General features: G+C 46.3%; 5 protein-coding genes and 1 long non-coding RNA gene across 11 annotated transcripts in view; 3 read left to right on the top strand and 3 right to left on the bottom strand.

Moving 5' to 3' along the window:
* Positions 1-1,343: 1,343 nt before the first annotated feature.
* Schip1 (Schwannomin interacting protein 1) lies at positions 1,344-133,107 on the top strand. 3 transcript variants are annotated; one of them, XM_050189126.3, is made up of 11 exons: positions 1,344-2,113; positions 11,793-11,944; positions 81,334-81,398; positions 82,261-82,344; positions 83,678-84,727; positions 87,380-87,767; positions 117,335-117,649; positions 119,054-119,359; positions 121,359-121,470; positions 126,086-126,185; positions 128,326-133,107. In XM_050189126.3, the coding sequence occupies exons 1-11, from the start codon at positions 1,969-1,971 to the stop codon at positions 128,405-128,407; spliced, it is 2,799 nt and encodes a 932-aa protein (XP_050045083.1). In that variant the 5' UTR covers positions 1,344-1,968; the 3' UTR covers positions 128,408-133,107. The 3 variants fall into 3 exon arrangements, with proteins under 3 accessions (XP_050045083.1, XP_050045085.1, XP_050045084.1); XM_050189128.3 differs by lacking the exons at positions 1,344-2,113; positions 11,793-11,944 and adding an exon at positions 33,363-33,623; XM_050189127.3 differs by lacking the exons at positions 1,344-2,113; positions 11,793-11,944 and adding an exon at positions 65,755-67,454.
* LOC129387624 (uncharacterized) lies at positions 101,526-103,118 on the bottom strand. The gene is made up of 2 exons (XR_008614800.2): positions 102,661-103,118; positions 101,526-101,765 (listed from the first exon to the last, which is right to left on the bottom strand). It is a non-coding gene; the product is annotated as an uncharacterized lncRNA (long non-coding RNA).
* A 5,008-nt stretch (positions 133,108-138,115) lies between the features above and the next one.
* On the bottom strand, positions 138,116-164,609 carry LOC129380067 (uncharacterized). The gene is made up of 5 exons (XM_050189136.3): positions 164,336-164,609; positions 161,488-161,547; positions 148,488-148,562; positions 140,008-140,064; positions 138,116-138,283 (listed from the first exon to the last, which is right to left on the bottom strand). Exons 1-5 carry the CDS (start codon positions 164,375-164,377, stop codon positions 138,197-138,199), a joined length of 321 nt encoding a protein of 106 aa, XP_050045093.1. The 5' UTR covers positions 164,378-164,609; the 3' UTR covers positions 138,116-138,196.
* A 22,942-nt stretch (positions 164,610-187,551) lies between these two features.
* On the bottom strand, positions 187,552-202,784 carry LOC126542186 (uncharacterized). 3 transcript variants are annotated; one of them, XM_055077349.1, is made up of 7 exons: positions 202,606-202,784; positions 200,973-201,079; positions 198,887-198,946; positions 196,002-196,076; positions 192,713-192,778; positions 189,386-189,442; positions 187,552-187,727 (listed from the first exon to the last, which is right to left on the bottom strand). In XM_055077349.1, exons 1-7 carry the CDS (start codon positions 202,721-202,723, stop codon positions 187,641-187,643), a joined length of 570 nt encoding a protein of 189 aa, XP_054933324.1. In that variant the 5' UTR covers positions 202,724-202,784; the 3' UTR covers positions 187,552-187,640. The 3 variants fall into 3 exon arrangements, with proteins under 3 accessions (XP_054933324.1, XP_054933325.1, XP_050045090.1); XM_055077350.1 differs by lacking the exon at positions 198,887-198,946; XM_050189133.2 differs by lacking the exon at positions 192,713-192,778.
* A 26,358-nt stretch (positions 202,785-229,142) lies between these two features.
* LOC126542188 (uncharacterized) lies at positions 229,143-239,916 on the top strand. 2 transcript variants are annotated; one of them, XM_055077061.2, is made up of 6 exons: positions 229,143-229,297; positions 231,728-231,834; positions 236,260-236,322; positions 237,722-237,796; positions 238,150-238,206; positions 238,945-239,916. In XM_055077061.2, exons 1-6 carry the CDS (start codon positions 229,204-229,206, stop codon positions 239,029-239,031), a joined length of 483 nt encoding a protein of 160 aa, XP_054933036.1. In that variant the 5' UTR covers positions 229,143-229,203; the 3' UTR covers positions 239,032-239,916. The 2 variants fall into 2 exon arrangements, with proteins under 2 accessions (XP_054933036.1, XP_054933035.1); XM_055077060.2 differs by lacking the exon at positions 229,143-229,297 and having other exon boundaries at positions 229,635-231,834.
* Positions 239,917-261,696: 21,780 nt separating this feature from the next.
* The window catches only part of Vdup1 (arrestin family protein Vdup1), a 32,225-nt gene continuing 5,563 nt past the window's right edge, over positions 261,697-288,358 (top strand). Inside the window, exons 1-4 of the mRNA XM_050189132.3 lie at positions 261,697-262,744; positions 284,825-284,950; positions 286,173-286,396; positions 287,290-287,472. Coding sequence (XP_050045089.1) covers positions 262,624-262,744; positions 284,825-284,950; positions 286,173-286,396; positions 287,290-287,472 — 654 coding nt within the window. The 5' untranslated portion in view covers positions 261,697-262,623. The remainder of the gene's footprint in view (positions 262,745-284,824; positions 284,951-286,172; positions 286,397-287,289; positions 287,473-288,358) is intronic.

The following is a 288,358-nucleotide window of genomic DNA, read 5'->3' on the forward strand; positions in this document are numbered from 1 at the left end:
ATGTTTTTGTATATCAACTGTTATCCCCCTCCCCTCCCCTCCCCCTCCCCGCCTATGTAATGCCCAAACTGGCCTTTAGGGTAAATAAGTTTAAAAAAGGCACCGGGGAAATAACTGAGCCTTGCGGTACTAGGGCCCTATAACGTAAAACTATTCCAATCTGTTTTTATTCCAATCTCCTGATGTCAAATTTTCGTAACCACCGACGCATGCATGGACTCTGCTAAGGATGATTTGCGAGCACATCGATTGGTTGAATGGACTCGCATCGTGCGTGATCGGTAATTGATGTGCGGTGTTGCATGCCACACAGACTCCAAGAGCGGTGACGTCTGTATATGTATTTCGGAGGCCACACAAGGAAGTGTATGTGGAGATGAGTACGTCGCTGTAGGCTTCGCAAATGAGAATTTATTTGCGAGAAGATGGTGGTGTCTGCTTCGAGTGTCTGCTTCTTTAGCGGCCACCGATGAGCTCAAGGTCGATGGAACCGGCAAAATCTGGCTAATTTTTATTTTTAACGTGAGTGATATTCTTAGGATACTTCACATACTTTCCAATGTTTATCTGCATCTGTGTCTATCGGACTGTGTCTGTAACCACTTTCCTACCAGCTTGGTTAAATGGGTAGTCTGTAGTCTAATGAGCAGAGCATTGGGCTGCTGTGCTGAGGGAACAGGGTTCGAAATGCACACACACGTCATATGTGTACGCACCTGAACCAAGTTCGAAATGCTACATACAGGCGTCATACGTGACACGTTTCTACGGCGGCAGTATGGTGCCTCACTGCGTTGCTTCTATGCCAATAGCTTAAACGTCGGCATTCACCATGAGATGGGTTCCACCGGAGTTTTTACTTCCTTTTTTGTATATTTTTGTGCGGCCGCATAAATATTTTACGCTCTCTTGTGTGTGTCACCTGTGGTATATCTCGTCCGTTCGTTTTTGGCATAGTTACTGGCATCGTTTTATCATGCGCGTTCTTCCGCCACCCGCTTTTCGTATTTTTCTCCCCTCATTACGCACCGGTTCCTCATGTTTTCCCCACCTTGATAATTCGTTAGTCTTTATACACCCAAATCATATACCTTGCGTGCGGTCTCACGCTTGTCGAGAGGAAAATTCAAATTCCGAAAGAGCTGATAATCCCTTTTGGCTATTTCGAGAAGAGCAGATCACAACATGTCAAGAAAGTTGAACGCGCACGAGGGAAACATATTCGTTTCACGTTCGTTAAAAGGCCAGCATAGTGTATCCGGACACCATACCAAAGTAACCGAGTGCCACAATTTGGCAAAGTGTTGCCGCCAAACAAAGGGTCTATTTCTTTTTTCTTGTTCTTTTTTCCTTCTGTATTTTATTGTTCTGACATTTTGAACTGTTGTAGTACGCTTACAAAACACGCGCCGCTCGGCGCTTTCAAAAAAAAAAAAAAAAAAAACAATGAAAAAGGGCGTTTCGTTCGACCGCCGGTCCCTGGCTCTGACTCACTCTGCTTCGCTCGCGTTTATTACGGGCACGATCGAAAGAAGCAGCGTAGCGGTATACGTACGGGGCCGCGCACGAGACAACGTTTCGGTGCCAGGTCTGGCGCAGTCCAGCCCAGTCTGGCAACCGGCCATTTCGTCGCTCGGTGTTCTGTGGCGCTGCCCGTGGATACACTTCAAAAACGAACCGCAGCGCACGCGATGGGGACTTCTGTAGCGCAACGGCAAGCGGTGCCGCCCTAGCTTTTCCAGTACTACTTGAGTCGGGTGACGTCAGAGCACCGAGTTGAAGGAGGGCACCGCCTAGTTTGTAGTAGCAGTGCCACGGGCCAGCGCGCTGCGGAAATGCGTGGATCTCGTAGCGAAATTCAGGACGGCCGCTTCCGCATTGTCGTTTGTTCGTTTGGATTCTACGTCGCGTGAGAGAGGCGTCCGCCTGAGCGGCTCGGGGCTCGGAATTGATTTCGATGACGACGAAATGCGCCGCGGTTGGCAACAGCGGTGCTGGTCGCCGGACACGCGGCCGCCTTTGTGGACGAAGCAGCGGATAACTGCGTCTCCGCGTCACTTCTTTGAGGGCGGCGATTTCGAAACGCTGGATTACACCCGTGCTCGTCAGCAAGGTGAGAGGAGAATGCTCTTCCATCTCCCCTATTGTTGTCTGTTAGTTCGCCGCGCGCTGTTCTTCGGGTCCTCACAGTTCTCTCCCCCCCCCATCCCTTATCATCTATGTTCCCTACTACTACACCCCTCCCCCCCCCCCCGCATGGTCTATACTTACAAGGTGTAGCCCTTTTGGTCAGACGATAATTAAATGGGCCAGCAGGGAGGCTGTCAGCTGGTTCCATTGTGTCGGACGATTCAATTGAAGCGCGCGGGCGTTAGTAGATTCCCGGAGAAAGCTCGTTTATCATAAATATATTGTAAGTTACCGTCCCGCCCATAGTTACGAAACTTGGTTAACAAGACAGCGACGAGGATTTCTCCACCCTATTGTCGGTGTATTGTAGTTGGCGTGCGGCGTTTACGTCTTTGTAGAGGGTTTGGTGAAGTTTGCCTTTTATGAAGTTCGCTCTCCTATTCCGGACTAATAACAAAGGTGTTTCGAACACGTTTTATTGAAATAATGTTAATGAAAGTACCAAGACGAAAACTATGATTTTTAATATACTACAACACAGTTTTGAAGCTGTAAGCGGGGAATATTATTTTTCAAAATTCGTCACGATACTGCCAAAGTCTGACGATCTCGAATTTGACCATGCAGTGCTCACACATAAGTGCTGGAGCGCTTCGATGAAGTCGGCTTTTTTTATTCATGAAGCGGTTGAGTTGCTTTATACTCGGTGTTTCAGTGAACACTTTAAATTTTTATTAGATTGCTTGTTGCAAACAGTGCAATTCTAGTCTATGAGCTGGTCTACTTAAAGAGGGGGCATTAATTTGACAAATATTGAAATGCATAATCAACTAATTAACATAAACTCACGAATTAGGTTTTTACCTAATTACCTTATGGCACATATTGCAATCTACAAATTCTAACCAGGGAATTCGCAAGGGGAATTAACTTGGAACAAATTGTCAGGATGGCACCAGTTTCGATATATTAATTTCCGAACTTTGCAGAGAAATGCATTGGCGTTCCAGTTATTTTTGTGCTTGAGTGCATAAAAACGTTTTGTTAAGAAAGTAAGTGGAACGGCAGTGCATTTTTACCACAAGTTTGACGGCGCATATTTCGTAAATCGTGTCATCCACACAATTCTTTTCAAGCGGATGTGCCTTGCAGTCTCACCCTCTAGAATTTGAAAATTACAGTATGTGCCATAATGTAATTAGTTATAAATTTTATTAGTGAATTATTGTTAATTAGTCGATTACACATTTCAGTTTGTTGTGCAAGTGATGTCTGCCCTTTCGAGTAGACCAACCCATTAACTAGAGTCGTTCTATCTGCCACAGGCAATTTTCAAAGATTTTTGAAAGTCTTTGCTGAAACACCCTCTATATATCTGTCTGCAGGCATTCCTGTTAGAAAGTGCATGCTGCCGTTTTTGTGCCCAAGTATCTTGCTGCTGCATCGATTAGCCCACGGCTTTTCGGCACGTGGTCTGTGACTGGCGTGCGATCCGTGAAAACCCTTGTACGAGACCCGCAAAGGCCGCCTAAGCGTTCGCCCTAAGATGTCTCAAGCTCATACCACTAATAAAACTCACGTCGTCCAACTTTTTGACATATCCCTGCACAACCCACCGGAAAACAGCGCGGTACGCATGTATTGCACCATTCCTGGCAAGAAGGAGAGATAGGGGTATTCGTGGAGGAAAAAGTAGAGAGGCTGCCCTGAAGCAGGTGTCTCGACTGCGAAACACGCGCCGCTCGACAGCAGGCAACATCTGGTGGAGGAGTAGAGAGAAAAACAACTTGAATTACCAGCAGGCGTGAGCGAAAAAAAATGTTTTTATTCACATTTTGAGCAGCGTGTTTCCACCAAACTGTTAAGCAATATTTTTATAGCAATATTAAGATAACTAATTCGCACCCGAATGTTTTCTGGCCCTTTGCTCGTTTTGCCTCCGGCCTCCCTTCTCTCCATTTCCGATCCCTTCGACTTCCTACATTTCTTGTCGCGCAAGTATAACCTCTGATGAAACTGAAATTGCACTAAAACCAACCATTGGCCCTCGGACGTACGGCATGCCAGCTCAATAACGTCATCCTTTGCCACGTAATAGCGATGCTTGACTAGCTCAACACAATCGCGTCTTCAGCGATCAATAACACTGTGGCGCTGGTACGACGGTGTAGCCGCCGCGTCGGAGCAGCAGGCGGGCGTGTTATGTTTCAGCTAGTTTCGCGAGCTTCGTCTAGACACCGCCATCGTCTTCGTCAACGGTGGTGCCGAAGATGGTGAAATGGTCGCGAGATAGGTGAATTAGGAGCTCGTAACTTATCTGCATGTTCCTGGTTCAGGCTTACCTTGTGCTACGTAGATATCAGGGGCACAATTCCCAAAGCCTTTCGTTCAAAAGTGTTGTTCTCCATTGGACGACCCTCTAAGCTAATAATGTCCAACATCCCGAGTGTCCCGCATCTGCTTTAAGAACAGTTGTAGCTTAAGTACGTTTTGTGAATGCGGTCTCAGATCGATTGTTTCGAAGTTTCATAAATTTTCCACTTCCCGTGACCATTGCAGTGCAGCGTCGCCCAACACCAATGCAATGCGGCGAAGCACGCTGCATTGTCGCGCGGAACGTGGATATGCTATGTGGCTGCATTATACAGGAAGCAAGAAACTCTCAGGCTCCAAATCCTAGCTCTTGCACATCGTGATGTGAGAAAGGCAGCGCTAATAAATTTCAACCTTCAAACACCGGTTTACGTGAACACCGGGATAAGCTAACCTTTGGAGAAGATCGTGATTTAACGCGCATTTTAAGCCGAGTTTCAAGCAATGATTGTTCATTGCAGTGTATGTGCGTGTTTTGTGACTGTATGTTCTCTCTACGTGTTTATGTGATCACTGTGTATATCATAATTATCACCCAGCATCTGGAGTAGCACGTCAGGCGGTCAGTCATCCCCCGTCAGGCGGTGTGCCATCCCCGGAATATCAATAAAGTTTGTTTTTCTCTCATCGCAGTTTTAATTCTTGATCGAGGGAAGTCGCGAAACGCCAAAGCTCATGCTTTTCGCATAAAATAACATGATGGCCATATCATGACACTGTAACCGGCTTTAACTGAAAACAAGTGACCCTGTTTTGATGTGGACTTCAAATATTGAGCATTGAGGGGCCAACGAGCGCGTGGTGTTGATATCGGTGATCTTGCGATGTTATGTGGTAATAAGCACCCGCTGTTAGTCGAGAAACTGTCCTGTATAATTCTTGAACATGAGCAAGCGCATTTTCAAATTGTCTAAGTTAAATAAACGTGTATTATTGGGCCCAGATTTTATCTTTGTTCCTGTATTTTGAATTCCACGAGTCGCCAATGCTTCTTGTACATTCGAACTAAGAGAACAAGAACATGTATTTATTCCAATTACACGAGGCATTTTGTAACTTGTAGTACACTGGCGCTAACAATTACCTTTCCTGTCATATTCCTTGTTTTCGGTCATTTTTTCGTTTTCGCAAAAGCTACTTCTATTATTAAGCGTTGGAATGCGCTGATTTTGTCTTCGATGACATAGTGGCGTAATGTTTATTTTTGATTGTCACTTGCCGGAACAATAAAGACGCTTTTACTACTACTGGGGGAGTAGCTAGACTGCGCAATATTATCACCAGCATAAATACTGGGTTTGATCTACTCTCTTATCGCCTGAAAGACTTCTAACTGCAAAGTGCACACTCTTTACAGACATTATGCTACGACCAGGCAGTATGCCGACTACTCACCGAGTGTTCTGCTGAAGGGAAGCAGAGCGTAGCTACAGTACAATACCTCTCTCTAACTTTGATGCTAGCTGATTTTTCGTTATCTCCAATCGGGGGAGTAGTGGATACTAAGACGGGCTCACACGTACCGCTAACTCGTCCACTTTATACCCAGAATAGGAGAGAACTATGCGTCAAGGCTACTGGGAAATCATACGCTGTGTGCCAACTACGACCCTTTGCTTTAATGCTGCTGCATTAAAACGGGTGAATTTCAATGTGGGCCTTCCAACCTAAAAAATGACACGCGCTTTGCGTTTCGAATGGCGCCAAGATCGGTGTCCAATCGCGTTTGGTATACGCTAGGTGTGGTGAAATGCGGGTTACCTTATTCTCATGTAATCATGGTAGCTAATTCCTCAGAAATGTTACCTAGTTCCTAAGAACCTACGTTTTTAGGAATATTGAGTGACCCTCAGGTCATTACGATTTGAAACTTGGTTCGCATGTGACGTGGACAAAAATGTATTCCTTTTGACGAATTGTTGGTCTTATTAATAGATCCCAACGCGGTGAGCGCCTGTGACCAATAGCTTCCGAGTGTCTTAATATCGTCTGTCAGGCGGTTTTAACATGAACAAATATAGAAAGGAAACCGAGGAGAGAACGATAACGCAGAGAAAACAATTATTGATGTATTTTTTAACGCTTTTTCGTTCTTTCTATTTCTCCTTGTATCGCTTGGTGAACAATGTTTCCCGAGAAAAATTATCTTACGACGCCTTGTTTGAGCATAATTTCTGTTGTTGGGCACCCTAAACGAGTTACAAGCCTCGGTACAAAGCGGAAGAACAAGATGAAGCAGAAACGCGTCGCCCAAGTTCATTTCCGAGGGCTAACGATGATTAATCGGCGACCCGCACCTTTCCTGCAGAACGGTCGCGGAGGCACTTCAGGGCGGCCTAGGCGAGACTCGCCGCTGCGAGACCGGAGGAGCAGTTCCGAAGAAAGGGCAAATTTAAACTAAAGCCTCGTTCCACTGCACTCGGATCTCCGATGAAGCAAGGGTTTCTAGCCGCTTCCGTCCTTATTTGCACGGCTCTGGCACACTATAGACCAGGATAATTCGCTGCATAAATAAGACAGCAGTGGTGCGTTGCCTGCTATTTGAGCGAATGAAAAGAGAGATACGATTAATTAGTTCTTGCTGCACCCCATAATCCTTCAGTGCAGCTTTGATGGGCGAGTTACAACCACAACGGTAAAAAAGAAATGTTAGAAATGTAATAACCAGCCATGAGAATATCCTTGAGCAGGATTCTTCCCCCCTCTCACAATGGCACAGACTGTACTTGACTGAAGGGAACTGAAGAAGGAAGTACGAAAAAAAAGAAGGAATGAAATTAAAGAAGATTTCAGAACGCTTCGCAGTGCCCGTGGGCTTTCCTGCGCGTTAAACGGCGCCGTGTTCGCTAACCAGTAACTTCGGCATGCACTTGACTTAGCTCGACTTGACTTGGAAAAACAAACAACCAGATCCTGGCTCATTAACGAGCGCCCGCACTAAAGCACCTCTGATTTCCCCTTGGGCAAAATTTTAGACAAGCGGCTAGAATAAAGAACAAAAGTAAAAACGCTTGTGAAGGTATGGGATGAACGCTCCAGATTGCTGCTCTCTGGTGCTTCTTGTAATTATGCTCCTCTGTGCCCAATTTATTGGCTGCGTCAGCCTAAAAGCGAGGAAATTGCTTTTGCAAACCCAACTTGCCAGAGGACGATCAGCTGAAGTTTCGTGCAGCACCTGTGGGTCACCCTTAGAGCTCTTTCTGGGCTCTCCAGCAAAGCTCAGTATACCGCGGGGACGCAGTGTCGAGGCGCTGTACACATATATGGAAAGCGATAAAGAAGTTGTCGGTTCACGCTCTCCTTGGAAAATGGGCCTTGGTACGGCACTGCAGTCATAGAAACGTTTGCCTAGCCATTTATAATTACCTCTGTGAAACAAAAGGAATGCCATGTGAATGTTTCCCAGTTTTATGAGCACTGCGTTTCCAAAAATTTCTTCCTCTTTTCTAAAATTCCAAATTTGAAATTTTATACGCATTAAGTCAATATTTACAACCAAATTGGTGAAGTCACCTATCTCACCATTACCTGCTTGCTTTCACTTCTCCTTATTAGGCTGATCGCTGGTATTCCAAATTCATTTATTTCACTTGTATTTTCATTTCTCGTTTTGTTTTTATTGACCTATCCTGCACAGAGAACTTGTGCCGATTGTGAAGGGCATCCTCATGATCATCATGATCATCATCATGATCATACTGCATGAAGCACAGGGCCGCCTTCAACCAATGGCTGCGAGATGGCGCAACATGCCTCCCTATGATAAACTTAATTTATCCAGCTTTCAGTGACATCGTCCAAGATGCCTACTTGGAGTCCGTGAACGTGTGCTGAATGGCTTGGAGAAATAAATAAAGGAGTCTGCTCTTTGTTCCGAGTTCAAAATTATTCTAACCTTGATTACTTTAACGTAAGCTAAACTCGATCCTCAATTTCGTTGCAGTGTGTAAAAACAGACATTTTTCTGGCTAACATCTCTCCTTCTCTCTTTCTTTTTATTTTTCTCTTTTTAAGTGTGGTGTGTGTGCTTTATAATAAGCACCTTCTGCATTCTCTTCTTGTTATCTTTCCTTTTTCATGTCTATCTTTCTGTTTCTCCTTTTCCCGAGTGTGTGGTAGGCAACCACGTATGCCTTTACTTAACCTTCCTGCTTTTTCTCCTACGTATCTCTTTTTCTCTGCGTCCGTTCCGCCATTGATAAAGATTTCTCACTATACGTTTAGCCGCCTTCCAAATATTTTTATGCAGACGAACTCGGTTAACTGTGCACTTAGCAGACAGCAAACCATTTAATTTGATTTCGTGCAATTTTCCTTCGTACTGTTATAGTAGCCCTTTGACACGTTTGCATGGCGTATACGTTCAAGCATAATCAGCGCGTGTTATTCACTTAATAGCATTAGGTACCTTTAGATATTGCGTCTCCAAGGGGACCTTTGCCACGCCCTGCTTGCGTTCTTTTGTACCTCTTTATTGTCGTGTACAGCTTCTTCCATCCTTTAGTCCACATGGCGGTTTGCGTCCGCTAACTTAGGGTGCGCAAAATCTAAAGCTCCCTTTTATTAGCGCTCTAGAAGCACAACCTCGCTGTCTGGCTAAAATACGAGCGCGTGGAATGCGTGCACTTAAAGGTCCACCATCGCACTTCAAACACTTCATATTAATGTTTACGGCGCATGAAAAATAGTAAAAATAAAAGTTTTTTTTTTTAAATTTCTGGGTGCAATCTTGGATTGCTCCTCTGGGGGCAAAAAGCAGGCAACGGAAGAAACAGGCGACGCCTGCTTTCTTGCTTCAATAAAAATATAATAATAAAACAAGTGCATGCATGTCACGACAGAACGACTTGCACCCTTTCTTTTTATCACCACGGCGCGATGCGTGGTCATAGCAGCAAACTGAGCTTCAGCATTTTTTTGAAGACCGCTTAATTTGAGAGATAGTGGGTAGAAACGACGCATTAATGAAGTTAATTAGGATCGTTGCACAAGTTGAGTAAAAATGAGAAAACACAAGAAACCAACAAAACTATAACTTGGCGGACTTTTTTTTATTGTGCTTGTTGTTCATCCACACCGAACTCAAGCGAATCATTTTTTGTTCGAAAAAAAAAAAAAGAACAGGCGCCGTATCCATGTTTGTGTCTCTCTCTCTCTCTCTCTCTCTTTCATATTCCGGTCGTGGAGCCCTTCTTACTCGCTTTCGTATTCCGTCGCTTGTAAGGCACGAACAAGAACTAAATCTTAGGCAGTCCCTATTCTTTTTTTATTTCTAAGGACGCAAGGCTTTGCGCTCTTGCAGTCATGTAACTATATTAGGCTTTATTCGGAAAGCAGTATTGAATTTCGCCGCCGCCTTTCCCTTATGCTGCCCATAAAATAATCTATTCTTGTTCCGAGTGTTCTTTAATTCAAAGATTCTCGGACGTCAAGTCTTGCGGCCTCTCTGCCTCCACTCGCTATGTATATCTTGATATTCAAAGGTTCGAACGAGAACAAGACTATATCTGCATATACGACCGGCGAAACACGAGCGTTTACGTCATCGGTCAATTTCATTATTTATTTGCGCATGACCTTACATATACGTACGAATTATGTGCTTGCTTATAATTTGAAAAAAAAAGGAACGCCTTCACTCCCGCACCAAGAACTTTTATCTTCTCTCCGTAGTCGTGTTGCAAACCCTGTTAAACTTGCACTACAATGTAATTCTGGGCCCCTTATTTCGAACATCTCGAACAAGCAAGAAATGAAAGTTCTCCTTGCCAAGCTGTGTACGATAAGACATAACAGAAAGAAGAAACAGAGAGAGAGAGAAGCATGTAATGCGCCCAAGTGAGGTCGTCTAGCGTGAATTTTACAGAGCCAATGAAGGACGGAGAATTTTTCACCGAGAAAGAGCATAATTTATGCCAACGTTGGGAGCCGAGGCAAAAGTGAAGTATGCAAAGAAAAAGTCCGAAAGTGATAATCAAACACTGGCTTCCAGTGGTTGGCAAATCTCGGCACAGCCTGTTTCTGTTACTGCTGCATGAAAGTTCTTGCGCAACGGCAAATGGAAGCTGTCTAACTCTGTAACGTGAACGTTAAGTGAAAAAAGTATTAGAAGAAAAGGCACTGGCGGGCAGTTCTCTTAACGGTCGTCTGGACATTGCCGACGGGTTCTTACGTTATGTCGGTACTAAATGAGAAGCTGCGTGTTTATACGACTGCGACGCAATAATTTGTTTTTTCGGGCGTGCAACTTAAGACCGGTAATGAGCGGCACTAAGGGAATGCAGACTTCGCAGGCAGCTGTGGTGCGATTACAGAAATTTATCTTCACCAGGACTCGAACTACATCGACTTGGTCTTGAACATTAACGGCATGTCTGAGTCAGCCGTTTATGGCATAGAGTGTGTGGTTTTGGCATACAAAAAATAAATTGAGTCGTCGTTTTTTGCAAAGCTTTCCCGTAGGACAATTTTAGTGGCCTTGAAGTATGATTGCGCAAATTATAAATGCTCTAAAGAGGAGGCGCTGCGTCTGCGATAACAAAACAGAGCTGCAGAAAATAAAAGACCCCGTAACCACTTTTCTATCATCAGGATACTACAAATTTGTTAAGTTCCTTCAGTCGCTTACCGTCTATTTCTGTGCGAACAATGACGTGAGTGGAAAATGTGAAGAAATAAACAGGTCAATAATTGCTAAGCATCGAAGAGGGTTTGTGCTGATATTTCCTTATAATCTTTAAATTATTAATTTGGTATTCGTTCACTCAGGGTAGTTTTCACGAAATAGGCGGTAATATTGTAGTGTTAAAACTTATATGATAGAACCAAGCCACAGTTCCTTCTTCTTTTTCGTCTTTGAAAGTACCATGTCGCAGCATAATTTGCATGTGTTGCATTGCTGCATACAGCATTCATTGGCAGTGAGACGTAGCAGCAAGAGGGAAGCGCTTCCGTATTCTCTATTCCTTAGAACAGTCAACGCCAGGTGCCTCGATCATGACTCAGCTTTATCAAAGTAGCCTAGTGATGCAGAAATGTTAATCACGACATCCTCAGGTGCATATGGGGCTGGGTTGCTAAGCCCGAGGTAGCGAGATGGAATCACGGCCACGGCGTCCGCATTTTGATAGGGGCGAAGTGCGAAAACTCCATCTACTTAGATTTAGGTGCACGTTAAAGAACTCCAGGTGGTCCACATCTTCGGAGACCTCCACTACGGCGTGCCTTATAATCAGGTCGTGGTTTGGCACGTAAAAACCCATAATTAATTTTTTTAACGACGTGCACAGGAGAACATCAGCAATGGCCCTGGTGGGAGAAGGAGTGGTCAAGATATCCGCCGCCGAGAGCCCGACGGCGCAGAGACGTCTCCCACCCGGAAGTGATGACGGACCCGTTAGGAGCGCTCTGGGAGTCCGCTGGCTACCCCAGCTGTGAAGAGGTGGGTCGCTGAGATTTTACAGCGAGTGACTGTTAATTTCTCGTTGCGCAATTTTCGGATCTCTGCGATCGCGTGACTCAAGCCTCCTCGTCTAGAAATGGCACCGTGCTCTACTCACGGGAGTACGCGGGATATGAAGAGGCTGCGCTACGGGCTCGTTAAACCCGTGGAAGTCATTTCCATATTTCTTCTGGTGTAAGCGAGAGCCAAAGATGACTTGGATTAGAGTCGTCATTCAATAATTTAATTGTTCTTCTAATAAGCATTCAAAAAAGGTGCCTTCAAGATCCTGCAGGATGGCAAAGTGACGAAGGTAGTTTTACATTATAGCACAATGAAGCACTGCCCTTTACGCTAGCGGAACATGACAACGCTTAACTGACGACTTGCAGAAAAAGTGCGCCGCCGCGGCCAAACTGCAATCTTTCTTTCCTGCTGTCTGTCTTTGTCGTCTTGCGCTGCCCCTTCAAGATGTCCAATCAGCACCAACTTGCCCAAATGTCGATTATTCTACAGTGATATATCTCTTTAGAAAACAAGGCATATCCCCACTATCGTTATTGGGGGTATTTGACCGTGGGCGGTATAGCCGCTCTTCACTGTGCATACACAAACACGTGCACAACAGAACCACGTCTATTTTTTTACCCGCGAAGTGCGACAAAAGAGAGTCTGCGGCTTTCCCGCTTGTTTCTGGAGCAAGTACTTTCTAAAAGCTTCCCGTTCAATAATTAAACGAACTTTTCGAAGGAGAAATAAAAAAAAAAATAGTTTCCATGGATCGCAGTAAAATATCTAGATGGGCTGGGCGGCTCCTGTTTATGCTCACAGCGCAAACGAGACGTTACACGGTAAGATACGCTTGTTTTCTCTGTTTTCTTGGCCAAGTCTTTCCGTATAACTCATCGTTTGAGCTGTGAACATGGTTAGTAAAAAAAAAAAAATCCGCGCTGACGTGCAAACAGATTCAAATTTATAACTGCATCGGTATTCAAACTGTTTACCTTTCAAGATATCGCCACAATTCTTAGGTTTACAATGTAAGTCGTACGCTTGACCAGTTTAGGAAATAGGCCTAACCGCCGTGGTTGCTTAGTGGCTATGGTGTCGGGCTGTTAAGCACAATGTCGCGGGATCGAATCCCGGCCACGGCCGCCGCATTTCGATGGGAGCGAAATGCGAAGACACCAGTGTACTTAGATTTAGGTGCACGCTAAAGAACTCCAAGTGGTCAAAATTTACGGAGTCCTCCACTAAGGCGTGCCTCATAATCAGAAAGTGCTTTTGGCATGTAAAAACCTAGAAAATACGCTGGCCACTTGTCATAGAAATCTAATATCATCGAAAAAGACAATCGAATGGCAAATGTAGTCCTGAACGAGCGAAAATGTTTGTGAATTCGGCCGCATGTCTTCTTTTTTCCTTTGACTGCTAGAAAGGGAAGAAAATCATAGTTTAAGGTTGCACCTATGCACAAGTTCAAATGCTAATTTATACACGGAAGCCCGTTAGGCCTGTCTTCAGCACACTTTCGTAATTTTACTGTTCGGACAGTTACAGCCTTTTTCTTATCCGTACCAAAAAAAAAAAAAATAACAGCGAAGTTACTTACACGTTTGCAATTCCCTGACCGCGCACTTGCCGTCGTAAATCTGCCAAAGTTGTTGAGCCTCGAGAACTTTCGAACAAGCTTCGACGCAAAAATTTTCAGGAAGTGAATCTTTCACTTGATCTTCGCTCCAGGTGCCTAATGCATTTTGCTGGTAAGACACGGCGGAGGAGAGATAAGTGCACCTATAAAAAAAAAAGATCAGAAAGAAAGGAGCGGGCCAAGGCAAATCTCTGTGGCGTGTTGATGCGAACATAATGCAGCGAACATCTCGAAATGAAGCGCATAAAAAAGACGGTCGACGAATATCGAGCAAGCGGCACCATCGGAACGGCCTGATACGAGGCTGTCGAAAAACGCACGCGCACGTTCGCCGCCTCGGGCGAGCCTAAAATAAACAGAGATTTCGCTGCTGCATAATGTGCTCGACGCTGTACCGTCATCGTGAATTTATTCGAGCGAATGTATCGGCGACACGAGGCTGCGCTATCTCACTTACGGTCCCTGTTTTCCGCCTGTTTAGAATTTTTTCTTTAGTTTTGCTTTGTTTCCTTGGCTTATGTGGCTCCTGAGTTCCTCAGCTTTCCCTTCTTGAGGTGAAAATGCGAACACTTCGCTAGCGTTGTTTGCACGAACAGCGGCGGTAACCAAGGAGAGAGAATACAAGTAACCAGGAGAGACAAAGAATGATACAGAGATGGTGCGACGCTTGTTCGCCTGATTTAATGGCTTGTGGAAAGAATATTTAAGTGGTTGATATTGTTTTGTTCAGCCGTTCATGCTGAAGCGAACGCCAGTGGTGACGCCTTCTCCTGACGTACGCTTTGACACACGTTCGGCCTACACGCGCCCACCGAAAATATGGCTGAACGCAGCGACGTTTTTAATATCAGTAGAAAGCGTTGACGGTTTTCGGGGAGCAAACGCATCTGCCTAATCAATATGACAGAAAAAAAAGAAAACAAGCTGGGGTGTCAAAACAAACTTGCTTGGATGTCAGACTTGATTTGGTTGAAAATATTAAACGTGTAAAAAGAGATAAAGAATAAAAAAAGAATAGGTTGCTCGCGTCACGTCGGTGTCCTAGCTTCTTAACGTCTCGTCCTATAAATTTGCGCTGCCAGGTCAGTCATATGTTGTGTTGTTAAAGGTTCCACTAGAAAAAAAAAGATGAAAGAAAGAAAACTGACTGCAATGATTTATGATTTGCTGTTGCGGCATCTTGTGATGGCAGTTTAGGCATCACAATTCCTCTTTACGCAAGATAATTGAGGACTTCCTTACGCGCGTTCTACAGCTAAAATTTATATGCCATGCATCGACCATAAGCCGGACTTGTTCGTTCTTATGTTTGAACTGACTGAAGATTTTCGAGTACCCTTGCAACGTCGACAGTGTAACGGTAGGCTAGACGATGTTTCACGGGTCCCTGAACGTTTATGCTAAGTTAATCTCTCACTGATGCAACGCCCTGCTGCCCTACATAAAATCGATCTCAGCTAAGAGCAACTGTATAACTACGCCCGTGCGGCATTCTGCAAACTTCTTAGCATGCTTTACAAAACGCATGTCAAGCTTTTTTACTTGTCAGCACGGCGGCGCATATATTTCTTAACTTATTATCAGCCGTAAAGACAGCCTTGACCCCGTTTAACCATTGCAGCAAGGCGGTTGCACCACAACTCCTCTGATAGGAGTCACAATAGATTACTTAAAATAATCACGTAGGTTCACCCAGGTACAGTGATCAATTGTATGTACTCATCGTACCCTTGCTTTTCTAATAAATAAGATTTGAGCGCTGCAGCTGCATGATGCTGTAGCTGGCATGAATTCTACGTGAAAAGCAATATCTGCCTCGTCTTTCATAAATTTGTTCCTTTAGATATTTTTTCTTTCGCACTAATTACAACTGAATTAAGAGATGTCTCTCTCTGCCGAGTGAATGCGGTGTAGGTGAAGAATATGAGTAATTAATGTCGCGCATTTACGTCAAGCACTTGGATTCTCGTAAGTTCCTCGTGCAGGCGACGCATGCTTTGTTTTGGGCAACAATTCACAGGGACACCTAAAAGAAAAATAAGTTTATTTGTATTAGTAAATCACCCTTATACCATAAAAAAAAAAAAAACAGGGGGGTTGGGGCAATGTTACCGTAAGGAGATGGCTTATAAACAAGAAAGTAAAGCAAATCACGAAACACACGTAGGGACTCTGCCTTGAAGTTCTCGCACCAGCTCACAGCGGCGTCGTGAATTTGGACAGTGACTGTATATGCCTAGCTATTTCTTGGAACGACTACATTGTAGTATAAAGAAGCCAACGGCTGAATTTAGCATGCATCGAGAAATATAACTGCGCCACAAAAGCTAAAAGGCGAGAAACCTTTCGCGAGACCTCCGCCCCGAAATTAATGAAAAAATAAATAGAAATTTGCCTTCATTTTATTTTCTAGTAATCAACGTTTTACCACGAGAAGAACGAAATAAAGTTCTGTAATACGCAATCTGGCCTGCTTTCGGTATCCTGTAGAGCGTGCACCGCCGCAAGCATGACGTTACTGTGGAGAAGCATTCATTTGTAAAACGGGCCTGTGGCATTCTTGCAAGAAGAAACAAAGAAAGAAAAACAAACACTCGGAAAAAAAAATGCATCATGATTTGCATAAAGCACTACCTGGGTCTTCTTGTGTGTGCGAGTCTGTGTGTGGACCGTGGGGCACAAGGCGACGCAACCTAGGCCACTTAGGTCCGCGCAACTCTTTACGATTTCCCGTCCAGTTGCATGGACGCTTTTTGATCTACTATGTAGACTTGAAGGTGAATTTATTTTCCTATTCAATCCATATATATATATATATATATATATATATATGGATTGTACCTAGCTTCAAGACTTCTGCCCAACAAAGCTCTCCAAGGGGTCTCAGATAACCCCTATCCATGCGTCAACGGAACTCGTCCGATGCCTATAAATATCACAATGTTGTTGCTCCGCTCAAGCTTTACCGCCTTGGATTCTGTTGACTCGCCCATTCTGTTTCTTCTCAACATTCTCTCAGTCATCCTTTTTATAGTCATCCTATTTCTTAATATCACTCGCTTTGTCTCGTCGTACCAATTTTTCGATGGGACGGAAAGCAAAAGCTCATGTGCACCATGCTTTAATTTTGGTCTCAAGACATCCCAAGTGGTCAAAATTAAGTCGGAGTCCCCCACAAGGGTGTTCCTAATAATCAGATCCTTGCTTTTTGCATGTAAAACCCTAGAATGTTTTTCCCCGCTGCGATGTCACTAATAGATCGCTCGGCTTACTTGGACTATTATACTAACGCATTTTCGTGTAAGCATTAGTTTTTTATGTGCAATGCAATGTTTTTACTGCAGTGAGCTCGAACCTGGGCCCACAAAAGAGATAATGAAAGAATGAAGGAGCATATCAATCAAGAAGTTACAATCCGCTCTGCTCGATCGGTATTGTGTTGATGGCGACAAATGACCACCTGTGAATGGGAAAATAAACAGGTAAATAATTTGCAACACTCAGTGTTATTCTCGCTATTTCAAAAGTTTTCTTCAAAGCTATAGCTTCCTCACTTCCGTGCGAGGCGTGCATCACCGAGTAAATGTGTAGAAACGGGTCATTCGCATAGGATGAATCTTTTAATTTCTGTGAAAAGATCGACGTTATAGTTAGCATAACCTTCGTGTTTTGCACAGTGCACTACACTTGATTGGAAGCGAAGTTGTCAAAAGTTAAAAAAATTAATATCCCACGCAGTTTTCACTTGCTTGCCTCAATCCGAGTGCGTAGCTTAGCTTTCAGCAGGAGATTCACTTAAGACGATGTCGCAGGAGCTTAATCTCAATATGGGTTGTCACGAAGTACAGCCAACCAAAGCAAAAGAAAACCACTGCGTTGAATTTGTTTATCAAAGTCGTTGAAATGTAAAAAAAAAACTAAATAAAAGTGAACTCCTCGTCATATGCAGGTGAAATGCACTTGGTGTAATGAAAACGTTAAAGTAATTACACGCCTCATGTGCGCGAGGACCGTCTACGTATTTATTTCTTCTTTTCGGGGCACGTCATACGTCGGGAAAAGATAAAGCAGTACTCTGCGCTGCGAAAATCCATCTTCAAAAAGCAAAACAAGACATTCCAGACGGATATCGTCTAGCTGAGAACAAAGAGCGCTGACACGACCATCGCTCCCGAGGGATTTAGACCGGAAAGGTCGCTTATTCCCAGAAGGAACTCATGCGGCGAACAGATTGTCAGTGACGTGATAAATTTCTCTCCGGACCCCGGTTGCTGAACCCTCCGCCTCGAGAGCTTTCAATCTTAGTCGCAACCATGCGTCACTTTTAAAGTTTCTCGTATTTTTTTTTCCATTACTACGACATACTTGAGAGTGTTTTAGAGTTGCACCAACGTCTCGAAACTCAGGTGCCATGTATCATCTCGCAAGAGTTTTCTCCGTTCTTTTCTTGGATTGCGTTAGCCAAGAATCAGTGAGATTGGAGTTAGTGCCCATGACGAAAGTTAGTGGCGCATCTGGACGGATGAGAGGGAGAGCTTAAAAGGATGCGTATGCGGATGCGTATAGAGGGATGCCTCGTTGCGTTTGTTAGGCACAACTTGACGTGGGCTGGCAGACGGAGGCTATGACAGCACAACCGTGGGCCTAACGACACTAAGCTTTCAGTCTGTATCTGTAGCGGAATGGCTCTTCAGATTGTCTTGATTGGTGAGAGCAATACACGTGGTAGAGCTCATAGCTCGAACCAGCTGTTATACCAGCTATAGCCAGATTTATTAGCCGTTTAACGTATCACTGAAGTTCGAAATAACGATGCAGGGTCGCTTTGTTTACCTGATCGAATCACGAAAACAGCAAAAAGAACAATGAAGTGGAATACGAGAATATAAAATAATTGACAGAACTTGCAAATGCTTTTGTATCTTGTGGCCCAACTCACTATCTTTTTATACCAATAGAATAAACGTCACGATTGCCATAAAAAATACCATGCGCGGCGTCACATTGTCGTCAACTACGAGCACACTACCATGTGGGCCTTTGACGGTCTTAGTGCTGTTTCCTAGCACCCTGTCTCAGCGAGCGAAACACACTGGTCTATATATATTAACCATGCACAAAATGCCTCAGATACGTCAAAGAACAATTAAAGTGAAGCTTTCTTTATTGACTTTCCAAAATTTTTGTGGCTGCATGGCGGGTAAGGTGCTGCTGGATTGGTCGCTCTCTCGGCGGACATAATCGCGATACATATATATATATATATATAAACGTTATATTTTCACCAATCAAATTCCCACCGAACGGTCTTATATAACCCCTGTGTGCTGACGAAGCATGCGAAACTATTTTCTGCGTAACAACAAAATAACTTCCTGCACAAAACTTGAACATAAATATAATGTCGGCGCGCAGAAACAGCTCTAAAGCACACCGATATGTTAATGGGATGGAGAATTATATTCAATTTTACATATGAGCAGTAAATTCATACATCAAATTTGTCTCCTTCAGTTGCTCTTATAGAGTAAATTTACAGAACTGCGATATTTGTTTTTGGTACTGAGTTACGTACTTGTAGACGTTGTGCTTCATATTTTTAGACCTACCAATTTTCTGGAATTTTCGTAATACTTTTCAGGTCCTGCATCAAAATTCTGCTCCTAGAGTCACTAGAATTTATTTTTCTTTCACAATCGCAACACATCTAATTCCAATCAATCCAGCGGTGGTCTCATAATAGAAATTCTACGTTTTACGTGTAATTGAATACGAAAATCGCAGTTGGCCTCAAGCTATAAACTTCAACTTTACTGTGTTTTGTATTGGTAGAAAAAATACACCGAGTTTCTGTATTTATAGCGTATGGTTTTTGACGAAAATGAAGAAGCTTGTGTTGGTAGCAAAGCATATTGTTGTTAGACTAGGACGCCTATAGTTCGAAATGCTGTTTACAATTTATAGTTATAATACGAAGCGCAGCATTGACCAATATTATTGACAGCTCACGTAAGAATCCACTTCAATTCGCCATCATGCTGGGGTTAGAAGTACAGCGCTCATAATTCAAAGCACTCACTTGCAATATAAAGCGTGAGAAATATGAAGGCAGCTACGTGATTAAATGTGTTATGTTAGAAAGTGCTCGAGTGACATTGTACTTCGTTATCTTAACTGACATTTTCTTTCTTTTTGGCCTTTAATCTTGCTACAGAAAAACAAACATATTTTCGACTTCGCTGTCGGCAAACATGTAATTGACTGCTGCTTCGTTCCTTGCATTTCGTGCTACAACATTTTCCCTTGTACTGCGTTCCTGTAAAGATATGAGCACATCATGGAAATACCTTTTTCATAAACTCTTGTTTTCACGGCCCAAGGAACTGATAACGCACTGCTGTTGAAGCATCACAATTACAGCGCTCTGGGCTTGCCCCTCTTCACACATGAAATGGAACATAGAAAAAAAAAATAAAAGAAATCCAACCGCCCCGAGTGATCACTGCTCTCCTGAGCCCGATGCGCCTCCTGCAGTTTGTTCGGAAGAGATTCCGATAACCGGTTGTTGCTGAACCTGTTTCGCATTAGGCTGCCTTGAGAGGGATCGACTTTAACGGCATCGTCGGCTGAGCTCAGGAAAGAGAGAATACAAACCAATGGGAGGGTGGAAAGGAAAAAAAAAAGCGCCGATCTAACTTTTACCCCTACATGTCGACGAGCAAAGAGAAACAGATCAATTTTTCGTCTTCGACCTTCTCCTATCTGCGCGATGCTTTCCGCTGGAAATTCTTGCACGAGTGCACCCACCTGCAGCGCAAGCGAAACGGTGATGTATACCATCATTTGTTCGAAAACTTCGAAAACAATGTATATATATATAGCGCGCCAGATGTGGGTGCAGCGTTGCATCAGAATACCGGCTGTGAAAGGCACGTGTTTCTTGAAACCGTGTCGTCAGCAGTATCAACGTTGTGCCTTAGAAGGAAGGCGACGAGCGAACTCGTCAGAAACAAACAAACAAACAAACAAACAAACAAACAAACAAACAAACAGGAACAAAGCTCGCTTAAGTTTTGTAGCTTTAAAAAGCTGTTTCCTTCCTTCTGGCCGCTGAGAACGTTCAGAATGTGAGATGTTGCTGCCGTTGAAACGCAGCAGTTCTTCTTAATGCTTTACGTCTCCTGTAATGCCCCTGGTATACAAAATAAGTAACAACGCCTAAATCGCTGCTTACACTGTTAAGCTTGTTGCGTTCAGATTACCTCGATCTTCCATGAAAATTATCATTAGGCATGTAGCTTCTGCGTTAAGCTAGTTCTATTCCCAGGTGAATTATGCTCACACTCTAGTTTTGATAGTTTCCCCCTTTCCTTTCTAACTGAACTTCCGATATTTGCATGACCATGGAGCGTAACGTTGAAATACAATCGGTGGAAATTGCTTTCACGGACGATAACTAGGACAAAGTAAGTGTTACCAGTAAAATCACCAATAGTGTCATTTAAGGACCCGCGAGAAAAAAAAACGCACTCAAACTTCCCTCTCTTTCTAGTTCGAAGGCTGTCCTTCATACTTAGATAATACTCTCTGTTAGGGCTGATAATGTCACTAAATTTTGCTGTCTCTGCTGCCGAGTCCAGCGTCAGACAATGTGACCTGCCTTTCATTGAGCAATTAAGCCTAACTGACATCAATTAACTCCGGAGTTTGGAGCCGGCGTGTGGGAAGGGCCGGAAGACCAGGGAGACAGAGGTGGTGCCAAGGCGCCTTCGGCAATCGATGCATCACTGGCAGCCGCGATAATAACAAGCTGAAAGCACTGTCTGTCTCGCTCTCCTGTGCTTCATTGAATACTTTCCAGCACCTAGCCCGTCAGCTTCTCTTTCGCTTCGACAGATTGACTTCTTTTTCTCACTTTGTTCAGTTTTTGCAATGCGGAACGTGACGTCCAAAATACGCACGATATCATTCGTCGCTCATTATATCCAGTGCTCGCTGTCTCGTATAGTTGCACAGGTCTTGCACAGTTGCACAGTGAGACGGGTATATATGTACTTTAACTACCCACGCTTTTAACGCTCCGAACTCAAATCAGTTAAACAAACAGTGCTTTTTGTGCGCATTACAGCTCGCGGTGAGCGTTCTCCACAACAATAAATAGTTGGGTTAGTTGGTATAGCAACATCGCCGTACAAAAGTACACAATTTAAGCAAAATACAAGCTCTGGTCCCTTTCTAATGCTCTGTCCAAATTTAGAGCTGTTTTGCAACGGCATTTCTCTTGTCTTCCGACAAGCGAAGACATCGCAGTGCGCCAGAACCTTGGCCTCTGACGTTAAGGCGTGCTAACCTTTAGCAACTGCTTAACGCTGTAGTCTCGGAGGTCCAATCAAAAGAGTTACGCATGCAACAGCTCATGCAAGATAGGGTCATTAAAGAAGTTGGGAAGCGCCTAATAAAAACAGAGCTTCCGGCTCCCTCTCGCGTTGAGAAACTATAACAAGGGAATTGAAAACAATGGAAAGCAACCATTTTCACTGTTTATTAGCCGCGACATTATCACAGCTTTGTCTACTGAAAACCTCACTATCCTAAAATTGTAGCGTAAAACAAATGTAAGAGTGGCCACGAACCATGCATTGACCTGCGTCTAGTAGTGCACCGGTCTGGCAGCGACACACAGGCGTTCTGTGTTTACGGAGGCGGCTTTGCGCGCAAGGTGCCGAACAGCGCTGACGACTGGATAAGGTAAATACAAACAGAGCTGGTGTCCTGCTCGTAATCTCTTGTCCCGTCGTCTGCACTGTTCGACATGCTCTACGACGACTAACTGACTCAACTGGGAAGCCATACGTGCAAGAAGGCGCCACCGAAGCTCCTGAGAAACCATCGGTACTATATTTAGAGACGCCATGCGTCGACACCACCTATCGTTCGTGACCGGTACAGCGCGAACGGAAGAGAGCACGAGAAATGACGCAAGTCGAGTGGTACTAAAACGCGGTTTTCGACGCCTGTTCAGACTGCGCCGTCCTTCACGAACACTTGCGTCGCCGACTGTCCCAGTTTGCTATCATGCTGCAACTGCATCGGTTGATTGAATCATGGGTTTGATAACGTCCCAAAGCAAAACGGGGGTATAAGAGACGCCATATTGGAGCGCTCTGATTAATATTGACCACTTGGAGTTCTTTAAATTGCACTAAGAGCAAGGTACAGGAACGTTTTAGCATTGCGCCCACACCTAAATGCGGCCGCAGCGACCGGGAGTCGAACCCATGACCTCGTGCTCAGCAGCAGAACACCGTAGCTACTGCACCAACGCGGCCGGTGCTGCAACTATATCTTTTGTTCGAAGCAACGGCCTGACGGCTGCCAGTCTTCTCCGCTAAAACTGATCTATGTTGCGCAGTTTTTTTCTGCGAAAGACGCTAGCTGGGAGGTCGGATCGGTGTCCTTAGACCCCCCCCCTGTCGTTTAACCCTTGACTTAGAGACGGCAGAAAGAAGCCATACAAATAATAACATAATCGTTATTGTTATTACAAACTTTATTGCAAGCCTTTTATTTTTGTTATAAAATCAATTCGTTTAGGTTTCGCTTGTAAAAAGACTCATCTTCTTCTTGCTTTCAAGCGCCTTCTATTTTCACCACTGCGGCGTCCCGAGCGCGCGACCCAACGCTGCTCTTGTCTCAATTGTAAAATTCTGATGCTCCTCCGAACCCAGCACCAACCAACGCAACGCGGCTTGAGGCCCCAAAGTCTTGGTGCTCCAACTCTAAAGCTCTCTGATAAGTATTGTGCGGGATGCCGTACGGCACGTTGAATATCAGATTTCTAGTTTTTTTTTTCTTAACTGTCATACCTAAAACGGCAAATCGTTGCTAATTTTAGATGCATATTAACGGTTGTGCGCAGCTACAATCTTCATTTTAATCAATAATCTCAGAATATAACATACTAAGAATGTTAAGCGACTACTTCCTCTTGCCGGCGACATAGAAAGAAAGAGGCAGGAGCGAAAATGGCGAAATGATTCAAGTGAGCCAGAGAGTGAGACCACGCGTATGGTAAGGCTACCGCGCGAATAAGTTGACTCGAACATTTTAAAGCAGCGAAATCTACGGAGCAGCGCAGTAACCTGAGCGGCTACCTCTTCCTTCCAAAGTGGTGCGAACGTGCCGCTAAGAGGGGTGCAGTTGTGGAATGAAACGCACTTGTTAACGAGCCCCATTACGAGCCCTTTGGCTTTATTCGAACAGAGAATATAGGAGATGCCCGAACAAGTATCACTATCTTTCTATATGCATGACGGGAAAGACAAAGATAGAGAAACTGTATGGCTAACTATAATTACTGAATTCAGCCGAGTCTCTGCAACGGGCTGCTTTGGATGATTAATATCAATGATTAGACGTATTAATAATTAAAAAGAAAAAAAATATATATACAGAATTATGGAGTAGAACTAGATACACTGAAATTGAAGGACATTAATTTACAGAAAGGAGAAAAAATTCGCAGTTCCGCCCAAAAGGCGAAGCACCGATTACGATAGCAAAGTAGTGGATAGCTGTGCGAAGTAAGGATAGTAGTTTTATCGGCCGTGTAAACTAGTAAACATTCGCTTACTAACTAGATAACGATAGAATATGTAAGCGTGACTCAACGAGGACGTAGGAACAAACAGCCACACTGAGGCAACGCTGTCTTTGTGTGTCTGCTTCATTCTACGCCCTTGTTCAGTCGCGCTTACACATTCTATCACGAATTCAAATCAACTAGCCCGTCAATGTGCTTTAACTAATTTAATCAGCACGGTGTCATGCGCGCACAGGTAAACATGAACACATCTCGCTCGATGAGCGCGCAAACTCGCTGTGAAAATTCTGGAGTGGGGAATCGCGGCAGCAGCAAGGGCGCATTGACCTTCATAAATATCTCGCTACAGTGCGAACGAAACGTCGAAAGCACAGCGCACACGAAGCTACCGGCACTACGCGCACTCTGCAAACATCGCAGATCGCTTCGAAGATGAGGCTCACGCGGGCGCGCACTTTAGACACGTCGCAGATCACATTCAAGACACACGAGTACCGGCAATGCGTCCCTACCAACGTTCTTAGATATACTTTGGTCCCTACGGCGTCCGCCAAAGAATCTACTATGGCGTCCGCGATTCGCGTTGCCAACGCCATAGTAGACGCCGCGGCTGTCTCTAATTTGTACGGAGCGGCGGGCGAGGAGGACAACGAGGCACCGTAGCAGCCGCCGGAGAAGAACGCCCCTCCTCCCTCGTCTCACCCCCTTGCCTAGCGCGCCACAGCAGAGGACATGCCACCCGCCGTGGTTGCTCAGTGGCTATGGTGTTGGGCTGCTGAGCACAAGGTCGCGGGATCGAATCCCGGCCATGGCGGCCGCATTTCGATGGGGGCGAAATGCGAAAACACCCGTGTGCTTAGATTTAGGTGCACGTTAAAGAACCCCAGGTGGTCAAAATTTCCGGAGTCCCCCACTACGGCGTGCCTCATAATCAGAAAGTGGTTTTGGCACGTAAAACCCCATGATTATTAGAGGACATGCATTCGGGCCACGTTCCTCGCTCGCGCACGCGAGATTGAACCGCGTGCGCCGGCTCATCTTCACACGGTTTCACTCATGCGGAACCTCATGGCGAAGGTGAAGACAGAAATGCGCCTGGAGTGTCCATACAATTGCTATCGCAATAAAGGAGAACGATGAAGGTGCTCTCCGACAAAATGAATACACGAATGCAGTAAATTCTACAGGACCTCATTCTGTGCGTAATATAGCAATAAAGAAAAATGCGCGCAGACATTTAAGACTGTCACCTCGTTCTTTTTTTCGCTTGAAGTATCACGGTAATGGTGGAAACTTGTTATATTGGGCCTCAAATGGCTTCCTTTAAACGCTGAGTGACATACAGTAGTCCCCAGTTCCGCTTACCAAAAGCGGATGTGAATTCATTCTTTCCTCCTGCCTTGATGCCTGTAGAGTTGTTCATTCGCGCGTTGCTGTTTTCTTTTCTTCTTTTATGGGGCTTGCTAGCCTTCGAAGTTTCTTTTTTCATGCAAGAAAGAAACAAAAAAATATTTCACGAATACATTCATGTACATGGTGTTTTCGCGTGGCCCTGGAAACAAAGTGAACATGCGCTGCCAAGAAGCTGCATTATTTATCTTTTTCGTTGTTGTAAACTTTTTCTAATGCTCCTTATTCCTTCTTTGACAACATGATTTTTATAAACTCGGGTTTTCTTGCGACCTGCTTTGACGTTCAGCAAATAATGCTGCTGCGAGCTGCCGTAGCAGATAAAGACCTTTAGTGCGCATATGTCAGCGCCAAGAAATCACGGCCAAATGCAGCGGAAAAGCGCGCAATGTTATTTACTAAAGTCGGCGCAGGTAAGAATGTAAAACATCAACGGACTTATATTTGCTCTATTTGTAGTTATCGTTAAAAAAAAAATTAAATTATGGGGTTTTACGTGCCAAAACCACTTTCTGATTATGAGGCACGCCGTAGTGGAGGACTCCGGAAATTTCGACCGCCTGGGGTTCTTTAACGTGCACCTAAATCTAAGTACACGGGTGTTTTCGCATTTCGCCCCCATCGAAATGCGGCCGCCGTGGCCGGGATTCGATCCCGCGACCTCGTGCTCAGCAGCCCAACACCATAGCCACTGAGCAACCACGGCGGGTGTAGTTATCGTGAGAACATATAAGAAACTTATCCACAAAAAAAAAAAAAATAAAAATAAAAACGATACACTACAGCCGTTATTCCTTGAATTATACTAGCCGAAGTACTGGCCGCCCCATATTTATGGTGACGTAAAAAGGTTCTCCAGTTATAGAAAGGCAAGATCGCACGATACCGATCGTAGTAAAAGTAGATTTGCGCCTGTTACGCGGGCTGCTGAAGTTCATAGAACACTGCCGTTGTTGTTGTTGCTGTTGATGATAATGATGATGATGGTGATGCTAGTGCTGATGCTGCTGCTGATGATGATGATTGGCACCCCCTTTCATATGGGCTGCGACACATAGTCACCTAGCCTGGTTGAGCTCACCATATTTTACTGCACCAATCGCAGTCTAGCATTTTGCCTTTCTTGATTTTATGTTTCTTCATTAAAACCTCTAACTCTATGCCGTACAATTATTTACGCTTGTAACGACTCCGGTTCTAATAATATCTTCCCTGCCTTTTTCCCACTAATATTCTAAACACATCTTACTTACCTCGACTGCTGACCACATTATGCTTCCATCCGTGTTGAATCCCACCGCTTCTGGAATCTGGACGTTTCCTGCGGGTCTTGCTGGGAAAATATCTTGACATTCTATTACGATGTGCTGAGTGGTTGCCGAACTTGCACGTGCCTGCTGCAGCAGGCACGTGCCTCATCCCATGGCGAATATTTGCCCCGGTATGCTTCTGTCTCTTTCTCGAAAATTACGCCGACGCGCGGAGGTAGCTTTCTTTTTCATGTGCTTACATTTTATTTGGTGCGTGCAGTATCTCGTCTTTGTTCTTAGGAATACGTTTACGTCGTTGGATTTAGGTGAGAGCATACCTGCGTAGGCCGTTCACAAGAGTGTGTTTGACTCATTATCAGGACGATCAATTTTTCCTACTTCTTCTGTGGGTCCTTTTTTTTCTGTGTGGTCGTGCATGCTGGAAACTTCTCTCCCGCTGCTCAGTTTTTGTCCCCTTTCCCTCTTCTCAAGAGCAAGGGACAGCCCACCGGGCTCAGCCTCCTCAATCTGCCTACTTTTCCTTTATCATTTGTTTTTACCCTTTTAAAGTCCGTTATTTTTGGCTAAGCCGCGTTCTTGCGCGCATGATATGCGGCCCACGGCCAACACACACTAGACAATGGCAATGCGAACTCCATGACTGGCCGCGTTACTGTAGCCATGGCGTGTGTTGCAGGTTGCGGAAGGGTCACGTCTGTTTCTGTAGGCTACAAGGAGCACAAGCGAGTAAACCAAGTCCACTGACGTTCCAGCCAAGTCACCGAGGCAGTGGAGAGAGCAGCGGCTACCGGTCATGATTGTCTTCCTTTTTTTTTTCCTTTGAAGAAACGCATCGTAACTTTCCAGTAACGGTTCAACCACCAGATGCTACGCTACGGAATCAGACGCGCCAGCAGGACACAAATGCTAGGAGTGCCAACACTCGTGAAGTAAGGCCTGCTCCTATATCGCGCCTCGAGTCACAGCTTCTACGCCATTATTTGACCATCGGAAGGCACTGCGTTATAAACGAGTTGCCAGCTGGGGAATTACGTATAAGACACGCCGAAAATCTCACGCGCGCACACAAAATCCATCGTCGAAGCCGCACCTGCGAGCAGCTTCTCTCCGCTACCGCGCATCTAGGCGCCTGCTCGCGTTTTGTTTGTGCCCATTTATATCCCGTCTATCGCAATATACGCGTCTCCGCCAGGGGCAGTTGCCTTACGTGGGCGAACCCAACATGGAAGTGTAGTACATTGCAAGCTGACAAAACATCAAGATAAAAAAAATAAACGGGGAGTTAGAGTCTGCGGAGGGATAAATCGCGATCAAATGCGTTCGGGGAGGCCTCCGTGCCGGCGGCTGCGACGTCTAATGCTCATAAAATATGGAACGTTGAGCCAGCCAGGCCCCGGGCTGCTACCGAGCCGCGGCTACGTACAACTCCCAGCTAAGGCGAGCCACGCTACAACTACCACACGCTAAGCTACGCTCCTGGCCTTCTTATAGAGAACGTACGCTCCGTGTAATCTCCGAGGAATTCCAATGAAAAAGCCGCAGATCGCCATATATACGTCGCAAGATCGAACGGATCTCGCGAGAAAGCGTGCTGCACTTTGCCGGGAAAGACTAACGTGTAGCACCGCCCGGCGTGGTACGAATAACGCCAGTCTTTTCGCGGCGCCGAAGAACGCTCCTTGCTCTTCTGTCTTGCACAAGCCACGGCGTTATCGTAATTCTTTTTGGCACGCGCTTGGCTTGAAAGCGCGTACCGCTGTTCGTGGGTATCTGCGCTGCACACTTCACTGAGAGAGAGGGGAACGTACGAACTACCGAGGATTCGGCAGAACGTGCCTTTCGATCAGGCAAAATGCCCGGACGTGAACGCGTTGGGGCAAGAAGGGTGTGATGGTACGGCAGATATTAATTTACGTTGCTCTGGTTCGCGCTCATGAACATGCTATGAACGATGGGATTGGAGAGCCCTTTCTTTGAGGCTTGGGCCCATATATGATTTGACCGTGAGAATGCTTGTGAAATTTTGAAATTCCGGTGTGAGGATAACGTGAGGCCTATTAATGAGGCAACCCAAATATAAATTTGATAACGGTCGAAGGAATGCACCGCAAATGTTTGTCTTCGTAGAGACCGGTGCGAGCATGCTCAATTCTATCCATATTATACTTCCTTATTTTGGCTATCTTACGCTTGTTGATTACCCTGGAAAGTTCTGCCAGTTCTATTCTAGCTGTAGGGTTAGAGGCTTTCATACATTGGCGTTTCTTGACCAGATCTTTCGTCTTCTGCGATAGCTTACTGGTATCCTGCCTAACGGAGTTACCACCGACTTCTATTGCACACTCTTTAATGATGCCCACAAGATCGTCGTTCATTGCTTCCACACTAAGGTCCTCTTCCTGAGTTAAAGCCGAATAGCTATTCTGCAGCTTGATCCTGAATTCCTCTATTTTCCTTCTTACCGCTAACTAATTGATCAGCTTCTTATGTACCAGTTTCTTCAGTTCCCTCCTCACGTCTAGGCTAATTCGAGATCTTACCACCCTATGGTCACTGCAGCGCACCTTGCCGAGCACGTCCACATATTGTAAGAAGCCAGGGTTAGCGCAGAGTATGAAGTCTATTTCATTTTTAGTCTCGCCATTCAGGCTCCTCCACGTCCACTTTCATTCATCCCGCTTGCGGAAGAAGGTATTAATTATCCGCAAATTATTCCGTTCTGCAAACTCTACTAATAACTCTCCCCTGCTATCCCTAGAACCTATGTCATATTCCCCCACTGACTTGTCTCCAGCCTGCTTCTTGCCTACCCTGGCATTTAAGTCGGCCATCAGTATAGTGTATTTTGTTTGGCTTTACCCGTCGCCGATTCCATGTCTTCATAGAAGCTTTCGACTTGCTGGTCATCATGACTGGATGTAGACGCCTTCAATTCGTACGACCTTCAATTTGTACGACCTTCAATTAGTACCTCTTATTAAGTTTCACAACAAGACCTGCCACCCTCTCGTTAAAGCTATAGAATCCCTGTATGTTACCAGCTATATCCTTATTAATCAGAAATCCGACTCCTGGGTCTCGTCTCTCCACTAAGCCCCGGTAGCACAGGATGTGCCCGCTTTTTAGAACTATATATGCTTCGTTTGTTCTCCTAACCTCACTGAACCCTATTATATCCCATTTAATGCCCGCTCATTCCTCGAATGGCACTGCTAGACTCGCCTCACTAGATAACGTTCTGCGTTAAACGTTGTCAGGTTCAGATTCCAATGGCGGCTTGTCCGGATCCAGAGATTCGAGAGATTTAAATATATATGGCTCGGCAAAACGTTCCTGTGGCTGTACGCCTTGCACCGATGGTCTAAGTGAGAGTACCACAGTACTGCTTAATGTAAGCCCAAGATCTACAAAGCGAACTTCCAAAAGTATATTTCGTTGAGCGGAAAAACTCCAGAACGATAGAAAAAATGATTGACAGTCGCTTTTGCATGCGCCAAGGAGGGTGAAGGCGAAAGCTTGCGTGCTCAAGAGACATCCATTAAATTACCTGACATTCTCACTCGAATGCGTTGTTACTTTTTATTACTTGTTTTCTCCCACCAAAGGTGGTGGGTTCGAGTGACTTAATTAAAGCTACCCTCATTAACTGTGCCACAATCAATTTCGTCCTAATTAACACCAAAGATCGTGGGTTCGACTCCCACCAAAGGTTGTGGATTCGTGTGCCTTAATGAACTCTAGAATAATTAAATGCGCTTTTTTGCATGATTAGCGGCATCGATGTGGCGAAGATGTGGAAGAAGACGACGACGAATGCACGAGCAGTGGCACGAGCAATCCGATTTTCTGTACCTCGCAATGCAACCTGGAAACATAGGAATCTAAGTTCCGACTTAAAGAAATTGATCGATTGACCCCGGCTCATTGCAGAGGTAGCATAAAGGCCACACCACCAGACTGTGCTAGTAAAAATTAAGCCGTGTAACATGGCAACGTTCCCTTGTCAATGAAACTTTGAATCGTTGGGTCGGACACCAGTTCCGGTTCCATGAATAACTTAGAAGCATAAATTCCGTGTGCTTTTGCTAGTGAAATGGTTTTTCTCTCTGCGGTCTAGGAAAACTGCCTACATTTTCCACAAAGGAACGCGACTCACACTTCTTGCTTCTCAAAAGATCGCTAACTCTCACGCGCGAATGTTGACTCCAAAAAACACCGCACGAAACAGTCTAAGGATTACAGAGTATTTTATTTTGCCAGCTGTCGCGTCGCTGCATCTCGTTGGGATTCGTTTACTAATTACGTTATTAAGTTACTCGCTTTGTTCAGATTGGTTGAAATGAGTGGTCGCATTATTGAGATGTCTACCTTAAAATATTCTCTCCTCAATTTTAACATTGAAAATTGGAAAAGAGACCAGTAGACGCCAAATTAAAAATTAACATGACTCCTTCATGAATAAACGCTTCGCAGTCTGCCTTCGCCTCATAGAATGTCCAAGGTGCCTATCGTTAAAAAAAAAGTGGATAAAATAACATATCTCGCGTTACTCTTATTGTTAGTGGTTATACAGTACCTGACTTTCTTTGCATCAGTTACGTAAGTTTCGCAAATTGAATCGTGCGCAATTCAAACGAGAGTTTAGTATGACACTTCAATCCTGTTCAAAGACTCCTTCAGGAACAGATTAGGAAATACCGTTATTTGCTTAGTGATTCTGATAGCCGGGTTGCGAATTACGATATCTACGTTATCTATCACAGTGCAGTGCTCTAGAGTGCCTGCGGGACAAAACTAAGCAAAACACCAAGGTATTTTGTGGCGCACTTTGGTAACTGATGCCTGTAAGCAAGTACTGACCTCACGGTGCCCAGTGAGTGACGCTATACAGGGCACAATGTCTTGGCCATATTATTTGTATTGCGTTTTAGGAGGTGCACTACCAGTTTTAATGAAAAGTTCGGTGCTTTGTTCCTTTCAATTAGTATTTATTTCTTGACCCTCATTATGAGACCATAAACACAATAATAACCAGCGCATCTACTTGTAACCAATATTTAAGTTTCTTTTTAATTATATGAGGCATCATATACAGGATGTCTACGCACGTGATCATTTAATTTTATTGTTAGACCAAATGGCATGATGTAGCTCAAATATTCATGCTACAGGCCCAAATTTTTATCAGTGATGCTTGCACCACGTTTCAAAAAGATATGTATGAATCCGAAAACTGCAAGGATGGTGAATTATATTTTTTGAATGAAGGAGTTATATCACACTTTCTGAAAGATCGACCCCACAATCTTTCTCTCTGGAAGTATGTAAATTATTGCTTGTGTTGAGCAATTGGAAGCATGCACCATACTTTTGCAACATTTACATGGGAGTAATTTCCTAGAATATTTAATGCCACTTAAAGTGTGCTGGCCTGTCTGTACGAATGTGTTAACGCAATTGTCCCAATTGTCCTCTATCTAGTAAAGGGAGTTGCAATGCGAAAGATTGTAACAATTCCTTTAACACAGTCTTGCACATGCCAGCATACTTTAAGTGTAATTGAAGGCTCTAGGAAATTGCTCGAGGTAGGTACTATATGGAAAATAACAATTTTGGCTAGTGATAACTCACGCCTCCCCACTACGATGAAATGGACCTCGCTATGAAAATTTGCTGTCGGTGCCTCTATTCCGCGGGTGGTACGCTTTCAAAATTTCAGCTTTCAAGCAATACTTCACCGGTAACTGATGTCGAGATTATTTTTTGTACTTTTACTTTGTCATCGCAACGTCAGGCATTGAAGCTTACTTTTCATTAGCCGTAAGACCGCGAACTCCAGAAAGATACAGGACTTTTTCAGAGCAACAAAGAACCCGAGAAGCTCAGTAAAGGAGAGAGAGAGAGAGAAAAAAAAGAGCAGCTCCGTCGACCTACTAAGCAAACGTTTCGTGCCATTTCGTTTCAGTGCTCCATCGGGTTTTTCGTAGCCGCGCCAGTTTTTTCCCTTCCCGCCCGTGCCCCATCGCTCTCCCACTGCGTTCCCCTCTTGTCATCCCTAAAGTGGGACGGCGCTTGCGCTTGCGCAAGAACGCGGAGCCCCCCCACGCATGCGCGAAGCTGACGCGTGACCACGCAAGCAAGTGACGTCATGCGCGCCGAGAGAGCGTAGCCTTGCAACACTACAGGGCTCGGGAGCTCTGCTCCAAAACCCAGTATTTTTTTTAATACCAAGACAGTGCGCCGCTAGCTGACCGCGTCGACACCCTCGGTGGGTTCCCAAAGCTTGCTCGCGCTCTTTTACTCTCCGAGAGCCCAGCTACAGTTGTTATTTCCACCTAGCGATGGCGCTTCGGTTCGTGCAACCCTGCTGGCGCGACCACTCTTGGTGCCAGTTTTTGGCGTCTAGCACAGGGTGAACCTTGCCACTTGGGACTTCAAACAGGGATGTTCGGGGCTGAGCCAGTACCGTTTCCCATTCGCTGCCGCCACTCTTCTGAGAATCCACAGGCCGCTCAGCATCATCCCCATCTCCATCGCTGCTCTCCAGCATCCTGTCCACGCACGCCTCGTTTCGGCTTCTCCGTCGAACAGCGCTGACTCACGGCAGAGCAGCCCGTTTGTGTTCTTGGGTGACTCCTTGTTTGTCGGTGATATCTTGTAGGCGACGGAACAGTTTGAATAGACCGTGGGTGGAGGCAACACGCCCATTCTTGAGCATCTCTGCATCATCGTTCTCCAAGACAGGTGAGCTCCTGCGTGAAGGTGGGCGAAAAAAAAAACTTGGAGGGAGAGAGGGGGTCTCGTGACGATGGCCACTCAGGAAAGGGCTATTCACCTCTAGTTCGTCGTCCCTGGAATTTATTGTTGTTACTAAGTATCAGGTACCCGTAAGTTGTCCTTCTCACTTCTGTAAGAACGGGGAGGGAAGCAGAATGGAACAATGCTAAGCAGTAACAAGAAATATAGTTGTGCGCATAGAAGTAATTCGAGCTTGGTAAGTTTTCTGTATGCTCGCATGTTTTTAATTTGCGTAGCAATGGGAAGGTACGCACGTAGCGATTTTTGGAAGGAAGACAAATAAGCAAATGAATCGGGAGCACCTGCGTCTGGGTGTCCACCCCGTGTTCGTGTAAACGCAATATGACTCGATCAAAAGAGTTAATAAGCAGAAGTGACCTCTACATCACACGTGTTGTCATTCACTGCACATGCTCTTTGCGTGCCATGCATGTTTTTCTTTTCTTTAGGGGTGCCAACGAGCCTTAAATTTGATGCCGTGGATTTCCTATTATCTGTGTCATGATAACGACCATTATAGATTTGAAACAAAAGGTATGTTCCATATTACAATATTAATCTACTGTATATGTAGGTACGTTGACAGTATGAAACACATATTTGCCGCAAAGAGGACAAGCACAAAACGTAGACACAATGACGACGCACAAGTGACGCGCTATTAATAAACGTGCATTCCTTTCTTGTGCATGCACTTTGCAGCAACTACGGCTTTCAGCGAATACTAAGTGGGCCAAGAATGAGTTACCTTGAGGGTGTGGAAGGGCCCTGCCAAACGACGCAGTGTTTACAAATTTAGGCCTCGAAAGAACTTCTAGAAATTATATCAACAACTATATTGCTACGGGGAGTAGGAAGAGATAACATATATTTACGTTCTATTTGCAATAATAATCTAGCGAACTGCTATGTAAAAGATGAGAAAAAGCAACTATGTTAGAATGAAAGGCGTTACCTTCGATTCTGTCGACCTAAACCAACACCGTACTCCCCACTTTGAACTGCTATTACGCTATTACCATTACGCTCCTATTTGTAATAAAAATTTGAACCGCTTTCAAGTGGCATTAGAAAAGGTATTTTCATGTGACCAAGTGTTGTGCTGACACCCTGGTATGAGACTTTAGAATACACAAATAAAATTACAGGCCAGAAATTCCTGAACTTCCCGCTTTTTCTACATTGACTCAATAATACAGAATTCTGTCAGAGTTAGACGCAATGAATAAATTTTTTTTGGGCTCAGTTTTCTCATAAAGTGGTTCGCCGAATGAAAACAGCTTTCCGTGCAAGGAGAAATATGCGTGGTCTCGGGATGCCTTCGGGGCTGCAGTGTCGTTCGTTGCGAAACATGTCATTTCTCAAGCGCACACAACGGTGTGGTTTGGATAATGCTGCGTAGCTGCTGTTTGCATTTCAGAAGTCAAGATGAAATATAATCATGAGAGCGTCAACGATGCGGACTGTGCTTTGGCAATGCATCGCCACTTCTTCAGGAAGGTGTCACCATTGCCACGTAACCATACTCAGAGGGATGTTTGACGCAACCCTGAGATAAATGTTCGCAAGCCGTTGCATTGTCGCGTGCAAAACACTAATGCGATTAAATGTAGTGTTATGCAGGTTTTGTGTTTCATTTGTGCTGTGTGGAATTTGTTGCGTAGCATACCTGGCTCTGAAAAAATTGCAGGCTACTCGTTCGAATTCACAAACATGAAGAGTAAAGTGAGCAAAGGCCTGTGAGTAATGTAAAACACGGGGATCCAAAGCATTGATAGAGTTAACGTGTTGCAGTAAAGCGGCAAGTTGGGCTACTTGATGGATGTTCATCTTGTAAAAAGGGGGCATTGCGCTAAAAACACACGGACAAGAGAAGCAGAAGTGGACAATGGACAGAAGTGGGCAGGAGTGGATAGAACAGGTCCTGTCCACCTCTACTTCTGCTGTCCGTGTATTGTTCGGGCAACACCCCCTTTCTACAATACGATAAAGTTTAGATTCAACAGATCAACGGACCTCTACTTTCACTCAGTTCGTACCTAGTGTTACTAGCGCGCATTCGCAGTGAGAAAAAAAGTGGGTACGGAAAATAGTATATGCCACAGTATTCGAAAGAAACTTTAATTATGACAGAATAGGCAAACCACACTGTTAAAATACCTCGTGCAGGCGTGCGCAAGACAGAAATGTCATGAATAAAACAGAAGCGAATGCTGCCTACTCGTCGACACGTTATATTGCTTTGAAAACACTGCTACATTTTTCTTTTATATGGGCGTCTATTTTATTAACTAGTAATCGCGTTCGGTACTAAGCATAAACTAAGTGAAGCAAATAAGTAAACATAGAAATGTACAAACTGAGCGTAAGAAGCTTACTTACGTATGCTGCCAAAATTACAAACAAACAAATAAAGTAAATAAAGGCTCGCCATCAGCTTTACTACCATTTGCGTGTTTCCTTAGTGAGTGTCTCATACTGTGCATATGGGTTCATGAACTTGTGCGTAAGAAGGAGGAGGTAGCTAACACAAGGGTACTGTCTACTGAACATTGAAGAATATTTAGGAAACATCATGTTGAGAGACAATCGATGAGGCTAGTGCACTTTATTAGCACAGTAAGATTTTGGGAGAAAACTCAAAGAGGGGGAGAGAAAGAAAGGGAAATACAGGGAGATTAGTCTTGCTGCTGCGTGTAGTCAATATAAGTACCGGCTGGCTACACTGAAAAAAAAAACTTCTTAGTTAAGGAAATATGCAGCTAAGAGTAAAAACGCAATAAAGTAAATCTCAAACGGCGCGCAGCGGGCAACTGGCTCTCATTTCGCTGCTTGCGTTTATATAAAAGCGCTATCTCAGGTTACAGCCCGCTCTAAAGATTCCGTCTGGTTAATCTGTAAGAGAAAGCAGGTACAGTCAGCGCTTGCGAAAAGGGCCCAGGGCGGCACATTTTCCACTGCGCATTCGTGACCTCTGACCCGTGTTGAACCGCACACAACGCGAACGATGCACTGAGGGCGCGAAAGAAGACCTGGGCGCAAAATTGAATCTTCCAGCCGGAAGGAAAGAAAAAGAAAAACTGAAGCGAGAAAGCAGACACGGCTATGCGAGCTATTTGATTTGCTCATCCCCGAAGCACTGTAGCCGGAGAGGTATAGCAGCAGCATAAAGCAAACATAAAGGATAGGAAGGCGACTAAGGGATTCGGGAATAAAGGCGCCGAAAGCGGAGGTGGAGGGCAGTAGCAAGTGAATCCCTCCATCCGGATGGAGCATGCGTTACCGGGGCAACCGCGGCGCGCAAACAGGACTGATGCAGACCCGCGTGGAAGCAACTACGCCGCCGAGGGCGCCAGGTTGATAGGCGACGGGTTGCGGTGCCCGTATGTATATACACCGACTCCCAAGCGCGTTGCGATGCCTCTTCGTCGCTTAAAGCAGGAGAAGCCCCTCGTGTGAAGTCGGTGAATCAGGTCGCAGTAGCGCTTCTGGAAATTAAAACATGCCCCGATGGCTACGGCGGGGTCTGCCTGCTTCTCTGGGCTTCTCATCTCAGGAGGCCGTTCAATTAAAAGGGGCTCTTGCTGGAACGACCTCTCTTAGGGCACTGAGAGCCCTTCTCAGAGCTGGCTGTTCGAGCGGCGTACGTGCGCATCCATGTGTCTTCGTTGGGGACGAAAGTCTCCGGAGAGATTGCAGCGAGCCGCTGAGGCTGCTGCTTGGAGTAATTTGTCTCGTCCTGATGCTGCGCTGCTTGGCGGTGCGGGTGGAAACTCCGCAGAGAAGCCCCGAGACTAGGGCCCTTCAGCCGATTCCTGACACTCCGCGAATGTGTCATTTCGGCAAGACATAGCTAGACCACTTTTTCTTTTTTTTTCCTTTTTGCGTCGAGATACTTCGCTCAAGCGCAGGTCCCGTTTTAAGATCTGAAATACTGGAGCCGAATATACCAAGCTTTTTATTCGTAAGAACTATCCATCACTGGCCAGTCGCTTTCGCAAACAAATGTATGCTACCAGAAACCTTCGTTCTGGGCTGTTCTATGGCTCGAACAAATTTGTGGAGACGTGCCCTGAGCTTCATTCTCAGATTTACGTTCTTAACAACTGTTCTTAAAATGACCGACGTTTGGCTATCCTCTTGCTGATTGTCCCGATTGGCTGCCACCCGTCTGTACCAACCGTACTTTCGCACGATGTGCTTTGTGAGCCGAAGTCCTGGTTCCGAAGTCTCGAGCTTGACGTTGAGTAGTCAGTGCTTTGTTTTCCAACAAATCGATGCAAAATACGAGATTTCCCACATGTTGACATTGAATTTCCTCGCACATCTCGCTGTCTTCGCATAGCCGCCGTGTTGTTCGACAATTGGGATTCGCTTCTCGCTGTACACACCGTGCACATCAGCGCTCAAATACTGTCCTGCTTATAATCACCATTTGTGTTCATGTGATATCAATCCTACATTACCTGTCAACGTTCCACCATTCGCAATAACGCGCCTCTGTAGCAACATGAACTAAAGACCACGATGTGAGATTTCTTTACATGCAATAGTTTACCGTGTGGCATCAAATGGAACGAGAAAGCCAAAGCTCAGGTTGAATCGCTCCGACCGAGCGGTAATGTTGTTCGTGAGCACTCGCTTGATAGCCAGATGACTGGCTCTGGTGAAGAGATACGCACAACGTCGACAAGGTGCTTGCAATCCAGAGAAAATCCAAAAGAGATTATGCAAGTACTCCTTTCCTGCCGGCGCTGGATAGAGCGAGCAGATGATGGGGGCTTAGGTAGAACCCCATTCGGCACAGACAGCCATCCTGTTTGTCCTCATGTTTTACATTAACACTTCAAAGAGAAACAGGGCGTAAATAAAAGTCGGCTGCTCTGGCAATGCAGCTTGAAACGCACAAAAAAAAAGTTGAAGAGAAAGCCCCGAACGCTCAAGCACGCAAATCCGTGACATATAAAGTATGGTATAGTAGTTGCGTATAAAAATGAGCAGAAAAGAAGAGTTAACTACATTAGCTTTATATGGCTCACTTGAAGCAACCTGAAGTTCCCTACAATACCAGAAACCCCAGAACATCGGCATATATCGCATTCTTCACGCACTAACTATGGAACGCAAATGATGCGCAGTAAGCAACGAAGGTTATTAAAGGATTTTATCGTTATTGAACTATGATATTCTGTCTTGTTCTCCTTCTGATATTCTCGCTTTTTTTCTCTCACCTGTGACTTGTATGCTATTATCTAAGATTGTGCAGTCGGTTGAATTGTTGTATTTTCCTCATCTTTTTTCTTTCTATTTTACATGTATCTTGTTTTCTTTTCTACATTTAACGTATATGGTATGTTTCAGTGGTGGAATCTTAAGCTGTTATGGAGACTGTATCCGCTCTGCTGCTCTTATTGTTTTACGCGTACTGGGGCTGGTGAGGCTGCCACGAGCAGCTGTTTTGCCATTTTCCCCCCGCATCACTGTATCTTGTTTTACGGAATTAGACCAGACCTTACCATACCATAAACGATATGACGCCAATTATTAAAGGCAACGAAAATGAAGCTAAGGAAAGCATATACGGAAAATAACTGTTTTTTAGTGTGGGGAATAATTACGAATGGGCTCAAATTTTTATAAGTTTCATCATCTTAATAGAGCCAAGGGTAAATCAGAGAGGTAGAAAAGACAACTTGCCACGGACGACAAGCTATCCTTTCAAGAGCACTGCAAGCGTCCGCCTTGGATGAGCTCCGTCGTAGTCGTTTGGTCCTTCTCACTGACCAAGAAGGCTAATGACGTTTCCATATGTCAACCAAAAAAAATAAGACACTTTCTACACTGTTCAATGATGCGCCTCGCACCTTTTAACCTAATGCAGCAGCGCTTGACACTTGAATAATTGAAGAATAGACACAATATAATCAAACGCGTAATATCTGCGACTATGTTACGACGAGAGCCCAGCAGCCGTGATGCGCGTCTTAAGTCCTGTGCGGCCAATTTCTTGCGCAGGCAAGGACGGCAAGAAGATAGCGTTATTTTGTGGGAGCCCGCTTGCATCACAAAGACCCGGTCGCGATGGTAGTTTTGAAGACACGTGAAGTGTAGGAGCCTGTCCAGCTAAATAATTGATGGTCTTGGAGTGTAGCTTTCGAGCGCGATGAGAAATTCCTGCAGAATGAAAGTAATCTAAAGCACTGTAGTGCCTACATTCCACGCCCTCCCCGCAACTCCCTATTCCATTTCTGTGGAAGTTTATAAAATGAGCTTTCGAGTTTCGTTACAATGAGAGAAATAGAGAAAATCAAGGATAAAATAGCACTTGACAGCATCAAATTGGCACGTCTTTGGATGAAAATGCTATAGCAGAAGCGGAAACAAATCATATAAAAGTAAATCGACGAACAACAAGGCAAACACAAGCAAATATTTGAAACAGTTACCATAAGCAAGCGAAAACAAGTAAATAAAGAAGTATAGCTAAAGCAAATTACAAGGGGTGTGAAAATATGCAAAATTTCGAATACGAATCGACTAACCCTCGCTCTTCGATTCATATTCAATTCGAGAATTCACTTTTCGAAGTTGTCAAATATTGGTTTCGTTCGAATACTACGTGACGGCACCTTTTGTACTATCCAAAGGAAAAGACGATGCAAGTCGAGACTTCCGCACGACTCTGCTACCAGAGAGCTCCATTTATTACGCAGACGAACCCATTCTTAGGCGAAGGTATGGAGGAAATATCTATGCGCAAGAGTTTCCAGTTGTTAAATAAGCATGTCTCGACTTAGGCTGCCAAGGACTATGTCTAGAAAACTTGAACGTGACCCCTTTGCATATCTGTCGTACTTCATCACTGTGCACAAGCGTAACTCAATGGGCAGCGTTTAAAAAAAAATGATATTTCAGAAGGCCGCCCTAATTTCAACAACCTTCAGTTAGGAACGTTGAGGGGGCAGGCAGTTTTATTAACATTTGCATTCAAGGCACTTAGTCGTAACATCCTTGCCGCGCTTCAGCAGAATTTTAGTAATGAGTTAAATACTACTATAAAGCAGGAAGAATGCTACGAATAAGTGCCGTAAATACGCATGTTATTAGAAGGGTGTACCCTCCCTACATTTCTAACTGAAATCTGTTGAATGTCAGGCACTCTATTGAAATATCGTTTTGAATAATGCTGTCCATTGAGTTGCGCTGAAGCATTGCGGTGAAGTTGGACAGATGTCCACAGGGGAAATATCCAAAATTCCTCTGTATGTTTGCTGTCTTGGTTTAGCAAGAGCAATTTATTATTTGGCCAATTCCAATGTCGATTGCTATTCAAACCACTCTACAAATTACGCATTCGAAAAGCACTCCCCTACGGTGACTAAAAACATACTTAATGGCAAAGTAGGAATAGTGCCGGCAATTAATTGCAGTGTTTTATTGTACGTAGAAAAAAAAATATGTATCTGAACGTGTTACTACGAGCAAAAAAGCACATTCGGTTCATAGTGAGCGTACTACTAGTACAGTAGAGGGAGAAAAGGATGCACAGAAAGGCAGGGAGGCTAACCAGAGGTAGTTGCGGTTGGCTACCCTGCACCAGGGGAAGGGTTAAGGGGGATAAAAAAAGAAAGAGAGTGGAAGGGGGAGATAGAGAGAAAGATAGCAACTGCTGATATGATTGCAGACGCAAAATCGGAAGACGGAGTTAATGTTGGCAGGTAAAGATTTAATGTGGTAATGCAACAAGAGGGATTGGAGGTTTTTCAGAGGCTGCAATGCCTGTGTTGATGAAAAACTGCGAACGCCATTATGGCAAGAAACAAATAGATTTTATTTGTACCAATTCAAATGAAGCTAACTTTTTAAGTGCTTTCTGGTTTTCGTCTTGTATATAATCAGACCAAGAAATATTTTCTCTGAAAATAACACCCAAATACTTATATTTCAACACTCGTCTTAGCTTAACGACATTCAAAAAGTAACAAGAAACCACTGAGTTCCGTTTGTTAGTAAATGATGTTACGACTGTCTTACTGCAACTAATATTCATTCGCAATTTTTTACACCACGTGCAGAAGGACACAATACATTGAACAAGACAATAATGGTCATGCATGGAATTAAGGATTTCATACAGGACGCAGTCATCAAAATAAAGCCGGATTTTAAGTGAGGTGTTACCAGGCAGATCACGGATATATATTGAAAATAGTAACGCAGCTAATACTGACCTCTGGGGACGCCGGAAGAAACGTTGACGCGATATGAATCAACAGAATTAAAAAAAAAGAAATTGTGAGAAAGAACACTGGTAATCCAAGAAACAAGATGGGGTTTATTTAATATGGCGTTCACTTTGACAAGCAAATTAGAACTAATGACAGAATCGAAAGCTTCAGAAAAGTCGATTATCATCAACTGCACGAGCTATCACTCCCACTACTTCACACTTCGGGCGAAACTGCGAAGTTTTGGTCACCGATGGCGAAAGCGGCACGAGTGGTTTGCACAGTCGTTTCGCCGCATTTTCGCACCAACTCCCACCAACTACCGCCTTTAGGCCAATTTAAATCCAACGGAAGCCTGGCGTGCAGCGTTGCGTGGGGGCCTCTCCCGCGTTAATCTCCCTCGCCTCTTCCCTTCTTGCACCCGCCTCCGTGCGCCATATTTCCCTGGGGCAATCAGTCTGGATCAGCGGGATGACTGCACTGAAGCGGCGCTGCGGGCACTGCCGTGACTCACGAGAGAGAGAGAGAGAGAGGCGCGGGAGCACGGAATGCCGCAGATTTTCGTGCCCGCACAGCGTCCCGGCGCGCCCCTGCGTCTACCCATCTCCCACTCCCCCCTCCCCCCATTTCCCACCTTTCCCACTGAACATCTTATCAGCTATAACGCACACCAAGCACTGCAGGGTCGTGCTTTTTGTGTCGTTTCGTTTCTCACGCATTGCTCCTTGTTTTCCGATGCCTGTGCAAGATTCGGGGATCAGGCGCTCATTTTCAACGCCGCTGGCCTCCGGGGCCCCCTGCAGCAGGGCAAACATTGACAAAACCCGACACGGCACGAATAATGAGGAGACGGCGGGAGGCGACATTTGAAGATTGTGCGGGATATAACGAGAACCGAGAAGCTGTGATAGGCGAAGCCAGTATCGACAGCTTTTCTAGGGGAAGGTCGAACACGGGAAATTTGCGCTGTGAATAATACGGGTAGGTGGGGAGGGAGGGTATACGCACTAGACAAGCAGAGAGAACAACTGCGTAGTAACAAATTTTAATTTTTAGACAGCCTTAGCTTTCGCTGTACCAAGATGGGAAGTTGGGCGAGTTGGTACGTTTTCGTGGTAATGGTCATTAGCGCTGCAGCAGGAGTGAGAAGGACGTCAGAAGGAGCGGGCACCACAGAGCGCTGGCTCGCAACGAAAGTTAGTTTGCAAATGCTCAATGAATATACACGGATGGAAGCAGAAGTAAGTACGAACAGCTGTCACGACATTACATCACACATATCAAGCGAGCGTTAACACAGCTCATGTCGGATCAGTAAAAACCCTCTGTGGTGTCCGCTCTTCGTTGTCGTGCTGTTCTTCTCACTGTAGCCATTACTATGAATGTTTAGGTTGTAGGTTTCCGAGCACAACAATATGCTAGCGTATTTGATGTTCTAGCACCCTACGGCTCCCCCTCCAACTCTCCACGCGCTTCGCTGACGTTTGCTTACTTGGGTGAAAGCAATGTGGCGTTTGATTTGCCCAAACTTCTCCCACGTGTATGAGTGTGTCTCTTCACTGAGCATTTTATCAAAACGAACCAAAATTTTAGTTATGCCGCTAATTCATGGCGCGGTCCAAGTGCGCAGGTGTACACTGAACACTTGTGATGTGCCCTCAGTGCAATAGGCAAGGTATTGATCGTAAAATTTTGTTGTCAAGCTCATTTTCCGCGGAAAATAACATTTTAGTAAGAAAGGGACTATATGCGGGCATCTGCCTGTACAGCTTGCACAGAACATGCAATCTTAGAACATACGTTTCCACAGTACACTGCGGTCATATCATGTTCAACAAGTTTATTTTGTCCGAATTGTATTGTTTTTTCGTTTTGACAAACGCTACAGTGTGTAGTCTGGATAGAGAGTATGCCATCTGTTTATCCATGCTGCCGATGCTGTGCGTGGGTTACATTTGCAACATGACTTTCTGTAAACGTCGATTTGCACCATTAGGCAAGCGGCCACGCAAGCAAAGACTGTAAAAGGAAAAAAGAAAGAAGTTTTCTAAAAGAAATAATTACGCCGCTATAATGCACAACGCTATGCATGGTTGATGTCTGAATTCTACAGTTTACAATAATCATTTTTAGAGCAGCGAATTCGTCCAGTTGATCACAAGCACAATCTTCGTGTTCTTTGGTTTGCACATGCAAACCAAACCTCAGATTTTCTTTTTTTTATCTCTTTGATTACCGCCTACAGGGTTATCCAGGTTTATTTACGTAAATAAACAATTTCTGGATTCGTATTTATTTTTATGTGAGGTGGTGAACTACGCGTAACTGACATATACTACATCTACAAGTCGGATCAGATCAACGTGGAGTCCAACATACATCTGTAGCTTCACCGCTGCGACACTAATATCGACTCTCGCATCATTCCCAGCTCAGGGACAACGATCCTGCTCGTACCACTAGCCAGCGCCGGTGACAAGCGACTCCAGCGAAAGACAGTCGTCCCGCTCCGTGTGAACGAATGGCGCGGGGCCAAGCTCCAGCGTTCCGTCATCATCCGGCGCGGCGACCGGAAAAAGAAGAGCTCGAAGCCTGCGCGGTCGGTTCGGGGAGGATGGGGACCGGGCTTTCCCCATACTTATTTTGTCGTTCCCCATTCCTTTCACCCTCCTGCGGGAACACGTGGCGTTGACATTAGTACGGGAACTGCGAGGGCATTGCACCCCGCTTTCCCCGCGTCTGAGTCACATGCCGAGCGTCCTCTTATACAGGACGCTGCTGCTTCTGCTGCCGCCCCGGTATTTGCCCCCTCTATACATACTATACAGTCTCGCATGCCGCCAATTTCCCTTTGCATCAATTGACGCACCGCTCGCGCTAGTGCGCCGGCATAGCGTCGCGCACAGAACGATGCCAGCGCCCCTTGTCAGAGCCAGGTTACCCCCCCCCCCCTCCCACCCCACCGCTCCCACGCGTTCTCCGTTCCCGCGGGAATTGTTCGAGTGCGGTTCGGAAACGTGGATGGTAAAAACGCCAATGGGCGGGACGGGTGCGTTTCCTCATCCCAAACGTTGCAGTCTCGCGGCCAGACGTTGTCTGTATTGGCGCGGCTGCTGTTTGTGCTTCCCTCCGCCGCCGACGTGACCGTAAACCTGCGGTTCGAAAACGTTTCGCTTCGGAGCACACACACGACGACGACGGCGCCCTAGCTCCTGCGTTTCTTCGGAGTCGTGCACCGTACCGCGGTGTCCTATACTTAACGCGTAGATGCGTCTACATGTGCTCGGAACGAGATAAGGGCAGCTATAGCAGCAGCACAAAAGACGAGTGCCATCTGAAGGGATCTACTTGCGGGAAGTGCATATTGAGCAAGACAGCAGTGTGCGTGTGGACTGTGGAGCGTCTGCCGTCTACACAGGCGCGCGCTGCCCGTTGCTAAACGTGCTCAATGGACCATTTTGAAAATGACTTTCAGGGAACGTTGGCATGCGCCATTAGCCAAGCGGCCATCTCGTCGTAGCATCGTTGTAGTGCGTCTACAACCCATGCTGCACTATTCAAGCGGCTTAACTTGTCTGACGACGCGAGCAGAGTAATACTATGAACTTGAAGTCCCAAAGACGATCTGTGACGCGAGTAGCCGTAGGATAACCGTGGCGACCAGTTATCGTAGGGATTTTTTTATATTAGTTTTGTCGGATCGATTACGTGGCAGTGTTTTAAACATTCTGCTATCGCTTATGCATGGCTTTAGGGCATATTGAATTATGTGTCAAACCAAAATTTCGTAACATAAGATAGACCTGAGGCCCTATAACTTAAACCTATTACAATCTGTTTTTATTCCAATCTCCTGACGTCAAATTTACGCAAGCGCTGACGCAAGCATCGGGCGGTGACACGAAGCGTTGTTTGAACGGCCCAATCAAACGCTGTCCTCGTTTTTAGGAGGCCACTTTTGTTTGCTTTCATAACAAATAGTATTGCCTGTCGTGAAAAATTTTTGAAAGGCTGACAGGAGGCAAGGAACACACACAAGTGGTGAGGGTTTCGTTAGCGCCAAACTTGCGCAGTGAGAGTAGATAACCGGACGAGGAAGGTGGTGTCAATGTCCGCGATTGGTTCGCTTCCACTTTCTTTTCTTACGGTGGCTGGTCGAAAATCGCGGCAGCATGCAACGAAAGGTTAAATATGCAACTAATACGCATCCTTAGCGAAGAAGAGTTGGCAGAGCGAAGTCATACACTTGCCAATAGGCCTCGACAACTTTATACTGCTTCGTACTTTTTTTATTATACGCAAGAGAGAGAGAGAGAGAGAAATATATAAATAAAAGGCAGGGAAATTAACCAGCGCTGAGCCTGGTTGGCTACCCTACACTGAGGGAAGGGTAAAGGAGAAGGAAATATTAAGATAAAAATACAAAGTCCACTGTAGATATCCCCACCGTACCAACAGTTTTCTGCTCTATATCACTAACGATCACTCAGTCCGGATCACCGACGGTCAACCAATGCGATAGTTTCAAAAAAATCGCAAAAACGCTTTTGTGGCCTTTGGTAACTGCGATATGCGAGGCAATGGTCTCAAGATCTTGTTCAAGATGAATGGCTTTCCATGCAACTGATTTAGAGCTGTGCGCAGGTCATGTCTTCCGTTTTCAAAAGTTATGACTATATAATACCTATATAACACCTAACACCGCTCTGACACGCCAGTGTTAGAGCGATTAGTGGGCAGAATTTCTCTATTCCGTTCGAAACGGGGAAGTCTGTAAATATCCCCAAAAATTCAGTTTTGTTCAGCATAATAATGCGTGTTTAATGCTTAAACGTCACATTGAAGTGGTGAGTTTTCACAATTTAGTGACGTCGCGTCAAAGAAACACGAAGTGGGCCCAGACCAAAAACTTTTGACCAGTAGCAGTGCGCTGATGTCGAAAAAGGTGTGGAATCGGAAATATTTATTTTTCATATATTCGGTCTAATCATACATAATCTGTGTACACACGTCATATCGTGAAGGGATGATTGCAGAAATGGAATAGCAACAGTTTGGTATAGCTTTACGTTATAGAGCCCCTGCAAATACCATGCAGAAGAGTGCACTCTTCTGTATTTTCACAAATCCAATGAACGATGCTCCTATTTGTGCGCCTTACCATCACTTTATTCAGTAACGACGAAGGTTCCTCATCACCGTCGTAAAAACGTGTTCCCACTGCTATGTGCCTCATTCAAAATATGTATTTTTCAGGCCATTTGGGCCTTACTGCGCTTCTTAAGGGCCATGGGTCTTGACTCGAGCCTGCAGGTGGGTCCGTTGTTTAGGCAGTTGTTTATTTTCAGGTCTTCACGTTCTTTCTGATAGATAGATCGTTCTTTCACTATCTATCTATCTATCTATCTATCTATCTATCTATCTATCTATCTATCTATCTATCTATCTATCTATCTATCTATCTATCTATCTATCTATCTATCTATCTATCTATCTATCTATCTATCTATCTATCTATCTATCTATCTATCTATCTATCTATCTATCTATCTATCTATCTATCTATCTATCTATCTATCTATCTATCTATCTATCTATCTATCTATCTATCTATCTATCTATCTATCTATCTATCTATCTATCTAATCATTTTCGTCCTCCAGTGCAGGTGTTAATATATTTATCTGTAGTGATGGCAGACACTATCAGATCATGAACGGCAGTTTACCAATATCCGTCGAAGAAAAAGTACACTGTATGAAGCATGCATATTCCAGCGCTTGTATCGATGGTAACAATGATGTGGGCCCGAACCTGAAGGATAACAAAGGTATTTGTGAAGGAGCTAAGGACAACGCAAGAGACGACGTAACGAACGATCACAGACGTGAAGTTGAGACATAGGAAAAGACGGCAGCATGGACTATAGGGCAAACGAGAGTAGCTGATACTCTATAGCAGAGATTAGGAACACGAATGGGATTGCAAAAAGTTGTTTAATCTGTAGAGAAGATAGGCGGTGGTCTGTTAGAGTAGTCGATTCGAAGGAAAATGCTGTCGAAGATGGCAGAGAAGATGGAGTGATGACATTACGAAACTTGTGACCATAGGATAGAATTGGCTGACGAGGAACAGGGGAACTGTGGCTCACTGGGAGTCGGAAAATTAATCCTTTCCTGCACAGTGTATCTAAATATCCTGATTACGATGAAGATGATAGTGGTGACTCTCTGGCCGTTCTCGCTGCCCTTCACTGTATGTAAACTTTATCCGCTCTTCATGGGCTTCTTGAACGTGTGCTCTGCCACGCAACCGCTAAGCTACCTCACTGTTGTTCGTTTTAATGCAGACCATGCTTCGCCATCTAACCGTGCATTGAATTTCACATATTTGTGTCGGTCTGAAAGGATGATTTTTCTGAGCAGTCAAGTTTGTCGTTTTCATGGACGTAGATCGAGAGGCCCGACGACGCTTACTTGATGCCCATACTTCGTTGTTGTTCTTTTCTTCCTTACATTCTGCGTTTCTCCGTGCCTACTCTAACGGCCTTCGGTCGCGCACGTCCTTGTTTTACTGGCGCCATGCAGCGTTTGCATAAGCCATCGCCCTCCAAAAGAGGCTGTCCAGCGCTCGTCGCACGGTAAAGTATGCACGAGGACACATTCAAATAATGGCATTCTCCTGTTGGCGCCTGCCCCGAACGCTGCCGTTGTGTTTCTTGCGTGTTTCAGGAACCGTTATTTCGCTTGTTGTCGTGCAGCCTTTTACTGCGCTTTGTGTCGTTGTTCTTGTTTGTACTTTTCTTTTTCTTCTGCAGCGGGATCGTGGCTTCGCGCTTGGTCTCCGTATTAATAAATTAGCACTAGCACTATTGTTGCATGAGCGCCCTGCACTTTGTTTTGGGGGAGTGCTAAGTTCTTCTTTGCGTGCATTGGCGCCAAGCGCAAACAGGGACACTTAAGCTGGAGGTGAAAAGAGAAGTGGAAAGGAGAGAGGCGTTACTCTTTTGCATAAGTAAAAGCGGCTGCGGGAAATTTCTATTACGCCTGGGAGCTGGAAGAACGAGGGAAAGCAGACCGTTAATGTTCTATTTCGAAAGTGATCTCCTTTTCTTCTTTTTCAAGACGTTAGCAGAGTCCAAAGCGCTGTGCGTGGAAAGATCACATTTAAAGTCGGGACTTCGTGAAAGTTTATTGAAACATTTTCGTTTAGATTTTTAAAGCACTCAGTGTTGGAGATGGTATTACTTGCCTGTGAACAAAAGCCTTTTTAAACATTTATATCGCTTGCACAGACTAATGTCTCTAACATGCGCCACCTAATCAGCGCGGCAGTGATGATTCGCGGCAAATAAAAAAAATAATAATAATTTATATCCTAACGTACGACAGCGTTATAAAATCATAGGTGTATCTGTTCGGCGAACAGCAAAAATGGCTTGTCACGTTTCTGCTATTATTTAGCAGCTAAATAAGTGACAGAGTGGGTGAAATGTGAAGTGCAATAATAGCGCGGTTTGTGAGGTACGCCTATAAGTAACGCCACGCGCACCTCGCCAGCATGTGGTATACTTGTCGCAACACGTAGAGTGGGCTTCTTTTCACAAACTTATCGCAGCTTAGTGCCAGATCCAGTCACCGTCCCCCATCGGTGTAGATAAGAAGGGCCCACTGTATACTTGAAAACAGGCGCCCTCGTTTTGTCTGCAGCACATCCTATGGCCAGGCATCTTGCTCAAGCTTGGTAGTTTGAGCAAGATGGCTCCTGCGTCTGTAGGCGCAGGTGCCGGAATCTGTACCTCCCTGAATGCATAAGCGTATCTTCAGAAGTGCCCCAGGGCAGCGTTCTGGGGCCACTGTTGTTCCTCATATTTATTAGCGACATTGTGGATGGCATACAGTTCACCTTGAAATTATTTGCAGACGACTGTGTTTTTTTTACTGCAGAGAATTAAATTCACCATTAGATATGTAACAATCTTGCAGAGGGACCTTGATAAAAAAGCAAATCAGTGTCTACCGTGAATGTTAATATTAATAAATGTAATCACGTACGTTTTTCCAATAAAAAATTCGAACCTCAGACACAGTACGAAGTTGAAAATACAACAATAAAAAGCCTCTCAGAGTGCAAGTACTTTAGTGGCTACTTCACGACGAAACTTAAATGGAACGTACACATCCAGCAGTCGGTACCTAAGGCAAGTAAAATGTTGCTTTCTTTATTCGTAGAAATTTCAAATCACCATCCAAAGATGTTAAAGAAACACTTTATTTTTCATGTCAGATATATCCTTGATTAGGCGTTTATGATTTGAACCTCATCAGGACTATTTGATACAAGTAATGAGAAAACTTCGAAATCAGGCTGCACGCTTCGTCTCCAATTATTACAACCCTTTAGAGAGTATCACTGAAGTAAAACGCCTGCTGGGCTGAGAAACGTTATTCACCAGAAGAAACATTTTAAGGCTGAAATTCTTCCGCCGTATCTTCTATAATCAAACAGGCATTGATAGCCGCAACTACCTGTTGGAGCCAGCTTATATCTCGTCTAGACTCGACCACTCAAAGAAGGAGCACGAATACAGCTGCAGTACGCACTGTTGTCCTAATTTTGTTTTAATTTTGTACTACGCTTGAAAATGTTAACTTACTGTATGTTCCCACCTTGATATCACTTTACTTTCTTTACTTATTCGTATACGCATTCTTTACTTATTTCTGTGAACAATTTAATACATCTTTAGCTAACTGTCTCCCCTGCGATAATGCCTTCGAGGTGACACAGGTATTCTGTAAATAAATAAATAAATAACTTCACGTGTGTTCAGTGTTCAGACACCTCTGCTGCAGGTGCCGTGTCGTTCGTTGTTTCGACAGACCTACCAGCAAATGCTGTGACTCATTTGCCTTAGTGGTAATAACATTCAACATACTCTGCAATTAGAATTCAGATCTGTCTTCCATCGCATCTAATACGCAGTTTTCATCTGCTTGTGGGGCTACGTTTGCGGCAGGATGAGGGGCTAGTACCGTATGCAAGCAACATCCTTGGTCTAATTCTTTCGTTTAATCTGGAATAATGCGGCCCTTGCATGCGTGCGATTGGCCAAGCAGCCATAGCCACTGCAGATGTTTCTGCGTTGAGCCTCTACTTTATAACCAGATAATTACGCCTGGATAGTAGTGCTTGCTGTTGGGCTAGTTGGTGCATTTAGAACAGAAAGATCTTTAGCGCTAAAAAATATGATCACAGAATAGGAAGGACGCAGAAACAGTATTAGCACTTGCTGTTTACTGTTCGTTTACCACCTGTATGGTATGTTTCTTGCATACACAAATCAGTACTCCTATATTTGCACTGAAATATCATTTTATTACCCGTTGAGTTCCGACTTACGGTGCAGTAATGGCTCCTACTCTCAAAGCAAGCACTGTACACAGACAATCGGTATCAAGAAAGTTAGTTCTTAGTGTCGACAGAAAACAAAAGGCAGATAAATTTGCTTATTAACTCAATGCATTTTATTTTTGACGTGGTGCCAACAACGTGAAATCGGTTGAACAGAAACAAGAGCAATCGCTCATCTTTGGTGCTCCTTGTTGTCTCGACCGTCCTTGCCCTCTGCATATTGCCGGCCATCGTTCCACGTTTCGGCTTCTAGCCTTCCTTCCCCGACAGCGGCCTAACAGCACCGCATACCGTGCCGCCTTTGGCCCTCAGAGCCACCGTTCGTCCTGCATTCGGTGCCACAAAGCAGAGGAGACGGCGGCGCTTAATCGACGCCGCGGATGACGCGGTTCCCACACAAAAGCGGCTGCGTCTTCCCGTTGCCTTTCTGATGAGCGCGAGCTGCGTCTAATTGGATCCGCGGCAGAACACACGAGTCACTCTCGGCGGAGCGGTCCCCTCCGAGAATGGCCTAATGCGAAGTTCCTGGATCGAGAGTAACGATCTGCCCCCCTCCTCCTCCCCAACCCGCTACAGGGGGGACCGCTACTGGCATCGTGCTTGCCCTTACGTCGCACGACGTAGCCGTCAGTCGCACGGTCGCGTGCGGCCATCGACCAGTTATGGAGGACAGAGCTTCCGCCGTCAATTGTGGGAGCTTGCGTTTCGCCCGCAGGCAAGAGGCGCGTCAGACCGGGTAGGTGGGCAACCGGAGTGGCTAATCTAATTCTCTTTAATTGGCACCAGGGTACAAGGCGCTTGCGATCGCCCGTTGCGGTTTGTGTAAGCAATGTGACTCGTGCCGCTGTTCAGCGTCACGCTGGGACTACGGCAATGCGCTGGGCGACGGAGCTGGGTTCAGCGTTGTGCACTTCGGTTGCGATACGCAAAAACGCACGACAAGGATCTTTTTTTCTTTCTTTGCCTACGAGCAGTCCGCATATACTTATCTGTGTGTGATCGACGTGCGCCCATGGCAACTCATTTAAAGCCCCCTTTCTCCTCTGTGCTTTTCCTCAAGTCATTCATGCGCTGCGCAAAACACTGCTATCAACTCATTACCAACTCGTCCAAGCTTTCCCCCTTGTACGCTTCACTTAAACCTCCCAAAATTCGCTGTCTGTCCATGCTTGTAGAGTCCATATGTTGTTGTTATTGTTCCTTTCTTTCTTTTTCTTTTATTTCTTGAAGAACAAGTAAACGTGCATCTCTCTAGAACTTCGTATTTAAAAGAAAACTGCACCTCAACACTAACGAAAGCTTGTGGATATAATATTAATCTCTTCACTGTTTTAACAGGCCTAAGATTCGTTCTTCCCATGCAGCGCAGCAATAGCCTGAAGATAAATTTAGGGACACAGGGGGCACAAGTTAAAAAAAAATATCATGCAGAACCCTAACACTGTTGGAATCGGTCTAAGTGAAGCTGCGGCGAGCCGGCAACACGAAACTGCGCATTTGGTCAAGAAAGGCGCAGCGGTTTCCGAAGCGACCAACGCACCCCGCAACCGTCAGTCAAGGAGGCAGAGAAACACGGTACACAGCTCCACACAACAGCACTTTAAAAAAAAAGAAGAAAAAAAGCTTCGGAAACCACAACGCTGTCGCGAACACTCGAGCCTCAGAGAGAGAGAGCGTAAACTTTTATTTCAAATCAACAAGATTTGAGTCCGGCGTCTTTTTAATGGGTCTGGGTACCCGCCGCGGACGCGGTTCCGAGACCTTGTCTCGAAGCGGCTTCCTCGGCTCGCTGGACGGCCCAGAGTTGTGCTGTCAGGTCAGAGCTGAGCAGTGCGGTCATCCAGCGTGACCGGAGGCTGGCGGTGGAAGAGACGGAGAGGTCGGCACTGCCCGACTTGTTTGTTAGGTCCCGACACTCCTACAACATGTGATTTAGTGTGGCAACCTCGCCACACGATGTGCATCTGTTAGTAGTGTACATGTCTGGATACATGGCGTGCATGAGTCTGGGGTTTCTGTAAGAGTCTGTTTGTAATTGTCTAAAGTGTACTGCTTGCGTCCTGTCTAACCTAGCGTGAGGGAATGGGTATATGCGTCTTTGTAATTGGTAGTGTGCCGTGATGTCGTGAAAACTGGTCATACGATCCTCCCATGCCCAGACGTTTGCAGTACCCCGCGGGGGCTCTTCCTCCGATGCTGCTCGGTGAGTCAGGCCTCGAGCAACGCCGTGAGCCGCTTCGTTGGGGGTGCTCATTCCAGTGTGTGCCTCAGAGAGCTTTTATGGTTTGTGCGATTGACCCCTCAATCGCATCGCCTACTCCTCGGACCACAAAAAACAGGTGAAATATAGCCAAAGGAAGCTGTTCAGAAAGGAACGACGTGCTTGAAGGCATATGCTCGCTGCAGTGGGGATATTTAGGTAGCGTTGGTTGTCTCGCATTCTTTGATGCCGTAGAGGAACAGAAACCACCACCGACGAATCTGTTAGGCGTAGTACATATGGCTATATACATACATATAAGTCGATTCGTTATGGGCAGCCTGTTCTGTGTGTAAGCTATTCGGTGGGACGTGAACAGCAGCACCCAGAAACAGCAGCAGCCCCGGCCAGCAAAGTCCGTGAGGCCGGTTTTCATAGAAAGCTTCGCTATATAAGGAATACGGGAATGGTGGTGGGATCGAACTTCTGTCTCTCAGGACAAGAGCCCGTCACGTAACACGCCTGCGAAAGTGCACGTGCGTACGCTAGTTTTCTTCATTTGGTCGCAGACGCTGGAATGAAACGGATGAATAATAGTTAATCTTACCACTCTTTTGCGTTTGCGCATTGCTTGCGAACGATGTACTCCATAAACATAAACGTGGCATTACTATAAAAAATGCGCATGTGTGGTGCATAAAGATAAACAATGCGTGAGATTACACGTTGCCCAGTATAACAATAAAGATAATTGTAGAGATCACGTTTAGTTTGATAGCATTTAATTAATCGCTTCACAAAAACGTCGCTTCACATAGATTCTGACGTGTGCGATGGATCTGCATATATAGAAGTTCTTTTTTTTTTTTTCCTGTGGTATTTTTGCTCATATCTGGGACTGTTCGTTTCGGACCACACCGCGGCCTCGTGTGCCTGTTCAACTCATTGAGGATCACTTTTCCTTCCTTTATATATATATATATATATATATATATACATATATATATATATATACTTACTTACTAATAATAATAATAATAATAATATAAAGACGTCAGGAGAGTACATCGTTCTGCTGCCAGATTGTTAGCTCACCCGACACTGACAGCTCAGGAAGTGTTCCTCTTTCACTATTACATAAGTGCCACTACTGGGTGCGCCACTTCTCCGGCGACACTGTGCGACCTTTCTGGCAAAAAGACTGAAAGACGTAAGACATCATCGGTACCGACGAACCCGAAAGCTGGCGTCGAAACCGTAAAACGTCGGCAGGCGCCGATAGCAAGACCCGCAAGCACCGCCACACTGGGCTCCCCCTCCACGACCCCCACCGCCGTAGCCGTCTGTACACGTAACATTTCGGCCTCGCACAAGGAGGGAGGCTTCGATGCAGCGTGTGCGTATCTAGAGACACGAAGGCCAGGCGTTCGTTTACAACGTCCTTCGTGGCGCCTCTTTATGGATGCCTCCCAAAAGACGAGGACGGCAGCGGCAATGACGACAGGCGCCGAGGACGCACTTCTAAATCTGCTTGATAGATGTCGCGGCCTGTCTCTAACGCGCCGCGCGCCCTGGCAACCAAGGGCTCGCCGGCCGGACCTCGATCGATCCGCTCTGGGAACTGCGTAGTTGCACTTCGCATCTGGAGGGAATTCTCTTTCCGCCGCTTTGCCCGGCACACAATCTTCTCTCCTGTATCTTCTATCTTGTTTTTACTTTCTTTATTTCATCCCTCGCTTTAAACCACGCGACATCGTTCTTCTGATGCGCTCTATGGCCGTTTTCACCCTCTGTCTCTTTTGTCCGTCTGGTAATTCCTGGTTTCGTCCTCCAGACAATTCTTCATTTCTTTTCTTTTTTTTTTTTTTGCTTCGTCTCATCGACGACGCGCACTTGCGCAATCGTATTTGCTCGTTTCCCGTTGGCCTTCCTCTGATGCGGTTCCTTCCCTTTACAACTATCGCGCATCTCTTCCGCATATTGACTATGGACCTTTTGTGCCAGCGCCAGGCCGAATGATCTACGGCATGCGCACGCGCGTCTGTGTTCGACAGCTTCGCCTGTTCCCTCTCCTTGTCCTCCCCCCCCTCTCCATCTACTTTCTGCTCTACTTTCTCTTTTTCGCCTCTCTGGCTCTCGCATCAAGTCTCTGCAACCATTCAACCGCATCAGATAGGGCCCGGCATCTTGAAACCAGTGCTTCCATTTGCGGCGCGAGCCGAACCGTCTTTGTTGACTATCTGGAACTTTTGAAGGGAAGCATAAAGCGGAAGGAACCGTTGAACTCGACCAGAGAAATCAGGTAAAAGGGAAACAGGGATAAGACTGGCGCCGCAGGATTCGCCTGCTCTTACGCATATTTCAAGACATGAACTTCGTTCTTTCCTAAAACGGTTCTGCGCAAGTTGCCTTCAAAGTCCTAAGGTGAAAGAACGAGGGATTGCAGTACATTTACTTCAAGTCATACATGTTGCGTGCATAGCTTGCTGGTACGAAATATTCGCTGCTCTGTTCGTTTTTTGAATGCGTCATTGTAAAAAAAAAAAATAACAAGAAAGAAGGAAAAAAGAAAAAAAAAGGTAATGCTCGCTTCTCGCCATTTCTTGTAAGGCTTAGCTGAGGCAGCTTTTGCACCAAGCAGAAAAAGAAAGAAAAGAAAACTGGATTGAGGAATCAGAAGTGGCAGCAAACATTGAATTCTATGCAAGGAATTGTATTTCGTGTTGCTCTTACGTAAAAAATAGCGCTCTTGAGATCGACCTATTTGATGTGGCCTCAGGGTTTGAATTCACCCTAATGCAATCACCTTCCCTCAAGAGCAATAAATTCTTACTTATGATGGATGTACTATTTCGTAAACACGAATTGTATGCATGCCGATATTTTGCCGCCCCCCCAAAAAAGTTAATGTTAAACATGACGCACATAGAAGAACTTGCTTCATTCATACTTTGTGATCAGAAGTAGGCATTTCTGCTCAACCAGTTCTTATCAATTACTCATAATATATGGGCGCTACCTTCACGAAATACGCGTAGGAAGCTAAATTAGAACAATGAAAGTTTAAAGGAACATGCCAAAGGGGCTGTGTGCGCGAAAATATGAGCGCGTCGTGTAATTAAAGGTGTTTTGGGAAATCACTAAAATCCTGTTAAACGCGCTTTAGAGCTTTGCCGATATTGAACAGTACATCGTTTCAACATTATCGGCTGTATCAAAACGAAATTTGATATTTACAGAGTGTGTCGTAGGAGAAACATGATGGATAGAGTTCAATGTTGCAGGTTAGAAGAAACATGATGAATAAACTTCAACCATGGATGGTTTCCTTTCTTTTTCTTTTTAAGGACGGCATAGGAAGGTTCCAAATCGGCGTTGAGCCTGTAATGCGAATGCAGCTCATTAAAAGTGAATTGTCGAAAGTGGCTTCTCCGCAGCAAGCACCTTTGTGGGGAAAAGCCAACTTATTTTACGGCAATAGTTTTATAGAAGTTTGCCGGCGTGCTGATGAAATTGTCATGTAGTGCGGTTACAAATGGGAAGCTTTTGTTTTAATCGGATCGCTCAGGTTTGGCAATGGCACATTTCTCCGCGTTAAATAAATGTACGTCTTCATGCTGATGGTGATTAATCTTGCCATCTTCTTCGACAAAGGATGGCGACAAATAATCACCTACCCTGCTTGAGCTAATCAGGTAATATATACATCTATTGCATTCTAGTATTTCGCCTATCTTGCCTTGATCTATTTTCTCTTTATTAAAACCTCCCTCTATATACTGACCCTTGCCTGCAACGACTCCGGCTTTATCAATCTCTTCCCGTTTTTTTTTTTTCATCAATAATACTTGAACTATGTCTTCAATGCATCGCCTTACGGCACCACGTGACATGGTTATACGGGCACCAGTGACTAAAAGTATGTGAACCAGGGGTTCTACAAGAAAACAAGATACGAATTCCTTGGCAACTCAGTACTGAAAACTTGGAACTGAAGAATGCACTGTGATGTTTCGATTGCCAAGAATGAACTAGTCTTCAATTTCAGGTTACATGACAAGGCGTCGCATATACAGTCGAACGCCTTTACAGCGAAGTATTTGGGCCCTACGAAGTCATTCGTTGTACCGGTGACTTCGTTGTAAAGGTCGCGCATCGCACAGCTAGAATCTAGACAAAATTATTCCTTCGTTGTAAAGATCAGTTCGTTGTAGAGGTGTTCGTTGTAGAGGCGCTCATCTGCATTCGTTTTTCCTTTATTATTTTTTTTTGTAAATGTTGGTCCACAACGTTTTGATCATGGGTGCACTTGTTAAAGAAAATTCCTTCATTGCAACAGAGTGCGTAGCGTTAGGCGAGTATGCCTTATGCCGTGTAGTGTAATTGAGCGCGTCTTTCAGTAGTGGATTATTGGCGTGAGAACGGGAGGTATCGATGATGCATTGCAGATGATGCTCACTCCTGTGAGGTAGTGTAGAAACGAATCTGAATGTTGTGGGGATTTTAAATGCAAATCTTAGTCATATCGAAAACAATCAGAAGGCTTGCGAAAGTAAGCCAAGAACTGTTAAATATGTGTCAGTGATGCCCAACTATTAAAAATTCGTTGGCTATCACCAGTGCATTAATTATATTGTGCGTGAGAGTGAAAAAAAAAAAATCAAAATACTCTTTTTCTTTCTTTTTTTTCAGATTTAGTAGGCGTTGGCTCCTTCACATAGTGGTTGTTACTTCTCGAGTCATAGAACAAAGAAAATAGTTGTAGATGCGGTGATATGGGGGATTGATTGATTGATTGATTGATTGATTGATTGATTGATTGATTGATTGATTGATTGATTGATTGATTGATTGATTGATTGATTGATTGATTGATTGATTGATTGATTGATTCTGCTGTCTTCGTGTGCTCCGTGCCGTCGTCATTGTTGAGTAACCATTATGATTAGATTTCGTAAGAACAGGCGTCTACGAACAATTCGTTGGTGAAACTATAATGTGAGCACGAGTCCGGCTCTACGTAGGTTCCCGCTGAAGGTCTCATTGAATATTCCCGTGGTGCCATTATCGCCTGTTTGTTGGTTTAAAAGCTGATTTTTGGATCACCGTAGGCAATCTGACTGAACATTTTGAGGTGCTAATGCAACCAGAGTCTGTCCCTAAAGATAAATACCTGACATTCAGAGATTAGTGTACTAAGCATAAAAATTGGTAAAGCTGGAGCCCAAGACACATATAGCCATTTCTGAAATAATTATGAGGCTGCTCTACAAAGTCGTTTCGGTCACTGAAAGACAGTGAAATGCACCACTATGTAATTAAATATGTTTTCGTTTGCTTGCCATGTTCAAAGTAAATTGGCACCTGCGGACTTTTGCATCGGGCGCCGACTTTAGAGCGGAAAGTATACGGCAATTGTTCCGTGGAAATTGTGCTTCCGAAAAGCTGCGGCGAGGCCTTGCTGATACAGCAACGTGAAAGTGAGAAAAACCAGTAATTGCCTAACGGCAGGCAGTTTCGCATCAACCGCGTGTTCCGCGCTTTTCAGCGTAATCTCGCGGATTCTCCAATTGCTCAAGTATTCCCTCTCCCTGCTTGCGCTACTGTTCGATACTTCTAAAGCGTCAAACTTATACAACTACCGCGAGGCGGAAACCTTTGAAAGGGAAAATAAATGTAACGAGAGGTGCTTCTCTTTCTCTCTCTGCCTCTCTCTCATTCTCTCACTTTATAGCAAATACAGCGAACAGTGGAAATCAATGGTTTAAAACTATCGTTCTCAGGCCAAAGCGGAGAGTTCTCCGGAGCGTAATGTGCTTTGAATGTGCTTTCTTTGTTTATGCGTTATTGTGCCTTTCTTTTTTGTCTGTAGGGAGGACTCGCGTACTCAAGTGCCGATTCTTTAAGTGGCACACGATCCTCGTATGTGGGCGTCAGCGCCCGCTTCGACCGCCTTGCTTGCGTCAACAGACACTGATGGTCGGTTGTACTTTTTTCTCTCACTATATATGTGTACCAGAATTTAAAAAGAAACTGAAAGTTCGGGGTAAAAGAAAGGTTCGAGAAAACGTGCATTCATCCATCCGGAAGCGAGAAAAAGAAAAAGAAACGAAAAGAGGCAAAGTTTTCGCCACCTCAAACACATGTAACTGTTTCGTGTTTCATCGCTTCGAACGCGCCATCGTTGGGCGTGAACTTGAGGAATGACTGCTGCTCCCACGAAAAAGAAAAAGAAAAGCAAATGTAACGCGCGTCCTCGTTTTCGCTTCTGCTCGCGAGTGCCTACATTTTTCATCTTGACTTTGTTTTATACAACAAGAGCCTTTGGTGTTCTTTCCTTTTCTCTCTTTCTGCGCCGGCGCCTGTACTTTCGGATAACCGAACGTCCCAGTACCGTTTCGGAATTTCATGTGAGATTGATTCGAGGTATTTTTGTTTGTCTTGTTTGCATGCGGTATTCAGATTGATTATTTATTCCAAACTGTTTCGTCAGAACAGCATCCCAAATGGCGGACAAAAAAACATTAATAAATGTTTGCATGTTTCGGCACGCGCGGACGTACGAAATGCGAGTCATGCTGGAAATCTGAGCAAGGCAGCAAGCGAAATACGACATAGCCTCGTGCTTGCAAATGCTGGTCCCCCACGTATTGCGTGCCGTTGATATATTTTTTGTTGCTGCATTTTATTTGCTTGTTTGTTTAGAATGAAGCAATTTACTTACCATGGAATCGGAAAGGGAGGGGAGTGGCTCTGATTGTTTGCGTGAGGTTTTTCTTTTTTCCTTTTTTTTTTTGCCTATCCTAGGTGCTTCGGTTAGAATAAGCATCATGCTGAAGAAAAGTTAAGTGAAACAAAAACAAAGATAGACCGTGATTGCTTGAAAAAAACTGCGGACATGCGCAATCCGAGAACTTATACGAACAATTCTAGCCAAACCGGATTCCTCGTGTACCGCATACAAAACCGAAACCTGCTTTCTTTTTTTCCCATCTTTTTGAGAAACCATCAGTGTCACTGCGGAGAAGTAAACGAACCAGTGCAATTCGAGCTAGTTCGTTGGGTGACGTATTTCACGCACGTATTTCATGGGCTTCGTGAACCGCAAGTAGTTATGGCGTGCCTATGTCTTTATTCAGCAGCGGTTTATGATACTGCTTTTCCGTCGTTCGTGTTGGCATCTCAAAACCGAGCCAACGTAATTTAACGCTTGCTTCTCGAAATAGAGGAGCAATCAGAAGATAATCAAGAGAAACATGGCTTTGTTCTTTCACAGATGGTCGCTCCGCAGTTGCGAGAGCAAGGTAGAGATCTAGTGGAAGTACTCTTACAAAGGATGGATTTATCTCAACACCGACGACTACAACTTTGTATTGAAAATACGCGTAGTATATCCGTGTTTTTTTCTGCTCTTTGCAATCTCTAGTCCATGCATTTGAGCCAGAAATGCGCTCAACTGTGTCACTCAGGTAAGCGGGAAGAGTAAGAAGCTGAGCTATAGCAGGAAGGACGTACAGTGTTGAATTTTTTTCTGGTGTAACAAGAATTGCATCTGAAGTTTCGCAACAATTGCTTCTGATGAAGCTCCAGGTACAAATACACCAGAAGCTTCAGCTGCAGCCTATCGCACAGTGTTTCTTGTCAACGACCTCCATCAGTATACACGAAACTGATGACTGAACAATGCAAAGCTCGTTCGATGCGAATGGCGTAGGCGCGAGTTGCTTCCGTGACTGCTTCGTGGAGTGAAATAGTATGACCAGGGCTGACAACAATCTGCATTCTCAGTCACGGTCTTCGTATTTCCTGTCGCACTGCTACCCGGGGCGGTGACTCCGTGACGAGGGCGTTGCTCTGCTGAGTGCAAGCTCGCGGGTTGTTTCGCAGCCGAGGCGACCGCGTCCGGATGGGGTGCATGTCAAACCCAAGAAGGCTCGTTAACTTAGGTTCTCGGTGTAGGTTAAAGATACCTACGCGGTCAGAACAATATGAAGCCATCCACAGAATTGTCTCTCAGAGCCAAACTGCGGACGTCAGAAGCCATTCGCCATTATCCTTAACACTACAGCTATGTACCGTGCACCAGTGCATGCGCACTTTCGCAGTCGTTGTGCTCCCCACTCTTCTCGTTCCGTCCCCACTTCCTCAGCCTTCCTCTGTATATTTCTTGGTGTCCTCGCCTGCGTTTTATTTTTTATTTCTCTATCTTCCCGTCTCGGGTCTCCTCCGTGCTATCTGTACTCTGGCGCTCGTTTCGCTTATCGTTTGTCGCGCGCATTTCGATTGCCCCTTTTGTGCTTTTGTTTTATTGTTTCTCTTTTCGCGTTTAGTTTTTTAGTATTCCCGCTGACTGTGAATTCGGCGCATGTGACTATACTCTCACCCGCGCACCTTTTGCGCACTGCCTGAGGAATTCCTTTCCGTTAGCGCTTCGCGCAGTGAGAATGGCGTTGGCTAGCTACGAGCGCGAAAGTAAGGAAGAAATACGAGCGACGACCCAGTTTCTGAAGTCGTTATTCCTCTTACTCGCGTGAGCACAACAAGCAGAAAATTGGGAAGCAGAGAGAAAAAAAAAAGGCGGTACGGGATATCTTGGCTTTTCCCAGCACAAACGAGAGCGGCGGTGCCATCGGCGAAAGACAGAAGTGGAGAAGGAAGGCGGTTTTTTGAGGGACCCGGAAGCGTCGCGTCCTTTCTCGTTCCCTTCCGGAAAGCGCGCGGGGTTGTCCGGAAGTTGAGAGTTCGACCGGGCCAGCAGTTCTTTCGCCGCGACGCCACTAGAGACCATCGGCGCACGTGGGGGTAACGACCGCGCGCCGGTGACCCGGACCCGGGCTCGGACTCGGCCACGCTTAAAAAAGGTGGAGTGGAAAGGAGTGCGTGTGGGGAGGGTAGATTAAGAGTGCGTGCCAGGCTAGAGACAAAGAGCGAGCTTGCGACGAGGCTGAAGAGAGCTTAGCGGCCGGTGCACGGAACTTGAGAAACAAAACGACATAACCCTTCAGCCAACCATTCATCGATATAGGGGCGGAAGAAAGGCACACGTTTTCATACCTTTGCCTCTCTATTTTGTCATCTGCACATCGCTAGGCCTGGCGAATCCCTTTTGTTTGCACTATCAACTATTACAGGAATTGAGATCGCAGTATCATTGAATAAATCCTTGAAAGTGTGTTTAAAGAGTGTTAAAACAGAGATATAAAGATTTTAAACAAAAGTAAGGGTGATCAGAAAAAGCTGCGACAACGCACCTTCTCCGTAAATACATATTTTCACGCGGTCATATATAAACACTTGGTGTACTTTTCAACTAATAGCCTTTGGTACGTGTAGGAACTTTAGAACAAATGTTTCAGTAATCATTTAAGCGTTCCCTACATCGAGTGAAAGCCACAGGAAAAAGTACACACCAAAGAAAAGGTCAATACAGAGAGACGTATAACGTATAAATACGTGTTTGTGGCGATGAAGTAAAGCGGGTCTTACTTGCTAGTCGTGTTGTGCATAGTCCTTCTTTTGTTATTGTGGTTGCTTGTCCTTTCATCTAGAGCTCGATCTTAAAACTTTCTCATTAGATTTTTTTTTTTTTTTTTTACCTTTCGGATTTGCACACAAGAGCATTCGACGTCATTCCACCGCGCATTTTTCAAGCCGAAGCTTTCTTTTCGAACCTCTCCCAGACCTTCCTGACCGTGGCTGCTGCGTGCTGCTGCTGTCTCGGCGAATAGTTCAGACTTAAAACAAAAAAAAAGAACTTGCGTTACGTGTTCCACGGTTGGATTGAACCCCGGTCCCTCAGCGCAGCAGCCGGATGCTCTAACCGTTACGTCTCATTTACACGTATGCATTTAAGTTCTTTAGTACTGACTAATCGCATGTGTACTTCTATCATTCTAACGGCAACTAATTCTTTGAGCTGATCGCTGACCACATGGCGTAGCGCGGCTGCGCGAGAGCCGATGCGTGCTGTCCAGCTTCCTTCAAGATTAAGACGCACAACGAAATGGGCAAATTTGGAGAAACTGATTAACTGATGAGAGGTACAGACATTTACAGCTCTCAGCGTCAGAATTTCTGCGCGTCAACTATGCTGCCCAACGCGGAACAACGTGGTCACGGGAGCAGTATTATTTGCGTGGCTGTGATTAATGCAAAGTGCTGTGCCGCAACATTTCGCAAAGCGCAGTCGCGTTAGCTCCCAAGGGCCTTCCGTGCTTCCATGTTCTGAGGTCAGAAAAGTCTGCTTTTAGCAAAGGACCGCGTATCATTTTGCTGCGGAGAGGGTGCGTCACAGCTCCCACGCGCTCAAGAATACCGGTTCTTTGCGTCTGTTGGCGCAAAAAAGCCGACAGTAACTCTGGAATCACCTATATCTCGCTCCAGATTTATCAGCACTGAAGCACCCAGCCGCCTCTTTAAGCGTAAAATACAGAACACAAAAGGGGCGCTCGTGGTTTACCAAGCCGCAACTGCTTTGCCAGAAGCCTGCGTAATACAAAGCTCGATATAGAAAACATCACGATAACGCTAGTCGCGTGTACGGTGCTCCCGAAAGTGCCGCACGCTCGGCCTTGTTTCTCTCAAGGGCGAGGGCGCCAGATGTTTCCACTCGGAGTAGTTCTTAAGATGGCGGCATAACGCTCAGGCATCTGAAGCAACTATGCGTGCAGCCCGCTGTCGCGGAGCATGCTTGGCGCCGAGATAGAGCTCCGGGACTGTTAAACAAACAGATAAAAAACAGTGTTTGCCACGCAACGTCCTTTCGCGGTTGACTGAAGAGCGCGACATTCGACTACGCGGGAAGTTTGAAAGAAGAAAATCGATAAGCATCTCAGCGAAGTAAGCACGGATCTATTAGAGGAGAGTCGCAGGGCGTCGGTGTGTGATTGGGATTCTCACTAGCGGTGCAATTACGCACTACACCCTGCGCTTCTCTAAATCAATCTGAATAGAAAGGCGTAAGAAAACAACACTAGAGTTCGATCTCGCATCTGACTTACCTTCTGTATACTACTTCTTTTATATTCTAATTAGAAAGTGCAGTTAAATATCTGCAGTTATTCTAACTACCCATTCACGCATTCGGCATCTTCAAGTAAATTATTTATTTGAACGAGATTTGAAATATTGGAAGCCATTATATCCATTATATCATCGGCTTCTCCGCAAACAATAAATTGTTCAATGATCAATGGATGATAACATGAGATATGAAAGCTCGGTTTACTTAGCTTTGCTCCAATTTTCTTCAGTGTTCTGAGGTGTAAATATTAATTGAATTCCAGTGCTACACATACTATCATTACTTAAATAATTAATTAATAGTTTGCCCCAATCTGCCATAGCAACACTCCTAATTCGGGAACGCACGGATGTGTGCGCCTTGTTCTTACCCGCGGAAGCCAGATTGCATACCCAATAGTTTTTCTCTTTGCAGAACGAGAGAGAAACGTAACGTGGGCCGCTGCCACGAATGACACAGCGCGGCACAGCCGAAGCAAACGACGCACAAAAGGCCGCCTGTCAACTGCTGCGGCACTAACCGCTCAAAGTGCAACCAAAGTGCAATCGCGCGACTTCTGTCAGGCGGCGCCAAAAGGGCAAGTTCAAAGAAACCAACGTGAGCCAGTTCCACCCCCCACCCCCCTCTTCTCACAGCGCCATCACCCTAGCCCCTTATGCCCCGTACCACCCAACTTATTTGTCAGCTCTAGTTTGTTCTTTCTTCGGTTCCACTTTGTCTCCATTCGCTTCGGGGTTAGTGAAAGAAGAGACTTTGAAGAAATACAACAAAAGGGATCATTAAACGATCGACATCTGGAGACTGCGCCACTTGCTATCGAAGCTTTGATCAAACGACGTGAGAGCACAGCGAAGGAGGCATTGTTAACACAAATTGGCTGGTTACTTGGTGCGTTTTTTTTTTCTCTCTTTTCAGAATGTGTCATAGTAAAATCGCAAATGCACAAGAGACTCAGCAAAGTCGACACAACAAGCACTGGATTCCAACTGAGAGATTGGTTTTCAGTTGAAGTCTAACGATTATTGTGTATACTCCGCTCAGCTTTTCGGGCCTTTAACTCAGTCCTTTGAGCCTTTAGCACAAATAACTGAACACAAACGTTTGCACAAAATCAACATGCCAACCTTTCATACAATCGATTCAACTTCAGGAATGTTTCCCGAAAAAAACAGGGGGGGGGGGGGGGGGGGGTTTGTCATCCCACAGATGACAAACACTTTAGTCTTCTATGTTTTTAATTGCAACAATAACACATTCTGAGAAAGGAAAGCAGGCGATCAGAGCGAGCAGTTACGATCAACGGATAACAAACAAAAAGAGTGAAAGACGTTAGATTATGTTGCGGAAAAAATAGAACCCTTTAAGAAACACTTGAACTGGCTTTCCAGCTATGCTTCAATTCCCTACGCATAGCGGCAACCACACTCTTAAGGTCTCGACTGTGCACGCAATTTGTGCGCATATTGACGTACCTGTCTCTGCAATACACTGAAACGTTTTCACAGACTCAGGGAAGCGTTCGAAACGCTTAAATCTCGCCCCTGCGATGAATATTACTGCCATGTTTGGAAAATGCGGCTGTGCTAGAGAACCTAATTGCGCAGTGCTTTAGAAATAAAGTCTTAGCTGGCGTCGTTTCGCCCAGAAAACAAATTGGGAACTAAACCTCCGAGGAAAGTACACGAAGAAGAGAGGCTGAAGAAAAAATATAAGTGGGTAACTATGGGTAGGGATGAAAGTAGGGTATACGTGATCTTACTTGAAAAGGAAGACAAAAAGCCCGCAAGTTGGCAGAAAAGTAGAAACATAGGTGAAATCATCAAGGGAGGCTGAACCACGATGACAAAAGAAAAAAAATGATATAAAAAGAAATAAAGTGAAGCTGAGGGACGAAGCAGCGAAGCGGAGCTGCGATGAAAAGACAGTGTCGCCTGGCGTAGTGGGCTTTCTTTAGAGAAAGCCAGAGCGGTGCTGTGAGCCAGGAAGGCCTCGCAGCCTTGCAGTGAAGTGGCTGGAGAGGCAGTGCCATCAAAATGGAGCGGACAGGGCCGACGCAGAGAGGAGGAAATAAATGAATTGGCTCAGGGGTATCGGCACGAACTGCGGAACTAATGAACGAGCAGAGGCGAAGACGAAGTAAAGAAATGGAGGATAAAAGAAACGAGAAGAACGTTGCGAAAGCTGGAAGAAAACGTCCCATTGAAGCCAGTGGGCTGCAAGAAGAAAAAGAAAGAAAAATACATAGAGAAGCACGGTCTGAGGAAAGTATGTGGCGAGATGAGCAGATCAATGAAAGAGGTCAGAGGAGATGCACTGAAAAGAATGCGTAGGTTTACAACAGTGCGAAAGAAGCGAATAAAAAAGAAAGGAAAGGTTAGTAAACAAAGCACATGCACGTAAAAGGCTCGCCATAACAGCAGCGGCACTATAGCGATATAGAGGGCAAATGAGCTGAGTACTCAAAACGGAAAAAGCAGAGGAAAAGCCCATAAAAGGAGGGACAACGGTAATGCAGGGCGCGGTGCTCGCCCGCAATACCCAAACAAAACGCGATGTAAAAAAATAAAAAGAGCCGAGGACGACGCCGGAAGGAGGAGCGAGAGACGAAAGGACGACGGCGCGAAGGAGAAAGACGAAAAAGATGAACCAGCATGGAAAGGAGGGAAAGAGAGAGCTGCACTCCCCCTTCTCCTCCAGTCTCCTCCGCTCGCCCTCTCCTCTGCACCCTCGCGGCGCGCGAGGGCTAGGCTCCCTGGCTTGGCGGCCATTGGAAACAGCCGGCGTTGCGCCGAGAAGCTGCTGCTGGCAACCGTCGTCGCCGCCATGTGAGCGAGCAGCAACTGCGCTTGGGGGCCTCCTCCGCTTGCTCGGGGTTTCAGGCAGCGGCATGGAAGCGGATTCAACGTCCAGAGGTAAGATCTTCGAGTCTGCAGCCTCCGGTAGTGGTTTAGACCGGGGCTGTTGGACAACTATGCGGCGTTGTGTATCGAGCCCGCAAGCCGACCGACCGACGGAGGAGAAGCAAGTGGTAGCCACGATCGAGGGTGGAACGTCTTTCCGCTTCTACTCCTTCCTTCCTACCCTGCCGAAACAGTGTGCGTTTTGCCGCGCGTCACCCCCTGCACTTCCGTTCTCCCTTGGACAGCAGCCCGACTTCGTGGTGCAGTGCGCTCAGGAAACGACGGCAGGTTTCGTGTCTGTGCGTGTGTGAGGTCGGTGCAATGTGGTGCAGTTGCCTTGCGGCAGCGGTCGCGTCGAAATCCGCCCACTCCGCTGGCACGGTGCCTGAGCGGCTCTGAGTAAGCGCAGCGGCACACCGGACTCAGACCTGTGTTTCTTACAGGATGCAGCGATGGCATCTGTTACGCGCGATTTCAGATCGGGAAGAATGTGCGACATATACGTTGCCCGCAGGTGTAATTTTGAAAAATGTCGAACGGCCTTGGCTGATGCTGATTTTCGTTTTTAGTTATTTCCGCATAGCGGGGAGGAATAGCCGGAACCAATTCACGGCAACAACATAACTGGTTAATTAACTCGTTTAGAGACTTGTGATTAGTTCAAAATGTTGGTGAAATACGCCAAATCCCTGCTTGTGAGTTAGTTGGAAAACTGAGTATGCTCCACAACTGACCTCCTCATCACTGAGGCACGTGTGTCTCTCATTAGGCAGTGCATGTTCTTTTTTGTGCGACGCTGCGCTGGGATGCCTCCGCGCTGCTAGAGCTGCTCAGCGAGCCCTCTAATGGGCGGTCGCCGTAATGTGGCACAGATACTCGGGCACATCATCTTGAGCTGCGCAGCTGAAATGGCGGAGCGTTCTGTTTACGGAACGCCTACAGCTGGCATGAGGCCCTGTGATAATGAAACACGCAGAAGTTTTGCTCTTAAGCATTCGCATGCTTGCGTGGACCAGTAATCCATTCATGATGGAACTCTCCCTTCTGTTGTTTCGGAGTGTTTTAGAATGAAGATGGTAAAATATATGTATGCGTTAATATTTATTATTTCCTCACCGTTCAAATATGCCGTCACTAATGAAACTTCGCGTTGACATTATGTTATGTTTTCTTGGCAACGTAAGCTTTGTGCAGCTTTCACCCCCCACCACCACGGTGCAGTTTCTATTCGTTTTTACCACTGTTGTAAAACTTGCCAGAGTATTGATTCCAACTTCAATAAAAAGTGGTTCCATATTTTAATATGATGGACAAGAAGTGGAGTCACATTTGCTTAATGTCGTAAACGTGCCGCATGGTGCAAAATTTAAACAAACATTTAGCGTAATCGGTTTTAAAGTTGTGACTACAAAATTCATGCAGGTGTATAACTCACCTGCATGAATTCACCTGTTTTCTCACTAGCAAACTTACATATTTATTATTTGGTCTAATTAGACTCCTTCAATGTTAACTATTGCCAGCGGCAGCAAACAGCGAAATTTACGTCTCCCTTGCAAGAAAAGAAAGAACAAGTCTCTCCACCCACTTCCCGCATTTCCTTCAAACCCACTTGTTTCTATGTTGCATTTCGTAACGAATTACAGATTACATAAACCACGATATCTATTATCTCTAGGTGTGATATGCACGAATATATAGTAGTGGGCGCTAAAGCTATTAGGTTCGTGAGTAGCACATTTCTTCAAATTACTGTTTCCTTCTTAGCGTGAAAATTCTCGTCTCAGTACTTTCAAAATCTACCTGGATCATATGTTGTTTAGTATTTGTACGTTCATTTCATCCGGGCCAATGAACAGGAATTCGCTTATTTACATAAATGACATAAATGTTCCAGATGCTTCCTCTCACCATGCTCTGACCACATAGCCTCATTAAGGTAATTTCTACCGAGGGCGTCGAAATTTCGTCCTTGTTTTGCTATCGTGCCAAATGTTAGCATTTGCTCCAGAAGTGTACACTGTCTTTCGGTCTTCGCTAGGCGCGGTGCACTTGAGTAGACGTGTCGCCCACAAGCTCTGTCACTTATTAGTCAAGTTAGTCACAGTTAATGTAACGTTGGAAGGGTACATGGTCGCATTGAAGACACTAAAGTGGGCTTGTTGGTTACGAGTATTATGAAACAAGTCTAGACGAGACACAGCCAAATCCGATATGCATAGGAACGGCGTTTGTCTTTTGTAGCTCACTGTGTTCCTCGTAAAATTGCGCCGTAATACGTACCACGTTTCACAATGGACATAGTAGCATTTAAGCCAGTGTAACCTCAGCATTTATTTTACTTCGTGGGTCAAATGCACCTTAAACGACGTCTCATGCCGGATATCGTTGAAGTGTGCCTCCTAGATTTCATCACAGATTCAGGCTGCTATGTGGCTGATTGGATACTAACAAAACCTCTTCCTTAACATTGGACGGCCATGTGGCCTTGGAGTACACATTTTTACAAATGGCGAATCCGTCCTGCAATGTTTACTTCTCCTTGTTCCCGCTTTCCCAGCGACCTTCTACACGATTACGACGAGTCTCTCAATTAGTCATCCGAACATGTCTGTCTGCCAGCAGATGCAAGAGAGTCGACTGCTGTGTTTGGGTCGCCGAGAAAGCGCGTGTCTAAAGATAGCGAGAGGCCTCGGCCGCCTGCCTGCCTCTACTCTTAACAAGCACATAACTTCCCATGAAGCATGCGAAGAGACCGAGCACCTCCGGCTAGGGTGGGCCCGCACGAACCACCGTACGTGTAGTGACGATAGTCACTTTGTTCTGGTTACTACGGCAGCCCTGTCAGCCTTCTCCGGGTAGCGCTTCCCTTTGATGTTTCTTTCGCCTATCTGTGTCTTCCACCGTTCACAAAGCCCATACTCCTTTCGTTTCCATTCCTGGCCTCATCCACTTTTTCTTTCGCTTCGCTGCAGACAATTTTCACGGCGTTCCTTTTTGAAGGTTCAAGTTTCTGTGCATGTATATTATTTCATTCTTCCCAACATTAACCCCTACCTACGTCTCTCCTATTTCATCCTATTCAGTTAGAAGTTAGAAAACTTCCTGGGCGGGAGAGAAAAGACTCTCCAGTCCAGAAGCCGTTTGACTCCTTTTGTCGCTTTTTGCAGCACAAGGTAGCCAGGCGGTATTTACACTGTCTAAGCTCCCTGTCTGTCTCTCTTTTTTTTTCCTCACCATCTCTTCCTGGACTGGGGTAACACATAGAGAAAAATAAACGAAGGAAAGGAGCAAGTAATATTTTGTTGAACAGTAACAATAGCACTGAGAACACAGCGAGGTAAAGTACGTAATGACATCCATGATTGTATCCCATTTCAAGACCACCTATGTAGGTTTCCTCGAATTCCTTGCACGAATAGAGACCTTATAAGATTGGTTCAAACATTTCGCGCAGAGCATTCAGACTTCCTAAAATTTCTCTTACTAGTTGTATAAGAAATTAATGCATGAACTCTTCGATGTATGTATAGTGTAATTATTTTCTTAAATAATTTAGAAAAAACTAAGAAAGGAAACATTTCCTTTTTTTTTTTTGAGGGTATGTTCTTAAAAACAAACATATGCAATTATCAGCTTCTTCAAAACAAAATGTTAGGTGCACTCTAATTGCTTACTCACGCTTTCTTCTTCAATTAAAAGCAGAGCTACCACGTAGAAGTGATTGCGTAAAATTGGCATGTGAAAAGCAACATAAAAAAGTTACATTTTAGTATTGTAATTCCATAGTTACAATACTAAAAAGATGAAACTGAAGATCAACTTTAAGAAGAGTGAATCCTCCAAGAAAAGAATGACTTTTCTGGGTAGAATACTGGACGGAACCACCAAAAACACAAAGGAAAAGTCTGTGACACGCTTCACAAAGCTAGTCAAACCATATGACATCCGTTCACTCCGAGCATTTCTCGGCTTGGCCAGTCACCTTAGAGCATTTATAAAGGGTTATGTCTTGAAAACACGATGTTTGACAAGGATGACACAAAAGGACGTACCCTTCTGCTAGAAAGAGGAGTGTGAGGCGGCTTACAGACATCTGGTCCAAATGATCTCCTCTGATCCCGTTCTCTGCCTTCCCGACTTTACCCTTCCTTTCGAGCTTAGTACAGATGCTTCTCCTTATGGAACCGGAGCAGTCTTGTACCAGCGAGACTGCAGCCGAGCAAGAAATCAACTTCGTATAGCTGGCTACCACAGTAACACATTCACGAAAACAGAAGTACATTACACCACAACAGATAAAAAAGCACTAGCTGTTTTGAAAGCCATTCGATATTTTCGTTCCTACTTGGAAGGCGCGCATTTCAATCACGAAGCACTTACGTTTATCTTGAAAATTGCAGAGCCTAAGGGTAAGATCGAACACTGGATAGGTGAACTTCAGCAGTGTACTTCGAAGTCGACCGCCGTCCGGGTGCTTCAATGAAAGATAGTGACGCCCTATCCAGCTTGGCGGTCATGCAAAAGGAAGCTGATCAGCAAACAATGAACGTCGCCTAAATATGGCAGGGAACCGAAGTTTTGCAGCCCACTGAGAAGGGAAGAATTGCAGTGCTTCCAACGTTGGTACCACAAGCTTTAGATATGTATCATAACAGCCCTCGTTCAGTCGGTCATGATGGTTTTGGAGAACATACATGAAGCTTACAAAACTATTTACATGGCCAAAAATGAAAGAAGACACCAATAGATATGTACAATCAGGTCACGAGTGTCAAATAAATAAAGCGAAGTTTATGCAACCTATTCCGCAAGTGCCCTTGCCTAGCTACTCGAAAACACCATTTGAAGTTGTGCACTTGGACTTCGCTGAGCTCTGGAAAAAATCCGAAGGTGTCAAGAAAACCCAAGCGTTAGTGGTATGTATTGGCGAGTGCACCAGGATGGTGACTGCGAAACCGGGAGGAGAGGACGCTAACAGCGTTATTGCTTTCATGACCCGAAAAATGCTTCAGAATGTAAAAGTAATGGTATACGACAACGGGCCAGCATTTAGGAGCCGTCGACTGCAAGTGCGGGCGGAACAGCGCGGAATCGTGCTGAGGTTCGCCGCACCGTATCATCCAGCAGTTAACGGCTTGGCTGAGAGAGCCATTCGTGATATGAAGCAGTACATGGGCATGTATCCGGCATTTCCAGGTGGATGGAAATGTTTCCTCGAGGCTGCGGTATCCCATCACAACCGATTCTACACAACGGGCCTAGGATGTACGCCAATGTTCGCTGCTACTTGGAAGCCTACATATCTTCCAGCTGACACGCCATTTGAAATGGACAAGAAGGTATGGCTTACGGAAGCCAAGAGAAATAAGAAAAGCCAAGTGAAGTGCCGCGCAAAAATCAAGCGAAACTTCGAAAATATGCAAAACCCTATGCTACCTGAACTGCTGGTGGGGCACCGGGTGCTGGTGAGAAAAGGGCTCCCCGGGTCAAACTTGATACACAAGGGACCATATCGGGTCGTGAAAACGGCTAGCCAACAGGGACAGCTAAAGACTGTTTGGTACATAGGCCCGAATGACGCTGTAGAGTCAGCCTCCATAGCCAACGTATCAAGTATCATGCCAGGACGGATGAAAGCAATGTTGGGGGCAGTGAAGCGACCTGACGAAGAAGATGGAAACAGAAATTAGTCACTTCGTTATTTTTCCCCTTTGCCGCTTCCTTTTCTGTTTCCATCTTCTTCTTCGTCAGGTCGCTCCAATTATTACTAACCATGTAAGTATGACTGACAGTTTTAAAAAGAGCATTCCAAGCTGTAATCATCTCGAGTTTGAAAATAGACTTTAATATTATTACGATAAACAAGTTCCTGAGATTCCTCCCCTTCCTTCGCTTTCTTCTCCTTCTCTGTGTTCTTCCTCTTGATCTTTTCTCTTTTATATATATATCTTGTTAGTGAGAAAGAACTTGCGCAGTCAGACGTGTCAAATTTGCTCCTTTATCAATGTTTCACCATGTTAGCTTCATTTCGCAATAGCGGCTGTCCCGCATTGAATAACTGGCAATCACTCTCGAGGTTTTTCCCAAAACGTTCACTATACTGCGATTCCTTACATGTTGTAAAAATGAGGGCGAAAGAGGCTTCAATTCGTTCCGAAAGACTTGTCGCTTGCGTACCGTTCGCTGTTCAAGCAATACAGAGAGCACTTTGAACAGCTCTTGTGCTTCTGTCAATAGAACGCCCACATGAGAGATTCTGAGATGGAAGTTGCCAGTAGCTGTCAGCGTCTCGTGCTCACATTCAAAGTCGTCCAGCTTGTGCGATTACGGATCCGTATGTTTGGAGAAGACAACGAAGCAAACAACACGCGGGTCAATCGGTACATCTACCAATCCTAGCTTAGGCTCCGTAATCAACTCAGCGACTGCGGAATATATCGTGTGCTTTCATGCTATATATATACTTCATCCGTCTCGGTGCAGAGAAAGTTCTTAAAATTTCTTATGTCGAGTCTCCAGTTCCTCGTGAGTGTAGCGCAGCCATTCTCTACCGATAAACAACTTGTTGAAGTTGTAATATCCATGACGTCGCACCGTGCTGTTGCGGGAACATTACGTTGGCGTCGTCATTAGTATTGTTCTTGTATCTTTTCCTGTTACACTCACATTGATTAAAGTGGCCATTTTGTTATTGCACCAGCGTACTTTACAGATATAGCTTGACTTAATATTTCTCTTTAGCGTCCCTTTAACGTGTGTGACGATGTAATTCTGCAGAACGCCAGCAGTAGGATCGGCACTGGCAATAAAGCGACAACTTAGCTTGTCCTGGTCGATGTAGCAAACTTTCCCGTTAGTAAATTCCCTCCCGACTTTCATCTCTCTTCGGAAACAGCCGAAGGCAGAGTGGATGAAATTCGTCGCATTCCAGGACCATCCGCCCTGTGACGTATGTTTCCGCCTCCGGCGTAAAGAAAGAGTTTCATTAGTATAGCGTGCCCTACCTGTGCTGCAAGGCCGTCAAATCGCCAGTCTTCCTTATTCGTGTCATTCATGTCAAGTTCAAATATAGCGAAATGAGTAAAGAAAGGTAGCCGCGTGCGCAAATTCTCGCTGCTACCCGTTTGTTGTTATTGTTCTCTTCTATAATTTTCTTTCCATCAGTGCCCTTCAGAAAAAAGCTGCTAAATTAATTACCTACTTCGTTCCACGTGTACATTTAAACATAGTAAAAAGGCAAGTAACTGCGAAGGACAAGAATGCGCACTACAAATTAGTGTTCTCCTTTCACCTCTGCCTCCCTCCATTCGTGTTTCGTTTTCGCCGAGCCAGAGCGGCATTTCTTAAAGCTTCTTCAGTGATTCTCTTTGCGTCTGCGCTTGAAATTTGTGGACGGTGCCACTGCTGTCTCATCTTTCTTTATTACGCGTTAGGGAAAGATGGGCCATTCGCGACAAAATGTATGCAATGTTGTGAAGATAAGGTTTCAAGACGAAATATGACACTAACTCCTCCAGCGATTGTGGCTTTGTACGAGTCTGTTACGTTTTCTGTTCAATAGCGCAATGGAAAGGTAGTGACAACGGGAACTCGGAAGCACGTATTACGGTCAAGCTAAAAGCAAATAAAAGTAGGGTCTTGGAAACGTGTACTTAACAGTTCTCTAGCGCATTCTAATTTGTCCTGCTGCGTGTGTACTGTTGATCTGTGTAGTGTGCGATGTTATAGTTTTGCCAATATGTGCTATTCTAGTTATTCCAGTAAACCCACTCGTATATTTGCATCTCTCGTATGCACTTATGATGCCTAATTCTCTGTCACATATATGTGATAGAAAGTGAGAGAGGCAGAAGGCTAGTTTCATGGGAATGTCAATAAAGAAGAAGAAGAAACTTTATCGAAGAATAGTCCGGCAGTTCTTGCTGTGGTGGCCTCAGGTGGCGGCTCGAAGTCCTTGGACTCGGGTGGCATCTTCGGCTTGTCAATAAAAAGATACGTCACATTACGGACTGAGTCACCGATATAGATAAACGGGCACTTCATTTTGTTAACGCTAGAGGCTCCCTCCCCCTGCCTCTCTTTCTCTCTCTCTCTCTCTCTCTCACACACACACACACACACACACACACACACACACACACGCACGCTCACTTTTTTTACTTTGTGACACGAAACAAGCGTCGCACCTGCCGTGGTTGTTTAGTGGCTTTGGTGTTGCGCTGCGAAGTATGAGGTAGCGGGATCAAATCCCGGTCACTGCGGCCGCATTTCGATGGGGGCGAAATGCAAAAAACGCCCGTGTACTTTAATTTAGGTGCCCGGCAAAGAGCCCCAGGTGGTCAAAATTGACCCGGAGTCCCCCACTACGGCGTGCTCCATAATCAGATCGTGGTTCTGGCACGTAAAACCCCATTATTTAGTTTTAATTTTTAAGCAAGCCTCGCAACGCTCGAGCTTGGCGGTGGGTTACAAGAAGCTGCTCTCGCGTCCGTCTAGAGGCGCGATATTTCCTACGCCTGGCGCGCATAGCACGAGCATCGCACAACCTTGGTGCCCGCTGGCGTACGCGAGACGCGGCGTATCTGGCCTTATTTCTCGGAGCGGCTCTTACCCTCTCCGCTCGTCATTCTGGCACCATTCCGATTGCGTCTCGTTGACGACACCGGAAGGGGTGAGCTGGGCCGGGGTGTGGACGGCGTAGTGTTCGGGGTGTACGAGGGAGACTCGTCCGGAAATAGTTCACCTCCCGACGGCGGCGATGCAGCCGCGTCGTCGGATATATCATAATTGCCTCTACGCGCGTGTACGTCTTGCTCAGAGGAGGCGTCAGATCGGCGCACTATTTAAGGAGGCGTGGTAGGCACCGTCAAGGGAGAGGGAAGGACATGTATACAAACATACCAACGCTGACAGTTAGAGATTAGCCAGACGATGGCGTACCGTTGGAAAATAGCGCTTCTTCCTGTGAGGCACGTGCCACGGTTTGTGCATTCTTGTTGCTTGCGCTATATACATTTCAAGCGACAGAACCACGCAACCATTTATTTGTTTATAGAGCGTGAAAGGTTATATGCACTATAACTGCCCTGGTAACGCGATTTTTCAGATTAGGCACTTACACACGCGGCGCACACCACACCCCCTGGGGGTATGTGTGTCGTCCTTCATAGTCATCCTGATTTTGGTGCGCTGTTATAAATCGAAACATCAAAAATATTTGGGAATGAAAGGCAGTTGACTTCCTTTCCTCCACATTGTGTTCAGTAGTAAATGCTCCAGATATATATACACACACACACACACACACACACACATATATATATATATATATATATATATGATGTGTGTGTGTGTTTGTGTGTCCCTCCATTATCTCGTTTTGCCCTGTATGTCTTGGTCTTGCAGACGTAATACCACTCTTTGTGGCAGTTTCTCTTCTTTAATTCGAAACTTTGCCCTGTGGCATAATACAGGCGAAGCGTGTTATGTGTATGTACACGTATAGAACTTGTTATGCTCAGTCAAGTCCAGCAGGAATTTATGGAGTGAACCATAGATCCATAGATGGTACTTAGGTGGGTGGCATGGGTGTAGCGCCACTTTCGACAGGTAATGGCGCCTTCACGAGTGCGCTCTGGGGCAATTTCACAAGAGGTGCGGTCGACCTGCGAGAGCAGCTGGGGGAGGGCAGAAGAAACCGGTAGCGTCAAAGGCTGGCCGACTGTCCGTAGCCCACAGACGGGTTACAGCTGGTGTCAATGCAGCGACGACGGCGATTCTTCTTAATGCAACCTACTTGCGCCAGAAGAGACCGGGCGGGAGGTCTAATCCACGTGCTTAGTTGTCGGCAGTTGACAGCTAGCCCTTTGCTCTCACTTATTTGTGATAAGGTAGCCATACATATACATCACACACACACACACACACACACACACACACACACACACACACACACACACACACACACACACACACACACACACACACACACACACACACACACACACACACACACACACACATACACACACACATATATATATATATATTGGCTCGCAAACAAAGCAATAAGAACGACAATGACTTGGTTAACGTGCAACTCGTATTCCTGTTATTATTTCCTTTTTGAGCATCTGCTCGCCTCCTATCCGCCAACATGTACCATGTGAAAGGGCGAAAGGTGTTGAGTCTTATTGTGATGAGAATGACGCACAGTTTTCTATCATTTTCAGTAAGGTAGGGTAGGTCCGCTGTTGCTCACTTGTTCATGGTGATAATTCCCAGAAAGCTTGCCGCTTTGACGCTTTGCGTCAGTCTCAGGTGCTTTGGCGAGTTCTTTTTCCGTCTGCTCCAGAAGTGCCGGCAGCATGCGCTGTACGTTTCCCGGCTCGTAAGAGCGGGAGACAATGCTTTCTCGTCACACTTGCGTGGACAGGCGTTCTGCAAGCATGCAAGCAGATGGTGTGAGCTCTGCAGTCGTATAAATTCCATGCTTTCTCAACCCACCCGCCATTGTCCTTTCTACGTAGGTTGCGAAAAGAGAGAGTAGAGAAAGTTGTTCGTTTTTTTTATCTGATTCTTTCTTATTTTTCTTTTTCGAAGCACACGAGGTTAGGATGGGCCATGCGTTTCGTTCGCGCTGTAGCCATCTGTCCGAGACGGAATCCTACGTTGTTTTTAGGGGAGGGATAGCGAAATTATTATGTAAACACGCTTTCGTGGTCAGGCACAACACATCATGTACGCCATCTTTAAGAGTCACTTACAGGTGACTTGCTTAGGACGTGTCAGCGCGGCTTAACGAGCTGTCTTGTCAAGTGGCGCCAATTTACAACAGAGCAAAACACGGTCACCTCTGAAAGAATCAGTGCCCTTCCACTCTCTGATGAAGGATGACCAGCGAAGCTGTGTGTATGTGAGCACCTTAACGCCTGCTTCACCTCCGCCGCGGGTCGGTCAGACATTTCACTATTTTCGGGATCGGCCCACGGGTAGGGTGTGCTTCACGCCTGCTTCACCTCCACCGCGGCTCGGCCCGGCATTTCACTATCTTCTGTATCGGCCCACGTATGGGGAGTAATTAACGCCTGCGTTACCTCCGCCGCGAGTCGGCCCGGCATTGCACTATCTTGGGGATCGGCCCACGTATGGGCAGTTTTGTGTCTACACACGAACACGATCCTGGGGGAACTAGCCCATAACAGCTTCGCTGTGAAAAAAAATATGAAAAGCGCAAATGTCACTGTACATTCACGACAAGCAAGTCGTAATCTCATCGACATCTTTTTACGAAAATACAATAATAAGTGTGTGCAGGCAGAAACATGGTTCAAGTCTGTTCTTGTGCTAATCACATTCAAGCGCTGCCAGTCGAAACCAGGATGCTCAAAATAAAGAGTGAGTGAGTGAGTGAGTGAGTGAGTGAGTGAGTGAGTGAGTGAGTGAGTGAGTGAGTGAGTGAGTGAGTGAGTGAGTGAGTGAGTGAGTGAGTGAGTGAGTGAGTGAGTGAGTGAGTGAGTGAGTGAGTGAGTGAGTGAGTGAGTGAGTGAGTGAGTGAGTGAGTGAGTGAGTGAGTGAGTGAGTGAGTGAGTGAGTGAGTGAGTGAAACAACTTTATTCGGTCCACAATAGACGCGAGTAAACTCAACGTCACCTGGCTAGGCCCACTTGGGGACCATCAGGTCAAACCTGACGGCCCTCTCGCGGGCCCTCAGGACTGCCAGGATTTAAGTGGTGAAAAAAATGTTTAGATGTAGTGCTTCTTTGATTGCCTAAAGTCACTTTTGCTTTCCGACTAGCACTAGTGTTTTCGTTTGAACACCCGGGAAGATCTCAGCGGCCCTAAGTGGTGTTCCTTTCTTTCCATCTACCGCTCCTCGAAAGCCGTGCGTTGAATGCCACGCAGTCGCGTACGGTCGACCGTGGGAGAGCGATATATGCGTCCAGCCTCCTGTGGTAGCCCACACGCCGCGTCGGTCTGCTGCGGTCAAGTGATCGATGGCCATCCACTTGTCACGCGCCAAGGAGGGCGCCCGCCGCCACGTAGCCGCTCTTCGCAAGCGCGACAATATTTGGGCAAGCACAGTTCATCTAAATGTATGTCGGTGCATGTGTGTGTGTGTGTGTGTGTGTGTGTGTGTGTGTGTGTGTGTGTGTGTGTGTGTGTGTGTGTGTGTGTGTGCGTGTGTGTGTGTGTGTGTGTGTGTGTGTGTGTGTGTGTGTGTGTGTGTGTGTGTGTGTGTGTGTGTGTGTGTGTGTGTGTGTGTGTGTGTGTGTGTGTGTGTGTGTGTGTGTGTGTGTGTGTGTGTGTGTGTGGTGTGTTAGAAAGAACAGGGAGAAAACTTTTGTCTCAGTACTACTTACTTTTTATTCTTTTTGTCATATTCATGTCGCACTTCAAGCATAACTGGTTGTCCTAACCGCAATTCTTTTATAGTGTGCCTATTCTAAGAGTGTTACCGAACATAATAAATTTCTGTTGTTTTGGTCTCTCCTGTTATTTTTGCCTCCTTTCGTTCTTCCTTCTCAAGCGTTCCGCAAACTTGCGAAGCCTTCCTAGTGCAAAAGAATGCGTGGGCGAATAAAGTGTTTTTCACCACAAATTAACGTTTATGCCAGCATGCCGCTTATCTAACGACAGCCCGTGCATAGCACACTCGCGGAAGGCGTTCTTGGGAACATATTGTGCGCGGAAGAAGGTGACAACGAGCTCTGTCATGCGCGTCGCTGAACCGTTGTCCCGCCTGGAGACAGCCAGCTCAGCAGCGGTAGCTATGCCACAATGCACCCCTCCCCGCCGTCCCAGGCCGGCGCGTTGCTCGTGACGTCAACTAGTTTGCGCCGTCGCCATGGCTACGAAAGTCGGCCGGCTTTTGTCTCCTCGTTGCTCCCTTCTCGTTGCATTTCTCGCTTGCTCTTTTGTTTTTCGTTTGTCTTGCGCGGAGCGCAGCTGATCGTCAACCTTTCGGGCATCACTCCTCTTTTCTGTCCGCGCCTGTACTCTTCGCATGCGTACGTTCTCTCGCATCTGTCTTGCTTCACCGCGTGCGGAGTTCGTTGTAGCGTACCTTTATTTTGATTTCTTTTTATTATTGTTCTTGCGGCGCGCTTTGTTTCAGCGTTCTCCGGCGTGCGCTGTCAACCGGCGTGATATATCCCAGACGACGCTGCATGCGCGGACGGTGTCGCGTACGCTGTTCTCGCTTCTTAGCAAGTTCTCGCAAGGCCGCCGCAGCGTGCGACAATTTTTGCGACGTCCGGCCTCGGTACGGTGCCGCCGGTGCGGTGGGCGGAGACCGCCTAACGTCGGCCGGGCACTCCGAGTAATGAAGACTAACAGCGAGCGGAGTTGACGGGGAAGGCCCGCTCTGATTGAAAATAACGATCATCTCCCATGAAGAACGGAAGTGATTGATTAGGGTGACCAAAGAACGAGATTTGCGCGATTATTTATTTCTTCGTCCGCCCTTTTGCCCTCACTTCTTGTCTGCGGAAGCAGGCCGCATAATAACAGCGGAAAAGGGAACGCACTTATGGAATCGCAGAAGATGATTATACGGCGTATAATTTCTCCCTGTGGACTAAGTTGTGCACGGGGGCGTGTATGATCTCACATGTTTGTCACAATAGATAAAGGGCTTTTGATAATCACGTGACGGCCTCTGGCTCCCACAACTTGCACGTACGTGTGAGATGGGATGATTGAGCCGAGCAGCTGCAACAAGATCTGTAATCGACATTGACACTGTCGAAAGCAGGCTCATGTCTCCTCCTCTTCGTTCGAGGGCGCCTATGAGTAGACGGTTGTACCATGCGTTCTTCGCACTCTCAAGCAGCGCGTGCCACGAATGCGAATTCAAGCTGTTCAAATGTGTGCTTATGGTTTGCAGGACCTTGCCGCCATGAGGCTGAAACTGAATGTTCCGCTCCCGGAAGAAAAATGTCTCCTGCGCAGGTGAGTTTCACGGCACGTAACGTCTAGCTTAGACTACGCGTTGCGGTAACTCGCCTCATAAGCTCGGCTTCTGAGGTACAATGAGTTGGTTTAAAATGGCTGGTTCAGCCGTCTCCCTGAGAGCACCTAGACATTTGACAAATGTGTTGCGATAAGTTGAAACTCGGATATGTTGGGCCTTCGCTAGTAGTTTATGACTAATCTGAAAACTGATCTTATAATGTATGTCAAACAGACTTGGCGAAATCTGCCAGAGAGAGAGGGAGAGAGAAAGGCAAAGGAAAGACAGGGAGGTTAACCAGAGATTATCTCCGGTTGGCTACCCTGTACTGGGGGAGGGGCAAGGGGATGCGATAGGTGAGAGAGAGAAGGATTAAAAAAAACTACACACACACACACGTACACACAAACTGTTTCTGTGGGCACTGTCACGTAGCCCGCAAAGGCGTTCCTAGTGTTATGCAGTGCACCGTACAATCCTGTCTGCCAGAGGTGTTCAACACAAGCGTGGAGGTAGTTATTATGTTACACGGTAGCATTGTACTCTTGCGTACATTGTAACGCTTGAACGCCTGTTCAATATCACTTTGTTTTCGTTGGTGTGTTCGTTGCGACATTTGTGTGCAATATTAAAACGACACTATCGTAACTGCTAACGCAGTTGTATCTGTCAGAAAACCAACATCGAGCGGGTGATAGCAAGGTAACGGTTCTGGTGAGGACACACACAGTTCTTCTTTTTTTTTCGTTCTGAGGGGCAAGAAGGAAGAGGGCCTTCACTTCTAGGATATGGGTTTCTTTGTCTTATAAAATTATTTTTGTAATGCAAACTGTATCTCATTCCTTGCCATTCTTTTGACAGCCGCCACGTCAGCCCCGGATATGAAGACCGACTGAGGTCCTACAGAGGTCTGTCAGAGCGCAAGTCCCCACCAAAAAACTTCTTGTGAGTAGTTGGAGAGAGTTTACTAAGCGTTTGTCAGAACCTATAAGGTTATGCGTCAGTGAATCATGAAGATATTTGTTACAAAGTCAAACTTCGGCATACTGAACCTGGCTACATTCGATGTAGCCACATCTTGAATAAAGTTACAACAGTTATATGCACTCACATCGAACTCTCGACTCTGTCAATTATAAGTGAAAACGGAAATTTTGTAACTTTATTGCATCGTTGGCGGTTTGACAAAGGATATAAGCGGTGCTTTTTAAATGCATGATTGAATTGAATTCCGGAGTTTGACGTGCCAAAACCATGATTTGATTTCAAGGCACGCCGTGGCGGGGGACTCCGGATTAATTTTGACCACCACGGGATCTTTAACGTGCCCCCAATGCATGGCACACGGGCGTTTTTGCATTTCCCCCCATCGAAATGTGGAGCCGCCGCGGCCGGGATTTGATCCCGCAAGACCAATATATGCAGATTACAACGCGTAATTAGTCAGAAGTGCCCTTGCATCCGCGCGGACGACATGTTTACCATGACATTTTTACCATGACAACTGATCATACGTTTGTCATACGCCCTTAGGTTTGTCATAGTATGTAGCGATTCTATTAGTGTTCTTAGTCACTCTTCAGTGTATTTCGGCGCTTTTAGTGCTTCCCTTTTTTGCTTGCTCTGCTACGACAGAGTAGCCCGCACCATCTAGAGGCGTCAGAAGGTAACTGCCTATTTTGTTCATTTGTCACATAACGCGAAATTTCGATCAGGCACCGTCCGTACAGGTTTGTTGATAAATTAGCGAAAGTTGCGAGCGAACTACCTCTTTCTTCGCTATCTCCTTTCTTCGTCTAATCCCTCGCCCCCTTTACTCCGTTCAGCGTAGTGAACCGGATATCTGTCTGGTTAACCTCCCTGCCTTTCATTCTCTCTCTCTCTCTCTTTCTCTAGGCAACGTTGAACAGGGGGCGCTTTCTCGTGCTGATGCGTTCATTCAGAGCCACCTTTCGTGGTCAGAACACGGACAAATCAACACAGAATAACATTGGATGAACCAAATGCAGCTGTTTATACCCGCCACTCCCAAGCAATATCGTGCGTTGTTTTGTCGCCTAAAGCTCCAAGCACCGTTTACATGCAGCTGAAGATTACTGCAATTCGCGGTTATATAGTTCCATCACGCAACAGTGGTAACTCCTTTGTTTGACGAGCTGTGCTGGGCACTTTTCTCTCAACACTGCTCACACGTGCACAACGGTAGTTATTTCTCTATGTCAAAGTTGCAACTGTAAAAAATATGGTTCGTTAGGTTAATCCGGCATTTTTCCTTCAGATTCCGAACCTCAGCATGGCCTCCGGAGCGCAGCGCCGCCTGCGACCTGGGATCGCCGGACGCCGAAAGCATCCGTGCCATGTCCCTCTCGTCATCTGAGCCGGAGGACAGGGACCTCTCGGACCAGGACAACGACGAGGAAGAGTTCGAGGACACCTGTCCGCTTCTGGCCGCCGCCAAGGCCAGCATACTGGCCGGTGACGATTACGGCTCGGGCTCAGAAAACTCTTCGGCCGCGTCGTCCTCTTCGGACGAAGAAGAGTCATTCGAGGAGAGCGGCGTCACCGAGATGAGCGATCAGACGATTCTGAACAAGAGAATCGAACCCAACAACAACTTCATCGACTCGGTGCTTCTGGGAAGTGCGGACACTCAGTATATCAGCGGCCACGACGAAGTGGCCACGCGTTTCGTCACGGCGGAACCCGTCACCGCGCTCATGGCCAATGTGCTGTCGCTGAACGTGGGCTCTTCGCCGACGTCCGCCGACTACAATGACTTCAGTCCCATGAGCGAAGGGAGCAGCACGGCCTCTCTGGCGTCGTCGCTGACGTCGTCGTTCATGACCGGAATGGCATCGATGACGTCTTCGACCATGTCTGTGGACTTGGTGAGCAACGCGAACCTCTTCAGGGACGTCGCTTGGAAGCCCGAAGAGGGCTTTGTGATGGACAAGCTGAAGAAGACGGACGCCAACGTGCGTGAACGCGCGGCCGTGGAGGAATTCGCCGACCTGAACATGGTCGACAGTGGGGACCCGTTCTGCTCGGAAGAACTGACACCGGAGGCTGACGAGTTCTCCAGCCGAAGCGTCAGGAAACCGTACCGCGAAGAAGACATCAGACTTCTGCCGGACCTGCTGCCTCCTCTGAGGATACTGGAGGAGCGTGAAAATGCGCTGAACTCGGCAGCAGTCACCAAGGCCGAGATCGATCAGCAGAACGCGTCTCGGCGCAAGCACCTCCTGGAAGGCGGTGGTGGCGCCGATAAGCTTCCCTCTTACTGCACAGCGCCAGACGAGGACCCCTTGCTTTCGGACGACGTGTCGAGGTAAGTCTCCATGCAGATGTTAAACACATTTTAAAATTTTACCTAACTATACTACGCCAAAAAAGGAGCTGCGCGGGCTTTCACGAATCATCACAGTCTGTGATATACATCAGAGAACTGTCGCTACGTCGACGACATCAGCAGTGGATTGTCTCTGCTTCTATTAATCTTTTCCTCCCTTTACCCCATTGCAGGGTAGTCTACCAAACTAAGTCCTGGTTAACTTCGCTGCCTTTCATTTATCCTTCTCTTCTTTCTCGCAAATCATCGCTCCTTCTTAGCAAATACTGCTCAGGAGAAACAGTTACGATACGTACAAACACCACGTTCTCGTCTTATGTTTTCTTTTTACTTCAAGCAATTTAATTTATAGTATATAAAATTTACTCAAGTCACGTCACTGCAGAAGAATCGTCTGCCCTGGCGGACACCAAATGCAAGAAAAATTGCAGCAATCTATGCACTAATTAAACTAACCACGTTAATAACGTCTTGGTTACAAACAATACGGGTCATACTGAACGAAGATCTGGATCCGAGCTAGTTGGTACGGCATCATTTTCCTTAAGGCAGATCAAGCGCACAAAGACATGGACGGCGAAAGGAAGACATGCGGCAGATGTTCAAATTGGAAAGTTGAAGGGAATCGCCGCAAAGTTCTAGCTACTGGTTTCAACATTTAGAACTTGCATCATGCACACTGAAATAACCGGCGTCAAATTATTCGTCCACTGCATCTGATTACGCATGCGGCACTGCAGAGCGGGTTCTCCGTCTAACCCCTGTGTGACGTAAAAGTTGTGGCGTAAAATAAAGCCACCGCACTTCCCTCTTTCCACGAGTTGATTCCGATTTGACGTAGTCACTTCAGCAGTAGGGGCTCGACAGAGTGCTTTATCACGTGGTGTGGCGAAGCTTCTCCGTGGGCGAAGCTTTGTTTTACTCCACTCTGCAACGTCACAGGGGGGCTGTGCCGCGAGTTATTCAATGGATAATTTGACACCAGTTATTTAGGTCTGCATGAGCATATTGCAACGTATAAAAACTGAACTAAACTTCTATGGCGATTATATTCGACTTTTCAATATAAGCATTTGCGGTGATGTTTGTAATTAGGCAGGTAATTAGTGTAATTTAAAAAATGTCATTTGATTGCTTTGATTGTTCTTGCCAATGATTTACACAGATAATTTATCTGTAGTGACGTGCAAGAGGCTATTATGTCCGTTGGAGATAGTTTCTAGGTGGAGGAAACCATAATAGTCTTGTATGGCGAAATCGATCCGGAGACCTTTCTTTAAAAGACCTTTATCGTTCTTAAGTTGCTGTGAGGGCTATAGGCTTTGTCGCCACTGGCTCAGGAGCTTGACAGCTTTACGTTCGCGTATCTTCTAGAGCGCCATGTATTGTGCTCAAGTTCTCCCGCGCACGTAGTGGGGACGAAGAACTGGACTTTTGAAATTTCCCATGACGCCTTATGGTTACGTACCCAGCTCTATTGTAATTCATTGGGCTCCGGCATTCATTCTCAACTGCAATGGAGTATCAAAACACAAGCGATTCAAACTTCTCTATTCCTGGCCGCTCAGTTGACGATGCTTTCTCCGGAGCTCCCGAGTCGAACGCCCGTTTCCATTTTTCTCTACTGTAAGCAAGTTTTCGCTGGGTTTCATTCTTCGCTCTGCTCTTACATCCGTAGTAGCTTTTCGTACTCGACGTGATTTAAAAACCGTATATGTGTTATCTAGAAAGGCACCAGGCTTTGTATGAAGCAGGAAGAGAGCGGAGAAATCAAACCTGAACGTAATGGCGGTTTGAAAAAAAAAAACGGTAATGCGGATATGCCAAGCCTTCCTTCATAAGTAACATGGCGTCGACTACAGCCGAATACATTGACCTGCCGCATTATCCGAGCGCAAAAAAAAAATTGAAAAGAAGGTTGACACGATACGATGTCAGAGACAAAGCGACCAACATAAACACAAAGCGCGAAGGCGAAACTTGGAGCACCCACATCACGCTTTCCAGGTTCCATATTCGCAAAAAGGTTCTCACGCTAAAAACTTTCGTAAGAACAGATGCCAGATATTAGTAATGGCGAAACATTTACTAACAAGGCAGCCAACCGATGGCAAAAAACACTTACGAACGAAAAGCTTTGTAAACTTGATCCTGCGTCCTTTTCAGACCATCGATGTGTGATGTACCGGCTAGTATACCTGTGCAGATTTCGTATACAATGGTACACTCGCTGCAGTAAATACCGTGTAAGGAAAAAAAAAGCACACACAGCAGAGACTTTTCGCGATGCAGCAACACTGTCGATGTTAGTACGTTAATCTCTTCTAAGGGAAATAGTTCAGATGATGTCGATACTTCGAGTACCTGACGTGTTTCGAAAGAGCCACGATCCGAGAGCTGCATCCGTTGTCTGTCACATTTTGCTTCCGCACGTCGTAAACCATGCCGTTCTCCGGTAAAGAAAGAAATCCGTGGCCCAGACGCCAAGAAAGACACCGCGGTACAGCACCTCTTTTTATATTCCTCTTAAGAAACCGGGGGACACCATTCTTTACGACTTCATTTGCGAGGAGGTTGCTCGCAAAAGCTTGTCGCCACGCCAAGCAGCTGCAATCACGCGCACGTGCGCAGGTGGGCGCTGCCGGAGAACGTGGCCAAGATTTTCGACAAGGCCGAGCTGACGCGCGAGGCGACCACATCTGCCGCGTCGCTGCTCAACTTCACGCCCGAGAAGGTGCGCCGTTCGCGGCTCTCCCTGCCGCCGACATCGCCGGCCCCGGCCGGGGGAGCATCGGGCAGGCACGCCGACGGCCGCCCGCAGGCCTCGCGGTCCGGAGGCGCGAGCTCGGCCGGCGCCAACGGCAGCGCGGAGCGGCGTCGGGGCCGCGCGTCGCTGTCGCCCGAGCGGTGCGGCGACTTCGACGTGTACAACATCGAGACGAGCATGCCCACCATCGACTGGGAGGCCATGGAGCGGCACCTGAGCCGCGCCGCCAAGGAGGACGACTGGCTCGCTAGGGTGAGCACGTGGCATTTAACTACAATCCCCACTCTTCTCGAGCTCAGAAAAAAAAAAAAAGAAATCTTACTTTACCGATGATTGATATAACGATATTGTTACGTTGTCGCGACAGTGAAGAACCGGTCAGTGCCATTAAATTGAATTATATACCGAGGTTTTACGTGCCGAAACCGGCGATCATGAGGCACGCCGTAGTGGAGGATTCCCGGTTAATTTTGACTACCCGTGGTACTTTCACGTGCACCTAAATCCAAGTACGCGAGCGTCCTTGCATTTCGGCTCCATGGAAATGCAGACGCTGCGGCTGGTATTTATCGCGCGGCCTCAAGCTCTGCAGCTTAATGCCACAGTCACTGAGCTATACCGCGGCGCGTTCAGCGCATGCAGGAACTGTAGGTCACAAATCTAATTCTCTACTGGGCGAACTTGTGCGCCCTCTCCCGACCCCCTCCCCTCCAGAAGAAGAAGGAAAAGGAAAGAAAAAGATAAGTGACGCTCAGCGCACCCCAATTGCAGCGAGCACAATCGTCGGCCTCTAAGGGCACAGAAACAGGTGTCACATTGCATCAGGCGACGGTTTTCTTGCTTTCCATTGTAAGACGTGTCCATGTCGGCCATGTCGCCCACTTCTAGTAGATACACTGCTATAGATAGGGATAAGCGCGAATGTATAAGACTAAGAACAGAAACGAAGCAGATCCTCTCGGCCACTGACCAATGCATCAGCAAGCGATCACTGTCACTGTCCGCGAGAGAGTCGGATTATTTGCGCATGGCATAAAGGCTGAATCGCGTTTTCCATATGTAATTTAGATTTTCCTGTGTTTTCCTGTTGTATCGGTTTTAGACTGTTTTCATGCCGTCATGTACGTAAGTGCATCCTCGTGGTTGATATCACAGTGTGCACGTGGTTGTTTGGGGATATAAGTATGACAGATCCCGGAAGTAAAATTTTCGTTGTTGATAGTTAGCGCTTGTCTTCGTCTTCGTTTCTTCTTGTGTCCTTGTTTTGTTGCGCTATACAGATACCTTTCAATGATGACAGGCCCGATCTCGTGGGTAAAGTCGACCCGCTATTTTCACATGTATCACAGTGCATACCGGAATAGTGGCTCGCGCTCGTTTTTTCTTTAAGGAATGTTCAACAACAGCGCTTGCATCGCGTGCCCCCCATGTGATTAGACAAGGCTCGGTCGCTACACAATCTGCGACTTCATTCGAGAAAATAAATTTGCCAGACGTCACACCACCATTTAACGGTGAAACATACATCGCCGATCACTTCAATGATCACTCCTGTAAGCTAGACAAACCTCTTGCATTGTTGTTTTCTCTCAAACGATATACCCAAGCTACGAAGCCCTATGCTGAGCTCAGTCGTTTCTGAAGATTTCTCACCCCGTGAGATAGTTTCTATACAGTCCAGAGCTACGACCGGAAGAAAGAACCCTGGTGCGGATGATATATCTTTATCTTTAACAGTACATTGAAGAACTCGGCGAGCACTTTGCAAAAATATTGAGTGCATCCTCTCACGTGAAAGTGTATATTGATATTTTAAAAATAGGACGTGTGATTCGAATTTATGACGGTGACAAGAGCAAGGACCTTCAGAACTGCATCCCAATATTTAGATTAAGTGCATTTTTTACTATATTCGAATAACTTTCAACCAAGAGCTCTTTTTTCATTGTAGATAAATATAAAATTATTTCAGGTATACCGCATGGATTCTGTAATGATAGGTCCATGTCAACAGCTGTAACATGCTTAAACGAACCTGTAAATAAGGTTTTAAACGACAAAGTGCTGTATAGTTGATGTACTTACGGATATAAAGCAAGCTTATGAGACTGTAAATTATAAAATCCGGTTGCAGAAGCTTGAATAATATGGATTCAGAAGCCTAGTTGCTCATGTTACTGAAAGTTACCTATATGGTTGATAGCATGCAGATGGTTAAAGTGTGAGACGCCACATCAAGTCAAGCCTTCGGCCAGTAACTTGGGGAGTGCCGCAAGGTTACAATTTAGGACCTCTGTTTTTTTTCTTTGTTTTTTATTCATCAACTACCTCCTACCTGTACTCCACAATTGTGATATCATAATGTATGCAGATAATACCATTAATACCATACAGTGCATTATTTCTTGGTCATGACCCATCTCAGTTGCAAAATTTGGCTGAATCTGATATTAACAAATTGTCGCAATTGTTTTAGGAAAATTAAACTGGCATCAAATGTTTCAAAAACAAAGTACATGGTATTTTCCAGCCGGCAGCCGGCCCAAAGGAGCTCGATTTCGCTATATCTGGCCAACAATCCAATCTACGACGTTGTCAAGCATAAATATTCAGGCATTGCACTAGACTCTACTGTAAATTGCAGTGGCCATATTTACCACGTTGGCAAGAAATTAAATAGCGCATGCTATGCGCTGTTGAACGCCAGAAGCCATTTCTCTCATGCGCACACTTACAATCATACGCTATTCCATATTTCACGGTCACATAATCTATTGCATCGAAACACGGGTGCTTACATACCAAAAATTTCTTGAGTCCTGTCATAAGAGCTCTTCGCCGTCACCACAAATTCTAACCCGCATGAAACAGCAGACACCCCTTTTAGAATGTTAAACATCATGCAGTTTTTCCAAGCACGAGACTAAGATTACTCCCATGGTGGAAAAAAAGAGTGCTTCTATATAACCTTCCTTTCCGTTTATCCTATCTTATTCGGCCTACTCGACAGACATGCCGTCTAACATGCGCTTAAATTTGCCGTACATTCACAATATATTTGGCAAAAGAAGCATTCAGGAACCAAGAATTGGAACAGCTTACCAGTAGACGTAAAAACAGATTAAACGTTTACCCACGCCGTTAAAAAGTTATTTAGTACTGGTACACACATCTCTCCAGTAGCTTGTTATTGTTTATTGTGCGGGTATGCATTGACTTATTATTATTATTATTATTATTATTAATTTAATCTCGTCATCATTTATGTGCACTTTAGTATGTGTGACAGATGGTCACACTGCCTTGTTATGTGCGTGTAGTTGTAGCGATGTGTGTTTTGTAGCTCGCAGGTATACATGAATTGGCCTGTGATTGTCGGCTAAGGGCCCAGATGGCAACCGCTCTATTTTGCGTGTAGGAAATAAACTTAAGACATCTTGATCGATACAGTGGCGAGTCTTACGCCGAGTGATAAATCGATAACACTGACACTTGGGTGACAGACGGTCGTCGTCAGTAAGCACAACATGCATGACAGTATCAGTACACCAGCACCCTTACCTGCAGTAACAGTTCAATGCAGTATATACTATTTGTACCGGACCAGGCGGAAAGTGCGCATCCGGTGCACTGTATAGTCTCACAAGAATTACGATACGGCAGTTCACAGGCTTAAGATATACATATACGATGATGTGGACAAACGTAGTGCAACATCAGGTGCAGATAATGTTTCTCAGATATGCACGCGCGTACAATGGTTATGCGACAAATAGGTAGGTATAGGTAGGTATAGTCGGACTAAAAAAGTTACGGGGCGCATGTTCCACGACAAAGGTGAGCTGCTAGACGTTAAGCCTTGGCTATTCTAATTAAAAGCGAAGCTTTCTTTGCCTACCCTCTCGGGCTTGGCGTGGCAGTATCAGCACTTGATCCTGCTGTTTGCTGTTGGTATCTTTCATATCAGGTCATTGTCGTTATCGCTAATAGGATACCTGGCTAGGCGGACATTAGCAGCAGAAAGAAATGTAACGATAATTTCGCTCATTAACTAAACTATTCAGATAGCTGTTCAATTGCTAAATTTAGGACAGTTGATCTAATCGCGAAATCGAAGCCAAAGAGTGGTGAAGCCATGTCTGCTTAGTAGAAATCTTCCAACTATAGCACCACTTTCGCGATATGTGACCTTAACATTTTCTACAAAATTCATGAGCGTTCCGATTCGCAGTTTCCTAAAAGCGTGCGCCTCTAACAGTTGGGGACAATGTTAACTGAAACGCCAAAGCATTCGTTAGCACATTTTGCGGATGGCTATTTCAAAAGTGGTGCTAGTTATAGGATTTCTGCTAAGTCGACATGACTTCACTTCAATTTTCCAATTACATGTGCCCTAAAATTAGCAATTAAAGGTTACGTAGCATATATTTGTAATTAGTGGCATTACCGTTGAAAGAGGTTTTGATGCTAATGTCCGCCACTCCAGGTAGCCTATCTGTAAGGACGGCAGGATCCTAAATATGCTAGTTTTGTTTATTCCGCATAAAAATAAACACCTGGTACATGTATGCTGACCGACAATGTAGCTACAAAGCGCGCCTCTGTTCCATGTAATAAAAAAAAAATTCTACATCAAATCTCAACATATAGTGTCTCTTTACAGGCATCTCTGAAGAACATCGACCATTTAATGTAAAGCGCCTCGTAGTCAACGAATTCCTTGGTTTACTATGCTTCCTTTACTAAAACAGACATCGACTCACTAGCCGTGCCGTACGTGCCATCGGGTGCGTGCCCATTCTCAGAATATTCTACAGAACGGGTATGTGACTCGCCCACTGCGTTAGCCCGGCTGATATGGTGTTCCGCTGCTGAACTCGAGGTTGCGGGTTCGATCATAGCCGCGGTGGCCGCATTTAGATCATGGCGATGCGAAAACACGTATATACTTAGATTTAGGTGCAGGTAGTCAAAATTATTCCGGAAATACCCCACTATTGGGCATGCCTCATAATCAGATTGTGGTTTTGCACGCACGTACGTAATGCCCCAGAATTATCATTCTTTTATTTCTAGGGTATGTGCTGCTGTTTGTTACCCAAGAAGTACAGAATCATTAAATATATAATTGGACGTGCAGGCGACCGATTGATGCAGGCCGTTCACCGGTTAGTATGAGCAGCGGCGATTAACAACGGCGGCTGGCCAGCCGCGCAGCATACCGTTGTTTGGGCCCGGTAGCCTGGAGCGTTCTTTTTCTAACTCATGTCTGGCCGATCGTTCTTTTCATTGGCGCCCATCGCGATCGTCCGCTACGAGCGCCGCTACAGATAAGTGTCGTATTTATCTGCGCATATACACTTGTCATCGTCATCACTCCCTCTATGAGCATCATAAATCACCTTCGTCCTTGTGACATCGCTGCCTACAGCGAACAACGGCTTGCACTGTGGGTTCGCCTGATTTGGTGTGCGCGTTTTGGCATAGATTGTGAGCGGTTTATTGCATAAGCATAAGGATTGCATGATATTTAAACTCTCCCATTTGTGGTGGATAAACATGAGCATTGCATGAGATTACACGTAGCGTATGACGAAAGTTGAGCGCACAGTTGAACGCATCGAACTGCCCTATAGCATTTAAATCAATTAAGCCTCGCTTCACTTAGATCCTAACGTGTGCGTTGAATCTACATAATTTTTAATGGCTCAATGTATAAATCATTCGCAAGGCCCACTACAGATTGATAATTTGGATGATCCGCTATGTGCGAAGGCTTCGCGGGCATTCAGCTGCTTCTCATGTTCCGTGCCCCATAAACTTTTATGACCGACTACAGACAGAGTTCGCAACGCAAAAGCGAAACAGCGATGGCAAATAGTATATCGAGCAATGTCCGTGCGGGTCATTCTACACAACTACCTACTTTTCCCAGTCTCCTTACTTGCTTTGGTTACAGGCATGGACGTAGCGGCAGTAAAGCGCTCACAATATATATATATATATATATATATATATAGATGTTGAGAACGTTATACTCCGAGCGTATTTCTTTTAACCTCTTATTACCGTTGTTTTGTTTGTTTAATAACCGTACACAAGTGGGACCCGTAAATAGGTCTTACGTTCAATATTGTTTTGCAATTATTAATAGTCTGATAAGATTTAAGATAAAGGGCAAGTCATCTGAATGAATTCTTTCATTAATTGTTTGCGCACTGCAATTCCACTGCACTGCAAAAATATAAGGTCGAGTTTGAGCAACCTTGGTGTTTGAATAGTATATAGCACTCTTTCATGCACGGAACTGATAGACATATGGGCTAAATATACATAAACATATAAGGAACATTACGACGACCGCCTCGCCCGCGGTGAAAATTTGCCTGGAGTGGCCATATAATCGGTATTGACAGTGTCGCTCGAAGACGTAGCATTGAAAGCGACGTTAATGGTTTACACACACACACACACACACACACACACACACACACACACACACACACACACACACACACACACACACACACACACACACACGCACACACACACACGCACGCACGCACGCACGCACACACACACACGCACACGCACACACGCACACACGCACACACGCACGCACGCACGCACACACACACACACACACGCACGCACACACGCACGCACGCACGCACACACACACACGTGCGTGAGTGGGCATGAGTGAGTGATCGTGAGTGATCAAGATTACGCGGTTGAAGAATGTCGGCCCAACCGATTGTTAAAAATGGTTTCTACGATATGCTCGAAATGGTGCAGATTTTATTACGAACGCGTTTCATGCGATAAATGCTGAAAGTCCTCAAAAGTCTTCCGCCATTCAAGGCCGGCCTTGAATGTGTGCAGTCACGATCAGCTCACGTGCGTGGAACTCACGATCAGCTCATGTGGTAAATTGTGGAACTCGTTAATCACCTGAGAGCAAATCACCATGATATCTCTTTTCATTGGATACCAGGCCATTGCGGTATAACTGGAAATTATGACGCAGATAAGGCAGCTCGGACGTCAAACAAAGACCGCTGCGTCCCCATTCCTCTCTCAAGTACCGACGCTGCGATACAACTTCGCATTCTAGCACGCACACTCTCCTTAGCCGAGTGGAATACCGCACATACAAGGCGCACCATACCAACTCAGACCTCCGGCCGGACTGCACCGACGCGAAGCGCCTCTTCTGTGTCGGTTATGGCTGGGAGTTGCCTTCACGAAAGCTTCATCATCATCATCATCATCATCATCATCATCAGCCTGGTTATGCCCACTGCAGGGCAAAGGCCTCTCCCATACTTCTCCAACTACCCCGGTCATGTACTAATCGTGGCCATGTTGTCCCTGCAAACTTCTTAATCTCATCCGCCCACCTAACTTTCTGCCGCCCCCTGCTACGCTTTCCTTCCCTTGGAATCCATTCCGTAACTCTTAATGACCATCGGTTATCTTCCCTTCTCATTACGTGTCCTGCCCATGCCCATTTCTTTTTCTTGATTTCAACTAAGATATCATTAACTCGCGTTTGTTCCCTCACCGAATCTGCTCTGTTCTTATCCCTTAACGTTATACCAATCATTCTTCTTTCCATAGCTCGTTGCGTCTTCCTCAATTTGAGTAGAACCCTTTTCGTAAGCCTCCAGGTTTCTGCCCCGTACGTGAGTACTGGTAAGACACAGCTGTTATAAACTTTTCTCTTGAGGGATAATGGCAACCTGTTGTTCATGATCTGAGTATGCCTGCCAAACGCACCCCAGCCCATTCTTATTCTTCTGATTATTTCAGTCTCATGATCCGGATCCGCAGTCACTACCTGTCCTAAGTAGATGTATTCCCTTACCACTTCCAGTGCCTCACTACCTATTGTAAACTGCTGTTCCCTTCCGAGACTGTTAAACATTACTTTAGTTTTCTGCAGATTAATTTTTAGACCCACCCTTCGGGCTTTGCCTCTCCAGGTCAGTGAGCATGCATTGCAGTTGGTCGCCTGAGTTACTAAGCAAGGCAATATCATCAGCGAATCGCAAGTTACTAAGGTATTCTCCATTAACTCATATCCCCAATTCTTCCCAATCCAGGTCTCTGAATACCTCCTGTAAACAGGCTGTGAATAGCATCGGAGAGATCGTATCTCCCTGCTTGACGCCTTTCTTTATTGGGATTTTGTTGCTTTCTTTATGGAGGACTACGGTGGCTGTGGAGCCGATATAGATATCTTTCAGTATTTTTACATACGGCTCGTCTATACCCTGATTACGCAATGCCTCCATGACTGCTGAGGTTTCGACTGAATCAAACGCTTTCTCGTAATCAATCAAAGCTATATATAAAGGTTGGTTATATTCCGCACATTTTTCTATCACCTGATTGATAGTGTGAATATGGTCTATTGTTCAGTAGCCTTTACGGAATCCTGCCTGGTCCTTTGGTTGACGGAAGTCTAAGGTGTTCCTGATTCTATTTGCAATTACCTTAGTAAATACTTTGTAGGCAACGGACAGTAAACTGATCGGTCTATAATTTTTTAAGTCTTTGGCGTCCCCTTTCTTATGGATTAGGATTATGTTAGCGTTTTTCCAAGATTCCGGTACGCTCGAAGTCATGAGGCATTGCGTATACAGGGTGGCCAGTTTCTCTAGAACAATCTGCCCACCATCCTTCAACAAATCTGCTGTTACCTGATCCTCCCCAGCTGCCTTCCCCCTTTGCATAGCTCCCAAGGCTTTCTTTACTTCTTCCGGTGTTACCTGTGGGATTTCGAATTCCTCTAGACTATTCTCTCTTCCATTATCGTCGTGGGTGCCACTGGTACTGTATAAATCTCTATAGAACTCCTCAGCCACTTCAACTATCTCATCCATATTAGTAATGATATTGCCGGCTTTGTCTCTTAACGCATACATCTGATTCTTGCCAATTCCTAGTTTCTTCTTCACTGTTTTTAGGCTTCCTCCGTTCCTGAGAGCATGTTCAATTCTATCCATATTATAGTTCCTTATGTCTGCTGTCTTACGCTTGTTGATTAACTTAGAAACTTCTGCCAGTTCTATTCTAGCTGTAGGGTTAGAGGCTTTCATACATTGGCGTTTCTTGATCAGATCTTTCGTCTCCTGCGATAGCTTACTGGTATCCTGTCTAACGGAGTTACCACCGACTTCTATTGCACACTCCTTAATGATGCCCACAAGACTGCCGTTCATAGCTTCAACACTCAGGTCCTCTTCCTGAGTTAAAGCCGAATACCTGTTCTGTAGCTTGATCTAGAATTCCTCTATTTTCCCTCTTACCGCTAACTCATTGATCGACTTCTTATGTACCAGTTGCTTCCGTTCCCTCCTCAGGTCTAGGCTAATTCGAGTTCTTACCATCCTATGGTCACTGCAGCGCACCTTGCTGAGCACGTCCACATCTTGTATGATGCCAGGGTTAGCGCAGAGTATGAGGTCTATTTCATTTCTAGTCTCGCCGTTCGGGCTCCTCCACGTCCACTTTCGGCTATCTCGCTTGCGGAAGAAGGTATTCATTATCCGCATATTATTCTGTTCCGCAAACTCTACTAATAACTCTCCCCTGCTATTCCTAGTGCCTATGCCATATTCCCCCACTGCCTTGTCTCCAGCCTGCTTCTTTCCTACCTTGGCATTGAAGTCGCCCATCAGTATACTGTATTTTGTTTTGACTTTACCCAACGCCGATACCACGTCTTCATAGAATGTTTCGACTTCCTGGTCATCAAGACTGGATGTACCTGTACAACCTTCATTTTGTACCTCTTATTAAGTTTCACAACAAGACCTGCCACTCTCTCGTTAATGCTATAGAATTCCTGTATGTTGCCAGCTATGTTCTTATTAATGAGGAATCCGACTCCTAGTTCTCGTCTCTCCGCTAAGCCCCGGTAGCACAGGACGTGCCCGTTTTTTAGCACTATATATGCTTCTTGTGGCCTTCTAGCTTCACTGAGCCCTATTATATCCCATTTACTGCCTTCTGATTCCTCCAATAGCACTGCTAGACTCGCCTCACTAGATAGCGTTCTAGCGTTAAACGTTGCCAGGTTCATATTCAAATGGCGGCCTGTCCGGAGCCAGGGATTCTTCGCACCCTCTGCAGCGTCGCAGGTCTGACCGCCGCCGTGGTCAGTTGCTTCGCAGCTGCTGGGGACTGAGGGCCGGGTTTTCATTGCTGTGTTCATATAGGAGGTTGCGGCCAAGTACTGCACCAGGGTGGCCAATCCTGCTTTGGTGAGGGAGTGCGTTACCGGTTCTGGTCACCGGGATCAGGCCGCACTCCAGGCCTGTTTATGCAATTTTATCAACACTCGGATTTTTTTTTAATCCGGTGGAAAATTGCGCGGCACCGGGATTCGAACCACGAACCTTTTGCACGCGAGGCGGGTGTTCTACCTCTACGCCACCGCTGCACGTTCACGAAAGCTTGTTCAGCACTAATTAGAATGGCTGATAGTCCTGCATATGATGTTTGCGGATGCGAGGAGAACATTGACTATTTATTGTGCCACTGTCCTCAATTTCAAGCAAAAAGACAACCTTCGTCCAATACATTGTGGAAACTAGATGATCGTCCTCTGAGTGAAGAGACAGTACTAGAGCACCGGTCCCCACCGATCGTCGGCTCAGAAGGCAGTGAAGGCACTTTTGTGCTTTCTGAGAACGTCTGGTTTGTGCGAGTGGCTTTGACTCAAGTACTGTCCATGCACGTCTCTATACCCTCTCTCTATCCCTTGCCTCTCTTCCACTTCTCCCTACCCCTATCGTAGGGTAGCCAAACGGACTCTTGACTGGTTAACATCCCTGCCTTCCTTACATCCCTCTCTCTCTCCAGCAATAAGGAAGTGGAAGAAGTAAGTCGTCACACAAATCAAGCTGGCCCGCGCTAGAAAGGAAACGGATGACAAGGGCGTTCTGCCCTCTATGGATAGACCTCACGAGGTTCGCGAGATGGGAAAGGTCTGCACGCCAAGGAAAGATGTGCTGTCGGGCGGAGGACGGGCTTCCGTTTGCAGGGGTTGTTTGTTTAACCAGAAGAAACATGAGAAAGGGGTGCGTGACGCACAAACGAAGCACACATGTCTGAGGGCGATAAACTCCAGCGAAGCAGGGAGCAGATATGTGTACTCTGCCTTGCAGAAAGCGGAGGCCGAGGAAAAAGGCGGCCAGCCTGACTGAGATTGAGAGTATTTACGTTGGGCACTCACTGGGTGCGTGCGCAGTACCCAGGCGCAGTACACAATACCCCGATAACATGCTGCGTGATCGCAGTGGGACAGTGTTATTTTTTTTAATAAACGTAATTGGTGATACAGTTACAATACGACAAAGAACACGTGCAAAGAAAAAAACAGAAAGGGCGCGCTCTGAGCTACCTGCAGACGTTTAACGTTTACGTGGTCATGTATAGGTATATAGTACAGTTCGTTGATTCGCTGAACGCTTGCCCAAGGAATTAGTAATTAAAACGAAAATATCTTCATTCTTCTGTCCGCCCCCTTCTCTCAACCTTGTATCACAATTGATCTTTGTATTGTAGCATGATTATGTTTGTTTTATTTGCCACCGTTATGAGTGGAACTTCTCACCTCTTTCCTACCTAGCTTAATTAGGACTCCCCCCACTTTCTGAGTGGCGCCGAGCGGAATTCTTAAAAGTTTTTGTCCAACTTCGTTAACTCAAACAATTATGAGGAGGAGGGAGGAGGAAATAAAAAGAGAAGACAGTGATGTTAACCAGAAATGCGTCTGGTTGGCTACCCTACTCTGGGGGACGGGAGAGAGGGAATAGAGAGACGGGATAGAGAGGGAGGGGAGGAGGAAAGCGGCGGTGAGCTCGCGCACGTACATGGAGGTCCTGAGTGAGTCAAAGGCGTTTACATAGGCCAGTCGCCCTCAAGATCGCCCTCAAGACAAAAGTGCCTTCACAACTTTGTGGGCCGACGAGCGATGGGCACGGTCTTCAAGCAGCACCTGCCCATACAACGGCCTATCGTCCAGTCGTCGTAATGCGATAGATAATGTTTGTCTTTCCGACTGAAATCGATGACATTCACACAATAAATGTTCGATGTTCTCTTCGATGCTGCAAACGTCGCATGCAGAACAGTCGGTCAGTCTAATCAAAGTAGTGCACGCTTCCGTGAAAGCCACTCCCAGCCACAGCCCGTACAGAAGCGATGCCTCACGTCGGTGAAGCCCGGGTGAAGGTCGGCGTTGGAGCGGAAAGTTCAGTTTGTGCAACCTGGTGCGCCTTATATTTGGGGTATTCCACTCTGCCAAACCATTATGCATCCCCAAATAATTACCTATCCCCTGCAAGGATGCTACCAACACGAACCATCCACAAGCCTAACCTTTACTTTCACTCTCGCAATGACATATTCAAGTACAGTTTTTTTATCCGAACCATGGATTCAACCCTGGAACTGTTTGCCTGATGAAACGCGGTCGCTCACTTTAGAAGGTTTTTCAAAGTGCATTGAATAATGTGTACTGGTTATTATCGGTGCCAGCATGGTGAAGTGTGGAAGAGGAAGACGTTGATGAACTCGTAGTGTGTGGGCGATCGGTGTTCAGCAGCTGAGAACTGGCCCGTTTTCGCGGTCGTGTCAGGTGCCCTGCAGACTCTACTTAGAAGTACACGCCGCGGCAAATGTTTCCCTATTTTACGGTGCTTCTTTTGATGGCCATTTTGCTGGGCTGTCAGTTGCGCTTCCTCCCCCACTCTCCTGTATGCGTCAATTAAGAGAAAGGAAATGCCGCATCCTTTCCCTGCGCATACGGTCGTCAAATTAGGCGTGCGCACTGGTGCACGCTCGACTAACCGACATACCCGTCTTCGGTTGCATTCGTCGCAACCTAGGACGCGTGCTGCCTGTCTGTCACACGTCCCGGAATAGGAGGTGCGCCGTTTCTTCCGTTTCAGCGGTGCACTGCGAGGCGGACGTCATCCTGTCGCTGTCGCGTCGCTGACAGAGCGCGGACGTCCGCGAGGACAGCGCATATACGCGTCGGCTCCCACCGAGACCGCGCCCTCGTTTGGACCCATTTGCTCGCCTGTTGATGGCTCGAAGTCGAGTCACCACCGCTGCTGTCGACGCGCTCTCATCGCTGTTTGCGCTGTGGGGGCCGTCGATGCTCCGCCGAGTATTCCTGAAATAAAGGAGTCCGGAATGACGTCGCGGTGTTGTCCGTCACCGCACCCATCCGCTGCGGAGTTACGGAGAAAAGGACGCAGCACAAATCGGAGAAGCGATAAGAACGGCTGCGGAGAAAAGCGAGCGTCGCGACAACAAAATCTGTTAGAAAAAGAATGACAAAGTTAGGAGAATGGGGCGTTGGTCCGTGCGCGCTTGTAAGTTGGCGAGGGAGAGCGTGGTTGTTTCGGTTTTGTCGTTGCTACTGCTGTCATAGTTTAAGCTTGGTTAAAACTTGCCTTCCCGTGATAATGATGAGACGGCGTCGTGGAATCTGAAGCGTATGAAGGCAGCGGAACATCTATGGGACAGCGTGCCGAATAAAAAAATTTGTAATACTTGCAATTCCCTTACAAAAATCATTGCAGACTTGCTGCAGAAATTCTGCATACCCCGAGTCACCCGGGATGCAGAATATCTGAAGACAGGTGACAGACTTTCTGTCACCCCCTGTCACCTCCCAGCGCCCAATTGGTACACCCTTTCTGCAGAAATTCTGCATACCCCGAGTCACCCGGGATGCAGAATATCTGAAGACAGGTGACAGACTTTCTGTCACCCCCCTGTCACCTCCCAGCGCCCAATCGGTACACCCTTTCTGCAGAAAGTCTGCTCAATCTGTGTAGCTGCAGGATACAGCATTTCTGCAGAAAGTCTGTCGAGATTGTGGTCACAGGATTACAGCATTTAGGCAGACATTAGAGAGAATTTCTGTAGCCCCACTATGGGGAACTGGCATGCATGCATGCAATAAAATAACAGACGCAATAGTATTCTTTGCACATTTTATTTGTCTCCGATTTCTTCCGGGCTGCTTGGTTGGGACCAAGAATATCGCTTCCAAGGAATAAAGTAGTGAGTACCGACATCTCATGTGTGTGGCAGTGACCGTCTTGCACACACCTTGTCGCAGCATGCAAATCAGATGCTTTGACGCGCTGTTCAGCCTGCAGAAGTGCCGCAGGCTCCCAAGTGGTGTAGATTCCTCTGGCTCACAAAATCGTGACATCCCTAAAGAAGAAGAAATGTTCAGTTTACTGTAAGCCCTGCTGAGACTGTAAACTTGTGACATTGTGAAACGCCTCGTACAAACAGCTACATGAAGCTGCATGGTTGCACAAATACCCGATTATTACATTACAGGCAGTTAATATGTAAATGGAACTGGGGCAAACATGAATCTACTATAAAAAACTTCACACAAACCCACCTGTACCAATTCAAATGCGAATTGCACAAGCAGAAAACTCGTTAACACATGATAAGCGTTCGAAAACCTAATTTATTTATGCGGTGCAACAAAGCCCTGCCCCAAAGGACGATGCATTGAAAAAGAACAGACTCCCTCTTTTTCAGGTGAGAAAACAATTTTTTCCATTAAAGATAGATACTGTTGTTGAAATCTCGGAACCATTTACAAATACACGAAAACACATGACACCCAACGCAAGAAATACAGGCTGTCTGCAAGACACTATATAAATAAAAGAACTTGCATACAAGCTAAAATCTGGCCATGCGTCGTACACAGCAATCGGGTGCCATCTCGCGCAGCCGTTAGCTGTGAAGACGACAAATCGACGTACCTCTAGAAATGGCTATGCGATTTCTCGCTGAAAAATTACGTACAGAAATAGTAACTTTCCCTGCTTGAATTTTTGCGCCTATTCAAATCAAACAGTCCCCGGCGCAAGGAAACTTCACAGCAGAAAGCAAATAATCGATAGATTTTGGCAACATCACGTTTTAGGGCAATTTTCATCAAACTGTTCGCTAAATGCGCCCTGCGACAAGAACGAACATTCGAAAAGCACGATCATTTTTGTCACGTTACTAATCATCTTGTTATCCGTACAGAAATGCACACTTCACGCACCACAAGAATGCGCGTACGCGCCGGACTTACCTTTCTAGGCGTGCTCGGTAAACGAGTCTCCGTGACAGCTGCTGCCGCATCGCACAGGTACCGCAGGAAGGACAGTCTGTGCACGGTGCCTCCGGCGTCAACAGCGTAGAATTGCAGATGAACTACAGCACGTGATAGCACAACGTCCAAAAAATTCTTCCGCGCACTGTGATGGAATGCGAGCGCAGCGAGAGTACCATCGGCTTTTCATGAGCCGGTAACAAAGAAAGCGCGACCGGGTCATAACTACGATAATTGGCATCGGCACACCACACGAAAAACACTGAGAGCTACGTTATGCAGTCACAGGGGTTTTGGATCATTAAAATACACACAAAAATCGCCACAATTCCTCTCGGCACGGCATGTACACTACCTCATCGGTCGCCGTCAATGCGGCGTGCACATGGCGTGCACGCGTGCACGCCGTGACATGTCGGTGACCAGGTGAAGACGGGAAAATAATCTCACCCGCAATTTTACCGGTGCTCGCGGCCAGCGCCTCCTGGGGGCCGGCGCCGAAAGCAACCACGCAGTCGGTGGTCGGATGGATGGTGTCGGCGTCGCGCGGTAGATAGGTCCTTAAATTCAGGCTGCGGTTCGAGCCATAGTATAACTGCTGCATTTAATGTACGTTATGTAACAATTACCTTATTTCAATTAGTATTAAATAATTGATTTATATAACTGCCATTATCAGACTGTTCTTGTAGCAATCAGTGACAAAGTTTTCAAAATGTTAAAATGGCAAAACAGAGCGCAATGATAAAATGTGTCATGGTTCAGGATGCGCACACGTGTGTGTGTGCGTTTGTGTGTGTGCTTGTGTGCGTGTGTGATTCGTGGGTGGCTGAAAGGTGAAGCCGATTTAACTGTTATAAAATGTGTCATGTAGAATATATATATATATATATATATATATATATATATATATATATATATATATATATATATATATGGCATGCATATTACATAAAAGTCTACCTACTTGCCGTCCACACAGTGTCTGCAGACAATATGCAGACAATCTGTAGACTAGCTCTACATGGAGGTGACTGGTGGGTGACTCATGGGTGACTGAAAGGTCAGACCTATTGAACCGTAATTATAAAATGTGTCATGGTTCAGAATATGTATATATATGCGTTTATATATAGATATACATCTACACACACACACACACACTCGCTGGGCACGCATATTACAGACAAGTCTACTTGCAGTCCGCACGGTGTCTGCAGACATTCTGCAGACTGGGTCTACGTGGAGGTGACTGGTGGGTGACTCATGGGTGACTGAAAGGTCAGACCTATTGAACCGTAATTATAAATTGTGTCATGGTTCAGAATATGTATATATATGCGTTTATATATAGATATACATCTACACACACACACACACTCGCTGGGCACGCATATTACAGACAAGTCTACTTGCAGTCCGCACGGTGTCTGCAGACATTCTGCAGACTAGGTCTACGTGGAGGTGACTGGTGGGTGACTCATGGGTGACTGAAAAGTCAAAACTATTCAACCGTAATTATAAAATATGTCATGGTTCAGAATATGTATGTATATATAGATACATATACATATTTACACACACACTCACTGGGCACGCATATTACAGACAAGTCTACTTGCAGTCCGCACGGTGTCTGCAGACATTCTGCGGACTTAGTCTACAGAAAGGTCGAGTCTACAGATAGGTGACAGGGGTGACTGATAGGTGACTCATGAGTGACTGAAAGGTCAAACCGATTTTTGTAAGGGTTGTTTGTCATTCCAATGCAGTAAACCGTGATAAGAAGCGTCAACATCCGCATTTTACTTCCGGGTGCAGGAGGACGAGTTAGAAGTCCTGTTCGGAAAAAGATTTTATAAAATAGTGAGAAGTCAGAGGAAACGTTTACTTGAAGTTGTGTTTCTTATTTTTGCTCATAAATGCGTGCGATAGCAAAAATGATACGATTGCGAATTGTATTGAGTATGAATCTTAAATCAAGAGAGTGAGAGAGGCTATTTCAAAGCAGGGACGTCTGCCAATCCTTCGTACACTGTACTCTGCAAAGGAGATTTCTGCACATCAAACGACTCATGGCTGTAACATAGCGTACACTGTAGAGAACATAACTGTAGAAAAATAAATAATGTTTAATAAAGTTGTGGCGGGGAGGGGGGGAGGGCAAGGAAACTGTTTCTTTTGCTGCAGACACCGTAACTGTCTGGCTTGAGGCTATATACGCCTCAAATATCTATCAGGCTTATGGCGTTCCGTCTTCGAAGCATTGACCGAGGCCAGTAAGTCTCAGCGATCTGACGAGCCAGACTGACGAATCAGCATGATATGGCCGATGGCCTTAATGGCACAGGCAAAGGAAAAAAAATCGTGATGAGAGAACTTCGGCAGGTGCGCACAAAACTAGTCACGCGACACACGGTCAGACACACAGTTAGGTGCCGTATTTTCATCATTCATGGCCTCGGACGCATAAAACATACGGGAGGGGTCGCCAAACACACGCTCGCCGGACAGTTTTCCATGTCCGTCCTTCTATTCGCCGCGCCCTAACGCCATCCGAAAGCTCCTTCCCGTCATGTTGGCGTCCACGCGGTGTCCGAAGACAAACATCGGCGACGGCTGCAAAGAGCCTTGGCGGGAAATCTGCGACGACGAGGCTTTCTTTTGTTGTCGTTACTGCGGCATCTATTCTCCCCTGGCTTTCCCCTGCGGGTCCGTGATATTTTTATGCCCTTCTATCGGTCATTAGGAGCCTCTCCGAGCGTCGTCCGCAAACAGTTGTACAGACACGCTGCCGCAGCCGTCTATCTTATCGGTCGTGCGAGCCTCTCGGGACACTATCGCCGCACGCGCCGTGGTTTTCGGCAGTGTGCCGTGCATGGGAGCACAAAAACGCTTCCCGTGTCCGAACGGGCCTTGAGGCCGGACCCGCTTATGGACTCAGCGAGGCGTCGTTGCTTTGTCCCCGTCTGCTCTGTCCGGCCGTCCCATGGGCCGATATGATGCGGCAGCATTCAACCCTTAGACAGACGTTGTGCGACCGTGAGTCCCTTTATATCGCAACGACTGCGTACCTCCGAGGATTCTGCTCGCTTGGTGATTGTAGGTTTATTTGGTGTTCATACGCTTCATACGGCATTAGACGAAAGGAAGCGCCCGTTCCCATTGCTCCGTGGAGGTCATGAATGAGTGGGAGCGACAATGAGGCAGCCACAACAGCCCGCCTATACTATAATAATCGTAACTCATTGTCACACAGTGGTGGTATACATAAGTCTCTTGGGACGTCGGTAGTAAAGCAAAGCTTTAGTTTCCTCTTCCTTATTCTATTGCTGTTAATTACTTCAAGCCTCCATCTTCGTGCGAGCCTCTCTCTTATTCTTGATTTCTCATTGAAAAGGTAGCATTGCAGCCGCATTTGGTATTCATCTGTAAAGAACATGTGCTGTAGAAATGGTATACCACTGAGAATATGGTAGCGCTGGCACCTAGAGACATTTGCCCTCTGGGCTGTTGTGAACCCGGGTTGCCCTCCTGCTCAAAAAGCTTTGCAGAAGCAGCAGCGAGCGCATTTTGTAGTCACGCGCAACAATCCAGAGAGGTGCTCTCCCCCTCCAACGGAAAGGTCTATTTGAGGGGCAGATCTTTTCTTTGGGCAGCGAATTTAAGCAGTCCTCCATCGCCTTTAGTCTCGTTTCTGGCTTTCAGTGATGAGACAGACAGAACGCTCTTCAAGTGAATACAGATAATTGTTCAGGCGTGTATAACTGTAAGTACCTACATGCTACTCCTAATAGGTAAGGGGATCGGGGACAGAAAGGCCATAGAAAGAAGGGAGCGAGAAAATAGAAATAAAAAGAAAACGCAAGGCAATATATGATCATGGCGTGTACAGGCGAGATAATCGTGATGATATTGGATGTAAACAGGCGGGAGGTTGTCAATTAAGCCAGTGTCTTGAAGGAATGAAATAAGAAAATTTAAAGCTTTAAGGAGAAGGCTCCTTCAGTATTCACCTTCAGTTATGCTCCTTCAGTATATTATTCTTCCTAGATCAAGGTCTCATATACATAAGCACTCACCGCTTCTCTTATCACCATCACCCATACCAGTGCTTTCACTCCCTTGCCTCTGCCCCAGTGCAGAGTAGCAGACTAGAGCGCACTAGCTAAGGTCGACCTCTCTGTCTTTCTTGCCAATAAATTCTATTCTATATTATTCCTAGATCTAATGAGTTCTGGGAAGCACATCCCATTCTAATGAGATAGCATGCCCTTTCGTTTCTGTAACCTGAACATTCAAACAAAATGTGTTCCACGGTTCCTAATGCAATGATTAGGCAGCGTGACTATACCCGTAGTGCTGTCTATGGTCAGCTTTCAAACAGCTATAAATACAGACGCTTTTTCAGTACAGACGCTCTTGGATTTGTGCCACACACAATTAACAGTCCAAAATGTTTCTTCTGAATAGCCAAGAGCTTCGAAATGGAAATTCCTTTTGATAATGAAATTACCTACAACATGATTGTGTTCTGGTGAAGAGAAAGTTTTAACTGCCCAGCTCCAATTTGCTCATTCATATACAGGGGAAAACAGCAATTCTCTATGTAGACAACCGCTAGACCCACTGCTAAATTAAATTCTTAACACGTCAAAGAAAAATGTAAAGTTCGAGCAGCACAGATTTCTGATTTGGGCCCTCGCGTGTTTGATAAGATTGAAGAAAAAAATTCCCAAAATCCCGACATAAACCAAGCAAAAAAGAAATGACGCGGTATGTTTACATTTTCGTAACTCTGTAACAAAACAAATATTGCAACTCCTGCTAACTGCACACTAGACAAAATCGAAATGTTTAACTGCAGTCTCAAATACGGGTTGCAATGGCTACGTTAATTCTGTGAAACTTAGAAGAATTCTGTAATCTACATATACGAGAAATCTCGGAAGGAGACGAGCAATCACTCCAACATAAAAGGCTTGTCGCTACTCTATTGTCTCTAAATGGGGCATTAAAAGAAATGTGTAACACTGCTAACAGGTTCGGTTGAGCACAGTTTGCTACAGCATACCAGCAGCATTGGGAGCGCCATCTCAAGCGGCATGCCCGAAAAACTCGATGACAAGTAAAAGCATATTAGGGAGTGACATGTATAATGGGATACTAAGACAACAAATTTTTCTACTCCACCATAGTTTATTTTTGCACATTACAATTATAAATTACTCTAAACTTTTCAATTTGGAGTTGTGTCAGAAAATTATAATATTTTTTATTATTTCTTCGTACTTCATACTAATATTTAATTTTCTGGTAATCCAAGCGTTCTCCCCAACTTCGTTCGATATGGACATTTTAAAAAATGCGGGGAGGATGGAGTATTTAAATGTCAGAAAATAAAGTTGTTCCGCTGAAATACAAGTGCATCATAGCTTGAGCTATAGAACATGGACTTGAATCGTGAACTAGTGCCTCCTGTTTCTCGCGCCGAAGCCGCCTTTTAACTATTTTGTGAGACTCTGGTCTCAGGGAAATACTTTGATCCTGTACGTTGCGTGTTTTGGGTTTGTTATGTGTCTGTAATGTGGCCTGTGTGTGTCATTTTATTCATTATCGCATTTCATTTATAATCGCAGGAGCATGCTAGGCGTTCCGTCAGGCAAAGATTTCCAGCTTTCATTAAATAGTCTCTCTCTCTCTCTTTCTCTCTCTGCGGTATTCAACTGTTGCCGTGGACATCCTATTTCAGAAGGCAATTTACTCGAAATCGCCGGAAAAGGGAAACGTACTACTTCTGCTCCTCCTATGCATTTACTCAACAAATTTTTTTGCAGACACATTATTCAGGCGTCAGATACCACACGTTTCCTCTGATCATTTACGTGTTTAAAAGGAAGTTTCGCAACGCACCTGGTTATAAACCGAGGCCCTTTCGCAAACGGTGCTGCGCGTATCGTTGAACTAACCACATATAGTGCATACATATATCTCGCGGTAACTCGTCATCACGCACTTGAACAGAGCGCGCACGTGTACACGATAGTTTCGTGGAACCACCTTACTGCAGTTACTGTCATGGTATACCAACTGCATCCATTTGTCTTCGGGTGCCTTTCCCATGCTTGCGGGCGCGGTTAATGTTTCGGGATAGTAAACATCTGGGAGCCGTTGCGTTCGCTCGGCCCCTCACAAGCTCGCACACGGTTTTCTTTACTCGAGTGCCTTGGATATAACTGCGTTGAAAGAATTGCTGCACTTAATATAACGTGAGAGAGCTTACAGCAGGCTGGTTCTTCGTTTACATGTGCACGTTTTGTTTAAGTGCACGATGATGAGTTACGGTCAGACATATACACTCTATGTTGTTAGTTCAACAGCACGCCATGTCTTGGTAGTGCGAGCGCTCCCCGATATATTAAGCTTTCTTTTTTTTCACTCATAAGGGACGCCCTCATAAAAAATGGAAGTGGAGGAGTATCTCGGTTGCACGTGCAAACATAACTGTGTCGACGTCAGTACTCTTAATTGGTGGGGAGATCACATATATGACCGACTATACAAGTTATTAAATATACAAGCGCGCATTTTTATGTGTACATAGATTTTCGCTATACATTATTCTATGCTATCCGTGATAACATCAAAAGTACATAGAGGATTGGCGTAACACTATAGCTTATATGGTAAAGCTTGAAATGAAATTTTAATAGTCGGTGTATTCTGCCATTACTAGTCCAGAACACTAACCAGACGCCAAGAAGCAATCATAAGGAAAGCACAAACCGGTACACTTCTAACAGAAAACTACAAACACTATTTTCATGCATTACAAGGTGCAACCCAAGTGCTCCAAATGTGGAGCACAGCCCAACAACAAACACGCCCTTCGGCAATGCCCAGCCGCACAACACATAAACAGACAATATATAAACAAGATACCCTCAGCCCTCCAACCAAATTCCTGGGAAGAGTGGATCGCTGTCCGATGGGTTTTCGAGCCACAATTATTGGTGGATTTCATTTTGGAAAACGTTTATTCTCTCCCACTCTCTCTCTCTACCAATACTAATATATATGGGGCTGAAACTTGGTGTAGGAATAAGAACGAGACTTGAGAAGAAGCGCAAGGCCACGCAGCGACCGATAAAACGGAAAATGATAGGGTACCGTTAATATAACACTTTAGGAAAGAAAGAAGACATGGGCTGTTGACAGCCGGTTGAGATTAAGAGGAAGTAGTAAGGCGGGACTGGCGCGACTGGCGCTGAGCCGTGCTCCCTTAAGGGCTGCAAGAGACAGTACCAACCTTTCCCTTCTTCATAAAGAACCACTTCTCTCTCTCTTTTTCTCTCTCTCTCTCATCCGTGATGGAGGAGAAAACCCGTTATCTATTAGATCTGCACAATGGCTACTAAGGGAAGTGAAACGCCGTCAATGGCGGCAAAGGGTTAGGTGATGCGATGAGACTAGGAAATTCGCAGGCATAGATTGTAGTAGGGTTACTCAACACAAGGGTGACTGGAGATCACTGGGATCGGCCGTCATCCTTCAGTGAACATGATAATGATGATTACAAAAGCTGTATGTATGCTACTACTCGAAGTTACGAAAAGTGCGCTTCAAAAAAAAACAATAATAACGTTCTTATTTGAGGTCATCACAATGTTGCAAGTTGTACGGATAAATCCGAACAGCGTATTGTTCATGAGTGAAGTTTATACTGTTGCATGCGATCAGTCGTCCTTTTTTCTCAATATAGATACCCCTTTCGATTCTAGAGATCATCGCTACCGACTTAAATTGGAACGTGCGAAGAATCTCTGAGCAGATACGCATGGCTTTTGCGGCTAATCTTCCCACTCTCGCGTCCTCTCCAGTCTAATACTGCACGCTGGAAGTCACAAAAGCGCCGGCACTGCTCCCTAATCACCGTCGCGAGCATCCGCGATGGATATACTAACCAAAGCCAGCCGAGCCTAAACCAGGGGACATCTGGAGACGTGTTTGTTGCTGTCGGCGTGGCACAGGGGCCACCTCATGCAGCAGTGGCCTTGACAGTTCGTTTTTTGCAGACACGACGAGGATGTGTCGTCTTTCCACACGTGCCCGTACCACGTGCTTCGTCGTGACGCTTCGACCTGCCACCTCCTCCACTTTACTGCTGGGGGAAAAAAGAAAAAGAAGAATAAAGGAAACAGTGGGCGATGGCTCGAATTTCTAGGCTTGAAGCACCGAGCGCGAGGGTCGGAGAGCTTCTATGTAGCGGTCCTTCCGAGCGCGACGTCGTTCCATTCCGAGCGCGTTCTTTCATCAGGCGGGCGCGTCGTCGTCCAATTGAAGAGTCCGCGGTTTTGTGTTTGGCATTCTTGGAGAGAAGCCAAGGCTGTGTTGCCTGCTGCTGCTGCTGCTGCTGCTGCTGCAGCGCGCGGGCTTAGGAGAGGAGAGAGATATGTGCTTGGGGGGATGCGGGGGTGAGACCCCCGAGCCGAGCGCTGAGCGAGAGGAGTGGAGCATTTGCAATCGCTGGTAACTTTCAGCGCGCACAGCCAGCAGCCTTCCCTCTCCGAACTCGGGCAGCGCCTTCCTCCACGTGATTCACGTCCGCGCAGGGTTTCCTTCCAGGGCTGCACGACGGCGAGCTCGCCGTGCTTCAACGTCTGCCGCTGATCAGTCAAGCCCGTCGTCGAAAAACTTGGCTGCGGGTGCGCGCGATTCCCGCAGCCTGCGCTGCTCCGTTCACTTGTCTGCAGCGCGAGTGGTGGTTTGTGTGTGCCAAGTCGTTTCGTTCCGCCGGTCGGGCCTTGTTCCAGGCTCGGTTGTGGAAGCTGTAGTGGCAGTGTTTGCACGGAGGAGGGCGGATGTGACGCCGCGCGTGTGGAGGCGTGGTGAAGGCCGGCGTATGTGCTTCGGGCGGAAGGCTACACCGGGGCGCCCAATTTCCGGCAGACTTGCCGTTTCTTGCGCGCGGGGCTTCGATCCAGATTCTTCAGAGTGACATTATCTTCGGTGCTTGCGGAGGCGTAGGCACACTGCGACGTCTAGCTCACCCAGGGAGCTACCCTTGTACATAGAAGCCGGACTCTTGCACAGAGTGAGCGACCAGAGGCTGTAAGGAAATGAAGACTCGTAAAATTATCGCGGCAACGAAGAATGGTGACTTCTAAGCGGACGCTTGTTGTCCATCGCCCGCGAGTTCATGTGCTGTTTGTGCCAAGAGACACCTTCACGCTATAAGTACAATGTTCCTCTTCTCGGTCCGAGTGAGATGCTCGCCGCCTGTACAAGAGGATAATAACATGCATGCTGAAATCATGCGATTGTTCCGGACTGCGTTGTGTTTTGCAGTACTTCGTTAATCACGGCATGTTTGACAAGATAACCCTCGTCCGCCAGTCAAAAGTAATTGGAAGTGTCAACAGAGAAAGTGCCTGACATTGTAACTCCTCGGCAGTGTGCCCGTCTCGGCGGCCGTGCCTTCCTGAGAGGCTGACTCGCCAGGATGTCGATACCTGCGTAAACTGTCGCCACAGCGGGGCGAGCCGTCTGTTGACGAGGACGTGCATCTATCACCCGTGTGACACATGCCCGTTTCTCGCTCGACGACGCTGTCGCAGCGCGCCGGCGTCTGCCGACAGCGATAAGGGAAAGCGTTCCGTCTACTCGAGTTCTGTGTCCGCGTTGGCAAAGCGGCCCCACCATACATATTCGCTCGCCATGGGATTCGGGCCGCGGACGGAGGCAGCGACGATGACTTCCCAGGACCCCGTGCCCTTGATCTCAGTGGAAAGCTGCCAGCAGGAGTCGCGAGGGAAGGATTCGCCTTCTAGACCCAAGAGAGCCCCGGAGGAACTGCGCGGGCTTCTGAGTGATGTCGCGTATGTGTCCTCCATGTACCAGATCTGCTTCGCTGACGTTGAGTGTCACTCATCTGACGAAGAAGGTGGGGAAGAACTCGAGGAGGTGAGTGGACTGTGCGTGATCTGCGCAGCTAAAGCGGTTTCGTTGAATGGTTCTCATCACTTTGTTTTTCTTGTTTTAGAAAATAAGTACATCCAGCGCAGATGTCCCATCAGGCCACATTGAGTGAAAACAAACAAGAGATACTGCATAATGCATGCAGTTTGGAACACAATTCGTACAAACTTTCTGCCCCCATCCCCTCCCCCTCCCTCTCCCAGCTTTATAATTTGCCTTCCGAAACTATCCCTCTCGACAATGAATCAGCACGGCGGAGGACAACTATATGAAGAGAAGTAATGAAAATAGATATCTAGAATGGAGCTAGTGTCATATCGCTGATATCACGGAAACGTTGTTTTCCGAAGTAAAATATGGCAACTATAATAAGTACTAGATCGAATATCAGATTTAGGCAGAATGTAGTGGGCAATGGCGAATGTCACCTTTAAATAATACGACATTTGCATAATAACGGTGTCGCAGTGGAACTGTTACTCTTTCATTTATAGGCTATATACTAAAGAAAATATATTCATTCTGCGGCATTTGCCTGATATGGCATAGCTGAAAAGAACAAAAAGAAATGTTGCACCTTGTTAAGCTTTGTTTCCGTTGCAGTGCTGTTATAAAATTGCCTTTGTGGTCGGCACTTTAATTCCTACGACAAAACAAACACGTATTATGATTGTTATGTTGTCGCATGCCCCGACGTGACAGTCGCGCACAAACCTAGCACCACTCGTCCCTTCTGCCTTCCATTTCCTTCCAATTAATTTTAGTTTGCGTCTGTTAAGACCACGTTCTTGTCTTCATGCTTCAATCCTTCTTAGATGCCCGTCGAAGACCGCTCCTAAAGCCATGAGATATGTATGGCTGATGCTTATATATATATATATATATATATATATATATATATATATATATATATATATATATATATATAAGTATGTATATAAGTTATAAGGCTGATGCTTGGTGGGACAAATGACATCGCTGTCGTGGTACCGTACTAGTATATTTAAATACGAAACATTGCATTGTTGGTACTTAAAGAAAGATTATGCTTTGTGTCGCCCTTGTAGTGTATCGATAGTAATATAATATAATAGTGGGTGACAGAATCTGCGGATATAACGCGTCATTCAAATTTCGCGGCACTCGCGCCCCTTTTCATCTTTGCAGGTTATCCATAGATGGCGGGAGATGTGTCATGGCTTCCAAGGCTTCCGCTCATGCGCGGAACCGTTTTTGCAGGTTTCTTTTGTTCGCGGATAACTCAAATAACTTTCCCTACACCCTGCTTGCAGCGTGTTCGTAGCAGATACCGCAGCCGCACGTGAACTACGTAACCTATCGTTTTATGCGAGCCCACTGTTTGTGAAGTAATCTCGATTTTACCGACTGTATCGTATGTCAGTACGATGCGTCGTCGGGCTACCGAGACATGCCATCAAGAGAAACGCCCGAGTAGAATGACCTCGACAAGTTGACGCCCACTTGTCAAAAACTGTGACCTTTTGACCCACCACCACGGCTTCGATCTCTGTGTTTCCGTGATTCGCTTCTCGACTCCTATCTTCAAACTCACCCGCTGCAGCTCACAGGAAGAAATGCATCGAGGTGTCTGGCGAGCAGGCGCGGCGAGACTTCGTGCGAATACCTGATCCCACGCATCCCGCTGGCGTCGTGTTTCGACACTGCTCCTCCGCCTTTTGATCGTGTACATCGTGCGTCTGGTCGAGATCCAAGTTTCGCTTCTTGCTTGGTCACCTGTTGTATTTTCGCTGTTGTACTTATACCGTCCAGCGAAAAGACAAGCGATGAAGAGCGTTTTTGGCGGCGTTTGGAACAAAATCGAATCCGGTAGGTCCTTTTTGCCGGCGAGCATGCGATACGACGTGATACGCCAGCAGGACTTCGGCGGCGTTGGCTTAAGTTCGAGAACTCACGAGGTGGATCCTTCCTCCAGCTGTGCTTATTCCGACGAAGATGACTCTTCGGAAGAAGAGTGGCAAGAGCCGGCTCGGACGGAAGAGAGCAAAGTTCGGTACGAAGACGACTGGAATTTCTTCGACAACATCGTGCAGCTACTCGGCGATGCCGACTCCGTCGAGGTAACAGGAAATTATTCGTTATGGAGGAAGCTTTACTTGCGCATCTGAGGCAGGCTGTAATGAGTAGGTGCTAAATGCAAGAGCTTCTTGTCTTTTCCTTCATTTTTGTCTTTTATTCATTTAATTTTTTTTGAGCAACTAACCGCGAGTAAAATGTGGGTTCCTTTTACATGTGTACTGAAAAATGCGCTTATTGCTCTGAGTTTAATATCAAAGTTATCGAGCTGCATTTTTCCCCATCAAATGAAGAGTTAATATAATTAATGATTCACCACAGTCCAAAGAAACACACAATCACTTCTAGCGTTTCTCACTGCCATTCGGTAGTGTTCATGACTTCATGTCTTGTCTGTACCTGCAGTACTGCCTTGCTCTGCAACCGCATGCTTAGTAACTTTACAGCAGAGAATATTGCTACAGTAGGTATGCAGTTCAACACTGTTGTGTAGTATACAGCGATAAAAAATGTTTCAAATAAAGATTGAATGCAATTAACTTTGAGCAAATTATGTTTGCATTACTATACTATTATTTAATGCAAAACTAGAGCTATTGACATGAATTTAGCAACTGTCAATCATAACAGGAGCCTAGGCCAAAGGACATGGGTTCCTTATTTTATGAGAGTCAGCCACTTCTACCATCATGTAGTTGTATATAGGAGTCCACCTGGAAGTCATCTTTCTCAGCTCCACTGCTGCTGTAGGTGGCACCATTATACTCGACAGAATTTTATTAACTGTGTGCCAATCAGTACTATCAACTTTGCCACGTAGATTCGTTTCAGCTTATCTATATTCTATTGCCACTTGGCAATGTGGCGCCTTATGCAGCACGATGTCAGGTGAAAAAGAATCAAAGCATTCATAATCAATGCAGTATCTTCTGCCGTATTATCATGACTATGTGTACAGACATAAATGTAGCAGCACATTAGGGTTATGACAGGAAGTCAAATAATTAAGAGACATCTCATACATTCCTTGGCACATGGCGGACCTAGGATATGAGAGGGAAGAAGGTGTTGCAGTGATGGAAATGGTGTGCCAAACTGTGCCATGAGGGAAACGCTGCTAAATGCTGTGCCAAATTGTGGTTTAGCATATGTATTGCACCATGCACTCCTGCACCGAGATGCACATTCTCTGAATATTTGAGCAGTCAAAACAAGACATAGAAAAAAAGAAAGATGTTGAACTTTGTTGGTTCTGAAGTACATGAGCATACCTCAGGCAGGGTTCAGGACCCCCTTTCCCTTTCTGTATCCGCCAGTGTCTATGGAGAATGTGGCAGTGCCGTGGGGAAGTCCAAATAAACAGAGCAGGTGCAAAACATCGATCAGCAATGGTCATATAGCAACAGGGCAGATACCTTGGCTAGTTGGCGGAAATAAGCTCTCTCCCCCCACAACTGTTTTTTTTTTTGCATTTGTTAATGCCTATTTGTCATGTGTGCACTTCCGTGGCACATGATTTCTCTCTACTACAAGTGCTAGATATTTGCGGTCGTTTCGTGATTCATTAGTGGTGTCTGCACAACTTTGATTAGCTATTTACATCTGCTGTGTGTAGTTTAGAAATAATTATTTTATATAATTATGCTGACGCACAACTGCGAGGGCACAGTTGCTCAATACACCTTTGTATATGGCTCATTTTGTTAAGCCTAGACAGCCTGGACATTGGAAAAATAAAATGATAATGGGACGAGGAAAAAGGCATGGACGCACAAACTACACAACACAGGCGCTATTCCATCTATGATCTACGCCTGTGAGGCCAACAAAAATAGCGTCCTTGAATTGGGCGACTGTTCATACCAACTTGTGAGCATGAATTTAGCAGATGAAATGCTTTAACTCATGAAAGGGATAACGCAGCCAATGACAGCTTTGGAGGAATGAACTTTTTATTGGTGGTCGGCACATACCGCCACGCAGCCAGATTATCGCATTTGAATCGCTGAGCATTGTACACACAAGAAAAAAGGAACACGCGGTGTGTTCATCAAAGTGCACATGCACAGTATGTGCACCTTGTCATACAGTGGTGAACACTGCTGAAGTGCAATGGGAGGACTTTCTATAGTAATGCTTCTCAAACATTTGACCCACAGAAAACTGCTTGTGTTGGATCATTCAGGGACGCGCTTGAGTCTCAAGGTTTACTGTCAGTGTGAAAAGGGTGTTGTGGTTGCCGGCATATGCCTTGGGATTCTGACTTCACCCCCAGACATGCCGCACTTCTGTGCTGACAAAATTGAACATGCAGTGAAGACGTCCTATCTCTTGTTCTTTATTTGTTTTGTTGAGGGAGTCCCCATGATGTTGTCCTGGCTCCGGCCCTGGTTGTAGTGTGTTGAAGATGAGAGTGCTGTCATCTGTTTTAATTAAACAACTGTAGGGAGTCCTGTTTCTTCTTTTGATTTCATCTGAATCAATTTACAGAATGCAGCTTGAGATGTGTCATTGCATTCGCTTTGCCAAGCTTTTTCCTGATTGTTTCATGTGATGCTCATTTCTTCCGTATGTTTCCTACTGTCGGCTCAAGTGCCTGCACCATCTCTCTTTTTCTCAGCGACGCAATGACCGTGAGGCGATTCGACAGAAGTTGGCCATGGACACAGATGTGGAGGAGTCCTTTGGTATTGAGCGCGCCAATCGCAAACCAAGTCTTGCTGTAAGGCTACAAGAAAGCAAGAACCTGCAGATCTGCTTCATGAACGAAACTGCTGCCGAACTGGACTCCTTAGAGCTAGCTGGGGCCACCGCACAGTCCCAGGAAGACAGCAGCACTCAACAGGCCACAAGTCAGCAAGGGAATGCCAACACTTCTTCTGTCGGGCTCCCTAATGGACTTCTGAATGCAAGCTCTGACGTCTCTCTGCTGCAGGTCTGTGGCCAAATAGCTTTTATATGTTGTTATGTACTTGATTTGGATGAGTCTTACCTGAGGCAACAATTTAACTCACTGCCTACATTTTTCCCTGAAAAACTGCTTCCTTAAGTTGATGGTACCTAACCCTTTCAGGCACAAATTAATTCTATCAGCTGAAAATTCATTAAAGACAGGCAGCACCAGAACATAATGAAAATCAAATTTTTCAACAAGTTTTGCAGTGACTGCCAATGTGAATTCCACAGCTGAACTCTGAAAATTGTTTCAAGTGTGAGAACAAAATCCACTATGTCGCATGCAATGCACATTTGACTCCCATTAATTCGACTCTTGCAGGACTGCGAAATTTTGTAAAAATATCCGAAAGGTTGAATTAACAAATGGTCACGAAATAAACCAATTCAAGTAATTTTTATTGCTTGAAGTAGTCTAATGCATTTTTGATTTTTGGTCTTTAAGCACGACTTAACCAGCATGCGACGAAGAGCACCCAAGAACTCCATTCACGTGCCTTCGGGCCCTTGCACCCTTGGCATGACACTGCACAAAACAAATGGGAATGGGTGACTTCAGGGGTAGAAGTGTCAGCCACTAAAGGATAAAAATTAAGCAGGTTCTCGCCTACAGAAGCAGTAGCACTGTCTTTATAGTATTTTCAGTAATGGCTGCTTGCAGTCAAGAACACCAGTGAGGGTCGAATTAATGCAAGTGGCATAATTCCGTGTTCAAGCTAAACAAGTTTTTCTTCTCTAGCAATGCACAGTTTCTTGCTGGGACATTTCAGTGCATTCAAATTAAGCAAAAAGTTCAAATAAGTGAGGTCGAATTAACAGGAGTCGACTGTCCTTGGAGAACACCCAGTAACCTCAGAAACTTGTCTGATAGGAATCATTGCTTTCACAAGCACCAAAAGACAATAACTAATTATAAGACCACACACTGGCATTGCTAACTAGTGCACAGGTATTCCACCACTTTCTTCTAATATGTTTAACACTTAGATGATCTTACAACACAAGCCTTGTTAGAAGTATGTTAAGACGTATGCAATGCATTTAAAGACGTCAGTATTTTCTTTGGCGCTTGCAATTTAAAGTGCAAACTTGGTGTCTGCAATTCGACTAAAGCATTTTCATCTGCAAATACTGCCGTGTCTTCGTGTAAAAAATGACGTCACACACTGTTTCAGAAGCACTGATATACAAAAAACATAGCCAGGTTCACACGAACCCAATAATGATGCATATGTCTACCAGTTGTTGTTAGATGAGGCAGTGCAAATCTTATTAATGCTCAAAAATGTGATGGTCATTATGCAGTTGATTATGTATGTAATTAGTGGATTGTACTGTACCATTGGTGCAGCCATTTCATCTAGTAATATTATGCATGCTGCAGACCAGCACGAAGCCAGCCCAGTGCACCAGCCCTCCCGGCAGGCGGGGCTCACAGGAGGAAGCAGCTCCCAAGCGGCCATCTTTCTTCTTCAACCGGCGCAAGAGCTGGCGTCAAAAGAAGGCTGATGGCAGCGGCGAGGCCAAGAAGGAATCCTCCTCAGAGACCTGGAAGGGCGAGGACTTTGCCACCCGCCAGGCACGGCTTCAGGCTGAAGCAAGAGCAGCGCTGGCGCAAGCCAAGGAGATGGCACGCATGCAGATGGAAGTGGAGCGACAGCAGAAGAAGAAGTCGCCCATTGCCGACATTGTGAGTGCTTCTGTGGAGTTCCATTTACTTATTTATTTAGTTGCATGCTTTCAGGGCTTTACAGAGAGGAGTAGAAAAAAATACAGTAAAAATACGAAATACAGATACCAATAAAACATTATGACAAGAACTAAACATTAATGGTGGACTTGAAATCTTGGTTCGTAACAAAGATGATAGACATATCTGCTTCTTTTTTTTTTTTTTTTTTTTTACAGTGATAACATCTCTTGGCTTGTGCATGGCATGTAGAGACCTTTCCAGTGAGAGCTCCCTGGGCATCGCCATAATGATCTCTGGGCTGTTGTAAACATGTGTGAACCTTCCTCAAAAGCACTGCAGAAGCTGCAACATGTGCCTTTGTACTGACGCACAACAGTCCAGAGAGAAGAATGTTGCTTCTCCTCTTGATGAAGAAGTCTATAGCATTGAAGACTTGTGGGAGATAGCTGTGCATAAGCCTTTGGCTTATGTGCACACGCCTTATAGTCAGTATAGTCTTTGTCAAAACCTCTATTCCAAAACAGATTTACATATATTTATGGAAACAAGACCTATGTAGTGGAATCTCCTTGCTCTCTACACTCCCCTGTGCAGTGTGTTATACTGCCTCCTTAGTACTCTGACTTTCAATCTGATGTCATTGGCAAAGCCTGTTATGCTTTTGTGGCACAGGTAGGGCAGAATGCCTGGCACGGTTATTATTTTACATTCTTGCCTCATGCCTGGTCCTCCAGGGATCATAAATGTTGGGGCCCCATGCTGAGTTCTCCGATAAAACTGCACAAATCAGGACCGGTTCTCTCATTATGGCTGCCACTAAGGTGCTTACTATTAGAGAGTGTAAAGTTGTAGGAGCTAAGCATGTGCATAAGATCAGTTCTTAACAAACACATGTTCCTGTGTGCAATTGTATGCACTGTACTAGTGACTCGTTTTTTAACACAGTGGCCTTTTTGTACCTTGATTCCTGGAAATGTCCTGCCAAATAACTGAAACAGGCGTGATGTTTTGAATGGGGTGCATTTGGATCATCCTCGTCTTTCCTCAAGAATCTTGAGATTCATCAGCCGCAGTGTTTGCATCCATTTCCTCTGATTCATTCATACATTTTTTTCCATTGTGATATCTTCCGTGCACTAAACATGGCAAAACTGTGCATTAAAAGCTTAGGAAAAGTAAGTTCATTAGCAGCCACAATTACAAGGACAGCATGCGAAAGTCAAGCAAATACTTGTCGGTGTCACAGCCAAATGCTAGCGCTGAGTGTGACTGAAACGTGTTTATGACAATGGCATCAATGCATATCGCTGTTGTGTTGATGCAACATGCAGTCATGTGTGTCAACATATCTACCGCTACCATAACCATATGTCCCTATCAAGGTCAATGGTAATGTGTCTAGCTGTGCTGCTGTGTGTGTCCTTGTCTCTACAAGTGCCAAACCCTTGGGTACAGCGTTACCACCTGAAAGTGTGGGCAGCCGCATTTGTAGTTGCAAACATAGGTGCCTATGACAAATGTTGCCAGTAAGGAGTTGTCTGCTACTTTAACTTAAATTTTCTTATTGCATCATTTTCTCCATTGAAAGGTAAATAATACAGATTGAGAAATGTGGTGCTGTAACTACACACTCTCCTTCACTTTGCTTTGTTTAACAATTGGAAGACTGCATAGTTCGACACGTAGAAGCTTATATGCAGTGGCTTGCTTCTATAAAATGGCAGTGTGCTTAATCTTTCACAGGGGCTAAGTTCATCCTTACTGCTTCTGTTGCATACTAGCGCCATGTGTTTCTGTGTACACTGGCACCAGTGCCTGGCAGGCCCCATGGAGCTGAGTTGTATCTGACTTTTATCATCATCATCATCAGCCTGTTTTATGTCCACTGCAGGACGAAGGTCTCCCCCTGCAATCTCCAATTACCCCTGCCCTGCGGCAACCAATTCCAACTAATGCCCGCGAATTGTATCTGAATTTGCACATTTCTATATTCCAGGTTGGCATTTCTTTTCCTGACAGTCGTCACCGGCTAAGCCGACAGATGTTGAATGACATGAATGTGGCACAGCTGCAAGTGATTGTCAATGACCTTCACTCACAAATTGAAAGTGAGTATGCCTTATGTCTTCTATACAAATGGCCAGTTTTAAACTTTAGCTATGGCCGCATAAGCAAGCCTGTATCTTCTATGCTTTGGTTGCTAATACCATCACACCCTGAACCAATTAAAAGGTCTCTACAGACATTTTGACAAGATGAAATTTAGCTGTCAACCAATTATTCGGACTTGACAGGGATCATTTTTAAGTCTGGATAGTCGGTTTGCTGGAGTGTTGTGTTCAGCAGGAAATTAGTGACTTCATTTTGCATGTGGCTAAAAAAAGTTGCTGTATACTCGCATGATAACCTATTGGGTATACAATATCCCAGATACTTTCACTTTCACATTACTATTGTCAGGTGCATCGGTGGCTTTGAGCGATGGCATGCTTGGCAAAGCAATAAGCATGCTGTCCTATCACAATGTGACACAAATACTAGTCACGCAAATACTATATACAACAGGAAGAAGAGAGCAGACAACTCAAACTCTGTACTTGCAAAGTATACCAACTTGCCGAATCATCGCGTTTACTGGACTAGTCACGCAATATCTTGTGAAAGTGACACTATCTTCGAAGGATATCGTCCTAGAACACTGCCCTAGTTTGTCAATGCATACACTGCATGCACATACACTTGCCTGTGATCTGGTCCGTCCGTATCTCAACCATTGCCACGCTGTTGCAACAGATAGGCCAAATTAAGTCAATGCATACACTGAATATCCACCTCCTGACAACACAACAAAAGTTGACCGCTGTGTGATACCTGAATGATCGCGGGTTTCTTTGCAGCAGTCATTATCCGATGCTTCCTTCATGTAATCACTGCCTTCATCGGCGCAGACATAGAGGGGGCATTGGGCGCTACTTAAAACTGCTTAATGAAGTTGCTTGGGACCGTTCAACATCTTAATGAACAAGTGCTGGACTCCCGGAACTCGCATGACAAACCATAAATGTAGCTTTTACCGTTTCTGCAACTTAATGGCTTAGCTTGACTGACGATTTCGACGTGTAGTGTGACTATGGATCGGCCAGGCTTCACTTGTTTTGGTTTCAAGGAGGTGTCGGGGACAGAGCTGGTGACCATGCCGGCGATGTTGTCAAAATCAAACTAGTATTTCTGCTCAGCTCAGTGGACAAATTAGCAATGGGTTGTGCAAGTGCTGTCCGAACTATTGAATGGCTCGGTGTAAGGTGTCCAAAATTTTGGTCACCCTTATACATTAAGTCTATGGGATAACTGCAGTGCCTCAAAGCAGTCTTACCAATTGATCACATCAGAATTATCAGTGTGCCAGTTATCAGCTGGTGACTGCTAGCAAGTGCTCATACATTTCTGTGCAATGAAAAGCTTGCCAGCTCCTAAGTTCATACTCTATGTGACATCTGCGGTTACGAGGTTGTTCCACATCCGCTGCCATGGCTGTGAGCGGCACTAGCCAACTTTCCCAGGTCTAATCGTATCATCATCATCATCATCATCATCATCATCAGCCTGGTTACGCCCACTGTAGGTCAAAGGCCTCTCCCATACTTCTCCAACTACCCCGGTCATGTACTAATTGTGGCCATGTTGTCCCTGCAAACATCTTAATCTCATCCGCCCACCTAACTTTCTGCCACCTCTTGCTATGCTTCTCTTCCCTTGGAATCCAGTCCGTAACCCTTAATGACCGTTGGTTATCTTCACTCCTCATTACATGTCCTGCCTATTTCTTTTTCTTGATTTCAACTAAGATGGCATTGACTTGCGTTTGTTCCCTCACCCAAACTTCTCTTTTCTTATCCCTTAACGTTACACCCATGATTCTTCTTTCCATAGCTCATTGCGTCGTCCTCAATTTAAGTAGAACCCTTTTCGTAAGCCTCCAGGTTTCTGTCCCGTATGTGAGTACTGGTAAGACACAGCTGCTTTATACTTTTCTCTTGAGGGATAATGGCAACCTGCTGTTCATGATCTGAGAATGCCTGCCAAACGCACCCCAGCCCATTCTTATTCTTCTGATTATTTCAGTCTCATGATCTGGATCTGCGGTCACTACCTTTCCTAAGTAGATGTATTCCCTTACCACTTCCAGTGTCTCGCTACCTATCGTAAACTGCTGTTCTCTTCCGAGACTGTTAAACATTACTTTAGTTTTCTGCAGATTAATTTTTAGACCCACCCTTCGTGTACACGTAGACAAATACCCAAGAAAGTGGACGACAGGATAACCACCGCGGTAGCTTAGTTGAAAAAGCACTGCATGTATAATGCTAACATGTGGGGCTCCAATTTGCATCAAGTTGTATTTGTCCACTTTCATTTTCCTTTTACTTATTTCTACAGAAACCACACTGTGCAGGCTATGTATAGGAGACACATACGTAACACACATTTACCTATCAACAGGCACACAGCCACCCATATGTGCAAAATGTGGAGAACAACTTGCAGTCTGGCACATCTTAATTGAATGTCCAAGACTTCACCAAGCAAGAGTACAGCATTTTCAAGAACTTTACACACATAATATACCATCTCACCTTGCATTATTTTTATCCTATGACCCTATGTTTAGAGTCAGCAGAGTTTTTAAATACCTCGCCAATGCCCATTTTTTAAACAATGTATACTACAAGCCCAACCGCCATAGTCCATCGCAAAACATGAGGAGCCGAAATCTCTAACTTGCACACAGTTGAAATATCTGATATAACATTAGCAGCATTGTTTAGCTAGGCGTTTTATATCTTTGTCACTAGGAAATATTTGCCCCTTTATGTAGCACACTTCAACATGCTTATAATTCTGGTCGGATTGTTGTATTTATATTATAAATCATTGAATATATCCATAGACTTGGTGCGCTTTGGCCAAAGATGCCCTTGTGCCATTAAAACCCATAAATTATTCTACAGTTCAATTAAGCATAACAATTAATTTTTCTATTATCTCTCCAGTTTCATTGTCTGTTTCTTTATATGGTAGTGACTAGCAAAAAAACTCAGTTAATTCTAATGACAGAGAATATGAACTAGGCAGCTGTGTAATCATTGCCAAATGAGTAAGTCTATGGCATAACTCTTAGTGATTGCGTTGGTGTAGACCACCATGCACCGCATCTCACTAAGATTGCTGACCTGCTAGTTTTCACCCATATTAAGCTACATGCTGTCAACACTATTGGGATTTGAGCAGGGGTGCCACTTTCGTACTTGGCAAACTCATGGGAATTGTGGTTTGGGCATACTGAAGAAGCTTGCATACCGATGTGCTTCACTGCTTCCTGTTTTCATACCTTGACTAAATATCTAGTTTCATTAACTGGGCTGATTCTATTCCCGAATGAAGTCGCAGTGCTGTACAGCCAGAAAAATTGCTCTGAAGCCACCCCTGATGTAGTTTTATGTGCATTTACTGCAGTCATGATCTGTTGATTTGCACTTTACACAGTAGTTTGCATTAGATGAACTCGCTCTAGTTTTGGATTCTGTTGTAGCAATCTGCTGGCCTCTTGGAGTTTGAATAAACGAGGTCGAGCTATCAAAAACAGGATTTTAGTTTATTGCAGCTGACCTCTTTGGTTGCCTCTGATTTTAGCAGAGCCATCAGTATTCCTGATAATGATGGTTGCCAGAGCTACAATTTGTGTCCACCTGGCAAGGTGGCTCAATGTCTATGGTACTGTGCTCCTGAGCACGAGGTCAGGGGTTTGTTCCCCAGCCACAGCCACTGCATTTCGTTGGGGGCAAAACACAAAAATGCTTGTGTGCATATATATAGGTGTACATTTAGCTAAGAACCCCAGCTGGTCAAAATTAATCCAGTCTCTCACCATGGCCTGCTTCGTAACATTATCGTGCTTTAGGCCATGTAAAACCCTATAATAAAATTTTTTCAAGGTGCGTTCATCTTCATTTGTTTAATCTGCAACATGAATGTACTTGTAAATTATCACATCATATGTCTAACTCCCCCGTGTATATTGTGTGTTCCTCCTTCAACATTAGACGTTTCAAATACAAACCCCAATGCCCCTGCCCCATTCATTTTGTTGAAGTCTATGTGCCTTGCTTGAGGTGAATGCGACGTTGGGCTAGTTGGTTCATGCTTGAAATTAGTATAGTTTAGTTTGCCTAGTTTAGTTTTGCTGTTTGTTTAGTTTAGTTTCGCTTAGTTTTGCTGCACCGGAAACACATTTGATGCTTTTCTTGAGTTTTCTATTCCTTCTCACTCCAGTGCTCTGAGGCCTTAGCAAGTGTAATTCGAGCACCCCTGTCGTTCGTTTTCTCCAAAATACCCTAGTAGCCTCTATTAACAAGCTTCTATTTATGTGACCTTGTAGTATCTAGTTTTCCTTGAGAAAACTGTTGTCTGCAATATTTGATATCATATAGGAGAAAAAGGTATTTCAATAAATGGATATCACATCACCTTTAATTTCCAAAAGAAGCGCCTTTTTTGTATGGAGCTGCATGTCCACTATGCTTGTGCCGATGCCAGCAGTATTATGATGGCAGCTGGCATGACACCGGCTGCCCCCCCCCCCTTCTTTTTATTTTTATCAGATTATCAGTGTAATGCTAGAAAAATGCAAATAATTACTCTTTTTTTGTTTTTTATTGTTCACAGGCCACAATGAAGATCTGGTCAAGTTTTTGCTGGAGAGAGATGACCTTCACATGGAGCAGGACTCCATGCTCGTTGATATTGAAGACATGACACGATACCTGTGAGTGGATGCCTTATTTACACTAAAGATGTTGTGTCTGCTGATAAGTTACGCTCTTAAAACCTTTGTGAGCTATATAGGTACTGTACACCATATATTTAGTGTAGGGGTTTGCAAACATATAAAAAATTTCAAATATGAATTGAATAGTCTTTACTATTAAATTTGTATTCGATTAGAATATTCACTGTTTGAAATGGTCAAATATTCATTCTGTTCGAATAATAAGGCATAACAACAGTTTTCTCAGTCTATAGTAAAGAAAAACTGATACAAGTTGAGCCTATTTTGAATGATTTTTCTGTATCATACCTGTGGGTGTTGCATAGATTAACCAGCTTCCAGGGCAATGCAAGGAGGAGATCAGTTGCGAACAGTAGTTTCCAGTTATTAAATAAGCATGTCTCGCCTTAGGTTTCCTATGAATTTGCTGTCTCGATTTTTGCAAATCAATTTACTATTCGGCGAATGTCCCCATGTTTGGTTTGCATTAAACTGGTGTGCGGTGCTCTAGTAATGCACTTAGCTCCTTCAGCAAGCATTGTACTACTACATGCATATTGCATACTAACATATTGTTTACATGCTTCATTACTGTCATTGTCATGATGCGCCAGATGCGGTCACCTTTCTCTTGCTTCTCATTTACAAGATTCTCAGTCTAGCTAAGATCCAGTTGTTACTGCCATTAGATGTCAAATAATGCAAATAGGCCTTTTGTTGCTAAATAGACCCCGCACTACTTTGGGTTCCACTTTGTTGAGAAATTGTAAGTATTGAGTATTCAATTCATTATTTGAAGGTGTTTTTTTAATCCTAATATTTGTAGTTGTTTAAACAGAAAAATTCGCTATTTTAATCGCCCTATGAGTGCGGCACAGCAAGAAGGACTGATTTTTCATGCAACCTTGTCCTTATAAAGGAAAAATTAAAGGTTAATTACAATGTCCATGCTTGCATTGTCACAGTTCAAGGGTGTCACTATCAATGCAAAATAGGTGGCTGAACCACTAATAAAAGATGGACTGAAAGGAAAATCTGGGTGTGGAAACTTCTTGTGAGCAACTTTTTCACATTGCTTAATTGTGACCAATCGTGACAGAATGGCCAGCCAAAGCTTGGTCACACGAATGAATGCCTGCTGCTACAGTAGTGCATCACTATGGATGTTATGCTGTGTTAAGATAATACACCGAAAGCTGTCTGCTGAGAATACCACTTTAAGTAACGGAAGATATACACCACAAATGCAAATATAATGCAGCTTCTTGACATTGTTTCCTTTGCTTACAGTGCTTATCACGGTCAAATGAAATTTTCTAAGATTCATAGCATTAAAGAAACGTCATTGCTTAGATGAGGTGCACACTGTTTGGCTGTGCATTTCGTGGACAGCATTTTCAAGAATGGTTATTCATATTGTGAGCATTGGAGTCTGGTATTTGTATTGACCTGCAGTTTTTAAAATCTTAGTTGACCTTAGTATTGCATCATACACGGGGCTGAATATGCATATCACAGGTGCTACCTGACATCTAGTACACTTTGACATCGGCTCCTTATATCTTATTGCCTGTTAAAGTTAGGTATAAATAAATCCTAAATAAAGGTTGATCGCCACAATGGCGCAGCCTCAACACAGCTACTACTCAGCAGTTTCGACTGCACTTGTTAAAGCTGACAAAGATAAAGATGCTTTGAAGCAGACAAGTTGTTTTTGTAGTGAATATGGTGTGAGAGAGAGAGAGAGAATGAAGAGGAAAGGCAGGGAGCTTAACCAGATATGAGTCTCCGGTTTGCTACCCTACACTGGGGATGGGGGATAGGGGTTAGAAAGATGACAGAGAGGAAAACGCTAAAAAAAAACTGGAAAAAAAAAAAACACGCACACATGGAGGCACACACACAAAAGGCATTCCAGTTAAAGTCGTTCACACAGGCCGGTAGATCGCAAAAAGCGCAATAGCAACGGTAGGTCCTTTCGATCTTGTAGAATTCTTTTTTCGGATAGCACTTGGTTGTCCAGTTAGTCAAGTTCGTGGCGAAGGCATGCCCTCTGTGTACTGTACTGCGGGCAGGCACAAAATATGGCCAATTGATTCTTCATGGATTCTTCATGGTATCTTGTTTTTCCATACAGAGGAGCCAAGAACATGAGTGCATCTCGTGATGGCTCGTCGATGTCCCTCTCTCAACCAGCAAAGACAATCCCATCGAAATGAAGAGACAGTCGCACACAGCTCTGAAGGATACTGAGAGGCATGCCTGCATTATTTTCACTGCAATCTGTGTATTTTTACTTAGCAAGCCTCCTTTTCTTTTCTTCTGTTGCTGACTCGAGTCGCATGCGGCAGTTGCTGCAACCTTAACTGAACTCAAAACTTGGTGTGCAGAGAGCTGGTACTTTTCTGATGTCCTTACTATGTCCAGTTTTGTGTTCGCTGTTTTACATTCACTGTCTTAAACATCGTGTGGACAGGGGCAGGTTTATTTTGTTGGCTGTCATGCAGACTGTGAGGTAAAAGTGATTGACCAGAAAGCATGTTATTCAGCATCCTTACTCTTTGATGCCATGTTTTTTTTTTTTTTTACTCCAATGTTAAAGTCACTGTACAACAGTGACAGGCATTAGTCCTTAGTTCTACACAAACAGCAGTCATTACTCATTTTTTGATTTGGAAGTTTCCAGGTCTCCCACATAACTATTTTGTTGTCTGTTTCCTTTGCTTCTTTTTAAAAAGAAAACTTGTAAATTCCTCTCCGCAAGTTCCCAGGGTAGTGTAAGTTAGTGTTATTGCATGCTTGGCTACTGTTTTTTTTGTGTGTAATGTATTTTTAAGTTACCAGTGTAGTGCAAATTAACATTTACTACATGCATGTGTGCTTTTTTTTCTTATGCAAGAGAATCTGAAAGTGCTTTTTAGTCACTTTTTACAAGTCCATATTCACCAGGGCCATTTACTCGCATGGACGTGACCAGGTCACTAGCCTTAAAGGCAGCCGCAGCACAAACGTTTTTGATTGAACGGGAGAGATGTGCCATACTAATTCTATGCCCATAATAAGGACCACTGCTGACAAATGGGGCGTGCGCTACACTGGGATCGTTTTCCTGAAGCCCCTCTTTCATCTCTTATTGTACATATATTTGATGTTGTGAAGTGTCCAGTTGTTGCCAGCAGTCCTCAGTGTCAGTGACATTGTGCTATGTGCAGTTGTGTAAAATGCTCCTTAAAGGGGGCCCTGAAACATCTTTGCATGGGATTCACGACCTTTCAGGCATGAATATAAAGTTCACAGGTTAACTAAAGTAGCTGCTTTAACTTATTGGTTATAATGTGTTGTGGAGGACAATGAACACACTTGAGTTGTGATTTAGCGCCAAGTTTGTGCTCGTCCACAGTGCTCTATGTTTACTGCTCGTAAATAGAGGCTTGGCATAAAATGTAACAAAAACAGCCGTTGCTGTAAAAGGGAATGAAAAGTATGTGTATCGTAGATTGCTGTGCTGTCTCTGTGATGAAAGAAGAGAGTTATTCCTGATAACTTAGCAACCTTTGATTCTTGACAGCTTAACATCCACAAGGAGCTTTCGGAGCACTGCTCTAAAATATTACATTTTTGCTGAAAGATGTTTCAGGGCCTCTTAACCCATATTGTGGCATATTGTCAAAGGATTGCTTATAATAGTGGACTTTGTTGTATACACTTGATGCCGTGATTTGAGCCACATCATGTGTTCCTTACTTTCTTTATTGCTAGAGCTACTTGGTTCCGTACTTCAAGAACACTTTGTTACGTTATTACATACAGGACACTTGACGCTTAGAAAGGAAGTGCATCATATAGATGGCATTGTGCAGGCACAACAGTAGACTCCCCATAAAGCAAAGATGAAAGGACATTTGAAAATTTGTTCACACTATTATATGATCATCAGTTTAGCTCAGTATAATGCATCCCTCAAAAACTAAGCAAACATTCTTGCGGGGCCAGCTTTTCAGCGAATTCATCTTGACAGGTTTTGTCTTAAAGCAATCTATGTTCAATATCCTTGTGTATAATTCAGCTTGCTGAAAATAAATACAAGTAGCTTGCCTCTGAAAAGTGGCATTAATATTTTTAGTCTTCAAACAGTTTCATGACTTATGCACGCACATTTGATATAAGGTCTTTAAAATCCCTTCTTTGTGGTTCTTCTGCTAGACTTGGTTACAAGTGGCTAAGGCTTGAGTACTGCCGTGCAGCAGTACTACAAGTTGTGGCAACAGAAAGCTTGCTCAGGCTTCTTTGAATGTCCCAGTCATTGCTAGCGAAGGACTGTATTGCTTGTTGCAAAGGTTCTAGCGCTTGTTGTGGACAAGCATATTAGAGTGTTTGACCTCAAACTTTCAACTTATTTGAAACACACACGACTGACAGTGTAGTGAGCTTTAATTTTATTTTTGTCTCGTGTTCATCTTTGTTTAAAACACTGCCATGTTTTACACTGCTCTTGATGCCAGTGGATGTACTAAATGTGTCTCCGAGACAACTGAAGACTATGTAACCTCCTTGTGTAATGGGTTGTTGCTTCTGGTTTACGGCATTTCTTGTAGCGGCACAGTACTCATGGTATACTGCTAGACTTGTTATTTACAGACTTATTCCAGGTTTTGTCTGGAAGTAGGTGGCAGGCACAGTGTGTTTACTGGCCGTTGTGCTGCACTGAAAGCCAAGCTAAGACATCTAACCTCTGTTGTACAGCACGTATCTTTGGAGTTATCCCATAGTATTCAGCGTATTTCAACGAAGTCCTTGTACAGTACGTACGCTCGGAGTTATTCTGCAAGCTTCAGCATATTTTACCGCATTCATCATTTGATTTCATAGTGCTCTAAAGTGCCGTGAAAACAGCATCTGCATAATTTGCTGTAAGTCGCGTACCATATTTTTCTGCCCTGTTTAGCTGCAGCCCTTAAATGAAAGTGAGGCTTCACGAGTGCGAGCAGCTCCTTTGGAAGTGCAGTGGAGTGGTCAAATCTCGGCATTATTTTGGAGCATACAAAAAACAGTTGAGCAGCAAGTGTATGCTTTCAAAGCACATGAGCCGACATTGTGACTTATAAGGGAAGTATGACTCAGCACAAGGAATTAACGTAGTTGCAATTCTTTATCTACGTAAATTTTGATTGTCTTCCTTAATATTTTGTCTGGTTGTAGTTGATGCTGTCTGCATATGCATTAAAAGGCAACAAAAGCCAGCTTTCTTTACCTTCAGAAAGAGTGAAGTCACTATGAGCAACAGTCATTTACAACTTGTGGTACTATCATTTTTTTGAATTTGTGCACTCAGTCCTTTTTACACTGTATTGCAAGTGCATATAGCCTTCTTTGCGGGAAGCCTCTTGTGTTGCATTTGTGCCAGCACAACATGCAAGGACACCACCGCTGTGTAATATGGCCGACTAGTCCTCACCCATGCCTCGTGAGCATCTCGGCATTTGTGTTTAGTGCTGCGGATAAAATAGACTCCACAAAAAAAAAGAAACACAAGCAATTTTAAGTACTCAAGACAGTATGTGCCCATTTACTGTGTCTGTATCTGAACTTTCTACACAAGTGAAACAAAGGATTCCACTACCAGCAACTACTAGCGCATGTTAAGTGTGAACATCGCTAACAGCGAGAGCAAAACACAGAGAGTAGATCATGTGCGCTCCTTGACCTCTGCACTCCACTGGTCATTGTCAAATAAGCTCTGACGGGATGCTCACAGGTGTCTACCGGACCCCTGCTTTTATTTTGGCACCCGTGTGCGTGTTTAACAGGTGTACAGAGAAGCAGCCTACTGCAATGATGCTTGAGCCACTTGTGTGTTTGTATGAGGCTTCTCCTCCTGTACCAATGACGTGCTTTCATGTACTCCACACTCCTTAGTGCCATTTGTGACAGCACAGCCCTGCTGCTTGCGCTGCTGTGTGACACGTCATTTGTACACATTTAATACCTCCTGTACTCAGTCCCTATGCTTTGGGATGCTTTCTCATTTTGTGTGCATGCCAAATGTCCTGCTCTGTATGGGTGTGGACTGCTGTGTGGACAACATAGAAAAGGACAATTGTCCTGCTCCTGAAAAGATGTTGCATTATCCATGAGTTCCATGAGTCAGTGACTACTGTTCAGTTTTGGTGAACATTGCTTTTTTTCTTGTATGCTGCTTTGTTTCCTTGAATGGGCATTGGATCTTTGCACAGCAGATGTGCTTCAGTTTTTGCGTGCAAGGCCTCTTTGTGCACTCAGCTTGTGGTGTCGTAGGTCTGACCATTGCAGTCTCCTTGATTTATCGACTTCAGCTTTTAGGAAAAGGTGTCGTCTAAGTAACCATGAACAAAACATGGAGAGTGCACTGTTTCTTTGCAGTATGAAACCAGTGCAGGCTACGTAGGTAATTGACATTTGCTGAGCTACTGCAAGTTCTGTGCTAGAGGTGCAGCACTTGTCTGTGCATGTTTAAACTGAACGTGCATTTTTAGTTTGTTAACATCCTTGACACAATAGTGTTGTATCATGAAGTCATCAGCAAAGGCAGCAGTTATGCCACTCCTTGTTCCGCATTTTCTGAGTTGCTTTAGTGGCATTGTGGGAACGTTTTATGTGTGCAGTCATTCTGTTCACCTGTACTTGATTTCTATTTATTATTAAGCCAAGTGAGTGGACCACCTGTGGGAGGGTCCATATTCCTTTTGAATGCTCTCATCTGCGTTGTGTGTATATGGCTAGGGCAAAAGAGCAGGAGAGTGTGTACCGCCGGTACATTCTCATGCAGTGATGTATGCTTATGGACAAGAAAGAGCTTTGTTGTGGTGCCCGCCCTATGGCATGTGCACATGTATGGCAGCCTAAAAGCTGTGGAATTAATAAACATACTTTTAATTTAGGACTGAAGTGTCTTGAAGCATGTTCCGTTTGCCTAATAAAGGAGTACTGAGACATATTTTCAAAGTTCTAGAAGCTCTACCATGTGCTTCTTGCATGCAAAAGGGTGGCACTTAGTAAGTATGAAGATTGGGAAACACCTGGAAGGTACTTTAATGTGCTGCTAAAGCTGCGACCTTCAACATTAACATGACATCATGACAGAGAGCAATATTTGCTGATGTGTAGCAACAAGGCTAGGTATGATGACGTTGCTGGTAAATGTAGTAGACAAGAATGCTAGCACATTTCTTTAGGCTGTGCTTACCTGTGGCAGCTACAACGATCGCAGGAATTGAGCTAATGCACTGTGACATCATATGGCATGTACACCTCAAGGATACTGAAACAGGTTTGTGGAATCAAGTAATATGCATATTACTCTAGCTGCTTTGACACTGGTCAGTATTTCTCTTGCAGTTTAAGAGGTCTTGGGCCTCCATTTCACCTTCATCCACCAGTGCTTTGAGAGGAGGCTTGGTAAGGCAGAGAAGGCGCAAGAACGAAAGATGGGTGGCAAAGCCACGTTTGAAGTTCTCACACCAGCTTGAAATTCTTACACCAGCTTGCTGCATGGATTTTGACAGCAACTTCTTGGGCCTAGCTAACAGGGCCTCTATTTGTTTTCATTTTTACTGCATGGTGGACTACCTCACAATCTACAGAAGCCAAAGATTCCACTGAGCGAGCCTCCAGAATTTCTACTGCACCAGGTGCAGCCCAAATACAAGAAAATAAATACAAGTCTGTGATGTCGCACTGATGTACTGCTGGTGAAGTTCCCGCTCGAAAATTTGAAAAAAATGCAAGTTCATTTTCTTTGCTCATGTCAACCTCTTGCGAACCTCTCCTGTCATGAAAATAACAGAAATAGAATTTTGAAAACAATACTTTCTCAGGTTCTAACTGATTAAGTGTAATTCTTTTGCATCAGTTTTTATTACAGGAAATTTACAGTCACAATTTGCACACAGCCTGCAGAAATAGAAAACGATTTGTTAAAATTATTCTTATATCGCAGATAGATGTGGTCATAATTAGCCCCCTTTGGTCTTGGGGCATTAGAGGCAGTAAAGGAAACATGAACAGGTGGGGTAATACCTAATTATGGAGATGGCTGGGGTTGATGTGGATGAAGGTAAGGGATAACGGCAGGATTGGAATATTATTTGGTAAAGTACAGAAAGAAAAAGCATTTAAGATCTCGCAGCTTCTTGGGCTGAGCTGCTGACCACCATTTCACCGGGAAAGTAAGCATTACTGTGTCCAGAAATTTTGGAGTGCAGCTCAGGCAACCATTCCTGCATCGAGCGTCGGCCTAGCCGAGCGAACGAGCACGGTGAAAGATGCAAGCGAACGTGGAGCGCAGCGGGGGATGAAAGACGCGAGGAGGAAAGCGAAGAGGAGGGTGCAGCGGTGCCTGGACGCGGAAAGCAGAGGAGGTCACTGCGAAAGCGTGAGAAGGAAAGCGTAGTGTGGCGACGATGGTCACGAGATGGCGCCAGAGTAGCGTGCAGCGTCTGGGAGTTCTGTTTGCTTCAGCTGCTCTGAATCGCACCCACGTGTCAACCACGTGCTGCCTCTCACGATCGCTCGTTGCAAACTTCGCACCGTTTGCGACGTGCGGCACGAGACAGATTGTCCTCGTCAGCCAAAATATTGCGAAATGAAAACACGTACAGAGCTGAGCTCAAATTTCGCTTTAGGGAGTATCATAATCATCGGTGATTTTTTCATTGTTTCTTTTATTTCAAATGAGTACGAAAGAAGAGGTCGAAAACATTTGAAAGTAAAATAAAGAAAAAGCAGAACTTAAAAAAATTATGCACATACCATGCACTGTGGGAATCTATGTAAGCGAAGCTTTCTGTGCTGTTTGCTTAGATTGACGATAATTGGCGGTGATGTAGGTTGACGGCGAATGCCTAGTTTCTTCAACGTTTTGTTCAACATGAGAGTGGTGAGTTGATGTTAAACGTTACCTTGTGTGCACCACTGCTGTTTGTCTGCGTAGTACACAAAACACAAAGGGAGATGTGTTTGCTTGAGACTTGTGCGCCATATTTCATAACTTCTCACAGGGTTGAGCATTGTCATTGCTTCCCATGGCACATCGCACCGTGGCGGAAGCATTAAACTTGAATTGGATCTCTGCCTCCTCTCTTTCATTCTGACTAGCTTCCCTCTGGACTTGCACGTTGGTAGAAAGGTAAGTGCTTGCAGAGGGTCACGGATAATTACAGCTCTCAAGAGGATAATGTGGCAACGACCCGGGAGCTCCAGAAGGCATTGTGCACATTCGACGCGGTGCGGTCCAAACGAGTTCCTCGTGTCTCTTTTCTTCTCTGCCATACTTCTTCCATGTATATACACGCTCTGAACCAACACCCTCTAGAGAACTTAAGAGGAAGCTTTAGCTCGGGCCCAACTCCGACACGGCCTATTCAAATACATGTAAAACGCAAAAGCGTTTTTCTGGGATAACCCGTGGATCGATTTTAATAATTTTGTTGCATTTGAGAGAGAAAAGTAAATTCTAGTGACTGCTGGAAGCGGAATTTCTATTTAGGGCCTGAATTCTGTTACAAGAATTTTCAAAATTTCGGAAGTTTGAAAAAATATAGAAGCACGAAGTTTACAAATTGATAGCTCTGCACCAAGAATAGATATCGCGGTTCTGTGAACGGCATCTATTATATAATTTAAAGTGGACGAATTCTATATGTCATTTTACATCTTACGTGAATTTGTTACGTTTACTAGGGTTCTACAAAAGCTGTGTTTCCATGTTACTAAATTTTTCGAGATTCATATTTACCATATCAATTTTGTCCGCTTTAGATGTACTATTAGATACAATTCACATAATTGTGATATCATTTTTCATTGGTGAGTTACAGAAGTTTAACCTTGACAGTTTCGTTTTCTGAAAATTTGCGATTTTTGTCAATTTTTATTAAAACATTGACGACCTAAATCGAAAAATCAGAACCAACAGTCACTAGATATTAAGTTTTTCTTTTAAATGCAACAAATCTCGTCAAATTTGGTGCAGTGGCTGCCGAGAAAAATGACTTCTCCTTTTACATGTATTTACATAGGAGCACCCGAGCTAAAGCTTACTCTCCCCTTGAACTATGTCACACAAAAGAGGCCCACATAGAAGTTCCGTGCACTGTGCTACGAAGCTACGAGCGGCGCACCTGTGTTGAAAATGAGACGTTGAAGACCGATGGGCGACGACGGCAATAGCAATTCGATTAGTTCCGGGAACCCCGCCGCTCCTTGGATAGCTTCGGGGTTAGAAAAGTCCCGGTATGCAGCGACATGTTTCCGAGCGCACTTCTTTTCTGGACATGAACCGTGCATATAGTCTCTGCGCTTGAGCTTCGATTGCGGTTTTGTGTCCGCCAAGCCTTCATTGCCGCGGAATGGGGATTACGTTCATGCCAGGATATGCCTAATAAGTGCTGCGTGCCCAATTGCTGGTGCAATTACAAATGGGGGCCGAGAAATCATGCGTTCATATTTCCGCAAGATCAATGACAGAATATTGGGTGCCAATGCTAAGGCAAAGAAGAGAAAAGCTGGAATTCTGCGGAATAAGGCAGCTGTTTCTTTGTAAATAGTTGCACGAATATTTTGTATCTTTATTGCTAAACTCATTTGAGGTGTTGTAAATATGTGGACTGCGGTACTGTATGTAATAATGACTCGAAAGCGAGATTATTCGTTTAGAGCCTAATTTAGACTGGAATAAATACATGTGTCCCGACTGTGAAGAAGGGCACACCAGTGAAGTTGTCATGAGATATGTGTTATGGTGCAGTGCTAATATTTTGTTGAAGAACTTCTGTGGACGCATGAACGGTAAACACTTGGACGCCGACGATAAATCACGGCAAAGAAGCTACTCTGATAAGAGGGCAGCACTGTGACGGGCTTTTTAATAATGCAGCGCGCAAATACTTTTGCATAAATAAAATAATCTTGGAACACCCTCTGTTCTCGGCGGGCCATCTGCTCAACTACGCCTAAAAAAAAAACAATAACTGCGCTCTGGTTAACGTTGCCCATAAGGGCGCGATTCCTTCGTTTAACCCGTATCCCCGAGCACGCCGCCAGCCTCTTCTCCGTGACGTTACTCACCGAGCGCTGAGGCCTTCATTTGTCTAGGTGGTGTTGGCCGAACCATCCCCCGACATGATGTGCCGGACAGCAGCAGCCACAGCTAGAGCCCCTTAGCTTAGCCACAGCAGCCTTAGCCACAGCAGCAGAAGCCGCAGCAGTGGGAAAATCGAAGGAAAAGGCACAGAAACCTTCGCTTTAAAATATATTTCTAATTTCAGGATGAAGATTTGTGAAAGAATACACGGGCTTGGTCGTTGTAGAGATATTTCAGGAATTTTCGGAACTTCAGGAATCCGCAGGAACTTCAGCTGAACATATTTACCGTCTGTTAACTCCGGATACTACAAATTGCAAAAGAGGCAGAACACAATGGAAAAGACCGCATATTCTGTCTCCAATTTGTCGTCCTGGGCTGCCAGAGAGGCTGCGGTGCGCACGCCAACGCTCATTGGCTGAAAGCAGCTCCTCCGAAGTCCAAACTGGGACGACATATCGAAGACACCCATTCCTGGTGCATTGCTAGCGGGGAGGATGTCCAGGAACACCATGGATTGCAATGAATGTAAGGCTATGGCCTCCAAGACCGGTCACAGAGCGGTCTCCAAGATTCTGTGCTTGCCGCCAAATTTCTGAAGCCATCGTAAACCAAGCATCCAGATGAGACAGAGCACGTCGTGTTGAAGAGCTCAGTAAGGAGAGAAGGCGAAACTAATGTGCTCGGTCGCAGTTGTCATAATCCGCTTCAAGGGATCGGGAATCGAGATGCCCCGTCCATCGTTTTCGTTGCCGAGGGACGTCGGAAGCACCGCACAAGCAGAATGAGCCATACGTGTATGCACGCCAGTATCTACGGGTTTATTAATATTAGGACGTCGCTGAAGACAGTTTCTCACGTTGGTAGTGTAGCCACATTAAGCACGTGTTCAGGCTGTGAAGAAGAACATCCTGAGGTAGCGAACGATGCCGAGCATTGTATCCTGGTCCTTGGGCATTTCATTTACCAAACAGTCCTGTTGGTGACAGCGAGGAACGTGAAAGCAAAGTAAAGACAAAGACCAAAAGAAATTAGTGTCTTCTTTGGGGTGTTTAGGCGCGTATTACTTTCGTATATCGAAAGCGGTAATGTTGCCATGCCATGCGGCATGTTTTCGCATGAGCGTTCGATGAATCAATGGAGACACTTTGCGTGTGTTTCGCTAGAGTGGTTGTGGTACTTGGCAGCAAAAGGAAAATCACGAGTACTACGTTGTTACAATTGATGGATTTTTTTACTTCAGATTTCACGTATCTGAGGTTATGTTCGTTAGGTTATAGTTATGTTCGCTCAAATTATTCTATGGCTTGCAGCATGATGACTTACTTAACAGTCAATAAAGCGCTGGAAAAAATTTTTAAAACATGAGCGTTTCGTCATGCTCATATCATCAGTTAGAGCCTAAGGACAAACCGAAAATGTAATGCGTTGCTTCAGTGCTTCACGTCTCTGTACGGTAAGCCAACTCACGTGTTCGCGTGGATCGCGCCTGTGTAAATGTGTGAGAAAATATTGGAAAGTGTCAGAATGGAGACGGGCGCTTGACCGAGCAAAAATGCCATTAGCCAATTTCCTAATGATGCGTATATATATTGATTGACATCGAGTCTATCTGCATTAGTACTGGTGGAGAACTGGTGGAGTAGTCCTGGTGGCGTCTGAAGCACCCCCTTAATTGCAGCCATACATTAGACAAGCTTATCTCCGTATCGAAATTAATATTTGCTTACAGGGCTATACTTTGAGAGACGCTTTTCTTTAGTGCACATCCAGATCATTTCAAGAATAAACGACAGTTAATTGCCACTCTATTTAGGATATTCAGTTTTAAGCGAAAGATAATCTCGCTTCCCGGTATCTAAGCAAGCGCACAGCTTCCCCCAGCATGGTGGTGCTGCTGCGCAAACTCTCGCGTACTTCAAGCAACTTCGAGCATTTGCTTTCAGAGGTGACAGCCCGTAACATCGTGTTCGCGACTGCTCTAAATTAGAGGCAGCCCATGCGCGTGGACAAGAATGACTAGAAAAAGAAAAGTTCGTTAAATCTGGCTTCTCTGCAGAAACAGTATATCTGCGGGGCAGCCAGCTCCTCTCACAGCTTCATCATTGTTATTCTGAAATTGAGATTGTCCGTATTGGAAGCAGCTTTCCGGGTGCAACCAATAACGTTGCCAGCGAAACGGCAATCACCGTTGTGCGCAAGCAAGAACTAAACAAGCAACCAAGAATAAATCATCTGCCGTGATTGAACGCGGGCTCTCTCGAACGTAGTATTGTTGCTGAACCGATTGTACCATGAGGAGGCGCATGTGCACCCGCTAAGGGGGGCCAAGTGCCGTTCGACGCAGCGTGCGAAGAACACATGTTCAACCGTAGAACGCGTCTAGCTTAAAGCCGCTTCACCAGCTTACGCTTTAGTGGTAGTAGTAAGAAGGGGCTCTAGGCGAGCTCATCGTCCAGCAAGTTAGTCACGGGACCAATCGGGCGCGGTGCCATTGGGGAGCGGGAGCGTCCGAATCTCCGTTCCCTGTAACACCTCGGGCTTTTCGCACTCGTGAAGTGCCCTGTGGCCTAATATTTACCCCTTCCCCTGCAGCCTCTCACTTCGTACAAACGTTTGTCTGCTCGTGCGTAAGTAAATAAGTAAAAAAATTGAACTAGTTGTGGCTCACATCAGCGCCATGGCTTCGGTGGGGCTTACCTTGATACTGGCTGTCAATGGTTCCACGTCCTTCCATATATCTTCACTGACGAGGTCCTGCGTAGGTCAATCAATCAATCAATCAATCAATCAATCAATCAATCAATCAATCAATCAATCAATCAATCAATCAATCAATCAATCAATCAATCATGCTTATTAACGTGCCCAGGAACAACCCTAAAGTCTGAGTGCTGGCGCAGGCATACACTGAAATAGAAAAAGAAGAAAGAAAACTAAGAACACTGCAGTGGAATATGATTACAAAAAGAAATCAATGAATGAAAAGAAAAGCCGTGAAAAGAAAAGAGAGCAGGTACAAAAAAACGCAATGTAAATACAAAAAGAAAAGGAAGAGAACGGCAGCTTAACAATGCATGAAGCTATGACATAACAAGGCAAAACTCGGAAAGGAACGATGACCCGCCGTGGTTGCTCAGGAGCTATGGGGTTAGGCTGCTTAACACAAGGTCGCGGGATCGAATCCCGGCCATGGCGGCCGCATTTCGATGGGCGCGAAATGGGGAAACACCCGTGTACTTAGATTTAGGTGAACGTTAAAGAACCCCAGGTGGTCGAAATTTCCGGTGTCCTCCACTATGGCGTGCCTCATAACAAGAACATGGTTTTGGCACGTAAAACCCCATAATGTTGACAGCGAGGTATAGAAAATATCAAGATGATGAAAATAAGCGTTATAAGGACTCTGTATTCTATGGACGGTCGAGTGTTGGTGATGACAGGCAGGGACATGGAAAGGTCTGTTTTCTGGTGATCTTGCCCGGAATACGAAGCATTATACAACTGAGGGGTTCGGGCAAGTCAGGATACCGTGAAAGAGTTTGAAGAGAAACAGAACGTCAGCGCGATTATGTCGGGAGCGATGAGGAGTGACAATAATCAAACAGTGTTAGAACAAGATCCAATGTCAGTGTTTGCAAAGCGGCGATGATATATGCTTATGTCACTGTTGATCCAATGTCACTGTTGGATCTGGAAAAGCCATTCCAGACGACCGACGCATATTTAAGTTGAGGAAGACGGATAGTTGTGTATAACTTGCGGAACGGTGCAGAAGACTAGAATTCCATCGATAGTCTGCAAACAGAGCTACGAGAGTGCATACTCCTCACAGCAACGCGTTTATTGTGAGCAGAAAAGTGTAAGGTTGCATCAAAGAGTACATCGAGATCATTGATCTCACAGACCTTACAAAACGGTACAGAATCTACAGAATAAGGAAAAGAAACGCTTGCAGTTTTGAGTGTCAAATTCATGACATTGATCTTAGCTGTATTCAAGGAGAGGTTATTATCTCTGCACCATTTGGAAAAGCAAAGCAGGTCCGACTGCGGGGTGCGACAGTCATCAACAGTGTGAACTTTGTTTAGAATTTTGTTGTCATCGGCATATAGAAGGAAAGAAGAGTTCCGAATAACGGAATGAAGTCATTAATAAAAATTAGGAAAAGGAGTGGTTCTAATACTGATCTAGAAGGTCGCCGTTAGTTGCCATGTAAAAAGAAAACGTTTGGCCATTGACGTTAACATAGCATGATACATCAAGAACATAACTGCGCAAGAGATTGATGACTGACGAGTCAACATCACAGTGCGTAAGCTTGATCAGAATCAGTAGAGGAGGAGGAAGGAAATAAAGAGAGAAGGCAGGAATGTTAACCAGAAATGCGTCTGGTTGGCTGCCCTATATATGTATACTCTGGGGGACGAGAGAGAGGGAATAGAAAGATAGAGGGAGGGGAGGGTGAGGAAAGCTGCTGTGAGTTCACGCACGCACGCGGAGGGCCTGAGCAGCGAGTGGCAGGCTACATCAAAGGCTTTCCTCAGATCACAGTAAACGGCGTCAATTTGCCCCCTTTGAAGTACCGGCGCGGATACCTGGGTCATGAAACTTGCGAGATATTTGATGGTAGAGCGGCCGGTGAAAAAGCCATGTTGATTCGGAATGGATGAGTTCTTCACAGTAAAATATAATATGTTGTGAAGATCAAGCTCAAAAAATCTTAGACGAGGCACAGTGAAGAGAAATCGAGGGATATGAGAGACATCGGTTTTACAACCTGACTTAAATACAGGAAAAACACGAGGAGTTTTCCGCATGTTAGGGAAAGTGGAAGTAGTCAAAGAGTTGTTAAATATAGATGTCAATACTTGAGCAAGTATAATGTAGTAGAGAGAGAGAGAGAGAGAGAGAGAGAGAGAGGAAAGGCAGGGAGGTTAAGCAGAGGCGAGTTTCCGGTTTTCTACCGTGCACTGGGGTGGAATATATAGGGGTTGTAAAGACGACAAATAGCGAGTGGAGAGAAAGAAAAAGGAAGAAAAAAAGAAGGAATACACGGAAACTGTCGTAAGCTTTTAGAATTACGGATGGGATGCCATCGGGGCCGCAGGTTAGGAAACACTCTTAAAAAAAGGGAGCGAAGCAGGAGTAACTAACCGTTTTCCTCCTTCAGGCCGGTGAGTTCCTCCTTCACACGCACTACACATGTCGCGCCCGCTTGTGGCAATCAAAAGGAGAGGAACGTTTCTCCCTTGCTACCAACGACTCCGGCAGCTATCTTCTGCGACTCCAAGGCGGCGCTGCTTTGCCTGCAGAGCCCTAACAAGGCTAGCCTTGGGGTTGCACTGCTCTCCTCAAGACTGGCGGCCCTTCAGGATGCAGGATGCTGACTATCCCTGCACTGGCAACTGGCACACGTAGGGATCCCGGGCAATGAAGAGGCAGACACTCAAGCAATGAGCGACCACCACTCAAGCATCCCCCTCAGCCCTGCTGTAACGGCCGCGGACTTCACAAGACACAGGCTGCGCCGGCACATCATCGCCTGCCATCCGGATAAACGGGTATCCCTGGGACGGCCTCCACGGCCTCTTCCACAGCACGGCCTCCCACGGAGGGATACCTCGTTGCTTCTCCGACTGCGGGTTCGCTGCTACTGGACGGCAGCCCGCGGGCACCACCTTGGTAAAGCCACCTCGCCAGCCTGTGCCTCCTGCGGTGACCCAGAGACTCTGGAGCACCTTCCGCTGGCCTGCACTGCTCACCTGTAGCACCGGGGCCGACTTCTGCAGGAGTTCTCCCTCCTGGGGCTCCCATGTTCATGGCAGGAAGACATCCTCTTTCCCAGTCGTAATCAGCTACCAGCCTTCCTAAGTGTCGTCGAGTACCTCGACTCGTCGGGGCTCTCGGCGAGACTCTAGGAAATTTCTTCAAAGACGAATAGCCTAAGGGCTATTCATCACCTCGGGCCTCCTGATCCGCCTCAACTTCGCTTTTTCTGGGCCACCTCCTATGATCTATCACCAGTCCACTCCTCCGGTCGAAGCCACTGGGCCTTCCCGGCCGGGCTGCTCCGCTGCTGCCATGGCGAGTCTCTACCTTTCTCCCTCCTTCTATTTCCTTCACTCCCATATCCATGCCCCTGCTGGCGCTGAGCCGTGCTCCCGCAAGGGTTGCAGAAGATAGTGCCAGCCTTTCCTCCTTTCCCCAAAAGAACCACTTCTCTCGCCACCGGTCATCCGAACATCAGCTACAATAACTCCTTTCCGAGGGAAAGTAATGCTAAGTAGCATAACCTGAGGTCTAAACCTTTCATGACAAGTGACCACCAGTGTCAAACCTCTAGCTCGAACGGGAGCTGTGATACGAGAATAGTTCAACTCAAAGCAGCGCCTGGCTGCTTACGCACAGCGAGACAAGCCCGTATTCAGGCATATCGGCCTTGACACCGCAGATATGAGCCAACCTTTCTTGTTTTGATGCGTGAAATTAGGATGAGGAGAAGGTTAAGCTACCTCAAATGTATGCATTTCTGGCCGTTTTGAAGTGCCATCCGCGACGGCTTCGAAGCGAAACCATACGTTTGCTCGCGCCGTCGGCACGTAGCCGGCCGGTGTGAGCGCATCGCCGCCGCAAGCGTCGCTGTAAAATCCACAGCTGGAACACAGACCATGCGGCCAGAGCAAGGAGGCACTCGAGCGTACCATGCAACCAGATATACAGCTATATATTCAGCGTCACTTGCTTGCCGGTTCGTCTGCGTCTCCGCCCGCCAGTGGCGGCGTCTCTGTGATGCATCGTGTAGGGCGCACAACACTACAGCGACAGGAAGCACCGACCAGCAATAGAAGAAATATTTCCTAAAAGGCGGGGTACAAGCAAACGTACAAACAAAAAGTATCCAGAGAATAAATTTGAAAAAAAAAACTTTTACAAATTGCTGACTTCCGCGTTGAAGCTTTGCACATACAGCTGCCGGCGTCTGTGAAGAAACGGAGACACTCTCGAAGATAACATGTAGAGGAACAATTGAAACTAAAAATACGAAACATCTAATGAAAGGCACAAGGGTACGGGGCAAACGGATATGCCCAGATGTGAACGGGAGACCAAGCTAATGGGACACACATGGGTACGGCAGCGTTGTGCGCTGTGTCGAGTGCGGATACTCTAGAAAGCTGCTGGGCACTGTTGAACTCGAACATCGGTAGGAAGCGAAACCACCAGCAGAAAGCTCGGCTAGCACAGCGCAGACACAGTTTAAAGGGACACCAAAATGAAAAATAATTTCTTCTGCATCAGTAAATTACTGTTCTACAACACCAAAAAACACCACTCTTACAACGATAAGACGTTTGGTAAGCCAGAAAAAACGCAAGAACGAAATACGGGTGGCGACGCCTACTTAACGGTTCCCACACCTGGGGGCTGTGACGTCTCGGATTTTGATCGAATCTTCTAGGGCTTACTAATTATATATAGAGGTACAGATTGACTACATTGTGTTCTAAAGGAACCAAATATTGAACATGTCAAGTTTCGGGAACCTTTATTCAGCCAACGCGGCCCAAATACGAAAACATACTTTGGAATCCCTGACGTTACGCTGACGTCCCGGCGCTAGGGTTTCGGCGCGAAATTCAAGTACTGATACTTGGACCTTCATTTTCTCATCTACTAATTAAAACATTATTTTTTTACATGACTGCCTGCAGGGTTCTCAAACAATGCTTCATTTGTCTAAACTGATTTATTGTTTCGTTTTAGTGTCCCTTTAAGTTTGTAGTAGAGGCGCTCGGATAGAGACGGCCTACTCCAAAGGCGGAACTATCCTTCCCGGTCACTTGTCGCGACGGTTACACTTCAGCCACTGTATTTACGCTATGGTTATAGTAGTTGTGGCCTAGTAGACTATCGCAACAATCTTCGTTACCACGGCTCTCCTGGAGATGGATATAACACAATAGATACCAGCAGTTAGCCTTCTGATATCGTCAATGGTGAGCAGGGCCAGTCACGCCAACCGTGGTGTTGGTTCTCGTATGTAGTGGTATCCTGACATCATCGTGAGTAACTTGTATCATAGCCTCCTTGGATACTATGCTAGCATTTACTTCCACTCTCCTCAATTATCCTTACAAATCGCACGCAGCTGCTCAGCGTGTAGCAGCTAACGATGTCCTCGACGTGGCCGAATACTTTTAGTCTGTGGACAGGAAGGCAAAAATTGGAGGACGCTTAAGCTTCGCCTTCAAGAGTGGAACGCGATAGCGTTATCGCACCCCGTTCGTACCGCCTACTCAAACTATCTACGCGAGCCAAACGTCGCGATCGGCACGCGACGGACCGGGCCGCGACGCGCCCTGAAGGCGTACGCGATCATGGGGTGAGTGGCGCGCCACGTGTCGGTGCAGTGCCGTACATTGCGAGGAGGGGGTCTTCTGTGCTTACCGCAAGATGGCTCTGCGTGTGCACAGAGCGCAGAAGAAATGTAGCGGAAACGTACTTCGCTACTCGTGAAACTGCGACTTCTGTAATTTACATGGTCGTAATTACCGATATACACCACAGTATAACGTTCTACGGCACGTTTCTAAGGCAACACCGCATTCAGTAGAGGCGATTTTGTCCAGTTCTGAACGATCGAACTCGTGGCTGAGGTTGTTCATGCTAGATAAGCTTGCAGCATTGAAAAAATTTTAATATGTCGTGCCAGCAAAATCCTTGTTGACATGTTTGCTTTTTTGTGTATTGTTTGTGTATGTCAAAGTCGGCAATAAAGACAAAAAAAAAAAAAAAACTCGTGGCTGAGGGGTAGCGTCTCCGTCTCGCACTCCGGAGACCCTGGTTCAATTCCCACCAGCCGATCTTGCAAGATGTTTTTTTTATTTATGAAGTGCCTTCTGGGATTTATCGCTCACGGTCAACGCCAGTGACACCGACGCCGACGACACCGGTTTTTCTGCGACACGAGCTCCTTAACGCTGTCGCGTTAAAACATGATTTCGAAGGCTCGCTCGAAAGCGGTGGCCTCGGCGACCCGGTCAGATTCATCCCTACACTGTGCGCCCGGCCTCAAGTCCGGCCACCGGCACACCGCGCGCCGACTCCGACGTACCCGATTGCAGCGGCGTAAGGACGCCGCGGATAGCAGGTTGTTTGCCATTTCTGAACGAAATTAGGCGAGAAAACGTTGAAGCGATCTCACCAGAATGTATTTTGTAAACGTCAGCGGTTCTTGAAACGCCAACTGCTACGTCTTCGAAGTGAAATGGTTAGATCGCCGTCGCAACCGTGATGATAATTGAAAGCCGCTAGACTGAAGCATTCGTTATAGTGCGGTGTTATATTAACATGTCTGTGTGGATTTGTCGTGCCTATCAGGTGACTATATACCCAAACCAAGTATTCTATCAAAATTTATTGCTGAATTACGTATAACAGTGAGTCACTCACTGGCACTACAATGCAGGTCGAATCATGGCTATATAAAGAAATTCCAAGGCATATGCACGTAGGCAGCTCGAGCAGTGTTTGTGTATGTGTTGTGTGTTGTGGTTGTTCCGCGCAGTATGTGTGAAAGTGCTCCGTGTTGCTCTGTGGTGCATATCACATCACAAGAAACCAACCAACACTGTGACACCAAGGACAACATAGGGGAAATTACTAGTGTTTAAGAAATGAAGTAAAGAAACGATAAATTAATGGGAATGAAAGTGGATGAAAAAAATACTTGCCGCAGGTGGGGAACGATCCCACAACTTTCGCATTATGCGTGCGATGCTCTACCCACAAGTGAGATCGTTCCCCACTTGCGGCAAGTTGTTTTTTCATCCACTTTCATTTCCATTAATTTATCGTTTCTTTATTTCATTTCTCAAGGATAAGTAATTTCTCCTGTGTTGTCCTTGGTGCCAGTGTTTGTTGGCTTCTTATGATATGACTAATAAAAATCGGGGCCCTCGGCTAACCCCCTATCTTCTCGTTTATTACATAACGAGGGTCTCGAATCCGGCAACATTGATGCCTTCAGGTAGCATGTGTGGGCTTACTGACCGGTGACTGCGCTTAAATGACAATGAAATACATTTGGTAAACAAATACAAGCAGACAGACAGACAAAAAATAGAGACATATGTATTCATGTGCTGTCAAACGCTGTCATACTAACATGACATTTTCTTTCCTGCTTGATCGTACAAGAGCGTTGAGTGCCGTCAAACGCTAGGTGCGTTTGCTGCAATACGCTAATTATGTTTTACGTCCTACCAACTATGCTGGCAGATCTTTTTAGGCAAAGTCCGCGCATGCAGCAAGTAACACTCTTGCTCTGACTCCTACTAAATAATAATAAAAAAGGACGAGTATGAGCTTAAAAAGTAAGACTCAGCCCGGATCATCCGCTTTCAGTCGCGGCCAGATGGACCCCTTAACAGGATGATTTCGCTCAGGGCCAATTCCAGCTCCTCTATTCGAATACACGTGAAACACAGAAAAAAAAACGCAGGGCTGATCTGTAGGAAATTTGTTGCATTTGAGGGAGAAAGTCGAATTCGAGCAAGTTAACAAAGCATAATTTTATTGACGACCTCGAATGTTCAACAAATATGCCCGTAAATAGGTAAGCTTAAGAAATAGAAGCACGAAATTGACAAATTCCTAACCCCGCAAAGAAAAAAGAAAAAAAAAACAGATATTGTACTTGTGTAAACCGCATCCGCTAGAGAATGCAAATTAGCAAACGTTATTATGGATTTAAAGATTAGGTTTAATTATCACGACGCTCACGAGGGTGTTGCAAAAGTACTACTCACACATCAGCCCTATGTTTGTGAGTGTGCCTGATACTGCCATTTTACCCGCTTTCGATATCATAACAGGTATATTTTACAATATTATGATACCATGTTTTTTTTATGAGTCACAGAGCTGCAAGCTTGGCACTTGAGGTTTCTGAAATTTTCCATCTTTGAAGAATATTTCTATAAAGAATGGAGAATAAATTGAAAAGCCATTTCATACATTTACTAGATTTCAACTTTTGGTAAAATCAACAACCCTTGTCGAAACTGGTGCTTTGCTTAGCGAGAAAAACGATTTATCCGTTTCCATGTATTTAAGTATAGGAGCTCTTGCCATGGTCATAATCGGTTCGCCAAAGGAATAAAACGAGCGCTTACCGGTATCGTTCTAACGATCCATCTTGTGACATCAACGTAACATTTCGTGATCTGTTCTCGAAACTCTTCCATATTCTGCATGAATAAAACAAAGCAGCTTCTTGGGCGAAGTATTTTACACACTGAAACAACGTTAATTGAGGAAGTGATCAACAAATAAGGACAAGACGCAATATAGAGCGGGCGCAAGCGTCCTTATTTAATACAAACATTAGTTACCACGCGCTCTATATTTGATCAAAATATTGTGGATCATCACGGAAGATTAGCAGCATTTCTTCTTTGTTGTTCCTGGAACACTGGCGATTTCCTTCTGTCGCATAACAGTTCAGGCGTTCGGTTTGATCGTATACGTCCGCATATCATGATAAATACGTTGCATCAGGAGATTGGAAAGTCGGGCTTGTTGGTATTGTATAATTAGACGCACAATACGGGGCCGCAAGACGGACAAGGGACGACACACTCAGCGCGGACTCGCAAGAAATGTACAAAAAAAAGGCACGCTTTTCTTTCTTTTTTTTATTTGACTCAAAGCTTTCTTTGCTTACTTTCCTGGGTTTGGCGTGTCTCCATGACTGTTGGGTCGCTTGCTATTTCTCAGAATATATATATATATATATATATATATATATATATATATATATATATATATATATATATATATATATATATATATATATATATATATCCCAATAAAGAAAGGCGTCAGGCAGGGCGATACGATCTCTCCAATGCTATTCACAGCGTGTTTACAGGAGGTATTCAGAGACCTGGATTGGGAAGAATTGGGGATAAGAGTTAATGGAGAATACCTTAGTACCTTGCGATTCATTGATGATATTGCCTTATTTAGTAAATCAGGGGACTAATTCCAATCAAGGCAGAAAGCTGGGCTAGTTGGTGTGTCATTATTAATGAAAAGACTAGCGCAAATAACAGGGACACAGACAGAGAAGACGTCCTGTCGTCCTGTCGTCTTCTCTGTCTGTGTCCCTGTTATTTGCGCTAGTCTTTTGATTAATGACCAATTGCAATGCATGCTCACTGACCTGAACATGCAAAGTAGAAGGGGGGTCTAAAAATTATTCTGCAGAAAACGAAAGTAATGTTTAACAGTCTCGGAAGAGAACAGCAGTTTACGATAGGCAGCGTAGCACTGGACGTGGTAAGGGAATACATCTACTTAGGGCAGGCAGTGACCGTGGATCCGGATCATGAGACTGAAATGATCAGAAGAATAAAAATGGGCTGGGGGGCGTTTGGCAGGCATTCTCAGATCCTGAACAGCAGGTTGCCATTATCCCTCAAGAGAAAAGTGTATAACGTCTGTGTCTTGGAACGACGACGAAGTGTCTTTTGATACAGCGCTGTTCTTTCTAGCTCCGGTTTATTTCTGTGAAAACCTAAGTTCATCCGCTGGTCCTCGCTCCCTGCTCAGTCGTAATGAAAGTGGACGACCCCGCACGTCTGCCGGCGACGGCGGCGTCAGCGGCGGCCGCCTCCAGGAAGCGGATCGGTCAGCAGAGCGACACCGACAGCGAGGACACCCATGTCTACTCTCTCAGCAGTGAGGACACTTCCGATGACGACTTCCAGCTTGTGCAGAGCCGCAGAGCGAAGAGAAGGAACACCAGGACGTCCTCATCGTCAAGCACAAAAACAGTGAGACAGACGCAGAGGCCGGACGCCAATACCATCATATTTGTGCCCCTGCTTCCCAACGTCAACATGGAGCTAGTTAACAGGCAATCTCTGTCGATGTCACTGGAAGCCCTGGTGCCAAATGAAATATCGGACATTCGAGTGAACACCCGAAAAAATCTTCTGGCGGTTGACGTCCAGCTGCTTTGACCACTCTACGCAGCGTAACGGACCTCGATGGCATTCAGGTGCGCTCTTACATCCCTCTGGGATCTGACGTAGTCACCGGCGTTATCTACGACGTAGACGTCGCCATCCTTAATAACGACTTGCCGATTCTTATCAAGCCAGCCAATGATGAGGTCATCGTTGTTGTTAAGCGGCTATAGGCAGTTCACGCTGCGTGAAAATAGCATTCAAGGGTAAATATATACCCTCGCATGTTAAGGTGGGACACTTCAGACATGCAGTGCGGCCTTTCATTGCGAAACCTCTTCAGTGCCGCAAATGCATGAAACTGGGACACGTGAGCAGCGTCTGCGAAAATCAGGCAGCATGCCCCCGCTGCGGAGAGCCCCACGCTGCAGATAAATGTGGCGTGACTGTAGTGAAGTGTTCAAACTGCGGAGGATCACATGAAGCTTCATCGAAGAAATGCCCACATATTAAGAAGGAAATGGCCATCTTGAAAGAGATGGCGAGAGATCATTCATCTCATCGCGAAGCCGCCGAAAAAATCAGGAAGCGACGTTCACGTCGCCGGCGCTCCTCAAGGAAGGCTCCTCAAGGAAGGCGCATGCCACTTCCTACAACACCACCTCCTCCTCCACCGCCTTGGCCAGACAATGTGGAACGGACCGCGAAGAGCAAGTCCACTGAGAAGACCACATCTGCCGAATCTTGGCCGGCTCTACCGAAACGACAACATTCACCAACAGAATCACAGCAAACTTTCGCTGGACAACCCCCGACGTCTACTGTCGGCAATTTGTGCGACCAAGACAGGCAGGTGGCTGATATGCTGCAATCGCTAATTAATACAATGCGCATTATACTGAACAAGCTGCAAACACCAGTAGCTCGAAGCGCTCTGCAAATACTGGATGCACTAAATCCAGTGCTTGCTAGCATCGATTAAGCATCATAGCTCGACCAATAGTCCCCTTCCGCACTGAACTTAAATGTGCGTCGATCTTTCAACGGAATGCCAGGGGTCTAAGGACCCGTATATCAGACTTTCGCCAATTCATTCTCAAAAATCGTTTCCTCATACTGGTCATTTGCGAACCAAATACATCAACTCCATACAGACTGTCCGGTTATGAATCTTTCGTCTCGTCCACATACGGTGCGAGCACGAAAGTGATCATCTACATCCGCACGGACTTAACATATGTCGCTAACGCGATAGAGCCTCATGACGACAACCAATATGTCTGCCTAAATGTCCAAAAGAAGAAGGTGTCATTTACACTAATTGGAGCCTACATATCCCCAGCGGGTCACTTTGACGGCGAACGACTTAAGAAAATATCACTAATGAACAATGGCCCCTGGGTTATCACAGGTGACTTCAACGCGCATCACCAGCTATGGGGAAGCACTAAAATTGACTCAAAAGGCAGGAGCCTTGCCTCCTTTGCTGCCGACCATGATTTGTGCTGTGTGAATAACGGCAGCCCTACATTTCTGCGAGGCACGACCTACAGTAGCTGCTTGGACTTAACTTTGGTGTCACGGCGCTTTGCCTCGAGAATCCAATGGTTTACAGACATAGAAACACATGGAAGCGACCATATTCCAACATACATAAAGATTAGAGGAGTTCACAACGCTCCTCTACTGTCTTGCGTACAGTTGATTGGTCAAAATTTAAGAAGGATATGGATGACACATGTCGGGAAGGCCTCTCACACACTATCGAAGAAGCAATCGCAGAGGTATTGAAAACATCCATCTGCTCGCTTACAAGGTCAACAAGGCGAACAGACTTGGACATGGAACTGGAGAGGCTGCGTGCGGCACGACGACAGGCGGAGAGGAGGTATCGGCGCACGAAGTCCGTCTTGGATCTGAGGGCTTCATGACGCATACAAAAGAAAGCCCAGCGTCGCATGGATAAATTGGAAGATAAGCGATTCTGTCAGTCGCTTGATTCCCGAAAATCGCTCTCGCACATATGGAGAACGGTTAGGGGTCTTCGCTCATCTCCGCATCAAAGGAAGCCCTTCGCTGCTCTGGCCCTCTACCAACTCCGCTCGGAACTTCAAGTGGCTGAAGAGTTCTGTGCACGGGTTGCTGGGTCCGTGGCCACCATTACTGACGCAGCATTGAATGACATCCCTGAGGCACGTGTACCAGAAATGAGCATGCTATTTTCACTCGAAGAGCTCGATGCTGCGTTGGCGACCTGCAGGCGTTCTTCGTCACCAGGACCTGATGGCATCACGTATGCTGCCCTATGCCATCTTGGACATGACGCACGTGATGAGCTGCTCAACTACTTCAATGAGTCTTGGCAGAACGGCGCAGTTCCTAAACAATGGAAATCGAGCCGCTTGATCCCCATTCTGAAACCTGGAAAGTCTCCGCTTGAGATCTCATCATATCGTCCGATTGCGCTTTCGAGCTGCGTCGGCAAAGTGATGGAAAGAATGATTCTTGCTCGGTTGGAATGGTACCTAGCACGATTCAACATCTATCCGGACGCCATGACAGGCTTTCGTCGAGGCCGCACGTCCATTGACAACGTCATTCACATCGTAACATGGGTCCAAAATCAAAAAAGCCTCAAGCGCCTATCTGCGGCACTTTTTCTGGATATAAAAGGAGCATACGACAACGTCGCCCATGAGGCCATACTAAACTCACTTGAGGGCTGTTGGAGTTGGTGGCCGGATGTATCAATGGATTCGGGGCTATTTGACTGAGAGGCGTTTTTTCTTACAGACCGAAGATGGCCCAACTTCAGACCATTACATCTGCCGTGGTGTGCCGCAGGGTGGAGTGTTGAGCCCTATTTTGTTCAACCTGGTCCTGGTAGGACTAGCGGATTACCTACCGCAGACAGTACATGTCTCAATATACGCCGACGACATTTGCATCTGGGCCTCTGCGGTGACTCGCCCTCAGCTAAGAGCCAGGCTTCAGCGGGCGGCAACCATGACGGCTTCTTATCTCCGAGAACAAGGCCTCAGTGTGTCTACTGAAAAGTGCGCATTACTTGGTTTTACGCGGAAACAAATGTCCTCGTATCCTGTTACCATCAATGGTCAAGCTGTATTCCATGTTAAGACGCATCGCTTTCTGGGCGTCATCATTGACCGCAACCTCTCGTGGAGCCCTCACTGCGTCTATCTGAAGAAGAAGCTAGTCGCCATTGCTCAGATCTTCAAATTTCTATTCGGGAAAAACTGGGGTACACCAATCCATTCTATGTTGCAGCTGTACAGGGTTTTGTTTCTCGGACTCCTACGTTACAGCCTACCAGTGTTGTCAAATGCATGCAAGACGAACTTTCGCGCCTTGGAGAGCATACAAGGTCAAGCCCTACGCACGTGTTTAGGGCTGCCTCGGTGCACCTCAACAGCAGCAACAATCGCCATCGCAGGAGACCATACAATCCAGACACATGTAGCTGTCGACTCTCTCAGCGCGCACATTCGCCATCTGTCAAGGATCCCCGACCATCATTTGGCCTCCCTACCAGCCGAGAGACCTCAAGCGACCTTTTCACGAGTGATTCGCGCTCATCAAGAGTACATAACGGCATCTTTTACACCGGCGGCGAAGCCTTCCTCTCCCCTGTGGTGCCTGCGACAGCCTCAAGTGAACTTTGCTATTCCTGGAATTACAAAAAAGTCCAATCATCCATCGCCCGCTCTGAAGCAACTTACGCTCCTATTACTGCACCAGACGTATCATGACCGCATACATATATATACCGATGGTTCGACCTCACCTACCAGCTCACCTGACGCATTCGTCGTTCCAGCCAAGAACGTTACAGTTAAATTCAAATTGTCGCACACGACTACATCCACATCGGCAGAACTTGCAGCTCTCCATGCCGCTATGATTTACATCACCGAAGAGCCAACAGAGAAATGGGTCGTATTTTGTGACTCTAAGGCAGCCCTTCACAGCATCAAGTCCGCATTACGTCACAGAACTTACGAGCAAATGACATCTGAAATCAGGGAACTGCACCACCATGCTCTGGAAAGAGGACACCACATTATATTTCAGTGGATTCCTGCTCACTGTGCCATCATCGGCAACAATCTAGCTGACAAGGCTGCCCGGTGTGCCCACGAAGATACCAAGACGCGTCCAACACCTTTGGCGAGGTCGGACGCTGCCAGAGAACTTCGCCTCCTTGCGCGCAAGAAGTCCCAAGATCTCTGGATTTCAAGTGGCTTCAATTGCAGATTACGTAAACTGGACCCCACGCTACGGCTACAACTGCCATCTAGCCTTTCCCGCGGCGAAGGAACCTTGTTGTGTCGCTTGTGGCTGGGAGTGGCGTTCACGAACGCATATTCCTACCGTATCGGAATGGCCGAGAGCCCGATGTGCGACTCCTGTGGGTGCGAGGAGACCATCGAGCACCTATTGTGTACCTTCCCTCGCTACGATGTCCAACGCCTCTCTCTGCGGGCAACTTTACGCAGACTGGACTCGAGACCGTTCACCGAGTCAAAGATACTCGGACCGGGGCCACACCCGTCACTGGCTCGAAAAGCGATTCGTGCCCTAGTGCGGTACTTGAAGTGCACGGGCTTAACAGACCATTTATAGTGTCCTTGTGTGTGGTGTCCCTCCCACACGTAGTCAGTGCTTACTCTCTCCCTTTATTCCTTTTTCTATTCCCCTTTCCCCCACCCCCAGTGTAGGGTAGCGAACTGGATGCTGTTCTGGTTGACCTCCCTGCCTTTCCTACCCTTGTTTTTTCTCTCTCTCTCTCTCTCTCTCTCTCTGTGTCTTACCAGTACTCATCTACGGGGCAGAAACATGGAGGCTTACGAAAAGGATTCTACTGAAATTGAGGACGACACAACGAGCTATGGAAAGAAGACTGATGGGTGTAACGTTAAGGGGGGCGGGGAGAGAGAGATTCTTGTTGGAGGGAAGAAAAATTGGGGTAAAGTGCAGCGCAGTAACTGTCTCTCAGGTGAGGACACCTCAACCGCGCTGCACAATAGGGAAAGGGAATTGAAAGAAGGGTGAAAGAGACGCGGCGGCGGCTGCCCAAACAGTGCGCGAGGGCAAGTTGTTTACATTCGCTTATGAGGCGCGGTGACGCGCCTAGTCGTGGTGAAGCAGAGCTTCCTGCGCGGCGATAGCCGCGTCGCACATCTGTCGGACGTTGCCGTCGATAGCTGGGCACTGAACGAGCAGGGCACGGAGTGCAGCCGCGAGAGCGGCTATGAGCGCGTCCCTGGGGACGCTGCTCGGAGCGGTTTGTTTGCCGCGCAATGGCTCAGGGGCGGCCGTCTGCGTGTGGCGGCCACGAAGGACGTCACTGTAGGATCGACCCTGCGGCGAGCGAGCAGACGTCGGCGGAGCGGCTGTATGCGGCTCGCACGATGTAGTGCCGGCCAGCTCAAGCGCTTTTTTCCTCGAGAGGGGCCGCTCAGACGAAGACAACAACACGGCCGCCTTCCTCTCGCGCTGCCACTCGGGACAGCTCGGCTCTGTTGAAAGGTGTCGACCACCGCAATTTAGGCAGCGTGGCTTCTCAGCGGGGCAGTCTCCTGTAGGATGCGAGTCACCGCAGCGGAGGCAGCGGGCGTCGCGGAAACAGGTGGCGCCGGCATGGCCGAAGACGCCGCAGCGGTCGCACTGAAGTGGCCGGGGCAGACGGGCACGAACGGCGCGTAGCTGCTTGAAGAGTCGCACGTTCGGAGGCACGACGCTCCCGACGAAAGTGACGGTGACGCTTGTGCCACTCCGCGAGCACGACAGCACCGCGACGGGTGCCTCCAGGTTTTCGCTCACTGTGCGGGCGTCGAAAGAAGGGTCGACCCCATAGATGATGCCCACACAGGAGTTGCTGTGGAGTGCCTTCGAGCGTACTGCCACGTTACCAATGACGCACACCTCGAGAAGGGGCGCCGAGTCGGCACCGCGTGTCACGTCCACAGCCACCACGTTGCGACGGAAGTTGACACGCACACGCCTCACGCCCGGCACGGCGGATAGCTGAGCGGCGACACTGTCTCGCGAGAGAGCCAGGAACGTGGCTCTGCGCTCGATGGGCCGGTAGAGGATAGTGACGGCGGTATCGTGAGTAACGCCGCCGTCAACGGGTGGGGAATGCGCCTCAAAGTCGACGAACCGTCGGAATCGGCGTCGTCTTCTTGCGGCGTTTTTCGACTTTCCCGCTGCGGGCTGGCAGGCTTGCGAGTCCTTAGCGGTCGCGGGCGGCAGCGGAGACTTCCTGAGGAAGTGCTGCCCTGATCCTTCCGCAACTGGGGTAGGCGTTCTCGGCCGGCTGGGGTTGGAAGCCGGGCCGTCGGCGGCATCCTCGAGAGGCAACGTCGCAGTCGCGCACGGACTCTCGTCTGGTGCGGTGTTGAGCGGAGGCGACGAGCAGGCTTCCGTCGATGAAAGCAAGGGGCTCTCCGGGCGGATAGGACTTGTCGCGGGTGAGGCGGTCGCGTCCGTGCGGGAGGACGTAGCGTCGGAGCCAATCATACTTGCGGTTGGCAAGTAGAAGGTGCCGGCACTCTCGTCGGTGTCGCCTGTCGACGGGCAGCTGGCACTGTCGTCGGTGGAAGCTGCCGAAGTGGGGGCCTCCGCGGTAGTATCCGTTGAAACGGACGGCGCAGCGTGGTGGTAGCTGGCAGAAGTTTTCAGCCCGTCAATAGGAAATGCGCGGAAGGGTGTATCCAGCGCAGATGGGGCGCGCATGGGTGGTGTCGCGCTCACTGGAGGAGGCGTGCATGACGCCGCGGAGCTCGCCGAGTCCGCCGAGAGCGTGCGTAGCGTGCGAGCTTTCAGCCCCCGCTTCCAACGTAAGGCGGGAGGCGATCTGCCGGGGCGTGACTGCCGGCCACGTGGGTGGAGCTGCTGGGCTCGTCTGGACGCCGGGCCATCGGTGCAGTCAGGAGATTGCTTCGTCGGCCTCTTCCTCTGCTGTTTCTTCGGAGGGTCGCCCATGAGATGGGGCCTCCTCCTGTCATGCGAGCCCTGAAAAGGGCTGCGCTCGTAAGCGCGGTCGAATGCAGAGACGTACGCGCGCAAGAAGTGGCGGGCGAGCCGTAGTCGTCGGAGCGAGGGGCGATGCGACCGCTCGCTTCGAAGGTCCGGGAGCGTCTAAGGGGGGGCGGGGATAAGAAGAGAGCAGATTGGTTGAGGGAACAAACACGAGTTAGTGACATCTTAGTTGAAATCAACGAAATAAATGGGCATGAGCAGGGCATGTACTGAGGAGGGAAGATAACCGATGGTCATTAAGGGTTACGGACTGGATTCCCATAGAAAGGAAGCGTAGCAGGGGGCGGCAGAAAGTTAGGTGGGCGGATGAGATTAAGAAGTTTGCAGGGACAACATGGCCACAATTAGCATATAACCGGGGTAGTTGAAAAGTATGGGAGAAGTCTTTTCGCTGCAGTGGGCGTAACCGGCTGATGATGATGATGATGATGATGATGATGATGATGATGATGATATACAAAGGTTTTGTGAAGGTATCCACGAAGTGGCCCTTTTATGCTGACCAAGTATGTGCACCTCTGTTCTGCGTAACAAGAGAAAATCTTTCTACATAAAGCTCTAAAGCATGTCGACCTGTCGATGGAACTGGTGAATTATATTTAACCGATTCCTGGATTTACTTAATTTTCTTGGACTTCGCCACCCAGTATGCGCCCCTGGGGATGTGTCCATTCTTTACCAATCCTCCAGAATGGCATGTCTCACTACGATTCCTACGTAACACCTGACCATACAATGTGGGCACACCGATATATCTAAAGCGCACTGATCTGTTCGCTTTAGATATATCGGTGTGCCCACATTGTATGGTCAGGTGTTACGTAGGAATCGTACTGAGACATGCCCATTCTGGAGGATTGGTATGGACCGATATATCTAAAGCGCACTGATCTGTTAGACAAGCTAAATGCCATCATAAGGAGGGGGATCAAGAGCGCGCTCGGACTACCAAACTACACACGCACCGACCGACTCCTGCAGTTGGGTATTCATAATACCCTGGAAGAGATTGCAGAAGCACAAGAAAGCTTAGGCACAGATTCTCAGGCTCTCCGGCACCAGGGTGGGCAGACGACTCCTAACTGAGATGGGCGTCCCCCCGGCCACTGTCGAAGACGCCTACGAGGGCCTTGCGAAAGAGCAGAAAGATAACATCATCATATCGCCCGCCCCGCGCAATATGCATCCCCAGCGCAACGCAGAAAGAAGGAAGGCCAGAGCGGTGGCGCTCCTACGCCGCGCAACAGAACTCCCTGGCGGCAGCTGCTTCGGTGACGCGGCCCAGTATGGAAACATCAACAATTTCACGGTGGTGTCAATCAACCACAGGGGTTCGACCGTTAACGCCGCTTCGGTATGAAGCACGTCGTCGCGTGCGGCCGAGCAAGTGGCCATTGCCTTGGCCCTCCTGGACGACGGACATGCCAATATCTTTAGCGACTCCAAGGAAGCCGTCCGCGCCTTCAGCGTTGGCGCCGTGTGTAAGGAAGCCTGTCGCATCTTCAACGGCAAAAGCATCGCCACCCACACTCTCACGTGGTTCCCCGCTCACATGGGATCCATCATGGGAGGCCCCACAAACCTCAACGAGCTGGCCCACTCCAAGGCGCGAGGTCTCGCTTTCCGCGACCATGGAGAACTCCAACGCCGGCCCGCAGTGGTGGAGAACAGAGATCAACCGACCACATACAACGAAATTGCGCAGCACTTTTATCTCGGCAGGAGAGACTTTCCCCTTCCACACAAGAAGTTAAATAGAGCGCAGGCATTGACCCTCAGATTATTGCAAACAGGCTCATATCCCAACCCGGCTTTATTCCACAAAATTTATCCCGACACCTATGCCACTAGTTCTTGCAGGCACTGCAATGACATCGCAAGCCTAGACCACATGCTCTGGCATTGCCCCTCGTTACGAGGCACAGAACAAATCAATGAGGACAAGTGGCTCTCCGCTATCAAGAGCCCCGATGCCGGGGCGCAACTATGGGCTGTCCAGAGGGCCCACGATGCGGCGGTCGGGCAAGGCCTGACTGTCCCAACGTGGGAGCGGCCCGCAGCGCGCTGAGTCTCGTACCTCAGGACCTTATTAAAGTTTTGCATCCATCCATCCACCCACTGATCTGTTAATGGAAGGTTGATTTATATTTCACAGATTCCTTGATTTACTTTAATTTAATTGAATCAGCCATTCGGTATGTGCTCCTGGGCCGGTGTTCCCGTTTTTTGGGCAATCCTCGAGAATTCACATGTACCGCTGCGACACAAGAGGCATAGAGTTCCTAGATGTTGCTTGATACGTATTGTCCCTTTACTGTGCCTAGTACAGCTGTCGTCAGCATTTTTTCCTAAAGAGGCATCACGCATCGACTTCGTCCTTGTGACATCGCTGCGTAGACGTATCCCACTGCGAACCCACCTGATTTGGAGGTATATTTCGGCATAGCTTGTGAAGGATGAAGTGCATAAAGATAAATATTGCGTAAAAATAATGTTGTAACCTTCGTGGTATATATAAACGCAAACATTTCATGAGATTACACGTTGCATAGGATGAAAGTAAATAAATCTGTACCCATCTGCATATTTTTTGTCTCCTATAGCTGTGTTGTAGAGTGAACGCCGAGCGCGCTCACATCCGTCTTGCGTCCTCGTGATGCGCGATCATTCGTGTTATACCAGGCTGAACTTATCGCTGTCGCTACTTCTAGCTTTGAAAAAGAAAAGTAATATATATGCTACACGCCCGCCCAGTGGGTTTCTGTGAGTTGAAAGATGTCGACGTGGTTCCCAAGACGACAACGAGCTTAATTTCATTGCTATAGAATGCGGGATTGTTGGTAGTTTGTCTTCCTTTAAGGGATAGCCAGTGCCACAGCAACTTTTTACAAAAACGTGGCACAGAGAAGCGAACTTAACCTTGAGGAGAAAGTATTCCTAATCCAACTGTAGTAACGAAATATGAAAAAGCGAGGGACTTTCTGAACGATGCTGTCGAACAGAACTGTAGCATGGCAGCTAAATCACTGTGAAACTCACAAACTTGCGACAAGAGGATAACGTGTTTAGTTTTCCATTTGGTATTTCGTCACTGCGGGCATTTGACGCAGCGAGCTTTTGCTCCGTGGAACTACTAGTGAATTTGAAGGTGCTCTGTAACTTAGTTTCATTGGCATCCACTCTGTCTTAGTGAGGAGTAAAAATGCATGTGTATTAAGGTGTGAGGTCATATTCATAGGTTAACTTTCTCACAAAAAGGTCATTTTTTGTTTTTTAGATCTTACGTATCCTCCAAACATTCAGGAACATGTTCCAAAAATAATTATATTCCTACTTTGATTATTTTGGGAGGTACAGGGAGTTTTTAAAACCTTACCCTGGTATTGTGAGGCCAGTAACTTCTATTATACATGAATATTATTCTGACTATATTTATTATTTGACATCTGTGATGTTAACTAGTATACTTATGCTTAATTGCGCAATAATTATGCACTTAAGAATTCTGGAAGCGGCCGCAAGGAGGATGACAGTTTAAGAATGTTTGTTGTTTATTTACTTTAGTTTGGTTTTGTCAAAACAAGACATTGCTTAACATCCTGTTACGCTAACAACGATAACTTTCTTTTGAATAAATGTCTTGAAATGAAATTTTGTGCGCTCATTTCTCATATAAAATGCATAAAATGAACAAGAATAAAAAGACTGATGGGAAAATTCTTCCCATAATAGCTTACATTTTGTCAAATTGCGGTCAAAGCGGGGGACGTTTTTTGTTTCGCTTAGAATTTCAGAAATTGCGTCCTTAATATGCATAGCACCACATTTATCCTAATTCGTTGCCTTTGCTACATATAAAGCTAGTAAATGTCAAAGCTTTCCTCAATTCAGCATTTCCATGGCTGCTTATCACTGTAGGTGCGACTAGCAAATTTAACGTTCTTTTTTTTTCAGAATTCGCAAAACTCGCAAAAAATAACTTGAACCATATTTTGTACACAAAATAGTGGCATAAGTTTAAAAAAAACATGCTTCATCAGAAAGAACTGCTTTAATCCTGGCTGCTGCATACAAAACAAAAATGTTTCTTCTATTTGTGGCCCCATACCTTAAAGGCGAATGTAAACTACTGTACCTTTTGGACGTTAATACGTGCGTAGCAAAGGCGCGTCATGATGCAGCCTTTCATCAGGATCTGCAGGAACAGGAAGAGAACAATAAGGTGACTTCTGTGATAAGCGCTTTGTTCTGTCATTTCACAGCTAGGGTTTTGAAAACTGGTAGGATATCGCCTTGCGTAGCATCAAACACCACCGGAAGTACCAGGGATTCATATACGTTTAACTGCACATAAATATGTGTGTGCACTAATGCGCACTTGGACTTTGCCATCTTCGTGCCGGTGCCCAGTACTTCAGGAATTGCGGAATAAACAACTAAATAAATGTTTGATAAACTAAACGGCCTGATCCTCTTGTATTGGTGCCGATATATTACGTCTTGTTAAGAGATTGCAAATGTAGACATATGTGTATGTACGAGTTGCCAAAAGTTCGTGCGATAGGTTAAAAAAAGTTCATTGCACAACCTTTCAGGTACATCAATTTGCTCGACGACAAGCGAAAGATAATATTCAGCCACTCGAGACCAGCCATCAAAGCGTTCGAGAAAGAAGTCACCTCCGACCAGGCGTTCCGCGTCTAACGCGGCACTGATCCGAGCACACCACACCGTCATCTGGTTTCCAGCCCACCTTCGTCGGATCCCAGCCCAACCTCAACGAGACGTACAGCCTACGACACTGCGCGCGCGCTGCGCCGTCACCCCCTGAAAATGGCGTCTCGACGAATCGGAGGGGAACCGGGACGCCCCAGGAACGTACAGCGAAATCACTGAACACTTTTACTTGGGACGATGTCTCTTTGCGCCCCCGCACCCCAAACTAAACAGGCCGCAGGCGCTAAGGCTACGCTTGTTACAAACACATACCTATCCCAACCCCGCCACGCTACACATCATCTACCCGGACGGCTACTCCGACGATGCGTGCCCCTCGTGTGGGGTCACGGCAACGCTCGCACACGTGCTTTGGGAGCGTAGAAACGCTCCGCCCGACTCTACCTTGGACAAGCGGGAGAATACCCTACGGTGGTGGTGAGAGCGATCAATGTTCAGATGTGTCAGAGACACACGCTTCCTACGAAGCACGCTACTACAAGACAAGCCATAGGCCGTCCAGCAGGCTCGCGCAGCGCCCGCCAGGTACTCCCCGTCGGTCCCTGTTTTGGAGACGCCCACTGCACGCTGACCTGCGTCCTGCAGGACCTTTAATAAAGTTTGCCCAATCCAATCAATTTGGGCAGCTCCAAATACTTCCTGTTGAACACAATGCACTGTTTCCACCTCTTCTTCCATTACTGAAAGCGCCGTTGGAAGTGCCGTTGGGTTAAGAGCTTTCGTAGCGATGTCGCGAGCACTTTGCTTGACATATTGTAACAATGTCAGTCACAGAGGAGGTGCTCGATCGTCTCCTCTCAGCCGCAGAGGTCGCAAGAAGCAGGTGTCGGTCATTCCAATGCGGAAGGAATAGGCATTCGTGAATGCCACGCCGAGCCACAAGCGGTCCTGTCCAAATGCACCGTAACGATATCTGCACAATTCTTGCCCAACCTCAGATAACATGATACTGATCTATTGTATTCCTTGTCCGTTGATTTTCATTTCGACAAAGACTAAAACTGGGCTGCGCAAGAAGTGCACGCATAAAATTCTGCCTGTCATAGAGCGTACTATATATAGGTCAACCGGGTCCTTTCGAGTGGAGAGAGCGCAATCGAGGCGGCGCCACGTCATCTCTCACTTTCTTGCTGACTCACTGCTTGTACCCTTGGGACAGAAGCCGTATCTGAAAATTTATGATGCAATATATTTAAGCTACAAATTGTTTGCGTGTGCAGATATCCAGTGCTCTGGCACATTAGCGAATAAATATTCATGTAATAAAAGCAACGCGGCCATTGTGTCCTGAACGATGTAACGGTAGCTGTGTGTATGTGTATCCTGCGCTTGTTTCTATTGTCTTCGCAATGAATTGAGTTGCCGGTCACTGAGATCACTGATTGACGCGAAATAATACTACCGACATTGAGCAGCCCGCTCAAAGTCTAGCTAACAATTGCCATTTAATTAGTACTTAGCATTCTCCTGCTACAAAAAAAAAAAGGAGATTGTAGATTGAGGAATGAAGCTGAAGAGCTAACATACATGCTATAAAACAGCGTTCAGTGCTAGAGTTAAGTGTATATCACTCATAAACATTTCACTCCAATGCCGAATTATCACCGCTACCACAACCATGGTACTTTAGACTCCCTGAATTGTAACCGAGACATAAAAGTCAGCATGGTCGTTACCATTATTTAAGGCCGCAGCTATGGCTGCCGTCTTCGTATTTGAAAATGTGCACCGTAATGAATTTTGTCTCGCTTCTACGTGTCCTCTGCTAGTTATGCTGAGCGTGCGCCTTACTCCCTGCGTCGTTCTGCCCCACAGCTGAAACGTTAATTAATTAAGCTGCTCGAGGCTTCCGCTTGTAGCATATAACTATAGGCAGAAAATCCTCTCGTCAATCTCTCAGAATAAAGCGGTGCCTGGCAAAGCGCACATACAGGCGTCCGACACTGTGGCCCATGCAAACCCCCCTCCCCTTCTCCTATTTAGGTATAAGATCAAGTGAAACAACTCACGTGCACTGGCGCTGCAAGGAACATTCCAGAATTTAATTATAAGAGACCACCATCACGAAATCTACCCTAATTACTTCCGCGTCCAACACATGCATATACACAGTATAGCCCGCTGTAATCGCTGTCAGAGGGACCTAAGAGTTTCAGCTAATATTGTGTAGAAGGGCGAAAAAAAAAAACTAAGCAGAACTGAGCAGAGCACAGAGTCAGGAAACACACACGACATGTTATGCTCACCCTGTGGAACTGCTTGGGCGTGAGAGTGTACTTGAGAACCATGTCACGGCCACATTTGGTCAATATTTTGGCGCCGTGGGAGGCGCTCCGACTTGCCTTGACGATACCTGTGCCGGTAAGCCATGTTCATGGAATGCTGTGCACAACTCGAAACGTCAATTCAATGGCGAACGACCGAATAAGAAGCTCGTTAAAACGGACGTTTGGGCGAGTTGGTAAGCCATATTTGAAACACAACAGCGCGTACTAGTTCCCAGCGCTCGTCCGTGTTGTGTCTCCCTCCTTGTCCCTGTCAAAGTACGCGCCCTTCTGTTTCGAATAAGAAGACTGGCTGAAAGAAGTGAAATAAGGTCACGGTGCGTTTTAACTTAAAACGGGAGAAACCTTTTCTTAAAGATGAGAACTGCGCTTGCTTGAACGAAAATTTTACTCACCTTACTTAAATTAGTACATTCATAGTTACTGGAATAGAACATCGCGAGAATAAGTCACGGATAAGGTGTTCAAAGTTGATGTGCTACAAGTACTTGTCCATGGCGGCTGAACTAAAATAGCGTCTGAAAGACATATTTATATATTCTTAAACAAACATTTTCCTGAAGAAGTACCCGCTTGATAGCGGCATAAAATGTTTGTAATCACTCAACAGCATTCACCAATGTGAGAACACATGCAACCTTGAATACCGCGCGGATGAAGCGTTACCTTATTTGGTGCTAGCCGCCAACACCGAATGCAATAAGTTCACCTAGGCGTAGTTTGAGCAGGGCTACAATTAGTACACATAATGCAAAGCAGAGAGTGGTTGTCGTGTAGAGCATGTGACACAGGGACAGACGACACACGCACCCTGGCCGTGGCGTTCAAGTTACTAATACTCTTTTATGAACAAGACAAATATAGTCTCGGAACCTCAGCTCCAGGCCGGGCTTCATTAAGTTTGTTCGCTATCTGTTGATCAAAACTTCCGAAGGTCGATTAACCAAGTTGCCTAGAGACATTGAGCTACAACATGCCTCGAATGTATCGCTTTCCTGCGCGCTTCGAAACAAAAAAGAATAGAAGCGAAATAATGAAATAAACGCGAGTGCTACCCCGGAAGAAATAAAGTTAGAAGATGAAGGATGAGGAACTACGACGACAAATCTACAATGCAAAGTTTCAATTGGTGTTGGTTACGCAAAAGCACGTGAAAGGGTCACATACCACTGCCACCGGCACAAAGGTCAGCTTTGACTCCTTCGACGCGTTGGACTTGGGCGCACACGGTAACCCATGCGACTGCTATCCAGAACGGCTGAAACGAAGGCCGACCGCGCATGCCTGTCAAATTCGCCAACGACCGTACGCGATCGCTGGCTCGCAGTCGTTATATATAGGCGGGTCCTCACTCCGCGCTACGTGGGGCCGAGTCTTTCCCGCTCCTTCCGCACACCAATCGCGATCGGGCAGCTGCGTACACCTACTTCGGAGAGGAACACATTGTCTCAGTGATTCATCGTCTGGCCTTTCTTACTCTGACTTTCGTTATTTCACATGTTCTTCAGGGCGAAGCTTTATTTTCATTAGTTTCGCAGTCGCCGCAGCGGTGCTCGCATAGGACGGCTCTTGACATGCACCCCAGTTTCCACGAGGGTTGCAATGTGGGCTTGTTGATAATGCATCGTCAAGGGGTGTACGGTAGCGCGATTAAAAGACGGGACAAAATAAGACACACAGGGACACATACAGTGCTGTGTGTGTCCCTGTGTGTCTTCTTTTATCCCGCCCTTTAATTGCGCTACCGTACACCCCCAGTTTCCAGTCGCCTTGGGCGTACATTTCCTATGTTGTGGATGCGTACCCCATTTCTAGAGTGTAACAGCAGTGCTCAGGCGATCCATTGAAGATGGCCAGATTATAATCGAAGCCGCGGTGATACCTAAACTGAGTGACGCGTGTGTGAGTATGGCATCCCGGATGCTCACAGAAAGAAAGAATCAATTTCTGGGCCTTTATGTTCACAGGAAAAAAATAATTCTAATTAACAGGCGGCCATGTGCATGTGATTGTTGAATCTCATTCTTTCTTTATTTTCTTGCGTCCGGCTTTTGCCGCATATTTCGTGCATCCCACGAAATAAAAGTAGCTAAAATTCAGCGCCTCTTCCTGTCGCCTACTCCTCTTGACCTTCGTCTTTTCGAGCTTTTAAATGTTCGCCATGCAAGGACGAGCGGTGCAGAGTGAGGCAAACTTGGTGTACGCTCGATCGCGGGAACTCGCGTAACTTCAGCGGGATAAAGCTTTCACCGGGCGGGATGACAGTGCTTCGTAGATTCCCTTTGAAATGCTGCTACGTGTAATAACCCCTCCGGTAAGCGATCAAGGCGTCTGCAAGAAAGCACGGTTCGCTCAAGCGGCGAAGTCTAAGATCGGGGCTGGCAGCTGTTACAGGTGAAAGGCAGGTGAATATCACGTGGCATTACACCGCTTCACCAACGGGAGAGCGCGTTTCACCAGCACGATTGCTTGGGCCGCTAATGTGGCCTGCTTCAGGGCGGCCACATTAGGACTTCTACATGAGGTGCACAGTGGCCGCGTACATGTTTACATCGGTGGCTCGGTCACACCTACAAGTTCAGCTGCCGCTGTGGTGATACCAGCAAGATCGGTCAAAATAAAGCTAAAAACGACAGCTGCTTCAATCATCAAATCATCAACGACAGCTGCTGAAATGGTAGCCCTGAGTGCGGCTCTTCATTTCATTCAGGAGGAACCACCCCATTCATGGTCAATCTTCTGTGTTTCCAAGGCAGCCCTACAGAGTATACTCTCAGCATTGCATCATAGATCACATCAGCAGCTCGTCGCAGAGATAAGAGAAGTACATCATCACATAGTTGACGAAGGACATGGTATAATATATCAGTGGTTGCCTAGTCATTGTGTCATACATGGCAATGATCGAGCGGACCCATCCGCCCGATCTGCCCATGACGGCGTCAACTGCGTTACCATTCCTCTTTCGAGAGCCGACGCAGCGAAAAAACTTTCCGCACTAGCGCGTGAATTAACATTAGCTCAATGGAATTCATCCGAATTCACAAGTGCATGCCTTTATACCCTGGATCCTAATGTACAGCTCCGTATTCCGTCCGACCTTCCACGACGTAGCTTGGAGTAGCATTTCAAATGCGTACTCCTTCCTTATTGGAATGGCCAACAGCCCACTTTGTGACTTCTGCGGGTGCAACGAAATAATCGCACACCTTCTTTGTGAGTGCCCTCGTTTCAACCCGCAAAGAGTAGCCCTCTCCGTCACCCTCGACCAACTCGACAAGCGCCCACTAACGGAAGACAATATCCTTGGAAATTGGCCTACGCGAACATCAGAGTGATCCGTCATGAAGGCGCTGCTACGTTACTTAAAAGACACGGGACTTTGTGACAAATTGTGACTGCACACTGCATGACGTAGGATTGGACGGTGACACTGCGTAAGACTAGGAACGCCTTCGCAGACTGTGTGACAGTGCCCACAGAAGCAGTTCTCTATCGTGTGTATGTGTGTGTATGTGTATGTTTTTTAAAATTCTTTTTCTCTTTCTCACCTATCGCATCCCTTTGCCCCTCCTCCGATACAGGGTAACCAACCGGAGATTATCTCTGGTTAACCTCCCTGTCTTTACCTTTCTCGCGCTCTCTCTCTCTCTGAGGGCTGATGGCTTCGCTGCTGCCACGGCAGAGTTCAGATATCAGCCTTGAGGGCGACAGCTACAATGTCCGCGACAAAAGACGCGTCCCACGTCTTTGACAAGCACGATTAAAGCGAAGCTTTCTTTGCGAAGTATGGATCACAATATTCAACGGCTTCTTTGATTTTCGAAGACTTCTTATAATTGGGCTACCCCATCCTCTGGCCACTGGATATGTGTAACTAGACACCAGTTCTAAAAAAATGGGCCCATTCTTGGCCATTTCGCCAAAATAAGTCTGTTTCTCATATGACGAAAGGGGGTTGGTAGGCTTAAATGTATTTGTATACGTATGTGCCGAACTTCGCGCTGCGTACACCTTCCGTCAACACTTTTCTCTCGACAAGGAGACAGAGAGAAGCAAGGAAAGGCACGCAGGGTAACCAGACGCAAGTTCGGTTTGCTATCCTGCATTTGGGAAAGAGGGTAAAAGAGTGAAAAACATTAAGAATGGAAGAGAGAGAGAGAGAGATCATTAGTTCCGCGCACACTTGAAGGCGCACAGCAAGTCTGTAAGCTAGCTCCCAGAGACCGGTCGACTTCGAGTACTGTAGCAATGCCCCGGTTGCTTTCTGCGCCAGCGACGCTCGGCTAGGGTCTAAGCATACACCACAGACAGTTACCAGCAACAGAGGATGAGACTGTGCACGTGTTTTCCACGGCTGCTGCTACCTTGCTAACTCAAGCAAAAAAAAGTTAACTATGGGGTTTTACGTGCCTAAACCATGATCTGATTATGAAGCCCGTCATAATGGGGGACTCCGGAAATTTTTGAACCAGCTTGGACTCTTTAACATGCACCTAAATTTAAGTATACGGGTGTCTTCACATTTCGCCGCCATCGAAACGCGGCCACCGTGGACGGGATTCGACCCTGCGACTTCGTGCTTAACAGCCAAACACCATAGCCACAAAGCGACCACGGCGGATCTAACTCAAGAAACCTTCGCGACATTTAGATTACAACACTGCGTTGGATCAGCTCGTTTTTGGCTAATGTGATATAGTTCATTGGTACGTTTGAGGCTAGACTGCGCATTGTTTCCAGGAACTGATAGGAGATGAGAATAAGAAAAGTGGTCGCGGTTAGTCAACAGCAGGATCTCGCTTCGAGATCGGTTTATATATATGTTTGTTTCTCTAATATATAACGTTTTAGGAGGAAAAAAAAATTATTTCCACCACGAGCGGGCCATTTCGCATAGGTGCAATTTCTTCAAAAAAGTTGAATATTGGCTTTCATTAGGTCCACCGACAAATGCGAGCATACAACGTCGTGTCTGTCACCGAGAGTCGAGTTAGACCATCGTTCAGAATGGCCCGACGGCGTACGACAAGCCTGGCCAAATATCTCTCGACAAAGAGCGATCTTGATCATTAATCACACAAATATATCAAAAGCCTCCAGAGAATTGGGTCTGTGGAAATGCGAGTTTCACCAGAAGCTCTTTTTCTGGCCAGCGCATCGAAGAACAACCGGCTTGAAGTCGGGGAAAACGACTTTGGAGTATTTACACAGCGAAGCTTTCGGTCATGTCGGAGCTGTGCAAAGATAAGTTTTCTTTTTGCCTCTAACTTTTCGGGGCTTGGCGTGTCGGCGTCGCGCTGCTGGACTGGTGTGCCGGATGAAGTTAAGGAGAAATTAAACACAAGTTGTATCTCGAAAACGTTCGGCAGGCCTTACACTCTTGTAACACAAGAAGGCGAAGGCCTGCTGCACATTTGGTAATACATGAAGTTATACGATCGCGGTTAGACTTCTTTGCAAGACATATTGATAATGTAATAAGCTATATAATAGGCGCCGCTACCACCGCAGCTCCGACTGTGACGTCAACGCGCAAAGCGCGCGCTTCCGCTTTTCTGCGCAACAACACCTGGCGCGACAGCAACTTAAAATTAGGCAGACACTGTAGATTCTTACGTTTGGGGATTAGCAAACATTATACCGTTTGTATATCTCGGAATGTCATCAACGCGCTCATTTTCATACACTGATGACGTGGCGTCGCCTCTTCCGCGCCGTCACGTGCACTGCCCATTGACGCACGCACTAGTCAGCGAGATGGCTGCGACGTGACGTATGCAATCAAGCACGCACTATAGGCACACCTTTAGTAATCCCGAACCGTGCAGCACGTTGGCTTCAAGGATGCGGGCTCGTCTGTCTGTCTGTCTGTCTGTCTGTCTGTCTGTCTGTCTGTCTGTCTGTCTGTCTGTCTGTCTGTCTGTCTGTCTGTCTGTCTGTCTGTCTGTCTGTCTGTCTGTCTGTCTGTCTGTCTGTCTGTCTGTCTGTCTGTCGGTCGGTCGGTCGGTCGGTCGGTCGGTCGGTCGGTCGGTCGGTCGGTCGGTCGGTCGGTCGGTCGGTCGGTCGTTGTCATTGTCGTCGCTGTACTATACCGTTGGAGTCCTCACCGTCCTCAAGTGTAATGGCGGTACGTTTTCGTTATCATTACTCTTGTAGTCGCTGTTATCGATTCAATTGTCGATATTCTGCGCAGCACTAAAGCATTTGATTTAGCAGCGCTTTACAATATATTTAAACCCGTGAGTTCGAGGATATAAGACGTGGAAACAAAGAACCTAAAGTACATTGTAAGAGATGTGTTGGCATGTGCGTGAGAGATTGACGTGTATTAATAAATGTCGTGTTGCCGAAGAGTAAGCGTATTCCCATGCAACGGCCGCACTGCAAGCGACATCTGGTGGAGTCACACCTGTTCATATTCGTGCGTGTTTGTAGACCGCATGATGCTTGCAGCTTTCTCGACGTCTCCCCTTGGGCAATTTTGCAGAGGTATAGCCTGTTGCTTCGGAGCATTCATTGTATGCGTCAATTCTAGGCAAGCCTGTTTCGCGACGACTGTTTTGAAGCCACGTTATACAGCACCGTAGGAATATTTCACCGCGGCCTGTTGCCCCGATACAATGTCGCATACTATCTTTGCAAGAATGACACGTACAGGCCGCCTACTACTAATGAAACAACGTATGAGCAATGAAGTTGATTATAATTCAACATTACGCATTACGAGGGAAAAGTTCTATTTACGAGGCGCTAGCCCTAAAAAAATTATTGGGAGATTCCTCGAAAGTTTACAGATGTTTTGCTTCTAAGTCTACATAATATAAACAGAGAGTCTGGTGAATAATGACAGGCTCTTTATCTACCATTGGTTTGTTGGTAACAACTTTATTTAGAGTCCTGCAGAGCTTTCGCCGACGGGGCCTTATGTCTCCCACGTGGGGACGTCGAGGTGTTGCCTCGCCGCCGCCTCGCGGCCCTGCTGGACGGTCCAGAGTTGGTCACCGAGGCTGCGCAAGGCTGCGGCCCAACGCGGCGGAAGGGTTCTTGAGTTAGCACCGAGCGGGTTTTCGTTACAGTCCCAAGGCATGTGAGTTAAAGTGGCTATATCGGTGTTGCAGACCTTGCATATATTTGTCGGGTATGTGCTGGGGTAGAACCTGTGGTATTGTGCCGGGTTAGGGTACGTGAGCGTCTGCAGTTGTCTGAGGGCCACCGCCTGCGCCCTGTCCAGCTTGCCGCTGGGCGGAGGGATGGTTCGGCGAGCTACCATTAAATGTAATACTTTTCTAAGCACTGCGATCACCTTTGAAGTTGATGAACATCAGTACGAATTGAAGAAAAGCGACTTTTTAGCAATTTCTTTTTTCTTTCGTGTAGTGCTTATATTTTCTACACAATTTAATGAAAGAAGAATCTTCAGCAACACGTCTGTAAAGTATGTACAAATTGCCTAAACTTATTTTTGTTAGAGAAGTTAGCGATCTATCGATGACAGACGAATCTGCAGACTTTATCTTTAAAAATAGAGGGTACTGAAATAGATAATACGAGAAGACTAATAAATCGTCCGCTCTTACAGTTGCGGCCTGCACAAATTGTTTCTTTAAACAAATGTAAATTTACCAACGTGAGGTCAATGGGCACAGAGTTTTCGACTGAGTTTGATGTTACGCTGTTGGCTTGCTGTGTTTCCCCGTCACGAATTTCACTGTGCGCAGATTAGCACAGCTGTTTGCGTGCTTTTTTTCTGCCCACGATGATGATACTTTAGCTCTTTCCTTTCTATGTTTTGCTCTCGATGATGTTTCCGCTATTTGTATAGTCGGTTTAGTGTATCGCCTGCGTGATTTGTAGAATATGAAAATTTGATGGTTTTAAAGCTCTATGAAAACTGAACTTGTTAACTAATACCGGACGCTCTTATGCATTAATCTTAATGCTCGTGGACAAACTGTAGCTCTCTTGTGTATTACCGCCCACGTGCCTGGGAACTTCATAACTATAGTTTTTAATGCCTTTCGCCTTGCGATAGGGCCTTGTTTCAAGGCATTAATGCTTCCACTTATAACACTTCAGATTAAAATAAGTGAACTGAAATCAGTGAGGTATCCTGCTGTGTCCCGAAGGATACGCATTAGCAGTATTTGACCAGGCGGATAGCAGCGAGCTGTGGGCTCCATAAGGAAAGTGCATGCACTGTTAGGAATGGCCTGCCGAGATGCCGCCATGCAAAGTTTGGCTAGCCAGTTGCGACAGCGGCGTCGACCTTTCCTGGAGAGCCACCGCCACCCTCTAGCCACACGGCGTCACCAAGCCTGCTGTGTGCGGAGAACAATACGCAGCGTCCTCGACCCTTCGTCGCGGGATTGCCGAGATGAGTTCGACGAAGCGGGCTTCGTGACTGAACCCGCCACCGCCGATCTGGTTTGCTGTGAGTAAGGGAGTTCCCGAGCGAATGCATCTGGCGGCAACGTCGCACGCGCCTTTCAAGACGCAAGACAATGGAGAAGCGGGGGCCACGCGGCGGGGGTCAGCTTGGGGAATAAGAGGCGCCTCCTTTGGTCAAGAAGTAAGCCCCGAGTTCCGCGAAGCCCGTCTGGCCTCGGTGGGGGCAGTGAAAGCTGTGCGTACGTGTGTGTGTAAGCCCTCCCGCTCAAAGGTGGCTCGGCTATGTTGACTGGTCGAACGTTTCCCTCACCTAGGAATCTAGGGAGCACGGATTGTTTATAAGCAGCTGTTATAAGTCGCTGCTAGGGTGTGCTCGTCATCATGCTCTGTGCTGCGTGTTTGGAGGTTCGTGATCGTATGCTGTATGCTTCGTCTTGCGTGCGCCATTTGGGAGTCACGCTAGACTGTCGAATGTGTCCCCTGTTGTGATGTAAAAATATGTAAATAAATCCTGCTCGCCTAGTCCTGTTCCCCCCAAGTTCCTCACTATGACCTACAACCCCTTCAACTGGTGGCAGCGCCGAGATCGTCTGTCAACTCTTACAGCACATAAGTGACTCCATGCGCGCATGGCTGCCTGTCGAAAGTGAGGACAGGGCTAGGGTGGCTAGAAGGGGAGGTGTGAATACCGGCGGCGCTTTCCTTCGGGCGCGCGTGACCCCCTTGCGCACCGATGCCACCAGGGGGAACGTGGCGCTGCTGTTCGCGGCGTGGTATTACGGCGTGGTACTCCCGCGCTGGCCTGCGCCCTCCGCTGCCAGTTGGTCTCGTCGCCTGTTTTGGAGTGTTCCTCCCGACATTCCGTCATTCGAGGGCGAGATGCTGTGGACCACCAAAGTTATGTTGAGCACCGCAGCGACGCACGGCTAGTTTATTACATTGCAGGTTATGTGGCGAGAAGGCGTGTTTTGCCCACACATTGTGAAGACTGCGAAGCACCATAAAGGCAATATCCCCAGAGAGCTTCCACCAGAGGCATGCAAAGAGTGGGACCTTCAGGGCCATTTATATCCCTCAGAATCGTTCTATAAGCTGGACAATGCCCTTGAAAACAAGCTCACTCGTTTATTCAGTGTAACACCCGCCGTGGTTGCTCAGTGGCTGTGGTGTTGGGCTGCTGAGTACGAGGTCGTGGGATCGAATCCCGGCCACGGCGGCCGCATTTCGATGGGGGCGAAATGTGAAAACACCCGTGTACTTAGATCTAGGTGCACGTTAAAGAACCCCAGGTGGTCAAAATTTCCGGAGCCCTCCACTACGGCGTGCCTCATAATCAGAAAGTGGTTTTGGCACGTAGAACCCAATAATATTTAATTCAGTGTAACACGCTAGCATGCCAAAGCTGCGGCCGAGATTTTGCAGTCAATTGGTTAAATGTCAAAGATTGGTTGCCTAGACCATTCTGCTACCCTGAAAGCCTCAGTTATACGTTTTTATTGCCTCACAAGGATTCACTTTTTGCTTAAAGGTGTCAGTCAGCAGAGCACTGAGAAGAAACGGAATACACTGAAACCTTGTGTGTTGTAAATTTTTTTGCTCACTTGTAAATAAACGATTTCATGACCAGATCTGTTGCTTCACTGTCTGCAATCATAGTAAATTCCTTATATGAGCGTCAAAATGGCATGCTACAGGTCTGCAAGCGCAGACAAAAAATGCTTTGTAAATACGTCCAGACTTTATCAGGTAATGTCTGCAGTTTACAGGTCTTACGGCACGCATAGGGCGTTTGACTGCTGATCTCGAGGACGACGGTCGCATTTTCAGGGAGGCGATATGCAAGGCGCCCGTGTGCCGTATGATGTCAGTGCGCGTTAAAGAAACCGAAGTGGTCGAAATTATTTCGAAGCCCCCCGCTAGGCCCTAACACCCAAAGCCAGCTCACGAAATGTGCACAGACGAAACGCGTTTGAATCTCGATACAGTGCGAACTGGGCCCGTAAAATTTCACAGGAGTAATGAAGTGGGCTGACATAACATTGTTTTCATGATAAAGATTCATTCTTTGACGCTCGCAGAAAGCGCGCGATACGCGAAACGGGCTCACTTTCACTTCGGTGGAAGAGATGCAGCCGACGCGAGGCTGGCGAGGCGCTCATTTCGGCTGCGTGCTTACCCCGCCTTGGTCAACAGCGCCGCCCCGCGGCATCGGTGCGCTGTGGGGTCACGTTTGCGCCGCCGGTATTCACACCTCCCCTTCTAGCCACCCTAACAGGGCGAGCAAACAGGTCGGTGGCATGGCTTGTGGCTTGCTCTTACTCAACCTTGTGGCCACTGCTCTGTGTCCTCTGGCTACAATAGATGCTAAAAGCTACTGCGGCAGAAAAGCAGGTACTGCACTTACTGGAAACTTGAACGATTTTCGTCGACGCGTTTTTTTTTATTGAACGCTAGCCGGAGGCAATAAGGATTACTTGAGGAAATACTTGCACTCCGAAGTTAGATAGGGAGGCCATGAATGGGGCACCAACATAAAACTGGGATGGCAAAGCGGGCAGCTTCGAGTGTAGTGCCGAGGAGCTACGAGAGAATGGTGCGGGTTCGTGCAATCTAAATGCAATGTAGATGATATGTATATTTTAACATTTTATGTTTTAAAACATTGACATGGTCTTTTGTTTTGGAATTCAATTACACAATTCATTTATGTTTACCGTGTTACTTATTTCCCTCACTCGGGAAATTGTATCTACAGATGCATAGTCAATCTGTATTATTATTTTACAATATGTATTTATTTCTATTTTATTTCGCGCTACTAATCTGTTAAATTTTATTTCGTTGATATGTTTGGCTTTGTACTGCACACGTAACATTGATGTGATACGATGTCACCAATGCATTTCATGTTATGTACCACAGTGCTGAATGCAAACAGGAACGGGAGCTATTTGTGAGGCCTTTGGAGCCTTTTCCTCCTGCTCCCGTTTCTGTAATAGAAGCAAAAGTAAACCTTCACCTTGAATCTTCGCACGAAAATCTCCCGAAAGAGAAAGCACGTGGTTTCTGTCGTAGTAGGCACGTACGTGTGTGCTGCTGTAGTAGGCACTTGACCTGGTGCCCAGTCGTTTGATCCGGTGGCGTTCGGCATTGTTTTTCCATTGAAAATCCCGTTTCCGGGTTTTCGTAGCTTACGTTTCCCGTGCCCACAAGAAATGACTTCTTGCGCATGAAGAATACCGACGTGTCGCATCATTTTGGATCATAAAAATTCCGTCGGCAGTATATTTAATGAAAATGGCTCATTAAACTTTCGCGTGCAGCCTATGTCATTAGGTGATTACGTGCAATGTACTTTATTGCATATGCGCTACGCTTTGCCTTCAGTCTAATCTCATAGTACTCTCAGCACTCCTGAAATCTTTAGCTCTAGTACTAAGTTACGACTAATCACGCTGTGCGGTGCTACCGAATTGCCATTCTCGTGAAATCACCACAAGGTTTAGCGTCATCGGGACGCGCCGCCATTGAATGATAAAATCAGCTAGAACAGGTGCGACGTCCAAATTTTCTCTATGTTCCTCATCACTCGCTAGAAAACAAGGCGCGCTAATGGGGATTGAACAAACTCTTATTGTACACACGCCGAACAGCAACCTTAAAGCGCCTCTTCTTATTGTTAAGGTGAAAGTATTAAGTGGCCCGTTGCAATGGCTCATAGCCGAAAAAAGAGCGGCGTCACGTCCAGTGATACAAAGAAATGTAGACGAGTAGCAAAAAAAATATGACCATCAGCAATAGCTCATACCAACATAATTTGTAATTGGCTCATACTCCCGTAAGAAGCCAAAGATGCAATGGCTGAATATGAAAGTAGAAAAGAAAGAAAGAACGAAAGAAGGAAGAAAATGAACGAAAGAACAAAGAAAGAGAGAACAAAAGAAACAGATAACAAAAGAAAGAACAATAAGGAAAGAAAGAAAGAAAGGAAAAGAGATAAAGACGGGAAAAAATGAGAGAAGGAAAGTAAAAAACGAACGAACCCTTAGCTAGTGCATTAGGTGCTCGCACGTGTCGTGTAGGAGATCGACCTACAGCTCAATACATATACTTCCTACTGCAGCTTGTTATGTCTTGCAAGATGTCTGACCCCTCCTATCGGATATCATGCATTAGCACGTGTACAGGAGGCTTTCGCCTTCACGTGTTACAGGAGTGTAACGTGCTGCCGATTTTTTTTCTCCGCTTCTACCCACGCTTCTCTGTTTCCTTGATTTTAAATAAGAAGCGTTTTGTGATTATCTCTTGGAAGACTTTCTTGGCAACATCCGTAACAAAAGTCACCATTGAGCAAAAACCTATCAGTGTTCTCTCTGAATTTGATCTTAAACTATCTTATCGGGAGCGTAGGTTCCTCCTGCTCCTGTTTTGACCCTGAAACAGAATAATTCAGTATATGTTTGTTTCTTGTTTGGCCTAGCCGCTGCGCTGTTCTCGATTCTCACCTCAAAATTTATTGGTAACATTTGAACGGTCAATTCAGTGACTTGCTATAATTTGTGTTTATGTGGATGGAGTAAGTCGGTGTACATTAGCTGCGCTCGGTGCTTTACTTTAACAGGTTTCTCTGCTGATTTGTTTTCGCTTAGAAAGTGTTAAATGTTTCTTCAGTATCAGTTTTTTAGCCACGGCAGTGTTCTCCTTCGGCAACAGTCTGCTGTTACGTTTCGCCTACAATGCGCGGTAATGCCGGCGCGGATGCAACGGACGCCGGGGCTTCGTTCAAAGCGGCGGACATTTTGGCCCGTTCGACGCCGCCGCAACGCCTCCCCGCCAAGCGTGTCCAGGCGTGTTTCAGTGCCACGTGTCTTCGTGTGTGCGTGTGTGTGTGTGTGCCCACGCTTGTCAAAGCGCGGCAGCCGGGGAGCGGAGCTCCCCAAGTGAGGAGCCGGGAGGTCTGTCCGTCGGCGGGTTGGCGATGCGTCACTACACTCGTCTCAACATGTCTCTCGGCTCGACCGTGCTCCGCCGTCGCGTGGGCTCATGCTCCGCCGTCGCGTGGGCTCCGTGCTCCGCCGTCGCGTGGGCTCATCCCGTGACCTTCCTTCTTGCCCACGACGCCGAGAGTATAAGAGCAGCTGCCCCCGGACGCCGAGAGAGAGGCTCCGATTTCTTCTGTTGAGTTACGTGCTCTCCCGTCTCTCCACTTCGGTCGACCTGACCGGCCGCTCTTTTGCTATGTTAGAATAAACAAGTTGTTCTGTTACCAGTCTACTCATGCTTTGCCGGGACCTTCGGATGCTTCCAGTGCCCCAGGCCGCCAGGCCAACGCTACCCTTGGGGCTTGCGACCCATTTGCAATAACGGGCGTCAGCACCGAGTCCCCAACAGCTGGTTGCCAGCGGTGAGATCGCGACAATGGAGGCCAGCAGCGAAGAGATGCGGTTGAATGTATGCTGAGCAGCACAACGACCATCCGGGAGCAGTGCAACGAGCCCTGTGTGATGACTGGTTGCCTGCAGCGGAACGACTGCGCTGAATTCTTGGCTGCGAGGTTTGGTGAGTGCGGGACTTTCTTCTTCTGAGTTTTGCCAGGCTTTTGTTAGTGTCAGAAACAGAGCTGGTAATTGTGGTTGTCGTTGCTGCCGGGTTAGTTTGCGGCAAGACAATAGTAGGCAGTAGAGGAAGCAGCATTCAGAGCAGCCATGGATTTGAAGTCGTTGCGCAAACCGAAATTGCTGGAGCTTGCGAGAGAGTTGGGTCTGGATGTCTCAGACAAACTCAGAAAACCAGAACTGCTAAGGGCTATTCTTGAGTTAGAAGCTGAGGATGACGAGCTGTCGGAATGCCTTGAGACCATTGAGGAGAGGGAGACGGCAAAAAGACAGGAGCGCGAACTTAAAGAACAGAAAGAGAGACAGGAGCGTGAACTTAAAGAACAGAAAGAAAAAGAAGAGCGCGAACACGCTTTGGAAATGAAGCGTCTCGAGTTAGAGATGGAACGCGCTCGTAATGGAAGTCAGGCACACGGTGCAGGAGAACGAGTATTGTTCAAAATGACTGACCTGATGCGGCCGTTTAAGCTTGGAGAGGACATTGGTTTGTTCCTGGTTAACTTTGAGCGAACGTGCGAGAAGCAGGGGTTCTCTCGGGAAACATGGCCACAGCGCTTGCTCACTTTGTTACCCGGCGAGGCGGCCGACGTAGTCGCTCGCTTGGAGAGAGAGGAGGCAGAGGATTTCGACAAAGTGAAATCGAGTCTGCTAAAAAAGTACCGGCTGTCAGCGGAGGCGTTCCGTCGGAAGTTTCGGGAAAATGAGAAAGGCAAAAGTGAGTCATATACAGAGTTTGCGTACAGGCTTATGTCAAACATGCAGGAGTGGCTCAAAGAAGAGAAAGCGTTTGGTGACCACGAGAAAGTTCTGCAGTGTTTCGGGCTAGAACAGTTTTATAGTCGGTTACCTGAGAACGTGCGGTACTGGGTCTTGGATAGGCCAGACGTTAGTACGGTGGCTCGAGCCGCTGAGCTAGCCGAGGAGTTTGTGACGCGTCGGGCTCGCGGAGCTAAGGACGGTCAAAAGGGTGAATTTGGCTCCAAGTTTGAGAGGCCAAAGTTCACGCCCATGAGAGCAAAGGGGGACACACGTAGTTCGGATGCGAGTGAAAGCAGTCCGACCGAACGTACGGAGACGGCGGCAACCGAAGCCGAACGCAGAAAGCGGTTCGAGACGAGGCAAGCGCGCGTTTGTTATACGTGCCAGAAGCCGGGTCACTTTTCGGCGCAGTGTCCAGAAACAAAACCAAAAGTCGTGTTTTTGTCATTATGCAGCACTGACGAGAACATCAAGCTTCTCGAGCCTTACATGCGAGACCTCCTCGTGAACGGGAAAGAGTGCCGAGTGCTTCGCGATTCCGCAGCTACAATGGATGTAGTTCACCCCTCTTACGTAGAACCCGATATGTTCACGGGCGAGTGCGCATGGATCAAGCAAGCAGTGGAAGCTCATAGCGTGTGTCTGCCGGTAGCAAAAGTGCTTATTGAAGGACCTTTCGGAGCACTTGAGACGGAGGCCGCAGTGTCATCTATGCTGCCCCCCCCCCCCCCAGTACCCGTACCTATTTTCGAACAGGTCCGATCACCTCCTGCGCGAGAAGGGGCTTTTGTTTGGTGAGGCTAGCGTTCAGGCCTTAACCAGATCGAAGGTTCGGGAGCTCGCTGCAAAGGCGGTAGTTGCGGGGCCGACGTTGTTGAACGATGAAAAAGGGTCAGAGCCGCAGCAAGCTGGTATTCAGAGCACGCCCGAACTGAATAAAATTGAGCCTGTAGCGTTAAAGGCACCAGATACTGGAGAGGAAAATCCCGACACGGGAAAATTAGGAGAGCTGTCTCCAGATTTGCTCATCGCGCCTACGTCAGACGGACTTAACAGGTTGCTAAAAGTCAGCCGGTCGGCTTTGATAGCCGAGCAAAAGAAGGATGGCAGCCTAGAAAACATACGCTGCATTGTCAAGGAAGGTATCGCCAAGAAAAATCCTCGCTTTGAGGAAAGAGGTGGGGTCCTGTACCGGAAGTATCTAGACCGCAGGGGAGTGGAGTTCGATCAGCTGATCGTGCCTCAATGCTATCGTCAGGATCTGTTGCGCTTGTCGCATGGGGGTTCGTGGTCCGGACACCTAGGAGTTAAGAAAACTAAGGACCGTCTCTTGCAAGAGTACTATTGGCCAGGGTGTTTTCGGGACGCAGACCACTTTGTGAAGACATGCGACACCTGTCAGCGGGTGGGCAAGCCAGGGGACAAATCGAGGGCGCCGTTGAAGTTGGTACCTATCATTACGGAGCCTTTTAGACGGCTCGTTATTGATACAGTGGGACCTCTGCCGGTAACAGCCACGGGGTACCGACACATTTTGACTGTGATCTGCCCAGCGACAAAGTTCCCTGAAGCAGTGCCGCTTAAAGAACTCAGCTCAGTTGAGATAGTCAATGCACTACTGTCCATATTTGCGCGAGTTGGTTTTCCTGCAGAAATCCAGTCAGATCAGGGCACAGTGTTTACTAGCGCTTTGACGACAGCCTTTCTCGAAAGGTGCGGGGTAAGGCTGTTACACAGCTCAGTGCACCACCCCCAGTCGAATTCCGTTGAGAAGCTCCACTCCGTCATGAAGCGCGTGTTGAGAACATTGTGTTTTGAACATCAAACTGACTGGGAGCTGTGTCTGCCTGGAGTGATGTTTGCAATAAGGACCGCGCCGCATGCGGCTACGGGGTTTTCGCCAGCTGAGCTGGTGTACGGTCGCTCGCTGCGATCTCCGCTTCGCATGCTTCGAGAATCATGGGAAGGCAGGGGCGACGACCCAGTCGTGGTAGAGTACGTGCTTAAGCTCCTCGAACGCTTAAGAAGGGCACAGGAGTTGTCAGGTGAAGCAATGGCAAAGGCCCAGCAGAGGGCCCAGGGTTTATTATGATCGGACAGCCAGGACCCGTCGTTTTGAGGTGGGCGATGAGGTCATGATATTGCGCACATCGCTAAAGAACAAACTCGACGTGCAGTGGGAGGGCCCAGCACGGATTGTTCAAAAACTGTCGGACGTTAACTACGTGGTGAGTCTGCCAGGAAAGCGGAAAGCACAGCAAGTTTACCACTGTAATCTGCTCAAACCCTATAAGCAACGGGAAGCAGTGGTGTGCATGATGGTAAACGTTCCCGAAGAGCTTCCGGTCGAGCTTCCGGGACTAGGCTCAGTGACGAACAGGAAAGACACCGATCAAGTCATTAGTGACTTAATAAGTAAAGCATCGCTGTCGCCTGAGCAGAAAACCGAACTACACCAGCTCTTACAAGAGTTTCAAGGTCTGTTCTCTGAGAGGCCTGGTAGGACTTCTGTCCTTACTCATGACATAGAACTTACCTCCCCAGAGCCAGTACGATCCAAGGCGTACCGGGTGTCACCCCGCCAGAGCGATATTATGGAGGCTGAGGTAAAGAAAATGCTACAGCTCGGTGTTATTGAAGCGGGTGAGAGTGATTATACCTCCCCTTTGATTTTAGTTGAGGTACCGGGCAAGGAACCTCGTCCTTGCGTCGACTACCGCAGGCTTAATTCCATCACTAAGGATCAAATTTATCCGATCCCTAACATCGAGGAGCGCCTTGAGAGAGTGAGTAGCGCTCAGTTTATTTCCACCCTAGATCTTGTCAGGGGTTATTGGCAGGTTCCACTTACAGAAGAGGCTAGTAGGTATGCGGCGTTCATTTCACCAATGGGGACATTCCGTCCTAAAGTTTTGAGTTTTGGTTTGAAGAACGCGCCATACTGCTTTTCAAGCCTCATGGATAAAGTGTTGCGGGGACAGCAAGAATTCGCTTTACCGTATCTAGACGACGTAGCGATATTCTCCGCATCCTGGCCTGAGCATATGGCGCACTTGCGGGCAGTGCTAACCCGCCTGCGCGATGCGGGCTTGACAGTCAAGGCTCCCAAGTGCCAGTTAGCACAGGCCGAGGTTGTCTACCTCGGACACGTGATTGGTCGGGGTCGTCGCCGCCCCTCTGAAATAAAGGTGGCCGCTGTGCGAGACTTCCCGCAACCGCGCACGAAGACCGATATTCGGTCGTTCTTAGGTGTCGCCGGCTACTATCAGAGGTACATCCCCAGGTACTCTGATATCGCGGCTCCCTTGACGGATGCTCTGAGAAAGACAGAGCCGCAAACAGTCGTCTGGGATGAGACAAAGGAAAGAGCTTTTAGCGCCCTAAAGAGCGCCCTAACAAGCCAGCCTGTGCTACGATCGCCCGACTACTCAAAAGGGTTCGTTGTTCAGTGTGATGCTAGTGAGCGAGGCATGGGCGTTGTACTGTGCCAACGGGAAAATGGAGAAGTAGAACACCCCGTCCTGTATGCTAGTCGTAAGCTGACGAGTCGTGAGCAGGCGTATAGCGCCACCGAGAAAGAGTGTGCGTGTATCGTGTGGGCCGTTCAGAAATTGTCATGTTACCTAGCTGGCTCGAGGTTTATCATTGAGACGGATCACTGCCCTCTCCAATGGCTGCAGACCATCTCTCCCAAAAATGGCCGCCTCCTGCGCTGGAGCCTCGCTTTGCAACAATATTCCTTTGAGGTGCGTTACAAAAAGGGGAGTCTCAACGGTAACGCCGATGGCTTAAGTCGAAGCCCCTAACGTGGGAATCAGCCTCAAGATTGCTTGTTACTGATGTTTTTCTTCCTGAGGCAGGATTTTTAACCTATTGCTTTCGTGTAGTGTTTCAAAGTGATGATGTGCTTTCTAGTGCAATTTTCCGATTTGTGGACGCGTTCTGAGTGCTGCTAAACTACTGTAAGGAACTAGGCAGCAGTATAAAAGGGGAAAGGGCCTGGCAGGGCTTGGTGAGGATTGTGCCGTGCTTGCTGACTGAGCGGTTGACTTTCGGCGTAGTTCTAACGCTTGCCGGAAACGAGAACAAAAATGTCAACTCTCCCGAAGTCACTTTGCAGTGTCCTGTGTGCACCTGAACGTGAGAACGAGGCCTTCTCTGTGCGCTGCGCTCAAGAAACGCCAAAGGACGCCCGACTTCGGTTATGAGCATCATCGAGCGACATCCCTCCGGACAGCGGATGCAGTCCCCTGACCATCGGGATCTCCTTCCCCCGGCGGGGCGGTCTGTTACGTTTCGCCTACAATGCGCGGTAATGCCGGCGCGGATGCAACGGACGCCGGGGCTTCGTTCAAAGCGGCGGACATTTTGGCCCGTTCGACGCCGCCGCAACGCCTCCCCGCCAAGCGTGTCCAGGCGTGTTTCAGTGCCACGTGTCTTCGTGTGTGCGTGTGTGTGTGTGTGCCCACGCTTGTCAAAGCGCGGCAGCCGGGGAGCGGAGCTCCCCAAGTGAGGAGCCGGGAGGTCTGTCCGTCGGCGGGTTGGCGATGCGTCACTACACTCGTCTCAACATGTCTCTCGGCTCGACCGTGCTCCGCCGTCGCGTGGGCTCATGCTCCGCCGTCGCGTGGGCTCCGTGCTCCGCCGTCGCGTGGGCTCATCCCGTGACCTTCCTTCTTGCCCACGACGCCGAGAGTATAAGAGCAGCTGCCCCCGGACGCCGAGAGAGAGGCTCCGATTTCTTCTGTTGAGTTACGTGCTCTCCCGTCTCTCCACTTCGGTCGACCTGACCGGCCGCTCTTTTGCTATGTTAGAATAAACAAGTTGTTCTGTTCCAGTGCCCCAGGCCGCCAGGCCAAAGCTACCCTTGGGGCTTGCGACCCATTTGCAATAACGGGCGTCAGCACCGAGTCCCCAACACTGCGCAACCTTTGTGCAGGGGTCGTGAAGAGTGTCCGCAGTGAGTCTATTGGGGCCGGATTCTTGGGTCGTTGCGGACGACGTTTACTGCTCAAGTACAACGTTGACAGTGGTGCTTTCTACAAGGTATGGCTAGAGCAGCCCCCCAAGTGAGGCCAACCATCACATTTACGTCTAGAAGCTACCGTGGGAGTACGATTGCGAGAAAACATATGCTAAGATTTAGTTACGTGACAGAAAAACTTTAGGTGGTCCAAATTAATATGAACCCTTCACTACACTGCGCCTTTTTTATTAGCCCAATGTTGCCTTGGGGCGTTAAATAAGACGACAAAGTGTTTCTCCTGTGTAATAACGATGCTGTTTCTGTTGATGTTGAAGCTTCATTGATGTTGATGCTGTTGCTTATGTTCAGGGAAGTTCTAAGGGATGTGCAGGAGCGACAGCCCGTCAGCAAATGGTTACACACTCCAAAAGGCAGTGTCAAAATCTGTGGAACCTCAAGCCTGTCGGAGACTAGTTCAAGTGTTGACATTTCAAGTGATTCCACTTTTCGGTTCTGTAGCGAGTTGCAATGCTAGCTCGCAGATTCTTAATCATCCTATTACATTGAACGTTAAACATCTGATCGATGCTTTGCCAGTAATTGTAGAAAACACTGAGAATACAAGGCCGTCAACTTCAGCTTAGCAGACCGACAACAGATGCTTGTCTGGATCAGTGTCTGAAAACAACCAGGGTGTTGAAATGTATCTTAAGACGCTTAAACGCACAAGGTCACCTAATGAAAATTCATCAATCTCTGTCTCGTGCTGAAGAACCAAAAAGTTGGTTATAGTTTTTCCTAATTAATCCTAATTCATCCAGCTCGGCCCCTGAATCGAAACCAACAAAGCACGGTAAAGACAGTCTTTCGAAGACAGATTTTTTTTTAAGGAGTACTTAAGAGCAAGTGGCTTCTAAATGAGGTATTAATTCATCATATGCTATTTAAAGCAATACAATGGAACTGCCATTCTGTTATTTCTGCAGCTACAGATTTAATATATATTTGTTCACAATTTTCTCCCAACCTTATTCCTTTGTAGGAAACTTGGCTCTCAAATGGCCAAGATTTCCACAAAACAAATTGTCGTTTATTTCCATTAGACCGTCCATCTAGAGACGCAGGACTTGCTTTCGTAATAACAACCAAAATATGCCAGATAACATAGATATTCTACCATGGTATGTCTACGCGGAAATCAGAGGAGGTCACTGCGAGAGCGTGAGAAGAAAATCGTAGTGTGGCGACGATGGCCATGAGATGGCGCCAGAGTAGCGCTCGTCGTCTGGGAGTTCTGTTTGCTTCAGCTGCTCTGAATCGCACCCACGTGCTGCCTCTCACGATGGCTCGTTGCAAACTTCGCACCGTTTGCAACGTGCTACATGAGACAGATTGTCCGCGTCAGCCAAAATATTGCGAACTGAAAACACGTACAGAGCTGAGCTCAAGTTTTGCTTTAATGAGTATCATAATCTTTGGTGATTTTTTTCATTGTTCTTTTTTTTGTTTCAAATGAGTACGATAAAATAGGTCGAAAACATTTGAAAGTAAAATAAAGAAAAGGCAGAACTTTAAAAAAAATTATGCAGATCCCATGCACTGTGGGAATCTATGTAAGCGAAGCTTTCTGTGTTGTTTGCTTCGCTGTGTTGTTTGCTTTGCTTTTTGTTTGCTGTGTTGTTTACGTTGACGGCGAATTCCTTATTTCTTCAACGTTTTGTCCGACACGAGAGTGGTGAGTTGATGTTAAACATTACCTTACGTACACTACTGCTGTTTGTCTGCGTAGTACACAAAACACAGAAGGAGGGGTGTTTGCTTGAGGCGTTATTGTGTGCCATATTTCATAACCTCCCAGGAGGTTGAGCATTGTCGTTACCTCTTATGCCACATCGTATCGTGGCAGAAGCATAAAACTTGAATTGGATTATGGGGCTGTACGTGCCAAAACCACAATCTGATTATGAGGCATGCCGTAGTGGCGCACTCCGGATTAATTTTGGCACCGTGGTGTTTTTTAACGTGTTCCTAAATCAAAGTGCGTGAGCGTTTTTTATTTCGCCCCTGTCCAAATGCGGCTGTCTCAGTCAAATACGCCACTTCGAGCAATCCCATAGCCGCAAAGCTATCGCTGCGGGCACACAAGTGTTGAATTGACGTGCGACTGCTTCCGTTGTGCCGCTTAGACCCTGCGGTGCGCTTTAATTAATGCGGCTCTGCTTCTGCACGCCCTGAATAAGTTGTCCGCTAGAGATATTTGCATGGCCTCGTTTTTCAGAAATAGCAGGAACGCACAGTACCGTACCTTCAATTTAAGTCTATCCAGCGTTTCCTCGCCTTCTCATGTCACATTTTCCCTATCATGCCCCCCCCCCCTGTATTTGTATGGGAACAGCGAGCGAAGAGTGGCAAGGCTGTTATTCCCTCTTTCACGACTGCGTCGGTTCCACCCCTTCTCTGCCTCCTCTCCCCTTCCTCTCTTCCATTCTCTCTAGCTTCCGTCTGGACTTGCACGTTGGTAGAAAAGTGAGTGCTTGTGGGGGTTCACGAATAACTACAGCTGTAAAGGGGAAATGTGGCAACGACCAGGGAGCTCCAGAGGGAATTGTGCAAATTCGATGCGGTGTGGTCCAAACGAGTTCCTCGTGTCTGTTTTCTTCTCTGCCACGCTCCTTCCATGTATATACACGCTCTGAACCATCCCCCTACATAGTGTGCTGGAACGCTGCAGCCACAGCTAGAGCCCCTTAGCTTAGCCATAGCAGCCTTAGCCATAGCAGCAGCAGTGGGAAAGTCGAAGGACAAGGCAAATGAACCTTTGCTTTAAAATATATATCTAATTCCAGGATGAAGAAATTTGAAAAATACACGTGCCTGGTCCTTGTAGAGATACTTCAGGAATTTTCGGAACTTCAGGAATCCGCAGGAACTTTAGCTGAACATATTTACCGTCTGTTAATTCCGGATACTACAAATTGCAAAAGAGGCAGAACACAATGGAAAAGACCGCATATTCTGTCTCCAATTTGGCATCCTGGGCTGCCAGAGAGGCTGCGCTGCGCACGCAAACGCTCATTGGCTGAAAGCAGCACCTCCGAAGTCCTAACTGGGACGACATATTGAAGACACCCATTCCTGGTGCATTGCTAGCGGGGAGGATGTGCAGGAACACCACAGATTGCAATGAATGTAAACATATGGCCACCGAGATCAGGCACAGCGCGGTCTCCAAGATCCTGCGCTTGCCGCTAAATTTCCGAAGTCATTCCGAAGACATCATACGTCGTTTTGAAGAGTTCAGTAAGGAGAAAATACGAAACTAATGTGCTCGGTCGCACTTGTAAATAACTTCAAGAGATCGGGAATCGAGATTCCCCGTCCATCGTTGATGTTGCCGAGGGATCGACGTCGGGAGTACAGCGCCACCAGAAGGAGGCATACGTGCATGCATGCCAGTATCTGTGAGTTTATTAATATTAGGACGTCGCTGAAGACGGTTTCTCACGTTGGTAGTGTAGCCACATGAAGCACGTGTTCAGGCTGTGAAGAAGAACATCCTGAGGTAGCGAACGATGCCGAGCATTGTATCCTGGTCCTTGGGCATTTGATTTACCAAGCACTTCTGTTGGTGGAAGCGAGGAACGTGAAAGAAAAGAAAAAGAAAAGGCGAAAAGAAATTAGTGCCTTCGTCGGGGTGTTAGGCGCGTAATACTGTCGTATATAGAAAGCGAAAATGTTGCTATGTCATGTGGCATGTTTTCGCATGGGTATTCGGTGAATTCATGGGCACACTTTGCGTGTGTTTCGCTCGAGTGGTTGTGGTATTTGGCAGCAAAAGAAAAATCACGAGTACTACGCTGTTACAACTGATGGATTTTTTTTACTTCAGATTTCACGTATCTGAGGTTATCAATATACTATAGCGACCGTGTTCTATTCGAGATGATAAGTTGAAGACATATAATAACCCGGTGCTCCAATCAACATGTATAGTTATGTTCGCTTAAATTATTCTATGGCTTGCAGCATGATGACTTACTTAACAGTCAATAAAGCGCTGGAAGAAATTTTTGAAAATATGAGCGTTTCGCCATGCACATATCATCGGTTAGAGCCTATGGACAAAACTAAAAGGTAATGCGTTGTTCCAGTGCTTCACGCGAGAGTACGGTAAGCCAACTCACGCTTTTGCGTGGATCGCGCGTGTGTAAATGCGTGATGAAATATTGGAAAACATCAGAATAGAGACAGGCGTTTGACCGAGCAAAAATGTCATTTGCCAATTGCCTAATGATGCGTATATATATTGTGAGAGAAGGTTTAATCGGATAACTCTTGTTTATTCTCCAGAGTGAGAGCCCCACTACCAGGCCCCAAAAAGAGATGATGAGTATGTACAGATGAGAATATGGAGCGCATGAATAATGCTTACACTAATTTCTCTGCGCGCGGCAAGCGGCGAGCCAGGCCCCGACTTAGCCAGGAGGGAAACGCCGAACGAATCGTTTGAGACTCGAAAGGTGAACGATCTACGAAGCACGATAACGGTGGTCCAAATGAACGTCTACGGGAGTAACGAGATAGTTCACGGGGGATGTTTATTCATAATTAATATAAGGTCCAAGGAAGCGGATGCGAACTTCTCTCACAAACCATGTGTACGAATGGGAGTCCAAAGGAGCACTTTTTCTCCAGGACGAAAGGAGACGTCGCGAAGAGAGATGTAACGTTGCTTGCCATCAAGCTGACTGACTTCTGTGTTGAAGCGAGCACGTTGACGGCATTCCTCAAGTCTCGAGATAAACTGTTCGGGTATAAAGGCCGAGTTGTTAGTTGGGGCATTGAATAAAGCTGCGTCGATGGTGGATGTTATGAATGCTGAACCGATATATACCATGAGGAGGCGTATGTGCACACGCTAAGGGGGGCCGAGTGCCGTACGACGCACCGTGCGAAGAACACGCCCTCAACCGCACAATGGCTGACTTCAAGCCACTTGATCAGCTTACGCTTTAGCGGTAGTAGTATGGAGGGGTTCTAGACTAGCTCATCGTCCAGCAGGTTAGTCACGGGACCAATCGGGCGCACTGCCAGTGGGGAGCGGGAGCGTCCGCATCTCCGTCCCTGTAACACCTCAGGCTTTTCGCACTCGTGAAGTGCCCAGTGGCCTTATATTCACCCCTCCCGCTGCTGCCTCTCGTTCCCTGCAAACGTTTGTCTGGTGGTGCGTAATGAACTCATTGTGGCTTACAGTAGCGCCATAGCTTTGGTGGGGCTTACCTTGATACTGGCTGTCAATGGTTCGACGTCCTTCCATATATCTTCACTGAAGAGCTCCTGCGCAGGTCAATCAATCAATCAATCAATCAATCAATCAATCAATCAATCAATCAATCAATCAATCAATCAATCAATCAATCAATCAATCAATCAATCAATCAATCATGTTTATTTAACGTGCGCAGGTACAACCCTAAAGTCTGAGTGCACACATTAAAATACAAAAGAAAGAAAACAAAGAACACTGCAGGGGAACATATTTAAAAAAAAAGCAATGAATAAAAAGAACTGTTAAAAAAAGAGAGCGGATAAAACAAAGCGCAATGGAAATACAAAAGGAGAAGGAAGAGAAAGCAGCTTAAGAATGCATGAAATTAGGACACAACAAGGCAAAGCTCGGAAAGGAACGATGACAGCGAGGTATGGAAAATATCAAGATCTTTAAATTAAGCGTTATAAGGACTCTATATTCTGTGGATGGTTGCGTATTGTTAATAACAGGCAGGAAAATGGAAAGGTCTATGTTCTTTGGTGATCTTGCTCGGAAAACGAAGCATGATACAACTGAGATGTTCCGTGCAGGCAAGGACATGTGTGAAGGACTTTGAAGAGAAACAGAAGGTCAGCGCGATTACGTCGGCAGCGAAGTAAGAACGTTGACAATAATCAAACAATGTTACAACAAGGTCCAAGGCCAATGCTTGCGAAGCGGCGATGATATATGCTTAGGAACTTTTTCTGGACCCAATGTATAATGTCACTGTTGGATTTGCAAAAGCCATTCCAGACGATCGACGCATATTCAAGTTGAGGAAAACAGATAGTTGTATATAACTTGCGGAATGGTGTAGAAGACGAATTCCTTCGATAGTCTGCAAACAGAGGTAAGAGGGTGCATACCCCTCATAGCAACGCGTTTAGTGTGAGCAGCAAAGTGTAGGGTTCCATCAAAGAGTACATCGAGATTATTGATCTCAAAGAACTTCCAAAACGGTACAGCATCTAAAGAATAAGAAAAAAAGAAATTCTTGCTGTCTTGAGTGTCAAATTCATGAAATTGGTCTTAGCTGCATTGAAGGAGAGGTTATTAACTCTGCACCATTTAGAAAAACAAAGCAGGTGCGACTGCAGGGTGCGACAGTCATCAACAGTGAATTTTTCTTTAAAACTTTGATGTCATCGGCATATAGAAGAAAAGAAGAGTTCCGAATAACGGACTGAACGTCATTCGTAAAAATTAAGAAAAGGAGTGGTCCTAATACTGATCATTGAGGGACGCCGCTAGTTGCCATGTAAAAAGAAGACGTTTCGACATTGACGTTAACGTAACATGATCTATCAAGAAAATAACAACGCAAGAGATTAACGACTGACGAGTGAACATCACAGTGCGTAAGCTTGATTAGATTCAGTGGAGGAGGAGGAGCAAATGAGGACAGAAGGCAGGGATGTTAACCAGAAATGAGTCTGGTTGGCTACCCTATTCTGGAGGACGGGATAGAGGGAATAGAAAGATGAGATAGAGGGAAGGGAGGGGGAGGAAAGCGGCGGTGAGCTCGCGCACTCACGCGGAGGGCCTCAGCAGTGAGTGGCAGACTACATCACAGGCTTTCCTCAGGTGACAGTAAACGGTGTCGATTTGCCCCCTTTGAAGTACCGGCGCGGAGATCTGTGTCATGAAACTTGCGAGGTTTGTGATAGCAGAGCCGCTGGTGAAAAATCCATGTTGATTCGGAATGAGTGAGATCTTCACAGTAAAAGATAATATGTTGTGAAGAGCAAGCTAAAATAACTTAGACGAGGCACAGTGAAGAGAAGCCGAGGGATAAATAGAGATATTGGTTTTACAGCAAGACTTAAATACAGGAAAAACATGAGCAGTTTTCCACATGTGAAGGAAAGTTTAAGTAGTCAAATATTTGCTAAACATAGATGTCAATACTGGAGCAAATATACTGCCGTAGAGAGAGAGAGCGAGAGAGAGAAGGCAGGGAGGTTAACCAGACAGTAAAGATGACAAAGAGTGAGAGGAGAGAAAGAAAAAGGAATGAAAAAAGGAAGAGAAAGAGGAAAGTGTCATAAGCTTTTAGAATTGCGGAGCCGATGCCATCAGGCCTGTAGGTTCGGTAAGGCTCATGCGCTTAAGGCATTAATGGTCGATGAGCTTTTCAATAAACAACACAGCACTATATGTAGGAACCGTCGTAAGGTGCGGACTGACTCAAGCGTTCGGACCTGCAACTTTATATAATGATGAGATATGGCCAGCAATACAATCCGCGGCTGCTTAGACTTCTACTCTTCTGTAGAATCAAGCCGGCCAAAACAGTCTGCACGTATATTAGAACGCTTACGGACGTACTTACAAAATTCTGTCAGTCGGTCGGAGGCTCTCTTTTCCAAGAATGCAGTATTTGAGTCTTGATCCCACTTATAGAGGTGTTTACAGGGCTCCCGAAAAAAAAGCGGGATTTCCCTCCACTCATTAGGCAGAGGAATTCTAGATTACTGGTGCGAGCGATCGTTTTGTTTGAGGGCAATTATGAGTTCAGATGAGGACGAATGAGGATATTTGGAGCGTTTAGGTCTGTACTGGGGAATGTATATGCGCATACTGCTACAAAGAAGCTCCGTAAACTGATCTACTTGGTCATCAACATTTGTTTTGTCTGTAACCAATGACCAATCGGCGATGGACAAGAAATCATATAAACCAAGATAATTACCCGCTTGAAAGCAAAGCGAAAGCATTCATTTATGCTACTGGAGGAGCTCTGCTTCAGGGCTGACACAGATGCAGCGATCTTAAGTGACGGATGAAACTTATCGGGACGTACGAGGGACGTGTCAAAACAAAAGAAATCTAAAACATGAGCATTCGAGATGCAAAGGTCTAAAACATTGCCACATGAGTTGGCGATCAAGTTATGATGCTGAAGGGAACAGAAGGACGAAAAGTCCAGCAACACGCTGCATTTCTACTCTGTGTAATGATTGTAATGCGAATATCTAAGCGTTTTCCAATCAATTCCAGGTGTATGAATATCACCAAGAATTACTCTGTGCATGCTATGTGAAGATATTACACTTTCAATAGAAGAGATGATCTCATCAAACAAAACAGGGGAAATCTTCGGCTGTACATACAAAGATCCGGTCAACAATTTTTCACAGCGAGCCAGGCGCACAATTATAGCCAAATCTACTCCTGTACACTTTCAATGTCGTTGCGCCGAACACCCTGCTTGAACTTCTTGTCAGCAGTAGTTTCATAAATAAGTAAGCAAAATCTCAGTGAATTGTCTACAGGAACCAGTACGCCACCACCTTTTTATTGAAATCCACTGAAGTCCCAGTCACTGCGGAAGACGTTGTAGTGCGGTGGAAAGAAGTCTGAAAAGGAAATTTCACTGCAGAGGCAAGTTTCAGAAATAACAAAAATAGGAAAATATGAAATGACATTATGGAAAAATTCACGTGCTTTGGTAATGTATGCCTAAATTTCACGCCACTTTGATTCTTGGGGGTTATCTCGGAAGCATGTAGCATGTCGTCGTGTAGCAATTCACGCAACGGCTTGCACAGGCATCCCATTAATCACATTGGCGGGTCGTTCAGGCGCTTGAGGGCTCATCATTGGCGGTTACATGAAAAGAAGAATACGACTGATATTTTGTTCCAAGACGCCGGAAGGAGAGGGCAAAAGTACTGAACGGTTTCAAGTGCTTCGTCAGTTCGGAAGAGGTTGTTTCAGGGCTCAAGTTAGAAACAAAAATAGCGTTAGGTCGTTGCGGCTGTTGAGCTACACACAATGTCGAACTCTTTAGGGCACCAACTGAGGCAGGATGCTTGTCTTTTTCTTTAGTCTTGGAGGCATGCTCAGTGGTAGAAGTGAAATCAAGCAGTGAAATGGCGGCTCGTTCTTCTGCAGTGCGTAGAAATACAGGAAGATCATAGCGCGTCGAAGCAGGAGTAGAAGTAGAAGACCTTCCGGAATCGACAAGGGACTTCCCAGGCGTGCCAGCTGCGCGGCGAGCTGTGGCGCCGCGCAGCTGGCATTATTAATAAAGATGTTTTACTCTCTCTCTTACGGAGGCGTTCATTCTCCTCTCGCAGTTGGGAAAGTTCGCCGCTCAGGAACGAGATTCCCTCTAGCTCGTCGAGAAGGAGGCGACGCAGAGCGGCCGTGCCACCGGCAAGGTCACCTAGCATGGCACAAGAGGGGGAAACGGTGTGGTAAAAGAAAAGATGCAGGGAGCAGGCCGTCGGGTCGTTTTCACTAGGCTTAGCACCCCGCTGTGTTAATTTGCACAAATTGCGGCGAAAGGAGCGCAATATGGACTTCAAAAGCTCCAGTTCATCGTTTCGCCAGGTCACAGACTTCGCATGCACACCTTTTAAAGCGCAGATCTTTGGCGCACGTCCCTGCGTTTTGCGGGGCCGTCGTCCCTCGCCGTAACCAAGGTGATCATTCGCTCGCTGCTTCTGCGCGCGCTCCTGCTGCCATCTCTAGCGCACGGCGCGAGTCCTGCCCTCCCCTTGTCCTCCAAAGCCGGATCACGTCTTCTCGCCTCAGAGTTCTAGTGACTTTACTCCCTTCCTTAGCGCAGCGTTGTTGTGGTGACTCTCGCCGCTACCGCCCACTGTCGCGGCACTGTCGCGGTGCCGGCGGCGGGCGCTTCTTCCTGCCTCGCGCGTGATACACGGCTCTCCGCTCCTCCGTCTCCGCGTCGCGTGGCTGTACGGCTCTCAGCCGTGTCTCTCGCTTCGCCGTTTGCGGGGCGCGTTCCTCAGTGGCCTTTGTCGCCTCTGGCAGTGCTTGCGCCTGGCTCTCCTCCCACCTCCACTCTTGCCCTGTACCTCCCCTTACCTGGCGCAGTGCCGTTGCGGTGACTCGAGAGACAGTTATAGCGTTTCGTCCTCTTACTTCTATTTCCCGACCCAACCTTGTGCGGCCACGTTGAGGCCTGTCTTTGAGTCAATGAGTATAAGACCTCAACCCCTGTTCTCCACCCATCTCCTCATCCCACCTCAGAATAAACATTAAATAACAATTGCTATTCTTTCCCGCCCCCTTTTCGGCGTCGGTAGCCCATTATAAAGTGGCGCGATGGCGCGTCGCCGGAGCGCCGGCTCAATACCGGCGGATCGCGGTGTGTGCTGCCCAATCCGAAACGCAGAACTGCATCCGTTCGGCACTGCGTGTTCTGTATGCAGTTGCCTGTTGTTGAAATAAGGCAGCAGCTGCGCTCAAAGATCGCATTTGCAAGAAGCGCAATCGTCGGCCAATTTTTTCACACTTCTCACAGCGACAGAACTGCTGTTTTCCAAAATAAAGGGCACGAGCAGAGCAAGCATGCGCCCTCACTGGGCGCCATGCTGCGGGACTAATAATAATAATAATAATAATAATAATAATAATAATAAGAATAATAATAATAATAATAATAATAATAATAATAATAATAATAATAATAATAATATACTGATGATGATTACGGCGCTAAAATGACAATAAAATACGTTTGTTAAACAAAAACAAGCAGACCGACAGAAAAATAGAGATGTAGGTTTTCATGTGCTGCCGAAAGCTGCATTACTCACATGACGGCATTTTCTGTCCACCTTGATCGTAAAAGAGCGTATAGTGCCGTCGAACGCTAGGTGCGTTTGCTGCATAAATACACTAATTATGTTTTACTTCCTACCACCTATGCTGGCAAATTTTCAAGGCAAAGTCCGTGCTTGCAGCAAGTAACACTCTTGCTCCGACTCCTACTAAATAATAATAAATAAAGGACGAGTATGAGATTTAAAAGTAAGACTCAGCACAGATCGTCCGCTTTCAGTCGCGGCTAGGAGCACCCCTTAAAAAGATGATTTCGCTCAGGGCCAATTCCAGCTACTCTGTTCAAATACACGTGAAACGCAGAAGAAACAGCAGGTCTGATCTGCATGAAATTTGTTGCATTTGAGCGAGAAAGACCGATTCGAGCAACTCTACGAAGCAGATTTTATTGGTGACCTCGGGTGTTGAACAAATATTGCCGAATATAGGTAAGCTTAAAATATAGAAGCACGAAGTTGACAAATCCATAACCCTGAACACACACACACACAAAAAACAGATATTGTACTTTTGTAAACCACCTCTATTAAAGAATGAGAGTTAGCAAACATTATTGTGAATTTACAGATTAGGTTAAATTATCACGATGTTCATGAGGGTGTTGCAAAAGTCCTACTCACGAATCGGCGGTATATTTCTGAGTGGTGTATAATACGGCAATTTTGCTCGCTTTCGATATCATAATAGGTAGATTTTACAATACTATGATACCATGTTTTGTTGCTGAGTCACAGACATGTAAACTTGGCGCTTGAAGTTTCTCATATTTTGCATCTTTCAAGAGTATTTCTATAAAGAATGTAGAATGAATTGAAAAGCCACTTGATACATTTAAAAGATTTCAACTTTAATTAAATTCAACAACCCTTGTCGAAACTGGTGCGCTGCTTGGCGAAAAAAAATATTTCTCCGTTTCCATGTATTTAGATATAGGAGCTCTTGCCATAGTCATAATCGATTCGCCAAAGGAACGAAACGAGCGCTTACCGGTATCGCTCTGACGATCCACCTCGAAGCATCAATGTAACAATTGGTTATCTGTTCTTGAAACTGTTCTGTATTCTGCATGAATAAAACAAGGCAGCTTCTTAGGCAAAGTATTTTACACACTGAAACAACGTTATTAGGGCAAGTGATCAACAACTAGGGACAAGACGCAATATAGAGCGGGCGCAAGCGTCCTTATTTAATACAAACATTAGTTACCACGCGCTCTTTATTTGATCGAAACCCTGTGGATCATCACGGAAGATTAGCAGCATTTCTTCTTTGTTGTTCCTGGAACACTGGCGATTTTCTTCTGCCGCATAACAGTTCAGGCGTTCGGTCTGACCGTATACATCCGCATATCATGATGAATACGTTATATCAGGCGAGTGGAAAGTCAGGTTTGCTGGTAATGCATAAATAAACGTGCAACACGGGGACGCAAGACGGACAGAGGACGACACACTCAGCGCGGACTTGCACCAAATGTACGAAAAAAAAGGCACGCTTTTCTTTCTTTTTTTTATTTGACTCAAAGCTTTCTTTGCTTATTTTCCTGGGTTTGGCGTGTCTCCATGACTGTTGGGTCACTTGATATTTCGCTTAATATATATATATACATATATATATATATATGTACAAAGGTTGTATGAAGGTACATACGAAGTGGCCCTTGTATGCTGACCAACTATGTGCTCCTCTGTTCTGCGTAACAACAACAAGAGAAAAGCTTCCTACATAAAGCTTGAACATATGATGTCGGCTGAGAGACATCTCTAAAGCACGTCGTTCTGTCGATGGAACTGGTGAATTATTTTTAACCGATTCCTTGATTTACTTTATTTTCTTCAATTTAGACACACAGTACGCGTCCCCGGGGATGTGCCCGTTCTTGGCCAATCCTCCAGAATGGGCATGTCTGACTACGATTCCTACATAACACCTGAGCATACAATGTGGGCACACCGATGTATCTAAAGCGCACTGATCTGTTAATGATGGGTTGGTTTATATTTCAGATTCCTCGATTTACTTTAATTTCTTAGAATCAGCCATTCGGTATGTGCTCCTGGGCCGGTGTTCCCGTTTTTTGGGCAATCCTCGAGAATTCACATGTACCGCTGCGATACAAGAGGCATAGAGTTCCTAGATGTTGCTTGATACGTATTGTCCCTTTACTGTGCCTAGTACACCTGTCGTCAGCATTCTTCTCTAAAGAGGCATCACGCATCGACTTCGTCCTTGTGACATCACTGCGTAGACGTATCCCACTGCGAACCCACCTGATTTGGAGTTTTCATTTCGGCCTAGCTTGTGAACGATGACGCGCATAAAGATAAATATTACGTCGAAATATTGTTGTAACCTTCGTGGTGTCTATAAACAAAAACATTCAATGAGATTACACGTTGCATAGGATGAAAGTAAATAATTCTGTACCCATCTGCATATTTTTTTGTCTCTGATAACTTTGTTGTAGGATGAACGCCGAGTGCGCTCGGCGTTCGCCCCCGTACACGCCCGCCCAGGGGGTTTCTGTGAGTTGAGAAATGTCGACATAGTTCCCAAGACGACATCAAGCTTAATTTTATTGCTATAGAATGTGGGATTGTTGAGAGTTTGTCTTCATTTCAGGCATAACCAGTGCCGCAGCCAGTTTTTCCAAGAATGTGGCACAGAGAAGCGAATGAAACCTCCAGGAGAAAGTATTCCTAATCCAACTGTAGCAACGCCGTCGCTTGGCAGTTGCTTGTTCGTGGTGCAAGCTAAATCACATTGAAACTCATAATCTTGCGCCAAGAGCATAACGTGTTTAGTTTTTCATTTGGTATTTTGTCACTGCGGGCACCTGACAGAGGGACCTTTGGCTCCGTGCAACTACTAGTGAAATTGAAGGTGCTCTGTAACCGTTTCATTTACATCCCCTCTGTCATAGCGAGGAGCAAAAGTGCATATGTATTAAGGTGTGAGGTCATATTCACATGTTAACTTTCTTGCAAAAAGTACATTTTTCGTTTTTTAGACTTTATGTATTCCCCAAGCATTCAGAAGCATGTTCCAAAAATAATTGTGTTCCTACTTTGATTATTTTGGGAGGTACAGCGAGTTTTTAAACTTTCACTCTGGTATTGTGAGGCCATTAACTTCTATTATACATGACTATTATTCTGACTATCTTTATTTTTTGACGTGTGTGATGTTAACTGGCATAATTAGACTAAACTGAGCAATTATTATGCACTTAAACACTCTAAAAGTGGCCACAAGGTGGTTGCCCTGACACTTGAAGAATGTATGTGGTTTATTTACTCTAGTTCTGTTTTTCTCAAAACAAGAGATTGCTCTACATCTTGTCACGCAAACAACGATAACATTATGCTGAATAAATATATTGAAATGAAATTTTCTGCACTCATTTTTCACATACAGATGCATAAGATGAACTAGAATAAAAAGAGTAATGGGAAAATTGTTCACATTAGAGCTTATATATTTTCAAATCTTGGTCAAAGCGGTTAATGTTTCTTGTTTCGCTTAGATTTTCAGGAATTGCGTCGTTAATATGCATAGCAGTACATTTATCCTAGTTCGTTGTATAGGCCATACATTCAGATACTAAATGTCAGAGCTTTCCTCAAAACAGCGTTTCCATTGTTACTTATCACAGTTGGTGCGACTAGCAATTTTAACGTATTTATTTTTACAATTCGTAAAACTCCCTAAAATTAAATTGAACGATTTTTGAACATTAAATAGTGAGAAGATAAGTAAAACATGATTCATCAGAAACAATAGCTGCCATATTTCTGGCTGCTGGATACAAAACAAAAATGTTTCTTCTCTTTGTGGCCCCATACCTTAAAGGCGAATGTAAACTATTGTACCTTTTGGACGTTAATACGTGCGTAGCAAAGTCGCGTCACGATGCAGGTTTTTGTCAGGATCTGCCGGAACAAGAAGAGAACATTAAGGTGACTTCTGTGATTAGCGCTTTGTTCTGTCATTTCACAGCTAGGGTTCTGAAAACTGGTAGGATATCGCCTTGCGTAGCATCAAACAGCACCGGAAGTACCAGGGATTCATATACGTTTAACTGCACATAAATATGTGTGTGCACGAATGCGGACTTCGACTTTGATATCTTCGTGCCAGTGCCCTGTACTTCAGGAATTGCTGAATAAACAACCAAATAAATGTTTGAAAAACTAAACGGCCTGATCCTCTAGCATTTCTGCCGATATATTTCATCTTGCTAAGTGATTGCAAATATATGCATATGTGTATGTACGAGTTCCCAAAAGTTCGTACGATAGGTTAAGAAATGTTCATTGCACAAACTTTTAGGTACATCCATCTGGGTAACTACGAATACTCCCCGTTTCCACCTCCTCTTCCATTACTGAAAGCGCCCTTGGAGGTCCCGTTGGGTTAAGAGCTTGATCAGCGATGACGCGAGCACTTTTCTTGGCACATTGTAACGGGGTCAGTCACAGAGGAGGTGCTCGATCGTCTCCTTGCAGCCGCAGGTGTCGCAAGTAGGACTGCCGTCCATTCCAATGCGGAAGGAAGAGGCTTTCGTGAATGCCACACCGAGCCACAGGCGGTCCTGTCCAAATGCACCGTAACAATATCTGCACCATTCTTTCTCAACCTCACATAAAATTTGATACTCATCTATTGTTTTCTCCCTGTTGATTTTCATTTCGACAAAGACTAAAACTGGGTTGCGCAAGAAGTGCACGCATATAATTCTGCCTGTCATACAGCGTACTAGAGGATCAACCGAGTCCTTTCGGGTGGAGAGAGCGCAATCGAGGCGGCGCCACGCCATCTCTCACTTTCTTGCTGACTCACTGCATGTACCCTTGGGAAGGAAGCCGTATATTAAGATGTCTGATGCAATTTATTAGGGATACACATTGTTTACATGGGCAGATAGTCAGCGCTCTGGCCACATTAGCAAATAAATATTTTTGTCATAAAAGCAACGCGGTCATTGTGTCCTGCGCGATGTAACGGTAGCGGTATGTATATGTATCCTGCGCCTCTTTCCATTTTCTTCGCAATGAGTTTAATTGCCGCTCACTGAGATCACTGATTGCCGCGAAGTAATACTACCGACATTAAGCAGCCCTCTCACAGTCTAGCTAACAATTCTCGTTTACTTATTACTTAGCATTCTCCTGCTACAAAAAAGAAAAAGGAGATTGGAGATTGTGGAATGAAGCAGAAGAGCTAACATACGTGCTGTGAAACAGCGTTCGTTGCTGTAGTCAACTGTATATCGCTCATGCATATTTCACGCCAATATCCTAGTATCACCAGTACCACCACCATAGTATTTCAGACCCCCTGAAATGTAACCGAGACACAAAAGCCAGCGTGGTTGTTACCATTATTTAAAGCCGCAGCTATGGGTGCCGTCTTCGTATTTGAAAATGTGCACAGTAATGAATTTTGTCTCGTTTCTACGTGTTCTCCGCTGTTCCTCTGCTAATTATGCTGAGCGTGCGCCTTACTTCCTGTGTTGCTCTGCCCCACAGCTAAAACGTCATTTAATTAAGCTGCTCGTGGCTTCCGCTACGCAGCAAACCCTTTCGTCAATCTCACAGGATAACACTGTGCCTGGAAAAGCGCACATACAGGCGTCCGACACTGTGGCCCATGCAACCTCCCCCCCCCCCCCCCACTTCCCGTTCTCCTATTTAGGTAGAGATCAAGTGAAACAGCTCACGTGCACTGGTGCTGCAAGGAACATTGCGGAATTTAATTATAAGAGATCACCGTCATGAGATCTACCCTAATTGCTTCTGCTTTCAACACATACATAGTTTAGCCCGCTATAACCGCTGTGAGAGGGGTCTAAGAGTTTCAGTCGACGCTGATACTGTGTAGAAGGGCGAAAAAAAAATCTAAGAAGAAATGGGCAGAGCACAGAATCAAGAAACACACACGACATGTTATGCTCACCTTGTGAAACTGCTTGGGCGTTAGAGTGTACTTGAGAACCATGTTACGGCCACATTTGGTCAATATTTTGGCGCCAAGTGAGGCGCTCCGACTTGCTTTTACGACACCTGCGCCGGTAGGTCATGTTCAAGCAATGCTGTGCACAACTCGAAATGTGAATTCAATGGCGAACGACCGAATGAGAAGACTGGCTGAAAGAAGTGAAATAAGGGCGCGGTGCGTTTTAACTTAAAACGGGAGAAACCTTTCCTTAAAGAAGAGAACTACGCTTGCCTGAACAAAAATTTTACTCATTTTACTTAAATTAGTACATAGATAGTTACTGCATGGAACAGAACATCGCCAGAATAAGCCACGGATAAGGTGTTCGAAATTCGTGTGCTACAAGTGCTTCCCATGGCGGCTGAACTAAAATAGCATGTGAATGACATGTTTACATATTCTTAAACAAACATTTTCCTAAAATCCCCGCTTTATGGCGACATAAAATGTTTGTAATCACTCAACAGCATTCCCCAAGATGGGGACACATACAACCTTGAATAGCACGCGAATGCTGCGTTACCTTATTTGGTACCAGCCACCAATACCGTATGCAATAAGTTCATCTAGTCGTAGTTTGAGCAGGGCTAAAATTAGTATACATAATGCAAAGCAGAGAGTGGTGGTAGTGTAGAGCATCTGACACAGGGGCAGACGACACACGTACCCTGGCCTTGAGTTCAAGTTACGGATACTCTTTTATGAACAATACAAAGATAGTACGGCTGCCGCGATTGGAATCAAATCCACGACCTCTAACAATGCCATAGCCGCAAAAAGCTAACGCGGTGGCCACAGAAGTGTTGATTTGACGGTCGACAGCTTTCGTAGTGTCTCCTGGACCTTGCGGTGCCCTTTAATTAACGCAGCTCTGCTTCTGCGCGCCTTGCGTAAGTTGCCGGCTTGACATATATGCATGGCGTTTATTTTTCGGAAATAGCAGCAACGTACTGTACCGTATCTTGAACTTAAGCTTACCCTGTGTCTCCGCAACCGCTGCTGTAAAGTAGCGGGGTTTCCTTGCCTTCTCACGTCAGCTCCCGCCCTCTATTATATGAGAACTGCCTCTTCTCCTACCTCTGCTTCTCCTCTTCTCCTCTCTACAGTTATATCTGTCTCCCCTCTGCGCTCGCACGTTGGTAGAAAGGGAAGCGCTGCAGTTTGTACGATGATTCTGAGTGGAGTAACGGATACTTACAGCTGTCAAGCGCCTAATGTGGCGACGGCCAGGGAGCTCCAGAGGGTATTGTGCACATTCGACGTGGTGGGGTGAAAACGAGTTTGTCCCGACACCTTTCCTCTCTTACTCGGGCCCGTCATCTATATACACGGTCTGAACCACCCGCCCACCACCCAGTGTGCGCGACTGCAGCAGCTCACAGCAGCAGCCCACAGCAGCAGCAGCAGCAGCAGCAGCAGTAGGCTTCGCTCCAAAACGAAAGGATGAAATAAACGCGATTGCTATCCCGCAAAAAATAAAGAAGAAATAAAGAAAGGAAGAAGAAGAAGGACGAGGAACTACAACGCAAATCTACAAGGCAAAGTTTCAATTGCTGTTGACTACGCAAAAGCACGTGAGAGGGTCACATACCACTGCCACCGGCGCAAAGGTCAGCTTTGACTCCTTCGACGTGTTGGATTTGGGCGCACACGGCAAACCACTCGACTACTATCCAGAGCAGCCGAAACGAAGACAGACCGCCACGCATGCTTTTAAAATTCGCCAGCGATCGTAAGCCGATGTCGGCTCGCTGTCGTTATGTATATATATGTTCGTCCTCACTGCGCACGCTACGTGGGTCTGAGTGTTTCCCGCTCCTTTCGCACACGAATGGTGATCGGCAGCTGGAATAGCGAGATGCGCATTAATCTCTCCGCTTCTCTCCCCGCACGTCGCAAAAGTACACCTACCTCGAAGAGGAACACACCGTCTCAGTGATTCATTTACTGGTCTTTCTTACTATGGTTTTCGTTATTTCATATGTTCTTCGGGGCGAAGCTTTATTTCCATTAGTTTTGCTGTCGCCGCAGTGATGTTCCCATATGACGGCTTTTGGCATTGACCCCAGTTTTCAGTCGCTTGGGCGTACATTTCCTACGTTCAGGATGCGTACCACATTCCGAGAGTGTAACAGCTGTGCTCAGGCACTCTTTTGAACATGGCTAGATTATAGTCGAAGCAGAGGAAACACCTAAACTGAATGACGCATTTGCGAGTCTGGCATCCCGGATGCTTACAGAAAGAAATAATCAATTTCCGGGTGTTTATGCTTACAGGAAAACGCAATTCTGATTTTTCGGCGACCATGTGCGTGTGATGGCAGAATCTGTTCCTTTCTTTGTTTTCTTGCGTCCGGTTCTTGCAGCATATTTTGTGCACTCCACGAAATAAATGTAGTTAAAAATCAGCGCCTCTTTCTGTGACCTACTCCTCTTGTCCTTCTTCTTTTCGACCTGTTAAACGTTCATCACCTAAGGACGGGCGGTGCTGAGTGAGGCAAATTTGATATACGCTTGATCGCGTGAACTCGCGTAACTTTAGCGGGATAAAGCTTGATAAAGCAGCGCACGGGGCGACAGTGCTTCGTAGACTGCTTTGAAATGCTGCTGCGTGTAAAAAGCCCTCCCGTTAGCGATCAGGGTGTCTGCGATAATGCGGTGTTCGCTCAAGCGACGAAGACTGACCCCTGTATTCAGAAATGCATCTTAAGTTGAAGCCCATACTTGACTTGATTTATACAACGCCTGGCATGAACGAGCCCATGGTGCTCATTGCGTTTCCTGTAGCGCGTTCATGACAGGCGTCATCAAAATCAAGTCAAGCATGGGCTTCAAGTTAAGGTACGTTTCTGAATACGGGGGTAAGATCGGGGTTGGCAGCTGTTGCAGTTGAAAGGCAGGTGAACATCACGTGGCGTTACACCGCTTCACCTACAAGAGAGCGCGTTTCACCAGCATGATTGCTCGGGCCGCTTTTCGCATGTTTCGTGAGGCCAGAATGCATTGATGAAGAAAGTTTGGCTAGTTTGCGCATTTCGCAAGACAAACAAAATTAACCACAAGGGAAGCCAATATACTGTAAGAAACAGATAGGACAGAGCTATATTCTGAGCACCCGCGCGACCAGCTAAAGAAGGTTTCAGCAAGCGGTCTTTGCACTCAGAACCACAATGTGAAACGTCACCGAACGGTTGCATGTCTAGCGCAGTCCATCACTCTGCCCGTCGATGTGACAGGAGGATGAAAATCAGTGAGATCATGTGAACCCACAGTCAAAACTTGCCAGCATCGGCCATCGGTTTCTGGGGTTAGCTCATAAGAGCACATGCGAATCGTATAGCAGCTGATCTGCACGTTCCTTTGCTGAGCCTTGAGTGGATGACTCCGGAAACCTTAGCAACTGAGTATTCCGTCAACCGAAAGTTCTAATTCGAGTGTAAGCACCCACATATGTAATATAGCAAAAAGCAAAGTGCAAATCTTAGGAGCGAATAAATTGCACCAACCACGCCGAGAATCGCATTTGAGACCATTCGTCAACGAAGTGTTAACATAGACTACACCGGTGCAAAAAAAAAAAAGTGTCGCAGCTTATGAAGAAAGAAAATATCGTAAGTCCGGAGCACTGCATTGGAGGTATAAGGCTTGCACTTGGTACGTACGAAGGCGTTGTGGAGTGACTAGAGAAGGAATCCTCATAGCTTTTCGTTCGTAGTGAACTTTCCTTCGCTCAGCCGCCTTCGCTATTGGAATGTCCAACTTAACGATTTGTTGGTAGCTGCTCTTCCGAGCAGTTTCAGCGTAAGAAGGGTTTTATGAAGTCGGGTTCAGGTTTGTACCTGGTAGTTAGGCTACATGAGAACGGCCCCCCTTCACCCTTCCCCCCGTGCATGGTAGCCATCCGGAACGGGCTCTGGTTGACCTCCCTGCCTTTCTATGCATCCTTTTCTCTCTCTTCGATGGCTGACGGCTTCGTTAGTGCCGCGGAACTGTTCAGATATCAGCCTTGGGGGTGACAGCTCCAATGTCCGCGAGACAAAAGAAGTGTCCCACATCTTTGACAAGCACGATGAAAGCGAAGCTTTCTTTGCTGAAGTATAGCAATGGCTTCTTTGATTCTCGAAGATTTCTTATACTTGGTCTACCCCATTCTCGGCCACTGCATATGTGCAACTGGACGCCAGTTCTAAAAAAAATATTACCCATTCTTAGCCAATTCGCTAAAATAAGTCTGTTCCTCTATGACGAAAGGGAGTTGGCAGGCTTAAATGTAATTGTAAACCTACTCATTCCTTATTGGAATGTGCGACACAGCGATATATGACTCGTGCAATTGTCGAGAGACGGTCGAGCACGTGTTGTGTTTTTGTAATCTCTATGAGAACGAACGCGGCGTTCTTCAGAGGATGTTAAACCGATTAGATAACAGACCATTTTCAGATACGAAGTTTCTCGGACCATGGCCCCACGCGTCGCAGGCTTACAAAGCGATGCGGGCGCTACGCTTCATGAAAGCGACTCGCCTCAGTGAGCGATTATATGCGTGAAGTTATGGACATCCGCACGTATCCACCCCGATAGTACCTTACCGCTCCCTCTCCTTTCTTTTCTTCCTTTAAACTCCTTCCCCTGTGCAGGGTAGCAAACCTCACGTGCGTCTGGTAGACCTCCCTACTTTTCCTTTCTTCCTTTTCATCCTCCTCCTCCTTTTATACGTATGTGTCGTACTTCGCGCTGCCATGCACTTCCCGTGAGCACTTTTCCCTCGACAAGGAGACAGAGAGAAGCAAGGAAAGGCACGCTATTAACCAGTCGGACGTTCGGTTTGCTATCCTGCATTCGGGAAAGTGCGCAAAAGACTGAAAAAAAACATGAAGAATGGAAGAGAGAGAGCACTAATTGCGTGCACACTTGAAGGCGCACAGCAAGTCTGTAAGCTCCCAGAGACCAGTAGAGTTCAAGTACTACAGCAATGCCCCGGTTGCTTTGTGCGCCAGCGACGTTCGGCTATGGCCCAAGCATACACCACAGGGAGTTATCAGCAACAGAGGATGAGGCTGTGCGCGTGTTTTCCACGGCTGCTGCTACCTTGCTAACTCAAGCAAAAAAATTTAATTATAGGGTTTTACGTGCCAAATCCATGATCTGATTATGAATTGGGGGACTCCGGATAATTTCGAACCAGCTTGCACTCTTTAAAGTGCACCTAAATCTAAGTATACGGAAGTTTTCGCCTTTCCCCCCATAGAAACGTGGCCGCCGTGGACGGAATTCGACCCCGTGACTTCGTGCTTAGCAGCCCAACACCATAGCCAATAAGCAACCACGGAGGATCTAACTCAAGGAAGCCTCGCGACATTTAGATTACGACATTGCGTTGGAACAGCTTGTTTTTGGCTAATGTGATATAGTTAATCTGTACGTTTGAGGCTAGACTGTATGCATTCTTTCCAGGAAATGATAGCAGATGAGAATAAGAAAAGACGTCGTCATTTATATTTGTTTCTCCAACATATAACATTTTTGGAAGAAAAAATTTTATTTACACCAGGAGCGGGCTCTTTCGCATAGGTGCAATTTCTTAAGACAAGCTGAATATTGGCATTCATTGGGTTCACGGATAAATGCGAGCAAACTACGTCATGTCTGTCACCGAGACCGGAGTTAGACCATCGTTTAGAATGGCCCGAGGGCGGATGACATGCCTGTCCAAATACCTGCCGACAAAGAGCAATCTTGATCATTAATCACGAAAAATATATGAAAAGCCTCCAGAGCACTGGGTCTGTGGAAATGCGAGTTTGACCAGAAGCTCTTTTTCTGGCCAGCGCATCGAACAACAACCGGCTTGAAGTCGGGGATAAAGACTCTGGAGTATTTAAACAGCGAAGCTTTCGGTCATGTCGGAGCTGTGCAAAGATACGCTTTCTTTTTGCCTCTAACTTTTCGGGGCTTGGCGTGTCGACGTCGCGTTGCCTGGATGGCGTGCCTGATGAAGCTAGTGGGGAGTTAAACATAAGTTGTATCTCTAAAAAGTTCGGCAGGTGTTACACGTACTCTTGTAACACAAGAAGACGAAAGCCTCCTGCACATTTGGTAATACATTAAGTAATACGATCGGGGTGAGACTTCTTTGTAAGACATATTGATAATGTATTAAGTTATACAATCGGCGCCGCCGCCACCGCCGCTCCGACTGTGACGTCAACGCGCAGAGCGCGCCCTTTCGCTTTTCGGCGGAACAACACCTCGTGCGACAGCAATTACTAAAGTTAAATTCCGCAGACACTTAAGACTGCTTACTTTTGGGAATGAGCAAGCATTATACCGCTTGTAGACTTCGGAACATCATCAACGCGCTCCTTTTCATCATACACTGATGACGTGGCGCCACCTCCTCCGCACCGCCACGTGCGCCGTTCAACGACGCACGCACTAGACAGCGACATGGCTGCGGCGTGACGTATGCAATCAGGTGCGCACTAGGCACACCTTTACTAATCCTGAAACGTGAAGCAGCGTTGGCTTCAGGGAAGCGGGCTCGTCTCGCACCCCGGAAGTCCGGGTTCGGTTGCAGCCCAGGTCGAAGTATACCAAATTTTCTTTGCAAAGTGACTAATTTATTTTGTTTACAGGAGCCTACCTGAGAAATATGACATCAATCTGAGCGTTTTTGACGTGTTTTTGCTCTTTGTGGCGTCGGCCATTTTTTTGTCACGGCGCAGTTTCGCCAACGTCATCGCCAAAGGCACCGCGAACATAGACACCTATGGCTTTCGCCTTAAAAAAGACAGTTATACATGTCCCGATGGTGGGACTGCAACCGGCATGCCGAATCATAATAGCCCAACCCCACTGGCGCAAATGGCACAATGTTGACAGGCCTACTTGTTTATGTTTCTCTGGTGATCACTTTTCACCGGCTAACAAATGTTAAACGTTATCGTTTGGCGCAGGCCCCGCCTGCATGTAGCAAAGGTTTCTCGAATGTTATCAATGGTTCTATCCGTTGTCGCTTGTCATCGAAGCTTGTTTAATCTGGTTGTATGCGCTGGGCGAATTGTGCAGCACTTTTCGGAAGGCACGCGGGCTCAGGGAGTACGCTGGAACCTTCGACGAGTCGTGTATAAAAAGCCGACGCGCTTGGCCCGCTGATCCTGTTTCGACGCTCTCCGACTGTGCTCGCCCCCTATCGCGGTGCGCGAGTGTAACTTGTTTTTCTGGGCACAGGCTCACCCAATACAGTTTGTTGGTGATTCAGAGTTTTTGCTGCTGTGTTCTTCATCAGTACAATGTGATACCTCAATGAAATGAAATACCAATACTTCAATGAAAACAACACTTGCCAGAACTTTCTTTCCGTCGTAGATGCTTTCGCCTTTCACTCTTCCATAAAATCTACCTCCACAACCCTTTGTTGAAAGAATAGCTTATCACCCAACCGTCATACATATCATCTCGCTCTGACCACAGTTTCAAAGTTGGCGTGCCGTCTTCACGTACTAAACTTTGTAGCAATGCATTCATCCCTAGTACAAGCAAAGATTGGAACCACCTTCCCGCCACCGTTGCAGCCATCCTGGATACCGACACCTTCAAAACCAGCATTCATGAAACGTCACGCTGAATATGTCTTTGTATGTTGCACAATTCTTTTGTTTTGTTCACCCACTCCTTTCTGTAATGCCTTCGGGCCTTGAAAGCATCTTAAATAAATGAATAAATAAATAAATAAATAAATAAATAAATAAATAAATATCACTAGACCACAGACAGATTCATGTAGCTTTACTGAATAAGAACTTTACCACTGTTTGTCTGCCCTCGTGTATGCTAAGATTTGCTTTATCATGCCATCGCAATGATATCATCGTCACCGTCATACCATCGTCATTGTCGTCAAGCCATCGTCGTTGTCGTGCCGTCACCTTGCCAATGCCTCGGCACAATCAGGTGCTCGCCACATTATACTATGATGTATTGTGATGTGGCTATCGGCAGCGAGGAGTTACGGAGTCGCCATCTATCGGAAGCGCCTCGCTTGTGTAGTATGAGGGATCACGCGGCGCGCTCCTCATAGGTTTTGCTGTCAGCGCTCACTGAAAACACCACGCGCGAGCTCTCCCGGACATTTCTGTAAGTACTTTCGAAGCGAGAGAAGTTTTTTACTGTCTAAATAATAATCTTGGGCAAACTGAAATCACAGACTCGTTTACGGACGCTATTTCTTTACCGAATACCTACAGTGAACGCCACTGCGCGCGGTCGCCGCGATGGAGACTTCCGAACCGGCTTTCTTGCGTGAAAGATGGGTAAACGCTGAGCGCAAACTATGTGAAATATGTCCTTATAGTGTTTGTATAACTAAATGGAGCGTAATAGAATGATGCCTCAATGCAGCAGTCGCACACATTTGCAGCGACCGACTGCGTGTCTGCATGCTTGTCCGCGCACTGTTTCGCTTTCGCCGCGTGCGCGCTTTCGCACTGTGCCATGAAATTTAGGCCGCAGAATATGAGCATTTGACAGTATACAAGCAACCATTGTTGCGTGGGCGCTATCAGAGCTGTTCAAAAATAGTTTTATTGTAGAGACTTCGACGTCTACGGGGACTGTGATGTGCGGTCGCGACGATTCAATCTTTCTTTTTCTTCTAAATTCTTGGACGTTTCAATATTATTTTTCGAGTTGCGTCGCACTGTATGTTTATTGGCGTTTTCAGCGTGCGATTTCCCGCTGCTTCTTTTTTGTAGTCCAGTGCGAAGAATCCATAACACAAATATGACCATATGCCATGCTTTTTTTAATCTGCTTCTTACCGCTCCCTTTCCACTCCAGTGAACTTGCCAGTATCTATAGCATCGACAAGTTCATAGACCAAACCGTCATGACATTAGTCGGGCAGCGGACTCGGGCGAGAGTTTCAGTGCGCGTTTTCCGAACATCGCAGACCCGGCGCCGTAGCAGAAATCTTCCTCGCATCTGTGTTTGCTGCATACCCGAGTTGTAGCCGATTACTGTTTGCGGGTTTTATGTTTCGCTAGCCAAGCTTCACGCAGCTTGTCCTGCGGCTACGTGTGAATAAGGCTGACACCGGGCTCCGTTGCGTACGTCCGGCACTGCGGCACCGAGCAGTAGCATACCATGTTGCGCCCCTTCAAAGGCAGCCTCTACCTATTGTAGTGCTTTCCACCGTTGTAAAGGAGACGCTCGAAGCGGGAAAACCTCGCCACTAAATGAGGACCGCAGCGTACAAGGGAAATTAAACTCTTGTTTTCAGCTCGCTTCGGCGCTCCCGAAGCAGCCGACGCGGCCGCTATGTCCACGTGATCCCTAACAGCACATCACGCCGACGGTGGCGCCAGCTTTTCCAGTGGTGGAGCTCGAGGCCAATACCATTGCAACGGGTGGACACACTATTTCGTCTTAATAAATATGTGAAAGGAATATAGACAGGGAATGATAAAGAGTGCACCTCCATAGTACCGCCTCTAGAGTACACTGACATGCAGTGTCATCTGGCAAGTTTTAATGCTTTGGTTGTCTTGTCTCCATGCGCCGCTAAGGCCCCAGAGATGGCGCCCCAGAACTGTCTCGACTTTATGCTGACGACATAGTGCTATAAGCCCACAATTCAAGATATTTTGCAGACACTGGCCAATATGTGTGGCAACGGAAGGACCAATCTAGGCCTTAAGTTTATCACAGAGAAATGAGGAATCTTGATCTTTAATGAAGGTACGAGTAACTACGTGGTGTCGATACCACGGCAGGTCATATCCATCGGCAAAGAACATAAATACCTCGGCGAATACATAAACGAAGGAAAGACTTACTCAAGCAGCCACCAAGATAACCTGAACATAAAACGGATGCGGAGTGCAGCAATAATGAAACGTAGGACACTTTGGGACCACAATAAATATGAGGTGGTGCGTGGAATCTGGAAAGGAGTCATGGTGCCAGCGGCGATGTTTGTAACTGCCATTCTGTTCCTAAAATTGGTTTTACTTACGTGGTGGGTTGGAAGTTAACCACAGGTCGGTGGGCCGGTTGGTTTTGGTAACCCTCGGCAAAACCATGAATGAGACAGTGCAAGGGGACAAGGATTGGGCCTCGTTTGAATTCAGAGAAGCGGAGAGCAAGATTTGTTTTGAAGAAAGACTCAAGAACATTTATCAAAATAAAGAGACGGCTAAAGTGCACAAGTATCTGCACCTAAAAAGCGTGGACTAAGAATTGAGGAAGAGGTCAAGAAAGTTGGCAACCAAGTACAGGTTAATTAAAGTGTAAATAGACATCCAGGAGTTATCAGAAGGAAAGTGAGAAAAACAGAGACCGCGAGTTGTATGCTAAGAATGAAAACGAAAAACCATGGAGATTTACAAGATTGAGAAGAAAGCGATTAAAAGGGATAACCTGCACGATAACATGAACAAATGTGCCTTGCTTTTTAAAGATCCAGCTGGTTGCGAAGGGCAAAAACATACCGGAGCAAATATTCACAATTAGATGGGGCATGTGTATCCTGCAGCGAGAATCCGGAGACACTCAGTACATCTAATGAAATGCGAAGTGATTTACCCAGCGCGACTAGTACGTAACGCACAACTTCCAGAAGCGCCTGGCTTTAAAGTACACCGAAGTATCAGCAGTCGAGATAAGCAAGAGACGTTTACACTACAGGTAAGGGGGGGGAAAGCGGGAAAGAGACTGATATGACCGGTGTAAGAATTGGGGTCGGGCATGTCAAAAGGGGTGGCTGACCCATGCCGTCGTCCGACTCGTCCTGGTCGGCTGCAGCGACGCTGGCCCACGACAGGACGTTATGCCTGGTGTAGCTATCGGGGCATACTGCTCTTATCGCATGACGGTGCAAATGCATGCTGCTGGCCGAGCGTTGCCGAAGCGATAAAGCGTCTAAGACCTTGTTCACCCGTCGCACGCTTGAGAGCAGCACAATAACAGCGCGCAAGCGCCCCGTCACGTGGTATTTTTTCATATTTCGCAGGCTTTCTTTGGAACGTGGACAAAAGGACCACGTGAGGACCACGTGTTGGAAACAATTTATTGAGGTTTCTCAAGGTGCAGTACAACTTTGCGTATCACACTTGTGTCTGCAGGCAATATTTAAAGAGTTTATTAATTAAAGATAACTAATTCATTAGTTAAGGGGAAAATTCAAAATAGCCTGAGTAACTCTAGGCCAGTACCAACACTATGCATTCGGTTGAACTCGCGTCCGGAGTGCCTTTCATTTTTAAAAATTTGGCTCAATTTGTGTGGGACAACCTGTATACCCTTCTCCCGCATGCATTAGAACACGTGCTCCGAACAGCTTGATAGCGTGTCTCGCGGCAGAATAGGAAATCTGTTTTAAGGAATCGTGCGAAGCGCATAAATTTCACCTCTTTTCGTGACAATGAGATGGATGGTTTGCTGATACAAGACCCACTTAAGGTGGAGATGTTATGTGCTTCAATAATGAGCCTGGTCATGTCATTGAGGCTTTTTTCTTGAATCACTGTATCTTTAAAGAGAGGTCAACAGGGGCATCTTTTGGAGTGCAAGAGAACCATCGATCTGCTATTTGTTTAGACTGCTATTATGCTCTCTTAGCCTATCCTTAAGGCATCGTCCGGTCTGGTCGATATAGCAAACTACGCAGGTTGTAGGTATCTGGTAGCGCCTGGCATTTTCTGAAAAAGGAACTTGCCAGTATCCTCGCACAAGATCTAGAGTCGAAATGCATTTAGTAGCGTTGACTCTTTCGATTCGTTCCTCAATGTTGGGTATCGGGTACAAGTGATCCCTGGTGATGGCATTTAATTTCCTGCAGTCAACACCTGGACGAGGGTCGTTATTAGAGGTTTCCACGAGTATTAGCGGAGACTTGTAGTCCATCTCAGCGGGCTCAATAACTCCCAACTTTAGCAGGCACTGTATCTCGATCTGCCTCCATAATTTCTCTCTGTCGTGGAGACACTCTGTATGGCTTTGATCTTACGGGTTCGGTTGATGTCAGCTCTATTTCGTGCTTTATTACTTCGGTTCTACCTGGCCAATTGCTGAATCTATCGAGACAGTACCCTAACAGCCTCTTTAGCTTATCTATCTGCACGGGTATAAAAACGTCCGTGCTTACCAATTGTTCTACAACTTCTTCCAGGCTGATTTGAGAGTTAGAGGTCGCCTCACACTCATAAACTCGGTAAAAATGTGATCCGGCTCTTTGATGGTAAAGTTAACGACTCCGCTCCGCTCCACGTACACCTTCATCAAATTGGAGTGGTATATTCTGGCTTCCTTCCTGCAACCGGGCACTTCTACAGCATAGTTAGTATATGAAATTTTGTGCAATATTTTAGCGGGTCCGTCCCAGTGAATTTCAAGCTTGTTATTTCTTGAAGGTATGAGGATCACTACCTGCATGGACCTCAGCGTTAAACGTTCGAAACCTCACATTCCTGTTGTAATAGAGCTTGGCGTTCTTTTGTGCCACGCCCCTGTTCCCTTCGACTAATTCTTGCGTTATACTTAGCCGTTCCAGCAGATTTAGCACGTACTCTACCACTGTTTGACTCTCTCCTCTTTCTTCACACATCTCTCTTAACATTCTCAGTGGGGAATGGAGTGTCTTCCTATACACTAGTTTTGCTGGCGAGAACCCTGTGGCATCATGAGGGACCATTCGCAAAGCAAACAAAGTAGCTGGAAGACAATTATCCCAGTCCTCCTCGTGCACGTAACAGAGCGCCCGCAAAACTCGCTTAAGCACCGAATGCCACCTCTCTACACCCTCTGACTGAGGGTGATAGACGGAACTGTGTATCAACTTTATCCTACACTTTTGTGAGAATGTGGAAGTCAGTGAGCTGGTGAATACTTACCCTTGATCCGCCTGAATTTTGGCTGGAAAGCCGACTCGTACGAGTACTGCCATAAGTGCGTCTACTACTTCGGTGGAGCTTAGTTCGTTCAGACGGATTGCCTCCGGAAACTTTGTAGTCGGACACAGCATGGTAAACAGGTACATATAACCAGACTTTGTCTTTGGTAGAGGCCCTACCGTGTCTATCACAAGTCGACTGAAAGGTTCTGATATTAAGGGCACTAACTTTAGAGGATTTTTCCATGTTTCTCCTAGTTTACCCGAGCGCTGACAGGCGTCGCATGATCTTACAAAGTTTTCTACGTCTTTGAAACAGCCAGGCCAGTAGTATTCCATAAGTAATCTTTTATTTGTTTATGCCTAGGTCGCCAGACCACCCATTTCCATGACAGAGACTCAAAAGGTCCTCCCTGTTACGACTAGCTGATCTAACTAGATCTAACTAACTAACTAGATCAGTTACGACTAACTGATCTAGAATCCTACTTTTTCAGTCTCTGTAGTGCCGATACAACAATCCTCCTCTCTCTTGCATCGTCACGTTGCGCCTAGCAATGCCTTCTTTAGCTGTGTGATGCAATTTAGCTAAGCTGTCCTCATTCTTTTGCTCGGCTGCCAGTGACCCTCTGTCCACACGTAAGAGCCGATCAAAGTACTTTTAGGCCGGTGATAGTAACGACCCTGTCTAGCTTGCTAGTGCGCCAGCTGGCTCTCCCTGTAGGCGTGAACTTTGACACATGCCTTGCGACATGCTCTCGTTGAGCTGGTCAGCTGGCAGGATTTTCTTAACCGCTTTTTCATCCCTCGAGCCTAGCTCGGTTTCTCTTACCGAGGCCCCCTCTTTTGCTACTTCTACTGGAGCGACTTTTGCATTTTCAGCTGAGAGCGACGTGATTTGACGAGCTTGGATTTGCCTCAACGCCTGTTTTACGCGCTCTCCAAGTTTCAGCCCATTTTCACGCAGTAGCTGATCCGACCAATTCGAAAAAATGTAAGGGTACTGCAGCGACAAGAACTTGGAAACTGCAGCCTCGGTCACAAGCTCCTCGAACGGTCCATTAATTTTGACTTTGGCCATGGGCAGACACACGCTATGTTCTTTTCAACCTGTTTGATCCATGCTACTTATCCAGTGAAGTCATCTACCGTCACGTAAGACGGGTGGACAATGTCCATAGTGGCGGCACTGTCTCACAGCACCCGGCATGGTTTGCCATTAATATGCAGATCATGAAGATATGGGAGCAGAAGTCCATGTTCTCGTCTCTTTCGTTCACGTAGGAGAAAACTATGCTAGGCTTCCCGCAGTTCGCAGCGGTATGTCCGAGTTTGTGGCACTTATAGCAGCGGATCGATCTAAAAGATTCGAATTTCCTTTTCGGCTCTTTTTGTAGCGTTTCGCGATTTCACTTCTCCTCGCTATTTTCTGACGTCCTTTTCTCCGCGTCTACATGCTCCCGTCGTTTCGTCTGTGACCCCTTTCTGAACGAAAATTGTTTCCGCGATCCATTTAGAGCGTCCAAATTTCCATCCTCGGCATTCAGCTTTCTACGCGTTGCATACTTTGTCATTCGGCCGCCCTTTCCACTGTGTTTACGTTTCCTTTGTCTTGCACCCACAGCTTCACAGATTATGGGATGCTTTCGTAAAACTGCTCTAAACAGGCATTCAATAATCATGTCTCTGCTCTCGTATGCTTCCGCGCTTTTCAACCATTCGACTAGGTTTGCCTTTGAGCCATATGCAGACACCAGATATCCCTCGCTATCTTTCTTGCCCGTGCTTCGAAACCTTTGCCGAAAAGCTTCGGCTGAAAGACGGTAGTTCTTCAAAAGGCTAGCCTTAACCTTCTCATAATCATATGCATCTTGCGCACTGAGTCTGGCGATTACTTCAGCAGCTTCACACGGCAACATTACAGCAACCGCCGTGGCCATGTATACTCGGAGTGAAGTTCATCTTGTCGCAAATCCTTTCAAAATTTCATAGGAACAACATTATGTCACCTCCGGCCTCAAATTGCTTTAACAGAATGTCCATGCGGTATGATTCTGCCTCACTTGATCTTTCCAGAGCCCCTTCACTCACTCGAGACAACTCCAAACGTTTACTTTCGGGGTCAAGTTCCATTTTTATTAAATCACGATCTTTCTGGCGTTCTTCTCTGTCCCGTTCTTCTCTCTCTCTGTGTCCCATTTCTCCCTTTTCCTGAAGAGTTCTAACCCAATTCCAATATCTTCCTCACTGGCTTGTTCTGAAATAAGCTTTAAAATTCCCGATTTCATCATTTATTTGTGTACTTCTACGCCCAGTTCCTCACCGACAACCAGCAATTAATCTCTCAGTAGTGTCCTCAAATCCATTATTGCTGCTTTACTGCCTTGGTCCTGCTTGCTAAGCACAACTAAGTAAACAAAACCTAGCTAACAATCAACAATCTAGCTTTCCTTCTGTTCTAAACTGAACAACGATAATATGAAGCCCAGAGAGTCAACGCAATAAGCAAGCACCCACCGCAGACACAGCACCACGTCGCGAAGTCCATCTAACCGCTGCCAACCAGATGTAAGAGTTGGGGTCGGGCATGTCAAAAAGGGTAGCTGGCCCATGCCGTCGTCTGACTTATCCACGCTAAGGACGTTGTTGAAGGGAGGAACTTGTTCTCGTCGAGAACGAGGTATACGGGCTGTATTTACAATATCTAAATGAAGGGTGGAGAAAGTTACATTTCATCAGTCTAGCACGACTGGAAACAAAGCACACGCAGCAGCCGAAAACGGCTGCTTAAAACCCCCTATGTTTTCCCTGCCGTCCAACCTTCGTCCAATCGGAGCGCTTAAAGTCGTCGAAGGATCCGCCGTTGAGGGCGAGCGATCACACACTCACTCCCGCCCTTCTTTTTCACGCCTAGACAGGGGTTGTCAGGCTTCACTCAAGCTGGCGCGTCATGACTCCTGAGCTGACTCCACATGTTAGTTGCCGCGTATGTCAAACGACCGTGACGATTACCGGAGTATTTATTAGTAAGCCAGTAATAAGAAAACTTATTAGTAAGCCATCTAGGCGGCGTCAGTGATATACTTATAGGCAAAGCATCATGTTGTGATTTGATTACGTGTAAAAAAATCAGGGATTGCTTTCCCTTTTTACATTTCAACCATTGAATCGCCATCGAAGGAACTTATTTATGGCTATAGCTAGAAAAAATAAGAAGGAGGACATCTAGGGGACAGTAAAAATATAATAAAGACAAAATTTTGAACACGTCGTCATCATCACAATACCTTAGTGATGTTTCGTAAAAAATGAAGCGTTTTGAGTCACAGCCTGGTGAATTTGTCCCCTCAAAAGTTACCAACACTGTTTAAAACCGAAACTATGCTCAGTGATCCTTTTGATTTATTTAACTTGATGTGATTATAGGTATGTATTTTTGTAAGTTCACCTATGCCGTGTCTACAAAAGCGGGATTTACGCCTGTTTGTAGAACACAGCGAATAGATAGCAAATTGATAGCCGTATAGTAGAACAACATGGGTATACAGTTAACACAACCACTGTAGTTTCCATTTCAAATGTTCTGAAAAATTATGTTTGAACGTACTTCATAGAGTGAACTAGTTCCTTGGTTATTGTTTTTCTTTGTGCACTCATACCTGACAATGCATAGTAGTTCGCTACCTTATTTTTCTTGCATTACGTGCATCCGTCAAGCGTTACGGGTTCCAAAGCAGGGGCAGCTGCGCGAGTCGGTGTGTTAGCATAATTATAAAACAGTGCCGGGGACGCAGACAGCGAAAAGAAACAACAGGACAGCGCATAACAGCAGCTAACGCTCAGCATACACCGAGTTAGTGTTGATTCTTCTTAGAAAGAAATATACAGGTCCTCTCAGCTAAGATAAAAAGTACGAATGCCGCATTAATTGTCCGCCATCAGCTTTCGATGCGCAAGTGGACAAAATATTACGGTAGGAATCACCTCATCATGACTGTCGACTGTAAGGCGACTAGCAACCGAACAATGCAGCGGCGTACCGTATTCTTCAAGTAGCGTTTATTTAACACGTGTAGTGGTAATTAAGAAACTTTCGCTGCTTTGGCTATATGCAACATGCTCCGTTATCGTCCCACTTAGCTATTACACTCGCTTGCCAAAGTCGCCCACGAGCATGGCGGCATGGCAACGAATGTACGTCGCCGACGCAGCGACGATGGAATGATATCGATGCAACGACAAAGGCGTTATAATGACGACGGCATGATTACAATAAGATGACGATTTTTAAAATGTGACGATAATGAAAAGACCACAGCGTGGCGACAACGACATGAGGGAGATGAGATACCTGCTTTGGTGGCTTAGTGGCTTCGGTGTTGCGCTGCTAAGCACGAGGTCACGGGAACGAATCCCGGCCTTGGCGACACCATCCTGACGGGCCGAAATGCAAAAAACGCCGGTGTCCAGTGCATTCGGGGCACGTTCAGCAGTGCCATCCTCCCTCCCACTTTCGTGTGTGTTTGTGTATATTTGAATTTGAATTTGTTTGCAGCAAACAGCAACAAAGGTAAAGTTGCCGGTGACTAGGAAAATAGCTGTTTAGAACAGCCTTAAGAGACCTGGCTACCACAACACTGAGCAGCACACGGACAATTGGTGAAGTGTGCAATGACCACACAACACACATTGCAATGTAACATCCTTTCATCTTGCAGGTTATACAAATTAGATATCTGCTTAAAAATATGGAAGAAAGAAAGTCTCCATGAGCATTTAGTCATTTGTCCCTCTGACTAACGATTCGGGTGTTTCCCGTCTCATAAAACTCCTTGGGTTGCTGCTTCAAAAAGTCTGCAACTGACTCTTTCACATGATCGTCCGACATGAATCTGTTTCCCTTGAGCTGTTTTTTCAATTGCCCCAAAATGAGGAACTCGCAAGGCAACAGGTCTGGGCTGTATGGCGGATGTTGTTATTGCACGATAGAGGGTTAAAAGAATGAAAAGAACTTGCAGTGCAATTGCTTTACGTGCTTGAGCTCTCGCACGGCTTTTCAAGGTCTGCCAGGCTTCTCAGACAAACTATGCGGTCACCCTCCCATTTCTTCACCAAAATCTTCCCATTCGTGAACCGGTAGGCGTTGTGCGCTATCCACTCCCGGACAGTGCGCAGTAAGTCGCAGTTATGTCGGCTCATGCTTTCAGCAATCGAAGCGTGCATGTGAGACACTTGCAACTCTTTGCGTTTACGCCGCCACGCGTCACATGTTGGCGGTCGCGTGAATTGTACAATTATTCCTGAAATATTTTCATGCCTCGCTCGAAGACGATGAACACTCTCAACATTTCGTCATGTCAGGAGCGGCACGTTCAAAGCCTTGGCCACGTCATTCAGTTTGCTTAACAAACACTCATTTTCTGTGACTGGTATGCCATGCACTGCTAAGTTTCATCTCCTGCTGCGCCATTCAAGGTCGTGCACTGCAGCCATAAGAAGATCAGTGTGACAAGTGTCGCGATGTTTCTCGAGATCAGTAACACGCTTTCTCAGGCTACTGATATCTCTTCTCTTGTTTTACCTGTCGGCCAAGAATTTCGTGCTAATTCTTCCACATTAGGTCGATAGAAGCTTTAACTTCCTATACCTGCGACGACAAACTGACAAGTTCATCTAGTTTACGAGTTATCTCTGCTAAGTAGACGGAAATATCGAAAGTGCTTACGTTGTCACCAGTGTCTGTTTCTCCCGTCCTGCAATGTTGGCATCGCCATGCCCTGCTACCTTTTTCGCCTTTTTCCCTTGAACGTAGTCTCTGAACCTCCAGAGCACTCCCCGAGGTGGTAAGCATGCTTGCATTCTATACAGGTCATGGCTCGTTCATCCTGTGGAGAGTCTCACCACATGCTTTGCACCGGTCAGACATTGCCACCAGAGGTGCTGTCAGTAGCACAACAGAGTTCAGCAAATGATAGCACGCAGGAAATTGCAGAGCTTAAGTGAAGCACACAATACAAAAATAAGTAGCACGGTAGCACATAACGTAGCCCGGTAGCAGTGACGGCAGGATTGGGGAGTACCCACAAGCGTTTAGAAAAAATTTTACCAACCTGAAAAGAAGAAAGACAGTAGATAAGATAGACGTCCCGTAACGACCACCGCTGCCACTCGTTTGACCAGCCAGGGGCTCTATTCTGGACATTCTGCCATTTTCTTCGAGGCGTGACGAAGGCGCGACGCACACATAATGGCGATGATGGCCCCGTTTTGCTTTCGTAACGCGACGCAAACTTGACGTTTTGCCTAAGAAACTAAAATGAACGCACCAAACCTAGTGTTCGGTGCTTAAAATCAGCTAATAAATTAAGCAGCTAGCTCAAAGCCTACGATTACTCCATCGAAATCGCTTATCGCTTCCGCCGTCTGCTGCGTACAAGGCGTCGTCTGCTTCATTAGCTAGGATGCGTGTGCCCGGGAAACGGAATGAGTCATCGTACGTTGGCGCCAACGCGCTTGTTTTCTACTTTGACAACATACGCGACCTACCAGCGGTGATGAGCGCACGTGCTACGCCACGTTATCGCTATCTCACGAAACGTAAGTGACTCAGCCCGACTTGGCTGGCTGAGAAAGGCCGAATATCACCGATAGCGTTGCGCGCGCCAGAGGCATCCGCTTACGCGACGCAAGCGACGGCGCACGGCGCTGCCGTCTCTTGTTCAGTTCGCTGGTTACTTGCACCGCGTGAGGAAACTTCAAGGCGCCGCCTTACGTACTGTTACATTCCTTTCTTATAAATTAAAAAGACGCTGTTGTCATAATTTGTGATTGTGCGAGAAGGCATTAATCTTGATTACAATGCAAACGCAGCAGTGAAAAGTGGACATCGTTGCAGAAAGTTTGCTATGTTCCACCAATATTATTTCATATCGACGCGTCCTTTTGAAAAATGATGGCACAAAACACAAATGCCAACACCACCCGAGAGCGATGAAAATACTATGAGCACGCGTTATGAACAAAAATGTTTTCATGGCGCCAAACGACGGAGAAAATGTGGCGATACGCATTCCTCTCGGCCGCCATTGCATATGGCTGCTCATTAGCATAACTCGCGCGGCTCGTCTCACCAAAAATTGAGGCGGAAAATCTCTCCTTTGACGTTTACGAAACGGCCCTTCCGTTGACGCTCTCTATGACATATTCCTACAGCCAATCGCCAAGCTGACATGGCGCCTATCTTGGATCGCCAACACATATTCGCGAAATCGCACATGCATTGCAATGGCTTCTGTACGCTACCGTTCCCAGTCTTTTTGAAGCGCTAACGTCGCAATATAGCTGCCGAGGACCAAGAAGATGTATTAGTAGATGAAATTTGCAGCCCCGCGTCATGTCAACGTCGTCTTGCTGTGCTGCAAAATCAACGCTCTCGATCCGCGAAATCTCTCGATCCGCGTAAACCTCTGTCAGTTGTCTGGAGAAATGTCATCGGACTTCGAAAATCTCCTCAACAGCGCCGGCCATTTAAATCTTTAGCCCTCCACCAAGGATGCCGAGAAGTAGACGTAGCCGAAGATTACTGCGCAAGGATCGCGGGTCCGGCGTTCACCCATTCACCTTGCACACCTATTCCTATTATTGTCCCCCCGTGCTCCCCAGATCCTCGTATGGACGCTCCTTTCTCCATCGAAGAACTGGAGGCCGCACTTGCTGGGTGCAGACGATCTTCATCACCAGGACCCGATGACATCACATACTCTGCGCTTGCAAACCTCGGTCGAGAGGCCATAGATGCACTTCTTGGCTTATACAACGCATCATGGCGTGACGGCCTGGTCCCTACCACGTGGAAATCCAGCCGCCTTGTTCCACTCCTCAAACCTGGCAAGTCTCCACTGGAATTGTCATCTTACCGTCCGATAGTACTGGCCAGCTGTGTCGGCAAGGTAATGGAGAGAATGATTCTTACACGGTTAGAATGGTACTTGGAATTTTACAACGTCGATACAGAGGTAATGGCTGGCTTTCGACGCGGACGCTCGTGAATAGATAGCGTTATTGACCTTGTAACATATGTAGAGCACCAGAAACATCTGAAGCGAGTCACTGCGGCCTTATTCCTTGATGTTAAAGGTGCATACGACAATGTCCATCATCATAGGGTTTGGTGGACACGCCTTTCGCTGGATACGCAGCTATTTGAATGGAAGATCTTTCTTTATGTTGACTGAAGATGGACCAACGCCGTCTAGCTATACCAGTCGTGGTGTACCGCAAGGCGGAGTACTCAGCCCGACCCTATTCAACCTGGTGCTCGTTGGTCTCGGTGATTCGTTACCGCAAACCGTAAAGCTCTCCGTATATGCAGACGACATTTGCACATGGGCTTCAGGAGTGACACGTCTACAAGTCCACGCACGACTTCAGAAGGCTTCAACGGCCATGTCAACATACCTAAGGAGGCAACGCCTGGAGCTTTCCCGTGAGAAATGTGCACTCGTTGCCTTTACTCGCAAAGTGACGGCACCGTATGCTTTGCAGATTAATGACCAAACTGTACGATACAGACGAACGCACCGCTTTCTTGGCGTCATCATTGATAGGGACTTGTTTTGGAGCCCTCACGTCTCGTACATGACAAAGCGTTTGACCGCCATCGTGGACCTTGCATTTCTCGGCGGGAAGTCCTGGGGCGCAACAGTACCATCAATGTTGCAACTATAGAAAGCACTGTTTTTGGGGTGCTTTCGGTACAGCTTACCTGTACTAGCAAATACTTGCGCTACAAATATCCGCAAACTTCAGAGTATGCAAGCACAAGCACTCAGAACTTGTCTCGGTCTCCCCAAAACTACGTGATCAATTGCGACAGTGGCCATTGCCGGAGACACTCCTTTGACAGTCTATATAGATACAGATGTCCTGAGATTCCATATCCGAAACCTGACTCGGATTACCTCACACCATCTTGCTTGTTTGCCAGCAGAGAGGCCACATTCAACCTTTGACAAAAGTGTTGTAAGACATCAGTCCTACTTGCCATCAGAATTTACTCCTGCTACACGATTATAAGATCCATTGTGGTGTCTGCACCTGCCGCAAGTGCAACTGACAATTCCAGGAATCAGAAAGAAAGCTGGAGCGCCGTTGCAAGCTTTGAAACAAGCAACTTTGGAACACATTTACAACGTACAGAGATTCCGTCAACATGTCTACACAGATGGTTCGGTAAAACTCAACAGTTCAGTTGCTGCAGTCATCATCCCGGCAAAATCTGAAGAAATCAAATTAAACACTTTATGTGTGACCACATCAACGGGTGCTGAACTTGCGGCACTACGTGCTGCACTTGATTTCATTAGTCAGGAACCACCGCAACAATGGACAGTCTTTAGTGACTCCAAGGCAGCCCTTCAGTGCATACAAAGCCTAATGCGCCACGGACCCAACGAACAACTGGCCTCAGAAATTCTACACGTGTATCATCGCAGCCATGACGAGGGACACAACATAATCTTTCAATGGCTACCAGGACGTTGCAGCATCAGCGGGTATAACCACGCTGACGAAGCTGCCCGATCTGCACATGAAAGTGGTCAACGTGTCTTGATTCCGCTTTCGCCAACAGACGCTGCGGCTGGGCTGCGACTGATGTCCCGTGAATGTACTTTGCCTCTGTGGGACTCGAACGCTTTCACCATGTGTCGTTTGCGTTCGTTGTCTCCGGACATACGGATGCACCTACCGCCTGGGTTACCACGACGTGAACAGACTATGCTGTACCGTCCGTGGCTAGGCGTTGCATTTACGAACTGGTACGCTTTCCTAATTGGAATGGCCAACAGCCGCACGTGCGCCACATGAAATATCAATGAGACTCTCACACATATCTGTGTCTGCCCGCGATATAGTGACCAGAAACAAGTGCTGTGCAGAGTGCTGGACCAGTTGGACAATCGTCCACTATCAGAACTCAAAGCTTTAAGGTCAGTACTCCCTCAGAACGTCCACGCTAAAGGCCTTACTCGCGTTATTAAGGTTCCTGCGGTCTCTCCGCTCTCTTTCTCTTCAATATCCCCCTTCACCCTGCCCCTCGTGCAGGGCAGCCAACCGGAACTGCCTCTGGTTAACCTCCCTGCTTTTCTATGCATCCATTTCTCTCACTTTGATGAAAACGAAAAATTGCATTTTGCAAAACTCCCGTTTCCCGGAACAAATTTTCAAGGCACGTGAGCTGTCGACAGCCATTAAGAGTCGACTTGACGGATAATGGCGGCCGTGCAGCCGCCATGCGTGTCCAGAATCGATTCAAGGGGCGTGTGATTTCGCAGTGTTGCCATCAGAAAACAGAAAATCCGTTAGGGTCCAAGGGTAATAGATGAAGGTACAGCCACCTTTTCAAAATGAACTCTGCAGCGGCGAAAAGTTTACGCACACCCGAAAGAAAAGCACTTGAGCTTGGGATCACTGCAGTTGAAGGCAACAGTAGATAACCAGGAAGGCATCGGTAGTCGGCTTCCAGATACGCCAAGATAGCACGGAAAGCGAAAGGAAGACCAACCTGAAAAGACGAAAAACTGTAGAAAAGATGGACGTCCCGTCACCAGCGTTGCTGCGGCTCGTGTCGGGTGTTCAGGTGAAGCCCTTAGAGTGTTAGCGAGTCCTCTTCACTGCCAAGGCGACGGTCTTGGAACATCATTTTAACCGTATATGTCACAAATACGTGGTCTTAGGAGCACACAGCTGCTCTTATGTACGTGTGCTACCACGTATGCTGCCTCACAGTATCAAGACTGCTAAAGTTGTGGCCCTCGCTATGCAGTAATGCGATAAGAATAAAGACATTTGAAAGGGTCAACGTATTGCACGCATAAATGGAACCCCTTAGATCAATTTGCACATCTAATGTAAAAATTAAGGGGCTCAATTTATACATTTTAATTGAGCATAACAATTAAGTTCCTCTCTGCTTTCTTTGCCTTAATCTTTTGTCACTTCGTGTGGATGAGGTTTTAGTGACATTTGAAGCAGTGTCGGTAATGTTAAGTCGATGTTACCAAGCGGTTTGATGACATCACTGAAAGTAACGTTGAAGCCTCACTCAAACAAATGAATTAAATGATACAATTACAATGCATGTTTGCCGCAGTGGGAAAATCAATTTTAACATATGTGAATCAGCAGCATATCTAGATTTAGTTCACGATGATCTACTCAGCCAATCGTTGCATGATTATTGGCGTTCTTAAACGCTGAAAAGGCCAGCTAATACGCCGAGACGTTACATCTCCAGATGGCGTAGTTCATAGGTAGAAACAAGGAAAGTGAAATATGATTTGCATAATGTTTTTAGGAGCGTTCCCGTATAGCTTGCTGGTGCAATAATCTTAAGCATTCATTACAGCTACAAATCTCATTGTTGTTAAGAGGAAGCTTTAGCTGCGGGGCTCCTATCTATATACATAGAAACTGAGAAAACAATTTATTTTTTTAACAACCACTGAACCGATTTTAATTAGATTGGTTCCATCTAAAAAGAAGAAGTTAAAATTTAATCACTGTGAGAAGCGAATGTTTGATTTAGGCTATTAACATTTTTATAAAGATTGTTTGGCACATCTAATATTGACACATTGACACCTTGGACACACTTGGCACATCTGACAAGAATGAGATATTTTAAGGCTTATGCTTCACGACTGTATGGTACTTTGTACTGCCTGGGTTCGCATAAGCACTTCTGCTTATGCGGCCTCATCATTACTTTGTGCAAATGTTATTCGAAACAATAAACTTCAAACTTCAAGTCCAAACTATCATCATAGATCACACGTCTAGGCTACTCAGAAAGCCTAACATCAGTTTTTAGCGCACCTTGACAATAGACCATTGTCAGTTGAAATGGTTTTCACATGTCGCCGACAGAAGACATCGCATCTGAAGGCGACGAAGGGACTACTTCGGTTTTTAATAGAGACGGGCTTGGAAAGCGGCTGTGACAGTGATGTCACGTACCACGCAAGAGTGACGGACTGTACCTGACGATTTGTGTGCTGTGTTATGTGCTCTCTCTCTGTCCTCCCCATCTTTCATCCTCCCATCCCACTCCCATGTGTAGGGTAGCAAACCGGTTGAGCTAAACTGGTTAACCTCCCTGTCTTTCCTTCTCCACTTTTTCCTGCCTTTCCTAAAATCAGTCTTACAGTGATGCGCAGATCGGTCGTGCTCCGTTGCAGAATTTGGAAGAACAAAACTATAATGTTTACAAATTTGTAACTCAGTAATAGAAAATGATATCACAATTCTAAAAACAGCAACTGATAATACAAAAAGGGAACAAATTTGATCTATATATGTACCGCTCTTGATATGCTATCAATACGTGAGTAGGCCTTTTGCAAAACTTTTGTAAACATTGCTCCAAAATCACGTAAGCTGTAAATAATTGCATAAAATTTGTCCGCTTTAGATTCTGTAACAGATGCAATTTACGGAACTGTGATATCTACTTTCGTTGCAGAGTAAGGCATTTCTAAACTTGGTGCTTTATATTTTTTTAAAGGCTTACTGATTTTTGGTAGCGTCTGTAAATCATTCTGGACATCAAATCGAAATTATGCTTTCGAAAGTGATTGGAATTTAACCTTTTCTCTCAAATGCAACAAATCTCATTCAAATTGGCCGAGGGGTTGTCTCACAAAAGCGTTTCTGCGTTTTACATGTATTTGAATAGGCAGTATCACAGTCTACCCCTAGCTAAAGCTTCTTTTTAATATATTTTGTTTGAAAATATATTAGGAAAGCGGCCCGCAATAAGAATTCGAATTTCGTAGCAGATATTAAAATTTGAACGCATTTTTTGTCGTTATTTCTTTATACCAATACAAAAAATAGCGCCTTATATTACACTAGTAGTGTTTAGAGGTACTTCTTTCATGTTTCTTGGTGTGTGTCTCAGGCAGGCTATGCATATCATCGTTACGCTTTCTTAGCAGTAGAAGTCACGACAATAGAAAACGTTATTTCTTCACACAGGAATAGATTCGGGGTTTACGACGGTTGAACTGTCGTTCCACCGTCGTCCTTGCCTTCGTCCTCGTAGACGCCATAGTTGGCAGCCATATCTATCTATCTATCTATCTATCTATCTATCTATCTATCTATCTATCTATCTATCTATCTATCTATCTATCTATCTATCTATCTATCTGTCTGTCTGTCTGTCTGTCTGTCTGTCTGTCTGTCTGTCTGTCTGTCTGTCTGTCTGTCTGTCTGTCTGTCCGTCCGTCCGTCCGTCCGTCCGTCCGTCCGTCCGTCCGGTCCGTCTGTCTGTCTGTCTGTCTGTCTGTCTGTCCGTCCGGTCCGTCTGTCTGTCTGTCTGTCTGTCTGTCTGTCTGTCTGTCTGTCTGTCTGTCTGTCTGTCTGTCTGTCTGTCTGTCTGTCTGTCTGTCTGTCTGTCTGTCTGTCTGTCTGTCTGTCTGTCTGTCTGTCTGTCTGTCTGTCTGTCGTGGTTGAAAGCTGTACTATACTATTGGAACCATCGTCCTCAAGTGTAATCGCGGTACGTCTTCGTTATCATTACTCTTATAGTCGCTGTTATCGATTCAATTGTCGATATTTTGCGCAGCACATAAAGCATTAGATTGAGCAGCCCTTTACAATACATTAATGCCCGTGAGTTCGAGGATATAAGACGCGGAAACAAGGTACCCCAAGTACATTGTAAGGGATGTGTTGGCATGTGCGTGAGCGATTGACGTGTATTAATACATGTTGCGTTGCCGAAGAGTAAGTGTGTTCCCACGCAACGGCCGCACTGCAAGCGACATCTGGTGGAGTCACACCGATTCATCTTAGTGCGTGTATGAAGACCGCATGATGGGCAATTTCTCCCTTTCTCCCTTTGGGCAATTTTGCAGAGTGGTATAGTCTGTTACTTCGGAGCATTCGTTGTATGCGTCAGTTCTAGGCAAACCTGTTTCGCGACGACTGTTTTGAAGCCACGTTATGGAGCACTGTAAGACTATTTCACCGCGGCCTCTTCGCCTGATAGCTTGCCGCATACTATCTTTTCAAGAGTGACACGTACAGGCCGCCTACTCCTAATGAAGCAACGTATGAGTAATGAAGTTGATTAATATTGAACATTACAGTTTACGAGGAAAAAGTCGTAATTACGAGGCGCTAGCCCTAAAAGATTATTGGGAGATTCTTCGAAAGCTTACAGATGTTTTGTTTCTAAGTCTATGGAATATAAACAGAGTACGGTGATTTGTGACCTCAGACTCTTTATCTACCATTAATTGTAATATTTTTCTAAGCACTGCGATCTGCTTTGAATTTGGCGAACATCAGTACGAATTGAAGAAAAGCGACTTTTTAGCAATCTTTTTCCGTCGTATAGTGCGTATAATTTCTACACAATTTATTGAAAGAAGAATTTTCAGCAACACGTCTGTAAACTATGTACAAATTGCCTAAACAAAATTTTTTGTTAGATAAGTTAGCGGTCTATCGATGACAGATGAGTCTGCAGACTTTATTTTAAGAAACCAAGGGTACTCCAATTGATAACACGAGAACACTAATAAATCATTCGCTCTTACAGTTCACAGCCTGCACAAATTGTTTGTTTAAATAAATGTAAATTTACCTACGTGAAGTGAATATGCAGAGAGTTTGCGGCTGAGTTTGACGTTACGCTGTTGGCTTGTTGTGTTTCCTCGTTACGATTTTCACAGTGCGCAGATTAGCACAGATTTTTGTGTGCTTTTTTCTGCCCACGTGGATGCTACTTTAGCTCCCCCCTTTCTATCTATCTCTTGCTGTCGATGCTGTTTCAGCTATCTGTATAGTCGGTTTAGTCTATCGCCTGCGTGATTTGTTGAATATGAAAATTCGATGGTTCTAAAGCTCTATGAAAACTGAGCTTGATAATTAACACCGGACGCTCTTATGCATTAATCTTAATACTCTTTGCAAAACTGTACCTCTGTTGTGTATTACCGTTCACGTGCCTTGGAACTTCATAACTAGGGTTTTTAATGTCTTTGGCCTTGCCATTCGGCCTTGTTTCAAGGCATGAACGCCTCCATTTATAACACTGAAGATTAAAATAAATGAACTAAAATCAGTGAGGTATGCTGCTTTCTCCCGAAGGATACGCATTAGCAGTATTTGACCAGGCGTATAGCAGCGAGCTGTGGACTGTATAAGGAAAGTGCATGCGTACTTGACTCCACGTACGCATGGCTGCCTGTCGAAAGTGAGGACAGGCCGAGAAAACAGGTCGGTGGCATGGCTTGTGGCTTGCACTTACTCGTCCTTGTGGCTGCTGCTCTGTGTCCTCTGGCTACAATAGATGCTAGAAGCACCTGCGGCCGAAAATCAGGTACTGCACTTACTGGAAATGTGAACAATTTTCGTCGATGCGTTTTTTCTTAGTGAACGCTAGCCGGAGGCAATAAGGATTACTTGAGGAAACACTTGCACTCCGAAGTTAGATAGGGAGGCCATGAATGCGGCACCAACATAGAACTGGGTTTGCAAAGCGGGCAGCTTCGAGTGTAGTGCTGAGGAGCTACGACAGAATGGTGCGGGTCCGTGCAATCTAAATGCAATGTAGATGATATGTATATTTTAGCATTTTATGTTGGACCACATTCTCACGGTCTTTTTTTTAATTTCAATTATACAATTCATTTATGTTTACCCTGTTACTTATCTATCTGACTCGGGAAATTGTATCTACAGATTCATAGTCAATCTGTATTATTATTGTATAATGTATGTATTTCTTTTGTATTTCGCGCAGCTAACCTGTACAATTTTAATTGCTTGATATGTTTACCTCCATACTGGACATGTAACATTGATTTGATACGATGTCACCAATGCATTTCACATTATCTAGCAGAGTGCTGAATGCCAACAGGAGCGCGAGCCATTTGTGAGGCCTTTGTAGCCTTTTGCTCCTGCTCCCGTTTCTGTAATAGAAGCAAAAGTAAACCTTCACCTTCAATCTTCGCACGAAAATCTCCCGAAAAAAAATAAATAGAAGCTCGTTGTTGCTGTTGTAGTAGGCACTTGGTGTACGTGGCACCAAGCCGCTTGATTCGGTGGCGTTCGGCGTTGTTTTGCCATTGAAAATCCCGTTTGTGGTTTTCGTAGCTTGCGTTTCCCGTGCCCACAAAAAATCACTTCTTGCGCATGAAGAATGCCGATGTGTCGCATCAATTTGGATCATAAAAATTCCGTCGGCAGTATATGTAATCGAAATGGCTCGTTAAACTTTCGTGTGTAGCCTATGTCATCAGGTAAACACCTGATGACATACATTTACGTGCCATGTACTTAACTGCATATGCGCTACGCTTTGCCTTCGGTCTCATCGCATAGTACTCTCAGCACTCCGGAAATCTTTAGTACTAAGTTCCGAGTTATGACGCTGTGCGGTGCTACCGAATTGCCATTCTCGTGACATCACTGCAAGATTTAGCGTCATCGGGGCGCGTCGCCATAGAATTATGAAATCAGAAGAGGTGCGGACGTCCAGATTTTCTCTGTGTTCCTCACTACTCCCTTGACAACAAGGCGCGCTAATGGGGGTTGGTTAGACTGTTATTGTATACACGCCGAACCGCTACCTTAAAGCGCCTCCTCTTATTATTAAGGTGAAAGCCTTAAGTAGCTCGTTGCAATGGCTCACAGAAATTGCAACGAAAATTGCTCACAAATTGCTCACAGAATTCCTCACAAGCAACAAATTGCTCACAGAAAAATAAGCGGCGTCAGGTCCAGTGATACAAAAAAAGTTGACGAGTAGCGCAAAAAATATCACCATCAGCAATAGCTCGATCATACCAACATAATTTCGAATGGCTCATACCCCCGTAAGCATCCAAAGATGCGATGGCTGAATATGAAAGTAGAAACGAAAGAAAGAAAGAACGAAAGAAGGAAAAAATGAACGAAAGAACAAAGAAAGAGGGAACAAAGAAACCGAGAACAAAAGAAAGAAAAATAAGAAAGAAAGAAAGAGAGAGAGAAAGGAAAAAATGAAGAAAGAAGGAAAGAAAGAAAAGATAAATACGAAAAAAAATGAGAGAACGAAAGTACCTTTACCTACTGCATTAGGTGCTCGCATGCGTCGTTGAGGAGATCGACCTACAGCGCAATACACTTTACTTCCCACTGCAGCTCGTTATGTCTTGCAAGAAGTCTGACCTCTCCGATCGGATATAATGCATTACCACGTGTACAGCAGTCTTTCACCTTCACGTGTTACAGGAGTGTAACATGCTGTCGATTTTTTTTTTTTTTTTTTTGTCTGCGTTTACCCACGTTTTTGTGCTTTCTTGGTTTAATATAGCAAGCGTTTCGTGATAATATCTTACAAGGCTTTCCTGGCAATATCCGTAACAAAAGTCACCCATTGAGCGAAAACTTATCATCGTTCTCTTTCAACTTGATCTTAAACTATCTAATCGGGAGCGTCGATTCTACCTGCTCCTGTTTTTATCCTGAAACAGAATCATTCGATATATATTTGTTTCTTATTTGGCCTAGCCGCTGCGCTGTTCTCGATTTGCATCTCAAAATTTAATTTTATCACTTGAACAGTCAATTCATTGCCTTGCTATAATTCGTGTTTATGTGGAAGGATTAAGTCCGTATACATTAGCTGCGCTGGGTGCTTAACTTTAACAGGTTTCTCTGCTGATGTCTTTTCGCTTAGAAAGTGTTAACTGTTTCTGCAGTATCAATTTTGTAACCATGGCAGTGTTCTCCTTCGGCAACAGTTTGCGCAACCTTTGTGCAGGCGTCGTGAAGAGTGTCCGTAGTGCTTCTATTGGGGCCGAATTCTTGGGTCGTTGCGGACGCCATTTACTGCTCAAGTACAACATTGACACTGGTGCTTTTTACAAGGTATGGCCAGAGCAGCCCCCTAAGTGAGGCCGCCCATCATATTTACGTCTAGAAGCTACCGTGGGAGCATAATTGCGTGAAAACATAGGCTAATATTTAGTTACACGATTGAAAAACTTCAGGCGGTCCAAATTAATATTATCCCTTCACTATACCGCTCTTTTTAAGTTAGCCCAGTGTTGCCTTGGGGTGTTAAATAAGACGACAAAGTGTTCTTCCTGTGTAACGATGCTGTTTCTGTTTCTGTTGAAGCTTCATTGATGTTGATGGTGTTGCTGAGGTTCGAGAAAGACTTAAGGGATATGCAGGAGTGACAGCCCGTCAGAAAATGGTTACAGACTTAACCCTTATAGATGCTATTGCGATAGTGGTACAAAAGGCGGTGTCAAAATCTATTGAACGACTAACATCAAGCCTGTCGGAGACTAGCTCAAGTGTTCACATCCCAGATGATTCCGCTTTTCGGTTCTGCAGCGAGTTGCAATGCTAGCTCGTAGATTCCTAATCATCCTCTTACGTCGAACGTTGAACAGCTGATCGATACTTTGCCAGTTATTGTGGAAAACACTTAAAATAAAAGGCCATGAACTTCAGCTTAGCAGACCGACAACGGATGCTTCTCTGGATCAGTGTCTGAAAACAACTAGGGTGTAGAAATGTATCTTCCGACACTTAAACGCACAAGGTCACCTAATGATAATTAATCAATCTCTGTCCCGCACTGAAGAAACAAAAAGTTGGTTAAAGATAGTTTTTCCAAGACCAGATGCTAATCCTAATTCACCCAGCTCTGCCCCTCAATGGAAACCCACAAAGTATGGTAAATACAGTCTTTCGAAGACAGATCTTTTAAAAGAGAGTATCTAAGAGTAAGTGGTTTCTAAAGTAGGTAATAATTCATCATATATGGGGTATTTAAACGTATACAGTAGAATCGCCATAACGTTATTTCTGCAGCTACAGATTTAATATATCTTTGTTCACAATTTTCTCCCAACCTTATTCTTTTGCAGGAAACTTGGCTCTCAAATGGTCAAGATTTTCACACAATAAATTATCCTTTATTTCGATTAGACCGTCCATCAAGAGCCGCAGGACTTGCTTTCGTAATACCAACCAAAATATGCCACATAACAAAAATATCCTATCAGTATATGTCCACGGAGTGCGAGATACTAGCAATAGATGTAGCTCTTCCTGGTGCATATCCCACATGTGTTCAGGAAATTCTTTACCTTAATACCGGGGTCAAATCTTGTAAGAAAGAAACTGTGATAGCCGGAGACTTTAATTCCCATCATGTGTCTTCGGGTTTCAAGACGGACTGATGTGGAAAGCGATTGTTGGATTGGACAATTAAAATTTTTGTTGCTTAAACACAAAGGTAGCTACGTTTATTCAGGATCTTTCTAAATCGGCATTGGATGCAACATTTGCCAGTTCAAGAATTTCCGAGACTTCCGGGTGTACTGTCGACTCTGCCTCAAACAGTGCCCATCTGCTTGTTAGGTTCTATATTGTATGGTCTCTTGTTTCTTCAGAGTCTCCGGCGCGCACTTTTGTCAAACAAGAGATTTCAATGTCTTGAAAACGGTCTATAACTTCCAGATAACGGTGCCAGATGACATCAAAACCATGAGACTTTGCTCTGTATTAAAGAATTTCTTTAAGAAGTCTCAGTTGGATGTGAACATAGATAAAAGTACGACGTCTCCTTAGTGGAACTCGGTGTGCACGTGTGATTATAGACGACGAAAAGCCGCTTGGAAAAAGCTAATTTACAATCAGTGTCCGAGTAACTGGAGTGATTATAAGTTGACAGCTGCTACATTCGAGAGAACAGTATAGAATGCCAAAGACTAATATGATGATAAATATCATGACTTGCTCTCTCAGCCCAGCAACAAGAAATCTAGGTTCAGATTATCTCAAATTATAAAGGTCATACCATCACCAGCGAATATGGCCTCGATAATTCCTTCATCACGCGAGATATCTGTTTCTTTAGAATTCATGGTAAAGGCTTAGTACAACGCTTAACCTCACGTTTGCCGAATGGGCCATTAAGTCCTGTTGCAGATGACTTTGCGGAAGTCATAGCGTCAGAGCTTTCCAATATCCTAAGATCTCTGCCTACCTCAGCCCCAGGCCCTGACGGCATTTCCAATGCCATTCTAAAAAATTTGTTTGCAAGGTCTCCTAAAGACCTCTTGAACGCGGTGAATTATTCTCTAAAAAATGCTTGGATTCATCCAGAACGAAGAACCGCCAAAATAGTTCCGGTGCTTAAGGAACAAGGAGCTGGGATGTTATAACGTAAAGCTATGCCAAACTTTTCTATTCCAATTCTGCAATCAGCCCTCCGCGATTGGTAAAAAGCTTTTTTGAACCACCCCCACTGCGCCGGTCTGACAATGTTACGGTTGGCGTGTAACACCCCGGGCAAAAAGGATGCTCAACCACTATGCCTCATTGAAACGGAAGGTGGATTCCTAATTTGCTGTGGTTGTCTCGATTGGTTACCGGTCTGGCACGTGCACTGCAGTACTCACAGGCCCCTTCGTGTGTTTGCATGCCTAAGCGAAACGAAGAATGGATTCCTAATTTGCTATGGTTGTCTCGAGTGGATGCCGGTCTGGCGGACGCCTCGCAGTATTCACAGGCCCCTGTGTTCTGTGAGTGAAAATCCTTTCCGCGAACTGTCGAACTCTAGGGAGAGAACGTTTTCCGCGAACCAGACAGGACCCCCGGGCTGCCGCCAGTGAAGGCGCGCTCGTGAAGACGTCAGCTGGGAGAATGGATCAGCCGCCCAGCCACAATCAGACGCCCTTTCCGCGAACCAACGACGCGTGAAAGAGAAGGGATCAGCTGCCTACGATCCCCAGGTTTCGCGGGTTGCCACCAGCGGAGGCAAGCTCGGGAAAACATCGTCCTGGGAAAGTGGGTGCCGCCGCCAAGCACCGTGGGACTCAGTGCATGTCACGTGACGTTGACCTGAGCAAGAACCCGCCTACGATTTTAGTGGTCCTATTTAGAGGGCCCCGCAATGTACTTTTCACTTCATTCCCTTCATCTTATCCTTTACCAACCATTGAATAAACAGCGCGTTTCGCACTAGAAATTGTCTCGTCCCTGCCTGATCGCCATGGTCTACCGGACGCCTGCAGCCTGCCGACAGTGCCACGCTACCCAATAGTAACGCCGGTCGAGCTTCGACTAACCGGCGTCGCAATAACTGGTCGGCAGCGGTGGGGTACGCTACCCTGGAGAACGCAACATCACGCGACGTCATGAAAACCGCGATATCTCCCCATCTGACATGACGCGTACACACTGATTAGGCATCTTTGGACCGAACTAAAAAATAGTTATTTCTGATTCGACGCCTTTTGGCCATTAACCTTCGGCTACTGGTGAAAAGTTTTCGGGCTGCACCTACTTCACCTGCCTGTCATGCGATGTCACAAAACCGCGAAAACTCACTGCGTTAAAGTTACGTGTGCGCGTTAAAAGTACATTAATATGCCAAACAAAACTGAGTTTTTTTTCTGAATATCTGCAGGCTGCCCCATCCCTAAAGTAATAAAAGATGGCTGCCGCCGATCGCTCAGGCACTGGCTACTCGCACCTGCCGGAGAGTATTGGTTTATTTGCGTACAATACACCTTTTTGCGTGGTCGTGTAACGTTTTCAAGCACTTTCGGCGCGTTTACGACCTCGCTCTGCCAATTCGCATGCCGCCGCGATTTTCGACCAGCCACCTCAAGCCAAGTAAGGGAAAGCGGGCCAATCGCAGACGCCGGCGCCACCCTCGACATCTTCATCCGGTTATCGATTTTAAGTGCACTGGATCGTCCCCATCGAATCCCTCTCCGCTTGAGCGCGCTCCTCGCCTCTTGTCAGGAAATTAGATAAGACAAGCCGCTCACTGTAGGAGATGTTATTCGTTTTTAAAGCAAACAAATGTTGCCTCCTATAAACGAGTGGAGCGTTCGATTGGTCCGTTCAGACAACCCTGCTGGTCACCGCCCGATGCTTGTTTCGGCGGTTACACAAATTTGGCGTCAGGAGATTGGAATAAAAACATATTGGAATAGTTTTACGTTATAGGGCCCCTGGCTACAATCTTGACAATATTATGCCTATTCTTCTTAGCTCAAATATGGTAAAACTATTGGTGCCATTGACGAACTCTTTTTGAAAGTGTGGTGGGCCACTTACCTCTCCCCTTCACTCCATTTCTCATCACTTAGACCGTCATGGGCTTAGTACTTACTCGACTTTGTGTGAGCTCAAGCTCACATAAATTAAAATAATAAAAGAGAGCAGTCCCGTTTGAATAATAAAATTATAATAATAAAAGAGAGCAGTCCACACGTTTCCTTCAAAACAATTTTTCTTTCTTGCCATGTCGCCTTTACTCAGGTCGTCGAGCGTTTTTGCCTGGTCACACATCTCTGCTACGCAGTGGTTGAGAAGTACAGTGACGTAAGTTCGCTTAAAATATATAGATACATATTTATACATATTCTTGTCTGATTATGTTTTTAGGCTTGTGTAGTTGTTCTCTGACGGTAAGTGCAAGTTTATTGACATTTACATCTGGCGTTTAATTTTTACATTTACTATCGGGGGCCTTGAAAGCGTTCCGCGATGGGGACAGAATCTAGGAGCACCGAAGGCCGCTAGCTTTGTGTGCGCTATCTTGGCGCCGCTGAGTTGGTGTGGAAGCGAAAGGCAGCACGAAGGTAAATTCGCTAGCTCCTGCTGCGTTCTGACAGCGAGTTTCCGCGGTCATCCAGAGAGATGTGTTCAGGTTTGCTTGTGCGCGCGTGACACCATGCTTGTTAATTTAATTAGTAAGCGAATTTCCAAATTTATACGGCCGATAAAACTCGTACCCTTACTTCACATAGCTGTCTACTAATTTGCTATTGCAATCGATGCTTCGCCTTTCGGGCAAAACTGCGACTTTTAAAAAAAAACTTCTAGCTAATGTTGAATACATAAAACGCATGAAAACATAGAACATAGAAAACATAGAACGCATGAAAAATTTTGCCCTTTCAGCTCTTCTTTGCTTGCTGTAGCTCGCGTCTTGATTATTGAAGCGGTCATTGACGTTCACAGATGCAAGAACGCGTAGGAATGTTTGACTCATGAACAAACTCTTGGCGATTGGCCATTTAAGCATGTGGTTCTGAGGGAAACCTTCAAGAGTTTGAATTTCAATTTTTCTTTAGTACGCGGCGGGGACTTGATGTCTAGGCAGCGTTTCACGGGAACTGGGCGTAAATGCGTCATGACAAACATCTGCATCAACCGAAAATAGCACAACCAGCCGAGCCAGGCAGCACCACGAAAGGAAGCATCAGTGCATGTGCCTTTCAAACGAGCAAGTAACGCTGCAAGTGACTCCGCCATATTCGCGCCGGCTGAAGCCGTCACCGACAACGTGCTAAATGCATATTTCTCTGTTACCCCTTTTACTTTTCTTAGTGCAGTCACCATAATCCGCTCCTGCGGCCACCTAGCTTGGTTCAGAAATCAAGTAGCTCTAATTATTTAGAGCGCAGCTCTTAGGCACCCATTCCTGGGTTGGGCGTCGGCGTACCTCGGCGCAACCGCGCCAACGTGCTCGTGCCACTGCTCTCGTGTTCGTCGTCGTCTTCTTCCACAACTGACTCCGCTGCCGCTCATCCTGCGAGCGTCCCCATGCTGCCCCTCTCTCTGCGAAGGGGCTGGCGACACTGGCCCACTGCCAGTCGGTGCGGTGATTTGGGACTCAAATTATTTGCCTCAATATGTCGCGAAATGAAAACACGCATCGAGTTACGCTCAAAATTCGCATTAGGGAGTTCCTTAACACTTTTTTTTTTTCTTACAGAACATGACGTTGTTTCAAGACAAAATTGTGGACTGTTACCGAAGATACGCCTTGTTGGTTGTCGCAACGCGCCCTGTAAGTGCTTCTGTACACAAGCTGGCATGCTTTGAATGCAGTGAGTGAGTGAGTGAGTGAGTGAGCGAGTGAGTGAGTGAGTGAGTGAGTGAGTGAGTGAGTGAGTGAGTGAGTGAGTGAGTGAGTGAGTGAGTGAGTGAGTGAGTGAGTGAGTGAGTGAGTGAGTGAGTGAGTGAGTGAGTGAGTGAGTGAGTGAGTGAGTGAGTGAGTGAGTGAGTGAGTGAGTGAGTGAGTGAGTGAGTGAGTGAGTGAGTGAGTGAGTGAGTGAGTGTAATCCAGACGAGATTGGGGCTTATGCACGAACATTCGTTCTGCTTGGTGAGCCACACCTGTGCCTACATTTGACCTTCCAGGATCTTCTCGGCGAGGAACTGAGCAATAACATCGACAAGATTACAAGGGAAACTAGGGTAAGCTGACGTGCAATAAAATAAATGAATCATTTTGCGAGCAAACTTCATTCCAGTATATTTTGAGTAATAATTGGGAGGGGATAATCAATCTTCCTCCTACGACGGCATGAGAGAGCAACCTGTTGCTAAAAAAATAGACATATTTAGCTGTGCAGATCCTCAGTCACAGAATTTTAAAAAATCTCGCCTTCTTGCACATTGCCTTTCGCACTTACCGGATAAGAACACTCGCCGCAGTTCCCCTCTTTTTCTTTTTTTTTTAATTCATCGAAAGGCGAATGTCTAAATGTACTCATTTACTCAAGTGCTACAATCGTACAGTTCAGATCGTCGAAGCAAGACAAGGGCTGCCAAAGGGCGATACAAACCTGAAGTAATCAACAGTCAACCAATAGAGAAGACAGCTGCGAAGCCATCTTGCGATAACACTTATGGCCTTGTTCGCCCGCCGCTAAACAGTTTACGATAGTTATCTATGCATGTAAGGTAATATTTCAGACTACTATATACCACGCAGCTTGCAAATTACAAATTCAAACAACTGACATTACTAATACATTTTGCCAATCTATATGCTGCAAAATGCTCTAGACAGTCAAGAATCTATTGTAGTTCGAGCAGTGCTTATGTCGTGAGTACACACGAACACTCCACATGAGCTATTCTTAATCATTCTACGCCTTGTATGAACGTCCAGTGCACTTAAATTGGTGCTTTTCACTCCTCTTTCCGTAGGTATGCATGAAGAAGAGAATGCCGAAGGACAAAGACGTCATGCTGGGCGTGATCCGCTACATACGGCGACTCTTCTTCATGGCATGATCCTACTGAAATGCTGTGTGCCAACGGACTTTTATATATCTATTTTATTCCATTGAGTTGACGGCAGCCACTGATACATGGTGACTGCATGTCCTTCCATACGGATTAGTTGCAACGTGTGGAAACTGATCACCTGAAGTTTAGTAGTCGCAATACGTAGCCATCGGACATCAGCAATGTTGCTTTCCAACTTAAAGATTTATAGTGCACCATACTCTCTTTTGCTTTACGCATCAGAAAACTTATTTTCTGATATTAATAATCTCACCGCACACATTCTTTCTTGAAATTTTTGCCCCTTTTAAGTAAACCCACTCCGCTTCGTTATGCATAAGCCGGTATTTCGGCAGCGCTTACTCCGCGAGCAATACTGAGAGTGAGGATATCGAGCAGTCTTCCTTAAAACCCACACAAATAAATTCACACGACAGTATCGCCATGACGCAGCTTGTGGCAGTAAAACACGTACTTGCGCTCTCACGTTCTCGAGTGGCAAGACAATTTAACATTCGGAGGCCGTTTCTTTCGCGCTCACGTAGCCTACAGCAGGCTAAGCTGATGCACCCCGCGTCCGTGACATTTTTGTGAATGCTTAAGTCAAGCATGACAAAAACTTGCAGACGAGAGAACAACGCCACATAACGTTTTAAGAGGTCATTGCGTAAATGCAGAGGTTGGCGTGGCTCAAGCAACACTAGACGTAGCTTAAGCCGCAGTGTGTCACAGTGTGTCAATCGGCTGTTCAAGCGGTAATGATTCGCCGGAGAATCACGTGACCGTCGAATCACGCGAACGGCGCCGCGCACGTTTCAGCGACCGCGTTTCTTCGTTTCACCTTCGGACACGCCAAGCCCTCTATGCTCTTGCAAAAGTGTGCTGTGTGATATTAAAGGGCCCCCGAAACGGTTCGGACAAATTTTGTAGACGCGTAGGGTACAGCTTAAGTAGAACATTCGCACCACAATTTAAGTGAAGCGTTACGTATTAATGGAGCTACAAGCGATTAGAAGTTACCCTCCTCCCCAGCCATGCTTTTCCTCCTCAACTCGTTCGCCGAGCGAGCGGGGCTAAGCTCCGCCTTCACTGGTCCTGCGTCACGATGCGACGTCACATCGTCCACTTCCGGTTGTTTTGAAGCCCGCCCCCGCCCGCGCGAAACCTCTCCGCTAGCCGCTTGGCTGTCGACCCCAAGCGAGAGCTATCGAAGCAGCGTGCGTTGCGAGAATTCTGTCGTAGCGCCGAACGTGTCTGGTATTCCGTTAGCCACAGGCAAGCTGGTCATATCGGCAAATGACTGGAGGCATAAACTCAAGCTGATGAAGGAACTTTGGCGCAGACGTACGTGAGCGGCCTGATCGGTCTGCACGGTCCAGACACTTGTTGGCGCAGCGCTTAACCAGCCAAACACAGCGCTAATATTGCTCTAACCAAGTGTAAAACATTTTAAACATTTATAAAAACAATGTGTTGATGATTACACTCCTGCGAAAAATACACACCAGCAGCAGAGAAGAATACACTTCGTTGCTGCTACTGTGTATGGTTGAGCTCTATGCCACCAGGTGGCTGCACCGTGCAGACCATTCACATTTGCCCTTCTGCTCATCTCGGCTCATCCCGTTACGGCACAGTCAAGCGGCCAGACCCTGTCCCCTTGCGCTATATACCTTGCGCTTACGTTTGCCCTAATATGGGACTCGCGAAACGCTAGTGCGTTAGTAATCTTCCGGTGTAAAGTGACGGCCACAAACGCGCAAATCCTGGCGCCGATCGGATAGCGGCAGTCCGATTCGCAGCAGCCAGTTCGCTCGTACGCTGCCCTGCAGAGGGACACGATGTCGCAGCTTGACATATTGCCAGTCACTACGTTTGCAGTCCACAAGGCAACAAAGTCGAATCATAGTGCTCTGACCGCGGAGCTCTCGTCAAAATGGAGTACGTAGTAACACAAGCAGACGACACTTGCTGTGTGCCGGAAGTGCTTAAGTGTACTGAAAAATTGTTCTTGTGCATTCTCTTTCTGCTACTTTCTCTTTATAAAAACAAATTAACTAACATTCCAACTATTACGAAGATCATTTGTTTACCATAAAGTTGGAGAAATTATCGATCCCGCGCCCTGGTCAGCCAATCAGATAGCTCGCCCACGTGACGTCATATGGGTTATTTGCATCATATGGGTAGGGGCGGCTTAAAACTCCGCCGAGCAGTGCGCTGCGATCGACAGCGATGTGCATTTTTAAAACCTTATAATAAATTACACGCTTTATGCAGAGCACTTAGATGTGTCAATTAATGATCAGAAGGAACTACTCTAACGACTCAGTACGTTTGTAGAAAATCGCCAAAATCGTTTCAGGGTCCCTTTAAAACATTTTTACAGTGGCATCTGTATATGCGGAGTTGTGATTTTCTTTTTTAAATAGGCAGGCACGCTGTCTTTCTGTCCTGGGTTCGTGCAGCTTGAATAGTTAAAAAGTTGTAGAAGTGGCTCGTGGCGTAGGATTTAATAAATCTGCGGCTGTACATGAGCTGCAACTACCAAATGTTTTCTCAGGCACTAAGGTGTATCTGTTTAATTTGAATGAAGTGATGATATTGAAAGATTTGAAAACGTGCCTTGCGGCTTTTCCTATAGTGGTCGACAATAAGGAAGCAAATCGTAGATCACATGAAGTACATGAAAGCAAACAAACAAGCAAACAAAAACAATAAAAGAACAACTACCAAACAACCTGCCAAACAACCTGCCAAACAAACAAGCAAACCAACAAACAATAAACGGAACAAACAAAAAATTGTGAAGTATTTCAACTCACACACGTTAAAAGCGGTGCATTCCTTATAGTAAGAGCACTGCGAGCTATAATTACGTGCGACTTGGAACACAAGAACACGAATGAAATTAGCAGCATCCCAAGCTTGTTGCAAACGTCAACACGTCCTTCGCTCCAATGACGACAAAGGTACAGCTAAGCACAACAATGAAGTAAAAGAAACGCTAGCGTATACAAAAGCTCGAAAATTGGCAGAAAGAAGATTGTCGCAACAATATGGGGCAGTAGATCTCGTATAAGAAATATATTCGGTTATGTTTTTTCTCTTCCGCGTTCATTAAAAAAAAACGTAATTTGAAGCCGCAGTAAGAGCAATAAGGCGTCAATGTCAACGTCAGTTTTTACAGTGTTCAAACTAAGCAACCCAAGATTTATGTGATTAAGATTGTTACATTATCAAGGTAAACACGACAGCACGAGCAACTAGTGTTTTACTTTGTTACCCGCCGTGGTGGCGTAGTGGCTTTCGCGTGGCGCTGTTAAGCGCGCCCACGTGGGATCAAATATCGGCCGCTGGGGTCGCATTTCTGTGCGGGCGAAATGCAAAAGATCTACTGTACCGTTCGTTGGGCGCACGCTAAATAACCCAAGGCGGTCAAAATTAATTCGTAGTCCACACTCACGGCGTGCTTCATAATGATATAGTGGTTTTGGCACATAGGACCCCAGATTTATTTTCCTTTATTGAATCTACCACCGACGCACAGCCAGAGAAACGGATGGCTGACATACTTCTCATTCTCAGCCAGCCCTACCACGAAGCATGATTTTTCGGGCGTAGCGCATCATCAGCGATGCATGGCTACTCGGACGTTCGAAGGCAGGGTGGCCCGCATGCACTCCTGCGGCGTCAGTGAAACGAAATGTCAATTGGTCGGAATTACGCTACGGAAAACGGAAGGGCCAAAAGATAAATGTGCGAGCATTTCACATTCTTCACTGTCTCATTCGCAAGCACATAATAACTGGTCGACTGTATCGTGTTACAAATCTACTAGTAAAAGGGATTCATTCGTGACCTGCGGTGCCATTAAATGTGTGTGTAAGCAGGTACTCATGAGCCGCGATTGCTCCAGCCACGGGCGCTCGATCAAAGCGCACAGAGTTCGCGCTTGTTTCGGAGAAACAAAGTCGTATCGCTCAGTGTCTCTCAGTATAAAGTCACGCAGGAGTGTAAGACAAGGCGGAAAGTCTCGTCTCCCATTACTTTCGCGAAGCGCTGCTGCCTACACAAAGGTACGGGATAAAGCGACAAGACCTTCTCGAACCAAAAGTTCATAGACATTTGCGGAGTACGCACGGAGATGTTGACTTTTGTTTAGTAAGAGCTTCGCGATTAGGCTTAAACATGTGGTATACGTTGTTTACGAAAGTAATGCCCCCTCGCCGATGAAAAGCTGCATTACCAGAAACTACACAGCAGAAACGCTGCAGTGATTGGTGGTGAAGAGCAACTCAAAATTTATTGAAAAAATATGGGTTATGGGTATCATGACCCCTTTGAAACACATTCCTAGAAGCGCGCAGAACTTTTGGTGTATGGGCTTGGCCTTCTCATTATTATTATTATTATTATTATTATTATTATTATTATTATTATTATTATTATTATTATTATTATTATTATTATTATTTGTTTTGAAAACATATATACGTCTAACAGGAAAGGGAAAGTGAGGAGCAGGCCGGCAACTGCCACCGGAAGGGGCACAACGCCTGCCTACTCTTCAGAAGGGAGGTGACAGTCACACAGAAATGGAAGATAGGAAGGAGGGGAAGAAAGAGGAAAGAAAGAGCAACAAGACAAATCTAGAAGAATAAAGTAGAACACACAGTACAGATCACACACTGTAGGGCCGGTCACTGAATGTCACGCAACGACAGAATGGTAAATGGAAGAAATAGTATCGACGCTACATAATGCAAAAAAGGGGGTAATGGCGTGCAGACATTGCATTATGAATCCTTACCAACTAGCTCAGCTTTCTGTCGTTCGACGCTACAAAGGTGAACCTAAGTTAGTTAACTCTAGAAAAGTAAGTAGAGCGCGATGAGCCTGGTCACGTCGAGACGCACAACCACTGGGGTAGAAACATTCATCGAGTGTCGTATAGCGCAGGCCAAGAAGATGATAGTCTCTCACTAGCCACATGCGGTCCGCACCGAAAGCGGGACACTCAAATATCAGAAAACACACCGAAGAAGTGCACTTTACGTCTTGCACTTCCTCGATCTCTTTCTATGGCTACTATTTTCAACCGGCCGAAATCCCGCGACGACACCTTATTGCTATGTCCTCGTTGGCTAAGAGGGCTTATACTCGGAAATTTATTTGGTGCTTCTCATTAGAACGACTAGTTGGATAATGGTACGTGGATAGAGATAGTTTGCAATGAACAGTTCCCGCATTCTTGTGGCTTTCAAACTTCAGCCATATGGTTAACCTCCCTACCTTGCCTTTCAGTACTATTTCTCACTAAGACGTGGAAGCCAATAAACTAAGCAAGTGGTAGCCACGACGCAAGGGGTGGGCGACGTATAACTTGGCAGAGGCTCAAATTTCTACACTAGCTGGACACAAAAGAACAAAGAAGTTTGCAAGTGCCTCCCGTAATTAACGCAGCTACATATCGGTCTCTTTTTCTGGTTAGTTTGTTTTTCTTTTATTCGCCATGAGTTATTGCAGAGATCTTTGTAGATATAGTATGCCTGTTTGTTTGCGACATACGTGTGCGTATTTCTCAACTATGTATTGCGATAGTCGGCTCTTGTGTAGCCTACCTTCGCATCGGTGCGCAGTTGCTAAACAAGCAAGATACGTACTTGCACTGCAGGTATTAAATCACCACAAACGAGAGAAAACAAATCCTGGAAATAAACAAGGTTATAAAATGACATTATACAAAGCATGGCACTTTAGACAGCCTACTTACTTACGATAAGTGCTTAATTTTTCAATTTAGAGACTATTTCCAGTTTGCTAAACGAGTGCATTGGCGTTACAGTTAAGGTCATTCTGAACTGCTTGACGCAAGCTTTTGGTAAAGAAACTGCAGCGCCACTGTATGTCACAGCACGTTTTAAGACCTCATATCTTGGAAGTGGTGCTAATCACACGATTTCTACTAAGCAAACATGACTTAACTAGAGAGCGAGTTGACTTTTGCAGTTGCACATGGACATTGCGATTTGTCGCGCAAGTAACGCCTGCCTATTCAGGTAATCCACCTGAACGGGCCGAACTGCACTATCTGCGCTATCTGCCACAGGTGATTTTTTATATATATAAGACTGCGCTTCGTCTCCACGAGGCCCTCTCAAGTGGCTCATGGCCGATTATTTATCAGCTGCCCAACACGAGGACATTGGTCCCGTGCGCTGCCGCGCTGGCAGCATTCTGGCTAGGGCTAAATTCAAGAATGCTCGTGTACCGTACTCTGAACTCACAGTAAAGAACCTCAAATACTCAAAGTTCATCGAGAGTCCTCAATGCGGTGCAACTGATAGCACCTTTGTTAGTTTTGGACGTTCTTACGATAACCGCAGCTGCGACCTGTCGATGGCGAAAAGTAAAGAGCATTCCTGCAGCCAATCCTCCACAAAAGAGAGAACGGCCCAGAGGCAGCAAGCCCTCCAGTAACTGTCTCACCGTGGTGCATACGACGAGAGGACTATAAAGATTAGCGTTCATAGGGCAGCGAGCCAGCCTACACCATATTCATTGGGTTTATAAAGAGCAACCAGCTTTATGGTTTCATTTGATGCCTAGGCCCTGAAGCTGTGCGTAAATTAATTTTCTCATCCTTTGTTTTCTTTTTTTCATTTATTCATATAGCTTTTAATAGAGACGTTTTCATCGCTCACTCACTTTTTGACGTTAAACGTGTGACTAAATCAACCTACTTGTCGAACCTGTTTGGCTGCATTATCTGCCAGAGTTTCAAATGATCCAACCAGCAAGCCAGCTGGTTGGCAGATTTAGTCTGTCCCGTTATCTTAAGCAAACAAGCAGCCCCTTTCTGGTTTATAGCTAAAGACCGCAGTGATCTGCAAATTTGCGCAGCCTTCGAACCATATCTATTAATTTTTGGCCATAAGCTTTCAGTTTTCTCGGAAGGCTCAAGGGAAGACAGCGGATCGGCTGTTGTTGCAAAGCAGCTATTCAGTGATTCACGCGTTTTATTGCGCGACTCGTTTCATCTAACGATACCAAACGCAAGCCAGACGGCAAAAACGAAGCCGCGACTACTCGTCCCACCTACAGAGTTATTCTTACGCTTTCTCTTTGTTCGAACTTCGTCGAGTGCTTCCACAATGATAAAGAAAAGCGCGAACCACGGCTAACGTGTATCGTGTGAATGTTGCTATCACCCAGCGAAAAAAGTCTGTTGTAATCGCACCGCTGGCACGAGTTGTTGGGGTCTCGGTGCTGACGCCCGTTATTGCCAATGGGTCGCAAGCCCCAAGGGTAGCGTTGGCCTGGCGGCCTGGGGCACTGGAAGCATCCGAAGGTCCCGGCAAAGCAAGAGAAGACTGGTAACAGAACAACTTGTTTATTCTAACATAGCAAAAGAGCGGCCGGTCAGGTCGACCGAATTGGAGAGACGGGAGAGCACGTAACTCAACAGTACAAATCGGAGCCTCTCCCCTGGCGTCCGGGGGCAGCTGCTCTTATACCCCCGGCGTCGCGGTCCAAAAGGGGAGGAGGGAAGGTCACGGGATGAAGGTCACGGGACGGCGCAGCAGGAGCCCACGACGGCGCGAACTGTCGGGCCGAGAGACCTGCTGAACCGAGTGTAGTGACGCATCGCCAACCTTCACCCACACGACGGCGTGAACAGTTGAGCCGAGAGACGTCCAGGCTCCTCATTCGGGGAACTCCGCTCCCCGGCTGCCGCGCTTTGACAAGCGAGGGCACACACACACACACGCACACACGAAGACACGTGGCACTGAAACACGCCTGGACACGCTTGGCGGGTAGGCGTCGCGGCGGCGTCGGACGGGCCAAAATATCCGCCGCTTTGAACAAAGCCCCGGCGTCCGTTGCATCCGCGCCGGCATTACCGCGCGTTGTAGGCGAAACGTAACAGACCGCCCCGCCGGGGGAAGGAGATCCCGAAGGTCAGGGGACTGCATCCGCTGTCCGGAGGGATGTCGCTCGATGATGCTCATAACCGAAGTCGGGCGTCCTTTGGCGTTTCTTGAGCGCAGTGCACAGAGAAGGCCTCGTTCTCACGTTCAGGTGCACACAGGACACTGCAAAGTGACTTCGGGAGAGTTGACATTTTTGTTCTCGTTTCCGGCAAGCGTTAGAACCACGCCTGAAAGTCAACCGCTCAGTCAGCAAGCACGGCACAACCCTCACTAAGCCCTGCCAGGCTCTTTCCCCTTTCTTTACTGCTGCCTAGTTCCTTACAGTAGTTTAGCAGCACTCAGAACGCGTCCACAAATCGGAAAAATTGCACTAAAAAGCACATCATCACTTTGAAACACAACACAAAAGCAATAGGTTAAAAAAAAATCCTGCCTCAGGAAGAAAAACATCAGTAACAAGCAATTTTGAGGCTGATTCCCACGTTAGGGGCTTCGACTTAAGCCATCGGCGTTACCGTTGAGACTCCCCTTTTTGTAACGCACCTCAAAGGAATATTGTTGCAAAGCGAGGCTCCAGCGCAGGAGGCGGCCATTTTTGGGAGAGATGGTCTGCAGCCATTGGAGAGGGCAGTGATCCGTTTCAATGATAAACCTCGAGCCAGCTAGGTAACATGACAATTTCTGAACGGCCCACACGATACACGCACACTCTTTCTCGGTGGCGCTATACGCCTGCTCACGACTGGTCAGCTTACGACTAGCATACAGGACGGGGTGTTCTACTTCTCCATTTTCCCGTTGGCACAGTACAACGCCCATGCCTCGCTCACTAGCATCACACTGAACAACGAACCCTTTTGTGTAGTCGGGCGATCGTAGCACAGGTTGGCTTGTTAGGGCGCTCTTTAGGACGCTAAAAGCTCTTTCCTTCGTCTCATCCCAGACGACTGTTTGCGGCTCTGTCTTTCTTAGAGCATCCGTCAAGGGAGCCGCGATATCAGAGTACCTGGGAATGTACCTCTGATAGTAGCCGGCGACACCTAAGAACGACCGAATATCGGTCTTCGTGCGCGGTTGCGGGAAGTCTCGCACAGCGGCCACCTTTATTTCAGAGGGGCGGCGACGACCCCGACCAATCACGTGTCCGAGGTAGACAACCTCGGCCTGTGCTAACTGGCACTTGGGAGCCTTGACTGTCAAGCCCGCATCGCGCAGGCGGGTTAGCACTGCCCGCAAGTGCGCCATATGCTCCGGCCAGGATGCGGAGAATATCGCTACGTCGTCTAGATACGGTAAAGCGAATTCTTGCTGTCCCCGCAACACTTTATCCATGAGGCTTGAAAAACAGTATGGCGCGTTCTTCAAACCAAAACTCAAAACTTTAGGACGGAATGTCCCCATTGGTGAAATGAATGCCGCATACCTACTAGCCTCTTCTGTAAGTGGAACCTGCCAATAACCCCTGACAAGATCTAGGGTGGAAATAAACTGAGCGCTACTCACTCTCTCAAGGCGCTCCTCGATGTTAGGGATCGGATAAATTTGATCCTTAGTGATGGAATTAAGCCTGCGGTAGTCGACGCAAGGACGAGGTTCCTTGCCCGGTACCTCAACTAAAATCAAAGGGGAGGTATAATCACTCTCACCCGCTTCAATAACACCGAGCTGTAGCATTTTCGTTACCTCAGCCTCCATAATATCGCTCTGGCGGGGTGACACCCGGTACGCCTTGGATCGTACTGGCTCAGGGGAGGTAAGTTCTATGTGATGAGTAAGGACAGAAGTCCTACCAGGCCTCTCAGAGAACAGACCTTGAAACTCTTGTAAGAGCTGGTGTAGTTCTGTTTTCTGCTCAGGCGACAGCGATGCTTTACTTATTAAGTCACTAATGACTTGATCGGTGTCTTTCCTGTTCGTCACTGAGCCTAGTCCCGGAAGCTCGACCGGAAGCTCTTCTAACTTTCCCGCATCGGGAATTTCCTCTCCAGTATCTGGTGCCTTTAACGCTACAGGCTCAATTTTATCCCGTTCGGGCGTGCTCTGAATACTAGCTTGCTGCGCCTCTGACCCTTTCTCATCGTTCAACAACGTCGGCCCCGCAACTACCGCCTTTGCAGCGAGCTCCCGAACCTTCGATCTGGTTAAGGCCTGAACGCTAGCCTCACCAAACAAAAGCCCCTTCTCGCGCAGGAGGTGATCGGACCTGTTCGAAAATAGGTACGGGTACTGGGGGGGCAGCATAGATGACACTGCGGCCTCCGTCTCAAGTGCTCCGAAAGGTCCTTCAATAAGCACTTTTGCTACCGGCAGACACACGCTATGAGCTTCCACTGCTTGCTTGATCCATGCGCACTCGCCTGTGAACATATCGGGTTCTACGTAAGAGGGGTGAACTACATCCATTGTAGCTGCGGAATCGCGAAGCACTCGGCACTCTTTCCCGTTCACGAGGAGGTCTCGCATGTAAGGCTCGAGAAGCTTCATGTTCTCGTCAGTGCTGCATATAGACAAAAACACGACTTGTGTTTTTGTTTCTGGACACTGCGCCGAAAAGTGACCCGGCTTCTGGCACGTATAACAAACGCGCGCTTGCCTCGTCTCGAACCGCTTTCTGCGTTCGGCTTCGGTTGCCGCCGTCTCCTTACGTTCGGTCGGACTGCTTTCACTCGCATCCGAACTACGTGTGTCCCCCTTTGCTCTCATGGGCGCGAACTTTGGCCTCTCAAACTTGGAGCCAAATTCACCCTTTTGACCGTCCTTAGCTCCACGAGCCCGACGCGTCACAAACTCCTCGGCTAACTCAGCGGCTCTAGCCACCGTACTAACGTCTGGCCTATCCAAGACCCAGTACCGCACGTTCTCAGGTAACCGACTATAAAACTGTTCTAGCCCGAAACACTGCAGAACTTTCTCGTGGTCACCAAACGCTTTCTCTTCTTTGAGCCACTCCTGCATGTTTGACATAAGCCTGTACGCAAACTCTGTATATGACTCACTTCTGCCTTTCTCATTTTCCCGAAACTTCCGACGGAACGCCTCCGCTGACAGCCGGTACTTTTTTAGCAGACTCGATTTCACTTTGTCGAAATCCTCTGCCTCCTCTCTCTCCAAGCGAGCGACTACGTCGGCCGCCTCGCCGGGTAGCAAAGTGAGCAAGCGCTGTGGCCACGTTTCCCGAGAGAACCCCTGCTTCTCGCACGTTCGCTCAAAGTTAACCAGGAACAAACCAATGTCCTCTCCAAGCTTAAACGGCCGCATCAGGTCAGTCATTTTGAACAATACTCGTTCTCCTGCACCGTGTGCCTGACTTCCATTACGAGCGCGTTCCATCTCTAACTCGAGACGCTTCATTTCCAAAGCGTGTTGACGGTCGCGCTCTTCTTTTTCTTTCTCTTTTTGTTCTTTAAGTTCACGCTCCTGTCTCTCTTTCTGTTCTTTAAGTTCACGCTCATCTTTCTCTTTCTGTTCTTTAAGTTCAAGCTCCCTCTCCTCAATGGTCTCAAGGCATTCCGACAGCTCGTCCTCCTCAGCTTCTAACTCAAGAATAGCCCTTAGCAGTTCTGGTTTTCTGAGTTTGTCTGAGACATCCAGACCCAACTCTCTTGCAAGCTCCAGCAATTTCGGTTTGCGCAACGACTTCAAATCCATGGCTGCTCTGAATGCTGCTTTCTCTACTGCCTATTATTGTCTTGCCGCAAACTAACCCGGCAGCAACGACAACCCCAATTACCAGCTCTGTTTCTAACACTAACAAAAGCCTGGCAAAACTCAGAAGAAGAAAGTCCCGCACTCACCAAACCTCGCAGCCAAGACTTCAGCGCAGTCGTTCCGCTGCAGGCAACCAGTCATCACACAGGGCTCGTTGCGCTGCTCCCGGATGGTCGTTGTGCTGCTCAGCATACAGTCAACCGCATCTCTTCGCTGCTGGCCTCCGTTGGCGCGATCTCACCGCTGGCAACCAGATGTTGTAATCGCACCGCTGGCACGAGTTGTTGGGGTCTCGGTGCTGACGCCCGTTATTGCCAATGGGTCGCAAGCCCCAAGGGTAGCGTTGGCCTGGCGGCCTGGGGCACTGGAAGCATCCGAAGGTCCCGGCAAAGCAAGAGAAGACTGGTAACAGAACAACTTGTTTATTCTAACATAGCAAAAGAGCGGCCGGTCAGGTCGACCGAATTGGAGAGACGGGAGAGCACGTAACTCAACAGTACAAATCGGAGCCTCTCCCCTGGCGTCCGGGGGCAGCTGCTCTTATACCCCCGGCGTCGCGGTCCAAAAGGGGAGGAGGGAAGGTCACGGGATGAAGGTCACGGGACGGCGCAGCAGGAGCCCACGACGGCGCGAACTGTCGGGCCGAGAGACCTGCTGAACCGAGTGTAGTGACGCATCGCCAACCTTCACCCACACGACGGCGTGAACAGTTGAGCCGAGAGACGTCCAGGCTCCTCATTCGGGGAACTCCGCTCCCCGGCTGCCGCGCTTTGACAAGCGAGGGCACACACACACACACGCACACACGAAGACACGTGGCACTGAAACACGCCTGGACACGCTTGGCGGGTAGGCGTCGCGGCGGCGTCGGACGGGCCAAAATATCCGCCGCTTTGAACAAAGCCCCGGCGTCCGTTGCATCCGCGCCGGCATTACCGCGCGTTGTAGGCGAAACGTAACAAGTCCGAACGTTTCCCACGGAAATGTCCTTCACGTTCTCGCTCTATGGTCTGTACACGGGGACATGTCTCAGCAATCAACAATTTTTTTTTTCAGTTTATTTTTTATCCGACGAGCGAGAAGGCTTCTGCGCGAGCCTGATTTAGGGTCTAGCGAACCGCATATCTGGCCTCGCTTGGAGAGTGAGACCGGCGAATAGGTGTTGCACGCGCTAGATATTGAGGATACGTGCCTGATGATGCAGTCCGCGTTATCATCTGGCAGTCGCTCCGTGACCGCCGTTACTGTGTAAACTGCAAAAGGCGATCACACGTGCCTGGATGTCCCGGAAGTGAAAGAGAGAAGTCAGTTCCTGCGGTAACGTTTTGCTGAATCCGCGTAACGCTGAGCATTTTTTTTAGCATTCCAGATGCTTCACGCTTCATGATAAAGGTTCGTTAAACCCGCAAAGTTGGCTTGGCACTCACATCAGCTATTTCTAGGTGCACTTAACTGCTAAAGTACTCGTAGCACAGAATCTGAGAAAGGAAGAAATTTCGTCGCAGCCAATATATCCTTGAATTAGAAAGCTCAGTGCACAATTGTCTGTACTGCTATCCCATTGCTGACCTACACTACTGGCTGACTTTAGAAATTGTGAGAAAATAACATTTATTTCTCGACTTCCGTGAACCGGAAGCGTTCGCGGTCGGTTACTTCCACCGTTATTTATAAGCTAAGAACATTAAAAACCTTATTGCGATCTTGGAACGTTTCTAAGCGCAGACACGTCTGTACACGGGACGTCGATATGTGAAGAGCGCGGAGGTGCGCTGGGGCCGTGTTTGAAACGCACAATGTGCGTAAATAACTCAAAATCGAGACATTTAGAAAGTAAGCGAAACTTTGCTCCAATGTGCGTGGCCTGCAAAACGTACTACGTCTAGGGTCTCTCAGAGTTACGTCAAGAGCTTTCGAGAGTTGTATTGGTGGTGTCTTATTATTATTATTATTATTATTATTATTATTATTATTATTATTATTATTATTATTATTATTATTATTATTATTATTATTATTTAAGGACGGAAGGGGGAGCGTCGTACTGGGACGGGGTCCAGTGGACCGATGGAGAGTGTTACTTGAGGATGGGTGTTATAGTTTATTATTTCTGTGTGCCACTTCTTTTTAACTACTATGAAACTCATCGAGTAATCACAGCGTGCAAAACCTCGGCCAGCTTAGCGCGACATAAAAACTGACGTAGCAGCACAGTTTCCTGTTAGTAAAACTGACGTAATGCAGGCATCAATATTTACTCTTTCATCGTGCTGCTCCTACATTTTAACTTTAGAGCTTGCTCTAAATAAATACAGTTTTATCAGTTTTATGTCTGCGGTCATTGTTTATCTAATTATTCTTTTATTGTTTATTTGTTCGTCTTATTGTTTGTCTAATTACTTCTCGTATTTTTTAACCCGCTCCGCCGACTGCGTGATGACTTGGCGCGATATTGGATAGGACGGGAAGCTCGACTTGTCCGTAGTGGAGCTGCGTGCTCTTCGGGGGGGCACGTCTACCCCGAATGAATTGCCGACCATGGTCGGGCCGGGCTTGGCGTTTAGCGACGACCTCGGGGCGCTGTCCTAGACGGTGCTTGCATACGAAAGATAGAGAGCGCGCGCTTTGGGGTCGTTCTTTGCCATTCTGTCGATGCTGTAAATTCTCCGTAAGCATGGTCAATCAGAAGAAACAATACGAGTAGAGGAAAAACACAACGACACGCATGCGCAACCCTCCCCCCCCCCCCCCCCCCACACACACACACGCGCGAGAACATATACACACACATGCACATGCGCGCGTACACACAAAGTACGTTGCGTATTTCCTGGCGTCTCTTTCAAACTTGCGTGCGTTTAGCTATTCAGAACATTCAAAAGGTAAATTGTTGTTTAAATGAAGCGAAAATGTCGCGCTTTTTAAAATCCAACCTCGGCGCTTCGTTCTTCGGTTATTCAGTGGTTACCATGGTGGATGCACCCCACACTCGGCATGCTCCACGTGCCCTTTCAAGCAGTAAGCGACGTGCAAACTCCATTAACCTTGCGAAAAACTTGCGTTATTTATTCGTTCTGTTTTCTCGCGTCCTTCTTTAAGGGTAATAGAGGGGAGTAATGTTATTTAGTGTAGCATAACCAAATTTTAATTGCCATTATTTTACAGCATTTCAATCAACCTTGCGTGATAGTTCAATGACTACGGCGTCCTGTTGCATATCATACGGTACCGGACACGATTCTCTGCTTATATATCGACCAAGCAATAAGTAGGTTATTCGGGCCTGCTTCGCACCAAGCAGAATTCATTAGAAACAGCGTCCCACACATCTAGAAGGGAAAAAAATCGAATCGTTTGACCAAATGATGCCTGCCTGTGCAATAAGAGACTTCCTATTGTTGCACTAACGGCTACTCTTAGATTAATACCCCGGTTTCGAAAACGTTCTTCTTTTTGACGCGTTTCCCTGATCGGATTCCCGGTAGATGAGGGGAAAAAATTATTTTCTCTGCAGCAGCACCGTTATTGCACAGTCTAGTGCTTTAGGTCTCAACACATTGAAGAAACGGCAGCATGTGCGGTAGCTAGGTATCATACAGAGTGGAGAGACTTATCCGGGTCTGAACGTGATATCGACGAGGGCTCCAGAGCTGGGTCATGCGTTACAGAAACTTTAGTATTACACGATTGGCGCTTGAACCGTTTCCTCCTGACATGAACACTGCAACAACCTTACACTCTGACAAACGATAATAGCAGCAATATAGCTTGACTGCTTAAAATGCTATCCTCCTCCACGACCTCACGCCCTTTTTTTTTTCCACTCGGGTATTTTAAGTGTGTGCGGACAGACTAGTTCACCACCAAATGGAGACACACGGTAACATACTTTACAGCTTGCGTCATCTCGTGTATTTCGAATGTGAAAAGCCACGCTGCGAGGTGGAGGCCCGACACTGCGCTCAAATGTCCCTGATTCTCAAGGGATATACATATTTAAAGGTCTCACTGGTCACCCTGGATCTTCTCACTATCTGCAGAATTTCATCTCGATACTAAGATTCTCCCGCCTGGAGATTTCTTTCTTATTTTTTTCTAGATATGTGTTTAAGAACATAACTTGAGATCTGTGACTCTCCGAAAGGAACTTCGCCATAGCTTACACACACCCCAGTGCGCTTACACGAGGTTTCAATGTGTTTTGCAGAGTTTCTATGCAATATTGTAGGCTTCACAATTTCACCATACAGATTATAATAGTCTCACCACTTCTTACAGATGTTCTAGTCTCTTTATTCGAGGCTTGAATTCGTTGTCCGTACTCTTTGCGAATTCTTTCAAAACTATTCCTTATGCCAAGTCCACTTGGAGCACGGAGGGCGGAAGCGGCAAAATGTGGGGGAGCTTTTAACAGCTGACGCTGCGAAACCAACTAAGGCGGTGACCGATCCTGACTTCTATGTATCGGAACAAGCCCTGTGCGAATTTTTTGAGCATGCCTTCGTACTTAACTTCCGCGACAAATAGAACAAAAAAAGTCAACGTTTTGGATATGTTGTAGACCGGACCGGCGTTACTCCTGTGTCATACACGCCGTACGTCTGAATGTCTTTCATAAATGGCTGTTTGTGTTTCATTTAAACTGCAGCATGTAAAGTTGTTTACCTGTTTCCCTCTTTTCGGGCGCAAGGACCAGCGTCATGCAAAAGAGCGACGCATGCGCTGTAAGCGAAATGGTAAAGCTATTAATATGACACAGGTTTATGTACTTGCGCAGCGTTCTTATATTTGTTTATGCGAAAGCTGTTCATTAGCACGAAGCTAAGTACGCCTCTTCATTAGCCTCGCTATTTAACTGGGCCACTGTGGTCTCATAAAAAAAAATTCCAATTTCGGCACTCATATGTAAATAATGTGTACTTGTTGGGAATTTGTGTCGATCTTTATGTAAACAATCATTTTATTCCGATAAAGATGGCGGCCTGTAAAAGCAACCCGTTACTCCCGACATTATGTGGCGATTGTAAAGCGGAACCGCCGTGATCGCTGTGTGACTGCGGTGTTGGGCAGCTAAGCACGAGGTCGCGGTATCGAACCCCGGCCCAGGCGGCCGCATTTCAATGAGGGCGAAATGCGAAAACACCTGTGTACTTAGATTTGGGTGCCCGTTAAAGAACCCGAGGTGATCCAAATTTCCGGAGTCCTACACTACGGCGTGTCTCATACTCAGATCGCGGTTTTGGCACATAAAACCCCATAATTTAATTCTAATTTAATTGTAAAGCATGCTACCGCAGGTACAAAATATTATTACATTATGAGAGAAAAGATGGTAGAAAGTTTTCTGTAAATTCATCTTAAGAGGACGCCTGTTTGGCTTATTTTCTTTCGCACCACAAGACCGTAACACATCTTGCCTACCTATACGGCAAGTTACACGCTCACGATGAAATGAAGCTGATACGTTTACGCAGTGTTTTTGGAGACGCGGGAGACTTGAATAGAAGCGAAGTAGTTTCGAAAAATCTAGCCAAGCAACCGCTCTACGCAAGATTTCCATCCCTGCATCTTCCTCGACGCCTGTCGCCCTTGAGCTTTACATTGAAGCAGCTAGTCAAAGAGAATTACTGCAGCTTATACCACGCAAAATAAAAATATTACCGCCAAGCTCTCTTTTGTTTGTATTTTAGCGAGTCGCCAGCTCTCGTCTATACTCGAAAATCCTCGACCCGTCGGTGTCTGATGTTTCAGAGCACGCACCATCGGTCGCTATAACGCTGCCACAGGTACGTCCGCGGACTCTCGGCAAAGCTCTGAGGCACGTTTGTTCCCGGTGGAGAACTGGTAAATCCTCTTCGTTCGACAGCGCCAGGATAAGCACCTGTGCAGGAAAGAAAAAGAAAAGAGGAAGAAATGGAAAGACCCCGACCTGTCTTTTTCCTTCCCGTCGAATGGCGTCCCAAGGTGAACAGCGATCTGAAGTTGTCCAACAGACGTTCTGATCTCGCCTTCTTCGTTGCCTTCTTTCGCAGCTTCCGTGGTTTCTTTTTCATTCGATACAGCTCGACCGCTGACCGCTTTCAAGGCGGCGAAGGACGGAACGACGAAGCCTTTAATAATGGGTATAGCGTGCGGCTTCATTTTTTGCGGTCTATCGCTATCCTTCTTCCGGGATGGGGGACACAAACACAGCCTTCGTGTTGCTCTTCCAGTTCCTTGACCCTTTCCAGCCAGATTAACATGAAAGGTTTCTCGATGATGCAGACATATATTAATTTTGGCTTTGTGTGTTCGTGATTACCATATCCTCACCCGCAAATATTCCTTCTTGTGCCCACCGAGATACAAATTTTAATGATAACAGGAAATTGTGAATGACGTGATAGAAATTGGTCCCAGGCTTTGCATGCGGCACGAAATGCAAGGTGAGCTATAAAGTGGCACATACTGCGTATACGGACAGCGCACGCAAACTGGTGAGCTCAAACTGAAATATATTCTTAAAAGGCTCTCTGAGGTGTACCGCCTTAAAGTGAAACTCAGGAGAGGCTTCCCTCGCAGAAATGTTCACTGCAGACTTTATATCGACATTGCAGTGCCCTAAACCAGAAAGAAAGAGGGATGTAGTTTTCAGCCTTGATAGATGCAAGGCTGTAATACTTCAGATGTAGATGACTGAAGCTATAATAAAAGAGTACAGCAATAATTAAAATTTATTGATAGCAATAATTCAGACACACAAATCAAGTCCGTGCATTGAAATGTCAAAAGGTTGTTCAATAATGAGGAATTCTTTTCTTTCGGAGGTTTTGTGGCCCATACGTTGCTTTCTCGCAGGCTAAAACGCTCATTGATGGTTATGCCAACTGTCTTATTAAAAATACAACTACCGTTCTTATTTTTCGCGTACTGGAGCTTATCCTAACGTCCCCAAAGATGCGATTGAGTTATTGCCGTCGCTATATGCGTGTTGTCCCTCTTTGCCGCTTTGTTGTCCGGTCACCGGGAAGCACTCGTGCGAAGCGAACGGCCTGGTTCTCTCCTCCGCAGCGTAGCATGGCTCTTCGGCGCATCTAAGGTGCGGCTAAGGCATACGCCTTGTTCGACGGGAGCGTTATGGGCCGCATCAGGCACCGTCCCGTGAAGCGGGCAAGATTGCCTCTTACATGTTTAACTTCGGCCAGTCGGAACCTGTTCACACCCTCATACTTATTCTTGCTGCTCATATGCTGTCCATCTAGTGCAGCAAAGAGAGCGAGAGAGGAGAATTGAAGCGTGACGAAGCCGTGTTCTGCCAGGTCGCCCTACCGAACCCGAACGGGCGCTGCATCGGTCAATGGGCCAGGCCGCTCCCTCCTTACATGTGTAATCGCTATTGCTGTATGCCGGAGAAGAAGAAGCACCATAATTGCAGAACACGGCCATTGCATCGTTTTTCTCCCGGAACCATAGCCGTAAAGCACGTGCGTAAAACACGTACTGTCCCGTCTGTACGTCGCCGAATAGTACAGCCAACAAGAGCATCGCAATGAGGCTATCAATGTGTGTGTTAGCGCGAAAATTCTAGTTTCGTCCTAGTTTTGATACTCTTGTCTCAGTAACAGCTAGTCCCTTGTACAATGTTAGTGAACAATGAGCGCAGAGAAGAATAAAATGAAGGGATACTTTGCTTGCAAGCACAAGTGCTATTCGGGCGAAAGCCACGTTGCTCTCTTTTTCTACGTTTTTTTTTTTTTTTTTGCGCCCTGAGTTTATTTTCTTTAGTGATGTATCCCGAGCGTCTGCGAACGATGAGCTTTATTTACGGCCTCGCACCATGTCTGTGAGCTCATTATTTAAGGTACAAAATGGAGATAGCTCAGTGCATGTGCGGCAGGCAAGTTGATCAAGCGCACGTCCAGCTGTTAGTGACCGCATGGGTAAGGGGCGACGTATAAAGGAAGCTGCCAACAAAGGCTACCGTTATTATTACTATTATCAGGTTTAAAGACGAAAGAAAAACATAAATATTGTAGCGAGGAAGCAAAAAGAGCTAACGCGGACAACTCACAGCCCAATTACATACAGTTCATACAAGGTTCTGTGCTCCACATAGTTTGTCTTTCGGCTGCTTCTTCCTAAGCATTGAGAATGCTCAGGTACTTTCTGCGAAACCTGCTTTCTATCTCGTCTGCTCTTCAGCGCATGTTATTGACATGTTTTATTATTGACAATTTGTGAAAACAAGAGCTTGAGGAATTACGCAAGCAAAGATGTAACGCAAGTGTCAAAATTCCAAAATGAAAGTGAAATGAGTGGCTTTCGTGAAACTTCTATAAAATATTTCTCACTAATTGGCACGCGGTAGCCATGAGAAACGCTAGCCACGATCGTTTAGAAGAGTGGAACTTCTGATTATCGCAAAAACTTCTGTCCAATAAGCAAAGCGGAGCTTACGTGTCAGTGATGGCGGCAAGCACTGTCAGCAGTCGTCGACTCGAATAACACTGCTCGGGCCAAGCCACGACTCAAGCCAGTAGGTGATTTTAATAGTGTAAATAACGCAATTTCGTCTCATTAGGCGGATTACAATAAAATTGCAAATTAATTTCATAGCAGATCTCAGCGTTATGTTAGCCAGTTAACACATTTCGATTAGTTAGCTTCATAATTATTCACGTTAGGCACATGTTCCAATTTCGGAAGAGAAGTCAAGTGTCAATGAAGCCAAATCCATTGACCAGAAATATTCTGCTTACTACCAGTTTCGAAATATATGTCCCCAAATTCTGAGTCGAAACGGAATAATGTTACAATTAACATCTCATCATGCAGCACTAGGTAAAAATGAAGTGCTAGTAAGTGCTAACTGAAATAGCAACGTTGTCACCATCAGGATACCTTTAATAAGTGTGTTTTCTCTATAACTATACCTGCCGTAGTAGCTCGTTGGTTATGGCGTCGCGCTGCTGAGCTCGAGGTCGAGGGTTCGATTCCGGTTCCGGCGGCCGCATTCCGATGCGGGAGGAATGCAGGAAGCCACTCGTGTATCGTGCATTGAGCGCACATTCAAGAACCCCAGGGAGTCGAATTTAATCCGGGGTCACCCCGCTATATGTGACGTGCCTCATAATCAGATCCTCGTTCTCGCACGTAAGACCGCAGAAAAAAATTTTTAAGTACAAAGGATCATTAGTTGTATACGTCATAGCACATGCATTACAGAACGGTGCGTGCGTCTGTTTGGGAGCATACTACACTGTTAGCCGGTGGGCAAACAAGCCCCGTGATGTTGGGCCCATCGTGTCATCGAAGCCGGGACAACATCCGCGATGTTTACAGTAATGAACGCACGTCTTGTGCGAGAGCGATAACATGATAGCAGTGAGAGTTTGGCGAAATCGAACACCAGTTGAAATAAAGCAACGCACGTATGGAAATATCTTTGTGAATTCAGCAAAATGGTAGGCTCGATGTGAGCAAGTCTAACCTTTATTGAGCTATACTCTCAGTATATCGACGCCTATCAGTCATCCTCACAAGATGCACAAATGGAAGCAGCTGATTACTTTAGGGACTGCTTTTAATCCATGTATCATTTTTACCAGGGCTACACTGAAAGCTTCCCTCAATGTGATAAGCCCGTTATGTCGTATATTGTGAAAAAAAAATTTCAGTTAGTGAAGAGTCAGATGCATCTGTGTCGGGGCGGAGTCAGGGCAGCGTAAGTGGGGGGATGGGGCGGGGAAGTCCCAGGGCTTACCCCTCTGGATCGGCCAATATTCTAATGTAATGCAGCTATGACAAAAAAAATTGATAAACCGTGAGTTCTCCCAATGGTCTTGCGATATCTGCACTTCAGATATTCTTCTACAATTTGTAGGGTTACTATAAAATTGTGAGAGCGCAGCGGTTACCAACCGCGCTCCACCGACTGACATGCATTGCCCGTTTGCGAAGTTCTTGCATTTGCTGAAAGCAGGTAATACCGCTCAGCCATTAGCTGAGCGGTATAGTGTATAGTATTGTAGTGAGCACCTGAGCATCACGATAGCAACCAACCGCCTTTGAACTGCGCAGTTCCAATCAGAAGTGTACGCTAGGAAATGGGTGGAGTTCACGCAACAAGAAAAGCTGCTTTTCTCTAAAAAGGAATAACCATACAGACCGTCAGGTATCTGGCGTATGCAGCCGTCACATACAGCCAGCCACATTGGAATTCTCGTAGATGAAAATTATATACACATAGCTCCTGCAAAATAAAATCTCAACTAGAAGTCACGTCACAACACACATTCAATTTACTCGACCGTTTAGCGATATGACACATCCAATCTTCCGCCCTGTTGGCGCTTCAAACGGGCTCGCTTACTTGGCCAGCCCCAGCTGAACGCTCCATCGATAATAAAGAAGAGCGCCGCTCGGCCGCGACGCCCGAGCACGTACGCGTGGCCCAGAACGCTTAATGAACGGTTATCCGAAACTAGAGGCCGACTGAAGGAGCCGGCTAGTTTGGCCCGAGTAACCCGCTTCCGCTGCAGCGTGACCTATGGCCAGCCGCCACCGCCGCTCGCCTTGTGAGCGACGCTTCGAGGTCACGGACCCACTTCGGTCCACCGGGGGTGCGCACACAGGAAGAGGAGGGCCCCCCGCTGCCCCGCGAACAGCCATAGGCAACGAGCACACCCATTGGGACTGACCGCTCGCCGGAGGCCTCTTGAAGGAGAACAGTTAGCCGGACCGTTGCCTAGACGCAAACAAACACCCCGCGCACGCTCTCGCGCAGAAACGAGGGGGACGAGGGAACGCAGTTCTCGGCCAGTTCCGCTGGGACCCCGGCAAGGGCCACGGCGTTCCCGGCGCCCCTCGCCCCAACGCCAGCCCGAGGCAAAACCTGTTCGGCAACTGCGTCGCCGCTAGTCGTTGCGTTGGAAAGACGCTCGCGAGCGCGCGTACCTGTCACGTGCGCCTCTCCCCCCTTTTTCCCTCCGCCGCAGCGACGTCGTTGCCGCTACCTACCTGCCTACCCCCTCCTCGGCTGCCATCGAAGCGGCGCTGAGGCTCTTCTCGTGGCCGGGAGTTGTCCTCATTCCGGGCTGGTGTACGTACGCGAACGCGAGCACACGCGCCGGAGAGAGAAATGCTGCGCGCTTCACGGTTCCTGGTCTCGCCGCGCGACACACGCGCTCCGTGAGCGCCTGGTCGACGTCCACGTACTTCTGTGCGCGTTAACCTTTCCCCGAGTGAGACTGCCACTGCAGTGAGTGTCCAGACACGCGTATCTGTCACGGCCTGGAGTGTGGCGGGAGTGAAGGTCTCGAGCGCGCGTGTTGGACTCAAAAAGGAAAGTCTGCGCTCCCATGAAACGTCCGGTCGACGCTGAGAAAGGCTCTCGACGCGCGCGGAAGTTGAACGAAGGGTCACGTCACTGGTGAGCTCGCGTAGACAACGCTTGCATCTGCTGTCTTCTGAACGTGCTGTAGGAGAAAGTTTGCGCGGCTGAACGCGTCGGGGCGCCAACGAGCTGTGCGGTCCCCCAAAGTATCCGGACAGGTGTTGTTTTAGAAGGTTGTGTGCCCGTTTCGCCTGCCTCCTTTTATAGACAGATATTCCAAGGTCGTAAACAAGCCTGTCTGCTGCGTGCGATTACAAACGGAGACAACGCCCTCGTCCAATATGGAACTCTCTTAGGGCAACCCCAAAGGCCCGGACGCGTCACACGACGTGGGAAGTAGCCGCTTCGCAGGAGTTTGCTGTCCATGTTGTGCTTCTGTTCGTGGGACTGCGGTAACTACCAGTAACACGTAACTGCCAAATTACAAGCGAACTGCCTGGAAGATCGTGTGTGTATGTGGTACCAAGACTTGTTGATGATACTCAGGACCGTGTTCTGAGATCCGTGGGTGGCTTCCGTGTGACGTGACGGGCGTGTGAGTTCGGCAGAGTAGAAGCAAGTGACGTCACGTCGACCATGTCTCGCAAACTACAGAAGTTCCTCGTCCTCTTGGACAACGAAAGCCTGCTATACTTTCCCGGCTCCTTCCTATCGGGAAAGGTTGTGGTGGAGCTGGATGAAGAGATACCTGTCACAGGTGGGGAGCTCGGCAGTCATGAGAAGGCCGGTGAATGCTGTTCTGTTTCGCTTTCCCAATGCTGTCAGCTAAATCATAGTGAAACGCCCATTTTCGTCAATTAGTATTTATTTTTGGCCACACTTGTTTTAGAATCTCCGTCGCTGAGGCCTGGCAACCTGGTGATGGCACATTGCTAAACTTGATGCTCAATTGACGCATTATAAATGCTCACGGAATACACCTTGTGGGCAAAGTATTCTGACGTTCTCCTTTTTGACGAAAATTTTCGTGAAGTCCACGTATCACTGAAAGCAGGCTATCGGATCATCAAATTACTGTTATTCTCAAGACATCTTACACAGGGCTGGTGACAACAAGAAAAGTAATGCTGCGCATTTATTTTCGTGTATCCATGCACTAAAACACATCACGATCTGTGTATGGCCGGAAATTTGTGACGTAGAATTTATAGGTGCTTTGTTTCAGCTTTCAAGTAAACAGTGATTTTTGAATGTGCACAGCTAGTTAGTACTTCTACGTGTCCTGGGTTGGGGGAAAGCGTCTAGCATGGCTAAAACGGGCTCCCACTTCGCATTTGCTAAGAATGTGCTACCTACAAACAGATCTATCGCCACCATTCGTAGTTCATACATGCCTCTGGTTTGTTCAAAGAAAATCACATTTAGCTTTAGTAAATCCTACTTTGATAGCACCACGCAACAAGCTCATCAGCTTGTCGAATTACTCAAAAGCAGAAGTTCGTACTGCAGCTGAGTCTTGCTTTTCTGAACAGATCATGCCAGGCGACGATGATATAATCAGCTGGTTCTACGGATAGATAGTGTTTTACTACTCCTAAGCCAGACTCTACCGTTGAGGACCACGCAGTTTGTAGTACATTTCTCCAAGTACGAGATGAGTTTATCCGAGCTATTTCACTCGTTTACGCAACAACAACAACCCGACTTTAACATTCGGTCTTTGCAAAGTGTTTGGTTGGTTTCTATATTCGAAGCTACCACATAGTTCATTTCTGAATACGAATACGAATGGTTAGTGTGTAATATTTGATTCGTGTTCGAAACTTCAAATAATCATCCACCCCTAATATATCGGTGTTGCAGAAATCAGCAATATTGAATTTCTTTTCTCTTTTGGAGGAGGGGCGAAAGCTTCTGTCTACAGAGAAGATATTCTAACTGGTAACACCGACGAAGGAACCTACGATAAGAGTATCCAAGCGCTCCATTTTGCGTAGTTGTGGGTGGGCGGTGGCCTGGAGACGTCCCTGCGAACAAGCTGGATGCCATGCAAGCACTGCATAAGTACTTTGGGCGCACTTCGTCGCATGCTCCCACTTGCCTCGCCCATGTCGGTGTCGTACACGAAGCTGCAGAATGTCGACACAGGAATGTGACGCACCCGCCACACAAGATCGTGTCAAATATGTGGCCAGCACTGCTTCGAGCTCCGGAAGGTTTACGTAATGAGGGGAGTCGCGAATTAATTTTTTTTTTCGCCTCCTTCCAACCGTGCCATCTTGCGTTTCGGAGCAACCCAAGCAACTTTTATAGTCGAAATGCAAAGCCAGAAATCGTATACCATGAATATCAATGGGATCGGAAAGAGACATGCCCGCTCTGCAGTACTTTACGGCGTTGGAAGCCGAATTTCTTAAGCAGCAAATCGCGTTCGTGCATGTGCTAATTCTCGTAAAGACTACTCCACAGCGCTATAGAAAAACCGTGTTTCACTTGAAAGGGATTGTATGTCGTCGCGCATCATGTTCTTTCTTATTTCGATGCGCCAGCGCTTACATGGATTTCTTTAAGTCGACTTCTGCTCTTGATCTATACACCCGCTGGCTTTAAGGCTTCTGCCGCATTCCCATAAACGCGGCTAAAGGCACGATCTTATTTATAAGCATATTAGTACGTTCGGAATTATTACGCGCAATGCAATATGTCGCACTGTAGCGCCGCTAGTATGCGCTGCAGCACAACTGAACAACTTTTTCACTATATATTTTTCTATGTATTTCTGTCTATTTCACTATATCGAGTAACGACAAAGCTTTAGCGATTTCGTTGCCTTGACAATAAATTTCATTGGTTCCATGTCTTTAGTGACCGTGACGATAAAGCTTCAGCGAATCATGAACGATGCAGCCGTATCTTTCATCTCCGACTTTCGTGCGCCTGCGGCATGACTTTGCTCAAAACCAGAATTAAAAGCCTACATAAAGAAGCTTGACTGTAACGAAACCTGTATTTATTTTCGAAAGCTGCGTGATATTTCACTGATTCGCCAACAGAAAAACCAAAGCGTAAAGCGTTCACTTCTTCTTACCTAGATTGATATGAGGGGCTTATGTGCATGCTTTGAGGGTAAGCAACCCAGGCCGCTCAACTAAGCTGCCAATTGCGTGCCATTGAAGTAGGTTATCGATGAACGTCGATCTCACGGAGCCAGTGCCAGTGTCCTTGCCGGCTTCTTTCCAGTGATTTTAGCAATCGTTTCCGGATAATTGTTGTCGAGTGTCGGTAGCTTATCGAAGTTAATCGTAGCGTTGGGAGCATGTGTTGCAAAGGAATTTAAATACTCGGTGCACTTTGTAGTCCATTTGTGGTCAGGCAAAGTTCTAAGGCAAACTGCCATAGAAGTAAACGGCCGTAAAATCTACGATAGGTTGATAGGAATTGAAATTATCAGATTGCAATGTGGCACTAATATTACGTATCTCTGCTGCGGGAAATTTAGGTACGAGGAAAAAAAAATATATTGTAAAGGTACTGATCTATGTGTCGCTGTGACGTGCTGATGCTTCTTTCTATTTTCTCGTACGGCACGGACAATCTCGCCAATAATAATAATAATAATAATAATAATAATAATAATAATAATAATAATAATAATAATAATAGAGACATGGAGACTGTCACAAAGGAAAAGGAAAGAACAGGTTGGCAGCTGCACCGAAAGGGATACAATGCCTATTCCTCAGAAAGAAAGATACCTTTATTAAGTGAGAACGCTGAGGAAATTCGGAATAATCCAAGTTCTGACCAGCTATTCAGTATTTAGGAATGGGAATAAAAGGAGTAAGAGAAAATGTCTTCGTGGTGAGGACGAAGGGGGAGGAGGGGGGTGGTGAGCATGAACAGGGGAGCCTATCTGGAGTCTCAAATCGAATCTGGAGGGGAAAGAAAATAAGAGGAACAACACAAGAATAATGCTTGATTCCCTATTCTCGGCCGAATCGCCACAGCGGGTGAAGTCGTCGTCAGCATCATCCTTTCGAACGTGAGCACTTTGTGACGCCTCTTTGCCTTGCTGGGTGATTTGGCGCTGGGCGTCAGCGTCCTTGCGCCACGGCTCCATTTCGCGTTACTAAAGCGGGCGCTTGGGCCGAGCCGCCCGGACGACGAGAAATTACAGGCGTGAGCTACGTTTTCTGTGCAGACGGTACCTCGCCAGTCGGAATAGGGGACATGCGAAATTCCGCAAGCAGGCTTTTCCACACAGCTCACTTGTCCTAACCAAGATGGCCGAGCTGCAGCTAACAGCCGTGTTAAACCCGAGACACGCGTTTTCAAAGCTTCGATGGCGCGAGGGAGGGAAGGCAGCAGGGATGGTGTCAGCAGTCCGCTACTAGACACCCTAATTACGGTTCTAACCCGACGTCCGCCATCTTGGTTAGGTCAAAGCACGTGTGTGGAAAAGCCTGCTTACGGAATTTCGCATATCCCCTGCTCCCGTATGCTCGAGCGCTGCCGTGCCGTCGCAAAGTTGGCCGCCGCTGCCGTTCGCCGCGCGCTGCCCACAGTCCCCGCCGGGCCACCGCCTTCGCGGCTGCTGCTGCCCGCGCTTGGGTGACGCGACACAAGGTCGGCCCGATACATTTGGTCATGCGCTCGGCGGCTTTGCTCGGAGCCGCCGTCACGCCTGGGTGGTGGCCGCCTCCGTCCTTGCGGGGCAGACGCCGCTGCGCTTCGGACCGCCTCCGACTGCGCCCGCCGGCACGATCTGCGACGAGCGCTTGCACCGCAGGTGTCACCTCTCTCTCTTGTAAGGAGGCCACAACTTAAAAAAGAAGAAAAAGAAACGCAGTGACAGACTCTTGGAGCGTAGGTACACTCGTGTAAGGAACCCGTCCGACGAGAGCTGCCAACATTTCCATTTCCATCAAATAATTAAATAAATGGATCTACCAATCAGCTTTGACTGGCACTAAAGAAAAAAAATATTGACAAGCAGGCTACTCGCTTCTATCTGACTTCAGCCTTTGAGTTATCCAAATTCTTCAATGGTGCTTATTTTTAGATTCGTTTAATCTTTTTTTAGTGAGTCACCCGATTCTGGTCCAATCCCCCATAGTGGGTATGAGCCACACGTAGAGGCACGCAAGCAAGCAAGCAAATAAACAAACAAACAAACGAAATTCAAGTTATGCGAGTCTTGAGCAGAGGCTCGGTAAGTCGAGCACCTAAAAACAAAAAGCGGCCGGTGGGCGCGCCCACTTCAAAGTTTCCACTTCAACTCCTAGCGACGTCACGAATTTCGGCAGCGTCTACTCGCCGCTATTTTGACTTTCAGCGGAAATACAAGACAAACTTATTCTACAGCTAGGGCTTCTGCATCTTTACGCTGCCTTCGAGCGCTGGTATGCACATTTGCTGGAGAATGTGTTCATTGATCAATGTTGCATATCTGACCATAGTTCGCTAATGCTTCTCAGAGGGGCGCCTATGTAGTTTGCACAGGACAGGAGCGTTGCCTCCTCATAGGGACCGGGAAATTGAAAAGTGGGCGTTGTTGTTTGTTTGGTGGTTTTTCCCAGCTCCGAAGTATAGGGAAGTTTGACCCCTAAACAGCCGGCTGCCCTGAAATCTAAACAAAGCAGTCAAAGATCAGTTGCATATTAATAATAATATAAAGAGTGAAAAAAAAACGCCAACATATCTAAATATTAAGCTCGTGAAAGCCGGAATTAATTTCTTTTTAATTCAAGCTTTCCATGCATGCACGTGGACTCTTCCATTGTATCGACTTTTGACAGTATAAATCCCGAAAGCTTATTTCATAAGAAGTCAACAAACACTGACACCAAGGACAACATAAGGGGAATTACTTGCGCTTAATAAATGAAATGAAGAAACGATGAGTTAATGGAAATGAAAGTTGATGAAAAAACAACTTGCCGCAGGTGGGGAACGATCCCACGACCTTCGCACTTCGACCCTCGGTTAACCACATTTCTTCCCGAAAGCTTATTTGGAATATGGCTCTCTAGAGTCTTCTGTTCCTGGCTGGCCTCGGGAACGGGGCGGTTCGGAGCCGTCTGCTCAATTTTTCTAAGCTGTGTCATATCTGTAACGCCACTGCGTTGTCCCCGAAGTTGTGTGTTGAGTTCAGTGTATAGGGATTATTATCTCTTGTCTTTCATAGCCACTGCAGGCTACAAATGCTTGGCTTGTGCTACGATATTGAGCAAGCGAAAATATTCTGGTGGCTACTGCGTCGCGCAAGCATCTATGTCTATAGATGAGCATAAATTCAAGCGACCGCGGTAAATATGAATGAAAACTCCATCTAGGCGTTATTAATTGACAGCGTTAGCCTGAACTGTTTGCAGAACCTCGTTTAGTGTCAGCATTAAGCTCCGGACCCATACTTCGGAAGTTCCCTCCAGACGCAAAACCCCACTATAACTAAACTTGAATGCTGACGCTGCGTTCTCCCAGCCTCCAGCCCTCTCGGTTCTCTGTACTTCTGCTGGGCACCACAGCGTCCATGGACGCATGAACCGTAACATGGCTAATTTCGTGCAAGCTAAATACGAGAAACCAGGCCGCGCCCCACCCGCGGTGCTGAATTATGCCTCGAGAAATAAACAACGCTGGCAAGTAGCAATCGCAGAGCGTGAGGGAATGCGGAAAAGCTACCACTTTTCCGCGTAGAAAGCGTTTCAGTAGCACTGGGCCGTCATCATCGAGGGCTCACGCACAAAAGCCGACAAGTCGCCAACGCGGTCCTGGTCGGGCTGCCCGTTTCTGTATTGTCCGGCTCCAGTTTTCCAAGAAAACAGCCAAGGGCGTATTCTCCACTGCTCTATAGGCATAATATGCAGCTTGTCTCAAAACAATTGCCTGTGAACAAAGAAATGGGGCGTCGAAAGGACGCCAGCCGTTCGTAGCTATATACTATGCAGCGGCGCAGCCATTGTACGTAGGCAGAAAACAGGCTGCGCGGCACGCACGAAAGATGGATTGATTCGACGTTGACGTATACACGCATGCCTGCGCCTGCGCAAACGCCCTTGAGGGCTAGTATAATACAGCCTCTGTCGATCACCGCTATGGCTTCAAGAGAAAGGCTCGATAGCTGCGGCAAATGCTTTAGGCAATTTTCCCCCGATTTCGAGCCCTTGCTTTACGAGTGTGTACACGCCGGCTTACGGAAGGCGCGAAGTTGTCGATGTCCTTGGTGGACGCGCGACGGCGCACTGAAGCAAGTGACTGTGTTATGCTGTCGTTCTCCCCTTCTTTATCTTTCATCTTACGTTGGGGCAAATCTCGTGATCCTGGAAGCGATCATCGCTTTCTTGTAGCAAAACACCCGGTCGATGGCAATCTTTGCCGGTTCAGTGACAGCTTTATGGCTTCTTCGCGACAGCCTCGTATCTGACTTGACGTGCAGGCCGCCTAAGCACTGGCGCTCTCCGGATAGTTTTACTTCTATGAATCGAGCGGCGGGGTGAGCTAACGCCACACGGGCACGTCGCATTTGCCAACGCTTTGCTTATACGCTGAAACACCGCCACGACCCTGCAGTGGTTGCCGTCTGAGACTCGTCCCTCTCCATTTCTGGATTGCAAAACGCGAAACAGGTGAGGAGCGCGTCTCCATTCGCGATCACCGACGCGACGGGTATACAGAAAAAAAAAAAAGAAAAGGAAAGTGGCGCTTCCACTCGCCGCCGTCTGCACCGGTTGCGGAATACGCGTTGCCGGCGACGGTGTTTCTTGAGCTATACTTCGGAGAAGGCCTCACCATCACGCACGCACTGGCGTCACACTCTCTCTGTCGTCCATCCCGTCGTGGTGCCTTCTCCATCGAGGAAAAAAAAAAATAACGAAGCGGGCAGTGTTACGCAGCAGCAAAGTCATACCCTGAGCGCTTTATGCTTCTCGCATGAATGTTTTTCCTTCAGCATAGAGTGCACCAGCGCGGGAGGTGTAATTACGTTCAGGGGAAAATGTCGCGCTTCATTCTTTATAGAATAACACGAAAACAACGCTGTTTGATTTTCATTGTTACCATGGAACAACAACTCGCCCAATCCGCTGCCCTTCTGCAGCGCATGTTCAGACAGGCAAACCCGGCGCTAAGTGTTTGTTTCCTCATCTCAGAGGCACCTCACGCGGCCAGCACAGTGAGCACCACACTTTTCATCTCGCTGAATGTTTTAGCGTTTCTACGCGTCACAGGGGAGACCACGCCAGAACGATCACGTTCAGTGAGGTTATACTTCACCTTTTCCATTGTCATGGGATAGTCTCCTGTCCGCGATTGCCAATTTCTGCGACCGGTGTTCGTACAACGCCATTCCCTTTAGCGCTCCCATCGAGCGAGTTTTCTGTGTCTGCTTATTTAGTGACACGAAAACTAGGGAAGACGGCCGTAGAATACCTTGAAAAGCAATCGCATGTGAAGATAAGCAACGTGTAAAAGGCTGCAGAGGACGCACTCGAAAAGAATCAGTCTAATCAGTTCTTTTTACTGTGCTTGTTCAGTGTTAAAAAGGCTGGGAGGAAAGTGTGTAGAAGTAATTAATTGCTTTTTAGCAATTGCTCAGCACTTTCGCGGGGCAGTATTTGGTCAGCGTAATCAATTACATTTCCGAATAAAGTAATTGCGATCGGCTACATTTTTTTCTGCAACGTGTACAAGTGTGCCCGGCCAACGTAGGTCAGGCTATTAAATAAACAGGCTAGATACGAGGAGGACCAACGGTGTCCTCTCACGGGCCGTTTTCTGCAAACTGGAGCATCTTCCGTCTAACTTCAACTAATTTAGCTTCGTCCAACAAACACCTACAGGGATGGAGCCATGCAATGAACACTAATCGGTAGCACTGAGACAAGAATGTTGTTCGAGATCTTTAGAAATATACAGGCTGATATTATAAGGAACGTTGGCGCATTGAATGGGTGCTGACTATTGCATATCTTAGTCAAGAGTAGTTAAGCAACACGCGCACAGACGGAGAGTAACGCATGCAACGCTACACAAACAGTCCAGCACACGAAACGAGACACGTTAAACACACGCACAATGCACCGGACACCGAAGAGGACGCGAACGACGTTGCCCGAGGCGTCTAGTGATTATCGCCGTCCGAGACCACCCGCCATCCGAGAAATTTACATGTGCGTGACGATGGCGCCACGAAGAGGTTTACGCATACATACGAAACCCCCGGCGGGCAAGCAGGCAAGCAGTCTCCGCATCGGGGACGGAGAGTCCGGCCGAGAGACGGCGATTTATCCCCGCCATTGTGTATCGCACGCTTACGTGCGGCCGATAGCGAAGCCGCGTGCACGACGTATACGCGAGACAGTCCGCACAAAACGGGCGGCAAAGATCATTCAACCGCGGAGGGCCTGCCGCCGAAACACAAAGGGCGCAAAGGCCGAGCACACTCTGCTCCTCTTCTCTCCTCCTCCCTCTCCTTTCTTTTTTTTCTTCTCTTTACCTCTAAATCATCCAGTGCACAGATAAGAACGAAAGAAACCGCCGCCAGGCCAAGTACAGCAAGAAAAGAAGCGGGCATACACCGTAGTGTCGAAGAAACCGCAAGGTACCCCGTTCGTGTTTTGCTTCGGGCCTTCTCATTGTATATACTTCCCGCTCCGCCGCCAGCCGGTGCTATAAAAAAACAGGAACTTCCGCGTTTTCTTTTCCCCCGCGTTTTTTCTTTTATCTCGTTTTTCTGGCCATTGCGTGCACGTGCGTGTGTGTCTCTCCCTTTCCTTCGCCCCCCTTTGACTTCGAAAACACGACTCGGGTGAAGACCTCTTCGAAAAAAAGAGAGGGAGGAACAACGCTCGTCCCTGGCGGCCATCGCCTCTCCGGAAGCACGACTCGGTCGTCTGAGCAGCGGAGCTCCCGAACGGCACTTCAGTTAACGACGTCGGTTTCGTCATAACTCACGCGTGTACTCCCTGCGTCGAGGCACCAGCGTGTCCGCTGGAGAATGAGAAAGAGCCGCCTGTACTTCGAAGGAACCGCACTCTGTGCACGCGTGCGGGGGACTACAATGCTTGGGCGGTGCGGCGAATAACCGTTATCGAACAAAGGAAGCTAAGTCTGCGAGACGAGTTAAAAGACCCACCGGTGCTGATACAGAGCTCGGAGTTAGACATCCATATCCTGAAACGACGTGTGATTATCGCGTCATGCTGTGTCATGCAACGAAACTAGAAAGCCTATTTCAAGCCCTGCACGACGATTACGTCGACAACACGTCTTCGTTTCCAAGAACTCTGCCCACCTTGCCAACATCCGCTAAGCTGATTAGGAGTTTCGGGCTGTGAGTCAATTTTGTCTCCCGCTGCACCCTCTACTAAAGCCTGGTTAGCTCTGTTAGTCAAACACCTTCACTTATCGCCCTGGTGTTGTCGGACGAGAGTCTACAGTTTGAAGGAGGTGATTTTTTTTTTTTTTAATTTTAAAATCCCCATGAGTGTTTTCTTCTGTTTCCGGGTAGTTTAGGTGGTCGTGTAACCATCGCTCGATCGTATAACGGGCAACCTTAGATTGTGGGGGTCGACGTGGAGACACATGAGGGGTGACTGAAAGCAACGGCTACTGTTCTACAGTAGTTGAGCAGAAAAAGCAATTGACTTCAAGAAATTCGGTTGGTGCCAGTATCGGCGTTCCCAACATACGCGTATATGAATGATTATGCGCGGCAATTTACGGCTGTGTGTTTGCGAGTCATACGGCAGATTCAGAGAGCGGCGATAAACTTTCAATGGGGTCCCGTCAGTCTATGGATGCAACTATGATTACGTAGAACAACCAAGCCTGACAAACAAGCCCTACGACGTGCGCAATTACGAAATTATTTTGATAGATGAATGCACGCTTTCACGGAGAGGCTTGTAGCCTTAATTGTTATGAGAAGCATCTACCTTTTATGGTTATCCTTCATACCTGACAGGCTGCTTAATCGAGGAATACGATTTCTTTGTTTGGTTCTGACGCACAAAACAGACATCGTAGATACAAATGTAGCGATATCTTTTCCCATTATTTGTATTTATCTGATGTGTACCTCCTCGGTATACGCACAAGCAGTTTCAAACGATCGCGCACCTTCTTTCCGAGTGCTCCCGTTTCAATCTGCAAAGAGCAGCCCTCTCAGCCACGCTAGACCAACTGGACAAGCGCCAACCCATAGCAGACAACATTCTTGGAAACTGGCCCACACGAACATCAGTGCGAGTGCTGGGAAGGCACTGCTGCGTTACTTAAAATACACCGGACTGTGTGACAAGTTGCGACTGGGAACTGTTGGGACGTTGACATTGTGTAACACTATGTAACGCCTTCGCAGACTATGTGACAGCGCCCACAGAAACTGCTCTGTATTTTATTTTCGAATTTTTTTCTCTATCATCTGTGGCATCCCTTTTCCCCTCCCCCAGTAGAGTGTATCGAATCGGAGATATTCTCTGGTTAACCTACCTGTCTTTCATTTGCCTTTCTCTCTATCTACCTCTCTTCATGTTCTACACATATTCCAGGCAGTCTTGCCACTTCCGCAGTGCAGAGTAGCTAACCAGGCTCAGTTAACCTCTCTGTCTTTCCCTTGTCACTTTTCTCTTTCTCTCTATTCGTCTCGCAGAATATAGCGTGCGCTTCATTTTTAAGCGCGTTAATATATATATATATATATATATATATATATATATATATATATATATATATATATATATATATATATATATATATATATATATATATATATATATATATATATATATATATATATACAACAGGCAGCGATCTTCGTGGCACGGGTAGCCAGTTGTACCCTGCTCGCATGCGCCACGCGCACGAGGTGTCGCGCGAGGAGAAAGAAGAAAACGGTTCGAGGCCAGTTTTGAGAAGGCGACTGCCAGGGATTTATTTCTCCGCGACCGCAGTGACTTTAGGTTGTGGGCACAAGTTCGCCATTAATAAACATCGTTGTTTTATTAACGTCGTTACAATATATATAGCAACTTTTCCACCCTTATCGCAGGATCTTAGTCTCTCGCATATGATTATAAAGTGCGCTTACCTGCGCCACTGGTAACAACAACAATGTGACATCTGCCATTTCATACAGTTGCCTCTGCCTTGTAGTATCAGGCTTATTCCATTCCATTTATATACTTTTCTTTTTGCTTTCTTCTTTTTTTTTTTTGGTCACGTCTTCTATTCGTGTTCTGCATTCGTTGTTAAGCCACAGCCCTCCTCCGTCGCTAGTTTAGACCTGCAGGTCTCTTAGGTCTCTTACCGCGCATCAGAAATTTAGCCCGATTTCCCTTCCCCATTACCCACTTCCTCAAATAGGCATCTAACCGTCATTTAAATGGGTTACTCTCTCTATCAGCCATCCCACGATGTTGTTGCCGCAGCAAATCGTAATATAGTGCCCACTTGAGGAGACCGGATAATTTATTCCACAGCAGCTCATTTCGATGTGTCGCCCTTGACCAAACCAGTATTCTGTCCCTTGATGACGTAGTTTCGCGAAGTAAGCAGTAATCTCCTGCGGTGCAGTCTGTATAAGTGGCCGTGGAGTCTACAGACGCGATTCCTTGCGAAGACCCACGAGATAGGCATCTAGCGGGTTTTCAGAAACACACTTGTTTAGAACTTGAAGCTCGATCGCGTGTATATCAAGCGGTCAAAGTTCGTACATCTCTGGCGCACCGTCATTTCTCTTGCGCCTGAATTTGTGTTTGAAGGTATGCGCCGTTCCCTCGTGCGCACACAGGCCCTCGCATCATTGTCATACTTTGCAGATGACGCAATGTGGAAGGACTCAAAACAACGGTTTCTTAGGGTGTGTTGTTTATTACTTACAAGCAACACTAAAGAGGAATGCTAAGCTGCATTAGTAAAGTACGTTTCTGCAATAACAAAAAGGTCCTTCTTAACATTAGTGAATGTTATACTTAAGCTAGAAGAAGACACGAAAGCGAAAAGGTGGTTTCAAAAGTCGACGTCTATGACGTGTTTCTGGCTCCTTCAATCGCTTCCGGCGCATGCAGTCCACAAAAGCATAATCTTAGAGATATCTTTATATTACTCAGAAACTACTGTCTCTAAGGCATGAATTTGTACACTACCCAATTGCTTATCGACAGTGAAGCATTGCGTTTCATTCTAAAGGAACCTACGAACATGACAATTTTTGAAAAATTTTCATGTGCTAAGGCATGCCTTAGGTATGTGCTAAGACATGCCTTAATGCTGCAGCATTAACACAAGAAAATACACTGTAGTTTGTGACAACACACTAACGTAACGTGCGGTGCCTTGATTCTGGCATGAAATTCAAAGAAAGGAAAGTTCGTCTTACATTTCTCCGGTAGTAATCAACCTTTTTACCCTGTATGTATAAAAGTGGAGTTTTCAAAGATCACGTTACCATTATAGGCTGATTTAGTGTTCCAGTTTAGTGACCCTATAATATGCGTTCTTTTCGAAACTTCTGCTAAGCAGACGGCTTCTTGGCTACATCTCTGCCCATTATCATTATTACCTTAATTTGACTGCCTCCCATCCGCCCCCACCTTCCCCTACTTACGCACTCATATGACAGTGTGAAGGCGAGGGTGTATACAAAAGCAAAAACACTCGGGATAGAATCCGGGCTGGGGACGAATAGCATTTTCTTTCCTTGTAGCTTCCTGTTATAAGAAAGCATAAATTACGATAAACTCCGTGATGATACTTGAGAAAAGACGCCACAAAAAACTGGCTGAACTAACCTTATCACGCATCGCTGTAGTATACAAGATTGGCCAAATTGGAAAAAGGAAATATTAGAAACTGTCTCTAGAGGCAGGCGTAATCAATACATTCTGCCTCTCCGTTCCTCCGTCAAGGACGCCCGTCTATCACAGCGCACGCGCTCTCCTCGTCTGGTCTGCGAACGACGATATTCGGCGCACAGCATTTCCTTCCTTCTGGCGACCTTGTCACTGCCGCCGTCCATCCATATCCGCGCTCCGAGGCTCTCAAACGGTGTAGGCTTGCTGTCCGGCACTCGTCAAGAGCGGGGCGCACGCACATACTCGTGCACGCAGACGCATATGCGTTTACACGACACGTCGTCCACGAAGGAGAACGTGCTGCCGCTGAATGTGGAAACAAGAGAGGAGCTCCTGCTCCGCCTTGCAGCGCGGCCGCGCTCGAAGAGTGGGCGCAAAGCGCGCGTGGGCAGCGCGCGGGCCAAGGTCCGTCGCCCCCGACGCGCACTCGGTGGGGAAGACGGGCTCGCCTCCGACAACACCGTGCCTCCGCGACACACCGGCTGCGCGCTGGCTCGTCGACACGTAACGATGGCAACGGTGTATAACCGCTCTGGTGGCGCGCGACCGCGGGGGTGGATGATGGCGTCACTGGCGAGCTGCCCAACATAGGTGTAGCGAAGGAGGAGGACACGGGTGCATACGTGGCCTTGGGCGGGTTTCGCGCAGCCCAGCCGGTTCAGGAGGTTTTAGTGTAGAGTTTATTGAAACGGAGACAACGAAAAAAAAAATGCGTATCAATTTCAAGAAGGCAGGAATGCAATTAACGGAGGCTTCTAGGTGGTGCCGGAATAGGCTACGCCAAGTTCTTTGTTCTTAAGGTCCATTTTTGCCAACAACTTGGACCTCGGACAGTTCACGATGCTATAGGTGACCGGTCAACTGATAGTTTACGGTAGTTTACTATCGGTAGTATACTACTTCGCTTCAAGATAGCATTTCGCAGAATTATTATTATTATTATAATGTTTTTTTTTTGCACGACGATTTTTACCGCAAATGACGCGGCATGTGTACGTCCTGTGAAAAGAGCCTTAGTTTCTCATTCGTTTGTTAGTCCGTGAAAGTATATTATACTGGTGCATTGTGGCGTTTAACGGGTCTCGAAACTACAGAGTGGGTTATGAGAGACGCCGTTGTGCAAGGCTCTACGGATGAACTATACCGTCTCTTTCAGCGAGCACTTTCAATCTTTTTTTACTTTCCTGTTGCAAATAGCACAATTTTAGTCCATGAGCTGGTCTACTCGAAGAGGCGGACGTTACTAGCGCAACGAAATGAAATGCATAATCGAATAATTAAAAAATAACTAATTAAATTTTTAACTGAATACCTTATGGCACATATTGCAATTTACAAATTCTAGCAGGGGAGTTCGCAAAGCGGATCCACTTGGAGCGAATTTACAGGATGACATCAGTTGCGAGATATTAATTCCCGAACTTTGCGAAGAAATGCATTGGCGTTCCAGTTATTTAGTTCCATCAAGTAAATGGAACGACAGTGTATTTTTACCGCTAGTTTGACGGCGCATATCTCGTAAATGGTGTCCTCCACACAATTATATTGAAGTGGATATGGCTTGCAGTTTCATCCGCTATAATTTGTAAATTGCAAGATATGCCATGAGGTAATTAGTTTCAAACATAATTAGTTATTTTTTGTTAATGAGTAGACTATGCATTTCACATTTTTGTGCAAGTAATAATGTCCACCTCTTCGAGTACACCAGCTCATTGACTAGAATCGCGCTGTCTGCCCCAGTGCAGGGTAGCCAACCGGAGGTAACCTCTGGTTAACCTCCCTGTCTTTAACCTCCTTGCCTCTCTCTCTCTCTCTCTCTCTCTGCCACAAGCAATTAAAAATTGTTAAACGTGTTTGCGGAAACACCCTATGTAACCATATGGTTTTCCTTAACGTGTATCAGCATGCAGGCGAGTGTTGCGTTTCGCGCCCATCGGAAGCGATTCCGATTTCGTAACATTCATAAGCGAAGCCTGGTATCGAACCTGCGAACTTGTGCTAAGTCGCAGACCACCATAGCCTCCGCGGCGGGTTGTGAAAGTTTATACGCATAGGCAGCGCCAAATCCTATGCTTCGTTAAACTTCCAGTGTGCGTTAAATGACACGTGCTCGCGAACTCTCCACTACGCCAACAATCAATAAGCAGCTTTGGAATGCCAACAGTCAAGAAGTTTACCCATCAGTCAGAAAATAAGCGTTTCGCTTGACCTAAAAGTATATTCCCTAACACGTTGCCCTTCATTCCGAAAGATCGGAAACCCAGCGCCCCACCGACGGCAGCTTGCAAAGTTTTGAGTTTCTGTTGGAATCTTACAGTCATTTGGCATGTAACAATCGAAAGTGTCTGCTTCGAGATGATGTCGACGGCAGAGCTTCTGACGCTAGGAGGCAATAATAGTTAGCCTATAGTGGTATAGTATAACCTATAGTAGTAGCAGTGCGAGAGGTACAGGGATCGATACCCCACACCTCCGCAAAATTATCGTGGATTTATTGATGATAACAAAAGGTCAGGAGACGGAATTCAGAAAGAGGAGCGGAGCCACACAATGTCTCGCGTGCTAACGTTGGCGGCACAGCGCCGCTGACTTCGTTTTCTTCGCTGCATTAGCGAGAGTACAGTCACATTGTTATTGAAGACGTACTCAGAAGACATCGGTATCGTCATAGCGCTGTGACCCAGCTCCATTTCGACATGGTGCTAATTGACACGGCCATGATAAACGTGCAAGTCAAGATAACTCCCTATCATTTTTTTTCATGACCAGGGTCTTATGTCTAGCACATTGGTACTGGAATAAGACCACTGGTACTGTTTTAATTAATATTTCTCTTGACTGCATTGGAATGGACGACATACAACCGTGCGACCATTAAAGATCTGAATGAACCCTTCAACAACTGTTGTGCACATGCCCTCAATGCGATGTCCAGAGCGTCTGTCTATATACAAACCGCGCTAAAAAGCGGCTGGACTCCAGAATATTTTATGAGACCGAAATTCCGGGACCGTGGGCCGATCCGTCGCTAGCGCAGAAAGGCAATCGTGCACTACTGTAGTTTTTGAAGGGCACCGGCTTCGGCCCACTCTTTCTGCTTCATTTTTCCTTACCGTCGATGTAGCGTAGCAAACCGGACGCTCATCCGATTCAGTTCCTTAACTTCTTCTTGCTTTCTCTCTCTCTCCCTCTCTCTCTCTCTCTCTCTCTCTCTGGCGGTTTTAGAAAGAGACTGCATGCGCTCACTTTCTTTCCCTCTTTCTAATATATCTGGACCTGGTACGCTTCAAAAGTAGCGTGTGTTATTTAAGAAAAAAAGAAAAAGGTAAGATGACTGAGTCAACAGCTCAGCTCCCCAGCGGGCGATATCAGCATGCCGAGCTACCAATTTTGTTACACAGGCTGCGTGCCGCGGCATAGTTGCAACCGGAACAGTCAACGCGCACTCGTTATAGGAGGGCGACGGCTACAAGAGAGCCGGCGCCACGCTACTCACCCCCACACCCTTCTCCTCTCCCTCTCCTTGCCACTATCCACAGCTGCCCTGTTACTTTCGGATGACTGCTCTGCTTTGGCTCCTGCTTTCCTACTGACTCGGTCCACTAGCCCACCAACGTGGATCTAATTCGTCAGTCCACTACTCTGGCGGGCGCGCACGCAACTGAAGCAGGCTTCGCCGGTGGTCCACCACGCCCCCATCGTTTTGGCTCTGAAAGACTCACGCCGCAAGGAGCAGAGCGGCGCTTCCGAGCTCGCCGGAGAAGCGAGAGCGTTACGCCGGGAAAGATACAAAGTTCCCGCATAGCTACTTAAAGGCGCCAGAAAAGAACCGTCCTCCCGTACTGAAGAGCTCTTGAGCGGCGCTTGTACGTCATCAATCAACATCGTTGTTAAGGCGGTTCGGTGCGCAGGCCAGGAAATTACACCATAGACAAAGATATTAGTATCAGATTGGCTGTTCGAGCCTTAAATGAAGCTGACGCACGTAGTGAGGGAAATGGCTGCAGGCGGCCTATCAGGCTTTCTTTTAAATTTTGTGTTTTTTCGCTTTCGGGCTGTAATATGTTTATCTTATCATTATTTTATGTTTATTATTATATTTCGTGTTTTAATGATGATTTGATTTGTAATGTTGTTACTACCACGGACTTACAGTAAGCTGCACGCCGTACCTACACTAACGTAAGCTGTGCCCAAGTTCCTGAGTTTGGGATTGTAGTCAGCGACGTAAGGGGACTGTAGGTATTTAGCATCTGTTTCGCAGCGTGCAGTCTTAACCACGATGTGATTATGAGGCACGCCGTAGTGATTAATTTTGGCCACCAGGTGATCTTTAACGTGTCGCTAATGCACGAGACGCGGGCGTTTTTTCATCTCGCCCCCATCGAAATGCGGCCGCCGCGGCCAGGATTTGATCCCGCGACCTCGTGCTTAGCAGCGCAACACCATAGCCGCTAAGCCACCGCGGCGGGTAGCGTGCCATCTCACGAAACAATTGCCCTATAAATGTACCGGGACAGAAACGGATTTGGCCTAGTAAAAAAAAAGAATAGTTAATCTTAATTATTTTTAGACGAATTGGTAGAGATTAACATCCACCAAATGTAATTATGTTATGGTTGAATACGGGGGAACAGATAGCGGTCACAGACGAGCTGCCGACCACGGCAACCCCGACCTCATGCCGGTGGCGGAGCCGTTTAGGCACAGCCCACTCTTCTTTAATTAGATAACTCGTTCACTGCAGAAATTGCTTACGTGCAAGTGTTCGATGTACTACTGATAGTATTGCATTTGTGGCAAAGCAGAAGATACAAAGTTTGTGGGAACAGCATTATCACCAACACTATGCAGTATATAGTCAAACAACCAGTAAGACATGCTACTATGCGTAACATACTCATTCATCTTGATTACTTATGATCGCAAAGGTGAAAAAGGCGCTCTCTAACGAAGCGAACGGACCCTGCAGGCACAGAAGAGCGAGCGCCGGCTAAAGATGACCACAGTGAGCACAAAGTTCGAAAGGGTAGCGTCCGCGACACCTTCCACAAGGCAGCAAGCATCTCGTGAGCACTTCAGATTGCGCGCTTTTATCCGGCTTGCGCAGTCTATAGTGTGCACTGACCGGAACCGGCGAGGCCATGCGCAACGGGGCGTGTTCAGCGGACAGCTGCGCATTGTTCAGATCGTTGAATCTCTATAAAATATGACAAGGCGAAACGGGACACTAAAGGGGCGATTATTGTTTGCCATTCTTCCTTGTACCGCCCGCTCTTCAAGGAAAACAATGCTGAGCCCTATAGAGGACGGGTAAACTGCACCGTAAGCGCTCTCGAGTGATCCTTTAAGTTTCGGTTGGAGGTATGCTCGCGCTTTCAGGCACAATGCACGTGTCCTCTTTAGCATTCACGAGCTCATTGATGCGACACACCACGCGACGCGCTTTATACGACTGAAGTGACCAGTTGCAGGGGTGTGCCAATATTCGAAATTTCGAATACAAATCGAATAGGCTTTGCTATTTGATTCGTGCACTCAATTCGAGAATTCACTATTCGAACTTGTCGAATAGTCGTTCAGCTTGAATATGAGAAATTACACTTGTGTGAGTCTGAAGTCGGAGGATGCGTGCCACAGGTTACTGATGCGTTTGATTCCGTTGAATGTGAGCATCGGTGTTGCGCACGGGCACTAGTTTCTGAGCGAACACGGGGTAAGGCAAATAACGGTCACCCAATAATTTCTTGTCATTCAATAAGAAATCTTGGCGTATAGGCAGCCTACATACGAGTTTCCTTTCCTGCTTTTTTTTTTGCTTTCTTTTCTTTGTATTTTTTTTTTTTTTTTTTGTGTGTGCGTGCGTGTGCCTCGATATAGGCGAAGGAACTTATTATTGTACGGCAACTCTCACCATTTCACCTTTTTGTGCAACTTCTTCCCATCAACAAACGAGAATCTGCTAACGTGTTGTCTCATTATTTCATTGCTGTAATTGCCTTGGTGGACCAGGAGACTGAAAGCAGTTGTGTTACGTTTAAAAGATCCTCTGTTAAGCAGAAGTTCAGTTGCGATTGTACACTGCATGCGTCTGTCAAATAGGTTAAATAGTCCTCTCCTGTTTACCAAACTAGTTCTACGCAACTCATTTTTTTTCCGCGGTGCTTAAAAATGAGTAAATATCTGACATTCAATTCGATATTCCAACGTCGTTTTTTTTTTTCTTTGGAACATTTGTACTCGATTCAATTCGAAAATTTCATTATTCGGACACCCTTTCTTTAAGTTCTTTAAGTTAACGTTGCCGCCTCGGATATTCAGCTATCGCGGTTACCTAGACGTGTTGCCTGTCTGAAGACTTACCTGCCGTGGTCGCTTATATGACTATGATGTTGAGCTGCTAGCACGAGGTCGTGGGATCGAACCCCGGCCACGACGGCCGCATTTCGATAGGGGCGAAATGGGAAAATACCCGTGTGCTTAAATTTAGGTGCACGTTAAAGAACCCTTGGTAGTCTAAATTATTCCGGAGTCCCACACTACGGCGTGCCTCATAACTAAATTGTGGTTTTGGGACGTAAAACACCTTAATTTGTATTGTTTTGTCTGGAGAGACTTCTTTTAACGCTATGCTTTTTTTGTTCAGCGGTGACATGAAGTTGAGTCTTTTGTACTTGCGGTATCACGTCGTTCTTCACTTCCGAGCATGTGCAGGTTTGTTCTCGTCGAAAAAAAGAAAAAGACCCCCTGGAGTTATGTAATTATTGGTTTGCGCTTTCTATACACTAACATCTGCTTTGTCACAGAGCTGAAACATAACTGGTCACAAAAAGGCGTGAGACGAGAAAGCAAAACAAAACAAAACAAGAAACAGGACACGACGCTAGCGTGATGTTAGTGTTGTGATCGTTCTCGTCCCATGTCTCTTTAGCACAAGTTAAATATGTTTCAATTTATTAATACTAACCAACTAGCCCAACTTTCTTCTCTAATTCTGCTTTCCTATTTTTTCGGCCATCAGACGAATAAGTATAAATGGCGCGGGAAAATATTCCGAGCGCGTGACCCACTCTATAAGGCGAAACAGTGAGATGTTCAGTAAGCAGCCGATAACGCCAAATTTAAACTCCGGAAGGCTATTGGTGTGAAACGTCGAATGGGTGCTGGGAAGCGGTATATATCTGGCATTGCAGGAAAGCTCAATGGGCGCTTATGTTGTTTTATCTTCGTGCAGCGTTCTTCTGTGCGGCTGGTTTTGCGCTTGCGTTTCCGCATTTATCCATTTGGGCGTTTATTTCACTGCATCTTGCTTCCATTCTATTTTTACTTCTATTTTCCTTCGCCAACTGTAGGCGAGCGCTACTTAGGTTCGAGAGTGTGGGCTGAGAGTGTAGACTTTATTCTTGCAGTCGCAGCTCATTCCCGCTAAGACCCCCGTCGCTTTCACCTTCAGTCTTTCAGCGGAAGCGTTTGACCTGCAATATAGACTTACAGGACGTCGCTTTTCCATATAGGTCCACTTTCTTCCTGTTATATGTAGACGATTTCGAACGCTGTCTTCTGAGTGCCGCCATCGTGGGCTGTCTCCAGGCTAAAGCACCATTTTGCATTGCACATCCGTCACTGAAATCGGGCCCAAAAGCATTTTGCAGTTTCTGCGGAGACCACACGTGGCATTTTTCTTGTTGATCTAAATCGGTCCATATTCTGCTTTCCGAATGGGTGCTTCAGGCGAGTTTCACGTCACCAGTACTTTCCATCGCACCGTGAAACGATGGAAAGCTAGCACACGATGGGTTTCCTTAAAGGAGTTACGTACGCAATGACTGTGGGAACGCCAGGCTTCTTTACGCTATCGCTTCCGTTTGGACGGGGAAATAGCGCCCGCACGACGAGGACAGTGAAAGACCGACACCGCATGCGCGCTGCACGACATACTGCACACGCACAACGCATGTGTTGTTGATCATTCATTGCTTCCCCGTCCAAATGTGACGCCAACTAGCCCAACGTCGATCCCTTATGCAGTTCATGCCTTTCGTGCAGAAAAATGGAAGCAACCGGTATTACGATAGTCAGCGGGTGGTAAAGTATTCGAGAGTGGCATTCATTCGGAACGTGAGCGCCTTATATCTCAGCGCAGCATTACGAGTATTGTTGCACTCTGTCGCCATTAACTCTATCTAGTGATTAGCGTTTCCTTCACTATGTTATTGCGGCTTAAAGTGGAATTCCTGTTCTGCGAGCGGACATCCTGAAGACAATGTGCACGACAAGATAGGACTTTGACAAAGGGCTACGAGCCCGGTACCGCATTACGATTACACTGATGGAACGCGCAGTGCTTCGGCCCAAGTGTCGTTCACCACATGGGCATATATATACTGAATAAAACATGAAATAATCACATGCGCTGTATACTATATTCTTTAGAAGCTCTCGCTCGTGCACTGTGCGGGATTTGTCGCGATAATTTTGATTACATGGCAGAGAAAATGAAGGCCCCTTGTTTCGCTTCACATATTTCGCCCAACATCCAGCGCAGCACCAGTAATAACATTCCGGTGTCAAAAATTTCACCATATATTTGCATTTTTTCTGTCTTTTTGTTTTTCTGTGTTTTCTGACTGTCTCTTTCTCTCTCTCTCTTGTTCATTATTGCTGTTATTTCGCTTTTTATTGTTATCTTTTTACGCACTACAAGATTTATTTATCGTTGCCGATTTCGTGATGTCGCGAGTCGAGAATTTATCTCTATGTGTGGTGACGCCACTCACACGTGAACCACCGATTGAATCTGAGTGACACTTTATTATTTCTCAACCTTCAGGCACGCCCCGTTCGTAGCGTCCAACACTAAACCTGAAAGGCATACTTACTGTCGTCTTTAATTGCGCGCACTTGCACGGTTCGTTGCCTGCAGCATATACTCATCTCCCCATTCCTCTCTCTCTCTCTCTCTCCGACCATTGTGACAGGCCTGTACTTCCACATTGTCGGAGAAGGCGTGGTGCGGCTCACGGACAAGTCCAAAGTGAACACGTCGGACCGGGAGAACTACATCGACTTCCGCATGCGGCTGCTCGGCGAAAACACGCCCAAAGGTGAGCCCGCGTGCAGAAACAATAAAGGCGCCTCGCCGTGCCAAATTGTGCGTCCGCGCGCTGTGACCCAGTTTCACTGGATACCCGGGCAGGCAATTACAGTGCGCCGACGCAAGGTACACATTATACGGGTGCAGTTTGCCGATACTGAAACATTCCAGGCCGCGTGAGCACGCCGAGCAGATGCCTTGAAGGCTCGCGGTAAACTTATCGGCACTTTAGTTATACGGCAGTCTCATTGTTACAAGAAGTAGCCAATGAGCAGGTGCGGAAACACAAATTAGGATTCCTTCCAGGCGTCATCGCTTAGAAACGAGAGCGCCTCAAGTACACATAATGGGAACTGACAGTGCAGTGCATGAACTTCGTAAAAGCACGGTAGGTGTAGTCTTTCTTTTTTCATTGCTTTTTTACCATTACACTGAATTCATTCTGCCATCATCCGAAATGACGTTTCCTCGCTTGCTAAGCTGTGGTCCTTTCGTACCTTTATATGGAAAAAAAAAATGGGGTTCTACGGGGCAAAACCGCGATGTCATTATGAGATGTGCCGTAGTGGGGAACTCGGGATTAATTTTGAACACCTTGGGTTCTCTAACGCGCACCCAATGCACGGTACACGGCGTTTTGCATTTCGCCCCCATCGAAATGCGGTCGTCGCGGCCGGGAGGTGATCCGTTGCCCTCGTGCTGAGAAGCGCAACGCCAAAGAGACTACACCGCCACGGTGGTTCTTTTCACATTGTGCCATGAATATTCCCAAATACATGCTCGTGAAAGTTTTTTTTGCTACCGAGATCGGGATATCCGGTTCGGCTCCCGATTGCTAATGTCTGGAATTCAACGGGAAATAATGCGTAAATGTCATAATACTGAGATTTTCGTGCATTTAGGTAAGTAAGTCCAAGCGGTCAAGAGTAATCCCGAACCCTCCTTCCGCCATTTGTCGTAGCATCCGTGCAACGGTACACAATATTTTCGCTTCATTGCAACATACACACTACAACGGAATATAATAAAAACCACTAATTCAGTTTGACTACATATCTGTGTCCCCTACCTCAATTGGCGACACTTAGATAAACGGTAACGTTGTCAAACGAACATGTAACTCAACTAACAAGTAAACATGTTCAAGGAAAGTATACGTGAAATACTGCAATAGGTTAGAGCACTGGTCAAAACCCTGTATGTTTTATTGCGCACACACCCTTTGCACGCAGGCTCACCCGCTAGAGTGGTGTTCCTATCTCCGGGCGTGCACTCGTTCCCGTTCAAGCTGGGCCTTCCGCTAGGACTACCCTCCACGTTCTTGGGCAAGCACGGCTGGGTGCAGTACTTCTGCAAGGCGGCTCTCAAGGAGCCCAGCGGCCTGACACACAAGAACCAGCAGGTCTTCATCGTCATGAGCCCCATCGACCTGAATCTCGAGCCAAACTTGCTGACGGTATGCGCTCGTTCTTTTCTTATTCTGGCGTTCATTAGACCCCAAATGGTCAGCACCTCCCAGGCATGATCCGTGGCTTATGTCGCGTAGCTTACGGATCAACTTGATTGAAAATATCAGTGCATTTGTTCTGAACTATACGCAGCCTATCAGCCATATGCTATCGCCGCCACAGCACTTAGCTTTAGTTCCGGATTCGTGCGGTATATTTGTCATTTGGCCTTGTGGTGCACAAAGGAAAGAAAAATGTGACGACACCGCGTAAGGCAGAGCCTAAGGCGAAGGTCAGCGCTCACGGAAATTGCGCGCGCCAAGAGGCTCGTTCCCAGGGCCGCGCGAGGATCCAGATTCGGCCGTGGCATCACCGAACGCTTGTCGCCGGCATCCTGCTGGAGCCCTTTCGCTGGCTGGCACTTGACCATCTCCGCAAAAATATAACAAAGTTTCTAGTGTGCCCTGTCTGTGCCTTCATGTCGTGTGCCTACAGATACATTAAATATACTTAAGTACTATACGGTCTAAATGTAAACCTTAAACGTTCTAAAGAAGGCCATGCGTGATCTGAAACTTTGTTAATACGTAGTACGGACATACTTTCTGGCAATCGAAGAAAAAAGGCAGTTTAGGCGTCTACTGGGCAACTATTAGAAGTCCAGGACAAATTTATTTCTCGAACCTAAGTATCTATTTTCTCAGAGGAAACCTTAAGGGTTTCGTCCTCACTGCAGACGGGCGCAAACTTTCATGAATCTTCCCCTACCATTTGGGTGATATTCAATAAAGTTAGGATCTGAGCAAAGCACGTGTGACTTTGTTCGAGGTGCCCATTTCTGTCTGCCACTCACTCCTTCGTTCTTCGCTTGCCAACAGTGTATTACCAATCGCGCGCGCAGCAACCGTTTCACTGCGAGGTGGAGGAGAGCCTGGGCATGGCGTGCTTCTCGTCAGGCCGGCTGTCGTGTCGTGTGAGGCTCGACAAGGGCGGCTACGTGCCGGGCGAAAGCATCTGCATCTTCGCCAGCATTGAGAACAACACGCGCGTCTCCATACGCAAGACCAGGGCCGTGCTCACCGAGGTATGTGAAGCGTGCGCATGCCAATAGCTGCGCCCATGCAGCCTTGGCTCGCGGGTCATCGGCGACGCAATACAACACCGCGCTTGTGCTCATTCAGCCTGTGAGCGTTTCCTTCTCTCCCTTTCTGACGGATGCTAGGTAATTTAGTGGCGTGTCAGGATTGATGCCTTGACTAAAATAACTGTGCGCGAATGGTGACGTATAGTGCAGGTGGTTCGGAATGAACCAAAAGCATGGCTGTCGGCAAATGCGTCAGAGTTGTCGTTCAAGTCATTAAAATTCCGGACGACCGACGCGTCAGACCAGGCATATGCATTTAATACACAGGATGTACCACGTAACTTGAACCAAAGATTAAAAATATGCAAATGCCATGTAGCTGGACAGAACCAAGGTAATATTGTTTGCCGTCACTTGGAGATACTCAAATTACTTTGTTTCATTCCGTCTAATTAGATAATTAGCGTTAATTATAAATCAGCTTCTCAAATGTTATAGTTAGATTAAAAGTGTCAATGAGAAAATTGTACAGCAACAGGAAAGACTTCTGATACAGTTTTCTGATGCTCGATACGTGCTACATAAAAGCGCTATAGTTTTTTTTTTTTTCGAACGTGAAATAAGCCCGCGAATACACGCCAAGTACCTCGAGCGGCCAGTCGCGCGGCGATTTTGCGTGTATATTATCTCACGCTCGGAAAAAACACTTTTATGTAGCAAATATTGAGCAACAGAAAGCTATATCAGTAGTTTTTCATTCATGTGGCTGTACAATTTTCTCATTGACACTTTTAATCTAATTGTAATATTCGAGAATATTATTAATTAATTAAGCTAATTATATAATTATGTGGAATGAAAAAAATATATAATTTGAGTATCTCCA

Source organism: Dermacentor andersoni, chromosome 2, assembly GCF_023375885.2.
Source record: "Dermacentor andersoni chromosome 2, qqDerAnde1_hic_scaffold, whole genome shotgun sequence".
In the NCBI taxonomy this organism is placed as follows: domain Eukaryota; kingdom Metazoa; phylum Arthropoda; class Arachnida; order Ixodida; family Ixodidae; genus Dermacentor; species Dermacentor andersoni.

Coding starts and splice junctions, on each gene's coding strand:
- Schip1 (XM_050189126.3), top strand. CDS start 1,969: ATGCGCCGCGGTTGGCAACAGCGGTGCTGGTCGCCGGACACGCGGCCG. Junction 82,345..83,677: donor TCCCCACCAAAAAACTTCTT/GTGAGTAGTTGG, acceptor TTTTTCCTTCAG/ATTCCGAACCTCAGCATGGC. Junction 117,650..119,053: donor CTGACGTCTCTCTGCTGCAG/GTCTGTGGCCAA, acceptor TGCATGCTGCAG/ACCAGCACGAAGCCAGCCCA.
- LOC129380067 (XM_050189136.3), bottom strand. CDS start 164,377: ATGGTTCTCAAGTACACTCTCACGCCCAAGCAGTTCCACAGG. Junction 161,548..164,335: donor CGCCCAAGCAGTTCCACAGG/GTGAGCATAACA, acceptor CTGTTCCTGCAG/ATCCTGATGAAAGGCTGCAT. Junction 140,065..148,487: donor GGATCGTTAGAACGATACCG/GTAAGCGCTCGT, acceptor TGACCTACGCAG/GACCTCGTCAGTGAAGATAT.
- LOC126542186 (XM_055077349.1), bottom strand. CDS start 202,723: ATGCGTGGCGGTCTGTCTTCGTTTCGGCTGCTCTGGATAGTAGTCGAG. Junction 201,080..202,605: donor CCTTTGCGCCGGTGGCAGTG/GTATGTGACCCT, acceptor CTACCGGCGCAG/GTGTCGTAAAAGCAAGTCGG. Junction 198,947..200,972: donor CGCCCAAGCAGTTTCACAAG/GTGAGCATAACA, acceptor TTGTTCCGGCAG/ATCCTGACAAAAACCTGCAT.
- LOC126542188 (XM_055077060.2), top strand. CDS start 231,628: ATGTCTTTTCGCTTAGAAAGTGTTAACTGTTTCTGCAGTATCAATTTT. Junction 231,835..236,259: donor ACACTGGTGCTTTTTACAAG/GTATGGCCAGAG, acceptor GCCTTTACTCAG/GTCGTCGAGCGTTTTTGCCT. Junction 237,797..238,149: donor TGGTTGTCGCAACGCGCCCT/GTAAGTGCTTCT, acceptor TTGACCTTCCAG/GATCTTCTCGGCGAGGAACT.